The sequence below is a fragment of the Meleagris gallopavo genome, chromosome 1, assembly GCF_905368555.1.
Source record: "Meleagris gallopavo chromosome 1, MGAL_WU_HG_1.1, whole genome shotgun sequence".
Classification (NCBI taxonomy): Eukaryota; Metazoa; Chordata; class Aves; order Galliformes; family Phasianidae; genus Meleagris; species Meleagris gallopavo.
In genome coordinates, this window is record NC_139404.1 from 15,033,880 (window position 1) to 15,283,797 (window position 249,918).

General features: G+C 38.9%; 3 protein-coding genes across 11 annotated transcripts; all 3 read left to right on the plus strand.

The window, feature by feature from the left end:
* The first annotated feature begins 1,350 nt into the window (after nt 1-1,350).
* KIF21A (kinesin family member 21A) lies at nt 1,351-84,817 on the plus strand. Of its 9 annotated transcripts, XM_085217499.1 has the most exons (37): nt 1,351-1,735; nt 29,649-29,871; nt 31,200-31,382; nt 33,434-33,583; nt 34,403-34,537; nt 36,663-36,830; nt 38,824-38,939; nt 42,776-42,971; nt 43,722-43,911; nt 44,593-44,656; nt 45,242-45,439; nt 48,911-48,949; nt 51,270-51,357; nt 51,540-51,657; nt 52,926-53,114; nt 53,981-54,180; nt 54,586-54,693; nt 55,215-55,283; nt 55,394-55,599; nt 56,270-56,423; nt 56,796-56,996; nt 58,328-58,429; nt 59,023-59,188; nt 59,704-59,724; nt 63,211-63,271; nt 63,487-63,541; nt 65,105-65,322; nt 69,502-69,612; nt 70,203-70,331; nt 71,919-71,957; nt 73,958-74,094; nt 77,039-77,219; nt 77,589-77,753; nt 78,328-78,445; nt 79,164-79,334; nt 82,172-82,371; nt 83,527-84,817. In XM_085217499.1, the coding sequence occupies exons 1-37, from the start codon at nt 1,692-1,694 to the stop codon at nt 83,618-83,620; spliced, it is 5,007 nt and encodes a 1,668-aa protein (XP_085073625.1). In that variant the 5' UTR covers nt 1,351-1,691; the 3' UTR covers nt 83,621-84,817. The 9 variants fall into 9 exon arrangements, with proteins under 9 accessions (XP_085073625.1, XP_085073654.1, XP_085073646.1 ...); XM_085217528.1 differs by lacking the exon at nt 48,911-48,949 and having other exon boundaries at nt 51,273-51,357; XM_085217520.1 differs by lacking the exon at nt 71,919-71,957 and having other exon boundaries at nt 1,352-1,735.
* Nucleotides 84,818-86,296: 1,479 nt separating this feature from the next.
* Nucleotides 86,297-137,447, plus strand: LOC100550169 (sucrase-isomaltase, intestinal-like). Its single transcript, XM_010721340.3, has 23 exons — nt 86,297-86,342; nt 88,822-89,047; nt 90,098-90,200; nt 90,275-90,420; nt 97,653-97,821; nt 98,494-98,590; nt 99,386-99,498; nt 106,486-106,611; nt 107,172-107,303; nt 113,084-113,197; nt 113,298-113,414; nt 113,496-113,580; nt 116,176-116,293; nt 119,003-119,171; nt 119,709-119,825; nt 122,417-122,565; nt 125,555-125,639; nt 128,168-128,224; nt 129,872-130,002; nt 130,801-130,889; nt 131,460-131,509; nt 134,410-134,568; nt 137,321-137,447. The coding sequence occupies exons 1-23, from the start codon at nt 86,297-86,299 to the stop codon at nt 137,378-137,380; spliced, it is 2,658 nt and encodes an 885-aa protein (XP_010719642.1). The 3' UTR covers nt 137,381-137,447.
* An 18,958-nt stretch (nt 137,448-156,405) lies between these two features.
* On the plus strand, nt 156,406-249,073 carry CPNE8 (copine 8). The gene is made up of 20 exons (XM_085217572.1): nt 156,406-157,061; nt 169,928-169,968; nt 176,460-176,506; nt 185,958-186,061; nt 188,949-188,988; nt 189,771-189,847; nt 200,433-200,496; nt 205,067-205,170; nt 206,337-206,441; nt 209,444-209,485; nt 215,127-215,202; nt 220,405-220,458; nt 222,568-222,629; nt 232,645-232,691; nt 233,559-233,740; nt 234,585-234,712; nt 235,769-235,871; nt 239,306-239,363; nt 242,529-242,602; nt 247,097-249,073. The coding sequence occupies exons 1-20, from the start codon at nt 156,922-156,924 to the stop codon at nt 247,283-247,285; spliced, it is 1,737 nt and encodes a 578-aa protein (XP_085073698.1). The 5' UTR covers nt 156,406-156,921; the 3' UTR covers nt 247,286-249,073.
* Nucleotides 249,074-249,918: the final 845 nt, after the last annotated feature.

A 249,918-nucleotide genomic window follows, 5' to 3' on the forward strand; every position in this document is an offset into this window, starting at 1 on the left:
GTGCTGGAGAGCAGAGGGCACCTACTTTTTAAGAAATAAAAAGTGGAAGAATTGTAATTTTCTCGAGCCAGTAAACATTATAGCAGAATACTTTTTTATATTCAGAGAATGAAGAAAAGCCAAAATAAAGCACTTCATTTTAACAAAAGGCTTGTGTACGTTCTGGAAATGGGGGTGCAGAGAAAATGTGTCACACAAGTGATAGAAGCTATGTCTTTTTCCTGCTTTCCATCTGGATGGACAAAGAGGAGGCAACTTGCATGAAACATGGCAGGAAGCTACATGTAATTTGCTATATCAGTTTCAGAGGAGTGTTGCACTGGGTTGAAGTATTTAAGATAGAAAATGCCTATGATAAGGTAGGACCAAAATAAACATAATTAAGAAGCATTTTACTACCCAAACTACTCCCTACAGCCTCCTTATCACTTTCTCTTTAATCACAATATGGACAACAAATCCTCCTCATGAGGGTAAATCCTTTACGGTTCAGATGCAGAAACTGACCCATCCGTAGCAACGTTAAGCTTAGGAGGAGCTCTGCCAGACTCAGCTCGCTTAATTCGTTTCCAATGCAGATCACAGAGGAAGGGATGCGGTCAGGCCGAGATAAGCGACCTGGGACACGCGAGAGCTCACACGCGTGCTCAGGGTGAGGCCGCCGTGCTGGGGCCCACCCAGCAGGAGATCCTGCCCAAGTGCAAATTCGGCTTTAATGCCTTTGTTACATTAGCACCGCGTCAGCAGAAAAGAAGCATCGGATACATTTGGATAAGAAAGTATCCACTTTACTGAAGCTGCGAGAGCCAAAGCATAATAACCTTCGTGCTTGCCGTGTTTGCTTAAGCGTTATTTTTAGCTGGATTTGTAAATGCGATGTAAATAACGGCTGATAGCCCAACGACGCTGCTCGCCAGGACGGGCCGCAGCGGCTCTGCAGCAGCTCAGCACCGCGCCGGAGCGCACAGCGCGGCCGAGCAGCCCTCGCCGCAACGCCCGGCCGCCCGCACGGCGAGCTTGTTAGCATCTCGTTACTATTCCCCAAACGGGCCTATTCGGATGGAAAATCCTCCCGAGGAATGCGGATCGTTTGGGGGCAAAATAGCCGGGCTCGTTTCCCGGCAGAGATGCTATTCACATCGGGAATGAACGCCGCCCGCCCACCCGGCTCGCAGGGCGTTCGGTGAAGGCGGCGGCAGCGTCGGGCTCCGGCAGTGTCTGGCTCCGGCAGCGCCGGGCTCGGGCGGCGGCAGCCCCGCGGCCGGCGAGCATGCGGCTCCCGAGGGGCGGGCGGGAAGGAGGCGGCGAGGGGCGAGCGCCGCGCGCTCCCGTCGGGCCGCGTGCTCGCGCCGTGCCTACCGCCGGCCGCCGGCCCGGGGCGGGGCCGTGACGCATTGCGGCTGGAGCGGGCCCGGGGCTGGGGCCGGCGCCCGGGGCTCGTCCCCCCGGCCGGCGGACCGCAGGAGCGAGCGACGGCGCGACGGCGCTCCCCGCCCAGGGACTGGCGGGGCCGCAGCGGGGCGGGGGCAGAGGAGCGGCGGTCCCGCCCCGAGCTCCGCGGCTCTACCTTAGCCGTTCCGGCACCTAAAATGGCTGGAGCGCGGCGCTGCGGGAGGTGAGCGGAGCCGCGGCCGCCGCCCTCAGCTCCTCCCGCTCGGCCCCGCTTGCGGCGCTGCCCGCCGCCCGGCACCATGTCGGCCGGCCAGGACGAGAGCTCGGTGCGGGTGGCCGTCAGGTAAGCGGCGGCTGCAGGTGGGGGAGCGGGGCGGCCCTCCGCGGAGCTGCGTCCGCCCTGAGGGAACGCGCCGCCGCCGGGAGCTCCGCGCGGGGCCTCTTTCTGACTTCTTTTTTCCCTCGGAAGCGGCAGAAAGGTGGAAAAACGCTTCCCGAGGCCGCCTTACTCGTCGAGTCATTTTCGGCCTCGCGCTTTCGGCCGTATCGCCGCACAGCTCCCGCTAATGACAGCCCCGCAGCCGCTCTTGCGATCCGCGCGGCTGCTCGCTGCAAACGGCATTTTGTGTAGGAGCTGTGCTGGGAACGGAGCTTCAATCGTTCGGGAACATCAGCTCATTCAAATTACGCTTTTTTTAATCGGAGATTAGAATCTGGTGTTCGGCAGCGAGCTCCTGGCTCTTCTCGGTTTTCTACGTGAAGATGTTACGTTTGAAGAACTTCCAGATTAGCCCACGGATGCCTTAAGTTTCAGGATGCCTTTACATAATTCAAATATAAGAGGAAATAGACCTGCACGCACGCACACGTACAGCAGAATGCACGTGTGTTTGGGTTTGGGTCGTGGTACTGAATGGGGATTGTGGGTTTTTTCCCCCTCTAAAGAAGGTTCTCTGCGTTATGTGCTGATGTTCTGATGGCACACGCGGTCAGACCTCGGGCGAGGTCTGTCTCTCCATTTGGGCTTTGCAGCCACCGCATGCGCTTCACTTTATGGGATAATTCAGGGACTGCACAGGAAGACAAAGCAGGTGGATAGCTGTGCTAAACAGGGCGTAAGAATAAGCCATGCTTCTGAGAGCTGCTGCTGGTGGGTGTGTTGGGGGGTAACAGCTCAATAACAGCTCAATAACATTTTTGGTAAACAGGCACCGCCCCTGTGTGATAACATGGGATGTACGCTGCAGTTGTTGTGCTGTGCAGAGAGATGCTTCTGCGGGAGTGGTTTTCTTCCTGAGCCTTTTTCACACAGAATACAGGGAGGTATTATTCTAAAGCGTTATTAGGCTGTGTATTTAAAGAGGAAAGTATGAGATAGGTGTGATCCCCAAAATAGAGAGTGTTGCAGGTTAGCAGACTGCTCTGTCATTTGAAGAAAATATTAAATATCCTTCAAGCCAAGAAAAATAGTGGTGTAGGAGTTCATTTACAATACAAAGGGCTGTTGTTACTGGGAATTGACTAAAAGCTGCTGGTGCAGATATGTCCATGGTTGTAGATGTGCGATGATAAATAGGTTAGAAATAATCTATGGCAAAGGGTTGATAAAAGTCAATGAACGTGGATCAGCTGCGTTACGATGGATCACGGTAGCTTTTGAAAACAAATCCCAAATGTTACAAGGTGTATTTCTGTAACATAACTGGACAGCTGAGGTCCTACAGCTGAGTACAGACTGCTAGGAATGAGGGATTGCATCTTTGCTCCCGTCTGCCTGCTTTGTCAGATTAACTGTTCACATACAGTTAATCATTTCTCCTTCTCGGTTCAGAAGCCAGGATAAACCCTTGCACAACTGCTTTTTTGCATGCCAGTAACTTTTCTGTTATTTCTGTTTGTGTATTCCGTGTAGTGCTGTAGTGCTCTGAGCTGCAAGACCAGTTGCATCAGCACAGCGCTGTGCAGTGCATTATGAAAACTACTGAATTCTGTTTCCTTCTTGTTTTGGTTCTTCAGTTCTTTTGGGGGACTTGAGCTTAGTTCAGCACTGGTCTCTGCTGTTATATTGATTTAGTCTGTTTTTACATGTATGTTTTATAAACAGGGTTTACCCAACAGGAGCCCTGGCTTTTAGGTTGCAACCCACATGGTAGGAACTCAACTGAGATGTTTCAAAGGCATTTTGCTCTGAGCTTTCTGAAGAGCTGCTTTAGCTTGAGCCTTAATCACGAGCTGTAGAATAGACATTACTGAAATGATTTAGCAAATTGTTTTGTTGGTTTTTTTTTCCCAGAACCTGGTTATTTCACCTAATTGTAGACAACACTATTCAAAAATACTTTTCTTTCCAACCAGCACCACCTTAAAGCTATCATTTTGTATGTTAATTGCTCCCCATTTTCTTTAGTGTAATAATGGGTTTGTGAGTACTGAGCAAAATACTGTTTAGTGAAGCGTGAAAGCTGAAAAGAATTTGGCAGGTAATCCAGTAACTAAGGTTAAATTCCCCAATTAAGAAAAAAATTCTTTCTGTATTGCAGCCTCCACTAAAAGAGTTGTGGACTCATGATTTTGGTAATAGTGTGCAACTTCAGCAGAGAGCTTTGCTCTGTGTTCCTCTGTGTGCAGTGTCTGTTTTCAGATGAAATCGGGGAGCCCTCGTAATGTCTATTTGAACTCTTTTTTTCTTTTACATGTGAAAAGCTACTCTTTTTGTAAAGCTGAAATTACTGCCTTCCTTCTGTCAATGTCTTTTCAGCAGATGAAGATTCACTTGTGTCGAGGAGGCTCTGAAATGCTGCAGGCCATCAGGCAGGTAGTTCTGGAATCAAGTTCACAGAAGGATGTCAGTTATAGTTTCAAATTTTTGGGTATCTTATCATGTTAGTGGCGTCCACAGCTATGATGTAGTGTAACTCAGGCTTCTTATGGGTTGGGTAGATGAGGTTCTCACTGACTGTTGCGATCCTCTCTAGCTGCAGCATGTGTTGGTGTTGCACTCGGTTATTGTGTGAGCTGTCTGGTTGGGATCAAAGGCTTGAAATGTCTCCAACGGGAGAGGTGGCAGTGCCCGTCCTCGCTCTGTATGGCTTGCTGCAGCACTGTTAGGGCATCCTAGGGCTCAGAGCACCTGGTCTTTTGGGTGGTGTCCTTGCCTAAAACAGCAGGGTTGGAATGAGATGATCTTAAAGCCCCTCCCAACCCAAACCATTCTGTAATCCTACCACAGGTAATCTGAGCATGCAGAAAGGTTGGAGTTAGGTCCTTTGCCTTTTTGGACACAAGCTAAACAAGGGAACTCTTGAAGAGAGTAATAATGGATGGATGGAGCTCATCAGAAGGCTTGCTTGAGGGACTTGCCTCTGCTGAAGCATGAAACAATGTCTGATATGTGTATCCTTTATAGAGAAGACAGCAAAATTGTGGAAAATGGAAGTGTCTGTCTTCTAGTGCTCCATAGGAGAAGGATGGCTATAATTCATGCTGAGTCACTGAGAGTCCCAGACACAAAGATGATAAGCTTCAGTGTCGATTGGTAATTCAGCCTTCTAAGATGCTGTATGAAAACAGAGGAGGAAATAATAAAGAGTTATGTGAAAAGATGAATAGCTCTGGAAGCTGACCAACAACCAAGGAAAAGTACAGTGGTCACTGAGATGTGGTTGGATGATGCCTCAGGTGGAGCAGACAGTAAAAGGACATGAACCGTGTGGTGATGCAGGTGAAGGAAATAGAGCTGTAGCATCGGACACGCTGTCATAGAGGAGGATGGAATCCAGTTGAAACTGTGTTAATGGCCAAAAGCAAAGAACCAGGGAAATGAGTAGTTAGGGAACAGTGTTTTATCCCCAGGTATATATAATATCAGAGAACAGTGAAGGGAAGAGCTGTGGAAGTGTTTTATTGATTAATTCATTTATCTTTAAATCCTCCTTATGTTTGAGTTGATGTGCTTTATTCACTACTTTGGCAAGAGCATATGTGCCACCACTTCAGCTGCTGCTGTCGGGGCTGCGTTACAGCCCTCAAGCAAAGAGGAGCGGTGGGATATGGCCACCCAGATTTCCCTGAATCATCTCAGATGTGCCCTTCTTGTACCCGCCCTGGCTCTCTGCCATACACTGTAATGCTGCTTCACCACGGTGAAATCTGATGTCTGCCAAGTATGGCAATTTCGTGCACAAAATATAAGGCATCTGTCAGGAAACTTTTTAAGTAACAGTGAAAGTAATAATTGTAGCTCATGAATGAAACCTTCTGTTTCTGGTATTCCAAGAGGGGAAATGCATTGATTACTAATTCAATGTCAGTATGTTTGTTTGTTTATTTATTTATTTCTTTGCCCAACTAATCAAGCTGCTTGTGGCGTGAGATCAGGATACACCGTGAACTTCTGATAAGACAAATGGGATGTGTTCATTCCTTGTAACCTCAACCTTCTGCTGCATAGATTTGTTCTGGGAGCACTGGGTTTGTTCCTCCCCTGTCCCCAGTTCCTGAGCTACATACCTGGCCCTTTTCTGCACTTCTTGCTCTTATGCTAGTTTCTATTTTTTCTTTTTTCTTTGTTCTCCCCATCTACTATTTGAGTACTTTTCCATCGTTCATGTTCCTCTTCTCAGCAGTTATTCCTAATAGCTTCTGCACCAAAGTTCTTTTCCTCTGTGCTGAATCCAGCCATTGTAAGCAGGAAAGAAGGAGCTGAGGGGAAGGAACCTGCCTTTCTGATGGGTGTGCTTTGAAGCACCTTGTGTGTTAAAACTAATTTTCTTATTTAGGCTGCTGTTCTGCAAATGGCTCCACAAATGACAGCTGAATATCCATGCCTGCTCTGGTGTATATATTGCAGGCTCTGGAGGTACTGGTTTCATGCTTTCTGTACAGTACTAAGCATCTCTTGCTATTTAAATCATTCTGTAAGTAGATAAGCAACAGAATAGATTACAGTACTATCCACTGGATCCTAAAAATGAACCACAGTTTTCTTCCGTTACAATCCAGCTGTAATTATGTAAGGATGTGAAAGTTTTTCGGGAAAAATATCTGAGAAAATGATGTATGAATGAAGTTCAGCAGTCTAGCAGTATGCAATTATGCCCCAGTGAAGGCAAAAAAGTTGTTTGGCAGTATTAAATAGTGATTTTTTTTGAGTCTTGTTAAGTGTTGGCAAATATTTCTGTTGGAGAGTCTGTTAATGGAAGGATACCAAAGGAATCTAGCTTTGAAAGCTCACGTTGCATATCTTTTGTAAGTTTTCATGTTACTCTTTGCACCGTGACTTAAACAAACATTCCCTTGTCCTTTGCTGAAACTTTATGCCACCCCATCCATATGTTTTGCATTTCAGCTAGGAAAAAAAAACACAGCACCATCTGCTGCTGAATTAATTCAGGTTTCATCATATCTGACTCGATCATCCGTAACTGATATTGCTTGGGGCAGGCTGGGATCTGTGATCTTGCTTTCTAGGAAATAAACTTGCCTTTCCACTGCTCGTGAGGTAACCACAAACTCATTCTTTCGTGGAGGGGAAGGAAAGCCTAGTCAGGCGTTTCCCTTCATGTTATGTATTCCTTGCCAAAAGATGAATGTGTCTTCAATTATAACAAAACCCGACAAAAAGAGGTATTAGTTTGTCCGAGGTTGCAGGTGGATTGTATTTTGAACTTAAGTAAAGCTTATAGAAGACTTGGGAATTTAGTTCACTTTGAAAATCTGGTTTCGATTTGGTGACATTCTCTTTGCTGCACTCTGTAGAGAGTTAAAGGAATGTCTGTGCTACAACGTGAACCCTATTACTGAGCTCAGGGCTTCACCTTTTCCTCTTTTCTGTGCCACTCCTGTGAGTTCTTCTACAGTAGCTGAATGACCCTTGTGCTTGGGATTGAGGGAACCTTGTTCCCTCCCTCTGCTTTCCCTTTCTTTGCTCCAAGTGCTTCATAGGTTCCCCTTGCTGCCCAGGCTGAGATGGATGCTGAAGTTCTCTCTTGTCTCTTAAGCTGCGTGATTACTGATAGGAAATAAAGCTGTTTTGGGTGCATTTTTTTTTTTTTTTTAGCTGATTAAGGAGAAGATTCTGTATTCTGTCATATCTGGAGCTGCTGGAGCAGATGTTTTTTTTTTTTTTTTTTTTTTTGTTATACTAATTTAATTCCTGTGTAGAGCACTTACAAGAAGTTAAAACTATTGTTTGAACTGGAGAACAAAAAAACTTAATTAGAAATCAAACACAATCTGAACGAGTCCAGCAAGAGTAACTACATGAGCTGTGCCTTTTTCTTGTGTGCTCTTTCCCTTCTTCTCTAAAATTATTTTAAATCTGTGCTCATTTTCTTTCTGTTATTACTTTCTTTTTTTTGTAGTTCTCTGTGTTACTTTCCAGTTTTCCCTGGTGAAACTTGGCTGAGATAAATGTCTGCCCTGATGTGACTAAAGGCAGAAACTCAACCTTATTTTTTTCCAACAAGTTCTCTAGTTTGATGCATTTACCATAGCAACAACATGCAAATGGAGACCAGTGGAAGGATTTTAAAGCCAGTGGCACAGTGACTTTGATGTGCAGAGAAGGTCTTTCCAATATATTTTTAAATCTTTAAAATGTGAACCTGCTTGCATTGCCTTTGAAAATTCATGAAGGGACAAACATGTCTGAAACCTTTCCATTCTTGAAGCTGTTCTTGTTGGTTCTGAAAATTATAATTTTTTTCAACTGATTCATTTATTGTGTGATTAAAACCAGTTGTGGTGGTTTTGTTGTTTTTACTTTATGACAGACAAGAACCCTTCCTGGATCTGTTCTAAAGTGTTTATTATGGAGTGTATGTAATTGGGATGGGTGATAGATGCTTACGGTGCTCGTCTGGTGGTGTTTATATCCACACTTACTGTTCCAGTTTCAGTCTCCAGCCATAAGTCTTGCTGTCTACTCAGCATCAGCCACAGCATGATTTTAACAAGATTTTTAAGTGTAAGATTAGTACTGCTGGAAGTGGACCAGTTAAGCTGATACAGAGCTAGCCAATGGATTAGTGTAAAATATCTCCTGGATAGACTCTGGGAACCAGGAGCGAGGAGTGGGTACCATTTTTGTTATTGCCTTCAACAGATTTGATGAAGTCCACCAGTGGAGTAATTTATTTTTCTGATCAGTTGACAAGTGCTAGGCTTGCTGTCCGGGACAGTGCACACTTTAGGCAACTTTAGGATTTAATTCTATCAAGCAAAAATGAATGATGCATCCCTTGAGTTGGTGGAGTTCCAGCAGGAGAGGCTGAGAGCAACAAAACCTTCATAGAATGTTTTAAAATGATTTTTCTTTATGCACAGTAACCTACATGTGTACAAGTAGAAGAATAATTTTGGAAATGGATTCAAGAGTTTTTCTCATTGGTGCTTCTTGTATTTGTACTGCTATAGGACAGCTACATAGCTCAGATGCTTCTATATACTTCAAGTACTCCAAGTTTCCTGAAATGCTACACAGTAGATTGAAAGACACTAATTTTTTTTATTTTTTTTCCTCCCCTTTCATGTATTTTCAACTTTTAAAGGCTCATTATTCCAAGATCCTGGGACTGCTCATCTCTTATTCAGTAGTATTGATCAGATACTTCTGCCAGCTGCAGTAGTTCCTCTTTTTTAGTTTGTGCTTGATTCTGTCCAGAATCACTGTGCCTCTGTCTTTACCCTTATGAGTTTGAGTGATATCAAGGTATGTAGTGAGCCTTTCTTTTATTTCTTTTTTCTAATCTTCCTGTGCTCTGCTGGTGCTTCCTGTTTTGCCTGCTCAGAATTGTGTCTTAAATTCCTCAGGCCAAAGATATAGCTTTAAAGTGTAGTAAGCACTTACAGAGTGGTGTAAATCATACATAATGCAGTATAATGAGAAAAACAGCTGCTGGTAAAACACCTTGTCATTACCTTCTATGAAAAGTGCTTCAATCAAAAACTTCTGTTTTGCTAAAGCACCCATATGGCTTTGTTTCCATAACCCTCTCCCCATCCCTCCCCTGATTTTTTTTTTTTAATTTTTTTTTTTTAATATGAAAAGAATAGAATAAAAAAAACTAATGCAAAACACTGATCCATAGGAAATGGCTGACTGATCCTAAGCAAACAATGCTTTTCATTGGTTTTTGCTCCGTAGCAGTTGTCCAGGTAAGGTGTCTTTCACTCCTTGGTCTCAAACATGTTCCTTTTGAAGTCTAAATGGAAAATCTTTATTTGTAGGCTCTAGCTCTGTAATGTGATGCCTTTGAATATTGCATTTTGTTTTCGTTGGCTTTTTTTTTTCCCCTAAGTATTACCCATACATGTTAATTTGGAGACTGGTATTACTGATATTTCCCATGTTTTCTTTTTTCTAGTTACAATTATATCACAAGTGAATGACCTGTACATTTGAGAGAGTTTAATTTGTTTAGTGAGAAAAGTATTCTCTGGTCCTTGGTGTATTTCAAATATTTTCATGCATGGTTGAGGAAGAGTAAATGTTAGAATATATCTTTTTTTACACATAAGAGGAAAGAGAATGGCTACCCTACTTACAGTTTGAAGTAATAGCAGGTCAGAAAGACGGCCACCTGTTCAATCTGCATTACCTGTAGTGCGATTTACACCTCCGTCTGATCTAATCACCCAGCCCATCACTCAGGAACAATACAGATCTGGGGTTAGGAGTGAACTGCTATTGACAGGTAAGCCATTTAATACTGAAGTACACCGATATTCTTAATATATATATATTTTTAATGCTCCCAAAAGCTGATTCTTTCCTCATGGCCCACGTGGTGTTGGCTGGTCATCTAGTAAACTTGCTGGTTTGGCTCTGAATTTTGAAGTTACCTGTAGGTCTGTTTCATAGTTGCTAGCAAAGCCTTTGGGGATCAGATGGGCTGTCATTGTTCATTAAATGTCAACAAGTAAAGCCTTGCTAGGCCCAAAAAGGAATAAACATTCTACAGTTGAGAGCCTCACATGAAAGTGCTTTGTTCTATGCTGCCAGGTCTGAAAGAAGGACTGGCCCATCCTGGGCTGATTCTTCTGTTGATTTTTTACTCCTGTGACTGCTGAATGTTGAGAAATTTTTTGGGAGGTAGAGGGAGGGGTCTTAAATCAAATGGTGTTAGCCTACATCTTGGATGCTAGTTGACTGACAGTAAAGGGCAAGTGTACTCTCTGCAGTTGTTATAGGCAAGTGATTTTTAAAAATATATGAAAATTAATCATGAAATGAAAGTATTGTGGCAAAAAAAAGAATTAGACTTTAGAGAAAATGGAGTTTTTATGCAAGGCACAAAGAAAGTCATCCATGATAATCCTGATAATGTCTTGGCTGATGTCCAGCGTTCAGTTTCAATTCAATTCAAGAAAAATGCAGAGTAATTAGAGGGAATTGAGGAGAGAAGGGTGATTACTGGGCATCTAAAAACAGGACTGGTTCCATAATGTGAGATATGAGAAATGAAGATTGCTAAGAGCTGTGTTTTGAAATACTTAGTGCCAAATGCAAAGTAGAAGGGAATAAATTGTTCTTCATGTTCCAGCCAGGTTAACAGGCTTAACCTCCAGTAAGAAAAGTAAAAGACAGGAAGGAAGCATTTAGGATGGATGTCCTGGAGCAGTTTGTGGAGATGTGAAATCATCCATAGGAGAGACTTCTAAAAACAAACCAAACTGATATCTGTCATAGATATGGACATAGATGATGATATTAGTACAGCAAGGTAGACGGGGTGAGTAATCTTTATGACATTTCCATGTGTCTTCCATCCCAATTACCTGCAATTCCATGAAGTTGCATGTCCATTGTCAAGGCCTGAATTCAGCACAGTTGAATCATAGAATGGCTTGGGTTGGAAGAGATGTCAAAGGTCATCTAGTTCCAATCCCCATGCTACAAGCAGGATTGCTGACCGCTAGATCTAGCACTAGACCAGGCTGCCCAGGGCCCCATCCAATGGCCTTGAACACCTCCAGGGATGGAGCATTCACAGCCTCTCTGGGCAGCCTGTTCCAGCACCTCACCATTCTCTCTGTGAAAAGCTTCCCCCTGCAATCTAGTTGAAATCTTCCCTCCTTCAGTTTAAAACCATTATTCCTTGTGCTGTCACTATCTAGCCATGTAAAAAATTAATTTCCCTCCTGTTTATAATCTCCCTTTAAATATCGGAAGGCTGCAAGGAGGTCTTCCCTGGAGCCCAACCCCCCTCATTCAGCTCATTCTGTCTTTGTGGAAGAGATGCTCCAGCTCTCTTATAATCCTCGTGGCTCTCCTCAGGACCCTGTCCAAAAGCTCCACATCTTTTCTGTTTCCTGGGGCCCAGCCCTGGATGCGGTGTTCCACATGGTGCCTCACGGGGGCAGAGTACAGAGGAACAGTCACCTACTTCCCCTGATCTTTTGATGCAGCCCAGGATATAGTAGGCCTTCTAGACTGCAGGTGCACATTGCTGGCTTGTGTTAAGTTTTTCATCTACCAGAACCCTTAAGTCCTTCTTGGCAAGGCTACTCTCAGGAAATTCTCCTTGAGAATGATCCCATTCAGATGCCATGGCATGCTTGCGGAGATGTGACAACATCCGTGTTAACAGAAAAGCCTTGGAAATTTGGAAGGGTAAGCTTAGACAAATTTAGGTTTGGAGGAACCTTGGGATGTTATCCGATCCTACCTCTGGCTCAAAGCAGGCTCAAAACTAACTTCAGAGCAGGTTGCTTAGGGCTTTATCAAGTTATTAGATATTGGAAAAACCTTTACGAATGGAGATTGCTCAGTCTCCTGAATAACCAATACTTGACTGTCCTCAGGTGGATTATTTTTTTTTTCCTTATGCCGGGTTGAGAAGTCTCTTGCTTTGGTTTATGATTGCTGTCTCTTCTCCTGACTTCAGTAAGGCAGCTCAGCTCTGTCTTCTTGGTAATCTTCTCAAGTATTTGAAAGAGAATAGGCAAGGCCTAACAGCCAGCAAGTTATCGTAGGGTCTGTGTCTACAGTCTACTGGGGAGGGTGAGCTGTGTGGGAGAGCTTCAGCAAAGGGACCACAACCTCTTCAGATGAGTTCTGAATGTGATGGGCATAGCGAGGTCTTGGCAGATGGGCAGTCATACAGTGCTGCTGGTAACATGGCTGCTGCTGGAGGGTGATGCGATAATGTGTTGTAAGCAGATGCAGCATGAAATACTGGAGGGTTTTGTTTTGTTTTACATGGCTAATGGGTTCGTTTTGTTCTGAAGTCTTTTTCCCACCCACCACCACTGCACCCTCGATCTCGAAGATCACTTGGTGATAGATGTGGTGTTGCTGCTGTGGAAGCCTTTGGAATGTGATTCAGCAAAGGGTAACAACATGCTTCCGTCTCCTCACTGCAAGAACACTTAGCAGTCATCTTTGCCTGTTTTCCTTTGCCACAGTTTAAGCTCATTTATTTTTTGGCCAAACTGTCTAGCAAGAATAATTAACCTCCAGCACTGTTACTGATTTCTTGCTTAGATATTCATGCTCTCCTTAACCATCTCACAGAATAATTATATCAGTTTCCTTGTCCTGCCTGTGACAGTTTAGGTTTTCTTATAGTTCTGGTTTGTTTGGCAGTATATATTCTGTAAGTCATAAAGAAATGCATGCAGTTAGTCATTGCTTTATCACATGAAGCATGTGATAACCTTATGAATACAACCCAAAGCATCAGTTACTTATCTTAGAACAGCTTCCTTCGACTCTTAGGAATTAATTATAGTTTGTGCCTTATCAGTTTTTATTTTATCTTTGGAAAAATGGATTCTAATATCTTCAAGAGTATGATGTACTTATTTATTTTCTTTCCCTCTCCCTATTCCTCTGGATTTGTGTTCCACGTAATTAATGTGGAACACTAGACAAAGTTAACATTCAGTTTGCTGAATGCGGAGTTGTTTGTTGATATCTGCCTTGTATCTGTGTAAGTGCTTTCTGGTTGAAGTTCAATCTATTTAAAACAGGAATGTGTTGGTAGACAGAGGGAAGTACCTCGAAACTTGTAACATTTGCATCTTTTCTTGACCACGTCTACTGCTCGGGATTTCTCAGACTGCAACTAGGAAATGTTACTGCCTCCCAAATTATATCCACGTGTCAAGGAAATCTGACAAATTGTAGACTAGCCACTGAATGTTTGTAGGTTTTTAATTTATTTTTTTTTAATATGTGAATTCTGTAATTTATACTTGCATTCTTCTTTTCAGATTAAAGCTGTCTGGGAGAAGGCTGTATATCTAACAGTGGGCCACTGGGGCAGAATGCTTGTAGTGTATTGCTTGACATCATTTTAGTGGAAACAGCTCTCCTGTTTTGTTGCTACCTCAGTATTGATGGACATAGCCATTGCAGCACAGCAGTGTGTGTGAGAGGTCCTGTCCTTTGCTCAGAAGTTACATCAACTGGCACTGTGGTGTTTTTCCATTCAGATAACAAAAATAAACTGTAGGATCCTGACTGTGAATGCACTTATGCACTTTCTGTTCAAAATATGCGAGTACTGTAATTTGAAGTTAGCATATTAATATGTGTTTTAGCAATAGCTGTACTTCAGCTGTGAAATTTCTGCTTTTTTTTTTTTTTTTAATTGAATCACTCTTACTGTGTTTTGACTCAGTTCTTCATTGCTTGTTAATGCTGCATTGGTCACTTTGCTGTCTCCCATTTCAGCAAGATTTGTCTCTTAGCTTCTGAATGCCAAATCCCTCAGAATGGCTCTCAGGGGTGACATTCAAAACTAATCAGTTTTGAGGCATGATTTTAAAGTATTGCCATAGCCCAGGATTTATGCATTCAACTGATGGTAGGGCATTTTCCTTCTGAGTCACTCTTTTTCTAGTGCAGTATACAAATTAGATCATAGAGGTTTATTTTCATTATCTGTTTGTTGTTTGAGGCTGGAAAGTTGATCTCTGGAGAGCTTAGTATTAGATGAGGAAAACATCAGAAGAAAATCTGGTAGGCAAAACCAAACATCAGTGGAATGATTAACCTGCGAACACCAGTGTTGGTTGACGTAATGTGATACTGGATGTGTAACACACAATGTGCTGCTGGGAGAAATAGCTGAAAGAGCTTTTGTTTTCAAGAGAGAGATGTGCTGCAGTACTTGGAATTGTCTGGCTGTACTGTCTGGGCAGTGATGCCACTGGTACAACCTATATACAACACTGTCCCCTGTTCTGTGTGCCAGCACGAGCAAATGCTCAGGCAGTGGTCACAGGCTGTCTCTCTTCTCTTCTCTCTCTCTCTCTCTCTCTCTTTTTTTTTTTTTTTTTCCTGTTTTCCTTCTGCTGCCACTTCATTCAGTGCAGGACTGAGCTGTAAGGCCTTGGAAACCTGCTGCTGTTTATGGGGTCGGCTCTATCATTAAAATATCAATAAACTCATCTCCTGAGTGTTCATTCAGTATGAATGCAAGGGATGCAGTCAGTTAATTTGGAGAGCTAGGTACTGTGAGAGGGCATCTTTTATGTAGGATGTAGGTTCTTTGTTGTTGTTTTTTGTCTTAATTTTTTTTTGGTCCAGTCTTTCTCACTTATGTATGAACTGCGGTGAAGTTTGATTTAAATTGTTGACTGATGCAAGTCCTGCTGTGACAGCAGGTTTGTGGTGGTGTGTCACTGCCATTTTCCAGCTGCTGAGGCTGTGTTGCTGCATTTTTGCTGCCTTTGCAAGGTCCCTCTGCTAACAGTGCTGCTGTGGATTGGAAAATCAGGAACCCAAATGTGCTGCTTTGCAGTGTCTGCTTGGAAATGCAAGGCTTAACTTATTAATACAAATACAGTTAGTGGTTGTGGGACCTCCACGTGACACTGATGTTGGGTGGTAGAGACACAAATTACGTGCATTTTAGATCCGTGGACTCTGATAAGATTGTACATATTGTATAACATATTGTATAACACCAGACAACAGGACTTAATTGAGAATTCAATTATGTGTTTAGTTATAAACATGATTGTTTGTGAAGTGCAACCAATCCTGACCTCAAACTTTGAGGCAGGGAAATCTTCTTTCATTAGTTCCAGATAATCCTGCTCCCTCTTCTGAATCTGTGGCTCATTAGTTTCAGTTTTTCTTGCTAACACTCATTGGCCATGCGTTTTTAATTCAGTGGTCTAGCAATAGTTAACTCTAAGTATGGTTAGGAAATAATCCATCCATAGTTTCCTTTGGGCCTTGCTAATTATTCATGTGATGAGGCTTATATAAGGGCTGCACTGCGGCTGTACTTCGTTTGATGTCAGAGTTCTATATTCCTGTGCAAACAAAAGTCAGGTGATAAGGCATGGGCAAGCAAAGTCTATAGTTGAAACCAGGGAGAAAGCAAACTTTTCTGCGAGGATCTTGAAGTGCTACCATCTGCTTAACTGCCATGTTTCTCCTTCAAAAAGTTACATTTTAGTTGGCTGTTAGATAGAAGTAGATTTCAGATAGGCCTTTGTTGTATCTATATGGCTTTTTTGAGTTTGTTGAGATTTATGATGAGGGCAGTGGTTAGGATGTGGTCAAAGCCGAGAGCACCCACTGAGTGGAAATGATGTTCTTTGTGTAGGTGTGGGAGGCAATTGGCTGATTCACAGCAATTAGTGATGCAAGGTTTGTAGCTTGCTGTAATAGCATTACATGGTCTGATTTCTTAGTGCTGGTAAGGAAATAGCTTGAAATGTCTTTAACACTGTACGTGTGACCCTTTCTGGAAGCCTGGTGCAGGCCATAGCATTCCGTAAGTTTTTACTGTGACCCTCCAGTCTTCACAGCACAGCATCTGTCTAAAACTTTCATCGATGTTTTTGCCTCTCTTTGAGGATTGATTCACTGATTGACATTCATAGAGCAAAGTGGCTCTTAATCCACTGTACTTCTTTTTTTGTGTCCATTGTTACTGGTTTCTCTCTCCAGCTTGTTTCCACTGCAGTTTGGGTATTTCTCTGGGAGGGTTGTGTTTCTGCAGCAGTAGGCATAGCTTCTCTGTAATTTCATGTGGCATTCTTTTACATTCCATGTAGAAGATACAAGTCTGACTGCTTTCTCAGCAGTCACTGTGGTGGTGACACTGTGGCACTAAAGGATACAGTTTAGTGATGGACGTCAATAGGGCAGATTGGTGGTTGGAATGGATGATCTTGGAGGCTTTTTCCGACCTAAATGATTCTATGATTACAGCCTCCCAGGTCTCTATGTGCTGCCAGTAAGCCATTACTGCACTGTTTCTTGTGAATGTCTATAGTTTTTCTACTCCTGGCAAAGTATTTGTTATGTTTGGTGTTGATCCTGGCAAACTTTGTGTTCACCTTCCTTTCTGCACTGACCAACTAAGTCCAGTTTAAGCCACAAGCTCTTATCTTGCTCAATGTTAAAGGCTCGGAGGAATGAGCTATTTGCTCCCAAGCGTTGTGGCAGGGCTGTAGCAAGCTAAATTGGCTTTACTGATGTCCTGTTGTGCTGCAGTGCAATGAACAGCTTAAATTTTTAAGGCCATTTGGAAGAGATTTTTGTCCAAACGCTTGCTCTGAAAGTATCTGTGCTATCTCCAGTGCATGCGGCCACTACAAATTCTTGCACCAACAGACCACAAATAATTTGCATCAATAGTTTCTGAGAGCAGCTGGGAAATGTATGGTGCAGAGGTATTGTGTGCCAAGAAAAGCTGATTGAATTCAGACAAGACAAAGAAACTGGCTCTGACCCTGGAGAAGCGTGTCTGGACAGACCTTTCTTTCTGTCCCCCAGGAGCCACAGTGAAGCGTTGGGCAGACAGAAGGGATCACGGGATCAGGTGCTGCCGCTTTGTGTGCGAGAGGCTGAGGGAGCCCGGCGGCTGTGTACAAAGGGGAGGTCCATAGGCAAGGGCTGAGCCTCCCCTGTGTGCAGTGTGAGTGGGGAGAGCTGGTTTTAATGTGTCTGAGGTTTGTCAGTGCACGATTATTTGTTCTTATAAGTGACTTTGCATTTGTAGCTTTGGAGTTCTGTTTGGAATTGTAATCTAATCTGAGCCTTAATGAAAAATTAAGCATCTAGCTAGAACATGAAGCAGAAAGCACTCAGCCTCACTGTTAGGCTTGCGTCCATATTAGTTGTTTAAAGGAGACACAAGTAACTAGTTCTTCTTATACTTTACTCACAGTGTGTATTTGATGAATTGAGGACATAGCTGACTCGTGAACCTGTCAGTTTACATTGCAGTGCAGTACCAGGGTGCGCTCATTTCTAGGATGTGCTCTATCCTGGAGCTAAAACTTTGCTTAAACAATGTTACTGGTATTATTTTTAATAGTGGTAATTCCAAGCTGTACTCTACTAGTGCAGTGAGGTATGTATGCTAGCAGCAATTAAACCAGGGCAATGACTGCATTTGCACAGTGATTTCCACACTGATTTGCACAGCCAACAAGATCGATCTGGCTGTCTGTTGTAGCTTAACCACCAGAAGACTGAGCAGCCTTTTCTATTTTATGTTACTAAAAGTCAGGAATATGAAATTAGCCCATACTTTCCTGGTGAGGTAGAAGAGCAAGTGCTGTCACTTTCTGTTACCTCAAAATGTCTACTGCTCACTCAAGTGGTAAGTTGGATATTACAGTCAGTGAGTTACTTGGATAGCTTTAACTCTTAATGGTGACTTGAGATATATAATATCAAAGCATCATATTTTTAACCTCAGTCAGGTGATGAGCATCAGCCAGTTAAATGATGTAACAGTTTTCTTAAGCTTAAGCTAGTCTGTAATATGAGTGTGTTTCTACAGCTTTACTTAGAGGATGCTCTCTGCTGACAGTGGGGAAAAGTAATACTGCAATGTACAGGCAGCTGAAGTGGTTCCAGCTTTTTGCCTACTGTAAAAATTTTAGCCCAAATCAGTCAAATAAAAGATTGAAATGTTCAAATTATTTGTATGTTTAATAAAATATGAAAAGTTAAAAAATATTTAGAAAATGTTTGTGGTTTATCAGCTGGAAAGTTATTTTCTATGCATTTAAATCCTGGTTTTCATTTTTGTTAGATCTCTAGTTTTCTGCCAGGACTGTTTTAACAAGGTGATTGCATGCCATTGGTGTTTGTTCCTGTGAGAAGTGGATATAATTATAAACGAGGAGAACTGATTTGTCTGCGACAAGGTTCTACCCTAAATCTATGTAGTTGCATATAGGTGTGGTCTTTAAGTCCTTCAATGGTCTGTCTCCCAGCCTGGAGAAGGGACTGAGGATGTGGTGGTGGCAGCTCAGCCCTGAGTGTGGATATTATTGCAGCAGAGAGCTGTCTGACTACTGGCGTTCCAATGTGAATTTCTGTATGGGAACTGTTTTTTGTATTAAGTTCTAGGATTAAGTCCTTGAATGTACTTTTTTTTTTTTTTTTACTAACAATGCTGAACAAATTTTTAAAGACTGATAGTCTTCATTGGCAGTATCAGCTGTTTCATTAGTCAGCTGTGGCCAGCCACTTTCGCTTCACTTCTCTTGTTGTTTTTACTGTGATTATTTCAGGTTTCCACTGATATTTCCCATATAAATGCTAAACAGAATCATAGAATCACAGAATGGTTTGGATTGGAAGGGACCTCAAAGCCCACCCATCCCCAACCCCTCCGTGGGCTGGCTGCCCCCCACCAGCTCAGGCTGCCCAGGGCCCCATCCAACTGGCCCTGAGTGCCTGCAGGGATGGGGCACCCACAGCTCTATGGGCAGCTGTGCCAGGGCCTCACCGCCCTCTGAGTAAACAGTTTTCCCTGACATCTAATCTAAATCCTCCCCTCTTTTAGTTTAAAGCCATTCCCCCTTGTCCTGTTGCTATTAGTCCATGTGAAAAACTGGTGTCCCTTCAGTTTATAATCTTCAAGAACTGGAATACCACAGTGAGGTCTCCCTGCAGCCTTCTCTTCTCTAAGCTGAATGAGGCCAACTCCCTCAGTCTTCCTTTGTAGGAGAGGTGCTCCAGTCCTCTATTCTGTCATTAAAAGAAACTTTCCTACCCCCCTCCTCCCCCCTCTTCTCTCTCTACATTAGAAATCCAGTGTGCAATTACCAGAAAAAAAGATTATAGTCCAAATTTTTTGCTTGTTTGAAACTTCATGAGGACTGTTGTTAGAATTAGTATCAGGAGACTCCAAACTACCTCAGCTTTTGGAGAGGATAAAAGCTTGGATCAGTTCATGTTTGCCTGAAATGCTTGCTTGCAGCAAAAGAGCATCCAGCATTGTACTAAACGATCAATTCAGAGCATGGCTTAGAGTTGAAAAATGCTACCTAGTGCATTTCTAGCATAGTTTCCTGAATTGCTGACTTTCAACTAACTGTAGAGGTCTTCTGAAGCTGCCCAAGAGCAGCAAGGTGGTGAAGTCTTCATAAGGGCAGCTGAATACAGTACCACTGCACAGGAAAATGAGGATTTTTTATGCTCTTGCAGCCAACATAGATATGTTCTGCAGTCTTGCAAATAGATGTGAAGGAAATAATTGAAACCGGAATTTGACATTCAGACGTAGAAAAATGTATAGTTGAATCAGGAGGACTGAAGGAAGTGAGTAGCATTGTTCCTTTCTATCTTGCAAGTTTTAAAATAGGTAATGCTAAATAACATGGGTGGGTTATTTTCCCTTTCTGCACAGTTAGGATATACCAGCTCAGAGCTTTCAGTCATTGCTTGGAACAGTCTACCTTCTGTTTTGAAACAGAGCAACTTCTGTTCATTGGAAACAGTCAACAATAAATATGAAGAAATTTTCTGCAGTTTGCTTTGGAGCATAGTGTATTGGGTGTTTTGGATACAACACTGGTGGTTTAGTTATTTATTTTTAAATAAGGAGTGGCATAGAAGTCATGTAGCATTTTTTGTTCCAAGAATGCTGCACTGAGAAATGAAGAATGAAGGCCCTATTCAGAGCAGATTATTAAAACGCTGTTTTTAGCTGTCCTGTCCCATTGTGAAGTTCGTGGTTGTTATTTTAATAGTGTTAGCTAAGCAGTCATTTCAGTAGTAACTAATGACAGCTTGTAATTTTCTTTTGATTGACCTGATCCTCCTTTTCTTTAATGGGATTATTTGACTGTAATTACTTGAGATGTGGCTTGTAGTTTTAGCTATAGTAAGTATATTAGTAACTTTTTGAAGTAACTCTTGAAGCTGTTGTTCTACCTGTAAGACAAGGAGCTGCCCTAGACTTATGAATGTATAACTGAAGAGATATTTAACTTTATACAGAGAAATAATTTATTTTTTTAATGGATTTCTAAGGCCACTGCAGTCTTGGCATAAACACGTCATGATTTCTGTACTGTAGCTCTAAGGGCTGGGAAAGTAAGGGTGTGGGTGTGTGTGTAGGTGGGCATTTGTGAGAAGGAAAGGCAAATCTGAGTAAAGCAATCAATAAATAAGAGTTAACCGTTGTTTCAGATGTAGGAAGCCTTTCAATTTTAAACAAAGTGATAAAGTATCTCTTTTTAAGAATTTAGCTATTTTGAAGAAACTTTGAAGAAATAGAGGATTTAACAGGAAGAAATTGGACAAAGCCTGGTGTTGGCATGACTGATAGGTTGTGTTTTGTTTTTTGTCTTTTTTTGTCATCTCATCTTACATCAGCTTGTTTTATCATTCATATTCACTGCAGGAAAATAAAGTTTTGAATAACTATTGCTTTGTTTGGTGCTTATTACTGAAGGTACTTGTGGCTCTCATTCTTGATATCCCTGGAAGCATTGGTAAATAGTAATATTAGAAATTTCCTAAATATGTGCACTTATTTTTTTTAATCATTTAATTGTTTTGAGTATATATTTTGTTCTCAAATTATTCCTTTGGCTTTACATATGCAAAAACACTTTTTTTGGGGGGGGGAGGGGGCAAGAAGGGGAGGTGAAAGAAAGGGTTAGTACAGACATGATGTAATTGCCCTGCGTGCAGGAGAGTCCGTCTTTTGAAGTAGAAAGCTGCAGTTGGTTCTGTACCTCTAATGGAAAATACTGTGTGGGCACTACAGTTCATTTATCCCTGTTACTGTGATGCTGTGGGCAATGTTTTTGAAACCAAAGTGTCGCAAAACTGTATCTTTATTAAAGTTTGACGCTCATAATTATATCATAGCTGGAAATGTGCCTTATAAAGAGCTGACAACATTAATACTGGTGTTGTGACTCAAATACTGTTTATAGCTTTGTATTTAGATGTTGGGCCCCAACTTACAAGAAGTGCCTGAATTACCCCCTGATCCCTGAACTCTAAATGTGTCTGACTTTAGGTTCTTTGGCACTCAGACTGTGCTTTTGCATTCTTGTCTCTTCTTACCCTATGCTTAAATAAATGCTATGCTGTAACTTGGTAAAGCAACAGTGACTAAAGTATTTAGTGGCACTGGATGTCTGTATTCACCCCATCGCTTTTGACAGTATTGTTTCAGCTCAGTTGAATTTTTAGTCTTTACATTTCTGGAAGCAAAATGTGTATAAAATATTGGCAGTGCTTCTTATTATTATGCCTCACTTTTAGGCTAGGCAGTGCACTCTTCAACAAGATTACCTTGAACTCTTTCAGTTAAGCTTTTTCATCTTAAGTTACGTAACATTTGTTTAGCAGATTTAATCTCTGTTAAGTGTTCAGCTGTGTATCAGATAGATGCATCAAAAAGTGTATTTCTTTTCCTGATACTGCCCTAATTACTTAATACCAAGGCTCTGGTGTTAACAGCAGCATGACTCAACGTTAGATGTCAACTAAAATGAGCTAGTGCATTCTAGAGTTTCTTTTTGCTCAATTTATAAAAGGTGAAAAATATAGTTTCAGGGTTAAACCCTTCTGTTGGAGTTGTTTGTGGTTGTGTGACTAGTTTGGATTTGTGCACAGTCTGTACAGCTTGGTGCTCAGACCTGCTAATGCTCACTGAGCTTTGTGTTCTACTGCGTTGTAACAGTAGAGATGCTTGCTCATGCATCTTGTTTTCTAAATTTACTCATTTGTGCTTCTTGATGAGGAAAGACAGCCTCTTTGGGCTAATGAGCTATATGGGCATTAGGTGTCTGTAATCCTTTCAGTACTGGAGTACATTTAATTGATTATAGGAAGGGCCAGGGTCCTTTGCGACTTTATGGGGTGGTGCAGATGTGCGTGTATTCCTGTCTGTTATAAAATTAATTTAGTTTTAGGAAGACATAACTCTGCGTTTAATTTCTTGGTAACAAACCATAGGTATTTCAGGTCCTAATTCATAAACTCAGCTTTGCCCCATTTGCTTAGATCTAATTCTTTCTAATGTATTATTATTTAACTTTCTCAGAGACAGGTGTAATACTGAACGTTCAGGAAAAGAAACCAAGGCAAGTGCTACTGTAGGATAGTTTTTTGAAGTCTGTTTGCCTTAGAAATGTCATTTCCACAATCAGTTTAGCTGTAATCAAATTGCACTTGGAACTCTGCCAGGTCTGCGCTTGGCAGGCATGTGGAGGCTTATGGTCACGCTGCTCTTCCAGCACTGCTGACCTTGTCTTGAACCAGAAATAACCGAGGCCTGTGCAAATCCTGCAGTACAGTCCTTCTCTCTCTCTCTGTCTTGCTCAAAAGTCAAATTGTTTTCAAAAGCTGTGGATTTCTGACCTCCCTAGAGAGTAAATGAGTCCGAGAGAGGGTTTGGATGAAAGATTTCGTTCATGTTGTAACAAAATAGATCAGAGGCCCGCCAGTCTTTTTGGAGGGTCTCTCATCCTTGTTGTGGGAGCCAGGTGTGAGGAGAGAGCAGCAGGGCAGCAGGACTGCATGAGGCAGGCCTGGCCTTTCCCTTCTCTGTGTTTTCTGTTCTGGGCAGCAGCACGTGACAGCATCCTCACACTGACAGGCAAACTGTGCCCCGTGGCCTGCTAGGTTGTTACAGAGCTGCACAAGAATTAACATGAAATCATACAGCTGCACTGTTTTCTGGCAAGTAGAAACGAATGCTCAGAGATGCAGCTGCCATGCTGTGCTCCATGAGCTAGGCAAAGCAGCAGCCTGTGGTCCTGCCTCAGCCTGGCACAGTGAGCGTCATGCCCGGCACCAACAGCTTGTGGTATGGCAAGCTGCTGGGAAGGGCACTTGTCCTGTGAAATTAAAGTGGTGTGTAAACAGAAGAAAAAAAAGATGTAGCTGATGAGGTAGAGATCGCATGCAGAGAGGAAGAACTGGCCTAATCTACTTACAGCAGTGGTGTACTTTCTCAGCTAAATCTAATTCCGGCCCTCCATTTGCTGTCTTCTTGTTATTTACAAGAAGGACGTGACAGTTCTCAGCACAGAAAAAAGTATTCTGCCTTCATGTTTTTGAAGAGGTTTTTATATTTTTTTTTTGTCTGTAGTTAAACAAGGCAGCTATTAATAACGTAGCATCTTGGAGTCTTGCTGCGTGCTTTAAGCTAATGGTTTAGAGGTCATGCTTAATGGGTACACGTGGACAGAAGGGTTGCTGATTCCTTATCAGCATCTTAATAAGACATTGGAATAAAATCTTGTCTATCTTGTCTAATCTTGCGTCTGTTGCAATTCTTAACCCTTGGACGTAATCCATTTGTTCTGTGGCATGCTTTTTTTCTCTGGTACTGCCAAACTTGCATCTGCATCCTACCTGACATACCTGAATGCTTTCAGATGCCTAAAGGCAGAAAGCACTGGTACTCACATAGAACATCTGCTTCGCTTGGTGTAATTATCTGCTTAGTTACACCTGGACCTTGGATTAATATGGACTCCAGACACACGTAAGATGAGCTCCATGTAGGCCACAGCAGTCATGGTAACTGCAGAGAAACACTGATGGGAGCGGTGCCCAAGCCTTACATAAGAGTGATAGGGTTACAGTCGTCTGAGCTGCTGCTTGTTGCCCAGGCTGGGTGTATGGGTGCGTGGCTCAGGAGTGCACAGGCTTCTGGAGCTCCAGCTGGCCCCTTTGCCTTGGGGGTGACCTGGTGCTGTGCCAGGTGCTCAGCTGCCACAGCTTTGCTGCTGGACAGCATAGTACTAAATCCTTGTAGCTTTCTTATTTGTTACTGCATGAGCACGTCCTTTTTACAACTTAATAGCAGCAGGTGTAATAGCAGTGGTTGATGCAATTCCATATTAATGGTATGATTAGCCAAAACCACTGAATACTAATAATTAAGGCATTCAGAAACAGTTACTTTCTGCAGAGACAGCACTGTGTTACAAAGGCACCCAGAGTTTGCCGTATGCTTTGTTTGCCTTTGTTTATAAGGTTGGCTGTCATTCATCATGCATTCAGTAGTTAAAGTGCATCATGAAGGCTTGGTTTTTCTGCCATTGTAAGCACCTGAGACAAGCAGACAGGGTTTCACTCATCGAGGGCTACCAAAGCTGCACTGCATTTATGGCTTACTCTGAGAGAGCTACCTTGCTGGCACAAGACAGTTGCCTGGGACTTCATCTCCAGGATCCCCTAGCAATGCATTGCTGTGCAATTCTAACTGTGGGCTTTGGGTTTGAGCTGGGGTTTTTTTTTGTGTTGTTCTTAAGTAGTTTAAAAGGAAATTAAAAAAAAAATCGTGTTATTCCTTCGGAAGGAGTTGGGTTGGAGGTGAGGTATTGCTTTGTAATACTTTTTTTTTTTTAACACAAAATGTTGGAGTGTAGATATATGCATATGTTTCTCAGATAAAAATGCAGGGCAAAATCTCACTTAAATACTTCTTGGACTTTTCATATTTGCTTCATTGGCTACCAGCAACCTCTTTGGACGTGCTGAGAAAGACATTACAGAGCTATATCTGCACCAAAGGTTAGTGAATAACAACTCGCTAAATAAAAGCATTTTTACACATGCTTGTTTCTTAGCACCATGGTGTTTACACAGGAAATGGAAATGTAGTGGTGTTGTGCTCAAATGTGCTGGCAGCTGGAGTGGAAACTCAGAGCTGGTGCTGGTGGGAGGTGAAAGGTTTGTTCCTGGGTCCTTATTGCTGTGGTAATGAGATAGACCTGGCATTTGACATGGGGCAGCTTTTTTCGTGCCTGGGAGAAGACTGTTCAGTAGTTGAAAGGATATATGTGTGTGTATTTAAAAAAAAAATAATAATAAAAATAAATAAATAATAATAATAATAAAAAAAATATATGATACCTATGACAGTGTGTATATAACATTGTGTGTTATAATTTTTATACGTACTTCTAAATCACTGTGACTATTTTCCTCTCTGAAAATAAATTAAGGATACTTTCAAAAAGAATACTATGATGTATTTAAACAGAAATTAATTATAGGAAGTTTGATGGCTTGCATAACACGGGGTATTGGCCCCCCTGAACTGTATAATCCGAGTCAGTTCCAGCTGATGATACTTTTTAGGAGAGGCATTATGCACCTATTCTACCGAGAGATTAGTTTCAGGACAATGCAGTGCATTACTATGCCATCACTGGATATTTTAACCCTCTGTAATTAGGCAGCTTGTCCCAATGTGCTGAGGCAGATTAGATTTAGGGGATTAAGTTTCATGTGTGTGGCCTGGAGGCTTTGCAAAAGTACATAAAAACAAGGGTTGGGTGCGTTCATGCTTTGGAGAGAAGGTGGGGGAAGGATGTGCCGTAAAAAGTCTGGGAAGTTGCCACATCTAAGGAGGTGTGATTGGAAATAGACAGAAAACCTCTGATTGTATACAGTTAAGAGAGTAGCCTGAAAAACAGGTGGAGTGGGGTCATACAGAAGACAAAATGGGCGAAGTCGTATTGGTGCTGGAGAAAATCCTGGCGGCAGACTGCCAGACTGGGATCTGGGCATGGAGAAATGACCAAAATGAACTCTTTCACATCTCAGAGTGTGGGCGCTGCCTGCTTTGCAGGCAGAAGTGACCACATTAAGTCATGAGAGTGGGAAAGGTCTGGCTGTAAGCAGAAAAATAAGAAAGTTTTCCTATTTGATGTGTGGGGCTGGGAAGGGAGGAGGAAATTTTCCTAAAGGCAGTGCTAGAGCAGAAATTGACTTCCACGAGGCCTGAGACTCCCTGGATCGCACACATAGTGCAGGTGGAAAGACTTTGAGAGCTATGAACTTCAGGTAATTCAGTTGGGTGATTCATAAGTCAGGTTGAAAGTAAGGCGTTTGTTGCTTTCTGATCGTGCTAGCTTGTTGCTGAACTTATCAATAACATTAAGAACAAGAAGCGTCCCTTGAACACATCACGGGTTGGATGGTGAAGATCTCAACCGCACATCATTTTTGGAAAGACATTCTGCTGGTTGTGTCACAGGCTTCCATTGGCTCTGCTGGTCTCTGGAGCAGTGTCTTGCTGTGGTCTGATAGCAGTCACACCTGAGCACGTTGCTGCTGTGCTGGTTTTTGGAACAGTGCTTGGAAGTGCTGCTCAGTTTCAGGCCGGGGAGCTTACTGGGAGGCTCCTGTGGAAAGCTTTTTTGCAGATGGCAGCACAACAGGTTGCTTGGCTGTCCCGTCATCTTTGGAAATGATGCAAATCCTTTATGTTTTAGGCTTGCGGTTCTTCTTTGTGGTCATTCTGAGCCTTTATTTAGTATTAGGAGGGAGAAAATTATTCAGTACATCTCATAATTGCATGAATCCCTCTGTGTAGAAAATTAATTTTGAAACCTAAAGCATAAGAAAAAAGTGAAAATGTGAAGAAAAGGTATTAATTATCAATCTTCATTTTACAAGACAGTACTAAAAGCTTTTTGGAACTGCGGGTCAAGTTGGACTTTTAGGATGCAGAAAAGGTTACTTAATTTTGAGAACGTTTTCCACTTGATCTTCTGAAGAAGTCATTTAGGCTTCATTACCAGAAGGCAGGGTGAGAAACATCTGGAACTTCAGAGACCCTCAAGCTTCATGCTTGGAAGAACAACTGATTGCTAATCCAGGGCAGGCAGTGCAGAGGCATAAGAATGAGCATTTCATTGCTTTTTGGCTGACATAAAGGCATAAAAATAAGGCATAAAAATAAGGCATACCCACCCAGCTGGTATTTTCTCAATATTGTGTGCTATAGGCAATGTGCTACAATGTATTTTGCTCTGCTTTCCAGTTGCATGGGATGCTTTTTTGGAAAGGCGTATGATGAATATCACTTTGAACTTTGAAAACTATTACTTTTTACTTAGAAGTAAAAGCTACTTTATTACAGAATGTTTGTAAATTTAGAAGAAAGTAACCTTATCACAAGCTTACCTACACCTATGCCAGTCAGGTTTTGTGATGAGTGGATGCTGCTACTCGCGGATCGAGTTTGTTAGCAAAGGAGCTATGTAACTCCTGATTTTTCTTATTTTGCTTAAAGAGAAAAAGGATGATTGTGTATAGAGAGAGAATCTGTGACCTATTTTATATACTAGAAATGCAAATACTAGCTCTGAAATATTTATGCCTATTTTACACATCCTATAGTCATTCCTCTAACGATATTTTTCAAAGGTTTGCTTGATTCTCACTCCGTTCCAGAGGATATGCTGACAGGGTGGCATTTTCTGCTGCTAATGAACTTTCTGTAAAGGAATTAATGTGCAGAAGGCCTTAGGAATGAATTGTGGCTGTTCTCTGAAGTGTCACATTGTGGGATAAAATGAAGCTTTTAGCATGAAATGTCTGAGAAATACTCCTGACAGCGATGCACATCCCTGAGTTGAAAAACTCCTCGTCAGCAGTAAAAAGAAGATAGTGCTTTGTGCAGGATGTTCTTAACTTGAATCAGAGTATGTGTCTGGTCATATAATTTGAGTGGGCTGCAGCAGACTAATTCATTCAGAGTCTCTTAACAGCCAGCAGGCACTGGCACGGTCACAGTAGATCAGTAGGCAATGTTTGGACCCTTATGTTTCCATTAGGTTCTGGAACAAGTTTCATGTGCCTGCAGAGGAGCGTTTTGGCTTTGTTTCTTCTGAAAGGGGTATAATTTGAGCACACTGCGGGTGCTCTGTGATCCAAACCAGCATGTGCTAGGTGAAGATATCGTGGCAGTTTTCTTCAAAATGATGCAGCTACTCCAAACAAAACACTACTGTAGAATGCAGCCTGTAAAGCTTAGGGTATGAATATGCCTGAAGTGTACTCTGTGTGTACAGATCTTCAACTTCAGTGTGGTATAATTGAAAGTGGCAGCAATGAAGGAAACAAGTTCCTGAAGTTTGATTTGAATGGAGAACCTAAATACAGTGTTCCCTGATTTTGTTTGCATGTTGCTATACTGCTGATGTCTTACTAGCCTTACCTTTAGCCTTACTTTTCCACTGTCTGTAAGGCTGTGCGTGTTTTTGAAATAATGTATTTCTTTTAGGACCTGGAAGCACTTAAAAAACAAAAAAACAAAAAAACCCCAAAAAACTTGAAGTTGATTCAGCAAACAAATTATTAGTTAATTAGAGCTGGAGTAATATGCTATGATGTTGGCCACAGCTTTTTCTTCCTGGTAGTTAACTATTAAACAAATTGACTCACAAATTTCCACGGTCTGCTTTAGTCACAGAGCTAGTTCATGAATTCAGTTCTGACTGCCGTGGGACTGTGGATGCAGGGAAACAATACATTTGTAATATATAAGAAGTCTAGGTTGGCTGTGCTTCTCAAACTTGTTTATCAGAAACTGAACAAACTGAGATAAAAGCTGGAATTTCTCAGTAAGGAATTAGTGAGGAATTAGGACACTCCTACCTTTACAACTTGTTAAAAATTGTTCTTTTCTGTGAAGATGTGCTTAGGTAAAATCAAGGATTACATGGAAGTGTTCTTTTCTGTGAGAAGCAAGAAGGCTCGTGTTTCTTCCTTTATTTTCTATGATAGCAGAGGGGCTTTCCTTTCAGATAATATGTGGGCTTTGGGATCCCTGCTCCCAAATTACTACTTACATTTTTTTTTTTCCATACTTTTGTTGCTTAAAAAAAAAAAAACAAAACTTTTTACAGTGAATATAAGAAGTCATCTGGATAAACAAGAAAGTCTGATTTCAAGGTGTGAAACAAATCATGCAGGTTACTCTTCCATAATGCATCCTTTATATACAGAAATATCAAGTTTACAGGCTAGTCGTCAGCTTGAAGTTAAGAGGTGAACCTTCAGGGAAGATGCTGTTGTTTGCATAAATGTTTTTGTGAGTGAGGCTGTGACAGTACTTTGGTTCAGGCAGCAGGAATCTTGCTGTCTTCCTGAAAAATGAGAATTTTTCAGTCGGTAAAAGAATTATTTTTTCAGGTCTCTTATGTTGTTTGTATGTTCTTCTTTTTAATGATGAACTTTGAATGAGTCTTTTTTGTTTCTTTTAAAACAGAATTAGACCGCAGCTAGCCAAAGAGAAGATTGAAGGATGCCATATTTGTACATCTGTTACACCTGGTGAACCTCAAGTGTTCTTGGGAAAAGATAAAGCCTTCACTTTTGATTATGTGTTTAACATTGACTCACAGCAAGAAGAAATCTATATACAGTGTATAGAAAAACTGATTGAAGGTTGCTTCGAAGGCTATAATGCAACTGTCTTTGCTTATGGCCAGGTAAGCTTTACAACTTTATTTAAAGTATTTATTTTGAAATAAACACAAACTGTTTCTTGTAATTGATGTTTTAAGTTTCACAGCACACGAACCTGTTTTTGGTGGCTTGGTTTTAATGTAAACAAGATATTCTTTAGAATATCGTTTAGGAGTCCGTACAGATTCTGTGCTTAATGGCAACTGGAATGCAGCAGATGTGTATGGGTAGGCTTGAATTAATAGTAGTAGTGAAAATAGTGGGGTCCATATAATTCCCGAATTCACCCTTTAATGCAGCAAATTAATGACTCAATCTATTGATTTATTGATTTATAGAAGTAAGTTGTACTGAAATTCTTCCTGAGTGGTTGTCAATCCATTTACAGTTTCAGATGCTTTGGGGAAGGGGATGTTTGGTATCTGTTAATGGATTCTGGAGAACTCCAGGCTTCTCTTTTTCTAGGGACCAGAATCCAAAGTCTTTTCCTAGAGAACAGATAGTTCCCCATCAGTAAATGGGGCACAGTTTTTTTTAGTTAAAAGCTGAAATATGATTGAGCACAGAGAATACCTTGTCCTCTGAATTCTCTTTAAGGAATTTATTACATGGAAGTTGATCTTAGTGGGATGCTGAATTTCAGTACCATTGAATGTCTTATCTCAAGTTAGCTAGGTGAAGTCTAGCCCTGGTGTACAAAAAACAGTTGGTAGATCTGGTTTAGTAGACTATGTTTGACAACATGATACTGTCTTTGTCTTGGACTTGAGCTGCTAATTAAATAAAAATCCACACTATCTTATTTTCTATAGGACTTCACTTTTAATTAAGCTGTTTTCCTAGTCAGGGTATAGATGCTTTGTATAGGTTGAGGACAGTGGTAATATTTCTCCTGAGTGATATTCAGACATCTTAATTAAGCGAACTGTTTAATGTACTTTAGTAAAGAACTGCAAATGCTGATTTTACTTAAAAAAAACAAAACAAAACAAAAAAACAAAAAAAAAACAAAAAACAAAACTACTTTAATTAGCAGTCTCCTTTGAAAACATTGACTATTCTTTTGACCTCATATGATAACTTAAGACTGATGTAAGCAGCTTAGAGGAAGCTTGTAGGAGAAAGGTTAAGAAAATTTGAACTGGTCCCCACCTGTGTTGAATTTGATCCATAGCTCAAATTTGTCCAACAACTACAGTTTACACATTTTGTAAAAAGACATTTTTGTTGCACTTAGTATTGTAAAAATGACAAAAACTGTCTTTGTAATCTCCATCTAGTACTAGTGTTCAGAAATCACTTTTCACTGTGATAATCCATATGTTCTAGTGAGTACTACTTTTCTATTTAGACAGGTGCTGGCAAAACATACACCATGGGCACTGGATTTGATGTCAACATAACAGAAGAGGAACAGGGCATTATATCACGTGCTGTTAAGCATCTTTTTAGATGTATTGAAGAAAAGAAACAAGCTGCTATTAAACAAGGACTTCCTCCTCCAGATTTTAAAGTAAACGCACAGTTCCTTGAGGTAAGTGTGATCTGTGCATGTGTGTGTGGTTGTGTGTATAACTTTATGTATTTTGCAAAGCAAATGAAATGCTTTTTTTTTTGGTTGCTACTTTGACCCTTCTTTTCTTTTCCCACAAGATGTTTTGAATTAATTTTCCAGATTTCAAAAGGAAATTCTATATAGTTTGTTTGCTTTGTTGTTTTTTTTTTTTTTAATTTATGAAAAGAGCCTTTTTATCTTATTCCAATTATCGTAGTAGCTTTCTTTACTGGGTTATTTGGAAGTGTAGAAATAATTATGGTAGTTGTCATTTGTCCTTTTCTATACCACACATTTACTCATGGGGGCTATTGCTGTTGCTTGTCTGTTATTCTTCGTGAAACTTTCAAAGCAAGAAATCAGTAATGCTTTACATCTTGAACCACGCTTAGCCTGTTTGTGTAACTTTCCCGTAGACTTCTTCAGTTTTCAAAATCAGTTCAGTATACTTGGTTGATTTCTTTAATGAAAAAAAGAAACTTAGCATAAGATACTTTGTGATTCTCAGTGGCATAGAACTGGGCTTCTGAGTCACTACTTCTTCCAGTAGGCCCAGAGAAATCCCAAATCAGTGCTGCAGAAAAACAGTTCCCTTTGTTCTTTTAGGCACAGCTACTAATGAGAGGCTGTAACTCTCATGATCATTCTGTTTTGCAGCAGCTGTTGGTTTAAGTCTTACAGCTTTTATGCTGAGACTTCTTCCAATATATCTATTTTCTAGATTGATTGCTTTGACTATAATGTTTATGTTCTTTGCCAACGTATAAAATCTGACACTTACATGATATTAACAGGGAGAATCAATTTCAGGAAGAGTTTGTTTTAAATATGTAATATTTAGTTCAGTATTTCACAACTTTGTCAACTATGGGGGGAGAAAAACAATACCACATAATCTTTTGTATTACCTAAGAGAAAAGCCGTAGGTCTTGTTATTGCTGAAGTAAACTAGGTCTTCCAGTGTTCTGTACCTGTAAGTGTTTTAAAGTGTAACAAACTGCACTGATTTGTCACTGTTAATCTTAAGCAGTGATTTTAGTCCCTCTGGCTACTACAGAATTCTAGAGAGAATTCTGAACTTGAAAAGGACGGTGGAAATGCTGTTCTGTTATCTTTTCTCTCAGTTTGAACATGAGGTACTGTGACGTTCTTTCTGCTTGTGCAGCTGCAGTAGTAGTAGTGTAAGGGGTAGCAACCATACTATTAAAGTGTAGTTTCTGAATTCTTTGTGGATATTTGTATGATGTCTTAAAAACAAAACAATGAAACATTGCAAATGTGACTGCAGGAGTCCTAAAATACAGACTGGTAGTTGAATACCAATATAAAGGTATGAGTTGCTGCAATGTTGTAATCCTGATTGCACCCATGCCAACACTTTTCAGATGAAGTGTATGTGCCTGTGCCAGGAACAGTCCTGCTTCTCTAAAATAGAGATATTCAGTGACATACACACACATTCATTTAACTTACTAACTCACCCCAAAAGTGACAATTTTTTTTTTTTTTTTTTTTTGTACTAAGGTTAGTTTGGATCTTTCCCTGCAATAATGTTTCCCTTTACATGGCAAATTCTTTGTAGGGCAGTAGTTTATCTAAAAGAGAAAAGAGACATGGAGCTATTATGGTAAAAGGGAGAAAATGAGAAAAGGTGCGGTGGAAGTAGAGCAGGTGGCGTGAGTTTGAAGAGCTTGGAGGCTTGGAGGAGGGTTCAGCCAACTGAACCAACAAAACAGAAAGTGTCTGCTGTCACCCAGGCCCACCATGTAATTCTCTTGAGTCTGACTGTGTGAAGGAAGCTGTTGATTTTTAGGGTGGCATAATAGTAAGATGCGCAGATTTGCAACTGTTCCATCTGTCATGCTATTGTCATTGTAAGTTTGTGTTTTTCACAGCATCCTTTATTGAAAGCCTTGGCATATGGTGGATATTTAGAACCTTCTGCGTGTGCCATACACATGTATATCAGTCTTTGGAGGAATTCTTTTCTTACATAATATCCTTTTTTTTTTTTCTTTTTTTCCCTTCAGCTTTACAATGAAGAAATTCTTGATCTCTTTGATACCACTCGTGATATTGATGCAAAGAATAAAAAATCAAATATTAAAATACATGAAGATTCAGCTGGAGGAATTTATACAGTGGGAGTTACAACCCGAACTGTGAATGGAGAATCGGAGGTGACCACTGAAAATAAATTTCTCTGTAACGTACTGAATGTGTTCTAAAAATGTTACCTGTATGTTTTGCTAAACGTCATTATACCTTTCACACTTCATTCTTACTCTTCATCCTGATATAGTAATGGTTGTAACACTTTTCAAAACTCAATTCTGGGGAAATCTTCAACAAACAAAAAAGAAGCAAATATAGTTAGCATTCTGTTCAGTGAGCAAATAGAGATTACACTTGCTAACATCAGGTTTCTGCCTCTTAGACAATTTGGGTGCAAACTGAGTTGAAATTTTCTTTTGTTCTCTCTAGACTGAAATGTAATGTCTAATATTAGTGTTCCTTTAATGCCAGAAACCGACATCTGCAAACAGTGTTGTTCCACTGGAAAATGGAATTTTGACTTATATGTAAATCTGATCTCCCAAATCTCATATGTTACTTTTTTCTGTGACAGGAAAACTTTGCATGATGACTGATGTGAGGTAAACTGCCATTCAAAAGTGTCTGTACATTGCAGCTCTGATACAGTGCCACTGTACTATATGTTTTTGTACAGAAAGTACAGAAGTTGTATATTTTTGCTAGAGATGAATGGAAGATTGCCATCTTATTGCCAAGGGACAGTAAAAAGAGGGATACAATTATTCAAATAATTTCTTTCAAAACCAAACAACAACAACAAACCTTATGTTAAAAATCTTACTATTTTTTTGCATATAGGAATTGAAATGATAACAAGGAGAAAAAGCTTACTTGTATCTAAACCAAAGCACATTTTATTTAAATTGCAGGCCATGCAATGTCCTTCTTTGTCTGTTTTCCAGATGATGCAGTGCTTGAAGCTGGGGGCTTTGTCTCGAACCACGGCCAGTACTCAGATGAATGTTCAGAGCTCACGGTCGCATGCTATCTTTACAATACATCTATGTCAGACCAGAGTTTGTCCTGCTTTTAGCACTGTACGTGTCTTTGCTGTGATTGTGTTATTTGCTGGCTTCACTTTAACCGTTTTTCAGAATGTGAATATTGTTTTGGCAGCAATTGACATTTGAATTACACTTACTAAAGATGCTACAGTCATCATCATGCTCAATGAATTTGCTAAGCATTATAATAATTTGATTTAATCTGTGCATATGTAACCATCTTCTAGCCAGAGGCAACAATAAATTGCAGCCTCCTACATGAACCTGCCCATTCTCCTGTAGTGTTTTCTTCTGTATTTTGTTGCAACATACCCCAGTAACCAAGTTAAAATATAATTTGTCTTTAATTGGAAAAGCGTTTTTAAGTGTCTTAACAGTTAGTCGGCTTAAGGTTGCAGTCAGCTAACTGAAAGTGCTGGGTATTCCAGGTGAAGTGCTGGTTTCTAGCAAGGAGCAAGAAAAAAAAAAAGCATAAGATTCTGATGATTAGTGTTTTTATTTTAGTTATATCAGTTAATTGTTTAGATGTGTTGTAACCTTATGCAGTTATTTCATTGAACTCCTGAGTATGTAGGTATATAGATAATGTGTTTTTAAGCACAGTATAGTGGATTTGTAATAATTTTTGGGGAGTGGATTCTTTCTTCTATTTTTTAACACTAAAAATAATTATTTGCAGGCAAAATGAGGGTTGCTCTCTGGTCCCCTGTGGTATGTAGACCTGCTTTATACCCTTGTTAGAAACACTTCTTGCATTGCACATCAGAACTGTGGACCTGGTGGTGAGGGCAGCTGTCTCCTTATTTGGAGAGGAACTGTCAGGGCACCTGAATCACTGTGTGGTGGAGGTGTCAGATTGGAGGCTGTGCTTGAAGCTGTCCACGTGCTCACTGCCTGGCTCACCCAGGGGCATCACAGAGCAGCCTGCCTGCTGTGGGCACTCTTCAGCAGCTGGGATGTTTCAGCTCAAATTCAGAGCCCTGCAGGACTCTCCTCTGGCCCTGCCTGGTTTATGAGAGAGGCTGGCATGAAGAAGGGCAGCTAGCCACTGCCTTCTGCTTTGTGATAGGCTGTGTTTTCTTCCCGTTCTTGAGAGACGTGAGCAGGATGGTGTCACTGTCTGGAGTAGGGCACTGTTGGATCCGGGCTCACAGCTGTGAGGGCAGCACCCTTGTCTTTCCCTGCAGCATTCAGGAGAGCAGAGGTCAGACCCGTAAATACTGCCTGAATACAAATTTATACAAAACCTTTATGGACAGCAGGGAGAAATCCTGCCCAAGTTTCCATTGTTGCTGCCTTCTGTAGTGTAAGTTTTGGGAGACTTTTGTTATGACTGCAGCTTCTCCAGGGCTGCTGGCACTGTGCTTATGTTCTCTGGGGTGGATGACCGGGGCACCCACATGCTCATGATAAAAGCTAACTTTATTACTGTGCTTTGGAGTATGAAGTGGTAAGAAGCTAAGGAGCTAGTCCCTACTCATGGTGCATTTCCCTGGCAAACTAGCTGTGCTGCCTTGGGTATGCTGGAAGTGTTGGTTCTTCCTGTCCCTTGGGGCAAAAAGAGAAGAAGGTCCAGGCCATCCTATGATTCTCTGATAAGCTCTTCTTTTTTCCATGTTCCTTCTGCTGTCCTTATTTCCTGGTCAAATTGAAAGTACTGATGGAATGCTGGCTGCTGGGAAAACTGGCATAAAAAATGCAACACCCAAGTCACAATGAAACTGATTATGGGAATTGGAGAGGTGTAAAATCAAAGTAACTTCAGCTTGTTTGCCAGGTTTATAAACTAAATTGTTCTATAATTTTGGATGGTAATAATGTCATAACCATTTCATTTAATATTTTGTAAACATCTGTTTATCCCCCCAAAAACAATTGTAGGCCTTACTTAGAAATAATAGATATTCTAGATACTTAGAAATAATAGATATTCTAGATATTGACTAGCATCTAGAGGTGGGTCTTAAAGGCTGATATGTTAGTAAGTGCTACTGAATCAGGTTTTCTCAAGAAATGCTGTTGCTATTATAAGATAATTAGTACATAAGGAAGAGATAGACATGACAAAAAGCTATTCCTGTAAATAATTGTTGATTGAACTTTGTGGTTGACTAGCATAAAGATCTTACCAAGCTTTGTGGATTCTCCTTTGTTTCAGGATAATGCCACTGATAACAGGATAATATCTGAATCTGCTGAGATGAATGAGTTTGAAACTCTTACTGCCAAGTTCCATTTTGTTGACCTAGCAGGATCTGAAAGGTTAAAGAGAACAGGAGCTACGGGAGAAAGAGCAAAAGAAGGCATTTCCATCAACTGTGGACTAGTAAGATTTTGCAATTAGTTTCCATAGGTTGTTGGTACAGACTCTATTTCTAAATCCCTTGCTTCTGTAGAAGTACATCATGTGCAGATGAGGCCTGTAGAATAAGGTCTAATAGATCAACATATTGATTCTCACAAGGCTCTAGCTTTCTTACATTTTCTGGGTTGAACTAGACCCTAACTAGTTATACTGCTTATTAATTGTTGTGAAGTATAGATAATTAAAATACCTTGTGGAGTTCCTTTCACTCGTTAGCTTTTTAAATTCCTTCAAGACTCAAGCAATTGAAGAAAATTTGCAAGTTGTTTGCAAGCAGTAGAGGCATGGAAAGCATGGACAGTGGGCAAGTTCAACTGATAATTAAATGCTGGTTCTATGTTATGAAATGTAGTGTAAATTGTAATTTACTAGGCAAAACATTTCAAAGTGGAAATATTTTAATTGATAGCATCACTTCATTTTTTTTATCTGTGTACTGGCTCTTTCTTTTTGCATTTTTTTAATTAGCTATTAAATATTGTACTTAATTATGAGTACATTTGAAAAGTAGAACTTGAGATTATCAGTAAAGATTGTGGTTTTGCACCTTTGTTTTTAGCTACATGGCTGTGTGTAGGCTGTGCAGTTCCTCTTTGAAGGCTCAATAGCACAAGTTCATTTCATGTTTGAAAACATATTGAATTTTTTTTTTCCTGCTCTAGTGTATATTATCAGGGCTGCAATAGGAACTTAATTGGTGATTCTCTTACTATCAGGATAGTGGTTGTATCTTGTAGTCAGTGGAAGAGAATTCACTTCAGTTCCATCACTGACATAAGCATAAAGGCAACAGAAACCTAGGGTTTTAGTGAAGCAAATGTATCCTTAAGGAAATGAGATACAGGATGTCCAAGGGTGAAAGTGAAAGTGGCAAAAATAGTATTTTACATAAGCACAAAACTTTCATTTTCCCTGAATTCTGCCCCTCAGCTTTGGGAAACACAGACAAAAGTGGTTTAAACAGTTGCAAACACTTACAGAAAGTGGACTGTATGCGTTTCTGCTGTTGTTGGATACAGTAAAACATTTTCAAGACTGTATTAAGAATTGATTGTGCAGAATGCCACCTAGAGGAATGTGTTTTAATTTGCGTGTGAATAATCCTGTTAAAATATATGGAGTTGTGTATTAAAAATAACTCACAGGCAAATGTTTGGCTGATTATAAACATGAAATAAAGCTTTTTTAGTAGTTGATTGCCATCGACTACATAATTTAAAGCCTTAAATCTTGAACTAATTTGCATTTGAAGATTTTTATCCATAGAGCAGTACATTCTGTTTATCATAGTAATGTTCCATGTATTATTCTAAGCTTATCATAAAGCAGCTTCATAAAAACAATTCTTAAAAAGAATATAGCTACTGTTAGGGACATAGATGAGCTTTAATAGTCATTGAAACAAAATGTTTGTTACACAGAATCCTAAGAATCCTTAGAGTTGTACAGGACCTTTAAAGGTCATCTAGTCCAGTTCCCTTGCAATTCACAGGGACAGCTGCAGCTCCATCAGGTGCTCAGAGCCCCATCCAGCGTGACCTTGAAAGTCTCCAGGGATGGGCTTCTACCACATCTCAGGGCAAACTGTTCCAGTGCTTCACTACACTCACTATAAAAGACTTTTTCCTTATATCTTCCCTAAATCTACCCTCTTTCATGAAGTAGTTCTAAGTTTAGTTTGTTACTGATGTGAGATTTCAATAGACAGTGCACACCATTGTGCTAAGCTCTTTTCTCCTGAGGATAAAAGACTGCAAGTCATCTGATTCACTGTTAGCATGGAAATTTGTAAACTGTACAACATAAAAAGCATTCAGAAATATTTTTTTTGTATGTTAAGTTTCATGTGTGTTCTTTTTCTTCCACAATTTATGACCTCAGTTTTTAACTTATTTTAAAACAAATCTCAGGAATTGAGTTTAACTTCTGTGCTATGTGATTTGGTGTTTTATAGCTGGCACTTGGCAATGTAATAAGTGCACTGGGAGATAAAAGTAAGAAGGCAACTCACGTACCATACAGAGATTCAAAGCTTACAAGACTACTCCAAGACTCTCTAGGGGGAAACAGGTATGAAAACATTGTACGTGCTTTATTTTGAATGAAAGTGAGCGACTACGTGATCTTCCAAAAGTAAAATAACCCTTAAACCTATCACCATGACAGAAATAATAAATCTCTGTTGGAGAGAGGCTGCAAGGAAATATTTTAATGGTTTTTGCATCATTCTTTTCACTGCTGCTATAGCTTTACTAAACACGAGGCTTTGAGTTGCTTTGAAGTTATTGTTTCCAGGTAAATGGTAAGTCCTTCATCTTAGATTATGGGTACCAGAAATGTTACTGTGTTACAGCATATCTTAAAGCTTTCTGCTTCAAGTGGAGATTTTTTAAATTGCTTTTTTCCCCCTACCTTAATTGTTAAACAATATTAGCATTTGATGTGTTGCGGCATAGTAACATACAGGAAGCAACTTTTCTTTCCTTACTGCTGTAAAATACTTTAAAATGTGAAGCTGTAAAAAACAAAACAAACAAAACAAACAAACAAACAAAAAAAACCAATGAAAACCATATCAGAATTCTCTCTAGAAAGCTTTATCTGATTATTGCTATTTTAACTTCTTAATCTGAAGTTTTATGTTAAGATATGTCCTTGAAACTTTTTGTCACTGATTTCCCTTTAGTCCTATGCCTTACCTGCATGTGGTTATCCCATTATTTTTCTTAGAAATGGGTATACTAATAACTGGGTTATTAGTACCAAGCCTCTACCATAATTGAAATCAGTCACTATGGAGGTGACTGTTTTGCATTCAAGGGACTAAAGCTTGGGCATAAATGTTACTTTGTACTTGTATTTATTTTTGTAAATGCACTTCATGTTTTCAAGTCCTCGTAGACGCTGGCTTCTGTTGAAGCTAGGCCTTGTAAGAGCTGGATGAAGGCCTAAAACAAAGACTTTGCCGATCAGATGGTATAGCTAAGACTGCATGTCCTCGTGGGCACAGCCTCACTGTCTTGTCTGCTCTGATCCCCGTGAGCAGGAGCTTGGTGTGGTCAGTGTCAGGTTCCAGGCACAAAGTACCTTGTTTGAACAAGGCAGCTCAGCACACGTGCTGCCATCTCTTACCATGGCCGCCTATCTCAGGATATTATGTATGTGTCCATCTATCTGATGGTGAACTAGAACCCAGTAAAATGAAACATCTGTATCACTAGGACTGTTCTTGTGAACCTGTTCTATATGTGTACTCTACAGACATGAGTAAAGAGACTTAGACACGGGAAACTTCAAGCAATCATGCAATGTGAGCATGTAGAAATACAAAATCCAGTGTGGTTGAGTACATTTCAGTAAGACAGTATGTATATTCACCCATTTAGTCTGATACGGCTGATTGCTGTCTTTAAGAGGGTGAAAGTGTTCTGTTTCACAGAAGAACAGGGAGAAAGAGAACAGAGGAATGATTTAACTTCATTTAACTTCAGCAGCCTGCAGCATTGCAGTGTCAGAATAGCAGAGAGACAGCCAAAGTGAGTAAAATAAGGTCTGTGATGTTCATTAGTGTTTAAGGGAGGAAGAAACCCAGTAGTACGAGGGGGAAAAAAATCAGGAAAGATCATATACATATCTCTAGGCCATTCCTAGAAATAACTATTTACAAAAAAGAATTTCTTGACTGATTATATACCAAATACAGTAGTTAATGGTCATTTTTGAAACTTCACTTTATCTAAAATGATACCTTGACTCAAAACATTTTCCTGTTTTGTAGCTCAACTGCTCCCTCTCCTGTGCTTCAGGAGAAATCACAGTTTACTATAAAAGCTCAGCAAATGCTGTCCCAGAGCATTTACAAGAATATTAAGAAATATTATTTCTGTCAGTTCCTGACTGATCTTAAATTTTTTCTCTACTCCCACTCTTCCAACCTCATTTTGATTATTTAGCTAATATAAATAAGAGAGGTCAAATTAGCAGTTTGCTCTTAAGGAGATGTTATAAACTGTAACACAATTTAAATAATTTCATATCCATGCTTTAGCAAACAGAAACGGTGGGAGAGCTTAATTTTAATAAATATGCAATTTTTCCTCTGGGAAATCAGATTAGATTAATAGAAATCTGTTCCATTGCTTTCCAAATTCCACTGTAGCTATTACAATGCACATTATCTTTTCTCTTTGCAAGTATTTACTGGAAGTGACTCAGGTTACTTTGCAGTGGATCCTGAGCTAGTGATGATTAAAGCATTGTATCAGTCTACTATTCTGACTGTAATCCTGATTTAATTATAATTCTGTAGTAATTGTGAAAGTGCATTTAAACAATGATTCTGACTTATTCTATTAACCTAATTCCCTTAGGTTGGAAGGAGGCATTCCAAAGAAATGTTAAAATTAAAAGTGTAGAACAGTGTTTAAAAATGAGTCTCCTATAAAATACAGATAGGGAAGTAGAGTTCTGGTTAATCAGTTTTCAAGACAGCTAGCAGAACCAGTTGTCTGAGGCTTGAAAAAGTAATCACATTCTAAATTCATGGCACAACAGTCTTAATCTTGTACATTCTTCACAACTAAACTGAACCTCAGCAGTCTGTGGAGCTGACACAATGATGTACTGGAGGTCTGAGGAAGACTTGCTGAAATTCATTCTATACTGAGTCTTTCCCATATCTGCAGGCTAGCTACTCTTTCCAGTTTAGTTTCCAATGGTGAATATAATTGCTTGGCTTGGAAGGATTGCAAGCAGTAATTTGTTTGTCTCAGCTGAAATTACAGGAGATGAAGATCAGAATCCAGTTTGTCTAATGCAGTCTGTGCACACCTAACACAACAGCTACGCTTTCATATACTACAAAGGAAAGCGTGTTCCTCTAGAGCCTGATAGGGACAATTCAGTCTGCCCAAATATAGGTGTTTCCCGTCTGCAGAGAATTTAGGGCATGTTGACACCCTTGGGTTGTGATCTATAGCTGGAATTCTTTTTTTGACCCCTCTGGATTGTTCTCTTCTGTTGTGAAATGAGCATGAGCTCCAGGGATCAAGGGTAGGGTGGGATCTTGTTCCTCCTCTTCACAATTGATTAACTAAAACATTTAGTTGGTAAGAAGGTTTTTGCTTGTTTTCTGTTTTTGTCGCCCTGGCTCTTGCTGCTCTGTCTGCTCTGTCTCTTACTTGAAGTATGCCGTATGTACTCACCCTGTGTATCCCACAGTGGGATGACTAGAGGGTGTTGAAGGAGCCCAGAAGCAGTGTTGGGAATAGAACTCAGCTCCTGCTGCTTTTTGTGGAAGAGCTCTAAGTAAAGATGTTGTGAAAAGTGAAAAAAATACACTTATTGCCAGAGGTAATAAGGATAAGTTCTATATTTTGGTCTTCTGATAGAGTACAAGAGATAATTTAATGCAGGAGAATCAGGATCTCAGTAAAACAGTAGGTGGGCAATAGGTACCTTAGGCTGTTCTGGGCACATATGGGCATCTAGAGGTGCACATTCAGATTAAGTAGGTTGGCACCTTGTAAATTAATGAGTCCTGACAACTACGTGATCCAAATCACTATTCGAAGTTCAGGTTGGCTTTAAGAATTTAAATCTCAATTTGTATTAAATTACAAATTACATAAGTATTAGGAAAACATTTCTAGGAGCATCCGTTAATTGCTCTTATAGTTTAACGCATAAGGATCTAACATCTCCTATGCTATACTAGAGTGATTCATGATGTAACAGTTCTGGAACTTTGTGGTTGACAGTGTTCTTACAGTACTTTGAGTTAGTCTAGAATCTTTACTCAAATGTTATGAAGTCTCTTCTCTTGTTTCACCTTGTACTTGAAGACCTGTTAGCCTGTCTGTCCTGATTTTGTTCTTGATTTGTAAACCTATGTTTGTAACTTGCAGTCAAACACTCATGATAGCGTGTGTGAGCCCTTCAGATCGAGACTTCATGGAAACCTTGAACACGTTGAAGTACGCGAATCGTGCACGAAACATCAAGAACAAGGTGATGGTTAATCAGGATAGGGCTAGTCAGCAAATAAATGCTTTGCGCAATGAGATTACACGGCTACAGATGGAACTTATGGAATACAAAACAGTAAGTGTATTGTTTTAGGATTTCTTCTGCTTTAAAATGATTATAATTTCACAGCTTGTTTTTTCTTGGCTAGTTCTGCTTTACAAGCAAAAAAAAAAAAAAAAAAGAAAAAGAAAAAAATTGAATAATAACACTAATCTGTAAAACACTTCCAGTTATTACCAGATATCCTCATGGTCAGCGATGAGAAACAGTCACTTCTAAAGTGAAAAATGATCACAGTTTAGATTGTTCACATGTTTACTCATGTACCAATTATTGTATGTTGCTTTTAAATACTTACTCGAGAACTAAAACTATTATGCTTTAAAAATGGTTTTTCAGTTATACAGGTCAGATATTCATAACACACAATGCCTATTTCTTACTGAAATTTTAGTCAAAGCATACTGTTTTCAGCAATAAGTGTGGCTACCATTGTTATCTCCCTTTGTTGTTCTTGAAGTATCCTGATTTAATAAAGAATGGTCTGCTCATTTCTAAATCTCTCCAAGAAGTTCTATTTCAGGCTAATGTGGAACTGTGCAGGGAGGACCAAAATGCTAGGATCAGTATCTTGCAGATATCAGTGCTTTGGCAACTTTCTGTACTGTTTTGAAATCTTTGAAAGAATCATCTTTTGCATCTAAGTGGAATGTTAAGCAATCTGTGGATTATCCTTTAAAATAGATAGATTTTAAAAATAATATTAAAAATGCTTTTCTACGCATAATTTTTTATTACTAGTAATCACTTATGTTTTTACTTAAGGGTAAAAGGATTATAGATGAAGAAGGCGTTGAAAGCATCAATGACATGTTTCATGAAAATGCTATGCTGCAAACAGAAAACAATAATCTGCGTGTTAGAATTAAAGCCATGCAAGAGACTATTGATGCACTGAGAGCCAGAGTAACGCAGCTTGTGAGTGATCAGGCCAACCAAGTTCTAGCCAGAGCAGGTATGCTGTGGGTGCGTTGTGCTTACTTGTGTGTAAACTGCTTAATGAGTACATGAGTTCATATCAGTTCATGTTCTTGCTTCACGGATCCCTTGGAAGACATATGTTTTGTAAAAGGTAATGCAGGACTTGCTTTGGCAGTAAAAGGCACCCGTATAGCTCTCACCTCTATTTCCAGAGACTTCTGTTAATAGAAGTAGGTTGGGATTCTGTACCATTTGTTTAGGATTATCAGCAACATGAAATTTGAAATAATCCCTTTGGATAGGAATTACTTGTATGCTTAGTTACCCAATGTTAAATATTTAAGTACATGTGTGAGGACGCAGAGATGGGCGACTGTTTGCTTTTCACTTCATAAAACAATCAACTGATAGAAATACTACAAATATGTTGTTGTTCTTGTGCATTTTTTTGGGATCTTTTTGATTTATGATACATCCATTATTGAAAGTTACTAATGTAGGTGGAGTTGAACACAGAATAGAAGAAGTTACTTACAATAGTCCTGATCAAGGACACAAGAAGGAACCAAGCTCCTAATACAGCTTAAAAAAGAAATACATTTCGTGAATCAGATAAGATCTAAACGTGTAGCCCATCTGATTATTTCTCTGCTGGTATGTTGTGCCTAGTATCTGTATGAAAATATTAAGTGTTACCATTCCCCTCTCTCTTCAGGAGAAGGAAATGAAGAAATTAGCAACATGATTCATAATTATATCAAGGAAATTGAAGATCTCAGGTATTTATGTAATATGTCTTTTGAATCATTTTCATTTAAAACAAATACTGGTAACGTTAGCAGCTGAATACTTCACTTGACTGATTGTTGTGCAAAATTTGACACTGTTGTTTTGTGGTAACTTCATAACCTGATATAAATTATAGCACTGAGAAATGACTCTTAAAAATGTTCAAGATGATTAATATCCTAGACACTTGCATTTCTTTCTTGGAACTACGTCACTGCAAAAAAAAAAAAAAAATATATATATATATATATATATATATGTATATGGCTTTCCCACTTAGTATTAATTCTATATTATACAGTAGCTCTTGTGTAATGAACATACGTATCTATATACACTGTATGTATCTGTTAACATAGTGTGTCTCTATGTATTTGTAGATGTTCAGTAATTGTTCATTTAGAATTTACTTTGATTAAATGTGTACAGTTTCCGTAGCCACCATATAAAGTCATATGACCAGGAGATTTACCATGCTTGTTTTTTTATCTTGTATTGTAGTTTCTTCTAAAACTGAAGATAATGCATTACAATTGCAGATACTGAAGAGGTGTATTTGCTTTTTTTTTTTTAAGGGCAAAATTATTAGAAAGTGAAGCAGTTAATGAAAATCTTCGACGCAACTTGTCAAGAGCTTCAACAAGATCCACATACTTTGGTGGACCATCTGCATTTTCTATGCTTTCTTCAGAAAAAGAGACACTGGAAATTCTAGATATAGCCAAGAAAGATCTAGAAAAGCTGAAAAAAAAAGAAAGAAAAAAGAAAAAAAGGTTGTGTATAAATAATAGTTTTATTTCTTTGTATTAGTAAGGAAGTGTATGTTTTATTTTTAGTTTTTAAACTTTGACAATTCAGAATACATCTTTTGTTGCTGTTGGGGTTTGGTTCCTTAACTAGTGTTTCCACAAACCCTTTTACACATCAAATGAACAGCTGTTTTTCTTTTGAATCTTTTCTTCCGAAGGAATATATGTTATTTACAGAATGAATGTTTCTGATATAACAATTCTTTTTCTTATGTCATAGTTATGCATAACCGTAAAAGCACAGGTGCTCTCCCTAACTTTAAAGCATTTGAAATTCAAAAAGAATTTTCAAGAACAAAAATTACGTTTTTTTTCCTTCCATGTGTCAAAGAAAAGATATTCTTAATAGCTGGGAATTCTTTAGTAGCTCCTGCAATGGCTTCTTTTGCTTTCTCTACCTTCTGCTTTTATTAATGTTTTTAATTTGAGGTTTCCTACTTTTCTGCAACGTCATGCTTAGCTGTTTTTTGTTGTCCAATTTCTCATCTACTAAAATGCTCATAGACATTGATATAAATGCCTGTTTAGATAGCAGTTAGTACAGCAAGAATGTGTGCGCTCCAAGACTTTGATTCTATTACAGGTCTTTCCTTTTTCCTTGCAATTCTCAGTGCTTCTCGTCTATTCACTACACGACAACAGTAAATTTAACAAACCTGAAATGCAGTAGAAATATAAGGTAGCTTTGTGTTAGTGAGATGTGCAGCTTGGAATCTTACCCATAAATCCATACATTATACAGATGACTGATACTTGTGGAAAACACTCCTTTTAATGATAACTAAATTCTTTGTTGCATCTCATTTTTTTTCAGGACACTCTTTCATGGGTATTTAAGTTGATTTTGTGTGTTACATTTGTAGAAATTTGAAGAGAGGGTGGAAGTATTAAATGAAAGCAGCAGAATCTTCTGGCCTCACTTCAGACAAACACTTCAGTGTTTTTTAACATATTAGGAGGAAGCTTTTCACACAAGGTGGTGAAGCACTGGAACAGGTTGCCCAAGGAGGTTGTGGATGCCCCATCCCTGGAGGCATTCAAGGCAAGGCTGGATGTGGCTCTGGGCAGCCTGGTCTGGTGCTTGGCGATCCTGCACACAGCAGGGGGATTGAAACTAGATGATCACTGTGGTCCTTTTCAACCCAGGCCATTCTATGGTTCTATGAAGAAGATTTGCTTTTGTATGTTTTTAAAATTTTTAAATTAAGCATGTGTTAAATACATGCTTAGAGCCCCAGTTGTTCAGTTAGTGTCTGAGTATTTGGTGATTGTTGACAGGGTTGCGACCAGAAAACATAAAAGTTACTACATATATTGAGTAATAGATCTTACTGTAGTAGATGTTTACTTCTAAAAGAAATACCAGAAAAAAAAAAGAAAAAAAAAAAAGGCACCAAAAAAAGCTCCCCAAAAGCAGAACAAAACAAAAACATTTGGAAGTTTTCTACAGCAGTAAATAAAGGAGGTAGGTGCTAATTTTGGTCTTTTTCTAAAGATGTGCCTATGAGCAGTGATGCTTACACCAGGATGATAATATTGTCAGTGGGATAACCCAGTGGTCTGACCCAAGGGCGAGGACTAATTGTAATAAACTTGCATTATAGAATTGAGAACCAAAAGAGAATTCAAGTTGAAAGAGCCCTTTTGAAAGCGCAGCCTACATTTCAAAATGGGTCTTATGATCCCATTTTATAGAGTCTTTTTCCATTTTCTAGTCTTAAGTATGGTAAGGGTTGGCCCATTTGTAGTCTTCTAAATGGTTTTTATATTTGAGTTGCATGTGTCAGGAAAATAATTCCATAAATGCTAAGAATTAGAATTTGAGAGACTGCAAAATTGCAGATTGCTTCTATATAACTAATGAAATGTAAAATCTGTTTTTGGGACATATCATTGTAAGTTTTTATTCTGCCAAAATGTCAGGTGTTGGAAATGGATATACTGACGTATTGCAAAGGGACCATTTACCCTGTAGTTCGGAAGGGATTCTTTGCTCTACTTCTGTTTCCTACAGGCATTTAGCTGCTTTTACTGTACTACTCCTTTATAGGGTTGATATTATTTTAAAGTTGTCTAATTAGTGCTTTCCTATGAAAATAGGATTGGTAAAACTAGTTAGTAGCTCTGCCCTTACTGCCTTTCTTGATCTGCTCATTACCTGCATGAGGATCAGTATGATTGATTAAAGGTGCAGTTTTAAGTACATGCAACTTATATAAATTCTTCTGAAGTAGCCCAAAGACCTAAAAATTAGTTTTTGAATAAGCAGCAGGTATGTACTGCTTCATATCTGTAGCCTTTAATAAGCATGCATCATAAAGATTGTTGAAAACGGCTTACACCCCTGTAATGCTTTGACAACTGAAATACTGACATATACTTCCACAAACTGTGTGACATACTCACCAGAAGTCCCACAGCAAATCTCCCACGTCTCTTTCAGTTGTTAGTCAACCTTACACATCTTGTAACCTTTTTTGACTTTTGTCTTTTAACTTCTGTAACCTTTATTAATCTAAATTAGGAATAAAATTACATGAGGTTCGGCATGTTAGCATGTAGCTGGCACTGAAGAAAGGTAGCAGGTAGTGTCAAGTGGAAGGGCTCACACTCAAAGCTTGCTCATAATGGGAACATGAAGAATATAATTTAGGACATTCTACAGTTAAGTTATGCAGACACTTCTAAACAGCAATATTGCTCTTTGTTAAGGATGAAAAAGTACAAGTAAAAATACTAACTTTTTGTCCATCTCATTGCTTTTGATGCTTTTTTTTTTTTAATAACAAGCAATCACTGGAATGTACTTCTGAATCCCAGAAAAAAAAAAACAACAACAAAAAACTGCAATTCTCTTCTTACTTAAAAACAAATAAGATTCTAAACAAAAGAAATAATTGCAGTTCAAAAAAAGTTTGAATTCAGAATATATGATTCAGAATATTATTACTAAAAAAAAAAATAAAAATCTGATCCTTGTTCTGCGATGTTGCTGATAATATATAACAGTGGCAGCACCTATTGAATTTTTCAGTGTTTTACTTGCCAATTTTAACAGGAAAAAGTAAAGAGGGTTTCTTTGGTTTCGTTTTAGTTTTCTTTTTAGGACTAAGATTTTTGAACTCATGTTAGAAATAATTCTCAAAGTGAAATATATAACTTCTTCACGAGTATAACTTGAATTTCTAATCATTGGCAGTGACAGATTAGTTAACCTACAAATGCTGCTGCTTTGTTTTCTGTTTACTTTCCAACTGTTCAATATGTATTGCCTTTTTACTACTTGTTGTCTTTTGACAGTATTTTTTAAAATTTTGTTTTAAACTCCACGAGCTCATATATCATTTTTTTACCTTCTTATCACTTTCGCTTTTCACTGTCTGGTTTGTCCTTCATTGACTTGGCCTTCCAATACTGTACCTCGTGCTTTTGAAGGCTACAGAAACTTGAGGAAAGCAGTCAAGAAGAAAGAAGGTTGGAATATTTCCCAGGTTTTTAATTAACTGTCATTTCAATTAACTGGTTGTCATACAAGGAAAGAAGTTAGGTAGATTCTTAACCCCAAGAGTAGTTCATTTGGCTCTTCAAAATTCTGTCCTGTATTTTGGCTTTCGGCAAGTGCTTTAAAAGGAAGAAATCTCTATTGTGGAATTGAGGTTGACTTTGGGATTGCAAGCAGTTGTGGGACGGTGATGCCTTTGGGAATCGCTGTAGAATTTGGTAGTTTTCTTTCTTGCATGGCCTGGCCTGTATGAGATGGAAGGCAGGAGGAAGGTGCTGTAGCTAATATCATATAAAATGTTATAGTAGGCAATATAGCAACTTAATAATTTTAGCATATGAGTTTGGGCCTTTACACTTCAGTGAAGTCTGTTCATAGTCCCTTTAGTTTTATTTATTTATTGAAATTGCATTGCTGAAACATTGACCATTCCTTCAGTTCGATTTCGGCCATGGTAGTAGATATATTAGATAGTCACAGAGAACAGTCACATTGAAGGCTCTAAAAGAGAAATATGCTGCTGTTAAAAGCATGTGAAGGAGCTTTTGTTTATCAGCTATATACTTTGATCCAAAAACCCCATGTTGGATTCACGTAGAGTGATGATGTGAACCCACAGAGCAATAGAATACCCATTAAACAGTGTGGTTCTGCCTGGAGGAGCTGCTGGCTCTCCTTCCTCCTGCCTTCTCCCATTCATTAGGCAGAACTCAAGTTCTCTAGTGGTTTGTACTGGCTGCAGGAGAAGGGAACCTGGGAATTTTTTCTCATTTTGCATGAAGATTGCAACCAGGATCTGTTAGCACTTAGACTTGCTGTCCAACACAAACCAGAACATGTCGGCTGAGTGAGATGAGAATCTGTAGAAATGAGATTGCATGGCTCAGTGTTCCTTGTCTGGTGTTTGTTTTCTGTTCTAATGGAGGCAGGCTGCTGCCCAAGAGAAGGCAGTCTGCCCACTTCTGATCAGTTGCAACTGGGCTCTGTGCCACTGCTGGGGAGTGGGACAGGGGGAGCCATCTGATCTGTTTAAAAAGCAACAGAAAGAAAAAAAACTGCGTATACGTAGAAGCACTGTCTCTTAATTAGCACTCTTCAGAGTAGAGCTCTTTTATTTAAAGTGACTTTTAGATTTGAGTAGTTTCTCAAATCTTCTGAACGTTTTTTTGTCACTGCACTGAGTACTGGATTTATCACTTCTGTCTCTCATCTGGGCTCCTCTTGGTGTCAGTAGAGGAAGATGAATGTGCCTGATCAGTGACAGCACATAACTTGTCCCACCATTATGCAGTTGAAATTGGGTGAAGTAGAGTCCACCCTATGTGATCCCAACCATGTTTTTCATTATTAGTCCCTAATGTGTCTACTCCAGTTCTGTCACAATTTCCTTTCTATTGAGAATCGTTTCCATTTTGCATGTGTAGTTCTAGAGGGATTGATAGTTTGTCCTGGACAATTTGCAGAGTGCCATCAATTTTAAAATTTTAACATTTGCATGTGGCATCTCAGCTGTGCACTTAAAAGTTAAGAAGCCATCCTAATGGCTAATACACCAAATCAAAACTGCTGCAATTTGTATAAGCCCTCACTATGGTTACAGTCCAAGTCCTCAAGAGAGGACAGAATGTAAGAGTACTTGTCAGTTACATAAGTTTTGAATCGTACTCTGAAAAACAGAAACACAGACGTATACTAAAATATTGGGAAAGTTTCTTTTTGAAACACAATCTTGTTGCAACAATTCTGTTTTTCTGAACTATTTTTGTTATATTTGCCTATTTGGAGCATTCTCTTGATGTCTAAGTAGACAACTGATCCAAAAAACAGTTATAGTATGATATGTTAGGAAATACGCATAAACCTTAAGAGAAAACTTAGGCATGGTAGACTCTGTTATAACTTGAGGGCGTGTATCTATAATGTATATTGTACTTGCACATAATGTTCTTTCTTTGTTTAGTAAAAGCTGTTCTGGGTATGCTGCAACTTCCATGCAAAAAGAGTACAGCTGTGGTTTACAAACATATATTTTGATTGTCCCAGTCATGTGATATGGTCTAAAATAGTGTAATACTCATTAATGTTACTGGGCAAACTAAGATTAAAAGCAAAGAAGCATTATTTTTGTTTTTTGTAGGAGCTTGGAAGTTGTGTTTTACCCATGCACAACCTGTATACTTTGTCTAAACACACTTTGGTTTCATCTTTGTTTTGAATTAAAACTTACTGTTTTGGGGGATGGGAAGCACTTGCTATTTCAGTTTGTGAATATTTTGTCTATGCCTTTTCTAGTAGTGTTAAGGATGACAACACAGATAACGAGCAGGAGAAGAGAGATGAAAAAGGCACTTCGGAGAGAGCAAATAATGAATTGGAAGCAGTAAGTATTTACAAGTACTTGTGTTGATTTGTTTATTGTCTGTGTACTGATTTATATGGTTGTTGAAAGAAAATTAGGAAAGAATGAAGTGAATATTGCTGCTTCTCAGTGATTGTAGGAAGTGAACAGGGGATGGAGAAGTGTGGATACGTTTTGATGTCTTTCCACTCCACATTTTGTAGGAGGAAATTCAGGAAGTAAGTGATCATGAAGATGAAGAAGAGGAAGATGATGAGGATGAAGATGACATGGAAGTTGTTGAAAGCTCAGATGAGTCAGATTCTGACTCTGATGAAAAAGGTGATGTCACTGCAATATTTCTGCAGATTTTTTGTATGAATCCTGTGTGCCATTCTTGGCTTTTTATGTGTGTGTGTTTGTTCATTTTTCGTTTGTTTGGCAGAGAAGATAGCATGTTGTCAATGCTGTTCATAATGCTTTGTTGGTTGTATATCCAGTGAATTATTTGTGAGTTATGGTGCTAAAACATACATCTGATTGAGTGTCTCTTTGCTGGCTTTAAAATTCAACAGAAGCTATTGAGTGCTTAATAAGGCATTTCTTCTTTAGTTAAAATATATGAAGCGAAAGTACTAGGTTGTTTTTGTGACTCAGGACTAATCACCAATTGACAGCTCCCATTTGGCTAATTTGGAAGAGGGTAAAATTTAATTTTGAAATGCTGGAAGTCCATAACCTTCGTCACTTCGCAGATGTTGTGGCTATTCATGTAGAAGCATCAACATCTGGTGTACTTGTGGCATCCAAATTAGGATTGCCATGGAGAGAAAGAACATTACCAGCAATTCACTCATGAGTTGGGCCAAATAGGCAAATCAGGGCTGTTGATTCCTGCATGTTTGAGAGTCACATAAGCAATTAGCAACAATTGCAGAACCTGAAATAAATCCACATTTTAAAAATTAGTTCTGGAGCACGTAATCTTAAAAAAACAAAAAACAAAAAACCTCTGATTGAACAAAGCAATTAGTTAAGCATTTACAAATTTTGTGTGGGGATTAATTCTTTTTCTTTACTTTTCCCTCTAAATCTTCTCATTCCACCTTCGTGAATACTGAAGCTTCTCTTCTGAGGATTCTGACTTCATTTTTCCATAAGCCAGAGAAGGGAAGTTCTCCCATTGGAGTCTGCCAGTAGCTGAATTTTCCTTTTCTAACCTGCTGGGTTTCTGAATGAAAGTTATTGTGCAGCCCTGAGGTGATTGAACTCTCACAGCCTGTGAAACTTTTTATGGGGAAAGACAGATTGCTGTTGTTGAGATTTAAATGTAAAGAATTACAACAGCTGAGTAACTGTTTTCAGTGAAAGATATCTTTACTTCCTTCTTTCCCATTCCTAGAATGGAGGGTGTTTAAAGGAGAGATATGGTCAGGATTTCCAGATAGTGGTTTTGCTTGCTGCATTGTATTTTGTCTGAAGTTCTCATAGGTAAAATTACATGCCATAAAATGACCCTAACATTGCAGGAGGAATCCACAATTATGTGGTTCTCATTGTTACATTAACAGGAATCTTCATTTTTAATTATCCAAATCTTTTTATTTCAGAAAATTATCAAGCTGACTTGGCAAATATCACCTGTGAAATAGCCATTAAGCAGAAACTAATAGATGAGCTAGAGAACAGCCAGCGAAGATTGCAGACACTGAAAAAACAATATGAGGAGAAACTAATGATGCTACAACATAAGATTCGAGACACTCAACTTGAAAGAGATCAAGTTCTTCAAAACTTGGGTAAGAATTACAACATCATTTAAATTGAAATTTGTAAGATCTGCAAGTTGAGTTGTTTCTAACATCTTTGCTTCCTTTTGCAAATGTGGTAACAAATTGTGGGAAATATAAACTAGTTTTTACTCATAATGCAAGTGGATCATACTTTGTTTCTACCAGAATGGTGAGAGAGATTTTTGAGGTCCTGTGGGAGTTGCTTTTGTGTTTGCTTTCAATTTTCAAGGAGCTCTCATTTTCTTTTTAACATAGTTCTTGAGATGGTACCCGAATTAAAAGTTTTCTTTAGCTCCAACCTCCCCCCTTCCTTTCGACTGTCATGAGCTAAGAATGAGAATCAAAGCAGCCCTGTAGAAGTGTTCTACAGACCAAGCTTTTTAATATGTGGTAGTCTTAAGATGAAAAATGAACTGTGGCACAGGAAGTCATGAGCCACAAATAAGTTCAAGTTTTGGGAGAGTATAGGGGGAAGTGTTTTTATTGATTTGTTTTGACTCTTTCATACTGAAAAGATACTATATATGCTTTATGGTTGTGTACTTGATATGCTTTCACTGTTCCCTTATTCTTCCTTAGACCTTCCCTTTTCATCAGCTCAGAAGTGGATACTAGGCTTGATGGCTCTTGGGATATGGTTTGAGTAATCCTATCAGCTTGTGCACACGTGTGAACATGCATGTGTGTATCTGTCTTCAGATATTTGGATATCTGTTTTCCTGCATTGAAACAGTGCAGGTGACAGGAGCTAGATACAAATGAAAATTTTCAAGCATATTGCAAAAAATGCTAAAAGCAGAGAAAAGTCGTCTGACGTGGCAAAGCAAAAATCTCTTAAACAAAAGCAGATTAAGAATTCTCTTTTGCTCTAGGTTCTGTAGAGACATATTCAGAAGAAAAGGCAAAAAAAATCAAGTCAGAATATGAAAAGAAACTCCAAGCCATGAATAAAGAACTTCAGAGACTTCAAACAGCTCAAAAAGAACATGCACGACTGCTTAAAAATCAATCTCAATATGAAAAGCAACTGAAGAAACTGCAGCAAGAGGTGACAGAGATGAAGAAAACCAAGGTATGTTTCAGTATGTTGAAGTGTCAGGCAATGACTGTTTGTTCTCTGGAAAATGAGATCACCTGTGCATTTATTCACTGGATAACTCTGTTACACGCTGTCAGCTGCTCAAAGGACTGAAAATGGAAGATAGGAAGACTAGGCTATTCCTATGTGTGCATGAATGTCTGCGGAGTCCTTTTAGGTTTAATTAATGGAAATTAGTGCATGAAACATACAGAGCTGCTTGTGCTGCTTATTACCTGTTACTCAGCACTGAGTGAAGAAGACATTAGATGGAAGTAAATTGCTAAAAGCATGTAATGTGCTGCAAGATGGCAGTTTGGAGAAAACTCTTTATATAAATGGGGGCAGGGAATAGCACTTCAATGCAAATGGCTTTTCTAAGTGATGACTTCTTCACAGGTTCGCTTGATGAAACAAATGAAAGAAGAGCAGGAGAAAGCTAGAATGACTGAATCAAGAAGAAATAGAGAGATTGCACAGCTTAAAAAGGAGCAGCGCAAACGAGAGGTGATTTAACAGATAAAGAACTTGCATTTGGGATAAATGGCTGTCACTGACATGTGCATTAAATTGAAGGCATGTGCCCTATGTATATGCATTCATTGAGGCTGGCAGCACGTACCTGGTTATTTTTGCAAGTCAAAATACACATAATTTGATTTGACTTCTGTGATCACTCAGTTCCTAGTTTTAAGTTATAAGTGCAACAGAAAGCAAAAGACTTACTCATTATGTGTATCAATATTATTTTATCACCAAATCTTTACAAAACCATTGCTACTGCCTCACTTGCATGCAGGTGTTCTTTTTGATAGAGAGTAACTTTATTGAAACATTCATTTTCATTCTGCCCTAGAAAGACCAAGAGGGTGCTGCAACTTGTCGAGTCACTTCACAAGAGTTCTGCAAACTTAGTGTGTGAAGTTGTTGTTGTTGTTGTTGTTGTTATTTTTAATTTATGTATATGGTAGATTTCTTGTAACAGAAAATGGAGGAAATATTATGTGCTGTTTGTGTTTCTTCCACAGCACCAGCTCAAGCTTCTGGAAGCTCAGAAAAGAAATCAGGAAGTTATCTTACGTCGCAAAACTGAAGAGGTATTGCCATAAAACAGTAATGCATCTTAGACAACAGAAGATATTATATTGCTGCAACTTTGAATGTAGATTCAGGGAGAGGTAGCTGTGTCTTTGCACTCTTGTTTCAGGTCACAGCCCTTCGTCGGCAAGTCAGGCCTCTGTCTGATAAAGTGGCAGGAAAAGTGAGTCGAAAGCTGAGTCTGCCTGAACATCCTACTCAAGAACCAAGTTCTAGCTTATCAGTTGAGCACGATGGTTCAAGGACGGCAGCGCAGCAGAAGATGAGAATTCCTGTTGCAAGGGTTCAAGCATTATCTGTTACAAATGGAACAGGGTAAGGGTTAAAACTCTTAGAATTTGTTAAGAGAACTGAAAATTGCATGGACTTTATAACAGATATTCTTATGATGATACTTATTTCAATTGTTGGTATTTCTCAAACTACAGTCAGGTAATGCTCATAAAATGGATTTTTTTTATCATTATCAAATGTAATTTCAATTTTATGGGCTTAAGTGTGGAATAACATAAAACAACATTAAAGGATAAATTGCACTAAAATTTCAAAATCCAGTTAATCTATTTTTAAAGAAATATCCTTATTGGTCCAAGAGCTGTAATGTTTAAATTCAAATAAAATCTTGTTGCAAAACGTAGTTTAATATATACCGATGATTTTCCACTGCAGTTTCAAGTACGTTTCCTTGTTAAACAGGGAATGATTCTTAGCTGTCATCTTATTTCAGTTGTGCATCATGTAAGATGCCAGGGTTTGATACCTTTTTTTCTACTAGAATGTAGAGGGTTTGATACCTTTTTACTACTAGAATATAGTAGAATTTGGTGGGGGAGTGCAGGTAGGTGTCTAGTGCAGTGACAAACTGCAGGAAATTTTGCAAGGTATTTTTAAGTTATCCATTAAAAGTATTCTGGCTTGATTGTTTCCACGTTCAAATCTGAACTACTTCAGCCTTAGATGTATGTTTCTCCTGAATTTACCACAGGAAGAAATATCAGCGGAAAGCAGTGACAAGCAGAGTTTACTCCTCAAGGGCAGCCAGGATGAAGTGGCAGTTACTTGAACGCAGAGTCACTGATATCATTATGCAGAGGATGACCATTTCCAATATGGAGGCAGATATGAATAGGTTACTTACGGTGGGTGAGCTGCTATGGACTATGATCTGCACGGTCATATTGACTATAAAGAGAGCACTCTGTTTATGTTTGTGGTAAATATGTGGCTGTGATGCTAGCATAAGCAGTGACTCAGAATTCCTTGCTATCAATGAAGAAACTTTTAACTTCTATACACTTTTGGACAATAGGATTTCTGTGCTTAGCAAGGAATAAAAGCATATAATGGGTTAATGTGTAAATATATTAATACACTTAAGTGTGGAATTTCTTCAAATTCTTTAAAAAATTTTTAAATTTTAAAAAGGAAAGGAAAACATAAAGAAGGTACTTCAGTGCCTTAAGTGCTTACTAATTACTTTCTATGTAATGTTTTGTCTTTGGGGAAAATAGCAACGTGAAGAACTTACAAGAAGAAGAGAGAAGCTTTCAAAGAAAAGGGAGAAGCTCATCAGGGATGGGGGTGGCAGTGAAGCAGATAGAAATGTCCAGAACATAAATGAAGAAATGGAATCACTAACTGCAAATATAGACTACATTAATGACAGCATTTCTGACTGCCAAGCAAATATTATGCAAATGGAAGAAGCAAAGGTAGGTCAAATATTAATTTAAATAATGGAAAGGCAGAAGAGAAGCAGCCTTGAAAATGTGCTTATTTAGAAATGAATTTTATTTTCATTCTGTGGTTATTGAATTAGGAACTAGGAATAAGTGAAGTCTGAAGTGAAGGCTGTTTATACAACTGGGCTTCGAGATGTGAATCTCGGGCTTAATGTTCTAATGCAAGTTAAATACTGCAAGGTGTTTAAACATCAAAACTGATGCTTTCTATTCTCCTGGTGCCAAATTGAATTACTGGAATCAAAGGTTACCAGGTTGTGTTCACTTTCTGCAGCTGTTGGTATACTTCTACTTTGTTGTATTGTTTTTGTATGCTTTAAATATATGTAAACGATTTTGTATGTCATCACCTATGTAAATTATTACCTATTGCATTTTTGTAAATTTTCAATTATGGAACACTTGCTATCTGTAATCAAGGAGGCTTTTCAGGAAAAGTTGCTTGAGATAGACTTCTTAGACAGACAGTTTCCCATTAAATTGCTACTCTGATTGGTGTAGAAGCAGTTTATCAAAAGCAGTGAAATTCAGATGTGAAAACTTCATATGCGTCACACTGTACATGATCCAGCATGAAGAACACAACAGCCAGTCTTTTAGATATCTCAGTGCATGATGGTATGAAGTCTGAACTGTAACACCAACTCCTTTTTTATACAGCAGTTTCTGAGTTCTCCCTGTGCCACACTGGGCTAATTTGTGCCTTAATGCATTGTACATTGCCAGCAGCTTTTACTGTTTTAATCACATCAGGGTTCCTTGAATTTTGGACAGCATGGTGTGAGGTTACTGGACTTTACATTAACAGTAAAATGGTAGTGAACACAAAAGATTATTCCTGAGAGTTCCAAGTGCTTAATATTAACTGAGAGTAATCAGAAGAATGATGAAAAGAATAGTGAGAGAGATCTTCAAATATACAAAGGCTGCAGAGATTAAAGAAATGCACTTATTTCTGTATGCACTGTGAATAGCATAGTCGGGAGAAAGAAGGGCTCCGAGTTAGAGGCTAGTAATAATGTTCTGATAGGAAAGAAATGAAGCATTGCAAGAGACTTGGAAGGATGTGGAATCTGTACCATGAGGTAGTTTGGGGATAGTTTGGAAGAAAACACACACACACACACACGCACACCACCCACCAGGATGAAACTGTGTGACATGGTGTAGAAGTATCTAAGGGAATAACTGGATGATGTTGCAGCATTCTCCCACTATTTCTGTTTTCTGTAATTATGGTAATGTTAGAAAAAAACCTTTGTTTTTTCCCAAACCTGATGGTTTTATTGCTGCATATGTAGGAAGAAGGAGAGACCTTGGATGTAACGGCAGTGATAAATGCTTGCACTTTGACAGAAGCCCGATATTTGCTTGATCACTTCCTCACAATGGGTATCAATAAGGTAATGCAGAGTGTGAAGTGTGTGTGTGCATCAAGACTATTACATGTATCATGAGCAGAGCTGGTAAAGGCTGGTAAAGGTTGGCTAATTTGAAAATTTATGACTATGGAAAGTAAACACAAACAAAGCAAAGCAGGTCAGCACTAATGAGTTGTACTGGTTCAAAGTGGAGGCCCTTGAGATCCTTTGTACCCGTCAAGCTGTTACGTGTTTTTCAATCCCCAGAAGAGTCCACTTCACTCTATGAAAAACTAGTGTTGCTGTAAGAGCAATATGAGGTAATTAGTAATCAAATTCTTTCCATGTTTTTTTTTTTTTTTTAACAAGCTCTGAGGTAGTGCTCGGTGTTTTTTTTTCTTTTTTTTTTTCTTTATGAGACTGGCACAGCAACTTTCTTGAAAATATGATCCATTTTTAAAATTAGTTTCAAGATAGGATAATATATTATTTCATGGCATGCTTTGGTCAGACTTGGGCTTTTGAGTAGAGCAAGATGGGTCTTCATAAAACTTTGGGAAGTAATGTTTTCATAATGAATATTTGGCACTTTATGACAACGTACACATGAATCACATGCTTGTTTTCTCTCTTAGGGGCTCCAAGCAGCTCAGAAAGAAGCTCAGATTAAAGTTCTTGAGGGGCGCCTTAAGCAGACAGAAATTACTAGTGCTACTCAAAACCAGCTGCTGTTTCATATGCTAAAAGAGAAAGCTGAGTTGAATCCTGAACTTGACGCTTTGCTGGGTCATGCTTTGCAAGGTAATTTTGTCATCTTGTATTCCAAATAGTCAGCTGCATGTCACGTTTGCCTTTCATGCATGCTGTACTGGGCATTCTAGGTTGTTTCTTTTCTGAATAGATGCTGTATTTTAATGTATTAAATTTTTAATTATTTCACAATTGATATGCATGTATGTCATGTGTAAGTATATCCACTCAGCAGTGAAATGGAGGAAATTCAGAAGCTTTTTATTATTGAGGCTTTAAAATTCAAGTATTTCACCTACTACTTTTATAAAAGACTGCCTTTACAGTTTCATATGACTTTAATTTTTGAATGTGAAATTCTAAACGTAATTCTGTTCAATCATCGTTTGTTAGTGATTTTCAAAGTGGCACTGTATGTCTGCTACGGCATCTATTCTACTTCTTGTGAGATAGTATTAAGGAAAAGTACAGGATACATTTGGGTGCTTTTGTTTTATTTCTTTTTATACCTGGATATGTTTTGATTGGAGTGTTGCTTTTGTTTCCTTGTTGCTGTTATTGCACAGACCTAGATAGCATACCACTGGGTAAGTATGTCTAGCTTTCTGTGTACTGTACAGCTGCATGAATTACTAATTCATTCATGTTCACTAACTGGTATATCTTAGAATTCGTGTGTGCGTGAAGTTTGCATGGACTATGCTGTAAATGTACTCATTTATTATGAGCCTAATGAACATTTCTTCTTTTCTGAAACCATCTATAGCCTCATGTTATCTTTGTTAGACATGATTTTGGCTGAGGAAAAAGAAATAATTCATAAATGCAGTTCATTTTCTGTAGACAATTTACTTTGTAATGTAAATAATTTACAGAATGCAGATATCTCACTTTTTCAATTGGATTTAGTTGCTGACCGCTAATTTTGTGGAGATGAATCTTTTGTTGCTTCTAAACAATTTTCAAGTAAATGACATACGTTTCCTTCTCTCCTGTGACTCCTGGTCACGAAATTGGTTATGTTTGAAACCTCAAATATTCCTGATGTCAGTAACTGTTTGTTTTGTATCATCTCCTGTTCCGTCTAAGCCCATGAAGCTACCCAGGAACATATCATATATACAAGACTTTGTCTTGAAGTGTATAGATCATCGCCTGAGCTGGTGAGAGCACTTACAGCTGTGCAGTGCCCTGACAGGTGGCACCTGATGAACATGCCAGGGCATGCTGCTGCATTTGCTGAGTATTTCTTCAGATGCACCAGTGGTTATTAGTAATGTAGTTGTCTAAAATAGCCTCTGTTCTGTACACATGTGCATGTGTGTGCCTGTTCACCCCTGTTGGAGTGAAAACAAGGCTTTTCTAGCCAGGATGTTCGCATTTCCTTTTAGCTCTAGATGGGACTTTACTTGTTAACAGCGTCCAGAGCAACCTTTTGAAAATAATTTTGTTAAATGCATTCAAACAGTAGCACTGTTGTAAAAATTTTTGGAAAATACGTATGCTAAAGAAGCTTTTTGATACTCTGCAAGCCTGAACTGAGGCTTTTAAAACACACGTCACTCAGGACTGTGATAACACTTGATAGGAAGGAAACTTCACTGTGAGTGTATCTAAACTGAATATGCCATACTAACCTTAGTCCACACTGAAATTCACGCTTTTGGTAGTCTGTATTTTGTAAATCACTTGTAGGTAGACCTTTTTAGCTGGAGGAAGTTCAGAAAGCACCAAAGAGAGGCTTCGAGGCTGGGACTGCCAGCAGCGTGGCTGGGGCACTCTGGCTGCAGGGCTCCCTGGTAAATCAGTTATCTCAATAGTCTGTCCGGAAGCTCAGGGGCAGTACTGAGTGCCATCCCAGACAGTAACTTGTACCTTCAGAGTGCTGGTCATCAGCTGCTCTTGACTTTGATGCCTTTTTGCAGCTCTGGGGTCTGTATGTTTTTAGCAGTTTGAACACGCTTGGCTTGGAGAAATGCAGGAGTTCCCCAAGATAGTTGTGTACCTGTGTTCAAATGTAGACTGAAGAAAAGGTTTCAATCTGCATCAACTTACATCACAAGCTCAGATTTTTATCTTCAGACCAGGCTTCTTATGCACATGGACTTTGTGTGCGGATGAACTCTTCACACCTATTCAGACGTTAATGTGACCACAAAGTTGGGTCTTGAAGTCACTCCTTTCTGAAGCACCTTCCCACCCATGACATCTGGATGTGCCTGGTTGTGACTCAAAGCTTTGTACGTGCAGATCCTGAAAGAGCAGCTCAAATGTCATCTCCTTTGGATTAAATTGCTGGTTTGCTGCACTGTTCTGGCACTGTTCATTTTTCTCTGTGTGAGGATGAAGACCTCGTCATAAAGTCATCAGAAAAGCTCTCCACTGATCTTTGATCACTGATCTATTAGCAGTTATGTCTCCTGCTCCTCACAAGCACTACTGCCTTCAATGGCTTAATTGTTCCTTTTTATCTCCTCTTGCTCAGGACTTCCTGCAGAATCTTGCTCTTCTCTCCCTTCTCATCTTTTTTCGTTGGTTCTCTCTGCTGTTTTCTACCTGGGGCTTCTCACAGGCTTCCTGTGATCCATTGCAGATAAACTCAAGAAAAATATTTATGTAGCATGTCAGGTCATGTTAGTGGGAATCCACAAGTAAAATCCCATCTTTTGTGGCCGTATGGCTCTTTCTACTTTTCACAGGTACGGCAGAGTTGATCACAAGCCCTTTATGAGAAGGCCATGACTTCTCCAGGAAACATTTTTTAGAAGTAGCATGGACAAGAAGGCAGCATTTTCCCTTTCTTTATTTTTTTGGACAATTCAGCTGGAGACTATTTATCTTTCCCTCCCTTTCTCCAGAACATGAACCTAAATTTAAAATACGGAATTTAAGTATGAATTAAAACATGAATTTAAAATTGGTGGACGCATTTCTTTTAATATGGGTACCAAATATGTTGGTTCTGTGTATTACAGATGTTACTTACTTTCTGGCAGAGATATTTAAATAATCTTAAAGTACTCAAACAATAAAGAAGAGATTTAGAAGAAAGTCGTGAGAGTATTACTTAATCCCTAACGTTTCATGATTATGTTCAAAAATATGGATCTTGCAGGAATTTAATATCTATATCTTTAAACTATGCATAGAATGTATTACTATACTAACATGCAAGTAAGAAAATTTGTTTTCCCAGCAGTTTGGAATTGTTGTACATATGACTTGGACTGATCCTCTTAGCTTAATGTTTTGCACCATTTGCATGCAGACATGCATCCATCTGATGTTTGATAGTGTTACAGGATGTGACGTGCATGCTGGGTTTGTCTGTTGTGAACAGCTTTATGTCCCCATTTTTCTTCAGGATCATTTTATACTGAAGAGCTTTGTGCAGTTAGCTTCAATGCAATCAGTATTTTTTAGAAGCAGTTCTATAGTATTACGTGGTGGTCATCCTGTTTTGAAACCTAGATGCTTATGTACTAATGAAGTGCTTGTTTCTTGTCAGGCTGATGTTGCAATTCTGTATATACTGAGTCTGAGCCTCAACTCACTTGCTAGTTAAAAATGCATTATTTCTTTCACCGTAACAGATTTGATGCAGTATTGGAGCAAGGTGATTATGAAAAAGGAGTCAGAACAGAGATCCTCACTGTCCATTGATTTGCATCTTCTCTTGCATGTCTTGCAGATAATGTCTTTTGCTTTGTCTTCTTTCTTTCTTCCAGATTTCATTCTACAGTTTATTTCTCTTTCTCTGTCATCCATGTTGCTCTGCTACAATGAATAGAGGACCACATCCAACACAGTATGCCAAGGTCTATGATTTCTTTAGGCTGTGTGAAAGAACTCAGGACAACTTATGAGTGAAAAGATTACAGAAAAAATAGAGAAAACCAGGAAAATTCCATGAGAACTGCCTAGGAAATAGTGAAGAGTATTTGTAAATCCCTACCTATCATACGCTGATCATCAACATTCAGTGTTGTCTGAATTGTTTTACGTACTATGCAAAGCCCGAATGTCCTTTTGTAGTTGGACAGGCTAACAGTATTCTTTTGGAATTTTTCTAGACAATTTGGAAGATAGTACAGATGAGGATGCTCCGTTGCACAGCCCTGGGACAGAAGGAAGGTGAGTGATCTTTGTTAACAGGTAACTGGGTCTGGTTCTAAAAAAATTACCATCATTTCTTCTTTTTGTAATACATTACATATTCATCAGAAGATACCTGTGATGTTTTCCTTTCAATTTGCCTATCAATTCAATGGACAGAAATGTTAAATTAAAATATGCATTCTAAAAAGTTGTCTATTTTCTTACTAATTGTGTTGCAATTTTTTGTTTAGTGCATTATCTTCGGATCTTTTGAAGCTTTGTGGTGAAGTCAAACCCAAAAGCAAGGTATACTGTAGAATAATTAGAATTCATGCTTTGCTTTGCTCTAGAGTCATAAGCGAGCAAAGACAAACTGAAGGTGAACTGAGATAATGCTTGTATAATTTGTATGTAGTGTGTTTTTTGTGTAATACTCCTCTCTGTGAAGTAATAATAAAAATACATTGTTTTTCACTATCTTGTGGCTGAATTTTCACACTTACAGAACAGATATTTTCATAAATTGATAGCATTCCAAACTGAGTAGATTTGCAGTTGAGAATTAATTAACATAATGAGGGGTAGGGGTCAGGGTATGTTCAAGTTGGGGATTAGGAAAAGATTCATCACCAGGAAGTAGCTGGGCACAGAACAGGCTGCCCAGGGCCCCAGGCTGCCAGAGTTCAGGGAGTGTTTGGACAACACTCTCAGACACATAAAGTTTGAAGTTTGGATGGTGCTGTGTGGAGTAAGGTGTTGGATTTGAGGATCCTTATGGATCTCTTCCAACTCAGAATATTCTATGATTCTACAATTAACGAGGCTGCTGTTTAATATTAATGCCAGTGGGAACAGAAAACATTTTTTTCTTTTCTTTTTTTTTAAAATTTGCTTCCACGGTCATAGGAATTTAAGGAGCTTATAAGATAAAATTTGACCTTCGGGTTCTAAATTAAAGTTATTGTTGCAGGTAGGTTGGCTGCAGTTTAATATTAATAGCAGTGGGAACTAGAAATGTGTACTGTTTGTGATTTGCTCCTGTGGTCACAGGAGCATAAAGCAAATTTGTAAAGGAAGTAGAAGTTCTAGCCTCTATGCTTTGATCTACAGTTGACTCTGGAGGACTGTATATAAGTTGGCTGTTGCATTATTGATAGTGTTATTTGACTGTGCAGCTCTTTGGGTAGGTAAACTGAAGGAGTTTGATCTGAAAATGTTGGCATGAAGTAAACGTGTCATTTTTGTGAGGGCTGTGTTCACACTGGGCTTTTGTCTTTCCCAGAGGTGTTTCTTTCCTTAAGGAATAGATTTCAAATTTGCAGCAACTAAACTCCTAACATGCATGACCAGTTCTCTAAGAATGATGGTGTTGTGCAGAGCTTGGCTCCTTTGTGAGGCTCTCTGCTGTTTCCTAACTGTTGAAATGCTGAGAGAATCTTAATTCATCTTAGCTTATGTCAATTTAGAAGTAGTTTAAGCCACCTAGCAGCTACTTTTACATCGGAAGCATCATTGTAAGAAGTTACTCCTATGTAATTGTAGTTATTTAAATCCACGCTTTGCATTACTCCTCTGCTTTGAAACATTTCATTTGGATAAATCTTAGGGAGTAATAGATGCTTGTTGTTGGTTTCCAAGGACATCCTTTCAAACAGTTGTCAAATCAATGTTTTTCAGTTGAATTTGACTTACCTTCTCTGAAATCTTTGCCAAGGAGTACAGATGAGCTTCTTAATTTAGTTTCTAAAGGAAGTTGCCAAGTGATTTGAGGAGAATGCCATTTACAAGCTAACGATAATCTTAAATGTAGCACTCTTGAAAGATTCTAGGAAGTGATTAAGTTGCAACTTGCTTTTTGTTTGTCTCCAGGCCCGCCGGAGGACCACTACACAGATGGAATTGCTGTATGCAGATAGCAGTGATTTAGTCTCTGACATTAGTGCGGCAGAATCTACTTTGCCTGGCCTTCTTGCATCTGCTGCAGAAACCCAAGAAAGCGGGATGACTGCTGACACAAATGATACTTCTGCTAGGGACAGAGAGTTTATTCCCCCACCATCTGGCTTACCTTCTAAGATAGGCAGCATGTAAGTTTGGCCATGCTGTACTAACTGTTCTTTGCTTTTTAAAAATGCATGTTGCCCATTTCTTGTAATCTATTATTTTAACTAGACAAGGTAGGTTAATATACTTGAAGCTTACTAAATAATACTGACAAAACCTTTCTTTCTTTTCTGCCATCACACTCTCGACATTAGAAACACACTGTTGAAAATAATGTGCTGCTTACAGGAGATCCAAACTTCTCTTGTTTTGTGATAGTGAAATCATTATTGCCTTGTTTCTAAATAGTGGGAGAAAAATCCATCTAGTGCTTTGTTTCACTAGTGCTGTGGGAAATTTGCTTTCTTGGGGTGCAGCAAGAATATGCTTAGAACAGCAGGGAGATCAAAACCAAACCAAAACAAATAACTGGCAACAAGAAAAAATGAAGTAGTGTACCAATAGTATCTGTGTGTGGTCTCAACTGTCAGGTTAAATCTTTGTGGGAGACTTTATGCAGACCTTGCTTAACCTGAAGAAATCTTTACACTCACGTGCTCAATTAATGTAAAGCTGATACAGACACAATTAATACTAGGAATCCTCAAAAATCCTCTCTAGTTACAGACGGTGCTTACCAGCAGAAGAGTTTTACTAATTGAAATTATTACTCGATGCCAAATTAAACTAAAAATTTTGTTTTGATCCTTTTTATTATGAGGCCAGTAGTTGTCTCTCATGTACTCCAAATGTGTTTTATTTCATTTGCTCTTAGTGTTCTTTTTATATCTTGTGATATTACTGGTGATTATTAGCCATTCACTGCTAGAGATGCTAGAGACCTGTATTTTTAAATACTAGCTTCTGTGTTCCATGAACTCTTGTGTAAAATAATTGCACATATTGTATTCAGTGATATGGAAAAACCATATCCCATAGCCATCTTCGTGTCACAAATGCTGGAATTAGGCATCTTTCACTGTACACCTGTCCTATTTGCATAATATTTTTACAGTGGTTTCCATCTAATGTACACTTGCAATTTTGTGTTATTTCTGCTGTGTGTTTCTGGCATGTGCTTGAAGTGGCAACATGAACCATAAAACACCGCTGACAGCAATTATTAACCCGTGCTGATGCCTTCAGTGCATTTTACATGTTGAATATGCTTGAAAATAATGCTCTTGGGGGGTTAGGATATGTGGGGAAACCCACATATTTTAGCAGTTAGCTTGAGTTCACTAGAGATTCTTGAAGCTTCAAGATTTAAAACATCAAGTGTTATGGCCTGACAACCAGGACTCAGGTAATAGCAACTTTTGCCTAGCTCCATCTGCTTTGTGAAAGTCATCTAGCATGTAGCAAAACAGAATTTTTCTACAGAACTGTATTCTGTGAGCATTATATAGTTGTCAGTAAATCAGTTTAGTCAGCAGCAGGCCTCACTGGTGCTTTGTTATTGGTCAAAATAGCCACAATCAGCCTGGCCTGTAGTGATGTCTTTGCTGTAAGTGAAAGGGTGTTTTTCCTTTTTTTCCCCTTTTTTCTTTTTTTCTCCTTTTTTCTTTTTTTCTCCTTTTTTCTTTTTTTCCCCTTTTTTCTTTTTTCCCCTTTTTTCTTTTTTCCCCTTTTTTCTTTTTTCCCCTTTTTTCTTTTTTCCCCTTTTTTCTTTTTTCCCCTTTTTTCTTTTTTCCCCTTTTTTCTTTTTTCCCCTTTTTTCTTTTTTTCCCCTTTTTTCTTTTTTTCCCCTTTTTCCTTTTTCCTTTTTCCTTTTTCCTTTTTCCTTTTTCCTTTTTCCTTTTTCCTTTTTCCTTTTTCCTTTTTCCTTTTTCCACAACTAGACCTCAGTATATTTGCTACAGCATGGCTGCTTTTACAGGTCATTTTTGAAGAAAGGTTGTCTTTGTGAGCCACCTGGCCTTCCCATTTGAGCTATGCAGTGCTCATAGTTATTGTAATAAATTACATTCTGAAGCAGTGTGTAACCTTACCCACAATGAGCTTTAACTTCCTTGTGTCACTTAAGTGGCATTCAGAGATGTGGAAGTAATAAAAATAATCCAAAATATGCATTCCCTGGAAGTAACAGTAATTTTATGCTGAGATGTAAAGTTAAGTGTCTGCTTACGCACAAACGTTGCTGTGGAAACCCCACTGTTTTCTCATTTGTGTGATGATTCCAAGAAGCACCTAAATGTCCACGGCTCACGCTGAGTCCAACAGTCAGTTTGTTTGGAGTTCTGTTTTACAGGCACAGCTGGTTCTGTTGTCCTTTGATACTCCTACTTTATCTCAGCAGCCTCTGCAGAGCAGAGTGGTCTCCTGTAGGTCTTGTGTCAGATTTGCCAGCTCTGTTCAGATGTCTCTGATATAATGGAAGTCTTAAAGGATGCTGAAAACCTGCACTTTTTCATTCAGGTCATCAGTAGGGATGCACCTGATCTGGGTTTTTTGTTCTTACGTCTGTATTTAGGAAGCTCACTCTGGTAAGAATGCACCATTTCTGTAATACCCGCATTTCCAAGTTTTCAAAAAGGATTCTTAATATAATCACACTCTTTACACCTTCTTTGGAGGTGGAAGACTCAAGGGACATGCGGAGAGTAAGCAAGAGGGAGCTGGCACTATGCCTGACTGTGCAGCACAGTGGTGTGAGGCAGAGGAGTCTGTGCTCTGCTTATGGTGAGGCTTTTTTATTCTAGTAACCACGCAGGATATGTGTAGGCAACCAAAGCAGAAAGACTAGCTCAAGTTTTTCATCCTTGCTGAAAAATCTGTCTATTGGGCTGATCATAGGACTTCCTTGTAACTCAGAACTTCTTCATCCTTAAATACATACTGGTCTGACATAAAAAGAGGGGAGAGAATGTGTTCTGTTCCCCCTTCTGTCCTTTGCAGAATATGCTTAGAGGTAAGTAACCTGGAGTGGATTGAACCTATCTATCCTTCTTGTTTATGTTCTTTAACTTCTAGTCTTATATGCAAAACCGTAGAAGTTACTGCTTCTGCTCTCCATTCACCTGCCTTGTGAAGGCCCTGTTTGTTTGCAGCTGGGGGGCAGTAGGGTCTGCATGCAGCTCATGGCACTAGGCCCTACAGGTGGGACCTTCTCCTTGTTATGGGTGCTTGTGTTCAGTGCAAACGTCATCGATCAGGACAGTTTGGTCAAGTAGTTGTTCTTGGTTATGCTTTCCATTTTAAATTATGTTACCATGCACACCAGTGGATGGATTGATATGGCACACATTTTATATTGCCTTTTAAGGGAAACTGTCATAGCTTTTCTCGTGGAGAATTGCAGATAAGTAGACTCAGATACGTGGAGCAATGATGCTGTTAACTATGTCAAGATGCTTCCTGCCCACTTGACTTTGTCTGCTTAGTAGAGTTTTATGGCACAAAAGCACCTTCATAATCCACAGGATTACTTTCTTCCTTTTAGTAATAATTTCTGGTCATTATATTGGTAAAAACAACCTCTAAGCAGACCAAGAAAGCATAAGTCAAAGCACATATAGCTTTTCTGTTTGCCCAGCTGGTAAGAAACAGGAGTGGAGACCTTCCACATTCTGTTTTTCATTTGTGGTGAAATGATGATACTTGAATGGTAATGTTAGTATTGCACACTTGATCATTTGCTGTTTTTAGTGGGGAGTGAATGTTGAAATGAAGACCACAGTGACTGGAATTATTTTGGAGAAAGAACTAGAGAGGCAAATGAAGAAGGGAGGAGAGGATAGGAAAAAAGTGTCTGACCACTATGACTCTCAATGGAAAATACTTTTTTTTCCCCTTACTGATTGTGAATTTAGTATCTCTTCTTGAATATCTTGGCTAACAGTTGAATTCATTCGTAAGAGCTATTATGATTTCTCTGTTCTTTGCGTCCATTTTAGATCTCAGACATTCTGTCTTCTCTGTGATCTGAATTTGAAATACATGCTCCAGCTATCGTTATCTTTTTTTTTTTTTCAAGTCAATTTCTTTTATTATTGAATTAGTAGATCTACTGTTTGTTTTCAGTATCCTCTCTTGATATGTCAATGAACTGTGAAGGTTAATAAATTTGGTATATTTTTTGTATTAAAACGCGAGAGCAAATATAGACCCAGTAGTCTCAGGAGCTGCAATAATTACTTGCTTCTGAGTGAAAGAATGACAGTTAATATAGGAAAAGCAATTTTGTCAAGAGTAAAGTAAGGTAATGATTCCTCTGTCTTTAGTTCTAGACAGCCATCTTTGTCAGAGAAGAAGATATCTGAACCTTCACCTTTAGCCAAGAGAAAAACTTACGAGAAAACAATGGAAAAGACAAAGGCAAAAGATCAAAAACTGTAAGATTCTTTAAAATTTACTTTCTCTGAAATAATTTAAACTATGGATATATATTCTTGAAAAATAAATCTGTATTTCTTTAATTTTAGGGCAGTATTTTATTGTTGGCAATGAAATTTTTATTGTTCAATGTCTGTGTGTGTTTGCTTTTATTTTTTTCTTTTTGTGTTGTTTGTTTTCCCCCAGAGTATCTTTCTATACATGAATAACTCTGGGCCAGGGTTCTGAGAAAACGTCCTTTGGAGCATTTGCAAATGATTTATTGTAGTTTTACTAAAGGGAAGTTATCAGTTTCTCCAAGAAACTGCAGTTATATTAGCACTTTTCCATTTTACATATGTGATTATTCTTTTTTTTCCTACGTGGAGCTTCCACTGTTAGCAAGTAATCTTTGAACATTTTGCCACCCTGCAATCTGCAGCAATTTGTAACCTTAAGTTTATTGCCTTCTTTGTGAAACATCTGTACCAAGCGTTATAATTTTATTTATTTGCTTAAAAAAAGAGGATCTAACATTGTGAGGCATGTTGCATTTAACCTCTCTAACCATTCACAATCTGTTAAAGAGGATGTTCTTTTTTTCTTGTAGCTCAGATTCTGGAACCCCAGAGGCTAGTCTGTCACCTCCTACTTCCCCACCAAGCCGGCCCCGTAATGAAATGAATGTTTTTAGTCGTCTTACTGTTTCTCAGGGAAACACATCAGTTCAGCAGGATAAGTAAGTCACTGAGGGAAGCCTCAGCCCCCAACCAGGGAACTGCAAAGCATACTCAAGTTACCAGTGTAGTATCTGTTAGATATTCCGCCTTTCATCACCTACGAAACAGGAGGAGTTGCTTCTCCTGTTTTTATGTATTTTTTTTTTTTTTTCAAGTAAAATACTCAAAAATTTCATGAAAGTGCAGAAAAAAATTCAAGAAAAGCAATTTCCTGCTGAACCTTGTTTCCTTTTTCCTAGGTTATGTCTGGTACTTGTAGTTTTAAAGCTTTCAGATGTGACAGAAAAGAGATGTAGAATTCTTAGATACGTGTTTTTGTGTGTGTTTGCACTTGAAAGTAGGATTTAGTTAACTATGTAGGAAATTACACTTTTGACAGTTTTCCAGTTATTCCAGCTCTGAGTACTGTCACAATAGCACTCTGGATGGTAGAGTGTTGAAATATCTAGAACACAGTTGTTTAGAATTATCCAAATTATTGAGCAGACTAACATTCTGGGGTGGTCTGGAGGAGCAGGTGGTATTGATATCCTGGTTAAAAGAAGTAGAGCTCAGTTTCCTCCCATGTTAGACATCTGTTTCTGCAGAAGCTGTAGTTGAAATTGCAGCAGGCTTGAGTTGAACAAAATCTTTACTGCAGATTTCACTACTGAAACCTGCTCTTACGGACTGCAACTTATACTCAGAATAAACCTCTGGCTTGGACTATAGTAAGACAAAAAACAGGTCTCTCTATGCTATTTTTTTTCTCTTTCATAAAGCTTTGCTCTTTTTCAGTGGTCTGCAGAGTCATCGAATACTAAGCAGTAGCTTACAATGCTTCCAATAGCTTAACTGTGCTTCTAACTTCTGTATCTTAGCTGCATTATCTTGTTGCTAACTCCCACTTAACTTTTTTCACTTTCTCTGAACTGGCTTTGAAATAAAATGGAAACTGCTGAATCTGATTTGAGTTAGAAATGAAGGAAATCTTAGAACGTTGCAAATGTTCATGTCTTTTCTTCTTGTGTGTTTTCTGTGTCTTTATTTTTCTTTTTACACCCTTTTCGAAAAGGAGAGGTAAAGTATTTTGAAGTAAGAATAATTTGCAAATTGCTGTTCTTGTTTCAGGGGACTATCAATATGTTTAATACATATATGTTTTCCAGAATAACATTTTATGATTCTTCTACACTTAACAGGCATTGATCAATTTTTTTTTTTTTCCCTTTCCCTACTTTCATTAGTAATTATAATGCAGAGGTTAAATTTTGTTCCCATCTTCCCCTTTTACTTTGTTGTCTTTACTTTTGTAAGAAAAAAGTTGGGGAAATAAGAAAAGGCTTAGCAGGCATTACTCAGCTTCTTGGTTTGAGATAGCTCTTTTGGCAGTAAGTTACATTCTTAGACTATTTTATGACTTCCTATTTTCCCTAATATTATCATGAGTTTATGGCATATCTTGAGCAATGCTGCCTACTGTAAGTGAGCTTGCATTGCTCTTCTGAATTGGCCATGCTGTTGTTTGTTCTTCTTGTATGGAGGCTTTACTTTGCTGCTGATACCTATATTCTTTCTCCTCACAATTCCACCACTGTTGATTGTAGGTCTGATGAAAGTGATTCCTCTCTGTCGGAGGTACACAGGTACTCTCTTTCTCTTTTCTGTTTTCCTGGCATCTTTCACTGAAGTTATTCCAGTTCTTAGGAAATTTCATTTTGCTGCATGAATTTTCCTGAGCTTGTGCACCATAAAATTTTTTTTTTTGCTTTTGCCAGAGGGTTAAAAATTTGAAATTTTGGTCAGGCATGTCTTCCCTGCTTTTTCCCCTTCTTCCTTTTTTTTTTTTTTTTTTTTTTTTTTTTCCTCCTTGAGCATGTCAGGTGTTTTTATCATTTTGTTTTAAATGAAGGAGGGTGTACAACTTTCCCTAGACATATTCTTTCTGTCTACTTTTTTTGAAAAAAAATATTTTCTTGTTTTCTCGATGCCTCTCTCTATTTAATTCCTCCTTGTTCAGTTGTATGCTTTGGTCACTAGGAATTAAATTCTAATGCAAATAAAAGTGAATAAGTTCTACCATGTCTTTCTGATAGGATGCATAGCTGTTCCCGAGATTAAAGAAATGTCTCTGCTCATGTTCTATGTGGTGAAACTGTGGCTTAGAATGTTGGCACTCAGTGAAAAAATTGGATTTTATCAACAGAAAGGCAGTCAAAGGTCTAATAATAATGTGATGGTGGCTTTGTCTAGTCATAGTAGCATCTGCAGCATGTTTTGTCTGCTGATTTCAAAACACTGCACACAGATAGATAAATAGCTTTGGGACATGTATTTTTTGCCTCATGTTCAAGGGAAAGAGCAGATGAGAGCAGCAGTAGTAACTCTCAGTCTAGAGGCAGCACAATCCACTGGAGAATATTACAGAGAAAAAAATGTTAGTTCTATATAGTGTCAGATAACAAAAGCACGGAGACCTAAAACAGTAGTAATAAAAAGAAAGTAAACTACCTATTCTGTAATTCTTGAAAACACTGTAAAAAGAGGCAGATTGGAGTACAAACTTCTTATCCCAAAATGCAGAAGCTAGGAATTCTGTGAATGAAGATGTGCTGTGCAGTAAAGATTCAGTAAAATCATAATTTCTAAGACTGTACCAGATAAACAAGATAATTGCCACAAAGTTGGCTCACAGCAGTAGAGGCTTCTTCCTTCCTGTAGCAAGTCAGTATTATTATTGTTGTTACTATTTTTTACATTTTCCTAAAGCTGATGGTTTTTGACATCATGGCTATTTCTTGTAATTATGAATGCAGTCCCCAGCCAAGTGTGGCAGTGAGTCCTAACTGTGAGCTGGTCAGGTCACAGCGTTCTGTTGCATGTTTGTGGCCATTACTAGGGCCAACGAGGTAGGCTTTTCTGCACTTCACAGAAGTAGATGGGTTCCCTCTGTGCATGCAGTAGTATGCATGGGATTTTAGACTGCTAATAATTATTATTTGGTGATAAATCATCTGATTTTTTTTTTTTTTTTTTTTTTTTTTTTTTTTTTTTTTTTTTTTTCAGGCTGGGTTACAGCCTTTTTTGTACCACTACAGAGTTAGCTACAAATGACCTGGAAAGATTCCTTTGGGGGTAACTGTACTCCCACCATGCTCTCTTATAGCCACTGAAGTTTGGCAGTGGGTACAAGGTGCAGTAGGGACCCTTACTTGGATTCACAAGTTAGCAGTTCTCCAAGCTTACCTGTAGAAGGAAGCTAATGCCAAATGGCTTCTGAGTTTGGAATTGTCTGTGTACGTTACACTGACTACATTTTTCAGGCATGCTATTTGGACTAAGTTGTCTTTCTGCAATTTGCAGTGTTACGGCTGTTCCAATGAATCCAGGAGCTTTCAGTATCTTGCATGTACCCAGCACTCAGCATCTTGCCTCTTTTTTTTTTTTTTTTGTATGTGATTTCCTTTAGCCCAGTGTTGACACTTGTTAAAGCTAAATAGTAAAAATTTTTAAATAGTTCATGAAAGGTGTTCAGTTGTTCTGCCCTCACATGTAAGAAAATGAAATTTACCTATATGTAGGGGAAAAGTTAGTTAATTGATTTGTCTATTACTATGCCCATCTCACACTTCCTTTTTTTCTTTAGGGGGATAATTAACCCATTTCCTGCTTCAAAATGCATCCGAACTTCCCCACTGCAGTGTATCTATACAGCTGAAGGACATGCCAAGCCTGTGCTTTGTGTAGATGCAACAGATGACCTTCTCTTCACTGGATCCAAAGGTCGGGCAACTTTTGTATATCTGTGGTGCATACACAGGCTGCTTTTTCATCTTTGGTTATTGTGAAATTCCCAATTTGTGCTTACTGCAGTGAATGCAGTGGAAAATTGTGAATGCCTATAATGCAACATAAGCTGAAGAAGGATTTACTGCAATTATGTACAGGTTTTCAGTCTTATTGTTTAGTATTTAGCTATTTATTTGTAGTAGAAAAAGTAACTCTCAAGAACAACATTAATACTTGTTGAATGATATGGTAACAGGTGCTTACATGATATGCAATACAAAGTAATAGCCTCAGGCTGTAGAATTATAGAATAGAATCATAGAATCACTGTGGTTGGAAAAGACTTCTAAGATCATCCAGTCCAACCATGTATCTATCACCAGTATTTGCTACTAAACCATGTCCCTCAGTACAGCATCTAAACGTTTCTTGAGTACGTCCAGGGTTGGTGACTCCATTACCTCCCAGGGCAGCCTGTTCCAGTGCCTGACCACTCTCTCAGAGAAGAAATATTTCCTAATGTCCAACCTGAATCTCCCTTAATGCAACTTGAAGCCATTCCCTTTAGTTCCATTGCTAGTTACAGGGGAGAAGAGGCCGACTCCCATCTCACCACAACCTTCTTTCAGGAAGTTGTTGAGTGCAGTAAGGTCACTCCTGTGCCTCCTCTTCTCCAGACTTGAACAATCCCAGGTCCCTCAGCTGCTCCTCATAAGACCTGTGCTCCAGATCTCTCAATGTAATGAGAGGCCCAAAAATGAACAGTACTCGAGATGTGACCTCATCAGTCCTGAGTACAAACGTCAACCAACACCCCCCAGGTCCATTTCCTCTATGCAGTCTTCCAGCCACTCTGCCTCAGCATTGTCTGAGGTTGTTGCGGCCAAAGTGCGGGATCTGTCACTTGGATTTCTTCCATTGGCATCAGCCTAGTGATCCAGCCTGCCCAGATCACTCTGTAGGGCCTCCCTGTCCCCAGATAGACACTTCCTGCCAGCTTGTTGTCATCTGCAACTTACTGAGGGTGCCCTCAATGCCCTCATCCAGGTCATCAATAAAGATATCAAACAGGACAGACCCCAGTAACAACCCTTGGGGATCACCACTTATGAATGGTCTCCATCTGGATTTAACTTCATTCACTACCACTCTCTTGGCCTGGCCATCCAGCCAGTTCTTTACGCAGTGAAGAGTACGTGTACAAGCCATGGGCTGCCAGCTTCTCTGGGAGAATACTATGGGAGACAATGTCGAAGACTTTGTAGTAGAAGAGATAGGAATTAGCGTATCTTAACAGCAGGACAAGGGGAAATGGTTTTAAGTTGAGGGAGGGAAGATTCAGGTGGGATGTCGGGGGAAAGTTCTTTATAGAGAAAGTGGTGAGGTGCTGGAACAGGCTGCCCAGAGAGGTTGTGGATGCCCCGTCCTGGAGGTGTTCAAGGCCAGGTTGGATGGGGCCCTGGGCAGCCTGGTCTAGTATTAAATGGGGAGGTTGGTGGCCCTGCCTGTGGCAGGGGGGTTGGAGATTCATGAACCTTGAGGTCCCTTCCAACCCTGGCCATTCTGTGATTCTGTGATTCTTTGACTGTCCTGCCTAAAGAGTTCAAACAGATTAAACCTGCAAAGCTCGGGCTATTTTCTACTTACCATTTGCATCTCATTAACTGTCCCCTTTGGGCTGTAAAAGTTGTATGGCTGTTATGGGATGGGCTACGTTTTAGTAGTCACTACATTTCCTACTGGGTGGAACAATCATATAACATATAAGTTCTGAAACTTCAGAGCATCCTTATTTATTCCTGTATTAACACAGAGAGCACCATCAGAGTAGATTTTCCACTGCTAACATTTAGATGTGGTTTCTAGCTACTCTGCCTGTATATTAAGAATACCAAGACACACTGTTACAGTCAGTTGGCAAACTTTTGGCCTTCAGAGTTTTTAGCCAAGGTTTTAGCATTTTGTGACTGTATACAAATGCAAGAAGATGAGGTATTTTCAGCTTCTGCAAATGCTGCTCACTTGATCTGTATTGAGATTTCAAATTTAGTGGCTACAAGGGAGAAAAGGTCTTAATATAAGTATTTTTTTAACACAGGAATGCTTGCAGATGTTGTAAATATTTGCTTTCCTGTCATATGCTAGCTTCTCATGCTTACCTTCTTCCTGCTCTTGTCACAGCTGCTGACACGTGAAGTTTGCTCTTCGTGCTCTCAGTAATTATTCCAGTTAAAGATGTACTCCTAAAATACAGAGAGTGATTCTGACATGGTGGAACAAGGAGGGTTTCAGGTGTGGGCTCTATTCAAGCTGCAAAATTCTTAAACTTCTACATGTTTGGAGTTTTAGCACACACAAGTTTGCAGTGTTTAAGTTGCATTGCTACTGAAGGAAACCTATGACTAAAGCACTTATACTGGAATTTTCAGAGGCAGCTAGTGCACTGAATAGTTTGTGTTGCTTTTTGCCTTCATACTTGTCGTGTCTGTCAGCCCTCCTTCAACCTGAAGCATGCATTTCCTCCTGAACTATGACCTTGATGAAGAATTTGTAGGTGTAAAATTGGGTGATTCTCTTGATCGTTGTCAATCATCCAAACCTGACAGCCTCCAAATTTCCTCTTACATTCTTTCCTTGGGAAGGGATTTTATCTTTTTAAAATATTAATTGACTTAATGTGCATATCTTGAACTTGACATGTAAGGATTAACCTTGCTTTGTTTTGATGATGGTAGATGATACTCTTGTGTACTCTTTTAAGACCAATTTAATATAGATATTTTGTGCAGTGCATATCAAAAGAGAGCAATATATTTGAGTGCAAATGGATATATAGATTTGTTGGTTTATTTTAATTACTAGCCTTTTGGAAAAACTTGACTTCTTTACTTTTTTAATTCCCTCCCCCCCTTTTTTTGTTTTTCTTGACTTTATGTAGACCGTACCTGTAAAGTCTGGAATCTGGTAACTGGACAAGAGATTATGTCTCTAGGGGGTCATCCAAACAATGTTGTTTCTATAAAGTATTGCAACTATACAAGTTTGGTCTTCACAGTCTCAACCTCCTATATCAAAGTGTGGGACATCAGAGATTCTGCTAAGTGTGTTCGAACGTTGACGTAAGTATGTTAAACCTTGAATAACAGGAGCTTGAATGAGTTTTGATCTAAAATTAAATTAGATTAAATTCAGTAGTGCACAGTGTAACTCAAATATGCTGTTGGGACCGGTGGCTTTATTTACACCTTTTAGCTAAGTCAGTGTGGGGTGTTGGTAATGTATGAAAACATGAGTTTGCTTGCATGCATGCCTGTGGTATTTTAGCAGGTCTTTGGTATTCATTATTGGCTTTATAGTCTTTTTGCTCAGGTGAATGGGCTTTGTTTTAAATAACATGTAAAGTAAGGAGAACATAATGTAGTTGTCCTACTTTTTCTACTTTTTTTTTCTACTTTTTCTACTTTTTTCTGCTCCCTCCCTTTGCTTAGGTCTTCAGGCCAGGCAATGCCTGGTGATGTGTGTTCGGGAAGTACAAACAGAACGGTCACTATCCCAGCTGGAGAGAATCAGATTAATCAGATTGCACTAAATCCAACTGGCACATTCCTCTATGCAGCTGCTGGAAATTCAGTGAGGATGTGGGACCTGAAAAGGTACTGAACACCAGTGGAAGAGCATGTTCCTTATGAGGTCACATGCATATATGAAGCAAAGTCAATGAGATGTTTCCTGTGTGTGGAAATGTAGCCAAGAAATGGATCAGCTAATTTTTGCTATAGTTGTTACAGAGATAATGGTGGAAGAGCTTTTTATTTCCTCACGTGGTAAAATTATGATGAATTGTTTAAGTAAAAATTATTGGAAGAAAAAAAGCACTGAAGAATGATGTGATAAATTTGTGTTGTGACTGGTAATTGCCAATGAGTGATGAGAATCTACTGATGTAATGCATGGCTGTGATCATTATTAGACAGAACTTTTCCAAACAGATCCTGCACTCAAAGAGAGCATTCAAAATACTTTACAGGGCCTGATGTGTTTGTTTTTTAACATACAAGTTTTGGTTTCCACTTAACAATGATCTAGCATCTTTATGTGGGTATAAGCAGCAGATTATGTAACCAGAGGATAAGTTAGAAGACCCATTCTAGCAGAAACTGTGTTATGGTTTATGTTGTATACACAGAAAAATTGAAAATCCTCAGTCATTTCTTCTTGTTCTTGAAGATTTCAGTCTACAGGAAAGCTAACTGGTCACTTGGGTCCTGTCATGTGCCTTACTGTGGATCGAATTTCCAACGGACAGGATCTTATTGTCACTGGTTCAAAGGACCATTATATAAAGGTAAACCATTAGTATTTGCCTATGTATTTTAACTCCTAACATCAGTATGAGTTGCAGGCTTCAGCAGAAGTGACCCATATCTGAAATCTGATAACCCAAATGGAAATTCTTCTATCAGTTATAGATTATGGGTAATGTTTGATCTTAATAACTAGCACTATTTTTATCATGTGGTGGAGTGTTCTTGAAAACATCGTGGATCAGATTGTCTATAATTCGTCTTATTCCTCATCACATGTGAGGTGGACTTCAGGTGTGTGAGGTCTTAGAGACGTATTTGCAACACCTCCTGTTTAGGTGCTTTAACAGGCTCAAAGTTACTTCAATGAATGCATCTGTTTTGGGGTGCAGACCTAGTTCCCTTGGCAGAGGTGCTCTGTATGCTCCCCACAGACTCTTGCTTAAGCATTACCCCAGTTGTGAAGTGGGAATGGAAAGAGGTCTGTGTACTTCAGTCTTTTGGGTGATTTATTAGCACATATTTTTTGATTGCTCTGAGTTGTGTTAAAGCACAGCATAGTGAGATTATGATGCTTTCTTGTGTCTCATCATTGTGATTAATTTCATTCTATGTTAGAGAGTCTGTTCTTTATTTGTAGCCTTTTTTCTCTACTTCAGCCAGAGTGTATTTGAATCCACAAGCTCCACTGCACATCTCCAAGCTGATTAGGTAGCAGATAATTTTGCTAATAGTATTTGAACATTTATTTTGTTTTAGATGTTTGATGTAACTGAAGGGGCTCTTGGAAGCGTAAGTCCTACACACAATTTTGAACCTCCTCACTATGATGGCATCGAAGCACTTGCTATTATGGGAGACAACCTTTTCAGTGGATCTAGAGATAATGGAATTAAGAAATGGGACTTGGCTCAGAAAGACCTTCTTCAGGTAATACAAAAATCACATGACAGTCATGTTTACTATGTTTCTCAGGCTGTGTAAATGTTCAAGTTTAGATGATGACTATTCGCAAAGACAAGAAGGTGATGGGAGCTAGTCAGCATGGATTCATGAAGGAGGAATTATACCCAGTCAGACTGAAGCCTTCTCTGACTGGCTTGGTGGATGAGGAGAATCTCATGTTGTAAAAAGACTTAAAGGCTTTTTACACTGTCTGTGATAACACGCTTATTCACAAACTGATTAAGTATGTGAAGCACTAGAGAAGTGCACTGTGAGATGAACTGGAAACTGGCTGAACTTCTGAACTAAAAGGATTATGGCCAGCAGCACAAAGCCTAGTCACTAGTGGGGTATCCCAGGTGTCAGTACTGGGAGCGATTCTCTAATATTTTCATTGATGGCCTGGATGATGCAGCAGAGTGTAGTCTGAGCACAATTGCTGGTGATACAAAACCATGAGGAGTGGTTGATAGAGCAGATGGTTGTGCTGTCCTTCACAAGGGCTTTGGCAGGCTGGTGCAGAGGAGCTTCATGAAGTTTGACAGATGGAAATGTCAAGTCTTGCATCCCATAAGGAGTAACTCTGAACACCAGTAGTACAGGCTGGGGGCCAGCCAGCTGCAAAGTGCTCTTGCAGCAAGTGTTCTCCTGGACTGCATTAGGATGAGAGTTGATGGGGTGTTGATCCTTCCCATCTGCTCTGCACTGGAGAGGTGCATCAGGAATTGCTGTCTCCACTGCTGGGCTCCCCAGTACAAGAGAGACATGGACAGAGTGGAACAAGTTCAGCAAAGACCTGAAGCTGAGCTTTGTGCTGAAAGAGCTTTAAGAGGATTAGCAAACTGGATCCTCTCTCACGAGGAGACACCAAGAGGGCTGGGTCTCTTCAGGCTGGGGAAGAGAAGGCACAAGGGGATATTGTCAGTGTATGTAGATACCTAAAATAGGAGGGAGAAAAGACAATGGAGCCAGACACTGATCAGTAATATCCAGTGGAAGAAAAATAAACAGTGGGCACAAAATGAAATGCAAGAAATTCTATTTAAATGGAGAGGAAAAAAAAAAAAAAAAAAGCTGAACAACCTACTCTGGCTGACCCTGCTTTGAGTAGGGGATTGAACTAATGATCTCCAAAGATCTCTGCCAACCTCAGCTATTCTGTGCTTCTGAAGACATAATATAGAATCATAGAACCATGAATGAGGTTGGAAGGAACTGGATCATCCAGTTCCAACCCCCCTGCTATAGGCAGGGACATCTCCCACTAGACCAGGTTGCTGAAAGCCCCATCTAGCCTGGCTTTGAATGCTTCCAAGGAGGAGGAAGCGTGCACAGGCTTACTGGTCAACCAATGTCTCAACACCCTGACAGTAAATAATTTTTTCCTATTATCTAGTCTAAATCTATCCTCTTCCAGTGTAAAGCCATTTCCCCTTGTCCTGTTGCTATATGCCTTTATAAAATGTCCCTGCAGCTTTCCTGTAGGCTCCCTCCAGGTACTGATAGGCTGCTATAAGGTCTCCTTGGAGCCTTCTCTTCTCCAGGCTGAAGAGCACGGCTCTCTCAGCCTGTCCTCATAGGGGAATGCTCCAGCCCTCTGATAATCTTCATGGTCCTCCTCTGGACCTGCTCCAACACCATGTCGTCTTGTGCTGGGGGCTTCAGAATTGGATGCAGTACTTCAGGTGGGTTCTCACCAGAGCAGAGTAGAGGGGCAGAATCACCTCCCTTGACCTGCTGGTAAGGACATCTGTAACTCAGTTATTTTTCAGTAAATGTAGATATAATTTTGATTTGATCACATACATGGTAATATAGTAGAATCTAAATACTGCAGGTTTCATCTGTATTCCTGGTATTCCTTGACATGACTGTTTTAGATAAGGATCAAACCCTGAAATAGAGCTGAATCTGCTTTAAAATATAAATAGTAACATTCCAAGACATTAGTCCTGAGTTGGAAGACTGAATTGATGAAAATAACTCAGCAAACATAGTATTCAAAAAAATTTGGAGATTATCTACTTCACTTAGTGCAATGCAACCCAAGCAGTGTATATTATAGTTAAAGCTTCAGGATGTTCCTAGAAAGCTGCAGGATGTTCCTGAAAGCTTTCTCCATGTTGGGAAAGGCAGCAAAGAGTTCCTACAGAATTGGAAAAGAGCTGCTTCCCTTAAAAGACAGCAAACTTGAGCTATTACATCCCTGGTGTTTGTATCCCTGGTGTATTTTGTTCTCGGCCATTCTGTGAAGCGTTTTGCTTTCTGAATCAGCAGTAAAATGTTAGTGTCCTTCCTCAATAAATAATGAATGATTTTAAGTGCCGTATCATAAAATCATTTTAGAAACTATAATGGGAAAATAAGAAAGGAGAAAGGCAAATGGTTTTTGCTTCCCTGGTGTATTTTTTGATCAGTGTGTTGGGTTTTCTTTCTCTTTCTAAGTTTTACAGACAGACTTGAAAAACATGTGTGCATTCAAATATGCATTTGAACATATGTGGATTTAGCATTATCCCAAAGTAATTTTCTGTTCCATCTCATGGCAGTTGTGCGTATTGGATTTTTTTTCTTATTCTGTAACACTGATTTTCAAAGAGAAGCAAACCCAAGGTGACTCACATAGAAGTAGCCTCATGGAAGAAAGGCATCTCCTTACTCTAATAAGGAAGTAGTAGCAGGGCTTGACATAGGTAATCAACCACAGGACTGGAATCGGGCTTAGAACTCGGGATTTTTTTTTTTTTTAGTTTCTGCTTCTGAGCTCAATCATCTATAATTCTTTTTCACCCTATGAGATTCATCTGCTTTCTGTTTTTCAGCAAGTTCCTAATGCTCATAAGGACTGGGTGTGCGCACTGGGCCTGGTGCCTGGTGCTCCAGTTCTGCTCAGCGGCTGCAGAGGAGGAACCCTCAAGCTCTGGAACGTGGACACCTTTGCACCAATTGGAGAGATGAAGGGACACGACAGTCCTATAAATGCAATCTGCACCAACTCCAGCCAGATTTTCACAGCATCAGAGTGAGTTTTTCTTATCCATAAACCCTTTTTTTTGTATAGTTTTAGCTATGGTTTTACCCACGCAAACACGTTTAGATCTTCAGCTGTGTTAGTCGCTAGCAGAAATGGGAGGACCTGGTCCATGCCTCTAAGTGTCAGTAACCTACAGCAGTGGGTCTCTGAAGTGGGGTGTGTGTGCTGCAGGATATGCAAAAGTGATCCTTTGGGATGGGAGAAGAAAATATTGGAACTTTGATGCATATGTATAGATGATAAATGAGTAACAATAAATATATTGGTAGTGCACGCTCAGTAATTTCTTGGTAATGGCATGCGTGAGTAAAACAGTTCAGAGACCTCTGATGGGCGGGATGGAAGAGGGAGAATTGGACAATACTGAGTATTTTACCATCTTGCACCTCTGCAATTAGGCTGTTCACTGCTAGGACCAACCCTTGACATGTGGGAATGTTTCTAAATGCCATGTTAAGTGCTGGCCTAGAGCAGAAGCTTTGCAAGTTGTCTTCCTGTCCCTTAAACGCCTTGATATCTGCTCCCTCAGTAAATCTGGGCATATTAAGAAATTAAACTAATCCTGAAGAAAGTAAAGTAGAGGGGACTGCACTTGGAGGTGCAGGCTTTGCACAGGAGCTGTGAACCCTGTCATCGTATGTTCTGGTGCTAAGCATTGTTGGAGTTGTCAAAGATGATGTCCCTATTAATTAATATCTAGAGATATTAATACATTTAGGTCACGTGCAAATGAAATTTTATTATTAGCAGAAAATTCCATCCTTTTGGGACTTTTAATACTGTGCTGAAGGCCTCCAGAACTTGCAGTGTTTGAGTAAGAAAAATTCTGTGCTGTGCTAAAGTCTGGTCTGACTGCTGAATCCTGATGTATTTCTTTGTTGTTGTTTGTTTTTGGAGAAGGAAATAGGAAATACAGGAGTTGCCATTTGGGGCAATCTCAATAGTAAGTGTATGAGTGAGTGCTTATGCTTCATAGTGTTTGCTTTGCCTTCACAGGTTATATTGCTATTTAAGGAGACAAATTTCTCAGTTCTCTAAAAATGCCTTTCTGAATCAGGCACCTGCAGCCTTTTTCCTCCTGTCTTGCTCCTTCTCCAACTTAATCACTTAACTAGAATTCTGGTTTGGCTTTTTGTTTTTCAGTGACAGAACTGTGAGGATCTGGAAAGCTCGGAATGTGATAGATGGACAGATCTCCGATGCAGGAGATGCAAGTGAAGATCTGGCCAGTAACTGAGATGATGGGCATAAATAAAGATTGAATGGTTGATGAAGTTGAAGTGCGCCCTATGCAGTTTGCTGCATACTTATTAAGTGAATGCTGATGACTGGAATGAGCTGAAAAATAAGAGTGAACTCTTCTGTTAGACCTGCTGTCCTTAAAGTATGTACTGTAGGGGGAAAAAAAAAAAAACAACAAAACCAAGGGTAGCATTCTTGTATCTCAGTGATCACGTATGTATGTCTATATATAATGGCTGAATTTGTGTGCACTTGTGTAACACTTGCAGTTTGAGTTAACTGGAAGTCAGTCTTCTCTAATGACCATCTCAAAATTATAACCAGGAATATATCAAAAGAGTGCTCTGCTGTATTTCACTCAAGTATGATCAGCTGTGTCGCATTTTAGGGTAGCAAGGGACTGATGATGTCCTGTTAATAAGCCTTTGATTATGACAGACGTTGTTTCGAGATTTTAAAGGTCACTTACCCTGTTGTTAGGGAAGTGAAGTGAACAAAAGATGGGAGGAAGCTGTTAGGGCAGATCGTTCTGATATAACTGTGTCCTGCTAACAGAAACGCTATATGATTTGTGCTAACCTTAGCGTATAATCCTTGTTGACCAAAGCTGTGCAGATGTGTATACTCTGTGCTCAGGACTAGAACTAAAATGCTCATAAGCTGGTATGTTTTATTAGTGTTTTGCCTATAATCTGTAATGACTAGATGTTTCTTAATGTCATCACAGAAGTATACCTTAATCTATTTTTCTTATGAATTCATTTCTATCATCTCGCATTTTCTTTTTTTAAAGCAAAATATCTTTCCTTTTTATCTAATTTTATATGCTGCTAAACGTATTTTAAATACACTGTTTTGCAAACCTTGGCAGTTACTTTGAGAACTGAACCACGTGTATTGGGAAAGCTATGTAAATAGATGGTTGTATAAAGAAAATATCTTATCATGTGCCTGTATGACTTTTAAAGTTCCTAGAATGTGGATATTGAGGGAGGATGTATAATTTAGCCAACTGCTCTGAATATTAATTTGTAAATTCTGCAAATTTTAAAACTTATGTAGATTCAGATACAGTGTTTGGATGTTGAGGTGTTTTGTTGTTGGTTGTTTTGTTTTGTTTTTCCCCAGAAAAATATAAGTCTGTAAATTATAGCTTGTGTAGGTAACACTTAAATAAAGATGTGAATGTGAACTATTTCTCTTTGTGTTTTTCTTCATAGTTCCTTATAAACAGTCCACTTGCAAAGGCCCCACATGTGAAAATGCACGTTGTTACATAATACAGTAGAATACCTTGCTGGGTAATATAGCCCCGTGGGTTGGTATCCCAGTCCTGTCTTCTAGTTAACCATTGTTTCTGTTTCAGTGGTACTCAGGAACTCTAGCAGGATTCCCTTGTACCAAGTACAGTACTGACTTCAAATGGAGCTGGTGCCCTGTTCTCCAGAGATCGTTTCTTCCCTTTTGTGTCAAGCAAAGAGAAGCTTTGAAGCTCCTAATAGATCTTTGAGAAGTTTTCCTTCTCAGCTCAGCTGGAAAGCAGATGAAACTGCATACTCCATGTGATTTAAGTCTGATTTAGCCCAGGTTTTGGCAGAAATAAGTAATGATATGTATTGTTAAGCAGCATACAGGTTAGGAGTTAAAACAGTCACTGCTTGGTATTGCTACTCCTTACCTCTTATGCTTTTGAGAAATTTAAAAGGTGCCTGCACACACGTGTTGTTTGGGCCCTGAGGAAATGGAGTGGATTTATGTGCAAGAGGCTGTGCCTGGTGCAGGGTACCCCTTCTGCCTGGCTCGGGCATAGGGGCACGTTTGGGTTCTCTGGGCAGCCCATGTTCCTCAACAGGGCTGCTATTTTCCCAGTCTGTAATTCATACAAACTTTGTGGTTTTCAACTACTGTTTTTTAAAAGTCCTTATAAACGTAAGAAATTGCTGCTTGCTGTCAGACTGTTCTGTCTTAATGGACCATATGGCGAGGGTCTGTTGTTGCAACAGTCTGAGTTACAGATGCTTCTCTCTGGTAATGCTTGAAAACAGACATTTTGTTTTATGAAGCTATCTTGTGGTTAGCACCAATATAACTCTTTGATAGCGTGTGTATAGAAAGTCATTTTTTCCTCTGGGAAGACATCACATCAAAATGAACCTTACTGTACAACGCAGGCTTATCCTGGAAGTTCTCACCATCAAATAGTTGGAGGAAATTTGTCATTTTGTAAAGGTCACAGTCCCAGTCCTTGTTTAAATGGATATTTCTTCAACTGTGTTGATTTTTCTCCAGACGTTTCATTTTAGTATAAAGTTGTGTATCTGACAAAAGATAAATCAGAAAAGAGTAAACACGGGGCTCTGGAGGGGGTTCTGTAAAGAGAGAAGAGTCTCTGGGAAGTAATTTTTGGGAAGCCTTGGGAAAATGACCCTCTCTCAAAGCTGGAGTTGAGAAATTTATCAAGGTTTATGAACAAATTTGTCACCAGCCCTATCTTATCTGCTTCTTAATGATGGCAAGGCCACATGTTACAATAACCTGAGTTTCTTGGGTTAGATTTGAGAAAATATTGATAATGTCTCATTAATAATCAGAACAAGATAATTGAGGTGCGTGTTGTGCCTTAGCCTGGTATATAAGACTGCAGGCTGCGGCCAGATGTCAGCACTCAGCCATGGATGGGGTCAGGGGGCTCTGGCTCTTGGTCACCGTGCTGGCAGGTGGGTGCACAGGACTTCTTTTTGTCACAGGACTTAAAAGCAAGATCTAAACAATAGCAACAAAGCTATTGGGGTGGGAGCTCTTCTTTTCACATGGAAAAGGAGAGGACGGGTGTAGGCTGAACTCCACCTGAGGTGACTCTATGGGAAGGCAGCAGTGCTGGCTCATTTTATAAATATACCCCAGTCCAATGGTGCATTCAGTTCTTGGGTACCAGAGCAGATGGACTGAAGTCATTCAGCTGCTGAAAGGTAATGTTACCTTGGATAATTTGCTTCCTGGAATTTTTTTACCCACGTATATCGGTGGTGAATCAGTCTGGGGTCTAATAAGGAGAGAATACAGCTGATTCTCATTGTGTTGAGAGATAAAGGTAGAGGGAAGCAGCAAACATGAAGGTGAGCCCAAAATGCAAGGACTCGTACTTGTGAATTAGAAGGAATGTGATTTTTAACTCCTTGCTCACGCCTTATTGCAGCACCTTTTAACAATTTCGTAGAAGTAAAGTCAGGGTTTTTAAAAACAAACAGGAATGCTTTTTCATTTCTATCTTTCAAGCTCTCTTTAGCTTCTGTTCCCGTGGAAATTATCAAGGAAAAGGAGCACATAGCCCCAGCTATTGCTGAGTGGCTGCTCTTTTGCATTTCATTTCAACGCATGCTTACAAACATAGGGAGTAAGTGCAAGAGAAAAATGATGCAAAGGCTTTAAAATAAAAATAAGGGGGAAAAAAGAGTAGAAGGAGGAATTTGCACCTTTCCTTTGCCATTATGCTGTACGGATAGCAGGAATTTAGGGAACAAGAGGTGAAGGAGGCTGCAGCCTGATTCAGCTGCTCAGACGTGAGTGTGCTACCAAAATTTCCAGGAGAGCTCCAGCTTCATGTAGAAGGGGGGCTTTCTTGGCTCCTACAGAAGCAATTTTTTTTTCTTTTCCATCAAACTTTCCACTCACAATATCCTTATGAAGTGTTTTGAAGGCATTTCATGATAGAAATAAGTTGATAAGAGTCTCCCGTGAGATGTTAATAACCTGCTCTGGTGTGTTCAGTCATGTTGTAAGTAATGAAAAGAGCGATGCTGCATTTTATTCCTACTGGGAAAAAATAGTGAAATGTGGTGGTTTTACTCTGTGCTCCATCTGCCCAGATGTTAACTGGCATGTGTGGGCTGATTTCACACTTCTGCTTCATATGCACCTCTATATCACACACCATTGTGTCAGGCTGCCCCTCTGCTGTCATCTGTCACATGGCAACAAAATGCAATGAAATATTAATGGAAGCTTTAACCCCTACTGCTGTACCACCAACATCTGCCTCTGATGCTGTGGGCAAAGATGTGTCATTGAAATCCTCCATGCAGAAAAAATGGCATCCATTGACATTTACTGATGCTTGCTGAACATTTATGGAAACCAACCAGTGGATGCGAGCACTGTAAGGCAGTGGGTGGCGTGTTTCAGTAGTGGCCACATGAGTCATCTCTACTGGTGCAGAATTTTATGAGCATGGCATGCAGGCTCTTGTTCATTGGTGATGGTGGTTGCTAATGGTGGTGACTGTGTTGAAAAATAGACTTTAGTAGCTGAGAATTTGCTCTATCAAACAGTGTTATTGTGCTTTTTGTAGCTGTTGTGGCCTCCATGGAAATAGATAGGATGCATTACTTTCAGAGCAACCTACAAACACTCTGACATTGCCAAATGATGCTATTTTCTAGTAAACCCGCAGTTTTATTTTTTTCAGTATATGTAAAAATTGCTTGTGCACATTTTCTTGTAAACTTCTTTCTATTGGAATACTCTGGACCATGTCAGCAAACACATTTTAAGCTTCGAGGTACACACCAGTTCAGGTAAAAATTGTCAAAAGTGAAGGTGACTGTCATTTTATGGAAAGGAATAATTATTTTTCAAGTAGCTTTAATCTCGAGTTTTCATAGAATTATTAGACCACTAAAATCACCTAATCCAGCTATCAACCCATCCCCACCAATACTGCCACTAACCTCTTCCTCAGTGCCACGTCTCCATGTTTCTTGAACACCGCCAGGGATGGTGAGTCCACTACCATCCTGGGCAGCCTGTGCCACTGCCTCACCACCCTTTTGGAGAAAAAATGTTTCCTCATATCCAACCTGAACCTGCCCTGGTAATGACTGAGAGGGCAGAAGTCAGCTGTTGTCAGCCCGCTACCTTACACCATGTGATAGGGGTGCCCTCAGCGGATCACTGTGCAGGAGCCAGGCACTGGGACAGCAGTGTGTGGTCATGGGGACAGAACCTCTTGCTTTGCTCATTTTGGTCACCAATAGGCATGCTTCTCTGAGGACATCTCAGCCACAGGAGTTGTAGTGTTGGCCCCAGATGAGGCAAAAACACCTCATCAAAAGAAGAGTAACTGCAGAAGCTCTTATTGCTTGTTCTGTGGCTCTGTGTGTGTCATTCCATGCTCCCTGACTGCTTTTTCTCTCTTAGCCTTAGGCTACAGCCATGGCTCCAGCACAGAGCAGTGCACAGTGCCAGCAGAAGGAAGAATAAACTGCCACCCCCAGCCCGGCGCGACCCAGCAGAGCTGCGAGGCACGCGGCTGCACCTGGTGTGCCACTGATATCCCCAACGCTCCTTGGTGCTTCTTCTCTGAGGACAGCACCTATGGCTACTCACTGGCCAGGAACATGGAGAAGACAGAGAAAGGCTGGAGGTAAGCTGGCAGTGAGCCGTTGTGCCTGAGTCTGGTGAGGGAGGGGGTGGCAGGTGTGTTTCTGTAAGCCACGTGCAGTTGGGTTTCTGCTCATGCCACCAGTGCATGGAAACCACGTACTTCATAGAATCATAACATCACAGAATCAGAAAGGTTGGAAAAGACCATTAGGATCATCTAGTGTCAACCATCAGCCCATCTCCACCATGCCCACTAACCACATCCCTCAGTGCCACATCTCTATGTTTCACAAACTCCTCCATGGACAGTGACTGCACCAGCTCCCTGGGCAGCCTGTGCCACTGCCTCACCACTCTTTTGGAGAAGTTGTTCCCCATATCCAACCTGAACCTCCCCAGGCAAAACTTGAGGCCATTATCTCTTGCCTGTTAATGGCAAGAAGAGCCAAGCTAACAATATATGACTTTGTCATCTGATTTTTAGCCTTAAATCTCAGTAAAATAAAAGCTACTGCATGCTGCTGAATTCATCCATAGGGATAAAAAGCCAATAATCAGAGATAGGGGAAATTGTCAGTGCCATGGCTGGAATAGGGGGAAAGTCCTAAACTAAAATAAGAAATTGTTAGGTTAGATGTTAGGAGGAAGTTCTTTACTCAGAGAGCGGTGAGGCCCTGGCACAGCTGCCTATAGAGCTGTGGGTGCCCCATCCCTGCAGGCACTCAGGGCTGGGTTGGATGGGGCACTGGGCAGCCTGAGCTGCTGGGGGGCAGCCAGCCCATGGCAGGGGTTGGGGATGGATGGGCTCTGAGGTCCATTCCAGCCCAAACTGTTCAGTGATTCTTTGATTCCATGTTCTCAAGACAGCTGAGCAGTGTGCTGGGAGCTCAGACTTCTGCTGCAATCAGCAGCCCAATGCCACCAACTCAGCCATGAGGAGGTGGATCTTAGCAAATGGGAGATTAACTCAGGTTTCTTCTCTCTACAAACCAATGCTTGATGTATTATTTTTAAGAGCTGATGTAGAAATGCTGAGTTGTTTCCCTGCACCAAGAGGTGGCAGTGGGACTGAGGCTGGTTTCTGTCACAGGGTGACTTTGGACAAGCGCAGCACGGTGTCACTGTTCGGTGATGACATCTCTCCCATTGTCATGGATGTGGAGTTGCAAACGAAGGACAGGCTCAGGTTTAAGGTGAGTATTTCAGGGGAGGATGCCGTTATAAGGCCAACTCCACACCAGCTAACCATCGCCCTTTCCTTGCCCAGGTGTACGACCCCAGCCAGGAGCGCTTCGAGGTGCCCCTCAGCATTGATGCCCCGGGGGTGGCTGCCGAGGATGCCAACTACGATGTGGAGTTCTCATCTGACTCCTCACACTTCCGAGTGAAGAGGAAGAGCACCGGCACAGTGCTGTGAGTACAGAGTGCTGCCAGCACCGCGCTCTGGAGCAGTAGGAGTGACAGGGCAAGTGCCGGCTGCTTCCTCGGGTTTTGCTCTGTGACACTGCCTCAAGCACAAACCAGCATAAATCCAGTTGCAATCCTTGAAAATCCTCATTATTAGTAGAGTATCTGCCTGTCTAATGAGTGATTATCCACAGGCACGCAGGAATGATGATCTGTTAAGCCGAATAAGCTTTAAGACTGCTAGTTTCTGGGCACGTGGCTTGAGGCATTGCCGTTCTGAGGATGTGGAAGTACTGAAGCACTGTTCTCTGAAATATGGGGCTCTGTAGTGCACCAGAAGGTGAGCATGAGCTCGTGTACCGCTCTCCCAGCTGTAGCCTGAGAAACTGAAGTCATGTCCTCAGGGGCCCTCAGGCTCCAGCTACCACTGATTCCAATGGAAGCAGGAGATGGTGCAGGTGGGTCTGGCCTGTCGCCATGTGAGAGATCACTTCTGCATCATTCAGATTGGCAGAGCAGAGGCACAGGGCATTGTAATGTAGGCAACGTTTCCATTAGGACCTTGTGAGAGAGGAGCAAACTGTGCTCTGTCTGTGGAAGGCTGTGGGTATGGTTGTATTAGCACTTTAGTTCAGATCAGCAGCACATTTTGAGGTGAAGCTCCTGACTACACCCACCCTTGTCCTTGGCGCCAGCTCTGCCAGAATTGGAGCAGATGAATCCTATGCAAAGTGCACTCCCAGAGGGTCCTTGAGATCTATGTGGAACCCCAAATATGAACAGAGCAGGTCAGATCACTGGTTTGTTGGTTTTTTTTTTTTCTTCCCAGAAGCTCTTTGTTAAACAGATTCAAAAGATAAGTATTATCTGTGCATTAAATATAGGGATGGCTTCACATGTGTGATGTGATGCAGCCTCTAGAATGGCTGCAGATGGAACCACTGCACTGGGTTTTAATTAGCTGTCTGTCCTTTTAACTGCAGCCTCATGCTGTCTCTTTTTGGGCACTGCAGCCAATGCTGTAAAGTTTTCCTTTTGCAGGCTATTGTAAAGGAATGTATTATGCATTGCACGATAACAAAAATAATTTAATTCTTCATTAGACTTAACAGCTTTGTGAAAGCGGTGGGCATAAGCTAAAGACCCAATTTTCTTCTCTTTGTAATGAGAGATTTTGGCAGAGGCTCGTTAATTAAAACAGTGAAGGGAGAGGTGCCTGCACAACGACTAGGGCTGGCAGAGAGCTCGGTCCTTGCGGTGACCCCAGGCCACAGGGTTAACCTCTGAGCAGCACTGCTAAGAAAAGATCTTCATCAGCAGAGAGATGGAGCATTTTGCTTAGAGAAAGGGAAATTCTGTGCTTCTGGGGGCTTTTGCTTCACTGAAATGGCATTGGTGGTGGTTGTAGGCTGAAGGGTCACCCCTGGCAGGGATGCTGAGTAGCTCGGGTGTGCACAGAGAAGAGCAGTGAAGCTGGTGAAGGGCTGGACCACATGAGTTACGAGCAGTGACAGAAGGACTTGGGGTTGTTTAGTCTGGAGGAAAAGAAGATGAAGGGAGACCTCATTGCTCTCTACAGCTACCCAACAGGAGGTTGCAGTGAGGAGGGTATCAGTCTCTTTTCTGTGGTGACAAGCAATATGATGCGAGGCAATGATCGCAAGTTGCCCCAGAAAAGATTTAGAATTTCCTTGTGGAGAGGGTGGTCAGCTGTTGGAATGGGCTGCCCAGGGAAATGGCAGAATTCCCATCTGTGGAGGTATTCAAGAGATGTGTGGGCACGACACTGAAGGATGTGGTTCAGAGATGGGCCTCATTAAGTCAGGCTGATGATTGGATTTTATGATCTTGAAGGTATTTTTCCATCCTAGATGATTCTGTAATTCTAAGCTGCAGACGCAGGAGCTGGAGGATGGCAGGACAGCTGGTGGCAAGGTCCCACTCCATCTGCCTGACATAAAAGCCCATCCCAGCTCTGCCACTTGTGCTCCCACTGTCTCCTTCTTTGAGGAGCGATTTATCACAGCATCCACAGCACTGCAGAGCAGAGAGCAGTGGAACCTGGAGTCTGCAGAGATTCCTGGATGTGCTTTACAGGCATTCCTCCCAGCTGCACATAAGGAGCCTCTGTGATAGCTGAGCCTCCTGAGTGCTGGCTTGAGGAGGGCAGGATAAATCCAGCGCTTTGCAATCATGACAAGAGGGGAGAAGAATGAATTATATCAGGGAAGAGCCATTAGCAGCTGATTGCAAACCTCATGCGGAGTCCAGATCAGGAATAAAAAGCCAAGTACAGCCACATTTTCTGGTAATCAAGGATGGGCTCTGCTTTGCCTGCACAGGGTGAGGATCAGATGGGATCATGCAGGGAAACGATCCAGGTGCTGCTGGTGGCTCTGGGACAAACAGCTGCTGGTGGGCAGCTCTCGTGCTGCCTTCGTTTCTCTGGCTTTGCTTTCGTTTCTCTTCTCTTTCTTCTTCTCATTTACTGCTTTCATTTCTCTGTCCCACTGTTTTTACCCTCTCCTGCATTCCTGCTGTGCCATTAGTGGTGAGGGCATGTCCTCCCTGTGCCAAGAGCAATCAGAAGCTGTGGGAGAGGAGCTGCCTCTGTCCACCAGGTTGGGTGAGACCTATTCCTATGCAGGTGGCAGGTGTTTTCCATCTTGCTGGGGATGAGACCCAAAGCTGTAATAAAATGGAGTGCTACATGTCCTAGATCTGAACCACGAGGCACAGGGACTGGGGCCAGGTCTTCTGCCCTGAAGATGAAGTTCCCAAATTTGTGGGAAGGTGAAGTTCCCAAACTTGCTCCTGTTACCTGGGAAAACACCTATCTTGGCAGAGTGGCCCAAACTGGCCAAAAGTTAGCAGTCAGCTGAATAAGCTCATGCTATCCTAGCTGATCTTGCAGCTCTGCTGGGAAACCGGGCTGTCATTGGTCAGGGCCCTTTGCAAGTGAAAACAGGAGAGAAAATGCTGGGCTGTAATAAAACAGATGAGGGAACAGACAGGAGCTTTTGCATTGTTAGTAGCATGCTTTCCCAGGCTGAACGCTCTTCTCTTTTCCGCTCCTACCACAAACAACAGCAATTGCTGTTGGTGGTGGTATGAGGCATGAGTATGAAGGATTGAGTAAGAAAGCTCTGATTTCTTTAAGAACAGAGAGTAAAAGGCCAGAAACTGTTTGCTTTAAAGCAGTGAAAAACAAGAAAGACATTCTAATTTTGCAGTGTGTGATTTCTCTATGGGACTCGCTGCCCCAGGGCTGTGCTGACACGGGAGAGTTAGCAGGGTGCGCACTGATGCATAATAGAAAAATCATCAGTACAAAAAAATGTTTCTGTCTCTGTGTCTCACAACATAAGCTAATTCTACGAAAACAGCCAGAAACTTCCTCTGTAAGCAGATTATTGCAGGGCTATCTCTGAGTGACATCTTATGCCTCTGTGATACCCGGCACGGGCCATTGCTGAGAGCAGGCTGCAGGAGGATGGAGTATTGATTTGATTCTGCACTTTAACATCTGTTCTTCAAGTGAATTTTTCTTCATGATGTCACATGAATAATGGAGGGCAGAGCATTTTTCCCAAGCCACGTGAATGCTCCCTTCTCTCTATTAAGAGTTAGGAATATTTTGTTTGCACTTGGGAGGACATGGCACAAATAACAAAAATCTAATCAAGATTTTCCTTCATTTCCAAAAAGGCTGCTGCAGAGTTCAGCTGCTTTTTTTATTGATTGTGGTAGCGAGCATGGATGCTGCTTACCGTGAAGATGTTTTTACATAGGCAAGGCTATTAGAATGATTTATAATGCTATTGTCTTAAGCTGCAGTTTTGCTGAAAACAACGGGAGCAAATTGTATGTGTCATGGGTAACTTGGATTTGATCCTGCTTTGCAACAGCCATTATTTTACTCTTCTAATCATTAAGATTTATGCTATGTAGGCGAGAAATATTGCAGGCATATCACTTATTCAAGTTTTTTGAACAAAAATGAAGCATTATATATCCAGCCACTTACAGAAGATGCCCTGATACCATGAAAATGAATTCAGTAGAAGAAGTAGAGCAGAGCTATGTCAGTAACAGTAAATATACCCTGCCACTTGTTTTTTAAATTGTTGCACTTGTGGAAGATTTGTTGCTGGCACTGACTTTCTCCTATTCATTAAATCATCTTAAAAGTAAGATAAACATAAAAAATATATATTCTTGGCATACCTTATCCAGGCCAGTGGGTCTTCCCAGGACGTGTAGTTAAGAAGCAGTGTGGCTGTTGTAAGACAGTGGAAACATCTTTCAGAAATCTGAGTCCAGTGGAAATCTGGGGAAGCCTGGGCTCTGCGCTGGTGCTGCCCAGCAGTGTGAGCGGGGAGAGGCAGGCTGGGAGCATCTGGGCACCTCCTGGACACAGGGCCTGTGATCCTCAGCCACAAAGACACTTTCCTGGCTTTATAGCAATAGTATGCCTAAGCTCAGCTGAGAGGCTTGGATCCAATTTTCTGATAGATATGTGGATTTTCCACCTTTATTTCCACGTACTTTTTATAGCTTTTCACATGACTGTGACTTCCAAACGGTCTGGAGGCCAAGGAAAGCAGATGTTAGAGAGGATGTTCTCACCGAGTCAGTCAGAGCAAGAGAGGGGTGTTCACAGCTTAAAGCAGCGAGATCATCTCCCCTTGTGTTCAAGGCAAAAAGAAGAAAAAATCAGGCTCAGCCTAAAACAATCTTGAGTATCACTTTGTGCATTTCCTGATGAAGTATTGTGTATTTATTCCAAGTGTCATGGCTCTGGTGGTTTTGTAGGGTGTTCCAGCTTGCGCCAGCAGCTGTCCAGCTCTGAGAAATGTGGCTGAGCCAAGCCCTTTAGCCAGGCAAAGCACCTTAGTATCACTTAAGGCCTGATGATTCTACTTCTGAAACCATTGCCTTGCAGTCATCTCCCTCCAGTGTTGTGAAAACGTTGGTTTAAAGCCCCAGTGCAGGCAGGGTTGGGTGTACTACCTGTGCCCTGCCCAACCTCCTCAAGCATAGTGCTATCGTCCATCACAGCACTGCTACTGTTTGCAAGGCTGCTGGAGATTCTTGTACACATGGTGTCATTTCATGTTCCCCCATTTCATTCTTTCTGTCTGTGCTTAAGAAGCAAGGAGGGGAGCTGGGAGAAACCTAACATTTCCTTTTAGTAACTCCAAGTACTTGAATAATGTCAGACATTGTTTTTTCATATGAACGATTTGTCTTTGCCAACAGAACACCAGCAAACATTGCAAGAAAATAACTGTATAGCCAACCACAATGCATGTAGGGCAGAAGCTGGGGATGGGAGGCAGAGGCAGTGCCAGAGATAAAGCTGACCACGCTCTCTTTTAAGTGGAGGAGACATAATAGTGTCTAGAAAAAATGAGAGAGACATAGCCCGTGTTTTTTTTGTTTTTGTTTTTGTGGTTGTTAATGCTGTATTTAGTGTGTGGTGCTGTGTTGGGCAGAGATTGAAAGGAGAATCATGTTGATGGAGGACCATGGCTGAAATGGGGCTGCAGGATGGGACCCAGTTCTGGGATCCCATGCAGACACTGAGTTCATGGCAGTGCCATGGGGGTATGTATGACATATTAGGGTCTCTCCATGCCATTGCAGACTTGTTGGGGTAGAAGTATTGTTCACAGGGCTGTGGTTTGCAGCAGCTGGTACCTTCCTGCCCAGGAGGGGCTGGCCAAGGGGGAGGAGCACTTCTAATGCTATGGTAGCACTCTGCTTGGCATGGGAAATGTCAGTGCCACAAAGCAGGTGCCATAGAGATCCAAGCCTCATGTCCTCTGAACAGACATCATTGAGAGTGCTCAATGAATCAGGACAGATATTAGAGCTCTTCCCAAAGCATTTCTGCTCTGGCATCCTTTGCTATGTGGTGCACTCCTCCAGACAGCCACGCAGTGCTGGAGCACAGCAGCCTCTAGCAGAAAGAGCTGTTTTCCAGGGACTGGGCCTGGTTCTCAGGAATATTTTGGGTGCATTAGCCTTCCTATGAGAAAACAGCTCTATTCAGCACTGTTCATGGATAGAGGAAGTACTGGAAGGGAGGGAGAGTTGTTGCTGGTGAGCAACTAAGACAAAAGTTAAATGCAAACCATTATTTTTCTTCCTTGTCACAAAGGCCGTATAGATGTTTTACAGAAGGCACACACCCTTCAGCACAGACGTGTGACTTAGGGCTCACCTGGGATTGCAGCAATGGATAATGCCTACCTTTGGCAAGCAGAGGCAGAGTGTCCCCAAGCTGGTTGGTGGGAAGCAGGCAGGGCAGCGTGGCCTTCTCATAGTGCGGTGTGTCCTTCGCTACACAGATTTACTGGTTAATTTGATCAAACATTTAATTTTGTCAAAATCGTTGACAAAAGATCATTAAAAGGAGAGTTATACCACTTCTACGCTCTGTTGCTTTGGCTCATTTATTTTAATTAGCTGTAACACATTCATGGTTAAACAAGGCTCGAGAGGGTGCTATCTAAATGTGGTACTCATGGCATACACAGCACTATTAATGAAACACTTCTCCACAGCTTGACTATGCTCTCCCCCATCTAGATTTCTGCTCATTATAGCACTGGAGATAGCAAACAGAATGTAACACCTAATTAAAATGTGAGCCCGTGTCCACAGACGAGTCAATAGAAATAAAGGCACTAGGCTGGCGAGAGAAGCAAGGGAAGAGCCATCACAACGTAAATATCTCATTTGAGCAGAGTCTGGAGGACGCTGTCACTCTGCTGCACTCTGCAAAGTTGAGGTAACAAAAGCATCTGGTCCTCAACCTGCAAAGCATTAGAAAGTTAAAGCAGATAACAACCAAGTGCCTGTTGTTCTCACTAAGCACTCTGAAGCCCACTGTGTAATAACAATTTTTAGCCTGCCCCATTGGTTGTCATAGAAATGGCACTAGAAACGACTTATTTTGGTAATAGGATTATAGATAGTGTCTTCTCTTATTTCAGTCGTTCTTTTCAAAATGATACTGAGGCATTTTATTGTATAAGTAGACAAGATGTCTGCAGCCATTGCAAGATGAATTTGATGTGTTAAGTACATTAGAAGCATACACAGAGCTCAACATTTTTAATATTATTCCTCTCCAAAGTACAGAAATATTGTAAATGACTGGATGTGTGCTTAAAATGCTGCATACCAAGGGTGAGCAAACTAACCACATTTCCCTCCATTTGTCCCAGGTGGGACAGTCCCCTGGTTGATCTGTTTTTCTCCAACCAGTATCTTCAGATTACCACAGCTGTGCCATCCACTTCGGTGTACGGGTTTGGTGAGCAGGAGCACGTGTCCTTCAAACACAACATGGACTATGTTACCTACGGCATGTTCAGCAGGGACCAGGCACCCACGGTAATTCACTTTGGGCAACACTTTGTCCTGGGCTTGTATTAGAACAAGGCAGCGCTGAGGCAGAGCTCTGCCTAGGGAGCGCATGGTAACACTGCTGATGGAAGCTGATGGCAAAGACTGAATGCCATGTGTATTGCAGCTGTCATAATTTTTAATTAAATGGCAAAATCATAAGTCGTTTTGAGGAGAATTTGACGCTTCTCATTCGAGTCTTCCTCATGCTGCAGTACTTATCAGAAAAAGAATGTTTTATGAATCAAAACCCTGGGTCAGGAAAGCATTTAATCTTGCTCCCTGATCGATCCCTGTTCACCCAAACAAGTTGGGCTTCAGCAGAATTTATTAAAAGTTTGGCAAAACTGAGGTCAATGGATGATGAATAATTTCACTAGAAGAGCATTCTTTACCCTTGTCTTTTCAGAGGGTTTAGCAGAATACGGAAGGCTGTATTAAGAGAGGCTAATAAGAAGAACTGTGTCGAGGCAGAAAAACAGCTCTTGTTCTATCAATTTGACTTCATGCCATTTTATATGAAAAAAACTCCAACCTTTCAAAACAAGTCTCTAACTATGAATGAATTAATTTCCTTGTCTTTGAATACATACCTAGCTGACCAAGACCATGAAAAAATGGCAAAAATTAACTATACCTAACGTGTTGCTTTTGTTTCAGCCACTCGCCAACCTTTATGGCGTTCACCCTTTCTATATGTGTGTAGAGGATGACTCCAATGCCCATGGCGTTCTCCTTCTGAACTCCAATGCGCAAGGTAGGAAGATGCACAGATTCCCTATACTGATTGCATATAGAAAGGCAGTAAATTAGTAAATACAAAAAAACCCAGCTGTTTTGGAGATTGCTTTTTTAATGTGATACAACTGGCTGCTGCATAACCGAGATTCCAGTAAATGCTACAAAGTTTTCAAAGAGATTCCATCAGAATAACTGTTAAACGAGGTAAGGCATTTTCAGGGAAAATATATGATTAATTTTTTAAAAAATAGATGCATATACAGGGAAAGGAGAAGGTGGAATAAATTTCCTCTGGGACTGGCATAACTGAATCAAATCAATTTAGGTTAGTCCTATATTTTGTCTGTAGCGAGTAGTTTTGCGCGTTGCCATGGTCACCTTACTGTGTTAATCCAATAGTATAATTTCAGAAAAGGGGAATCTTCATTCAGTCTATAAAATCAGCTTCCCCTGGCAGGCAATGACTTCCAATAGGAAGATTAAAATAGCACAGAGGAACAGTAAGCACAAGCTTGTGGTTCCTTGCGATATAAATGAAACTGAGACAAATGATTCTGGGCAAACCTATCTGTGTGGGCTTCTGTGATTTATTGCTGCACGATGCCAATCAGAAGATGCAGATTGCAGAAAGTCTGGACAATTGCTAGCCTATGTACAGGTCCTGTGTGCCCATCAGATCATATGGCAAAGCATCAGGGAATGACCCCGCATGCACCTCTACCTGGGGGATACATTAATGCTCGGAGGAGACCAGCACGCATACTCATTGTGCAGAGTAAGTTAGTCCTGAGTTCCTGTTTTTCCCTTTCAGATGTTTCTCTGAGTCCAAACCCATCCTTAACTTTCCGCACTATTGGAGGGATCCTTGACTTCTATGTCTTCCTTGGTCCAACTCCAGAAAATGTCATTCAGCAATACACAGAGGTTAGTAGGAAGCGCTTAGGGCGTGTGGGGCAGTGCCTTGGGAGGAGCTCCATCAGTGCTGGGTTAGCAGCAGGCAATTCAGCCAAAGCTTGGTCCCACCACTCATACACAGTGGCAGCTGATGTGGTGAGGAAGGACAAACAGCAGAAAAAAAAAGTCCTATGAATACATTAGTATTAGAGGAAGACTAAGGAGAGCACAGACTGTTATCAAAAAGAAAATAACAGAGGACAGATTGAAATGCATTTTTGCTGAAGCCTGCACAGCTGTACTCAGCTACTAGGCACAAAACTTTAAGCAACGGAATAGTAGCAGGCTTCTAGTGGTGAGAATGGTGATTGCTTGCTCCTTGTTTCCAATGGGAATAGAGTGCTGCCTTATTCTGCAGAAGATGAACATTTGGAGGAAGAGAAATCGTTTTTTACTATAACAGGAACTGAACACTTGAACAGACCATCCAAGAAGGCTGAGAATGTGCTCTGTCAGAAGTTGGTAAGAACAAGTTAGCCAAATATTGATCTAGATTTGCCTCAAAGCCAGGTATTGATGCTGTGGTCTACTTCAGGTGCTCCTCAAACCTTCCTTTCATTGGTATAATCTTATAATTATACATACTTCTGCTCCATGATTCTAACCGATCGGTACATTGAAAAGTAATATAGAAATGCTGATAGGCAGAGCGTTGCTAGGAACTGATCAAAAACCAGTGGCTATTGTACACAAAAGCCTTCTTATCAGCATCTGGGCTACACTGCATTACTACAACAGAGGTTCTTTCCTATTGCTACACCTTTGGGATTTTTCCATAAGGGAAAGTTAGTTGTGTAAGTCATTGGATTCTGATTGTGTGGCCCACTCTCACAACATATAAACACTATCTATGTGTTCTACTAACCATCCAAACATGTGGCTGATAGTATAGTTTTCTCCTTGTTTTTCATTTGGTATTCGGCTGAGGGAGGTGGACAGATTTTCCAACCCTTTCCCCTTTGTTGTCTCCTTCATTTGCATGAATCAGAGAGCTTATGAGAGGAGGAAACAACAATGAAGAGCTTAGTCTGCTCTATTAATGTGATTGAAGCACCTGTTTTTTCCCCTTAGTCTAAATCACCCATCATTTTTTTTTGCTTTATTTGCATGCATGGAAAGAGCCCTCATGGTTGTTTTGATCTGGTGCAACTTCTTCACTCTGGGTAGTCTGGAGCTTCCAAAGGCTTCTTGGTGACAGTGACAGGGATGTGTCTGGCAGCAGTCTGACTGCTAGAGGGCAGGATGAGGGATACTGGGGGTGATTTGAGTCGCTCTCCCCTGATCTGACACTGATTTTTACAAAACGTATGGGCACCTCATGTTTTAGACCTCTTGGGTGAAAGTGGCCGAAGTTTCAAGCCCCGCTTGAAGAGGCTTCAGCACAAAAAGGTGGTTTGTATTGCTCCTGCTCTGCCACAGAACTGGGAGCAGGAAGCGTTAAAAGGATGCTGAGCATAGATGGGAATTTTTGGGAGCTTTATCTCTGCTGGACTACCGAGGTGTAGAATGAACTTCAAAGGCATCAAACCTGTGCTTGCCAGGAGAACTGCCCGTTGATTCTAGACCAATTAGTCTGTGTTTCACTAATGAAAACTCATATGTCTGTATTTGGGAGCAGGGATGTGGAAAAACCTTATTTACTCCTGTCTCACAGAGTACAGCATAACTATTTGCTTTTCAGTTGCCCAATATTTTCCAAAGAACAGAGAATACATGGGGAAATTGCTGGTTCCGGAGTGTGTAAGCAGTTGTTACCCAGTGAGAGCTACCTGGCTAAACATGGCAGGTGACATGCTCCTCCTGGTCACCAAATACAAGTGGTGCATTAACTGGGCCCATCACAGAAACGCTGTCTCGGAACCAAGCTCTTTAGGTAAAGGAAGCAGCATTTTGCCCTTGCTGGCTGTTTAAAGCCTCCGTACCCTAAGCCTACCCTACCCTGGCTCCTTCTCTCAGAAGTCTGCAGCTCCCAACCCCTCTGCACATCTTTCCACCCTGCAGATCCAATGCCATAGATCAACCAGAAAGCTGTTTTTTGTACTTCCATACTGATGATCAAGCATTAAAAGCCAAGAGACCCATCCACACGGACAGAGTTGTGATCTCTGTGCTGAAAGTTCCTATTTCAGGGGCATCACTGCACAGAGGTGAGAGCCTTCCATGTTTCTTTTCAAAGTCTTTTGCTGCTGTTTGAAGGCAGTGTTTCTGTGGCTTAGCAGGTGGCCAGCAACTGAAAATAAAATGAGAGACTACTCCCGCCCCACCTGGGGAGTGCTGGCAACTCACTTTCCACCCTTGCCTCTCTGGAAATGCAGCTGGAGCAGAGAAAATAAGGAGAAGGGAACTGGTGGGTGTTTCCTAACTAGACATGTCACACACCAGGACAAAAAATCCCCTGCTCTGTATTCTCTGAGCTTGTGCTCACCTGTCTAGGGAATCCTGAAGAATGCATGGTAGCAATTTCACAGTGAAATAATAACTTCTTCAGTAAACATTCTGAAATTCCCTGATCACAAATGTTACAATTAGCATATTAGTCTCTAGGGCAGTGTTTGGCTTTTATGTACAAGGCACGTGGGAAGGTGGAAAAGACAGAAAAGACTATTTTTCAATTATGTTTTCTTTCACAATAAGAGGACTCGACCAGAGGAAGGAGAGGGGCTGGAAGGGGGGAGTGTGGCTGATGCCTGTAAGGCAGCACTCAGCAGCCCCTCCATCTCTCTCTGGGGCAAAGAAGGATGGCAATGAAAGCCATGCTAATCTGCTTTAAGCTGGCTTCAAGGGTGATGGAGGCAGTGGGAGATCAGCGAGTGGAAAGCAGGAGCCCTGCTGTGTCTTGTGAGGAGCAGATCAAGAGAATTCATGAGCTGGGCTCCAGAACATTGCCTGCCAGCATCACGGAGCTCTGCAGCAGTGATGGTGACTATCAGGTGTGTGTTGAGCATGGTGTGATGGGAAGAAGAAACCTCCATACCAATGCTTCTAGTCCCTTCCATCCTTGAGCTGGCCATGAGGGACACTGCTCCCAGCAAGTCAGAGCTGGTCCTGACACAGTTAAATATATCTCTTTGATGGTAATCACACTTTTCTCCTACTGCAGAAGAGATTTGGTGTGCAGAACAGTTATAGTAATCTCACTTATTATGGCAAATGCCCCAGATTTGTGGGAGGATGGGAAGAAGCAGTGATGGGCTGAAGAGATGAGCCCAGCTGGGATCTGCAACCAGAGGACATATTGGATCATGGGTGCCAAATGTACCAGTGCCAGCTCAGGGTGGAATAAAAGTGCACAGCAGTAAAACATGAGTTCCTAACAGAGCATAGTGCATGACTCCCAACTCTGTTTTAAGAGCAAAGTGCTGCTTTATTTCCTCCTCTCAGACCTGTGGGACAGTTCTGGGGGAAGGAACCTCAGGGGCAACTCAGCCCAGCCTCCTACTTGAGCAGTAACACGGGGACCTGCCTTTTATTGTTTGACATTTATAATTTTGTTCACATCATCATCCACTTGAGACGCCCATAGTAATAATGTCATCTGTCCAACAGCCCAACACAGGGAGAGGGAATGCTGTTCACTTTCTTCCTGGGCATGGCTTTTAGCTGCTCGCTGAGCTTTGTTCTCACTGAGGAGTACCTTCAGGAGACCTCCCAGGTGTATCTGCTCTCAGGTGCATCTGAGAAAAGTTCAGAAATTACATAAGGCTAAGTTATGCAAACCCGGGTAAACTGACAGTGAACCTATTTAACAACACTCAGTTATTTATGAACCAAGTGCAGGAGGAATGGTGGTATCGAAAATAGGATCTATTTTTTTACTTCTGCACTCCTGTATCTTTCTTTTTTTTTTTTTCTTTTCTCAGTCTGGATCCTCCATATGTTTGCTGTTTCTGCATTTCTCATGTTTTCCTCCCTCAGTTCCCCTGCTATACCTCATTTACCTTTTCTGAGTCTTTGCAAGTCAGTTTTGCCTATCAGATTTTCTCTGTGCACTGCATTTTATGTTCATTTGTATGCAGAATGCAATCTATATGAATTAACTAGATCCTAAATATGTATCAAATCCAACACAACTTTCAGGTTTGCAGAATCGCATCTCTGCCCCTGCCAATCCATCTGCACGTAGGTACCATATGCCACTTACTTTATCAGGAAGCTTCAGGGGGATCCATTAGAGAGAGTCCGCAGCATAATTAGAAGAAAGAACATTTGTTTTCCCAGCTGCCCTGTTTTCATCCTTCCTCTTCAAATGTTCTGTTCATTTCAATTATGCTTACCATAGCTGCTCCAGCCTGGCCAACCTGGGGAACTAATTGCTTTAAAAGTTAATATCTTGCTTGCAAGGTGGATTTTCTTCCATTTGTTCAACTGTAATCCCAAACTCCTGAAGGGATGCTGTCACAAAATACCGCCTCGCCTCAGGGCAGCTCTGAGGTCTGCAGAGCCATGGTACAGAGCGCAGCCAGCGCACAGCATTCCCCAGTGCTGGGGACAAAGCAGTGTCCCCGGGGAAGACCCTGCCTGGTGCCTTGATGGCCACAGCCTCACCTCGGCCCCGCTGCCATTCACCAAGCACTCAGTGCAGCACACAGGGTGGAAATTAATCCCCATCCATCTCTTGAATTTGGCATGGGTGATGTCCCAAGCTCATCAGCATGCATACCAGCAGTGTCCCGTGTCCAGAAAAGATCTGGGGCATTGTAGGCTCCCTCCCACAGCCTCTGGACTGATGGCAGCCAGCTCAGAGGATGACCATGGTAACTGGTCTCTGTGCCATGCAGGCATCTTGCCAGGGCAGCAGGCCCTGCATCCAGCAGCAGGATTAATATTTATCAGCTGTTTCTCCATCTTCTTTTTATCCAAGGGAAGAAGCCTGTGCACAAATGGTTTTGTTTCATCAGGGAGTTCTTCTGTTTTGTTCTGTTTTTTTAACCTTTATTGGAGAGGTCATCCTCTGTTTACTGCAGAGAAAACAGGCAGACTGTGCAGATGCTTTTGGAGCACAAATGGTGGGGTTCACAGAGGCCATCTTGCAGCCTAGCTGGGCTAAAACAAGCTCTGCTGCCTTCTCGGATGAATTTGTCTGATATGGTGAGTGCAGTTGTGATAGAGGAGCAAACTTGCCCTGAAGGTGCTGTGCTGGACACCACAGCACTATGCTGCAGGTGCCCAGGGGATAATCCCGAGCCATTGTTCCTGCCCAGCTCTCCACAGGAAACCCTAGCAGAGCTGGAAGGATGGCCTGTGGGATCAGGTGCATCTGGAGAGACTGCACTGTGGTGGCAATGGCATATCTCTGCCCTCTGGTGTCTCCATATGCGATTTGAGGCCATATTCATCTGTCCAGGGCCTCTCATGGCATTGGTGCAGTACCAAGCTGCTGGTAGTCGTGCTTACTTCTCTTGGCTTCATCTCCAGCTGCACATAGGAGGTAAGGAGGCTGGAATGGTGGAATGGGATGAGGAACAAGCACATGAGGGGTGCAGTGCTCAGCCAGCTCTTCCTTGCTGGAAGGACTCAAACCATTAACCCCCGGGTGTTCTGGCCTCCTACCGCTTGCCATAGGTGAGAAATCCCAATCAGTGAAAATGTACTGCGCAGACAAATCTGTCATGCTGTTATCATGAAGGCATGAAGTTGACCTGTCTGTACACATCATCTGTTTGTGGACAAGCAAGTGACCCTGCGAGCACCCATGAAGTGCTCAGGGGCATTAAAACACCCTCTGCTTTTCCTCCATCTGTTTTTCTGTCCGCTGCAGTTTGCAATTCCCATCACCTCTACAGTCTGTGACATCTTCTGGAGCAATTTTAAGTCCAGCATTACTGTCCCTGGTCAGATTCTGTTCAAATTCATGAAGGAAGAGATATCTCTATGCACTGAAATATCTGGAGGGCTTAGCCGTGCAACTGATAGGAAGTGCCAGGAGTGTATTCTTCTATCTAATTAAAGTTGATGGATTTTAGCTGTCAATATTCAAGTTTAATTGTTTCCACTTTCTAGCATAATTAGGTATTGAGATTCATAAGGAAACAAGGGAGGAATGGTTACTTAGCCAAAGGGAGTCAATAGCTGTGACTGATTAATAATCATGGGTGCTTACTAGCTACTAGACTTTCATGTGTTGCCTGCAAGGGTCTTAGAATTACTGAACAAAAGCTAATTTCATGGGATCTAACTGTTTAAAATGGGAATGTGGATTCTGAAATATCTCCCCCATAAAACAGCAGTGTATAGCAATGAGACAAGGGAAGGTTTCACCATCTTTCTCAAAGTGACCTACAGTTGTTGTTTGCTGCCCCAGCAGCTTCCCTGGCAAGCAGACCAGGACACCTCACACTCCCCTGCTTGCAAACAAGTTTCCTCATGCAATTTGCAGCTGAATTACATGGAGCAGGTGGAAATCAAATATTTATAAAGTAATACTTAACTCACAACTGTGTTTCAGTTGAGAATTTTGATGGAGCAAATGGTAACTCTGACCTTGAGGGGGCTTGGTGACACCTGGCAACACATTGCTGTGGGCCAGCAATATCAGCAGTCAGTCATGAGCAACTGGATTTCATCAGGGAGGTGTGCAAATATGATTAAAACTTCAGACAGCTCAAATAAACATCAGATGAATTAGTTCAGCTGGATGTGGCAAGAGAAATCAGCAAAACTGACACTGCCGTGCAGTGCTGGAAATTTGCCTTTTGTTGACCAAAGGGTTTGGTCCACCAGGAGAAACTGTTTTAAAGCCTGTGTTAAAGCAAAGTATATTGTACACTTCACAACCAAGTATGTGGTGCAGTGAGTTGTCTGAGAAAGTAAGGGGTATTTCAAGTGTGTGTGATACTTGTATTCTGGCCCTTGTGTCTTAAATGAGCTGGGAGCCTCTCCTGATTTTTCAGGATGATTTGTCTCCCTAAAATCTTCACCTCACCACTTGAACTTCTGTATTCTTCATTCCTGCTCTAGGCCATTGGTCGCCCGCACATGCCTGCCTACTGGTCTCTGGGATTTCATCTGTCCCGGTGGGGTTATGCCAGCCTCGATGTTGTAAAGAAAACTGCAGAACGCATGCATCACTATGATATCCCCTTTGTAAGTATGAATTTTTCTCTGTATGTGTTATTTTAAAATCTGAAATGAGATGAATAAAATTATATTAGAAGAAATGTGATTATCCCATGAAGAGAACTGTAGAACAAAAGGATGTTCTTACATGTATAATCTTATGTAGTGGTTTCACAAGCCATTTCTGTGCAATATCTTTACAAAGCTCAAAAGAATGTTTAGAATGGGCTTTAAACGTGAGATTTAAGTGCTGCATTGCAAGCAGGTTGGGCTGGGTTTGCTTTAATGCTGTGACAGCAATTTACTGATGTATGGCAGTACAAGGTGCTGGCATTTTAAACACAAACTATGGCAGAGCTGACACATATCACTACCAAGTAGTTGCTAACCTAGGACTCCCATGTATCCATTTTGCCCACTGCTGCCACGTAAATTTATAGGGACTGAGTTTGGCCTCAGTCGTTTATGGTTATTATAATCAATCTCTTAGGTCTCATTTTGTAGGTTAATTCCTCCCTAGGAACATGGTTGCACCCATTCTGATTTTCTGTTTAAAATACATCAATGTTTGCTTTTAAAATGCTTAGGATGTCCAGCATTTCGATATCGACTACATGGATCGTCGCCTGGATTTCACATATGACAAAACGAATTATGCAGGTCTGCCAGAGTACATCAAAGAGCTGAAGAGAGCAGGAATGCACAGCGTCATTATTCTGGTAAATTAAAAATGTCGCTAATTATTTTTCCATTTATAAGAACTATTTGCTTCATAGTGCTCATAGCAGTATCCAGGTGCTAACGCATGCATGCTGTTGTGGAACATCTTCTATTTTTGTCATTTATTGAGAAGAGCTGAACAACAATTTCAGCAGACGTCACATTTAAATGTGCTGCATTTATCAGATACCTGTGTGTGCCAGTATTATCTCTTTACCATAACATCAATTTTCTTTCATTTTTTCCACTCATCTAAGAAAAAAAATTGCTTCTTTTCAGGTCTGAGTTGAGATAGCATTGCTTTAATGCAGTTCTTTTTCTGATAATGAACAAATGAGTTTAACATGCAGACAGAAATAGCTGAATAGTAGAAAAGATCTACTCACAGTCAATCTGGGGAGCTAGTAACTATAAATCATGTTGTCTTATGTTTTTTTTTCATCTGAATTAATGTAAGAGAAATTTGTTTGCACAAAAAATTGTGGAAAATGTATGCTGAACTTTAACCAATATTGATGTACAGAATCACAGAGTGGTTGAGGTTGGAAGGAACCTATGGAGGTCATCCAGTGCAAGGCCCAGCTCATGCAGGGACACTTAGAGCTGGTTGCCCAGGACCACGTCCAGATAGCCTTTGGTCATCCCCAGGGAGGAAAACTCAAAAGAATTAATTTGAGCAGAGGTGAAAATCAGAGATTTCCATTTTCTCTTGTCAGATTTTCCAGCAAGATTGCCATCTCCCCCCAGCAGTCCCCATATATGTCCTTGCACTGACACTACTTTTCTCTACAGAAAATGTCAGTGATGGTACGGAAGCTAGTGGCAAGTAAATTAAATAATAGTCTTTGATGAGTCCATAAGACATTGCTCTGCAGGGCCCTACTGCAGCACAGTACTGTACAGCCTGGCTAAGGCAGGGGTGGTGGCATGACCTCCCATTTCTGGGAAGGTGCAGGGATGCTAAGACCCAGAGAAAGGAGCAAGTGGACACAAAGTGCTGCTGAAGAGAACAGAGTCATAATCTATTCACTGTGATCACAATGGGCAGGATTAGAAAAAAAAGTGCCTTAAATTGCAGCTATAAATAAATAAACACATATATAATATATAATCAGGTTGAGGTGACTGACCCACAGGAGGCAATGACCTTGCAGGGACATCTCCAGTCTTTTTTCCCATCTTCTGCTTTCCAGCCTAAATGATCAGCTTATACCTTTCATTAGGTTCTTATGTAGCTCAAATTGCCAGTCTCACATCCTGCTGTTTGTGTTCTTGATATACTTATTTGCAGAAGCTTATTCTCCCTCAGCCCTTTTTCGCTAGTTCAAATGAACAAAGGTATTTTACTCCCTTTTAATGGGGTGTGAGCTTCAGATCTCTTTGTAGTGGCCCTCCCTCACAGATGCCCCAGTTTGAATGCAGTCTGTCTAGTAAATACCTGGATTTCACAGTCTCCAGACAGTGTTCCCCCAGTGTTTGGAGAATGGCAGTAATATTCCCTTAATTCTATAAAAAATGCCTCATACGACAAAGATCTGCATCACTTTTGCCTCCGTTATATTGGTGACTCATAATTGTAAAGTTACCAGTTAATCCAGATGAATTGAGAAGGGGCAGAGCACAGATGTTTGAGCCCTAAGCTGATCCTGCCTTTTTAAAATAAGTCATATTTCTCCCTTGATCAATGGCGGTGTCTTTAAAGGCTTGAGGAACGACACACTGAACAGCAGAGTCCAAATCTGAGGGATAATGCCTTTTTCATTGTTGATGGTATGTTAAATCTTTCCTGAAGCTAAGGTAATTGGGAGCTTCTGCAGTTTCTCAATCTAAAAATGACATTCTTCTTCAAATAATAAGTCAGAAGTGTCTCTCTCGTCTTATTTTTCCTCCAAAATCTGTTGGGAAATTTAGCATACTGCTGAGGATGGGCCAAGCAGTACCTCAAAGATCCATGGCAGTGTTTTCTCCTTTTAAAACAGCTATCAGATTCCTTGGCAATGTAACAGGTCTGCTTGTAGCTTCATTAAAAAAACCTGCTCTTACTTATGATTGACTTAATTTTTAACTTTTTGCACTAGAATTGCACTCACAGACAGGAATTTTAAACAAAACCACACTGAGTGCTCACCTACATTTTGGTAATGGAAATAGCAGCCTTTATGGTGGGACTGTTTGCCAGTGACTCAAATGTACATGTCCTTACCTGTCCCAGTGCTACTGCATCTGTAAATTGTGAGAAGTACCGGGGTGCAGCAGTGAAAGCTTCCATTCTTGGAGGAAGCTTCTGTCCTTGGAGGTCCAAGGTGCAGTTCTTAAACAGTAACATTATTAAGTCACTCTGATGGAGAGCAATTTCAAGAAAAAATTAGCCCCCAAATTAACATCGTTATAAATAGCTAACCCATCTGTACTTGAGCACATACACAGACAGGAATGAGTGCTCTTTCCAATTGCTTTGCAGTTTGTACTCCCTCCGTCTTTCAACACCTCTCTAAAGATCACTTAGCCTCTTATAGGCCTAACATTTAAACACTACCTGCTTATTTATTGAGTTATCTTTAGTTTGTGAGACATGAATATAGAGTAAAGCACTGAGTTTGGGGTAGCTCTTCCGGTGTATACACTCTTGCCCTTAGGTAAATACATGATAATCACTCCTTTCTCATCAAAGTTAGGATGTCTCTAATTGTTTTGCACTTTCTGCTGTGTGCAGCACAGGCTACAAGGGTGAAGTCACATTATAATGGGTGAGGTACATTATCTTCTTACTTGTGAGTTTCAACAACACTTTCAAAGCACTTCCTGAGCTTGCTAGAGCAGGGCAAGTAGCTGTTGCTATATAAATCTAAACTCAGTAGTTAGGCAGATACAAGGAATATAGTAACCATTCTTTGATTATGCAGTATGCCCATGTGAATACGAAGAGGCCCCCCTTCATTCCCCTCTCCACTAACCTGTAAACAAGGACTGTGTTGTGCTCCATCTCTTTAGATACGCTTGTGAGAAAAAGCATAGGGAAGATCCAGTTTGCTGTCCATTTCTGAAAATCTCCTGGGAAGTACAGGTTGCACTGCTAGTGACATTTTCTACCTTTCCTTTATTATATACAACTACTACTATTTCTGTAAAATTTTGGCTGTTATTTTTGTTAGTGATCTCCATCACTCCCATAATTTGAGTCAGGAGCTGGAACAATATGAAAAGTTTTGTTCCCAAATGAGAGCCATTCTAACTGCAATCAAGACGAGTATAATCCAGTCTGATACAGAAAGAATTATTTTCTGTTTAGATCCCCTTGAGTAGTGACAGTAATGAGTAAGTTGCCCAAGTGCAGCAGACTGTTGGCTACCTCATGTTGATTTCAGGAGATGTGCTCTGATTGTTGTCACTTCATGTCACGTAAAACCTCCAGTGAAAGGGCTGTGAATGGATTCTGCACATCTCTATTTGGTGTGCAGCTGGTGCCTCATCATCCGGAAGCCCAGTCCCATTGCATTCAATGCTAAGAGCTCTCTATGTCTACGGTCACTTTGGCAGCAGTGTGGCCCCTCAGCAATTCTCTCTCCTGCTGTCTTTCAGAGGCAACCTCCACATAAGGGAGATTTTGCATGAGTGTCAGTACTTTGTCATCATTATTGTGCTGAATAAGGTGCATACTTCAGCTGTGACTTATTCTGAGTCAGAACAAATGTATTGTTTAGAAACAAAGATAAGTTCTGAAAGTAAAAAAAAATATTAGAATGGAAAATTATAAACTTATTATTACTGAAGAGGAGCTCTAATTAAATACCTTACATACCTTCCATTAAAACACACTAAAAAATGAAAACAGCTAGGGATGACATGAGTGAGAAATTCTTTTTTTTTTCGGAAAAGAAGTCAGTGCAAACATGATTATGATTCAAAACAAGACTTAATAGCTTTAACATTTTAAAATCCAGTTCTATGAGCTGTAGAGGCTAAAATTTCCAGAAATGAGTTTTTATGGATCTGAGTTAAAATCTATATTTGAGGCCATAGGTGAAATTGTGCTGGTCTGGGTAAGTGCTAGGGGACCCACAGGTTTCAGAGCAGCCAGACAGAGGTTGCTCATGGTTGCTCAGCATCTCCTCTTTAAGAGCTGATAAAAGATGAGTTAGGAAAGGTTTAATGGATATGAACTTCCTTCTCCCATAAACAACCAATGGAATGCAAAACTAGGACTGGGAGAGTTTATTTCTCTTTAGGACATAGCTAAACCTGCATAATATATTAGATTTATGCAGAGGAATAACCTTTCAGCTGAAGGATACCAGAAATTTGGATTAGAAGTAGCTAATTAAGCTGATTTCTTCCAGCCTTCAAGTCTCTTGAGAGCCATATTTTCCACAATAATAAGATAATTACTGCAGATGGACAGTTTTCTCTTTTCCAAAACTGAACTATTCAATGAGTTAAAAACACTATAGGCATTTACACTCTTTAATTATGGAAGTGATGTTGGAGATACGTAGTTAAAGCTGAACTTTATTTTGCAGTTAAGGTGAGGGTTTAACAGGGCCTTTTCTTTTTGACACATGGAAGAATACAATTTCCTCATCAGGGCTACAGCTGTCGTAGGGCTTACAAGTAAATCAGGCAATTAATTTAGGCACTAAAATGAATTTTAAAGCACGCCCTTAAAGGGTATTACCATTTGAGATCATATATTCTTTGTCCTTCAGTTTTGTATTTAAACTCCCATAACTTTTTAATTAAAATTCCTTTGAATTATCGCTCAAGGAAGGATTCAGTTGCATTTCTACCTCTTGTGTGTAGTAACTGAAAGTTTTTTTGCCTTAAGCAGGGCTTGAGAGGATAACATTTTCTAAGAGAAAAGGGAAGAATTCCCTTCTAAAATGGCTGCAAACTTCCTTCATTCTAAATAATACAAAGCAGATAGCTGCTCCCAATTAGGGGCATTCTGCTAAGCACACTAACCTCCTTTTATTCCCACTTGGCTGCTGAGCAGAGTTCTTCACTGGCATCTCAGAGTATTCCTACTATTATTACTTACTGGTATGGTGGGCCACCATCCTATCCAGGCACAGTTTAGGCCTCCTTTCAAAGAGCTAGATGGCCATAGATGGCCATCCTGGGGCAGAGAAACTGGCAGTGTCTCTGTAACTGGCAGTGGTGGGAGTTGGTGATTACCCTTGGGCCATAATGGTAGCAGGAGGCGTGATCTGCAGGATGTAAGCTGCTGGTGATTTCACACCTGTTGGGAATAGAGAAGTTTGGCCAACTTGATGTGGAGGACTTGGGCTACTTTGCACCGGGTTGACATAAAATAACCACAGTTGACATTGGGTCTGAAGAAAGGACTAACAAGGTTGGATATGTCCCAACTTCAAGCTCTTTGAGATATTCTAGGTGTTCCAAAGTTAAGATGCTGGAGCTGGATAAGCTGATATGGGAGTTTTCTTGGAGGGAATCCAGAGATACCAAGTTTAGTGACGTCAGAAGGGAGGAAAATAAAATTCGGTGCCTCTTCAAAATTAGTTGAATACAGTCTCGTAAAAATAAACATGAAGGTGCTTATTAATTTCACTTAACTTTGGTCTTACACAAGAAATACCAGCAACTCTTTAATGACTTTTTCTGAAGTATTACTTGCTCTCTACTCTTACTAAATTTTAACGCTATTTTCTTCCAACATTTTTGCAGTGTGTATTAAAAACATCAAATTGTTCTGAAATGTAGAAAGAGAAAAAGTAACACATTGTCTCTGAAATAAAGCTAGTGTAACCACTGTTTTTAGGATCCATTTATAAGCAAGGATGAAGAACCAGGTACTTACAGGCCATATGACCTCGGACAGGAAATGGGAGTCTGGATAAACAACTCCGATGGTGTAACTCCTGCTATTGGAAAGGTCAGTCTACTAAATTCTCTTATGTGCTGAATCTACTGTTGCTTCAAAGTGTTAAAGAAGATGCATAGCAGAAATGAAAACATGTGCCTATGTACTCTAGTCCTTGCCTCCTGGATACTCAGTGTTCCCTGACTACACCAACCCCAGGACAGTGGAATGGTGGACCCAGTTGTGTCTGGAGTTTAAGGATGTCCTTGACTACGATGGGATCTGGATTGTAAGTCTGATTGTATTTGCTTTCCCTTCTATTCAAAACAGAAAACATGGCTTTTGACATGTCTTACTCTTTTTATTAAAGGATATGAATGAACCATCCAATGACTTAACAGGCCAACTTCCTGGATGCGCTGCTAATGATGTCAATAACCCTCCTTACATTCCTAGTGAGTAAAGCTTTTTTGCAAATCTCTTTCATAAATTCTTAGGAAATTTTTCATTCTTTTCTTTTCCCAAGTGCAGTGCTACAGATTCATTCAGGACACAATTGGCTCAGCTTTTTCAGAGTACCAAAAATATCTTCTTTGGTGACCAGGGCAGCCTTGCAACAGAGCTAGAAAAACAGCCTTCCCTGACATTCTCTGAGCAACAGGTCTTCTCCATAGAAAGGGCAAAATAACTATAGACACGGATGGAGATTTATGGAAGGAGTAACCGCTCTGTCTTGCCACCATCGCCGCGGGTCCCAGGGCTGGGCAATCCCTGGCTTTTCTCCAAGTCATGACAAAAAAAGGTTGCATATCCCTGATACCTTAATTATTTTTTCTTTAAGGAAAAAAGAAATTCTGTCCTTTATTAGACTGATCTGTAGGCTAAAATTAAATTTTAAAATGCCCAGGCCTATGGGAGTCTATTAAGAAAGGGAACACCTCTTCCAGTAGCTGAGATAATGGTATGCTCATTCTCCCCCTGGAAGCCCTGAGTGCTTACAATCAGAGCCAGTGCTCCTCACTTGAATCTAGCCAACATTTCCCTAAGAAAGCTCTGCTGCCTGATCAAGACTAAAGTACAACAGGAAACTGGGACATAAATGAGGTATTGACAGTGAAGTACTGGAAATATCCTTTTTTTCTCTTCAGGCTGTTGTAATATCATGTGAATTCTTCCTTTTATTTATTAAAGCTCATTTCTCTTTACTCAGTGTACAAGAGAAACTTAAATATAACAAAACCATGACATAAAATAATAAAAACATTGTAAATTATTGGAACCAGAAGCAGAGCTTTAAAATATGATTTAGATGTTTGTTCCCTTTTGGGGGCCATTTTGTTGTAATGGCCATATTTCAGCACTGTGGGTCTTGATCAAGTTCTCTTGTGCAAATGCACCTCCTTCTTCTTGCAATTCACAATGTTGGTCTCCATTCTGCAGAGAGAAGCCTGAGGCATTTATTCCAAGGTGTGGAAGAGCTGTTACCCGATGTTTTCTATCAATATTTAAGTGTTTCTTATTGTGTTCCACTTTATGCCAACACTCTGTGTGCCATCACTTGTGATGGGACCTGGGCAGCTCAGTCCAACAAGAAGTTAAGATCTCCCTAAGCAGGGCTTTTGGAGCTCACTGCTGTGGTGGGCACCTGAGCCAGCAGCAGTCCCACTCTCAGTGTCTCAGGTGTTTGGCAAGGCAGCCTTCAGTTTCCTTTTCTATATCATAACCACAATCACCTTCTTTTTGACCTTCTAAAAACAGAAGTCCTTCAAATCAATTTTCTATAAAACACTTTACAGTGGAGATTAATGTGCAATCTATATTATTAGGCAGAATGAAAAGTATTCAGAATAGGAATGAAACACAAAGATATGATATTACGTGGCAGCATCTGCTTTCATATCCCACCTCGTTTTACAGAGTTCGTAACTGAGTGTCACTGGGGCACTAAGTGTAACTTTTCCCAGAACCTCAGTGTATTCTTTAATGCTGTTCCAGTTACGGTTTCTTGGAAATTACCTACAAATTAAAGTACTTCTGATGCAGATCAGCCACACTGAAGCCTTTTTGTCTAAACATCCAAAGAGGAGGATTCCAGCATTGGTGGCCCAGAGGATGAGAATCGCATTTTCCACACCAAATGGGTCTTGCCAGCATCTCCTTAATGTGAGATCAAAGACCAGGCAGCATCTGTGCAGCCAATTCATATTTCTTCCCTTTGGCTCAGCTGGATTGGAGCTGTGCCAGCAAGGTCAGGGCTGCCCCTGACTATTACTGAAGGCAAAAAGCTGCTGCTGCCTCCACTGCCTGTGATCTGCTGATGGAGAGTTACTGCATAACCCATCCACGTGTGAATACATCCATTATAATCTGTCCTTGCTCTCTTCCGTGCAGAGTATCAAGCCATAGCAGATGGCCTCCCAAGGACTGCTGTATCTCATGCTATTCCCTCCCGTTAACAGCCCTGACAGCCCTGCTCCCTGCTCATGAGCTGCCTGGGGCTGTTCCACCAGTCCTGCTGCCTCCTAAGTCTTCAGGGGAAAAAAGAGCCATGAATTTTGCCCCAGTAGGGCAGGGTCATGCTGCCTACCTCCATGTGCAGTTGAGCACTAATCCAAACCTGGATGTCATGATTTCATGTGAACACACAAGTTCCCTTGGCATCTGAATTTCTGTGATGATTTTGGTTTTTTAGCTATTTTTTTTCCTTGCTATTATGGAAAATCTGCTATTATGGAAAATCTGTAACTATATGAAGAGTATATATATATATTCTTAACTTAGCAATGCAGAAGTTTTCTCTCTGGCTACTACTGAGTACATGATGCCCGTACAGATGTTCTGAATTACTGGACATAGAATTTGAACCTCATTAGCAAGGATTACACCATACTGTCAGGACACTTGTGCCTACAGCTACGTGCTTACCTCCAATTGGTGCAGATCCTGCAGTTCCTCAGCCTTTCCTCTTTCCAAGTCCCTTTTTCACTTCTAAAAGCGTAGAAATACAAAGAGATCTGAACTGTGACATGCAATGTTTTGTTCCTTCTCAGGCATTACTGATCGCTCCCTGGCTCAAAGGACTCTGTGTCCCGACTCCAGGACTTACCTGGGGGAGCACTACAACACGCACTCTCTCTTTGGCTGGTCACAGACTGCTCCAACTTTCCAGTGAGTTCTCTAAGTATTTCTACAAGTGGGTTTCAAGTGATGGTGAGACATTTTAAAAGCAGCTGCCGTTACCTGAGAAATTTGTAATGGTAACTAATAAGAACCAGCTAATCATTTCACATTGCTGTTTGTCATTAAGTATTTCCAGAAAAGAGACTCTTGGCAGAGGAAGCAGAATCTATTCCACTTTTACTTTTCTCAGCTAAAATCAGGATTAGCTCTTTGACTGCTTATTTCCTGCAAGGAGAGCAAGATGTTCCCATTCAGCGTTAGAGCTGTTCCTGTGCCAGAGAGGCAACAGGGAGATTCCTCCTTCCCTTCACTGCAGTGGCCCAAGCGAAGGAGCTTCCATGGCTGCTGGTAAAGGATCCATACTCAACTTCCCTGCTGTTGTTGGAGCCGCCCCTGATCTTGGCAGGCAGCATTTTGCATTTTGCCTGGAGCTCTGTGGGGACATGACTGAGCTGCATTGCAGCAGAGTTGTTATAGGCTACTGTAAAGCTGTCCCTTTGCAATGGGGAAGCACGCAAAATGGGCTTGCACAGTCAGACTCTGCAGCTGCCAGGCTGGAGTGACATGGAAACTGACTGATTAAATCAAATGGACAAATCATGCTTTTTCCAGCAGAGAGATAAGACATGGATATGTTTAATGATACAATGTAAGTGCCAAAGCAGGGGTCCTTGGGCTGGTTTATTTTAGCACTTAGCGCACATTTGTACCAATTGTATTGTAGAGGCATCCAGGGAAGGTGGCTAAGTGAGCCTATTTAAGGTATTGATGCACTTGCAGCTCTGTGCCAAGCTTTGGGAAAGGAAAGCTCTGGGAAAAAGCCAGAAGCAATCTGCTGGCTCCTGTGCAGCCCAGCTTCACTGAGCAGAGCAGAAAGCTCTCAGCTATTACTCTCGCTGACCACACAGCCCAGGCATCCCAACCTGCTCAAAGGTCCTCCCATCGCAGGAGCCTCCACCAGGATTGTCTTTCAGCCTCCTCCAAGGTGATGAATATTAAGTGTTCCCGTGCTGCTTATTTTATTCAGCCAAAGTTCCTTCAGGAATGGAGGAAGCCATGAATATTTAGCATACCAGCATCAGCTGTAGGATATTGGCTGAAATGAATGACAAATTCGTAATCGTATACAAAACAATTCCAAGAATTATGCTAATGAAACCAGAGAATAGGAAATGTGTAATCTCACCCATGTATGCAGTCAAATGGCTTGAATTTGGATACAACAAACTAGCTACGACCATCCCGTGCATAGCTTAGGGCCAATAGCTATTCACACATAATATTCTGTAAATAATTTCAGTCCACAAATATATTTGAGAACATTAGAATCACTTCAGCAATGATTCATGATAGATTGAAAATTATCCAATAAATTACGTGTTGTAAATTGTTTGTGCAGATCTGGATCATAGTTGCATCAATTTAATATTACCCTCATTAGCACCTACTTTTGCAAGCAGAGCCAAATTCGTACTGCAGAGATAGAGCAGAGCACTTATATGCAGGACACCATTAAAAAGGTTCAGGAAAAAGAGGTTCCTGCTCCCCGCAGTGCTCAGAAATGCAGTCATTGAGCTTGGTGGTGGCCCTACAACACAAACCAAGCAGGTCTCTCTTGGCCAAGAATTGGGTCTCTTGCTCTGCACAGATGACAAGCATCATATTTGTAAGCCTATATGGAAGATGTTGAGTTTGGTGTAGTTTTGTATATTATTGATATTTTTTTTCCTGTGGAAGCAAATTTTAAAGCCTCTGAGGCACTACAGAAACAAAGTGAAATGTTGGCCATTGCAAGCTTGGGTGAAAGCTCTTGCACAGATCTCATTAAGCAAAGTGAGAAGGAGGAGGATGGTAAGCAGCATGGTTAATATTTCAGGCTGGGATTTCCCAAATAATCTAAGGAGTTTTGTTTCCAAATTCCTAATACAGCAGAACTGAACCTGAGTTTTGGCAATCTGTAGTATTACAGTATCTAATTCCATAAGAGATTATCCTATATTGATCAACATTTTAATAGGTTTGTTTATAAGGCATGTTGCACTTCATTCATCTTCTAATGGTGAGCAAAATCACTTTTAAAATGCAAGGAAAAATTCATTCTGGCACCAATTCTGTAATGAAATCTCATAAATCAAACGATGAAGGAAATCAGGGGACAAGAAAGGGATGACATTTTGAAAGATTATGTGTTTGCTTTCTGTATTGATTTTAAGTGTTGGTTTGGTGACGTTTCTTTCTTTTTCCCCCTAACTTTTAAGTCCAAGATATTAGGACTTTATTTGCCAATACAAATCTCTAAATAAATCTTATATTGAAAAAAAAAAGTATATATATATTACTTCTTAAGAAATGGTAGGACATTAAATAAAATGAGTTAATATAGAAATAATTTTGTTTTAAATTTTCACTTTGAGACAATATTGGGAATAATTGAAGTGTAAAATAGTTTTTAGGCGTATCTGACACGAAGTGTTTCATGGATCAGATAGATTTTAATTGTTTACTTTGGCCATTGAGTATAACTTTCCGTTGTTTACAGTTTTGGAGCCACACTTTCACATGACTCACATCAGAGTAATAAAAGTTTCGAGAATAACACCATCTTGGATAAAATTGTGCTGGAAAGCTCATGCTGATCATATGACTGTTTTTGGTTACCGCTCTTATTTTTAATGACCTTGTTGCATTCTGCCACAGCATTGTCCAGCAGGCAACTGGGAAGCGGGCGTTTGTCCTGAGTCGCTCTACCTTCGTCGGCAGCGGGAAGCACGCTGGTCACTGGCTGGGTGACAACAACTCGCAGTGGAAGGACATGCACTACTCCATCATCGGCATGCTGGAGTTCAACCTCTTTGGCATCCCCTTTGTGAGTCTGAAGTCCTTCGGGCAATTGCTGGCTCATCCCCAATATCACTTTAAATTAACTCAAATGTTTTCTAAAATGAACTGCTTGAGATAGCCAGCAGTAACAGCCTGCACGGCGTAAGGAACTGCAGATTAGGGAAAGCTAAATGTCATCAATCTTGGCTGCTTAAAGAGAAACAAAAATAGCACTGCCAGCTTCAGATTAAATCACCGTGTGCCACCCCAAACAGATCTTATTCCATGAAGTGTTTTATTATTGACTTGCCTCTGTAGGTTTCTGACTTTGCAAGCTGGGCTGGAGGATTTGTATAATTACTGAAATATTTCAGATCTTCCACAGTGATATGTAGGCTATAGGAGTCAGTGAAATCTCATTTCCAGCAAAATTTGTGTCATCATATCCCGCAGCATTCTCACGAAGTCATCAGAAATCAGCATCTCTTTCCAACACGTTATTTTTATTAAGAATCCTCTGTGGCTTCTCATTTTGGGCCTCCGCCACCACAATCACAAACACACAGTGATATTTTCTCTTCAGGTTGGTGCTGACATCTGTGGGTTTGGCTCCAACACAACCTACGAGCTCTGTTTGCGCTGGACGCAGCTCGGCTCCTTCTACCCGTTTTCCAGAAACCACAACGCAGAGGGAAATGCTGTAAGTAAATAAAGTTATGCAGAGCTGTAGTCTATAACTTCTATATTGACAAAGATGATCTGTATTACTTTCTCAGAAATTAACCTGTCATTCATGGGTAAGCTTAACTGGGTAATAAAGAGTGCTGCACTGACAAGAGGAAGTGAAGTAAGTTTTCCCTATCCATAATGTAAAGATTAGTTAGGAACTCTGAAAAAATATATAGTATCTAACATCTGGAAGCCCTGTAGAGGTAAGATTTATTCTTTTCATCTTTTACCTAGTAAAGCCCAGTTTTTATTTCAGAGCTGCTGAGTGTCCACACATCTTTTCCTCACTTGCTAATGTCAGTTTTTGTTTCAGTGCTTGTACAAGTTTAGTAGGAAATATTGAAAAGAAGGGGAGAGAAGTCCTTGTACTGAAACCTGCTGTTTAAAAACAAGTTTCAGACACAGAGTTAGAAGTTCCAGGGTCAAGTGGCAGTGCTGTCAGCCAAGGAGCTCATGGCTGGCATGAAATAATGCAGCCTCAGACCTGAGCTGTGGCTTCAACTTATCATAAAGTCCTTTCAAGTCTTGTCTCAGATAGAAGTATCATCTTGTTTCTAATTACAAACAATTTGCAAGTCTTGTTGTCTTCATAAGCACACTGTGTTACTTGCAGCTTGATGGAAATATTGTGCTAGTAACTGCCCTTTTATTATTTTTTTCTTCTGTAAACTGATCTGTGCATAAATCAGATTATGAGCTAACCTTCAGTTTTCTTCACAGTCCTGTCATCAAAATGTTGTGATGCTTATAACCCCCAGAAAGACCTCTTCTGCATGAAAGTATGATGTCCATCCAGAAACAGGGCAAAGCAGGAACAATAACTTACAGTGCTCTTGTGCTCTTACAGTGTAAGAGAATCAGAACTTACTCTTGTGGAACAAACAGAAGGCAGTAGCAGTGCCTTCTGCTGGGGTATAAGCACTGTGGAGTCAGGGAAGATGACAAAAAGAAGTAGCTCACCCTTCCTGATGAGCTGTGACAGCTCAAGAAGAGTGTAATCTCTATCCAGAGATGCTGCTATCTCCTAAATGAGAGCGAGGAGGGGGTTAGCTCCCTGCCGTTAGTCGTGCCTCTCATCTGGTGCTCAACCACTGGTTCAGGCCATGACCTGGCAGTTCTTATGCACCTGTCATCTGCAATAATTCCTGAGATGTGCTGGTATTTCTCTCTAGGAGAACAAGTGGCTGTGGGGCTTTAGGTGCTGTTACAGATAACTATTTTCTATTTACCGTTGTTTACTAAAATTAGAGGCTCCTTATCTGTGCAGGTTCACTTGTCCCTTTGGGCATGCAAACTGGGATGTGACCCAGGTGAGTGAGCGTTATTAACACTCACAAGACTTAATAGGCAATTTAATAGGAAAAGTGAGGAGAGCTGCGACTCAGCTATGACCTAATGACAGAAGTGTCAGAGGATACACTGGGTTTTATTGGACCACTTAAAGCCCTTTAAAACATCGTGTTCTCTGACAGAAATGAACACAGCGTTTTGGTGACTCAGCACCACCTCGGAAATCTGTTTTTTTCCTGAACTTTGGCAATATTCATACACTGTTAGACTTACAACAGCAAAAACGCAGTGCAAGTTTTAAAGTAGACAGATGCTCCAGAGCTCAGAGGCAGCAGGAAAGATTATTCCGATATAGACGTAGTAATGGAGAAATTTAACTTAAATATTGAATTTAATTAGCATTAAGTTAAATGTCAAGATAAAACCATAAACATCCACTTTGCCTATCCCACTGGGGATTTCAAATGGTTTTGTTAATACTTTTCTTGAATGAAAAGTACTGGATTGTATAAAATGCTCCAGTACTTCTGTTCCTCTTTTGTTCCATTATCCTTGGAATGCGTTATATGCTCTGTGATTTGGATAAGAAAACTGAATCTCATGGGGGAATTTTGTGCAGGCAGAAGGGAGCGTGATGCCTTATTGGTAAGCCCAATTTAGGGCTGGTGAACTTAAGACAAGGAAATTGGAGGAGATGCAGCTCTTCCTGGCACTAGCACTGCCTTGGGCTGTGTGCTCCATGTCAAGTGGCAGTGGATGGACAACTCGGCTTTTAAACGGATCCAAAATGTCTACCTGATGGTGGGATCCAGCATTCATGCCCCTCTTGCTCCAGAGAGCACCTCCCTGCATGGGGAACCCAAAGCGATGGGCACAGGAGGAGAACCAAAGCTGAGATTCGTGTGTTTGGAGAAGATTTTTCCCCATTGCACACAGCAACTTTGGTCATTCCCATTAGCTTTTGCAAGGCCATGAATTTACTCCCACTTTTCATCCTTGTACAAAAATATTTATAAAATAATTATGTTTTTGCCTTTGTTTACAGGCTGTCTGCTTTCTCTTTTTCCTCTGTTTCTGTTTCTCTGTACCACAGGACACTTGTAGTTCTTAACACATCTTCCCATTTGCAAATCACCGCTTTTGCTTATATAAATATTCACTTTCATAGAATTATACCAGCAACAGCTTTCCTTTGGATGCACACAGGTTTCTCTGTTGAATTTGAATATATTGTTACAATGCTCACTGCAAATCAAAGCTTTTCCTTCACAGGCTCAAGACCCAGCAGTCTTTGGAGCAGAGTTTGCCAAGATAGCTCGAGCTACGCTCCGGATCAGATACTCCCTGCTGCCATACCTCTACACCTTGTTCTTTGAGTCTCACGTCCATGGCAACACGGTGGTACGGTCGCTGATGCATGAGTAAGTTCGGAGTCTCTTGTCTTCATCCCATTTTACTCACAGTAGTTGAGCTTCTGTGTATAAACAAATTGACTCCTGCCTGATAATAGTGATGGCAAGATCATTGCATGCTCTCTCTTAAAAAGAACAATTTAAAAGGGAAATCTAATTTAAATATATGCAACAAAAAGAACTTTTACTATATGTGACGGATACGCATATTAAAATACTGCCTATATTTGTTTCTACTGAAAAAAGACCTTAGTGAAATAGTAAGAAAGTTCTAGTTTTAGGCAAATATGCAGCCCTCTCTTTTAAAGTTAGGGGTCAAATACCTATATTTTCTGCACTTGAATCAAATCCATGACATCTGTGTTCTGACACAGAATATCAGAAAAGCCTCATGGAGAGAAGGCTCCATTTTCCAGTCATCCATGATATTTGCATTTTCCAATTTCTCACTTGCATCTGCATGCTATGTGTGATACCTACATCTGTTTCCACAAATGGCACAGGAAAACAGAGATAGAAACATTCGAGTGTAGAAGCAGGTGCACAGAGAAGATTAATGAACACATGCTGAAAAAATCTCAGAAAATGCAACCTCTGTTTTTGGAACAGCTCTTCTTTTTTCTTTTTGGAAGAGAGTGAGGACTAGTTTCCCTCTTGGAACCCTTACTTTGTTTTCTACCTTCCTTTGGTAAATTTTCTTTTTCAGAATGTGTTACGCAAAGTCGTGAGCAAAAGGAGTGCAAATAATGCATGTGAAAGGCTACTGCCCAGAGCTCTGCCACAGTTCAGTCTTATCAGTGCAGGTTATGTCCTGGTCTGTTTAATGTTCCTTTTCCCTTTAGGTTAAAAACATTTTGGTTAAAGGGTAAGGCATTTTTGCAAATTAAACTGAGATTACTCTAAAGTGCAGAACATGCTAATACAGAATGATAATGCACAAAATCTATTTTACCTACTCAATGTAATGGCTAACTGGTTGGTTTTAAAGGCAGTATCCTTCCTCTTTTCAGCCTGCTACATTATTTAAGAGGGTAACATCTGAGAGCAGTTTCATAGGGACTCCTGTCTTACAAGGGGTTTTATGTTCTTTCAAGAACTCATTTTAACAGTATTTTTGGTTAGTCATATTTATGTGAATGTTGGGAATGACCAAGTTACTTTGGGAATTATATTAGCTAATCTCTGCTAATACTGCATGACTTCAGTGATGTTAAGGCTGCCCATCTATCCATTCCCCGTATATTTTATCTGTACTCTACTTGAGCTCATCTGAATTACTGAATTTATAAATTTGCTTTTATTTCAATTGTAGAACAGCCTCAGAGGCACCAGCTGAAACTCCTGTTGAGTGAGACTATGCCAGAAGATGCACTCCTACCATTAACTGATATTTAGCTGTGGTACCAGACTGAGACAATTCTGTGATTCTGTGATTCTGTGAGATTTTTATTGGAAGTAAAACCTCTAAAACGCAGGAAGGGAGTGGAGAGATCAGGAGATCAGCACAGACTTTTACTACCCAGGTCCCACACTAGTGGCCATATCACTTGCTGATGTTGCCATAGCTTAAAATTGAAATTGCTTAAAAATATTTCTTACTGTTATTACTTAGTTGTGAATACTATTGTTACTTAGTAAGCATTTCTTAATATTTCTTATTAAGGCTCCTTGGTTTAGAGTGTCTGTGCAAGCAAAGAAAGTGACTGAGATGCTAACAAATGGAGAAATGTGGGCTTTAGAGACAGAACTGACACAGAATTTTTGAGGTCCAGATGATGGAATTTTACATCAAATCTTTCTGTTTCTTGTAACAAACAGAGGACAACTAAGAAAACTGTACTAGCTCTTCAGGTGAAGCTGTTATGAGTTCACAGCCCTTACCATGAAAACAACTCTGGCCAGGCAGAGAGTCTCCAAGCAATACCTATTTCATGTGGTCATTTCAGATTTTTCATTTCATTTCAAACATTTAGGTGTTCATTTCAAACAACAAACAGGAACAGAATCCCAGCAGATTCCTGTGTATGTTTTAAGTGTCTCATGCAGAGGCTTTCATTTGGTGAACCAGAGATGCTGGCAGCTTGGCTGTCCAAAAAGACCTGGGGGTAATAATCCATTACTGTGCTCCTGGAGGGGAAAGCTCTGCTTAATAGCCTACCAGGGGGGAAGTAAAACAGCAGAGAGGCTGCTATCTAACTGTGGGAAGCATGGAGATGGAATGCAGCATCTTTCATAGATCACAAACACGCTGCGCTTAATGGCTTATATTTTCAAAATGGGAGAATTCATTTGTTTGCTGAATTTGTGGTTGCTGTAATTGCAAAAGGAAGCAGTGCTTAGTGAGATGGTGAGATGCTTCTTCCCAAGCTCAAGTAAGATGATTGGCTTCCCTGCTGTCAGTATTTCTTGATCAGATTTTCCCCTGAAACCTCCCACAACATAATGCATTGAAACAATATTCTAATTTTATTACAGTGAAACTAAAAACACTGAGAAGCTGTTGAGAAAACAGAAAAACTAACATAATGCATTTCAGAAACCTGAAGTCCAGGTGACTTCTGAGCACCTCTCAGGAGGAGATCCACATTCTCTGGGCAGCTGTGCCAGCGCACAGCCACCCGCACAGCACGCAAATGCTTCCTGGTGTTCAGGTGGCACCTCTGTGTGCCAGTGTGTGCCCCTGGGTTCTTGTCCTGGCAGAATTCACGCTGGTTGTTTTTTTTTCCATATGCATTAGATCCTAGAGCACAATGTTCTGCCTGTCCTTTCCTCTCTCTTCCTGGTGCTGGTTTGTGGCTTCCACAAGCCCAAAGCCAGCCTTCCCCTATGCAGTGTGCCAGCTGCAGCCATGCGTTGCATCCTCCAAGTCCCAGAAGTGGACACAGTGCTGTTCCAACATTAAGGAAGAAGATTTCTTGTGGCAGACGGTAATGCTGAGACATGTTGCAAGTTTGATAAAAATGTGATTTAACACTGCATGTCTCTCTTTTGACACCAGATTTACCTCTGATCAGCAGACTCATGGGATAGATACTGCCTTCCTTTGGGGATCTGCGTTTATGGTTGCTCCTGTTCTTCAAGAGGCAAGTACCATAATTTAAAAATGCCATCACACAAGTATAAAAGAAATCTGCTTAGGGCCTTCCATGACATTTAGGGAATGTTTCCTCGTATCTACCTATTTCTTCCTTGCTCTATCAGCTTGCAGAAGGCATTTCAAGACAAGCCCAAGTAATGTAGGGCTGCCTGGTGCTGGAAGTGGGAGTGGCGCAGGTGAGGGCACAGCATTTCCCTGCTGCTGAGCATTTAGCAGGTGTAAACAGGCTGGACACTGTCCCTCACACTCCTACATCTGTGCTGGCAGCTCCCTCCAAGGGCTCCCTCCAATAATTGCTGGGTGAGGGAAAAACACAGAGGTACTAAAGCAAACTGGTTTTGTTTTCACTTCTTGCCCACTGTGTTTGGGAACTACAGCATTTCAAGTGCCAGTCTACGTGTTACCCAGAACCACATGCAGACACAATCATTAAAAATTATGACAATGTCAGCTGCTGATATAGCAGATTTCAAAAACCCAGCATTTTCCTATGGCTGTGCTGGCCACATGTTAGGGCTGGGGAGCAGCTGCTGATCTGGACTCCAGAACAGAGCTGCAGATGGATTTGCTCTTACTGCTCAGCTGGAGCAAGGGTGGGCTCCTCTCCTTGCCTGCTGATGGCTGCTAGCAGTGTGCAGCCTGACAGGAGTGCCAGCAGTGTGTAGCTGAGCAAGGCAAGCACCTTCATGTGATGTATCCTGGAGCAGTTTGTGATCAGTATGCTGTCAGAATATCTGGGACACTTCCTACCTGATGCTGATGATCAAACACATAAGCAAGCCACTGCTTGGCACATTTTTTTAATATAACCCTTGCACCTTTGTGAATTTAAAATACAACTCTAATTCCTTCATTCCAGTTCCTCTGTGGCACTTCATTTGTCAGTCCTTCATCTTCAGGTTTCCCCACATTTCTAATAGCTAGTGACTAACACGGAGATTTCACAGGGTCTCAGACCAGCAAGGTGATGAATAATGTGGAGAAAGAGGGCAATGAGCCAGAGGTTGCTTCCTGCAAATAAATAAAAGAAAAGGATCATTAGTAGGATACTTAAAATGATAAAGAATCTAGATTAGGAGTTCTTCGTGTTTTTGGAGGACTGCAGCAGAAAAGAAGGCTCGGTGCTGGTGGCCTTATGGGGAAGCAGTGCTTTGGGAACGACAGCTCGCTTGGTATATGGTGGCAGCCAGGGCTTGTGCCCACAAGCAGGGCACAGGGCAGAGGAGGCCTGCAGATCCTTCACCATGGTGTCACCAGCCACCAGTGGCTGCAGCAGGGCACACACTCACCTGAGGAAAATAGATACATCTTCTGTTAGAGGGTCCCACGGGTGGCTTTTCCTCTGCTCCTTGAGACATGGGAACACAGCCATCACAATGAAAATGGGGAATGTTCTTACACACTGGTTATTACTTAGGGCCTCACTAAGGCAATTAAGAGTCAGATGGCAATCACACACTCCTCTGCCAGCCAAAATATCCAGAGCTGTTGTACTAATGCTGAATAAATCTGGGGAGAGGAGCATCCTGACTTCATTGAGATTTCTCTCAATCTTTCAAGGCGTTTTACAAATGTTGTCAGCTGTCAGTTGATGAGCAGACAGGGTATGCTACCCCACAATTCTTGCAGAGCTGAGACGCTATCCCTTGAACATCCAGCACCGCTGCTGTGGGAGGCAGGACACAGGACAGGACACTCTTCCAGTTCAGCAACTGCCGTGTTCTAATATGGGATTTGCATGCATTAACAAATCAGCCACTTCTTCATCCTTTTGTTGGTTAATACAAAAAACAATCCCTATTATGGCGAGCAGTGGCCATCTCACAGCTCTTTTCTTTGACTGTTCATCTCCTCCCAGGGAAGGACCATAACTCTGTAAAGCAGGCATCTGATTCAAGAAACAAAGGCAGTCTGTTTGTGAGAATGAGCAGCTCATGCCCCAAAAAAGAAATATGCTTTGATTCTGACTTTTCCTAGAGTGATTAATTTAAAGTGCCTTTGGCTTCATTTTATGTATTAACATGGTACCATTCATGCTGCCAAATAAAGTATGGCAGTTGTGCAAATAGCAGTTCGTTCTCCAATATAATTTATCTACAACTTTAAATGGTTGCAAATAAAGCGAGCATCTGTGCACCCTGCTTGCAGACCTTTCTCTCTGCCTGTTCTGCAGGCAGTGGGCCCCTGCAAAGCCTGCCACAGGGCCCACTAGCATTGCTCAGATTTTATGTCTGCAAGCCATGGAGCTGTGTTCCAGGCTGAAATAACCTTCTAACGTTGACTCATCCCACAGAAATGCAGTAAAACCCCCCAGACAGGATAGGGTCATCTATTTAGCATTATAGATCAGCCAGCACCAGTCCATTGTTGCTATAATAATTCAGCCTTCATAGCTAAGATTTTATGCTATTAGAGGACTGAGTGTACATCTACTCATGCTCAAATATAATAAAGCTAATGTAATATCAGAAATGTAAAAAGAGACAGACTTTAATCATTTTATAACAATTACAGGGAGCGAGATCAGTGGATGTGTATTTCCCCGAGGCAACATGGTTTGACTACTACACAGTAAGTATTTTTTAAATTCTGTTTCCTACATTTTTACAGAACTTAAGATGTCACAATTCCAGCAAAATAGCTTTTAGCTATGTTCAGCAGTAATTTTACCTCAGCATATGCGTTTAAGAAAACCGGAGCACAAAAGTCGGCACCAGGCTAGCTGGGAGAACAAATTGCACTGCTTTCAGTAATGTTTTGTTTTCTATTTTTGGTTTGCAAAGCTCTAAAGACTCAGAGAACCAACTTTTCAAGAACAGCCTAGAAATTCATGACACTGTCAAGATTTCTTTTCTTTTTGTTCACCCTCTGTATGCTTAAATTATTGTACCCAAATCCTCCCCTGTGTAAAAACAGACAGAAACTTGAGAACATGCTGCCAACAGTTTTGTGCACGGGGTTTTGCACATGCATCATTCTTGACAGAAGGCATATTCACAGAGCATCATGAGGCTCCCTCCAGAAGATGCTTCCAGGAGGTGCAGACTGAGCTGCTCCATGGAAGAAGCCAGCCCTTTTAGCTCCAGGTCTGCACAGCTTGACTGCTCAAATGCCAACCCCAGTGCTGTGGTTCCCAAAGGGATCAGTTCTGAGCTGTGCTCTGCTGAAATACGCAGGATGAAACCAGCACTGGGCTCAGCAGTAGTCAGATTGATGGTAAAAGCTTTGGAAACCTGAGCCCAGGAGCACAAGACTGAAGCTAGCTATCCTGGGCTGTGCTGCCTGAGGGAAGGACAGAGTTGTTCTGGAAGGAAATTCGGGCTTATTTTTTAACTAGTGTTGCTTTGGGCATCTGCATCATTTGACTGGTGTTCTCAGAGGGATGTTCATCCAGCTCTGTCCCTTTTCTACTTTCACAAGGCCATGGTGCTGTGGGGTTGACCATTTTGCTCAGACCTCCTTGCCGCTGTTCTCCCTGTGCTGGGGATGGCATGGGGACATCATCCTGATGCACTCAGTGTCTCCTGCCTGTGGGGCATGCCCCATGTGTTATCAAAGTGCAGTTCCCAGCATTTGGCACCTGTTTGCTATACCCACAGTTCTTGTCCAGAAGTAAGGCTGGATATAACTGTAAACTCTAATTACTGCTGACAGGAGCCAAGCTCTCTTGTGACCTACTCTACTGACACCTGGTTTAGAGGGATTAAAACAGAAAGAAATGATGGAGAGGATTAATCCCAGTTGCCTACAGTTTCCATTTTCAAATGTAATAGGAAAGGCTTGTCCTTAAAAGAGAAGAAAAACCTACAGTTTACATTCCCCAGTGATTATGAATCACTCACCTTACACTGAAATGTGACAGTTTCCATATGCATAAAAAGATGAAGCAAAGGCTTCTTTTGCTTTTTGCTTTGTACCTTGATGAGTTTTTCTTTTTTTTCTTTCCATAGCATACAGAGTAATGATAACGTTTTTAAAGACGATTTCATTCATGATGGTTGTGTCTTCATGCATATGCATCACTGCAGGGGCTAAATTCTCTTTCATGTTCAAAAAAAGGAACGGGAATAACACTTCTGAAATCTCCTTTAGTCTCTATTTGAGACAAACCAGTGTATTTGAGATGAAAATATATCCCTTTGTCTTTTTCCCAGCAATATATGATGACATTATTGCCCAGTTTTGCATTTTTTTTAACTGCATCAATTTTTATGCTAGGGTAAGAAGATTCCAAGTACCTGGCACAAGACATATGCTACTGTCTATGCCCCACTGAACAAGATCCCTCTGTTCATCCGCGGAGGCCATATTCTGCCAGAACAGGCTCCAGCCTCAACAACTACCAAGAGGTAAAGTCATTATCCTTGTCCATTTTCAGAAACAGCACTGTGGGTCAGACCCACAGCCAGCCAAAAGGCAATAAAAAAAAATGTGGAAAAGAGGCTATGTACAACTTCCAGATGACCTCCCTGCTGATAAGCACGGTATTTTTATCCCATTCCTTGCTCTGTTGGATTAAAGTCACCCCGGAGGTGAATCACGTCATTGCTTGCACAGCTGAAACTCTACAGCTTTACTGGGAGAAGCTTTGCACCTCTTGCTGCTATACTGACCAGCTGTCAGCCATCCACAGGAAACATATGCAAGGGGAAAATGCAAACCTCTTGTCCTTGGATGAATTTATCAAATGCCACGGGCAAGATGGAGATGCTCAAGTCTCCATTAAGGAAGATTGTTTCCCCACACCAATGCTAACGTGCTGGCCTCAGGGTTGATCCATGCTGAGAGGCCAAGGGAGCAGGAGGGGAGGGAGCAGCTCCATGTATGACTCAGGCCAACTCAAAGGGAGGTAGCCTCAGTGATCAGCCACCTCCCAGGCTGCCCAGTTGTCAGATGTGAGGCCACGAGAGAAGGGGAACTTGGCCATCCCATCACTTCCAAAGGTAGGCATTTTTGCACTTCAATTAAACAAGGCAAGGTAAGTTTTCATCATGATTTCAAGAGCTGTTTTAGGTTATTTGTCTGTGTGACCCTTTTTGTAACCTTGAAATAAGAGATAATTGTGTTAAGAAATTTTTATTAAATAACTTGTAAAGGACGATGGACAGAAGCTTGTACTGATGTCTCTTCTATGTGTTTGCCAACAGCCGTCTAAACCCATTTGGGCTCATTATAGCCCTGGATGAGCATGGAGAAGCTTCTGGGTCCCTCTTCTGGGATGATGGTGATTCCATCGGTGAGTTTGATCTTCTATAAACAGGGCCTGCATACAGGGCTCCCCTTGGCTGCCTTCCCAGCGGTTCAAAAGCACTGACTATTGCTGTACACAGCCGGGATGCTGTCCTGGGGCTGAACGTACAGGATGGCAGCAGAATGCTCTGGAAGGCTGAGATACAGTACATTGCATAAAGGGAGGACCCAGGAAGTTCCACCTGAGCTTGAAGAACTTCCTTACTTTAAGGAAATGTAGCGCTGGAACAAGCTTCCCAGAGATGTTGTGGTCTCCTTCTCTGGAGATATTCAAATCCACCTGGATGCTTACCTGTGCAGCTTCCTGTAGGGAACCTGCTTTAGCAGAGGGTTGGACTCGATGATTTCCGGAGGTCCATTCCAATCCCTATGATGTTTCAACATTGGAAATGGCTGCTGTGCTCAAAAGGACAGCAAACATGACAATAAGAATAGAGGAGATTAAACAACCCACAAGTAATCCTCGTGAGACATTAACCACTTGCTACAATTAACATGAACTGCTCTTGTTTTTTTTCTCTTTCTTGATATCAATCCTTGTTCTATGTTTTGACAGATACTATTGAAAATGAAAACTACTTCTTGGCTAGATATACATTCAGCGCAGTAAGTAGCAGTGCACACAGTACCTACATATTTCTAGCTGCTGATCAGTGCTGTAAGACACTGATATTTAGCTTTCCTCAGAATAGCATTTTCCTTATAGCTCAGTCTTTTAAACTGGTAACCTACCTCATGTTTTCATTTGCAGACAGCTACAACCATGAGGCTGCAGTTTTGTGTTTGCCTCGTTGACTGTCCTAGTGACATACTAACATCCCTGGTGTGATATGAATTTGAAAATCTACTTTTTCAGCTCAGATATTTTTCTTGAGTTGCATCTTCTGGATATGGGGGACCTTTTCCTTGCCTTCCTGCTGCCAGCACTTTTTATTTTATGGGTAGGAGAGGGCATCAATTTTTTAGCTTTGATTACACCAAGCTTGTATTTTCTATTGCATGGGTTACCCCATGGAGTAACTCAGCAAACCACCAGCAGTCTGTGGTGCTGGTAGATGCTTCGTGAAGCTCAGAGTCAGGGCAGCACTGCCTTACATGTACTGTTCGCTTCTCAGGCATGTCCTGAGAAAGCTGAATAGAAAAACCCATCAGCCTGGGCTTCAACACAGAAAAGTACTATAAAATGAACCCACTGGAAACTCATTAAATGCATGACAGCAAGTTGTGGGAGTTATTGAAGAAAATCTTAGCCTACTTCAGCAATCTATACAAATTATATCTCATCTACAACTCCAGTGTTTGCATATGCTGTGACACAGTTTTCACCTAAGTAGTCTACAGAAAATCTTCAGAGGAGTAAAATCATGTAAATACTTATGATGATATTGCTCTTAGAATGTGTCTCCTCTGGGAGAGAGAACAAGTAGGAGTAAGCCAATGGGATTTGTTGTAAAGTCTTGTATGTATGTGAGATATTTTTGGGGAAGTAATGCTGCTTGTTTAGAATTTAAATTTCATTTTTAATTTATTTTCTTCTTGACTTAAAAGCACTTCTTCCTCTTAAAAAAGGAAAGGAGGGTGGATTTTTCAACAGCAAAAAGGAAGAAAAATCACTTCAGCTTTCTGTAGTCTGTGTATAGTAATTTACTGCAGGGAGGCTACAGAAAAAAAACAATATCCAGTTTTTATATTAAATTCTGGTCTGTGCAAATTGGATTGTTGATTCACTGGCTTTTCCATTTCTCATTGCTCATATTTGACTTCTGTTGTAAATCCAAAACTGAAGTCCCTATCTGCATTCCAATAATCTCGAATGTCAATTTTTTATTATATGTTTATATAATAACATGTATAAAGAAAAAAGTCCATCTCAAATAGCAAATTGCAGAAATATGAGAAACATGTGAGCATCTTGCTGTATGTTGCACACTTCTATATTCTTAAAAAAATATGGATGAATAGTTTGATGACCTCTACTTTTAGAAAAGCACAAGGTTTTGTCCCTCAGAGATTAACTGATAAGGTCTGACTTGACAACATTTAATCTGGATCCTTTTCAGAGTTTTGTGGGTAACAGCTGCAGGGTTAGACCCTCTCTTTTATGTTTTCATTTAAACAGTCAAGAAGTGCAAAGGAGAATTTGGGATTAGTGCAGGCACGTAAGCCTTAGAGAACGGTTCCAGCTGCCTGCTCTTGCATACTACCTCTCTGTAGTAGGTGCTTCAGCTCACTCGACACCTTCCTTTCGGTACACATGATGGCCAAGTGACCTGAGTCAAGCTGCCTCATGTGTTAAAACCACTGGCCTAGAAAAATACATGAGTTCTTTTTGAACAACAGGTCCAATTTTAAGGAAAAAATATGTTTGAATAAATTGATAAACAGATTTTATAGTACTAGAGCAAGATGGCAAGAGAAGAAGTCATGACCGGTGCTCAGAAGTGCAGGAGAAAGTCCTGACTTCCAGCCTCAGCTCCAGGACTTACTTGTGTTCTACGTTTACAGGGCTTTGAGTGCTACCCATAAGGTTCCTTGCTCCAAATTGAACCCAGGGCAGTTGCTTTAATCATGCTAGGTGCTTAGGGAGGATAAAGTCACTAGTTTTCCTGGATTTCCACATCTCTGTCTCTCCAAGGCTTTGAAGGAGGGTAGATCCGGACCTGCTCAACCTTTCACCATGCATCACTCAAATTACACATGATAATTTATGCAAAATATTCCATCATAGGCTTCTCCTTGGCATGTTTTTAAAAAGTCATGATTGCATAGCGATTCTTCATTTTCTGAGCAGTGTAGTTCATCTTTATTTCCTTAACAACTTCAATCACGTAACAAGTGCAATGATTCCTCTTCATTGCTTGTATGGTAATTACTGTCACTGGTGATCCAAATGAATTTGTTTAATGACTTCGTACATCCTCTTGGTTTATCCCTAAACACATGATAAACAGTGAATTAGAAGCAGAACAAACACAGCTCTTTGAATATGCTGTATTCCTTCAGTGTCCTTAGGTCTGGAATATGTATATCAAAAATTCCTAGCAGGCACTGCGGAGATGTAGGACATAGAATAGAGGCAAAATATCTAGCAAGTGATGCTTGTGGAAGATGGTAATCATTTAAAGCAGTTGCTGATGTTGATTAAATCAATCTCAAGGTCACTAATTGAATCTCTGTATCTGGATTTTGGTTTTGCATGTGCTACTGTACCTTGTAAATGGGTACAAGAACCAAATTTGTATTGATTACAAGTAGGAAAACAGGCCCAAGAAGATTCCAAATGAATGCTGTAAGTGCTATTTTGTTTCTTTCCTTGCTAGCTTACAATGATACACAAAACCCTTCTATATGAAAGTTTTCCTTTATGTTCTCAGACTTCTTTCTCTACACTGGAAGACATTCTATACATTGGTTGACAAAAGTGATACTACAACAGTAGTGGCACACAAGTAGGTCACCTCCAAGGAGATATGATGGTACTAAAATGTTCTGTGGTTTTTTTGAAGGGACACCTGAAGACAGAAATACTTAAAAATGGTTACCGAGGGGCTGACTCTCTGAAGTACAACAAAATCACCATTCTTGGCCTGAAGCTGAGACCTCATGCCATTGCTGTGAACGGAAGGGCTGTCCGTAGTGATGCCTTCTCCTATGAGCTGAATGGGGTAAGAGCTGTGCTGAGGAATTACGAAAAATCTTAGGGGAGTGGGAACAGTTGATGAGTAGCAATATTTCTCATCAACAACTTTTACATTTTCAAGTATAAGTGGAGATTAAGTACAACAGTCTGAATTTTAGAAAAAAAAAAGCGCTACAGAAAAAGTCGTTATGGGAAACTTGAATCTTTGTTATTACAGCTACGCTTTTTCTTATGTTTTTAAGCTAAAAAGTAATGAAAAGAAGATATATTTCCACAAACTAGGAGAGATGTTACCTGTTTTGTGGGCGTTATCATCATTCTGATAAAATAAGAAAACCTGTCAAAGTTATTAATCAGTTACTGAAAAGAGCTGCTGGAGATACTCTTGTACAAATACTTGGCAACCATAAATGAATGCAGAGTGGCTGGCTCTAATGAGCACCTCCTGCCATCAGAGGAAAGAAAGGCAAACCTCTGCCATGTGTTTGAGTTTCTAAGGAAGTTGTTACAGCAGTGAGAAAACAGCTGCAGTTTCAGTGTCTGAAAGTGCAAAATCTCCTCTCCAGCCTCAGCAACCCAGGTCAGTGTGCGTGGCTTGCTTGTACTGTGCTGCTTCTTTAGTGCCAGCAAGGAAATGCTGCAGAGGGAATGGGCAGGAGAGCCCTAACACACAGTTCCAATTTCCTTTACCGTGGAAGAATAGAGAAAAAGAGCAACACTGAGTAAAATTGCCTGTCTCTGGTCACTTGTCCCCTATGTGTCACCAGCCCTCAAGCTGAAATGTATGTGGTGCTCGTGTCTGAGCCTAGGGAACTCTCGACACTGCGTAGCACTGATCACTGTCTCATTGCAGAGCTGAGGCAACAAGCAGTGCATATCACATCTTTTACTCTACCTATTAGGCCAAATGATTCAAGTTTATTTGTAATCAAAGAGTGATCCTTATTATATGAACTTGGCTCTAACATCTATTTTATTGAAGAAATCTGTAAAGGAAGAAAATTGCTGAATAAATTTCTGCCATGGAAAATCATAAAAAACTCACTTTCAGAGACAGTGTCATAAAATAAGTGTAATCAGTCTTACCTCCAGGGAAGGAATTGTTTAACAGCCAAACTGCCTCTAAGCAAGCTGAAAGCAACATAAATGTGGCAGGGTAAAGAAAACACTCCACTGAGACATGCTCGAAAGCACCAGTCTCAGAGATCCGGATGATAACTGCTCACTAACAGCAGAACATAAAAAAGATGATTAAGAAAGAGTATAAAGCTTCTCACAGAAGTATCATTTAAAATTTGATTAAAGCACAAAAGATGATCTTTGTGACTTTGTGATTACTTTAAATACTACTGAAAAAAGCCGCCAGGCTGCTGGAGCAGAAGTCCAACCTGAACAAAATTTAATACATTTAAATTAAACTGTAACCCAGATTAGTTAAATACATTCTTCTCACGATTGTAAGAGATGTAGTCAAGCCTCTCCCATCATTCCTCGATAGCCATTGTAATGCTGTTGCCTATAAAGCTCTCATATGAGAATCTCTCTCTCTCTCAAAACAAACAAACAAAAAAACAGCAAAAAAAAAAAAAAAGCCTTAGCAGCCTGGGTTTAGATATGAAAACTTACAACTCCTGAAATTAAAAAAAAAAAAAAAGAATTCTAAATGGCAAATTTGCCACTTTCTCTCAGGCTTAATGAGATTACATGCTGCATAATAGTCTAACAAGCACAAAGACTGTACTGTTTGAAGGGGGATAGTAGGAAGTAGTACTTCTACTGTATTGCTTTTGCATTACAGAAAGCAAATTTGCCTAGAAGTATTGTTTAAGTGCATAATTGAGCCATAGTTTTTTGTATATAAATAGAAGCAGTTTGCTTACTAATAAGCCACTTTTTCTCTGGTTCATGCAGTGCTACCCTGACATTTGTAATGTCACAGAATCCTCCTGTTATTAGGACTGTTTATCTTTTTTTTCCCCGGGTAGTACCATGCCCTGAAAGCCATAGGAACTCTCCTGTCACCACAGCAGCAATGCTGGAGGAGCAGTTCTGTGAATCAGGCTCCTGCTGAAAACGAAATACCCTTTGTATAGGAACACTGTTATTTTTCTTCCATGTTTCATCTGCTGAGGAGCAGAAATGCAGGCTGGGGCAGCCTTTCTGTCTTCCCAGTGCTTTTTTGGTTAAGATTTGGATGGATAGCAGTATTTTTGTCTGAATCTGGCTCTGAATTTGAGTACAAGGCAAATAATTCCAGAAGGGGACTTCCTGCTGGCCAAGTCGTGGTGGAGGTCTGTTCCTGAGGGAAGATGAAAATATTGCACTCTTTGAAGAAGTGATGTAAGCATGGACTCTTTAGAGTCATGTTAACGTGAACTTGTGGGAGGGCAAAGAAATAGCTAAGAGGTTCAAATGGATATCATGCATTTTAAGAGATTATGAATCATGAAATGTAACAAGGAAAACTGGTGAAGAAGTGAAAATGGAAATTATGGGGTAGCATAAAATATATCAAATTTAACACAGAACAGAGGGAGAGGCAGGTATCATATATATAATTTAATATCTAATTCGTGTTACTAATTTATATTAAGCTGTTGCTGAATTTCTAAAAGAGATGTTGAATTGGGTGCTGCCATCAGGTCAGAGTTTTGCCTATTGGGTGCGGCTGAGGGAATCATGAAAGCCTAAGCCCAATATCTCTCCTTGTTTTCTGATGGTCTTTATTAAGTTAACCTAAGATTGTTCACTATTTTTTTGTCTTTTTTTTCCCACAGAAACTCATTTTGGGGATTTCTGCTCCACTTACTCATGAACTCAACCTGGCAATTTATTAGAACGTTTAGAAAACGCTGACATCCTTGGCCCTCAGATGTTGACCTTTGATTTTAACGTAGAGAAGCATTTGGCCATTAAAATGTAGCTGATGCACATTTTGTCTGCTATTTTCCTGTGTATTATTTGTAATTCAGTATTTATAAAATACAATTTTTAATAGTAATTAATGAGCATTGCCACAAACAAACAAAAGCCCAAACATCTGGATAGCCAGTTTAACTCACATAGCCCTGTCCTTGGAGAGGCCGAGAATGACTCTGTGAAACAGGTCTCTCCCCAGGTTGGGGCACACGGGTCTGCTTTGTACCTCAATTGCTTCTGGCTTGCTTGGGAACAATCTCCCAGCATCATGAGAACCTCCAGCTCATAATCTCTGCAGAGCTGCTGTTAATTCCATTTATGATATAAAATAGAATCTGCCACTTACTGGCTGGTTTGCATCTGGCAATAATCCCAGACTACAGAATCTACAGCTGCAGAGACACCTTGCTTTCAGCACGTTATCCATGCTCCTGTCATAAACGTTGCTTGAGTACGTCTTGGGATCCAGCCATTACATACAGAATTAGTTGAAAACCTGGGGGATTTCTTTTGAGAATCTGGTTCTCTCTGGAGACTTTTTCCAGAGTGGGGGTATGTTACCACACATACGATTGCTTCCCCTCCAAGGTACACCTCCAATGACATCTGGCAGGGGATCCAAACTATGGCTGGGTCAGAGCTTCAGAAACTCCACTGTTCCAACACTTTTAGCTCTAAGTTATAGCATTATTTTTACCTTTGTTGATATTTATTCAAGGAAACTTGAGTTTTAATTTGCAACAATAAGAACTTTAACAGCCGACAGTTACTCTAGTAAAGAACTTGCATTTGGGCTGGGATCCAGTGTAGGATGCTGGCACAATCCTTCCCAGCAGTTAAACTTTTCTCAGAGAATTGCAGGAAGGTTAGACTTCCCCAAACTTCTCAAGGTGTTTGTGACTCTTCCTTCTCCCATCTCATGTTGCAGAAAGTACAGAAAATCCAGATTTGGGTTTCAAAATTATGCACTAAAAAGTCTCAGCCACAGCATACTGTCCCCATAAAGGATTCACCACTACTTACTTTTGGATGGGAAATTCTTCACTAATCCACTAACGTTAGTGCATGTCTTTTGATAAGAATGAGAATTGTCTCAATTATCTAGCTTGAGTACTCCATGGCAGAGTTCATCCAGGTGTTTTTACATGAACACATTTATTCTGGATTATCCAGGGCCACAATGCAGAAGTAAATTCCCATTTCCTGCTCACTGCAGAATAAACACAGCTGTGTCTGACTGGTAAAAGGTTGCTTTTTGTGAACTGGGTCTTGCAGTGAAATTTGAAGGCATGGATCTTCTTAGAGCATTTACTGGCTGAAGTGAGATTAGATGCTACAGGCAGATAGAGATGAAGACGGTGAGAAATGACTGAGGAAGATCAGAGTGTGGGCAGTGGGTTGAAAGCTGATCTGAGGCAATGGATGTGGCAACCATCCTTCTAGCACAAGGCTGTAAGACATAATTCAAGTAGCACCTGCTGCGTAACTCTGAAGACTCAGAGGATGTGTCTGTACAGTGACACAGCTCCACATCAGAAAGCTCAGTGCTGCTTGGTACAGATGGCTTGACAGTGTGGGACAGATGGGGAAAACTAAGGCAGACTCTCCCCTTAAGCATGATCTTTGCAAAGATTGCACCAAAGAAGCACCCCTCTCTGCCCCTATATTTCCCTCTACAAGCAAAAAAAAGACACCAGGCTGAGGATGTCAGCTCAGGATGTGCAAAGGGAGAGCTGATACCGAACATCACAGGATTTTGGGTTGTTTTGGTGCACATGTGTGTTTAGTGAGGAGAGTTCATCTCTAATCTGCCTGACAGTGTGGATAAAGGGTGACAAATGTTGGGAAAGGAGTCTGGTGCAGGAACTCAAGCACCATTGAGAGCCCTTGCAGCATAACTATGTGATGGCAGCTGATGCTTGCTGGCTTTCTGAGAAATCAATGACTAACCTAGCAATTTCACATACTTTTTAATGAAATAAGAGCAGAAAAATATACTCCTAACAGCACCGATGTGCTATTCAGGCTTGTATTACAACCTGGATTTTATTCCTTTCTTGTTCTCTCGCTCCTTGTAGCATCAGTGAACATATCAGGAAATCAGCGGTCTATAAACCATTCACCCTGGGTTCTGATTACGCACGTTTATTTCATAAAAGTAAGCAAGATAGCCATTGGTCGGCATGTGATTTAGGGCCATCAGAGAAAAATCATGCTTGTGAGTGTGTGCATGTGTTAATCAGGCTACTTATCCTCTCCAAGCACTGAGTTGCATGTGTAATTGTGGATCTTCTACATTTCTTTTTTTGAAGTTCTGGTTGTATTTCATGTTCTTTCCCATCCTGACAATTTCCTTCTGTTTTGTTTTTGAGAGAAGGATAAAGAGTCTGACAAAAACAAAAAAAAAACCAAAAAAACAGAGTAGGTGCTACAAGTGACATGAGCTGGATCTAAGAATCTGCAACCAAATGTTTCATCATCTTTATAGATTAGATTAGATTAAGAATGAAATTTCCCAAGTGTTGGTATAGGCGGATTAAATTTATTACAGATATAAATCTTCAGTGGAGAGAGAACTTCTCTGGTTGGGACTTAAAGTGACAGCAGCCAGCTTCTTTCTCCAGCTTGCCTTTGCTAGTTGTAAGAACCAACAACTGAGTCCTTCTGAACTTCAAGGAGTTCTGTAAAGAGAAAATCTTAATTTCTGTTTCAAAACCCACTTAATTCCAGGATTCTTCCTTATAGAACCGTAAAGTGAACAGAGATAATCACACTGACCACTAAGATCATGACATTAGGGGCAGTGGTAAAGCAAAGACACATTAGAGAACATTCGGAGTCCTATTGGATGACTACTGGGTAATGAGTTTCCAATGCAAATTTTAATAAAAAAATGAGAACAGCAATCTCAGGCATACAGATAGGTGAAGGCAGAAATGTTTGTTTCTGTGTTGGATTGGTCCTACCTTGCTGCGACACAATCTGGTGCCAGAAATTCACGGGATATACTGAAAAAAAACAAGCTGATGCAGAGAAAAAACACAAAACTTTTGGAAGGTCTGGAAAATATGTCTTCCAATGAGAGCACCAAGGACCCAAAATCTGATGTCAGAAACTGTTTAAACTAGGAAAGGTGAGCTCCAGTGTCTATTAATGAAACCAGACAAATTCTGGGCTGACATTTTAACTGTTGGAACAGCTTTTCATGAGCTGTGGCAAATTTTCTTGTAGCAGAGATTTTTAAATGAAAAATGAATGCTTTTCTGAAAGAAATACGCTTGCTCAATAATTCAGGATTTTTTAAAAACTGTATTCTTAGCCTGTGTCATATCAACTGATCACAGCAATCACTCTTAGGTTTGCAGTTATGAATAACGAAAGGGGTGTTTTGTAGGCTTTTCAAAACACTAGAATTTCTGTGACAAGTCAGTGCTTTCAAAGGCCTCTGCACAGTTACTAAGATCTTAAAATGCTATTGGTATAATCAGCTGTTTGGTGAGTTCAGATGTGTAATACATTTTGAATGCTTAATTCATTTTGAAGGTTCTGTTGCTTGGAGGATTGTGAAAGGAAGGTGAGGTGAGCACGTCTCTGAGGAAAGGAGACCCTCAGGGCTTTTTTTTGTTGGGGGCACACATATGTAGGGGTGATGATGGGAATGTGCTCAAACTGTACGTGCCACTGACCTTGTACAAACTGCTGCAAACCCAGGGGTTGGTTGTTGCATGAAGAAGCTCCTTCTGAAATGGAAAAATGCTGTGAAATGCAACCTTCTCCCTTACATCACTGTGCTTGGTGATGCTTGCAGAGCAGAGCGTTCTAAGGTGCTATCAAACTCACACCTGGCTGCAGCAGAAAGGCTGTTCAGTATTTCACCCCCCATACTTTTACTCCTTAGTGTCTCCTTGGTTCCTGACTGAGCTTTTCATCTTCAGGAGTGATTAGACAGCAAAGTTCATCAAGTGAGACGTTTCTTTCATGCGATACCTGTGATCTACAAATAACCAACAACAAAACTGTCATGAGAAATATGCTGCCAATAGCTAGCTGCCTTCTCCAGATGCCTATCTTCATCCCTACATGACCACTGGGTTCTGCTCAGTCTTGCCACGGTTTCCTGCTCTACATTTATCTGAGACAGTTCTCTACTCTTCGTATCGGTATGGATCATTTCTTTCACCACTTCATTACGCATACTGGAGAATAATTCTGAGAAAACTGGGATAAAAAACATAATTGCTGTCTCTATATAATACTTATGTGCACACATATAAAGCTTTCCACAATAATTTTTAAGATACATGCAATAATCCCCTATTTTTTTTTCAATAGGAAAAGTCTGAAAGGATAAATGCTGGGAACCACTGCCAAGTTGGTAAAGACAAAAGAGCACTTCCTTGTGACTGAAATGTTTTTAGATCAAGCAGCTGGAGGTACTGCACTTTATGGTAGAGAAGAAACAATTATATTTTTTTTTAGTAATACATAAAAGAGAATAATATCATGCACAAACTACATGGCACTTTATTATTTCTCAATCTGTTTCATGTGATGATAAAGGGTTAGAGGGTAGAAAGGGAGAAGGCGTTTGAGAAACTCCAACTCACAATGTGTACAATTACTGTGGAGATGAAAAGCCATGGAAGTAAAAACAGTGCTTACAGGGAGATGCTGGGGTCTGTTGGCCTATCTGAATGAGCTCCTTTTGTTTTTCAGCATCTAAAGGGAACTTCAAACCATGAAACAACAATTTGAAGAGGACAGATACGTCTTCAAGAGCTCCTTTATAGATGGATGAACCTTCTTTTGTGTACACTTACCAGACAACCATATTTTTTATGTATTATAAGTGCTTCTGAATTTCCTTCACAGTGAATCACCTGCAGCTACACATTTGAGCCTTGTTTTGCAAAAGCAGATATTTATATACTCATAAAACACACTTGCACATTAAATGTTCGTGTTAAGCTGGTCATAAAAATAGAATAACAGGAAGTTTTACATAGAATTTAAAAGGGAATTATGAAACAGACATTATACAAAATGTTTGCCTGCTTTCATAACTTGAAAGTGTCTGAAGGTTTAAATTCAATATTTTGAATCACCCATAGAGTTTCAGTGACTTCTTTGGAAGTGATGTTTGTGACATAGGTTCTCCTGTATCAGCATTTTGGTTCGGATGAGCTTTTGAATTGAACCTCCTGCTGGTCCCCATTTACTACACTTGGGTCTGGCAGCATATGAAATGAATTTTTCACATGAAACTCAGCAGAGCAGGTGTTCTAGGATAGCACAGAGTACACGGCAGCCATCTCAGAGCATTTGGGCTATATGGAAGTAAATCTGCCATGAAGAGTATGGGGTAGATACTGACTTTTCAGCCCCAAGCCTTAATTCTTCAATTTGCTCCTGTTGTATTGTACTGATTTCAAAGGTAAACATCTGCTTCCAGGCTAAATTGATCCCAGCAGCTCATAAAGCTTGAAAAATTCAGTCTGCAGTTTTCTCTACAAATTAATAAAAATGATGAGAGGAGGTGGGGACGAAAGCAGAAGAAAATATTTACAGGGAAGTTTGTCTTCTTGATTTTGTCTGATCTTCTCCTCATCCATTAGGAAGGACTAGCAAAATGCATTGCCATTTTCCCCTCTGAAAACTCATTTCTGAAAGCTGAACAACTTTCACCCTCGTTACAGGAGAGGTGAGGTGAACTCAGAGCTTCCAATAGAGTATTACATACTCCTGCTTCAAATGGTGCTTCTCATTCTTCTTTATTAATTTAGCCTGCTAATTCTAATTTCTCTGGGATAGCAAATCAACTTTTATGATTCCTAATGTTACATCTATAATACCATTACAGTACTTTGTTTCGAGGGGAAGAGGTTAAATCAGCAAGTATTGAGACACTGCTTTGTGAAGGATATCCTTTTAAACATGACTTATTTTTTGCTTTAATGATGCTCACAGGTCTGTAAAATATACAGTACCGTATGTATTACAGGTACTGGTGACATAGTTTCATTAACCTACTTGAAATGCTCTTTAGCAGCCCTTTGTTTTACTGTGTTCAGCCTCCAAGTAGAGCAGTTTATCTCTCACTTTTGCCTACTCTGCTGTTCCTTCTTTTGCTGCTCCAGATTGCACCCTTTAGTTATACATCCTGTAAGGCAAAATGCTGTTGTTTATCTGGCTCAGTGTTCTTAATAGAGCCATCATTAAGCACTGTAAGTATATCTCCTGCTGAACTTTAAGAAGCAATAATTATCTTATTAGAAGTAGATCCCAAAATCCACCCCTTCAAGCATAAATGCTTTCTCCATGCTTTCTTCTTTTTCCATCTCTAGAAAATAGAAGATGCTAATTTAGAGATAGTAAGAAATTAATCTTCCATGTAGTTCTTATTATCACTGACATAATTACAATGACTTTTATGTTTAGTTCCTATGCAACAAATGCTTGTATGTGTTTAACAAGTCAAACCTATTACAGTTTCTTTTCTTAATGCTATTTGTTTTGCACCACTTAGGACTAGAAACTGCTATAGGCTTATTGGTAAGTGCTATATTTTTGTGGTCTTACTGAACACAGGAAATAAAGGTACAGAGAGTGAGATTCTTCCTGCTCAAAAGATGCCACTGCCAGCATTTGCTGGATCTCACTGGTCACGGTAGCCCCAGGCACATAGCTGCTCTGTAGACCAACCCTAGATGGGATATTTCCACCCATTGGGTATTGCCTGCTTCCCAATGGCAGCTGGGGGTTGGCTGCAGTTGGACTGCCAATCCAAACTGTTCTTCCTCAGATGGAGCCCTGATGAGTGCAGGTGGAGGGCTGCATCCTGAGGTGGAGCTCTGTTCCCAGACCTCCTCTCTGGAAGTTCCTGGGCAAACCAGATTTGCAAAGCAGGTATGTGGCCCATAGTCTCCCACATAATGTCTTTCATTATGAAAGGCGTAGAAAAACAGTGAGTATCATAACAGCGAAACAGCAATAAGCACAGAACAGCTTATGCTACTCATAACAGTATCCTCCACAGACAGAGAGGGAAATGAATGCAAGAAGCAGACGAAGTGTGGGCGAGGCTGTCCATGAGGCAGGACAGGGGTCTGCAGTTTCCCCATTAGCTCTGTGAGATGGTGGTTGCAGAGCTGCAGTGTGATGGCTTTCCCTCTGTTCCCCATTCAGCCGTGGCTCTGCTTCCAGTCCTGCCTGGTTTTGAGTACCAAACATGTAACAACATGTAACCCATTACACTAGTAGAGTGATATCTGTCTCCTGAAGATTCCTTTGAAAAGAAATTGTTAAGTAAAAGGGATCTGAAGAAGAGAAGAGCAAGGCAAATCATTTAAATGCTACTTTTGGGAGGTCCTCACATCCTGGATGTATGACAGCAATGCCTGTCTGCCTGGTTTGGTTCAGCTAGAGGCTCCCTAAGACAGGGAGGGATCTACTGAGTGAAGATTAAAGGTCATCCATAATTTTTTGTGGCCTAACTGGCTCCTTAATCTCTCTCTGACATCTAGCTAAAAATAGGCAAGTGATCATTCTTACTGATACAACACAACATGGTTGCTCCTTCCCTGTTGCTTCAGTCCTGCAGTGAATGCAACACATGGGAAAACTCTGAAGCTTTAGGTATTTCCTTGAAGCTGCAGGAAAACCATCTATCTGGAAGTGTTTCTTGCAGAGATAATAGTTCACATGAGAAAAATCCTGCAATCTGAGCAATATTTAAGGGTATACTCATGCTGTTTGTTGTCATATACATAACAAGGACACCTCACCTGTCATAGTGCTTGGATAAGCCTGAAGCTGTTCAAAGCAGTGTGGCCATTCTTGGAAGCAGCAGGATTTTGTGCCCACTCTTAATTCCTCTGGGACAACAGGAGCTGATGAATATGACAGACAACACGTCACGAGTTAACAGATTTAAAATTCCCAAGTATTTTGTGATATTTAGAGAATTTCTGTTAAAATTAGCTAAGGCACTGGGAAATGAAAAGCCTGGGCAATCTCCACATTTACAGTAAATTGCTTAAGAGAGAGATTTGACAGAAACCCAAGGAGAGGGATTGAAGCTTTCACTAAGGCAGTAATTGAGGAATCTCCTCTCAGTGGCAATGACTTTATCGCATCCCCGTGCACCGCTGAGCCTTTCCTAAGAGCTGAGACACTTCAGGGAATTCTCTGTGAAATAATCCAGAGAGACACCAGAGCAGCCCACTGCTGATGGAGCTGCTGTGCCAGCTGGTGGCAGGGAGGAGCAACCCGCACACAGCACAGCTGGCAGAGCACAGCTGGCAGAGAAGCGACCAGCTGCGCAAAGTGAAGGGCACGAGGTGCTTTGTGGCTTCTCCCAAAACAGAGAGATGACACTGCAAAGTCCTTTCTGGCAGGTGACAATGCAAGCTAACAGGGCACCAGCTACCCTGTCTCTGAGGACATCAGCTCCAGCACTGGGTTGAAGGGGGGTTGGAACTAGATGATCTTAAAGGTCCCTTCCAACCCTAACTGTTCTATGATTGTGTGATTTTATGATTCGATGATTCTATGATTATACAGTGAGATGTGGGCATGACTAAAGGAGGAGGGCTTTGGCTGGTGTGCAGCAAGTGTATTGCTTGCTGCAAACTGTTTCCCTCTCAGTCCTCTAAAACTTTCAATTATTAATACTAGTGTGTGCAAAATACTCTTTACCGAGGAGCAATATTTTTCCATTTTAAGTGCTTGGGACTGCACTCACCTTCCCCTACTCTACCACACTATACATTCTTTTCAGTTGCAGTCTCTACTTCCACACCTGAAATTCTGCTCTGCAAAACAGAGCTCTGCATATTACGTGTAATCTGTATCTTTGAGTCCTAGAGGAACGTGTTTGCATTCAGTTACATTACATCATTACTCTAGGGAACCTGTTTTACCATAAAATCCCAATCACTTGATAGAACAATCACTTGATAGAATTACTTCTTTTCCTTACTAATGGTCTCCATTATGTTGTATCTGTAAAGTTTCCTAGTAAATGAGAAACACATTGAACAAACCACGCCATTATAAAGCTCTCTAGCATTATTTTCTGAGTTAAATTCTTCTTAGCACATGGTGCATTCATTTTGTATAGCGCTACTTTTTAATCAACATATCATTTGATGAGCAATTATATCAATCTCCTTAGTAAAACCTAGATAAATAACTTTGCACTGTCCCCGTTCGCTGATTTTATCAACAGAAGTAATTATCTGGTGTTATTTGTTTTCTGTGTGCTCTTTGTTGCCCATCCTCTGCAGTTATCTTTAAAATTCACATGTTGAACCTTAGCCTAATTTAATCCCTTTGAGGCAGGAATGATTTCAGTGCTAAGACAGAGCAAAGCACAGAGGGAATTCAGAGAATTACTAATAATAACTGTATGCTGCTTTCTTCAGCTCTCTGCTGTGATCTAGTTGTTTCACACTACTTTAGTCAGGACAGATTTTTATGTACCAAATCCAGAAAAGTCTTTGACACCTAAAACTTACCTCCTGAAGTGCCTACATGGTAGGATTCTGTCCCTAAAAAGAGTTTTAAAGCCTGCACTAGAAGTCCACACTTCTTAAATGGAGCACACAGACACTAAGAAAAGATGGCTATTTAGAATCAGCTTATAAGACATACTCAAATCCACATCTCACATGTCACATGGTTGTGTTGTGACATCCAACTGCTTTCAGAGAGACAAGCAGTGGCTGCGTGCTGAGAGCAGGAGGCCAGACTGGATGAAATGCAGAGGTCACTTCCAACCTAAAAGGCCCCACAATTCTGTGATAAAACCAGCAGGTTGCCATTCTTCGGATAATGGGAAATAGTGATTTCCCTGCTATGTTAGCTGCCATGCTGAGATGGCCTCATGATGTAAAGCTATGTTCCAGATTTTTGTCAGGTTTAAATTTGGATACGCTTCTACAGCAGTAAGTAAAAAAAGTTACTGTGGTCAGATGAAGCTTTAGATAATAGTGAAGAATAATGAACTGGCATCATTTAGATTCTCTAGTAGGAAGGTTAGCACAGCAACACATTAGAATCATAGAATACTTAGGTAAAAAAAAATGTTTTTCTTAATTTTAAAAGAGGTGGTAAGTTCTGGAGCATGACTCCTAGCATTTCCTTGCCATACTGAATTTCTGTGGTGAGAGAGGCTTAGTGGGCAATGCTAACCCAAGGCAAAGTCTTGTAGACTTGTAGAAGGTAAATTTGAGGTTACTGACATCACTGTATCCTTTAAGTACTTTAACAGAAAGCTTATAAACAGATGGGAGATCAACTTTTTTCATAGTCTGATAGTGACAGGACAAAGAGGAATGGTTTTAAGCTAGGAGAGGAGGAATTTAGTTTAGATGTTAGGGGGACATTTTCTCAGAGGCTGAGGCGCTGGTATAGCTGCCCAGGGAAGCTGTGGGTGCCTCACTGTGGAGCTGTAGAGGCTGGGGTGGATGAAGCCCTGGGCAGCCTGAGCTGGGGGGTAGCAATGAGCCCATGGCAAGGATTAGGACTGAGTGGGCTTTCAGGCCCCTTCCAACCCAATCCTCTCTGTGACGCTGTAACTCAGTGACCAGTAAGTCTTCAGAAATTATGTGCAAAGAATTTACTTGTGTTAGACTCAAGCTTGTTCTTTATAAAGATTAATACTGAAGCACGAATAATATTATTCAAAAGGGATTTAAAAATAAAAATGGTTTAGAAATATAAACTTTTAAAATGTCTTGACCTTTTGAAGAGTTGTTTACATTTCTTAGGAAATATATAAATGAAAGTAAAAGTACAGTTTGTAATTAGTCTTCTAAATGTGCAATTTAATTACGCATCTATGCTAACTATTATCATAATGAAAATCTACAGGAAAAATGTAAAGGACTAAGCACCTGAAGTTAATATTCAAAGTAAAATATTAATTTGTACTGAAGCATCTGTTAAATTTATGAAGGTTAATTAATTCGTTGTTCACTTCTGTTCTGCTGAGTTCCTATAAGGATGAATTTGACTTACAATGTTTAATTTACTGCAATGATTTATACTTCCAATATACTTAAGAATGAATCTTTTTCTAATTTTCCTCTTAGTCATACAAAGTAACATTCATTTACATTTTTAGAACTTTAGAATTCACAAACTTCATTTTCAATGTTTGTAGTTAATTTCTGATACATAAATCTAATACGTAAATATGAAACAAGTGACTTCTATTCAAATAAATTATATATAGTTTTATTTTATGGAGTTTTGAGCTTAGCTCTCAGCAAAATTAATAATGCAATCCGTGTGAACATTTTAAATTCGGCCAGTTATTTTTGCTTTGCATTTTTTCACAGAGAAGGAAAGTGTTCATGATATTACTGCCTCAACTTTGACAAATGCTAGTTATCCTGGCAGCTGGACAATATCTTTTTGCAGAACAGCTTCACACAACTGTACTACAGTTACCTAAATGGTGTCCCTCTCTACTCTGCCCTCGAGAGGCCCCATCTGGAGTACTGTATCCAGATCTGGGGCCCCCAATACAAGACAGACAGGGAGCTGTTGGAGAGGGTCCAGAGGTGGGCCACAAAGATGATCAAAGGGCTGGAGCACCTCCTGTATGAAGGCAGGCTGAGGGAGCTGGGCTTGTTCAGCCTGGAGAAGAGAAGGCATTGAGGAGACCTCTCTGCAGCTTTCGAGTTTTTTTTTACCCCTTTAGGAAAAGGGAACCTACAAACAGGAGGAGTGTCAACTCTTTACAAGGGTAGATAATGGCAGGACAAGTGGAAATGGTTTTAAGTCGAGGTAAGGAAGATTTAGGTTCGATATCAGGGGGAAGTTCCTTACCAGGAGAGTGGTGAGGTGCTGGAACAGGCTGCCCAGAGAGGTTGTGGATGCCCTGTCCCTGGAGATGTTCGAAGCCAGGTTGGATGGGGCCCTGGGCAGCCTGGTCTAGTATTAAATGGGGAGGTTGGCAGCCCTGTTTGCAGCAGGAGGGTTGGAGCTTGATGATCACTGAAGTCCCTTCCAACCCAAGCTATTCTATGATTCTATGAATCCTTGCTACTATGAATCTGGAATGTGTACTGCTGGTATCTGGTCACTGCCCCATACTAAAAAGTTATTTGAAGATTAATGTTTATTCCACATTTAGATAAATAATGTGTATGATGTCACTTCAGGAAGAAGCATATTTTTACTGGAAGGCAGTTGTTATGAAAAGATGAGAAACAAAACGTTCTCATTTATTGCAGATACAGAATTAGAAGGTGTGATAGTCAACAGCACAATTCAGATTATGGCACTGTTTAATATTTCATATTCTGTTAAGTAATAGAATCTAATTTACCTCCCTTTTGAAAAACATTGTGCAAATTTAAGTGATATTTTGAAATAGAAAACAAGCAATGTATCAGGGCTTATTTGAATGATTTGTGAATAAGTACTTTGAGATAATAGAAAGCAACACGAGGAAACAGAAATATCAAATTAGTACTCTTCATACAGGCAATGAAACAACAGAAGAAATCACTCAAACTCAGAAAATTTAAATGTGGATTTATACTTTACTTTAGTCAGGAAGATTGCTACTGCTCAGCATCACAGTCATGAATTTTAAGCATATTGTTAAATGCATTCCAACATTAATGCCATAGTTGTTCTGGAAGATAGTCAAACTCATTACACTATTTGAGCTACAAATTTTCAGCTTCATTAAAACGCTAATTGCTTGAACATTGCCATGAAATGAGGAAACTCTGATGGACAGTGTTTACAAAAGTCGGTCCGCATGTTGTCAGCTGTTTGTTTTAGGTATTTTAATGTCATGGAAAATAACATAATTCATGGAAGATGGAGTAAATGGCAATGGAGAATAAATAATATTGTAAAAAATGCCATTTTGCCCATCTTAGATGCTTTTTGGTTTCCATGAAAGAAAGAGAAATAACTCTTTGAAGTTCTCACTTATTTCCTCTCCAGATATTTCAGTGAGTTGCTGAAAGAAATTACTGTAAGTCACACTGTCTTTTTGACCATTCGTTAATACTGCAAAATCTTTCCTAATGTAGTTTCTTCCCTCCCCAGGCTCCAGATGATAGCATCCCATAGCGTGGGAGAGGTGTGAGCTTTCTGGTTCCATGTCTAACAGTGGACTATCAAATGTGACAAGGAACCTCAAGAAGCTGTGAAGTTTTCCTCTGAGAAAGTAGTAGGTAAAGTTCTATTTATGCAAAAATTGCATATGTTGTTTTTTTGGCCCCCACAGACAAAAAAAAAAAAAAAAAAAAAAAAAGTTTTATCTTGGGAAGAAGAGAATAAAGAAGGGAATGAGGTAATAAATATAAAATCACAATAAAGCTTTCAAGATGAATTTGTGACAGACCTTTATTGTAAGCCCAACTACATGAAAAATAGGAGAGACTTGGCAACATGTTTAAATTCCATTTACCTTTGAAAAAATACACACAAAAAGCACCTCTTTTTTTTTTTTTTTTCCAAAATGATGAAGCAATAAACATTGCATGAGTAGGATGGCAGGCATTTTTAAAATTTCACTGTTGGTTTACAAGAAGAAATTCGTGAGAGAAAGTGTTAAAAAGCAATTGTCATAAAAGTTTGGTTTTGTTTCTTGCTCTCTATGTTGAATATACACTGTTATCCTGACTGAGATCCTTGTCGGAAGCAGAAATGATGTGTGAACTGATACATAACCCAGATTATATGTTTGTGTGTATTGATAAGCAGTGGATACAATTTACCAGGACTAGTTTATCACCCTCACTGTGCATACATTTGTCTGAATATTTGCAAGAAGGTAATAGACAGCAGCCAGTGCTCCCTGATGAAATCTATGGTGGACACTAGACTCAGAGACACAATTTGTGCCAGTTTCGGCAGAGATATTGTTTTCTTCCGTGTGAGCTGAAGTCTCATTTAGGGTATTAGGAAATACGTGAAGTTCTGTGCACGATTAATAAAAGGCACGACCAGACTGATGTTCAAATGTAGCAGTTTGGGTATTGCTGCTTCTGGGCTCAGAATTACCACAGTGATTTTTGAAATTATTATTATTTATTTTTTCTAAAAATGACTGCATTTGTATTTAGTTCCAGTGAATAAAGTAACTGGAGAACATACTGGTTAGCTGTAGAGGCTAAGTGTGCTAATTTCTTCTGAATAAGTTAATTCTCAGAGCAAATGTTATATACAAAGGCTTTGCCTCCAAAGTTGTATTTCCTAATGGTGGCAGTGATTTTATGAATACCCTGGGAGCAATCTCAGAGAAAAATGAGTAGAGATTAGGCAGAGAAAGAAATTATAAAGTATATTATTACTAAAAGATCTGTAGTGTTCACATATGTTCTGCAAATCCAGCTGATATTTCTTTGAAATATGAAAAGTCTGGAAGTGAGTGGGCATGGCAGGGAAGGATGGAAAAAAAGAATTCAAGTCTTTCCAGGGTAGTCTGAGAATAAAGGAAGTGACCATAGAGGAAGAAGCAGATTTACTCTTCTGGAGTCAAGATACTTCTAGTGCTCAGCTGATCTTGTGATAAATATACTGAGGTTTCATTTTGGCACTGCCCGATTTTATTGAAAGGGAAGCCTTTGACTGCTATTTAGACTCACAAGACAAACTGCTTGCAGACAATCCTTTTGTTACTATTCTTGCTGCCACACTAAATAACACTTGCTTTAGGAGTACCTTAAATTTTCTGCTGCCATAAGATTGTGATGAGTTGTCTTTCCAGAAAAAATGGCTTTAAACATATCCTTACATGTTTCTGGCAACTTGTCCACAAACAAAATTAGTTCAGCCCATGGCTAATTTTAGGGTATATCAATGTATTTTTTAATTCAAAAAGACTTGATCAGTACGATTACTTATCCTTCATGTTGAAATCTGAACAGTAACCTGACCTCATTGGCTACTAAAAACTAGTAATAAAAATACTCCAAAGCACATTATTAGAACTTGAGGTGCACAGTTCATTCTGAGATGAGATCCAGAAAATGTGCTTTCTAGATCTGAAATTCACATACAGAGAAACTACTACAGAGTACCAGTGAAAGACATGAAATGGACAACTACTAGACAATTTTGAGAGTGCTTCAGAGGCCTTTGCCATTTTGAAGAGCTTTTTAACAGACTGAAAACTGTGACAGGATTTGATATTACTGCTGGCATATAACCTAGCATGACTGTGCTAATTCTATGAAGAGTGCTTTCCTCAGGATATGGAAGGAAGGAGCTTTAGGTTGGACATCAGGATGAATTTATTCACACAGAGGATGGTCAAGCACTGGAATGAGCTGCCCAAGGAGATGGTGGACTTCCCATCCCTGCAGGTATTTAAGAGATGTGGATGAGGTGCTTAGGGACATGGTTTACTGGTGGTAAATACTGTAGTATTACATGTATGGTTGGACTTGATGATTTTAAGGTACTTTCCAAACTAAATGATTCTATGGTTCTGTGATTCCATGATTAACAGTTTTGCTGCTGTCTCTTCTGGCCTTCATCAAACTAGAAACAAGCTTGAAATAGTCCAAGGAATCCATGATGAGGTACTCATTTCACTTGCAGACAGCAGGGATGTATTTCAAAGGCTTTGATACATAGGCCTAGATACTTTTTTTTACTAATGAATGTGTTCTCTTTGACATCTGTGAAAGTGCAGACATGTGCCCTTAAAGAACTAGTATTTAAAGTGAAATTCTTGAAGAAGTGGAGATTTCTTCCTTACACCAATCCCTTATGTCAGACACCTCCTTTAGATTTTAGCATTACATAAACAGAGCTTCATCGGTTATTTGTGTATTTTAAAAGCAGACTACAAAATTATGCAATTACAGAAGATAATTCATGCTAGAAGAATGATCAGCACATTGCCTTATGGGTCGTTTTTAAAGCCTGTAATCTGGATTCAGCCATGGTGCTTTCTGATAGTTCCATGCTAAATGTCTTGTCTTTGCTCAATGGACTAAAATAACCAATGTCAGCAAAGAAACAAAAGAAAGCTAAGCATAGGAATCAAAGCCTGGAAAGAAAGATGTAAAAGTCCTCAATTAGGACTGGCATTGTTTCAGTGCTATGTTCAGCTATCAGAAAGGACCAAGCTACACCTAAGTAAGTTCACTCCCTTATTTCACTTCCTGAAAGAAAGACTTTGACGGCAGCAAGGATAAAAACATGGTGTTTATAGGATGTTCATCAAAGGAATTACTCAACAAATACTTGAAGAAGAACCAGGGAATATATATATTCATCACAAACTTGGGCTTAGTATTTTGGTTGTTGTGCAAGTGGTATGTTAGAATGGCAGTTGTTTTGCTCCAGTAATGCTGAAGCTCATTTCTAAGCTCTTCCTCATATTCTTTCACATCTGCAGAAGAAAAAATGCCATTCTGAGTTCCTAACTTCCGACAGAATAGCTTATATAGATTTTATGTGCGTATTTGTTTTTAGGGCTGTGAATATTAAATGATAAAACTTTTATTGAAATGTCAAATTAAGAATCTGCAAGGCAGAATGATGAGGAAGTAGAGGGGAGTAATCAACATTTGCATCTTGTGGCATTTGGGTTCAGTTACAGTGCTGAAACCTGGAAACAGCAGTGCTCTAAAGCAATAATTCAGTGTTACATTAGAGTTATTTTGGAATCTGTAGCTTGTTCATCCTGTAATTACCTCAAGTAAGGCCCTCATTCCTAAAATTAGGTTGCATATATTGAAACAAGATATGTATCTGTCTGATAATAAGCAATGGCTGACAATAAGAAGTTAATGATTACAAAAGAGGAAAATGTCCAGCTTTCCAATCCAAAATATTCAGAATCAGTAACCTTACTAAAATGTAAGCATAGTATATACAACACAACAGCCCTGATGTTTCTTTTGCACTGTAATCTGGTAGCTATTTTGTACACAAATTCCAGATAGAGTATACAGTCCTAATCTGTAGGCATAGTCACCAGACCTCACTGGCACTTAAGAATGGCATTTAAGAATGAGACAAAACATGGTGCCTCTCTGGAATTAAAATAATGTATATTTAGAGTATTGGTGCATATCTTTCAACTCTCTTTTGCTTAATTTTTAGTTCCAAACTTTCCCATAGAAATCACTTCCAGTTCTTGAGAACTATGTTCTTCCTTGAAGCAGAAACATTAGAAAGAAAAATATCTCTGCCTTGGTAAATGCGATGAAAGAACATGGATATGTCTCTAGCAATACTGACGACATGAATTGCCTTAGCTACCCCATTATTTTCATCGAATGCCATATTTATGGAATCAACCATTTCCATTTTTGTAAGCAAATCAGGAGATTAAAATCAGATAACATAAAAATATAACATCATCAAAGAAAGCCTTATTCTAACCTCATATTCTGTCTTCAGCAGTGATCTACAGTGGCTTAGTAGGGAAGAGTGGAAGATCATATTACACTTACATGATATACGTTTCAGTTATCTGTGCCAACAGTTATACAATATATAGCAATGTATTATATCTATATTATATCTATTCATGTTTTTAAAGTTATTCATTCTTGCACTGTGAGCTCCTCTGCTTAAGTTGAGATTTTTACAGTCGATTATGAAAGAGTGACTAACAGTATTATAAGGCTGAAAAGGAGTTTAAAGGTTTTTTAGGAATTCTTAGTCACCTAGCACCCTGTCCCTACTTGGCATTAGTCTCTCAGAGTATCGGCAATCCTTCACCCATCCCTTCTCACCACTGTACTGAAAAAGATAAGAGTGAACTAAATTTGCTTTGTTTATTGGCAGTTTTGGCTTTCGGCTTGCTGGCACAGCTGACTGCAGACACACCTAGCATACTTGCGAAAGCTTGTGGCTTCTTTTCTGCACTGAATACCTCAAGCAGGCTGATTTAAGAGGAAACACCATGGTGATATCTAATGAGCAATGCTTTGCATTCAACAAATGGACAAGAGAAGGAAGAGGAAGAAATGAAATTCAGCTCACACGTTCCTGAAAGCAAAAAAGCAGAAGACTGAGCAGGGTGTGAAGTTGGAATTTTTTGAATAGAGATGTCTGTGGTACCTTCCTTGGGTTTCTGCCACCAGATATGTCCTGTGAACAGGACCACCTTCTTTCTGTGCACACTCTTCTGTCTGTTGGCTGGGAGACAAGAAGGTGTCTAATATCAGGTTTTCCTTTAATTGTTTTTTGATGTACTCACAGCTCCACTGCCCTTCTCTGGACATACTCCATGGCCTCAATGTCTTTATTTAGTGAAAGGCCAATAACTGAACACAGCAGGTGAGGTGTGGCCTCACTGGAGCCAAGTACAGGGGGAAAGCAATGTTTGTGGCTTCAGAGTAACCCCAAATAAACACACAAAACTCCCTTGTTTCTATACATAGAGCCATGCACAGCCAAGGTAGATAACATTTGTAAAGAGTTTGGGCTGATATCCTGTGATCTTTGACTTGCCCTACACATCATGTAGCTGCAGAGGTTGTAGTTATGTAGTCACGTTGTGTAAATATGATGTATCATCTAATTACAACTCAATCAGTTCTGTTGTGTAAATACAGGTGACTGCAACACAGAGGTTCCCTTGTCTGTGCCTTACTCTCTGATCCTTTCTTCCCATAGAAGTGCCATGAGAAATGAGTGTTTGGAGCCCCTTATGTACCATGGAACTGAAAGCAAATCAAACACAAAACGATGCGAGACAGAAGGTAATCGAACTTTTACAATTACTGTGAATTATTTTAAACAGATTCAGTATGGTGGAATTAATGGTTTTTAACGAAAGACAGAGGCATGAGAAGACGACATTCACATTTTAGTGTATCTAATGACCAAGGCAGAAGCGCATCTTTTCACTCCAGAGCCTTCTAACACAGTTTTTTCGGCAGAAACCCGGCACTTTCCCTCCCGCCTGAGGGCGGCGCGGGGCGCTGAGGGGCAGCGCAGGACGGAAGGGCGCCCCCTGGCGGCGCGGAACGCTGTGAGGGAGCGGGCGCTCCTCGTAGGAGAGAGCGAGCTTCCCCTTTCCTTTTAAGTTGGTTTGTCCGCGTGAGCCACGAGTTCGGGCCGGCAGCGGGCTAAGGCGAGTGGAGGACCCGGCTGGGCGGGGAGAGGTCTCCCGTGCAGAGCCGCTGTGGCGCTGGCGGCGCGGAGATCCTCTCCCTCGTGGACCGAGAGGGTGGGCTGCTAGCAGCAGCGGGACCGGACGGGACGGGCTCGTCGGCGCAAGGCAGAGAACGGCAGGCGGGCGGCAAGCAGCCGGACTCCGCTCCCTTCAGGCGGCTCCCGCTCGCGGTGACGTCAGCGCCCCGTTCCTCAGTCGGCGGTGCGAGGCGGTGCGGAGCGGAGTGCCCGGGACTCCGCGCGCGGTCAGCGGCCGTCGCACCGCAGAAGGGCCGCCCGGCGCCGCCTCCTCCTTTCCGTCCCTCCCTTCTTCAGCGCCGGCCGCCCTCCGCGCTGCCTCATGTTCGGGCTGGAGAAGCCGCCGGGGCAGCAGAAGGTGGGCAGGAGTGGTGGGTTCCCGAACATGGCGTCCGTGGGGGATTTTAACGTGCTCAGCTCCAGCATCCCGGCCACGAAGGTGGAGCTCTCCGTGTCCTGCAGGTGAGGCGGCGGCGCGGAGCGGTTTCCCTCCCGCGGAGGCGCGCTGTGGGTCCGCGCCTCGGGCAGCCCCGGAGCAGTCGGCGGTGGAGCCGAGCCGGGGAACGCTGCGCTGCGCTGCGTTCTCAGTCGGCGTTTAACTTCTGGAGCTGTCCCAAGTGCCGCAGAGGGGAAGGAAAAAAACTCCCATCCGGAGTAGTCCTTTAGTATATTTGTAAGGCTCTCTTGCAAAACTCTTAGGAAACCTGGCGCGGAGCCTCGTCACGTTTTGCCCGACCGCTGCTGCTAAAAATGCCGACCCCTAACACGGGACGCAGTGTGTGCTGTTCTGCTCCTCCGCCTTTATTTGGCCCTGGTTTGTTTACCGGGATTTCAGAAATAGCGCGTTCTCTCTTTGTGAAACACAGAGACGTTTTCATTAGCGGTCTGGAATTATTATTTTTGTGATATATTTTTTTTATGTTTGTTTTCGCTCTCGTTTTGCCATCTCTTTAAATATGCCCCAGCAGATGAAGAGCGGCGGTTCCTCTCGCCAGCAGAACTGGCAGCTTCTGGCAGATAACTTGAACTGTCGTTGTTATTTCCTGATGGGAAATGAGACAAAGTTTGTGCCACTCTGCTCCATTTTCTGCTGCTGTTGCCTGGGAGTTACCTCTGTTAGCACTGCTGCTGTGAGGGCAGACGTTCAGGGCTCGGAACTTCAGTCAGACCACTCCCTCTCTTCCCTTTGTATGTTTGTATGCTAACGGATTTTTGTTTGTTCGTTTGTTTTTGGTAAACACACTAAATATATTCCCTTAATAAGTATGTTTTAGTGTTTTATCATTAAAAAAATATGAGAATGTGGCAAATGTAGTAAGGTTGAATTTGGAATACTGGAGCTATCAGTGGCTGAGATGATGTGAAGGTGCTGATGTTCAGCCTATCTCCACAAAGTTTACCTGCAGCAAGCACAGAACCCATGTTTGCACAGAAGGGATTCTGTTAGGTGTTAAAGCAAACAGGACCGATAGCATTACTTTAGGTTCTTCAGATAACCTATCAGAATTACAGATGTCAGAATTCTTAATGCTGCTTTTGACCCAGTTCATATATAAAGGGAAGATTTTGGGTTTTTTTATTCCAAAGTTTGCTTCTATCAGCCTGCAGCATCTTCTTCAAGCCTAAGTTTCATAGTTATTTGAAAATGCATCCAGTCCTTCGTAACTGCAGGTGTATGACATAGGTGATCATAGCTGACATTAGTTATAGCTAATCTTAGGACATTGTTTACATGTTAATTTCTTTGTATGTATCTTTGACATACTTTCAAAAGCCATCCGTTTTGCTTAAACAAGGGAAAGAAAACTTCTAAAAACATCTTGTAATCCTGATAACTCTTGATGTCAAGTGTAGGATAGGAATTTCCAGGGTGATTCCCTTCTTGATGTTCTGCAGTGACAGCTTTTGATTGCAAAATCATGCTTCAGATCTGAGTGTGAAATGATTGGAGCAGAGATTAACCATAAACACATGGTTGTGAATCATCTGTAAAAGCATTCCTAGGCTAAAGCTCTGGAAAAATAAGGTTAAAAAAAATTGTGAAATACAGTGAGAGTCAAGCGTGCAAAGTTCAGCAAACGCTGAAATTCTTTCAGAATTAATAACTGTTTATTTTCAGACATATGCAGAGAAATGCTTTAAAAACAATTTGAGTCATGTTGTTAGTTTTCCCTTGGTATTTACAGAGTTGCGGAGCCAATTTGGTTGCTAGTTTACATCAGTAGTTACCAGCTGATCATAAATCTTTTGTATACGTATTTTTTGTTTTAAGTATTTGTTTTGATTATAGTAAATGTGGGAACCTCTTCCAGTTTGTAGATGTGCTGCAGTTTGGTGGGCAGGTGAAGCAGTGCAAGGTGTTAGGTTCCATGTCTGGCTGCGCCACAAAGAAATTTCAGATTCTAGTCAACACTTTTACCTCTCTGGTGTTTTTTTGTTGTTTGCTTATTGTATTACTTTTTTCAGCGAGGATACAGCTTCTACTTGCATTTTGTTGTGGTTCATCTGTTGGCATTTCCTAACTCATTGTGCCTGGCATGCCCACGCTGTCCATGTGATCAGACTAGCTGGGTGTCAGTACTGTGCAGGTGGGATTGCACTACAGGCCAGTTTGGTGGAGGGGCTGGAGGCAGGCCTTTGGGAGACGTGCGTCTCATATGATGGGTAATACTTTGTCTATGAAAAATGCATTCAACAGATGTCTTGGATGTTAGTTGATACTCTTGGGGTTTCTTTATGGCCAAAAACCTTTCGTATAATACTCATTGTTTATTGAATGCCAGCCAACTACTGGCTGTAGTTTCACAAGTGCTAGAAAAGCAAGAAAATAATTTTTCTAATAATTACTATTCAGTGTCTATCAAAGAAGAAGTTCAGTCTTTTTTCAGCTCGTCTAAGATACAGGTTTATAAACCTCTAAGATTGTTTTATCAGGGATCTGTATTCTATGACTCAAGAGCCAGATTTAATGTAGCAGAACAACTTAAATGTGACGCCTGGGAGGATCCTCCGGTATTGGCAGAAGTCCAGGGTTGTCTAGTTAGTTGGTCTTGCAGTCATCTCCCTTTGTACCCAGTAGCTCCCTCCATCATGTGTTCATGGTCTGATGAAGACCTGCTGTGCTTTTTGTTTTTTAAATTGCAGATTGGCTTTGCTTTGGATGATTGTCATATGGTGGAAGATGGGATCAAGACCTTGACTCTCCAGTCGATGTGTGAAAGAGAATATGGGTTGTTCTTTTATATTTTACTCTGCTATTGCTTTCCAGCCAAAAAGCTTATCTTACTCCAAAGATGCATTTGCACAGCACACTGTTTATAGGCGTGTGCCTAGACTTGAATCTACACTTACCAGCTGCAGGTAGAAACTTGTGGTCTCATGTGAGCTTGAGGTAAACTTCAGGCTGCGTTAAGGGGAAGAAAGTAACAGGAATGTTTGAGATTGCTCATCTGGTGTCTGGGTGTGCCCTCATGTGACAGCCGGAATGTGACACTGCTCATATTCTTCATTGACTACAGTCAAGTTAAATGTAGGAAAAGTGTCACAGTCTATTCTTATCTTCCCTGCTCTCAGTGGAGTTACATACACAGTGGCTTTTCAGTTTTTGTCATGATCAATATAATGGTAATCTCTGCTGCTACTTTTTACTGGGTGCACTGATCTGGAGTCTCCTGATTAAACCACAGCCTTTATGAAACCTTATCTTGCAAGGAAGTAAAGAGTTTCATTGTGCCTCATGTTAGTGTTTATTTGCCTACTGAGGAGGTGTCAAACAGAATTATCTTCCTTAGAGTAATTTCTGCATATCTGTAGAAAAGTGAAGAAGTAGTTTGATCTCTTTATGACGTGCAGTCATAAAGCCAAATCTAAAGCAAAAATGTAGCATCACAGCAGGCACTGTGAAGCAAATGAACTCTGTCCCAGCTGAAACCAGGACCTGTCTCAATGATGATGCTACAGATATCTGAGAGATGGTAAAATTCTTGCAAAACATTGACACAGCTTTATGCTAAGCTTTATGCAGAAAAAGGTGAACTGTCCTCATCATTCTGTGTTTATGCTGGACAGGTTCTGTATTCCCATGCCAGGCATAATGTGCAGGAAGGCAGAGTAGACTCCTTACAGTTGGTTCAGAAGTATAATTGGTTGTCTGTGCCTGGTTTGGATCAGTTCTATACAGTTTCACAATTTGTACAGAAATTTAATATTAATGAATGGGATGAATGGAATTAAACAAATCCTATTCTCATTTATGAGAATAATCTAATTTCAGGTTTCTTGCATGGAGGAAAATGTATGGCCTCAGGATTTTTGCCTTTCCATTTGCTTGACAGTCTGAAAGTCTTAAGCAGTTCCTTTCTAGTGGTTGTGGTATCCAAAGCATGTTTGATTTTTTCTTTGATTGTCATAAGGACTGATTTCTAGTAAGCTCTCTTCTCTCAGTCAGTATGTTTACTTCCTTGTTTTTGTTTTTTTTTTTTTAGAAATCTGTATGGCAGAAAGATGCAATGATAAAAGATGTAACAAATTATTTGAGCTTGTAACTCCATATAGTACAGAGCAGAGGATATAAAATCCTGATTCTAAGTCTGCTTTTCATTTTCCTGTCGTTTTGTGTATATGTGTCCAGACTGGTTACAAAATCTGCTTATCCGTGTTTATGGATGGCTGACAACAGGAGGTTGATCTTGCATGCTTTTTCTTTGAAATGAAACCACCTAGACAGCCATCTGGCTTCAAGAAAAACATATAAATGGCTGATGGCCTCCATCAAAACAATCCTAGAGATGCATTGCTGATAGACTGTATAGTTTGTTTTTTCCTGTGTGTGCATGTATTATTTGAACTTTAAGCAGAGCACACATTAACTGTAAAATTTAAGGCAGACCTGTGGCCCTGTAGATGCAGTCTTGCCACTGTTGGGACCAGTTACCAAGTTTTGTACCGTGTGAAGTCTCAGGACTTGCCAGGTTTTGTCTGAACTTGTCTTTGCCTACTTGGTGCTCTGTTTGGATTTTCTTGGCTACAAAAGCAGTTTTTCTGAAGATCAGACAGCTACCACTTAGATCGTTTCTCTTTGGCTTGTGCAATGACATGACATAGCTATTATTCTTCTATAGATAGCAGTAGCAAGTGGTTGTTTAGTGCAGAATAAGGTATCTGTGACCGTCACAGAATGATGTAGTGCAGAGGAGCACTGTGGGAACACAGGATGCAAGGTGGAGTAGCAGAGGTGGAGGATGGAAAGAGGAGGTATGGGATACCTGTGGAGACCTTACCAGTGGTTTGTAAAGAAGAGCAGACTTGGGATACGGGCAACGCTATTTTTTGAAATAATAATGGAACCAAAGGGAAAGAACCAAACAGGTGTAACAAATATGGTAAGTTTGAATGCAAAATGGAGTTACAGACCAACAAAGAGAGATCATGGTGTAACAGTGGGTTGGAAAAGTAGCCCCATGTGGGGACCCTAAGAATTTGGAGAAGGAAACCATCAACATCATAATCCTCCTGAGATGACCTGATCCTCCATGCTACCACCATGATCCTCCCCAGACAGGATGCGGGATGCTCACTGGTGACTCACTGTATCACCTTTGCACAGTTGAAACCAACTATTTTAGGCCTCAGAAAGGTAATGTAAGGGAAAGTGGAGAAAGGATTAGGTAGTAGGAAGTGTGTAACAACTAATTTTCCTCATTTTCTTTTCTTTCTTTCACTGCTTGTGTAAATAATGCATCCTCCCCCGTCCCACAGTGGCTGAGAAGGAATATTGTATTCATTGTACAAATTCATAGAATCATAGAATCTCCAAGGTTGGAAAAGACCCACAGGATCACCCACTCCAACCATCCACCAATCACCAACAGTTCTCACTAAACCATGTCCCTCAACACAAACTCCAAACATTCCTTGAACACCTCCAGCGTCGGTGACTCCACCACCTCCCTGGGCAGCCCATTACAGTGCCTGACCACTCTTTTAGAGTAGTATTTCCTAACGTCCAGCCTGAATCTCCCCTTGCACAGCTTGATGCCATTCCTTCTAGTCCTATCACCAGTTACACAAGAGAAAATGCCAACCCCCAGCTCACTACAGCCTCCCTTCAGGTAGTTATAGAGAGCAATAAGGTCTCCCCTGAGCCTCCTCTTCTCCAGACTGAACAATCCCAGCTCCTTCAGCCGCTCCGCATAAGACTTGTGTTCCAGACCCCTCACCAGCTTTGTTGTCCTTCTTTGAACTCGCTCCAGGGCCTCAGTGTCTTTCTTGCAGTGAGGGGCCCAAAACTGGACACAGTACTCGAGGTGCGGCCTCACCAGAGCTGAGTACAGGGGGACAATCACTCCCCTGTTCCTGCTGGCAACACTATTTCTGTGATGCAAGCCAGGATGCAATTGGCCTTCTTGGCCACCTGGGCACACTGCTGGCTCATGTTCAGCTGAGCATCAATCAATACCCGCAGGTCCATTTCCTCTACGCTGTCTTCCAGCCACTCTGCCCCAAGCCTGTAGCGTTGCCTGGGGTTGTTGTGGCCAAAGTGCAGGAAACAGCATTTGGTCTTGTTGAACCTCATCCCACTGGCTTCAGCCCAGCGATCCAGCCTGTCCAGATCCCTCTGTAGGGCCTCGTTGCCCCCAGGCAGATCCACACTTCCAGCCAACTTGGTGTCATCCACAAACTTACTGAGAGTGCACTCAATGCCCTCATCCAGGTCATCAGTAAAGATATTGAAGAGGACTGGCCCCAGCACCGACCCCTGGGGAATGCCACTCGTGACAAGTTGTCGACTGGATTTAATTCCATTCACCACCACTCTCTGGGCCTGGCCCTCCAGCCAGTTCCTTACCCAGCCAAGACTGTACCCATCCAAGCCACAGGCTGCCAGTTTCTGCAGGAGAATACTTTGGGAGGCAGCATCAAAGGCCTAGGTAGATTCACTTCTTAAATGACTTTTTTGATGTGTACCCTTTAAAGGATTGTTTCAGAAAAAAACTATGTGAAAACAATTTATGTGCTTTATACATTATTATACGTTATATTAAAATACATCTAAACTAGAACAGCATCTCCATGGATTTGGATCAACTGAATAAAAGTAGCTGGAGAAGGACCAATGAGCTGACCTTAGACTGAGCTGCCAGAGCTTTGGATTGCCAGGGGTCCTCAGTGCCGTTTTCCGCGTTATGTCTCTGAAAGCTCAGAGCCAGAGACTGTTTGCATGCCCAGCCTTAGAAACATAAATGTAGCAGGTTCATTCTGTTGTTTTCAAGTAATAATTGGTATGGTACTGAAGGAGAGTTAGGCTGTGATGTGAGCTGTTTGCTCATGCCAGCCAAAACTGGGACTGTTCATAAATGGACTTTTGTTTATTTAAAGTGAAACAACTCAACTTTCACATAGGTCTGCTTCATCTGCACGAGTATTTCTTCATTCCTGTCAGTTTCCACAGATAACTGCTGCAAAACCATTGTTACCATATACATAAGTATAGAAATTTGGCGATTCCATCTTTATTGTTGGCTTAACCCCTGACAGCAGTCAGCAGTTTTAATAGAGGTATTGTCCTAACACTGGTTTTATGCATTTAGTCAGATAATGTTTTTTGTGTGTAGTCATAAAAACGTAGGGAAGCTGTGCTGCTCCAGCCGTGCTCCTTGCTTCCCTCTTTCTCCAAAGAGAAAGACTTCTGAATCAGTATATTTGTAACTTGATGATTAATGTTACTCTGGAGGCTGACAATTATTTCTTCATCATCTTGTGAACGAGAAGAATCAGTTTCTTCTCCAAAGGAGTGTTGTGGATGTTTTCTTAAGCATGCTTATCAGAGATATGTTTGTGTTCTTCTCAGACCTTCAGGTGCCCCAGAGAGTGAAGGTAATCAGAACAGCTCATCCTAACTGCCTCTTAGTCAGGAGAGCCACCGTTTTCTCTCCTCCAAGCCTTTCCTATAAGAACCAGTCATTCTGTCAAGGAGGTAAAATTCTGAGAAATTATCTAATCCAGTTTTAGGTCCAGGGCATTTTGAATCTGGAGGCTAGTAGCTTCTTTTTTATTGTGTTCTGACAATATAGGAGAGTATAAATAGCTAGGGAAGGATGATTACTTCAGCTAGCATTACAAGTGAAAAAAAATATTCAGTAAATTACTCTGCAAAAAGTCAAGTGGACTCTTCACTCAAGTAGATTCTTTGGGTCGTATATTGCCTTTCCTAGGAGTGACCATGGGAAGTCCAGTGGTAGCAATTAAGGTTGAGAGACATTGACTACTGTGATGTAAAACAGATTAAAATTAGCATTGAAATTGATATGGTTCTGAACAAAACAACAACAACAAAAAAAGAAGAAATTTGTCAGGATATTCTTTGAGGAAAAAAGGACACATGGGCCTGATATTAAAAGAAGGAAATAAAAATGAATTTGTTTAATGAATTATTATTGTAGTTTAACCCTGGCTGGCAGCTCAGCACTGCACAGCTGCCCCTGACCCAGGGTGGGGGATGGGGTTGGGAAGGCAGAAGTGAAAAAAATGCAGGTTGAGATAAAGGCTGTTCATTAGGTAAAGCAAAAGCTGCGTGTGTAGGCAAAGCAGAACAAGGAATTCATTTGCTACTCCTGTTTGGCAGGCAGGTGTTCTCTACTTCTGGGGAGGCAAGGCTCAGTGTGTGTGATGGATTCCTGGGAAGACAAATGCCCAGCCTCCTTGGCAGAGCAGCATGAGACGCTGAAAAGTCCTTGGCTGTGTGCAAGCACTGCTCAGCAACAAACCATGGGTGTGTTATCACCACAGTTTTCATTAAAATCCCAAAATGCAGCATCATACAAGCGTCCCCATGGAGTAATTCAAGTGAAAAAGAAAACTGATGTATGCTCATATAAGAGTATATTATATTTAGAATACATGCTTTCTAAAAATTAATAATCAGTCTTGCATGGGTAACTCAATGTTGTGTTTGCAAACCAGCGAATGCTGTTTCCCGGCAGGCAGCACAGCACCACACAGCCACTGGCTTCCTCTACCTCCCAGCGGGACGTGGGGGGAGTTGAAGAGGTGGAAGTGAGAAAACTGGTGGGCTGAGATAAAGACAGTTTAATAGATAAAGCAAAAGCTGCACACACAAGCGAAGCAAAATAAAGAATTCATTCACCACTTCCTATCTGGAGGCAGATATTCAGTTATTTCCAGGAAAGCGGGGCTGGTCGTGCATCATAGTTACATGGGTGGGGAGGGGTGGGGAATGAGGCAGAGGAAAAAGAAGCAAAACAAAAAAGTGCCTTGTGGATTTGAGACAGGAGCATTTTCATGAGGAAAGAAAGCAAAGGTTGCACGCAATCAAAATGATGGAAGTTATCCTGTACTTCCAGTCAGCAAAGTTTAGTCACTTCTTGTGAAGCAGGGCCTCAGGATGTGCACTGATTTCTTGGGAAGACGAATGCTTTCCTAACCGGAGTCTTTCATTCTCCTTTCCCACCTCCCTCCAGCTGTTATTACTGAGCATGACATCACAGGGTACGGAAAATCCCTTTGGTGGATTTGGGTAAGCTCTGGTGGCTGTGTCCCCTCCCCTCTTCTCACCCACCTACACCCTATGGCTTCGGGTTGGAGCCAGCCTTGATGCGGTGCCAGCATGCTCAGTGGTAGCCAAAACATCTCTATGGTGTCACGGCTGCTCTGGTGACACATGCAGAGCACAGGACTACATGAGCTCCTTGAGTAACACCAGCCCCTCACTGGCAGGCAGCACAAGAAGCTGAAAATAGTTTCATCCTGTTCAAGCACTGCCCAACAACAAACCATGGGTATGTTATCCCCACTATTTCATGAAAAATCCAAAATACGTATTTAGAGAGCACCATACAAGGCTCTCTGAATACAATTAACTCTATCCCAGCTGATACCCAGTGCACTTTGTTTTCTTAAATATAATCTAAAGATGAAGAGAAACAAAGCTTTAGCACCTGGAAGGATTCTAACAAATCCATCTGAAGTAAATCTTGATTTTATCACTAGGGGTTTCAGTTTAAAACAGTGTGTAAACACGTATTTGTCCAATAATACAGTTTTTTGAAACTAGAGGAACACACATTAAAGTATTCAGTTCTGTAGTTCCTGTGGTCTGTTCTTCAGTGCCAAATTTCTGTAATTTCTGTTGGAGGAACTGAATTTACTTCTGTGTAGCAGTTAAGTGTAATGAAGGGTTAAATTTAGAAGCTTGCACGACAGGAAGATAGTATATTGATCATTAAAAAAGTCAAAATAGAAGCAAATTATATGTGAATGAGGTGAGTAAATACTAGTTTTTAAGGTAGATCTGTCTTTCTCAACATATATGTAGAATGCATATGTATATTACATTCAGATCATACAAAGCCACATAGCCATGATTTCTGTTCAGCAAACACTGCTGACTAGATCGGTGGATCTTCAAGAGTCTGTTATATAAATGAGATCTTCAAGTTTTACACTGAACATAGTGCAGAATTTTTTGAAGGAAAGCACTGGGCAGAAACTGTCATAGACATACTGACATGTTTATGGAGTTCATGAAGCTGTATGAACAAAGTGATTCCACACAAGGCATTTTAACTTTTCTTCTTTACTGATTACTTTTTTTTCCTCCCCCCCCTTGGGAAATTGCTCTCATTATACAGATAAAGAAATCTTTATTCCAGTATTTCTAATCTCCTCTGTACTTTCCATAGCAGACTAAGTAGGTGTTATTGCCATGGCTTCTATTGTTTTTTCTTCCCTTAGTCATCTGTGCTCCTGCAAGTGTTTCAGAAGGGGCAAAACGAATTCCTTCAGGATCTGTGACTGTAGGATAGCACTTTCTGCGCAGATATTCGCAGAGTTCTTCACTGCAGGTGTTTGATGTACATGTTTCTCCAGAGGGGAAAAAAATCCTCATGATTTGTAGTAGTTTCTTGTTTTCTTTTTGCGTTGTTTTTCTGCACTGTTTATCATAGCGGTATAGAAAGAATTTACTCATTGTGGTCAGTTGAAATAGAAGTCCTTTTTTCTGGATATTTTAATTAGGAGGAAGTAAGAAGTTTTTGGCATCTCTTGTTTGTGAATTTGTGAGCTTTCCTGAGAAAATAGAGTACTATCCAAGAGAATGCTTTCGTAAGCAAAACGTTTGCTGCTCAGACTGTTAAAGGGGTAAAGACTACATGAAGTTCTAGAAGTATATCCAATCTTCTTTCTCCTTTTGCTCTTAGCATTTCTTTTGGTTGCAGATTGTCCTGTGCTTCTGTGACTTGCAGTTCTCATACATTTAAAGGAGCATTTTGATCGTTTTCCCACTAAAATGAAAATACACTAAAGAAATTGTGCAGCCTGAGCTGTTAGATGAACAAATCAGACCTTTGTTTCCTGTTGGTGTTGGCTTTTGAAGTTCCCTTCGAAGCCTACATTGCTTGAACACTAAGTGTGCTTAGTTCTTGTGTTAGTATTTTAGTTGGTTATTAACAGTTTGGAAAATCAGGTGTTCTTGGTTCATTAGGTCCCTGACAACAAATGCTTGGTGGCTCAAAGAAGTGTGAGCACGGGATGCCTATCCTCTAAGCTGAAGCGCTGGGTTTTTTTTTTCCATGTCACTCTTAATTCTGAAATTTTCAAGGTTTATAGGAATTGTGTTTCGGAAATAAAAACAATTTCATTTGAAGAAGTAGTATATGCAGACTTTAGGTTCATTCACAAGTAATAATTTTAATGATTTGGCTTAAATAAGTGACAGCTTCTTTTAAAGCTATCCTGCTCACATTGCCTGTTCTGAACTGTGGGTTTGGCAATATCTGAACTGGTGACACAGTATCTTTTCCTTGTTGAAGTGTAAATGCAAAATGCACTGCTTAGAAAACCTGTATTTAGCAACATATTTGTATGCATTTCAATACTGTGCAGTGGCATGAAAATAATGTGATTCAGATCTGAATGAGAGTAATAAATGGTGACCTTTAGACAGACTCACTAATTATTAAAAATAGTAAGTTATAAGTGATGTAAACTGCTTATTTAATCTGTCTCTTGCTCCAGGGTAAGATCAAAGAACTGTTAAGACTTGTGGCTTCCTAACTTGTTCCTAAATATATTCAGTGGCAGAGATTTCATATCAGGTCTGGCTACTTTTAACCAAGAAAAATGGTAAAGCAGTTGAATAAAGTTCAACTTATGCACTCGAAGGGCAGAGAATTTAGTTTACAGCCAGTCCTGTTTCTCCTTGTTCTGCCTACGTGGGGATCAGCATCAATATGTAGAAGTGTTTTCTTCATATATAAGCGTATTCCAGACTTCTCGTTATTTCTACCTAAACCTTTATTGCTTTATTGCTCGAATTGAGTACTGAGTATTAAGAAGACAAGATGACTAGATTGAGAAATGCAATTTTCATTTGTTTATTCCTTTTTTCCTCACAAAGGCACAAGATTTTTGACTTGCATCGTGGCCTGTTGTGATACCTAGAACCATTTCAACGTTGCTGCTGTGTACCTACCTTTTCTTTATTCATTTTCTTTTGTTCTTAATTAATACCAAGCCTAAACTAGCTGCCTAAGATTAATAGCTATTTCTTGTTCAATGGTCTACTGTTTTCAGACGATTTTTTTGGCTTGTCAGAATAATTTAATATTTATTTGTTTATTTATTTGAATTTAGGATGATGAAATATTAGTAACTGTTCTGACAATGGTTTTGTGTTCAGTCCTTCTTTAGAGCTATTGGTAATAATGAGTCTCTTCATCTGTGTATGATTCACAGCGGCTGAAGCATGGCTGTGATAATTAGCCTTGTAACAAAGAAATTCTTCTTTCAACTTCTTCCCTACGTATTTTGTGGGTATTTAGAATTTTCCTGCTTCTGTTTCATCTTTCCTATGTCCTGTTTGTCTGTTAGTTTTGTTCTACCTTATTCATCCACACCAGATTCTTTAGATATTTGGTAATGGCTCTGAGATGTCATAACCATTCTTTTAAATAAAGTATACAGGTTTGTTTTTTTTTTTTAGTTCAGCTAGCATGTTAATCTAGTGGTAGAGGTTTTTGATCTATAGTTATTTTTGTTTCTGATGTATCTCATATATGTTAATATGCTTGTTATGTATTGCTTTTTACTTCAAGACTCCAGAGTACGTAAGCTAGGATTTGCTCAAAACCAAAATACATAACAAAAAGAAAGGTGAGAAGACTCAATTGGTTGTATGACTGACTTTAAGTAAAGGTTATGAATTAGAAGTGTAGAAAACTAAGCAGATTCTCGATCAATATCATTAAAAGTATCTTCATTGGTATCTGATTTTTTTAATAAGATTACTTTTTTCTCTCCTTTCTTAACAGAAATCTTTTGGACAGAGATACATTTTCTAAATCTGATCCAAGTAAGTATGTAACGTTTTACTGCTTTTTCCTCATCACATATTTCAAATGTGTAAACACTGGATTAAAAATGAGATTAGTGGATTACTTTGATGTCTGCTGAGTTTACATTGTCTTTGTGTCAGTTATTTAATGCAGTGCTGGCTGTGCTTGTAGCTCCTGTTACAGGAACTGGAATTTTAAAGACCCTATAATCACTACTGCATTCCTGAACTATGCTTTCCCTTAGTCAAGCAGTCAAGCTACATTTTCTTAAAATCAATGAATGCAGAAAAGTCTTTTTTTTTTTCTTTTAAGTATCTGTTGTGCTAGATTGCTTTCAAATCTAGTCAGCATACTTCTAGATAAACTGGAAGTGCTTGTTGTTAGTGCATAGTGTCTGCTAATCTGAGAATCAAAATCTGGAAAAATGAAATTGCATTAATTTGTCTCAGGAAACGTGATCTTTACTGATGAAAAATAATCAAATCTTTAATGAATTCACGTTACCAGATATGTGAGGTAATCACACTACCTATTCAGTTTTGTTGATGCATGACTGTATCCCAACAAACTCATTCCATGAATTTAGCTGTGGTGGGACTTTTGATTTAAAAACGATGCCTTCCCATACTGAGCAGTTTATAATAGCTTATCAAGGACCCGAGACCATAGAATATTTTTGTGTTTCTTTTTTTTTTCTTTTTTTCCCTGACAGTGATGAAGTATTATTTTGTATTATATTATTTATTGACTAATCCTTAGATTATGTTGTCTTGGGTCAATTTGGATCCCTCTACAACTCTCTGTAACTTTTTATTTGTAGACTCATTTTCTTTCTGGTAAGCCTAAGCTTTTTTTTTTCCTTAGAATACCATGTACTGTAGTCATTGACACTGGAAATGGGCCCTGAGACAGACATGCTTCCATCATGTGTTTGGGCATGTAACCATGTCCTGGTGGGATACTGTAGGGAAACTGTATTAGGTATAAATTTCAGGATTTGAGTAGCAGTGCGACTTGCATGGAAGGAGGCCATGATCCACTCTGTGACTGTCACAGCTTCTTCCAGGCAGCTCTGAGAGCTATGTGAATAACCAGTGCTAGCTAGAGCTTCTGCCAGCCAGGGGAGCACACAAAGCCCTGCCAAACACATTTCAGAAGGAAAGTGGCAGCAGCTAGGGGCTAGAAACACAGCTGCTGAGAGCACTCCTAGAACCATGCTTCTGAACATATGCTTCTGGAATGCAATCTGGAAAGGCAACGCTCCATGCAAAAGACTTCCAAAGAGGCTGTGGTCTGTGGGCAAACCATACTGGCGCAGGGATACCCCCAAGGGACTGTGGCTGTTGGGTGGCCCACAGCAGGGAAGGGACAGGAAAGCCTGGAGAAATCTTACTATCTATCTTTATAATATTTTTGAGATGTAAGGCAGTGATATTTTTATTAATTAAGTTACTTGCATATATTTTTTGAAGCGTTACAACCTTGCCTATCACTTCAAAACACAGTGTTTTCTTGTTTCTTGTAAACTGCTTATTTAAAGAGTTCAAACTGATGGTGTACTTTAGAGGTTTGGGCTCACATTGTGAATGCCCAATTATTGTGCCAGTTAGGCCTATCTGTCTCAGGCTAGCTATATACAAACATGGAATACAGTATTGCAGTCCTTGGTAAAGAGAGAAGGGGAAAACTTACCTCTGGAAATGCTCAAACTGTATTTGCACTCAGGAAATGACTTGGCAAAGTGGCTTTGATGGTGGATACTCTGCAAGCAGTGTCGATTTTGTATTCTGAAGGCTGTTTATTAGCTAATTAGATTGCTGCCAGTGCCCTTTGTTTGAATGCAGACACATGGCCATAATGTAACTGTGGAAGTTAGAAGGGTGTAATGTAAAAAATGCTATTCTTTTCTGTACTTGGAAGTGTAGCAGCATATCTTTCCTCAGTGTCTGTTTGGACAAAGGCCATTCTTGCACTCATCTTGAATACAGTAACTTTATCCTGTTAACTAAAAAAGGTGTCAAATCCAGCACTTTACTGCTTTTTTTTTTTTTTTTTTTTACATACTTATAGTCCAACTGGATTTACAGCCACCAGATCTCATCAAAGATAGAACTACACAAAGTTGCTCTGTATGTTAAGGTCTCACTTGCTTTGAGGCCAATTCTAATATGCATTTCAAACCCTAGCAATATTTTTGAGAAAATCCTTTTTTTTTTTTTTTTTTTTTTTAAATATTTCCCATAAAGTCTGAGCTAAAGCAGTGATTCCACGATGAGGTAGGGAGAAGACCTTCTGCCAAGGAGCTACAGATTTGTTAGTGTGATTTTCTTTTAGGCAGTTGGGCAAGATTATTTTCCCATGCACTTCCTGACCAAACTGAGCCACCCCAAACCACTGTGCAACTGTGGCAGCAGCACCAGTTAAGATGGAATGTCCTCTTGTGTAAGCCTGTAACTGCTGAGTATCGTAATAGAAATTAAAGTGTCTTATGAAAGACTGGAAAGGTAGAATCCAGATCCTCCTGGGGAGGATGTAACCATAAAAGAAAGTAACAATGAGAAGAATCTCATGACACTTGGAGTAAAAGGACCTTCAGGAAGCTCTGACTAGAAGGTGAAGAAGCTGGTCAGCAAAGAGCCTGCTGTAACTGGGAACAAGTTCATGGGAGGATTATTGTGGAGAAAGGGCCTACTTTACTGTGGCTGACACTTTCTTGTGAGGGAATAGAAGTTTTTATGCTTGGAAAAACTGAGGTGAACAGTTAGAGTATTTTCCAGGTTAAAGGGTAAGTGCATAAGCATTTAGTGGGAGAGGACCAGTGTAGGGTAAGGGATGCTCAAACTATATAGGAAAATAAGAGGTGGGAGACTGCTGTGTTTTGAGAATTGAATCTGTAACCATTGAAACATCTGCTGTCTTCTTCGTTGAAAGATTTAATTAAATCCAGAATTTGACACTGTCTTAAATGCCCCAGAGTTTAAGATTACTAAATGTTAACATTTCTGACTACTGGTATCTTCCCTTGGAAGCGCTCATATGGGAAAGCTCATTTCTCCAGTTGGAAATGACTTTGAAAAGGTTGTTTAGAAGGATTACTGTAATTAGTATAATACCGGGATCTTTATGAAACCTCTCCTAAAGCCATTAGGGTAATAAATCTTACCACCAGTAACTCAGACAATTATGCAGCAGTCTGGGAGTCAATCAGTTTTAGAGGAAAGAAAGAAGAAAGTTTTAAATTATTCTAAATTTGCAAAGTATTTGTGAGAAAGTCTGTGACTTTTGTGATCCTTTTCTTTACAACCAAGACTGACCATTTTTTTAAAATGTTGTTTACGTGATACATATTTCTGTATCACTGAATAAACTTTTTGTCCATGGGGGATTCACGTATTGCCATTCCATAGGCTGCCACTTTAACAGTGGCTCATAGTAGTGTTACTACATCTTGACACCGGTAATGATGTGATCCATGAAACTGTCATCTTCAGTCTTGTGCTGGTTCAATAGGTTCTGACAAATTTGCATGTGGTGTTCTTTCTGTTCCTGCGTGAACATTTGTGGGAACCACCTGGCACAATCACTGTTGTTTCCAATTCATTGAAGCTGATATTCAACTCTGGACAGAATGCCCTGGTTGTAATCTGACAATTTCTCTGAATGAACTGATCAAGGCACTCTTCATTTTTATGCTGTGCATGACTATCTGGAACATGGCTTGCCTTTCAGGTCACTGTTGTCACTGCTGAAACACATCACCCACTGCCTCACTGTGCTGACATCCATTGTTTGGTCTTCATGAATGTTTGGCAAATGCCATTGGATGTCAGTGGGTTCCATTTTTTCCACATGGAGGAATTCAGTGACACACCTTTGCTTCGTATGCACTTCCATGTCAGACACCATTTTGTCAGACTACCCCTTTGTTGACAGCAACAGAATGTAATGGAATATTGGGCAGAAGGCTCAGCCTCCACTGCCATACCACCAACATCCACCTCTGATGTTGTAGACCAGTGTAATAAAATAAGAGACATTACTTTCAGAGAAGCCCTCATATATGCCATATCTGCAACCAGCTAAATAGCAGAAAATTGCAAATTATACTATTGATTCTTAGCTTTTTTTCTCCTCATTTAAGTTTATAAATAAATATATAAGTGGTTCTTAAGCTAGAGATGTGGTTCCAGTCCTGGAATGTACTTTTGGAAGCACTGGGAAGCCACTGGGAATGGAGGGGAACAGAAACCCGCTAATGACTCACAGTAAAAAGGTGAGAAGGATAGCACTGCTTACTCTATGTCCTCCAAATTATATGAACTGACCACAAAGAAACTCATACTAGCAGAGGTATGAGCAGCCTTCCAGAAGATGGAAAATGAATAAGAGACTGAATTAGGCTGAAGGTGGAAGCTTTACTGTTTTTTTATATTGCGCGACTTCCATCTCATCAACCACAGCAGATTAAAGACTAAATTTATTCAGCTCTAATCTTTGTTTAGCCTTTTTGTTCATAACTCTTTCATTTGGCTTCATAAACTGAGGAGATAAGGTAGTGCCAGAATGCCTCTTTTCTGAAACTTTGATAGTAACAGATATTTTACAGTTGTTTTGTTGCTTTCTTCTCCTTAATATTAAATTTCTCCTCTTTTATATTCTGTTTTGTTGCACAGCTATCGTGCACAATTGTTACGTGATTTAGTGTATTAATGCTAATACACAGGGCAGCATGTAGTACAAAAAATAGAGGAGGAAATCAGTGGTGAAAGATTATTATGTTTAGGAAAAATCTAGACAATAAAAATATTTGAATAGCAGAAGTGTACGTTATCTATAAAGAGTGGCTTTCAGAGTGCTGAATTCGTGGTGTTCATTTAAAAAAGAATTGCCAGTGGGTAAAGTGGAAGGGAAATTTTAGAGGGTGTGTGATTTCATGTTAGCCCTAGGGGTATTTCCAGAGAATTATTTCTTAGTTTGTTTTTATATGTGGAAATTTCCTTTGACAACATTTCCCACATCTGCCAGGATTATCTTGGCACAGATCTTAATAGATAGAAAGGTTAGTCAGAAATTTAGTAACCTTCACACTTCTCCATAGCTGATTTTGTAGCTTCCATTTAACTCTATTTTCCTGTTTAAACTTCATTCTTTATATAATATAGTTCAGCAATCTTCTCCAAATAGCTCTGTAAAAATAGGCTCATTGCTTTGGATTCATCCTACTATAATCAGGAACCAAAGCCAGTAGTGTGATTGTCCGTGGTTTCATTTAGAGTGAATGGAGAAAGACAGAAATTGACTTCGATTTTTTTTTATAAAAGCTTTTTCTTCTACAAGATATCTTATTGGGAAAAAATAAAGTTGAATTGTGTTAACTTTTAAGTTCTGTGTCAAGCTGAAATGTTGAACGTAATTTTTTTCCCACTCTTTCTAATGTGTTTTTTGTGTGTTTTACTTTCCAAGTAAGAAAACATAGTTTGAAGCTTGACTTCATTTTTGCTTGGATCAGTTGATGATTCTGACTTTGTTGAGGAGAAAACCAGCCTTCTACTTTTATTGTTCAAGACAGAAACTCAATATTATTTTTTCTTCTGTTGAAAAGTAACGATTGGCACAGAAGAATTTGACAGAGAGAAATGTTTGTGTATCTGTATTTCCCTTATTTAGGAAATGGTGAGAGTTTCAGGATATCACTGCTTTCCACTTGTAAGATACAACTCATTCAAAACTGTTGAAAATGAAGTTTACAGTACTCATTCAGTGCAAATGATTTATGCTTATACTTGTATTTAGTGTATGGAAGACCTGATTAACTGTACCTCTGTGATGAAAGCTACAGATTAATGTGAAGTGGGTTCTGTATTAGGAGAACAAATCTGTAAGCAGAGTGGAACTGGTGAGGTGATGCTTCTTGATGTTTCAAACATAGCTTACATAGGCAGATGTAATTGATTCAGTTTTTATTATGTTTTAATATAAAGAGATATGTATGCAATATCCTTAAATGTGTGAGAAGAGCTTACAGCAGAATTAAGGAAGAATACTTCACAAATTATTTTTTCCTTTTTCCATTTTTATTTCCTGTCTCATTGCAGTTGGAACCTCGTTTGTTTTTATTTTAATTCTCTCATTTCCAGAAAGAAGAAATAAATTAGTATAATTATGCACTGGATTAGCTAGGATAGTTAGACCATCCACATTTAATGAAAACCTGCTTCTATCTAATTTTATTCCTAAGGATTTTAGGTGATTTGCTGGAGGCCAGTCTTAAGTGTCATCTCCCATTTTAGAACCTCTCTATTTCACAATTCATTGTGGCAACAACCAGTATTGTCACTAATCTGGGGAGACATACTCAAAACTGGGGGGAAACACTAATATTTGATTTTCCAAGATAGTGGTTTTGACAGCAAAATAGATTACAAAATCAGTTTATTTAATTAAAAAAAAAAACAAAAAAACAGCCAGCAACATTCAATTCTCAAAATGATCTTTTTTCCTTTCACAGTCTGTGTTTTGTACACACAAGCCATTGGAAACAAAGAATGGAGAGAGGTAAGATATATAGATATATATATATATATATATTCACACACACGTTTATAAACTTTTTTAGTACATTTAATGCTTGCCATTTGCCCCGAAGAGGGAATGTCATAGCCTCTTGATTGCCATGCTAAACAGTAGGAGCTCTATATCCCAGTGATGAATACCTAGTCACATTATTCTCAGTTCTCATATTTGTATCCCATTTTTTCATCAAAAGGGGAAGTAAAATAAAATATGTAATTCTCCTTTTTACACTCTTCATGAGGTATATGAAGTCAAACTATCAATTGGAACAAGATTCGTGAATATGAGAGAGGAGGAAACTCAAGCACTACAAGATCTATGGAACAGAATAGTTGTTGTGATGCCTAGGATCAGCAAAAGTATCCTACAGGTGTGGTAGCATAGTGTTGGTACAGTGTTTGAGAGAAGATGGTCCTGCTGAAAATGTGCTCATCAGGCAAAAAGGGAGGAAGAGTGACATATACATCCTATAACTGTCCCCTTGTATGTGTTACAAAATTCTTTTTCCTTTAATGTTATTCTTTGAAAGAAGTGAAAGTGTCGGAGGAAGGGTGGTCATCTTTCCCTTCTCTTCATGGAATGTGCTTTTTAGCTGCCTTACAGGGAGGATTGATGGTTACTTAAAGAGCCATGAGAGAAATGAACTGTCTTGCTACTGCTCACTGTAAAAAGGAACAGCTGTGATATTCTTGTTTTCAGAACTGATATTTTTTTGTGTTTACTACTGTCTGAAGTGGCCAGGGGTACAGAAATCAAACCTCTTCCCTTATTTTTGGCATTCTTGTTAGTTGTTTGGAGAAACAATTTTTGATGAAACTGGGTGGATGTGGATTTCCATTCTGTCAGCCCTAGAGAACTGAATTTTTCTCGTCTTAGACAAAAGCTCATCATTTGTAGTTAAGTTATTGCTCTCTCTAGTCCTGTACTGTGTACGTGACGTGCTTTCAGTATGCCTACAGGATCACATTCCTCTCATGATTTCTGTAAAGAAATGTTGGACTGAAGACCTAAATGGGAACTCTCTAATCTTAACTAAATTGTCGAAGTAATGGATGTGCAGAGTTCTGTATGTCTGGATAGCTAACTCTGGAAACAGAGGAGCCTTTAGGCATTCAAGTGCCGATAAGCAGCTCAGTGCAGTTAAGTAGAGAAGTCATTAAGTTATCCAGGTAGTTCCTTGGTCTAGGATTTAGCTGTGAGAAATTCTTTTTTTGTTGTTGTCTAAGGTTGATATATGGTTCTGTGGAGTTTTCATTCTATTCTGTTGTTAACTGTTAATTTTTTTTAATATTAATAGGTATTAATCATTTTACTTACTGTAACTGTCCTGACAGTCAAATTATGGCATTATCACCTTACTTAAAAAAAATTCCATCTGCTTTCCTTTTTAATAGATCCAAGTTTGTAATGGTTGAAGTGTGCTACCACCTTACAGCTCTGTATTGTTTTATGCAATTTTATTTTCCTAATCAAAGCAAAATAGGATAGTGTGCTTGTATTGTATCCTCTCAGTGATGAGGGAGTGCATGTGGTTATGGTATCATGTGCCAGTTTAGGAATTATAGCATTTAAAACAGACTTTCAACAAGACAGTTGATAGAAAATCTTACCTTTTTTCCCACTCTTAAAACATAATTATCTTGTCTATCATCTAGGCATAGGTATTTACAAGTCCTTTGACTGTTTAAACTATTTATAGTTAGTGAAAGAAGATAACTTCCTTAGGGCAGTTAATCGTATCTAATTTAGATGTCCACAGTAGATACGATGAATCATTCTTTCAGAATGCCTCCAAGTGATAATCAAAAGCCAGCACTTCTACGACTTTGGATGTAAAGTTCAGTGAATAGAATCCTGTTCCTAGTAGCTGTTAGGACAGTCAAAATTCAGAGGTTGTCACAATAGGACTGAGTCAGGATTGCATTTTGTATGTTACGATGTATGATATTTATACCAGTGGTAAAGTATAAAGCAGTAGGTAGAAAATTAGTTGATAATGTACACTGGATGGATTAGCGCATATCTTTATTTTTGTGCTTTTTCTGTCTGCTGTGATGAACGCAGTAATGCTGTGATTTCAGTGTCTGTTTATGTGTCATTAAAATGCTTGTTTAGAATTTCATTAGCTCATGGAGGTAGAAACCACCTGGAAATGTATGGAGAAGAGAAAACTACAAGACAAATAATAAGACCCTGATAGTATTTGTGGATATTAAAGAATGGTGTTCAGTCATGTCAGCATTCATTACTTTTTCTCTATTCTTTATTCCTTTATTGAAGTTATCTTGCTTCTTTTGCCTAATGATTTTCTTTCAAAGATTGCAGAAGATGCCTGAGGATCATAAACTTACTGAATCATTTCGTAATCTCCATAATTTCCCTCGTGCTGTATTCTACCAGTGTCCTTTTTTTTCCTCTCAGCTAGGATATCTGAAGTGATTCAATAGAGTAGTTAAATAAAATCCTCAATTTAATTTCTGAGTAGATGTTTTCTGGGCATTGACTGCTGTTTGCTTATGGTACAGATTCCAGTGTTTTACTTGATGTTACTCTTGTACACCGAATCTTCAGCAAACAATTAAAATGTTTAGTTCTCAATTCAATAGACTGTTATTTTTCAAAACAGTTTTTCTGTTGTTACTTGCAGTGTGATCATCAGGTATTTCCAGTTGTAGAATTAGCAACAAATCTAATACTTAGTTTAAAAAGACTCACTTCACCTTATTTTGTGAGGACACATTCAAAATGTGACGAACTTACTGCTGTCTGTAGAAGGCTTAGATAATATTTAGAAAGAATGTGAATTTCTTCACTTCAAAGAGGATGTTAATTGTGAAAAACCAAGCAGTTTAAAGTTAAATGTTAAGTAAATAATAGAGATTGGCGAAATATTTTAGCAGTGGGAATTTTACTGGTAATACCCACTGATGGTAAGGTGCAATTCTGTAAAAATCTATTTGTTTTGGCCCTTTATTATTTCAGTCCTTGTTCTAGATCATTTCAGAAGGCGCTGTTTGCATGAGTCAGTCACAGGAACTTGTTGGGAGGTTTTAATCTAGAAAATTAGGTTTTCTTTCCTGTATACCTGCAACTCAGTATATTATTGTAACAACATAAACAATTATTTATTAGTAAGTGATAATTAAACTATTACATTAATAAGTTGATCTTTAAGATGCATATATTCCCCCTTCTACCATAAGATTTTGTGTGATCTTTTTGGTTGTGCTCAAAGTGGACACTTAGTGATAAGTTTAGTAATTATGTATTTCACTGTAGCATCTACAATTTCATTACTGTTTTCACCTTAATAAGATACACTTTCGGGTTTTCCATGAGTAGAGTTTAGAGGCTGTCTTAATGGGAAGGATGGACTAGATGCTTTATAATCAACATTTGTTGGGATTTATTTATTTAGTTAGTTAGTTAGTTAGTTCATTGTCGTTCCTTTATATCTTCTGATTGGGAAATACAGAATAGACAAGTATAACTATAAAACTATATAATTTTAACTAACCCACTAGCGTTCTATAAGTCTGATATCAAAATGAAGCTATGGTTTTCCATTAACCTCAAAGCCCTTTGGGATGGATCACTAAATTAAGATGGTAAAAAAATTAAGATTATTAAATAAATAAATAAAATTCATTTCTACCCAGAGAACTTGCATTAGGAGGTAGCAAAGTATCTTCATCTTAGGAAATATAAAAATGAACGTTTTTTTGGATTTTTTTTCCAATTTTTTTTTTCCCCATTTAATTAGTTAAATTGATTTTCTTTCTCTCCTGAATGACATTTCTAAAGGTATTTGCTTGTTGGCCATGTTAAGATTTTAGTTCTGCACAACTGTTAGTGGGGAAAGTAGGCCATGAAGGGAACTAATTAATTAACTGCTATGCTACTAGTTGTAAGTCACTGGATTATAGAAATAACTATTCTACTTTAAAAAGCCATTGTTAATTTGGAAAAGAGATTTAAAAAGATGATGCTTTCTTTATCATATTAAAAATATAGCCTGATGGTTTTTAGAGGCCAGTATTTTAATATAAGATAAATTTTAATATTCATCCTATAAGTAATTAATTATATTAGTTTAATATAGCAGAACTGTTCAAGTAGCCTGTGGAAAAAAAGCAAACAGTTGAAAAACTGAAGTCTCATATAAGGAAAGTAATTTAAAATTAAAGACAAGCTAGCTGTGGTACTGTATTCAGTCTTCTGAGTTTTGTAAAGAATTTCATTGTAAAGGTAGCAGCGTAACACACATTGTCAGGCCTCCTCTGTTTTCAGTGATCTAATCAGCAGCATGCTGCGTATTTATCTTCTTTCCTCTTTTCCTGGTAGGCTTCTGTCTTGGCTCTCAAAATCAAGTCCAAAACATTTCCCAGATGTAACGTGGATATTGGTTTAAATGGAATATTGTTTTCTAGAAGGAAAAAAAAAAATCAAATTTGAACAGACTGAAACTATGTATATATTTATTATATTCTCTTGTTTTTAAAAAATAACTGACATTACCATTTTATAAGTAATAAATATTTTTCCCTTTTAAGTAACTTTTCTTTCAGATTCGTACATAGAGCTATTTGTAATGGAACTACAAAACTTAACAGCCCGATATATGAAATATGACATGATCATTAAATAATTTAGGTGAAAAGAACCTTTGTGTTATTCTGCCTCCAACTCATCTGCTGTGTTCAATTCAGCCTCCTGATTCAAGGAAAGCCATCTTCATGATTATGTCAGGTTGCTCAGGGCCTTTCCCAAATCATGTCTGAAAAACTTAAGGGGCAGAGACTGCACAAGTCTCTGGGTGACCTATTCCAGATCTTAATCACTCATTTTGGAGACTTGTTTCACTATATCCCATCATAATTTTCTTTGGTTTTATTTGTGATGGAAGTGTCTTGTCTTTTTGTTATGTTCTTTGAACTGTCTGGCTTTGTCTTCTACAATGTTGCTTTGGTATACTAGAGGATGGCAGTGACAATAGATCTTCCGTAAGCCTTCTCCTCTCCAAACTGAACAGACCAAGCTCCATCAGCTTTTCCTTATGGGTTGTTTTCTAGCCTGCTGATCAGTTTTCTTAGCATCTAGTGAGTGGGAGACTACCTAGCAGAGCTTTGCATTAAAGCCTGACATACAGGGGTTCATCTCTCTTAAGTGTTTAACAAGCATTATAAGAAAAGTGTATGCAATTTCTTGATGAGTGAAACTCAAGTCTTCAAAGTAGCATCTTGAAGCTTGGAGCAGTGTGGAATATGCTGGAGCATTGAGCCCTTCGGTGAAGAACCGCCTTGTGTTTGAGAACTGAATGTTCAGGATGGACAGTCTGTCTACAGATAGTGAAAGTCATGCATTTTAACACATCTTTCTCAGTTCTTTTATTTATGAGTCCATTTACTATTCCTCAAGTGAATTACATATTCTGAAATTCTTGAGAGCAATTTTTTATTGGGTTCGTCAAATAAAGAATTGTTTGCTTCCTACTCCAACAAGAACAATTTGCTCAAGAATGAGCTCTATCTTAATTTCATTATTTTAGGAAGTCTGGATCAATGTAATGAGGGAGAGGGCTTTTTTGACCTTACTGTGATTGTCAGTTTTGTTTTCAGGACCTTCTCCAACTATCCGTCCAATCCTTGGCACATCTGTTTCTCCTTATAGTACTCCTCTTTCAGAACCACAGTCACATTCTTCACAGAATCATTTAGGTTGGAAAAGACCTTCAAGATCATTAAGTTCAACTGTTGACATAACCATCGGAGTACTGTCATTTAAGCCATGTCTCTTAGTTCTGCATCCATGCATATCTTAAATGCCACCAAGGACGAGGACTTCACTACTTCCGGGGCAGGCTGTTCTGTTGCTTCATTGCCTTCTCCATGAAGAAATTCTTCCTAATGTCCAAACTAGACCTCCCCTGGAGTAACTAGTGACTATTTCCTCCTCCTATTACTTGTCACCTAAGAAAAGAGGCTGACATCCTCCCCTGCAATGGTTGTAGAGACTAAGCAACCCCAGTTCTGTCAGTTGCTCCTCATATCTCGTTTTCTAGTCCTTCACCAGCTTTGTTGCTTTTCTCTGCACACACTCAAGCAACTCAGTGTCCTTTGGGGTGCATTAAACATAGCATAGACAGCCAGTCAAAACAGATGATGCTGCCTGCTGACACTATATTTAGCCATTGGTGTGCCCTCACCTTCAATATTCTGTACAGTTCTGAGCTCCACAATGAAAAAAGGATGTTCCTTTGTTCCTTGAAAGTTGCAAAGTTGGTAAAAGGATTGGAAGGTATGTCCTATGAGGAGAGGCTGAAGATGCTTGGATTGTCAAGCCTGGAGAAAAAAAAGCTAAGAGGTAACCTTGTTATTTTCTAGAACTTGTGAGGAGAAGAAATTTTGAAAAAATTTTACTGTGGCAAACACTGAAATGGGCTTCCTACAGAAGTGGTTGATGTTCTGTGTCTGTCATCAATCAAGAGGCACGATCAGTTTATAAAGATACAACCTTTCTTTTCCTGCATGGTGATTAAGGAGTCTTCTAGGAGAATTTACTACTTAAATCCATACCTGCTGGGAAATATTTTCATTGATATTTTTGCGTATGTGCATCTGATTCTGTTGGACGTAGCATGAGAGAGAACCACAACTAAGTTTTATTAATTTACCTGGTGTGCCTCAGGTAGCTTTGCTAGTTACAACACAGTCATCCTAGGACCTGGTACACGTTTTCTTGAATGCCCAGAGTTCTTTCTGTCTAGAGTAAACCAGTGTTTATCAGATTTCAGTTTTACATATAAGTTTCTTCTGCTTGCAGCCAATTCCAGTTTTAGAGAGTATTTGTCTAGCTTGCTGAGGGAGTGCAAATGCAAGGAAATTTGAGGTGGAAAAAACACTCCTCAGATGAGATATACTCCTGCTCAGAACAGAAAAAATGATGGTCTTCATGCCCCATTGATTTCATTTCTCATTCCTGCTTTGAAACTTGTGTCAGAGTGGCTTCTCAGTACACACCTTCACACAGTATCAATTGCTTACATATTGCTGCATATTTCATTTAGTCAGCCATTCTAGCTTCTTGTTTTTCCTGACCTCCAGTACTGTTCAGTGCTCTGTGTAGTTGACAGGGGACAATTTTCTGTATAAATATTGGGATTTATTTCACCTCAAAACTGGTGAGAAACTTCAGCTCACATACATGCAAATTTGAAGCAGAGAGGACTTAAGCTCAGATATGTATCTCACTCATACTTGTTCCCATAGAAGTGCCAACTTTCTAGTGCTGCTTTCATTTCTCATTCATTGATACTTAGCCATAACAGTGACCAGTGCTGATTCAAGAGCGTTTTTTACAGCACTCTACCTGTCAACTTTATTCAAACATTTCTAAGAATGCCTCCAATCTTCTCAAGAGACTGACTTTTTTCCTTTGAAGCAAACTGTATGAAAGTATTTGTTCTTGTTCTGATCTGTTTCCTGGATCCTGTGCACAAATGCCAATCTTTTCTTAAGAGATTCTGGGTGTTCCAGTTGAATATCCCGTATCTTTACCGCTCTGGAGATTTCTTTGACACGCTTCCAAACATTGCCTTCCCCCTTTCCTAACAATTGCTTTGGCTTAGGAGAGTTGAAGAAATACAGTGTTTGCTCTTGATCCTGCTTTCTAAACAGTTGGTGCTCTAGGACATGCTTAGAAGCCTTTCTGCAGGGGATCTCAAGTTTCCAGTGAGATCAGGAAATCATTTCTTACCTGTCTTTTAAGAACTGAGGTAAAGGCTTGGCAGAGCGATATGCTAATTGACACTGTGTTAAATTTTCTTCATCTTTTAATTTTGAGAGGGTCTTGCTTGTTGTAAAGATAGTTTTGCATCTTTGTCTTTCATGGGAGATTCTGCTGAATATAAATCTCTCTGAATAATACTGTCAAGATTGAACATCTCACAGGATAACAAAGTGAACTTACCTAAGAGAATTTGAATGTGCTATTTAAAGATGCAAATCACCACTGTGCCACTTCTGAGGGTTGTTCTGTTTTTGAGACTTTAAAATGCTATGTCTTGAAGATGTGTCAGTTTCTGTTGAATATTTCATTGTAAGGTGAGTGATTGCTTTTCACAAAGCAGTCGTGCTCTTGGATACAGACTCACTTCTCTAGATGGCCAGTGCGAATGAGTGGTGTTGGAAAATATTCGGGTGTTTTAAGAGGAAAAATAGTTGCTGAAAGTAATTTATTTAAATCACAGAAATAATGTGTCTGGAGTTCTTTACTATTTTGTTTTAATGAGAATCAAGTAATGAAAGGAAATTCCTGAGTTTTGAGAGGAAGCAATGGCAGAGTATGCTCTTGTCCTTTCGTATCATGTAGATGTTAATTTAAATATTCAGAGCTCCAATTAGAAACTTGGGCTCTGTGTGGTGGCTGCATTTGCATCTGTGATATGGAAACTTCAAAACAAATTCTCAAAAACCTTCAGTTAGAAGAAAACAACTGTCTTTATTATTTCCTTGTCCATGTTTTTGGGTTTAATTCAGTCCTGTCAATTAAGCAGTTGGCAGTATTTGACTCACTGGTAGACTGGAGTAACTGACTGCAGTTTTGAGAAGTTACTAATGATGATCTTTTAGGAAAGTGTCAGTGACCTTTTCAGTAGACTCTATTGGAGTGCCTTGATATATTCAATATGTAGGACAAAGTGAAATACTCATGTCATTAACTCACTCTTTTTTGTTTTGCTATCTGTTTCAAAAATATAGTGTCTCAAAAGAACAGTTACAACACAGAACTGTAGTTTTATAATCAGTTATTTATATCTGATATGCTTATGAACTGAAGTCAATCAAAAGTTATCTTCTTTATCTAAAATATTTTCATTTCATCAAGAACTCGGTGTAAACACCAAGGGGAAAAAAGGCATTTTGCAGAAGGCTCAGAGACTAGATGTAAAAGGAGAGCTGAACAAAGGTGAAATAGGAATGGGATAGTGCAAAAATGATATGCTTCTAGCAGAAGAACTATGTTCTCTAATATTTAAATCTACCTGAAATAAGTAGTCTGTGTAAGCTTTCGTTTGCTATTGTTTTTTCATGAAGGAAAAGTGGGTTTTTGTGCTGTTGAATTTCTTCCTCAAATTTTTGTAAATTCTAACTCACTTTAGGAGCTTATATAGTTTTGTAATAGCATTCATAAATTTTTTACCATATTACACAGGGCATGTACCACCCTTCATGGTGATCTATGAATTCTTCTGCCAGCCTGTCTTCATCCATGGATAACTGGTCCATTCATGTGAACACAATCATTTTCTTTGTTGACATCTTTTTAAGAAAAAAAAATTATATGCTTTTTCATATCATACTGCAGTTTTGGAAGTCTGCTTAATTATAGCACCTTAAATTACTTGCCTTAAACTGATACTTTTCTTTTACAGTTTGGAAGAACAGAAGTAATTGACAATACTTTAAATCCAGATTTTGTAAGAAAATTTATAATGGACTACTTTTTTGAAGAAAGAGAGAATCTGCGATTTGATTTGTAAGTTAACTCTAATATTATAATCTCTGTAGACATAGTGAGTTTTGTAAAGCACAAAATTACCTTGAAAATAAATAGTGCCTCTTGACATTGAACAAATTAATAAACACAATTGATTTAGCATTTCTTCTTCAGAAATAAATATGAAACATAACAATGACTGAGTTTTCAGAAATTGGTAAGTTCTAACTAATCAAAATGTAGTCATACAGTCATTGCTTTCATAATATTGTTTAAGTAGTTTGCTTTTAGAACATTTCTGTCTTGTAGACAGCAAAGCAGAGGGATAAGCCCTTCTTTATTTGCCTAAAATCTCCCAGGAAGTCTGTTGTAAAGCCATTTTTAAATATTATACTCTTTAGCCTCCATGTGCCATCTTTGTATCTAAGTAGTTGCTTCAAAGCAAATTTTACAATCTCTTGATTTTTATTTTTTATTTTTTGGAGTTTCTGGAATGCAAACCAATCTGTATATTCATCAGGGCATGTAAATAGAGCATTAGTGTGGATTTTTCCTATAGTAATGGAAAATATATATATATATTGTGCTAGACGTGTATGTTAGCAGTATTAATAAACTTATGTATGTTTTTTCTTTTGTACTGATTTTAAGTTGCTAGCAGAGCATATCGAAATGCTGTTGAATTGCAGTATCTCCTATGTCATAGAAACAAGCAAATAAAATAATCATATCTAATTGTCTATAGCTTTAACTGTCTTTTTATAGCATGTCACAATGCTGCCTAAGCTAATGAGGACTGTTGGGAGGATGAGTAAGGGAGAAAATGTACTATTGTATCCAATGCATAGGTATCTGCTAGCTGTTTCCATCTGGACTTCAGCTGTTGAAGGAGTTAAATGAATGCCAAGATAGATTGCAGGATGCTTCTAGGTGGCCAGGTGCAGTTGTTTCCATCTTCACTGTGAAAACCTGGTGTTGATTTTTTTTTCTTTTTTTTTTTTTTTTTTCCTAGAATTGGGATGCAGTATAATTAAATCTGCTGAGTATAACTGTTTCCTACTGTTTAAGTTTTCTTTTAGTATGAGTTACTCACTGTGAAATAGAGGTTTCCCTTCCAAGATCAGATGAAGCATTTTGGAAATGAAGAGAGAATGGGGTGGTATAGGAATCCTGATTTAGCTATCCGTTGTTCCTTGTAGGCTGCATGTCTGTTATGGGAGGAGAAAGTGCAATAAAAGAGCAAAAGAAATGAACTAAGGAGAAGAATGTTTAACTCAGTCGAAGCAAAGAAAGAGAAGTCTGTGAAGAACTTCTAGATAAGTGTAGTCTGAAAAAGTACTTGGAGCTTACAGGGGAAAGTTAATCTCCTATTTGATTCTTTGTGTACTCAGAAGTGGACTTCTGATTGTTTATTTACAAAAAGCTGTAAACATCATATTCTGTACTTACAAGAAAGGCTTGCCTGGTTTCTACTGTTGACAGGCACAAGTCTGAGCTCAAAGCCAAATAACGTTTTTTAATTCTTACCTTACTGTATAGCCAGCCTGTGATTACACTTCAAAGTCCTATAACTGACTGGAAATGAATTACCGTAGTTAAAAATGTGACTCATAGCTGTTGATGGATTAGAACTTCAATATAGATCAAGAAAGAAGCATCTTTAGAAGGCTTCTTTTTTTAAATTCCTCAGTAAAATTGTGTACTACAGTTGGCCAAAACGTCATTTTTCAAAGAGAGAAAGGCCTGATAGATTTCAATTTCTGGCAGCCAAAAAAAGGCAGGCATATCTCTGATTCTTGTTCTTATGAGGGTTCTGATAAGTGAGCATGAGCCCCTGTGTACATCATATAGGACTGATGCCTCAGCCTTCTTTGCATTGCTATTTGATGGTTTGTTACTGATTTTGCCAGTGAAGTATTTTTTTTTGTTCCAGTAGCATAGCTAGCCCTGAGGTCAAGGTTTTGGGTTGTTTTTTTTTTTGGTTTGATTTGTTTCTGCTCAGTTTCACCAGACAATGTGCAATTATTATTTTTCAGAAACCAACAGTTATGATTCCTGTAGTCATTCTTTCTATTATTTTTCTTCTTGTTTACAAACACGTTTGTAAAACTGGCTGTACTGCACCACATCCAGCTTCCCATTCTCCTAATTTCTGATCTGTTCCACAGTGCATCCCAACAGGCAGTTACGGCAGCCCAAATGGCTGGTGTAACATAGTGTGGGAATCAAAACATGCCGTGAGGACTGAGAGTACTCTTTCAATTCTATTACTGAGTCAAATGGTAAAAATATTACTGCAGATTATCTGACAATGAGGGAAGACTGCTAGTATAAAGATTGGCATTCCCAAAAGCACTTACTGCATTAAATATTTTAAAAATTTTCTTGAATTCACAGTGTAATTTTTTAAAAAAAATCTGACATGATAATGAAAAGCAGACACTGACATTTTCTAGCTGGAGGAAGAAGATTATGATAAAAAGCTGAAAAGAACAAGTCAAACGCTTGCTAAATGCAATTTGATTTATTGTCAGTTATTTTTATTTAGTTAGGTAGTTTTTCAATTCATTTGACTAAGAAAGTAATTCACAGTGTAGTTTGATTTCTGTTAAAAAGATTAAGTTTGAAATTTTGTTCTGATTTTTTTTCTAGCTTCCATTGTTCAAACAGGAGTATTAGAATAATTTCTCTTATTAACCTGTATTCTGAAAACTATTTTATTTTAGATAGCTAGTGAACAGTAGTCTTGTAATCTGCAATGATTTGATTTGCCTTTCCTACTGGTGAGACTTCCATTCATGTATCTTTTTGTGCAAATTTTACACTGAAATAGCTGAAGGAATTGTTTGATTTTCATTTTTTTTTACATTGTCCTTAGATCTGTCATCTGGCAAGTTGGATATAACTTTCTTTTTTGTTTTTAAAGCTATGATGTTGATTCCAAGAGCCCTAATCTATCAAAGCATGTAAGTTTTTTTCCTGGTTATTACAATATCTTCTGCTGAAATACTTTCACTTTCTTAATTTATTTACTTTTGAATGTAATTAATACCAGATGGTTAGAGAGAATTACAGAGCTTGTGCTGTTGTTAATAACAAGAATAATGCTCTTGAGTATAACTTTAATGGGATATATTACTATAAAAGAGCGCATTTAAGCACACGTGTATACCTTTTCAGGAGTTGAACTGCAGCATAATTTTTTTTTTTCAATATCCATCCAACGCTTTGAAAATCCATTCATTTTAAGCTGCTACTTATGTAACAAGGAGATGGAATATGAAAATTACTTGACACAGTAAAATTATAAAAGTAAAAAATAATGTCTGTCATTAAAGAAATCCTGGATTGTCAATCCAGAATTCTTACAAAAATTCTGTGCAGGCTTGAACTCCTTCCAACATAATTAACTTTCAAGAAATTGGTGGACTCACTGTACAGCCCTTCATAGAAGAGCAATCTATTAAAATGCTCCAATTTAGTGAGGAAAGCTTTCTGATGTTTTTGAAGGTTCTTAAGATTCTTAAAATCTTCTTTGAAGAGGAAAGTTTAATTTTTTTTCCATCTCAGTTTCATTTTTGTTGATAAAAAAGGCAACATAAGAACAGTATAATTACACAATTACTATTTAGACACAATATTCAGTAGAATGTGTTTTACTCTAAAGAAAAGCCTAAATTGATGGAAAACCTTTTGTTTTTCCCTGTAGAAAGCACAATTTCTGAGTTCTCTTGTTACTGCTTTTCAGGATTTTTTGGGACAGATGTTCTGTACACTTGGAGAAATAGTTGGATCACAGGGGAGCAGACTGGAAAAACCAATTGCGTAAGTATGTCATTCTTCAGTGTTGTTTGAATACATACTGCTTCATGAGGTGAGAGTTAGGGTTGTTGTTTTTTTAACCGTGAGTTCTCACTGACTAATGCAGAATTTTTTGTCAAATAGGTTATATTGTGCATGAGAGATAGTTTGAGTATAATGATCTTAAAAATATTTTCCTTTTTTGGTGTTCTAAATAGTTTATTCTTGTCAATCTATGCTTAGGAATGATGGTTGACATAGAAAAAGTTTTGGTTAGTTCATATCATTGATAAGATTAAATAGTTGATTTCTGCTTCTTAGGAAAACACATTTCCAGTGTTTTAACATGTACACTTATTCTCTAGGTATCCTTATTTTTTATATTAGAATTTTAAAAATGTTGAAGTTACAATTCTTTATGATAAAAAGCTCAAGCTTAAAGAGGGTAGATTTAGGTTCAATATAAGGAAAAAATCTTTTGCAGTGAGGGTAGTGAAGTCCTGGAACAGGTAGCCTAGGGAAGTGGTAAATGCCATCCCAGGAGACTTTCAAGGTGAGGCTGGATAAGGCCCTGGACAATATTGATCTACCTCTGGATGTTCCTGTTCATTGCAGGAGAGCTGGATTAGGTGGCCTTCAGAAGTCCTTTCCAACTCTAATGATTCTGTGATTGCATAATTCTATAAATTAACTTTTAAAAATGTGAAATGACTGGTAACCCTGATGTTCCTTTATTTTTACATTCTGCTTCTGTCTTAATTTTTTTTTAGATGATGTCAACTACTAGTAACATATACAGTGATAATGTTGCTAATGTTTGTTTTCTGAGGAATGTTACCAATATGTTTATAAATGTCTCTAAGATATCTATAAGTTTTCACAGTCATCTTTATTTTATATAAATAGCTCGAACTAGAGTTCAGTGCCAGATGAAATAATAGGTGTGAAGAATTTCCATCTCTGAAATTCCCCAAGTGTTCAGTCCTTAGCAAATCCAGCCATTTTATTGATCCAGTTTAAATAAAGGCATTAGTCCAAATGAATCCATATCTCAAAGCATCTGTAGACTTAAGATGTGAATACATGAGTACTTACTTCCTCAGTCAAGAAAAAATAACTTTCATCTCAAATTCTCCAAAGCGTGTTGTCTCCAGTCAAAGAGGCTTGGTATCTGAATGGTTGCATTGAAATTCGTCTTTTTATTTCTTCTAAAATATTTGCTTCTTCTGTACTTGATAAAAATATTTGGATTATATCACCTAAATCTACTAAATTGCTTTGTCATTGTTAAGGAAATGATCTTTTGATTTAATAGATTGCAAGTTTGGACAACTGGGTATTAACCAGTAACACTATCATTATTAAAGAAAGTTACACTTTTACTTCAGCAAAACAAAAAACAAAACAAAGAACAGTTAAAATTGGTATAGAATGAGGTTCAAACAAACACACATTTCCTTCAGAAGAAAATGTTATCCTTTTACTAAGCTCCTGTCCTATCCATGGATATGAAACTGTCATGTTGCATAAATCTGCAAAGAACCATTCTTTAGGTGTACCCATTTATAATCCAGGTAATAAAACTTATCTTTTCATAGAATCATAGAATTGTAATTACTCCTATAATACAAGTATGGCACCTTATTTCATTGATTTAAGCCTGGATTTAATGTTGGCTATCACTCAACATTTATAGAATCTTTTGTGCTTAATGAATCTCATCAGAATCCTTTTGATAGCATGGAACGCTGTTATCAGAGCAATATAAGACATAAAACTACCAAAGCACTGAGATACCATATCAGAATATCCTCATAACCCAACCAAAAGATAACCTAGCCTGCAGATTAACACATCATAAATCTGTACTGCCTTTTGTTCAAGCATCAAGGAAGAAAACGCTGTGTTTCAAAGCCAGACTTTCCTACTTTTGTTTTATTAACAGTAATACAATTTCCAAACAACAAGACAAATATTTGCTATTTACCCAATGAAATTTATCAAAAACTTTATATGATCTATGGATTTTTCTGTATCTGAGAGGATTTTATTTTATTTTGACTAGTTTGCAACCACTATTCATGTGGATATACAGATATTTAAGGTGCAAAACATTTGAGAAATAACTGCACTATTTATTCCTTTAAAAAAATGCTGTAGTGATTGAAAATAACAGGTTTTTTTTTTTCCTAATGTTATCTACAAATTCAGGTATGTCACATACTAAAAGCACATATTTAATGGTATGGCTGGACGCGTTATATGATTAATATTTTTTGAATTTAGTACATTTGTTCATTTTGTTCTGTTTTGTTTTTTTGTTTTTTGTTTGTTTTTTAATAGTAGCTGCACTGCTATGAATGATCATGAATTTGTTTACTGTGCTGTTATGTTCTTATCACATTCTACTGGATTCAGTATGAATAATTTCCTCAATTCAGGCTTCCTTGTAAATGCAGGTGAAGTTTTCAGGCTTAGGAAACCTTATATATAAATAATAATAATGAAAAGCACTGTGTGGGTTGAGTTGTTTCTGTGTGATTCCTTAGGGAAGAGATTGCATTTGTACATTGTAGATATCGTGTCTTCCATGTAGCAACTAAGCAGACATCTGTCAGTAATAGAAAAATATTTATCTGGATCAAACTTTGGTAAAAGCACCACAAATGGCAACTTATTCTGACTTTGTATTCAAATAACAAGAATTAGAATCATCATGAAGTACAATTCACGTCAGTTGTAGCCTTTTTCCCTAGATTTTACTAATGTGAAGAATTTAATGTCACTAATAAAATATTAAGAAAAACTAACGTTTCTATAATTTGTATCAAAGGAGTGGTTGATATTGTGTGCAGGTGGTCCTAAATATTTTAGCTTCATAAAAACAGTGGCCAGCTTCGAGAACTACGTATGATAGCCACGATTCTCTCTTGAAATAACTCTGAAGTACTGAAGTGTGTCATGCCCCAAACCTTCTCAATACCTGCATCCAATTAAATTCTCAGTTTTTTACAATTCCAACACAGGTGTAAGCTTGGAAATAAACCTGGAGTTTCATATTGTTGTGCCAAAAAGTAATTTCTGGTTGTCTCTGGAAGCATTTCTGGATGAGAACAGTCAAGAACAGTTGAGAACAGCCATTTAAACTGATAAGTAACAAAAGAATTTACATCATTTTTTTTAAAGTTAATCTAAGTGTCCATATAATATTAAAAAAACTTTATAAAAACTAAAATATTTTGTTAACAAAAGGCAAGCTTTGTACAATTACATTTTGAAAATATTTTAAGTTTCGAAAATATTTTAAATAAAATTTTGACTCCTTCAGTTTCTGAAACTTACGTGTGCTTGAAGTAGACCTTTTTGAATCATAAATGTGAGAGGCTGGCTAGCACTGCATTGTAGGTAGGCACTCCTGTTATGCTCTTCCAATCCATTAGCCTTGATTCATTTTTTTTCTGTAAAGCTCTTACTTCCAATCATTTGGTTGTTGTTTTTTTTTTTTTTTTTTTACAAAGGCAGATATCAGCTGTTCAACAGCTCTCAGTGTATAGTTAACGCTTAGAAACTGAGTGACAATTAAAACCTTGAAAAGTATTTGCAAAACATTTTCACATAGTATTTTCTCAAAGTAAGACTTTGGTTTAGCTTCCCTAATTTACATCCAACTGCAGGTGATTCAGATTGATTTGTAATAATTGTAGGCTGTTAATTCTCTTGCTAAAATCTGTGAGCATTGTTATCATTTGTGCTGTAACATCCTTTAACAATACAATTCACATTTTCTTTAGTGCTTGGAAATTGAGTTCACAAATGTATTTCTGCTGAATTTCAAGGGATTCCAAATATGCATAGTTTAATCAGCCAATAACTGTATTTACAGACTTGATTTTTATGACCAGTTCCTTGTAAACCCCTACCCTGAAACCTCTCCTGTCCCCCATGCCCTCCCACCCAAGGACAATAAATTATACACAATTTATTTTTAAATCAGGGCTTAATTTACCTATACACAAACAGTTATTTTAAAGTCACTGTGCATTTTGTTATTATTTCCTTTATCTGTAGAAGTAGGATTGTGCACACTGGAAAGTACTTAAAGGGTAATGAGAATCTTTAGCTCCTCAAATCACCTCTTCAGGGTGTGGAAGGTTTCAATGTCTGCAGTATAATTCCGGGTAACTCCTACAAACGCACTGTTTAAACTTAAAAACACACCTACGCACACAGCAATATAATATATGTTCACTTGACTATTTCCCTAAGTGACTCGAAAAACTACCCAGAAAAAGCAGCTTATATAAAGTGTTTAACTTCAGCAGCCATTTTGGTTATTAGACAACAACTTGTGATTTTTGTTTTGAGTATTGTTTAGGTTTGCTCTGTTACGTGTCGGGCAGTGAAAGGACCCGAGCCACTTGTCCTTTTGAAAAGTTTCAAAATATACCTTCCTTTTTGTATAAATGGTGTGCGTAGATATTTGTTAATGTTGATTTTTTTCATCTTTTCTCAGTTTTCATGTTTCATTTTGGAGTTTATGACAGTGCCGTAGACAACTGTGGCGAACTGATTTTTCACTCTGTACTTTCTGGAGTCTGGTTACCTTGCTGTCTAAGAGACATTTGTTGTCTTATTTTGTTCATTACATTTCATTGCATGATTGTTTGCTTATACAGATGTGTTTTATGTCTCAGTGTTCTTGGACCTGATGATCTTATGGGTCTTTTCTAACCTAAATGATTCTGTGATTCTTTTGACAATACTGCATGTCAAGGATACGTTCTGCTTTGAATTTACAGTTCTCTTTACAAAGTCAAGCCCACATTTACATATTTTGATCATTCTTATCAGTCTTTCACTTGAGATCAAAGAACTTTTTCTTTTCACAGAATTGCTGAAGCTAATTAAAATTCTGCCTCTTCCATGCTCTGCTAATAGGCACACAAAGAAGAGAATCTACCGTGTTGTTATAGTTTCAGTCAGCTACCCCACTGAAGTACCACTTTTTGTAGTTAAACAGCTTGAGAAGGTTGAATTCACTGACATTTAAGTAAACTCTGACATTTTTCCAAAATGAAAGTTAGAAGGATTTGAAGATTGCGCTTTGAACATCTACAAAACCTTGTGAGATTTGAGAACTCATGGCTACCATGAAGGCTAAGTCAGACCACTCACCACCAGGGAAAGTTCCCTTCTGTACCTTTTCAGGATAAAATACCTTTGTTCTCCACCTCAAGATGAAAATACAGATCTTAAGCTGAGAGTGTCACTTCTACAGTGATCTGTCCACAGGTTGAAATGCATGTCATGGTACTGTCCTTCGTGGTGAGAGCAAAAATGAAGATAAACATGAGCACTTTTCTTCTTTGGCTTCATTACAGGCATGACTTGCAGTTCTGTTAGTTTTATGAGCTCCAATAAATTATGCCGTGGAGTGAATTTAATAGTATTTGCTATTGGCAGGGATGAGGATATCTCCTCAACCTCCCTTTCTGTTTCTGTTTCTCAAAGCCCATTAATGCCTGTCAGTAGCAGAGGATTCTCGTTTCCAGTATGGTAGTGTGCTAATCTTATTGTGCCTGTGACTGCCTATGAGCCTTTGAGTTCACAAACAGTTCTTTATTGCTGCACTTTGTTTTACAAACTGGACAAGTACAAATGTGAACATTTCCTCTGGGTCGTTTCTCCTGGCAAATAAATCTAGTCACACAAAGCAGGTGAAATGGGTAATTTGTCATTTTAACAGTAATTTTTGCTCTCTTTAACTTTTGGGTTACTCAATTCATTAAATGCTTTCTCAAGTCAAGCTCTATGTAAGAATTACTCAGACTGACCTTGTGTGCTCAATTTGTATGAAAATGAAAGAATGAGGTGCAAATGTATCTACTTCAGAATTGGTGCAGCTTTATTTTTCTCTCAAGTGACCATCACTTTCCTTGAAATTTTTCACAAATTGGTATTTGCATGTTCTACCTTCCTAGAGAAAAGATACGTACTAACTACATTTATAATTCTGAGAAATGTTCCTTCCAGGACCTACTAAGTGCACTCCTATCAGGATTCCCTTTAACAATAAGGCAGAGCCACTCCAAAGCTTAATGAACATTGTACACTAGTTATTCACATCTGAGTGTCATTGTTTGTTAATGAGGCTGTACTGGATCCAGCTGGCCTGTTTGGGGAAGTTCTTTCTCTTATCATCTTGCTGTCAACATAATTGATAGAAAAAATATATTTGAGCCCCAGAATAGGCACTTCCTATATATTTGTCCTATACTCAGCTGTGGCAGCGACTGCCAGAGAGTTTAGGTTCTATGAATTCAGGAACAAGACACTGAGTACTTTTCAGATCATTAAAAGATGTAATCTTCTGCCTCACTGCAGTTTCAGCTTGCCAAATTTAAGGCTCTGTTTATTCTCAGATATTCAGATTCCCGTATTAATTGTCATCTTTCTCTGACTTTTCCACTGACTCTAGCAAGATCCTCCCTTTCAGTTCTTGTTAAGTCAGAGTGTCTTTTCAAGCTTATTCTGGTGCTGCAGATACAGTGTCTCAGTCATGGACTGACTTGTTCTGGGGAGACAATAACTTTTTAAGGCTGTACCCAGTAGATAGACATGCAGGCATTGTTGAAGACTTTACTTTTGATTTTGGTTTTGTGTTCAATTCTCATAATAGTCAGTTGCTTCTTCAAAGACTCGTACAATTATTTTGCCATGTCTGGGCATCTTTCCATGGACTTCTTTTTTTCTAACACCAAAATCTTTCTTTCTGTATAGTATCAGAAACCTCAGGGAACCCTTGTGCCATAATGCCTGCCAGAATAGCACTTTAAGTGACCTAAACACCGTAGAACAATTATAGTTTCTGGGCTCAAACCAATGGGATCCTGTATGTAGATCTTCTTGACATTTTATCTCCCTTTATTCAATATGCACCCTACTTATACCCAGACTGGCACATTTTCTGTATCTGAATATCAGATAACTATTCCTGAGTGGTAGAGTTGGTAATGAATATGCAATACAGTTTACCCACGTATGCTCTTCTATAACATTTCGCAGAGAATCCTACCCAGACAATGTGATTGTCAAAAATAAACTGTATTGTCACTTCAGTGCTATAGAACCACCTCCAGGACATCTCAGAACCAGACATTCACTGAAGCTAATAAAAAGATGGGTAGTGGCACTACATTCTGGATTTAAACAGGCAGAACTCTTACAACCTCATTTGCAAAGTAATATTAGTTAATATTTGCCTGGCAGTTGGTCTGTATTGGTCTGTAACGCTTAATCCATGACTAATGCACAAGCTTGACTCTATTTTATTCACCAGGCATTTCTGCTAGATAAAGGTCTTTCCATTTGACTCATCTATGACCACTGAAGTTTTTGGCAGGATGCTGACTACATTTAAGGATTTCTTTTCTTGGTGAATAGTTTTAAGGAGATTTGTAAGAGAACAAAATCCTTAGTGTCTGCAAATGGCCAAGTTTTTTTTATGCTTGTAGTCTCATGACAAGCATACAAAATGCATCCTTGATAGCATCACAAACTGTTGAGGTCACTTCCTAGTTTTCAGTTCCTGAATAATGGGAGCTTCAGTGCTAATCTCTATTAAGCATTTCTTTGCCAGCCATCATGGCAAAATTATCTTTCTTTTGTAAGGGACATTCTTTGGTTTTAGCCAATCCGAACCTTAACCCAGGTGCTTTCAGACAGACTTAACTGTGTGTAATTTTCCTGTCTACTCAGCAATCAGTATTTCCCTTTTTTTTACTGACATATTGACGCAAATTTCTTCGAGGGGTTGCCTTTCCAGTTTCCTCATGTTTCAGGGTGGTAATTCAATGTGTCTTTTGGTGTTGGGTCTCCCTTGTACTCCATGTTCATGAGACAAAATGCAGCAAGTCTTCACGTGCAGATCTGTTTCAGACTGGTAGATATTGACTGCCCTGTACTCCGTCTGCAAGTAGAATGGCACAAGATTGTCCTATATCATTGTGCGGTTGTCAGTTTGTCAGAAATAGAAGTTGCTTATCAGCAGTTTGCTTTAGTTCTCCAGTTCTTTGGGAAGTGATCAAAATTGTATTTCTCACGATCTACATTGAGACACAACAACTTTTTCGAAATGGGATAAATCTATTGGTCTTTCCACACCAAAAGACTTGCACATTGTTTTTGTTTGTAAGTCACTGTGTGGCCCACCTGTCAAATAAATCCCTAATGCTGATTTGAGTCCATCTCGGACTCAGATGTCTGTGTAGCAAGAGTTTTGCTGCAGGTAATGCTAATTCTGTTAATGGTTCTTTCTATTTGAGTAACATAGCCTACAGAATTGTGGTATTGGGACTTTCTGGATTTTCAGTTATACTTCTGAGATTTCTATTTTCTTCTTTATCCATCAAAGCATGGGTCATGGCCATTTGTTTCTTGAAACATTTCTCCATGTAAGTTCAGTATCACTCTTACAACTAAGTCATTTCTGCTGCTTCTCTTACTGCTGAATTTCAAAAGTTTTTGAGGTTCTCCTCTAAAGTAAAGAACACAAGTTTTTTCATCTTTAGAAAGTCTGAGACTACAAGTCAATACCCTTAGTTTTCAGGCATTGAGCCATTGGAGGGTGGCAGATTTAAAACCAAATCATTACAAGAAGTGGATTGAACTATAAATCATACTGTATAATATTTGCAGTGACTAGATTCTTTTTCCTATTGTTTTTAGAAAAATCTCCGGCTTGGTCTTAAATTGTATTGTACTTTATAAATCAAGCCACATTAAATGGAAGTGTCTTAGGGTTTAAAATGGAAGGGGGTAGATTTAGACTCGATATTAGAAATATTTTTTTTTACTGTGAGGGTGATGAGATATTGGAACAGGTTGCCCAGTGAGTTTGCAAATGCTCCCACCCTGGAGACAGTCAAGGCCAGGCTGGATAGGGCTTTGAGCAACCTAGTCTACAGGGAGGTGTCCCTGCCTATAGGGGGGGGTTGGAACTGGATGATTCAAAGGTCCCTTCCAACCCAAACCAGACTATGATTCTGTGATGATTTGTATGTATTTAAAATGTCAGTTAAAATTTATAATCAAGAACTTGAATAGCTTCCCTCTCTATTATAATTTTCTGTGAAATCAGACTTACCTTGTTGCACTGATGGTGCTAGTTTCAGGTGAGGAGTCACACATTTCTGTGATTACTGGTTAATGGCTGCAGTGGCAAGGAGCAGCATTCCCTGATATATATTCCTTGTAGACATAAGCATCACATTCTACAAAGGACTTTCAGTGAGCTTTCAAAATCTTTACATATGGTTTGCGTCAATCTTTGCTTCTGTATTCATAATTTCTAAACTTTGATCTGCTTGTAAGAACTTTCTCCCACTACTTCTCTTTTTTTATTTCCTCCTCCTCCTCCTCTCTCTTTCCCCTCCTTTCTCCTCCACTTCCTGTGCCTGTCTGTCTCTTTCAGGTCTGTCTCTTGCTCTCTCCCGTCTCCCATTTCTACAGCTTGCAGATAAGGTGTAGTGTTGCCTAGAAGTTAAAATGGCATTGTTCTCTTTTCATCATTGAGTTTGTTTCTGCAGTGCAGTGCTGTACCACAGTCTTGCTGAACTATTTAAGGCTTTAGAGCATTGTAAAAGATTTCAAAAGGGCTAAGGAAACTAGTAAGCAAAGATAAGTACAGTGGATGTACATGTTGGTATTGTGTCACAAGAGGAGAGCGTGAGTGCCTTTTAGTTGTCTTTGAAAAACTTGAAGAATATAGTCAATTTAAAAATCTAATTTTACCTCATTGTCTCCTTGGAATGTAATTTTATTCAAATAATTATTTAATTTCAAGAAAGAAGGATAGGAGTAACAAACTAGAAATAAAATTAGCATAAACAACAACATTCAATTTGGAAAAAAATATCCAGTAGTAATTACCAAGGCATCTGCTAATGGACACATTAATGGATGCTAGGATGCAGCAAAGTTGTACTTGAATATATGTACTTCTTTTTCCTGAAAAACAAATATTTTCAGATTATGTGACTTTTCTATTCCTGTATTGTTCTTTATGATAAAGATTTGTTTTGTACTTTCTGATACTGCAACAGCATGTACTTAATTGCTGCTTGTGTGAATTAGGATTTATTGTATAACTATCTATAACTATGGTGAAATTATTATGTGTCTTCATAAACATTTCAGTTTTAGTATCTTTGTAAAAATGAGGCTCATGTGTAGCTTTAAATTTATTTTAGGTATTTTCTTTAAGGCAAATCTGTGAAAGAATCATTTTTGTAAATTTATAAGTTGTGCAGCCATTTCTAAATGAAAAATTAATGAGAAGAAAGCAGAACTTCTGATATTGTCATTTCATTCCATTTAAATTTTTTATGTTGCTTCCTTTAAAACCAAAATTATTCTGTTTAAAGCAAATTAGAAGGAATGTGCCATTCACTTAATTTAACCAACTTTTTTACTCGGACAAGTGAGGAGTGAAATTTCATGGCATGTCATCAGTTTTGTGACTTGAAAACTTGTGTTTATCTTTGTCAGTTTAAGTTTCTTAAACATACCATTCACAGTACTGAGGTGATGTGGTTTCGTTTTCTTGTAGAGGCATTCCTGGGAAAAAATGTGGAACTGTCATTGTAACAGCAGAGGAACTGGGCTGTTGTCGAGTAAGTGTGTATTCATTGCTTTCTGAACAATTAAGTGAGAATAGTTGTGATTGCACCAGATTGTTGTAAGTAAAATGTATTAATTTCCATTTTATGACATCTGTAAGAAGTTAGGTTATTTTTTCCCTATCAGTTACACTTTATGTAGTAAAAAAAAGAAGCAAAAAATAACTTGAAATGTAAAGTTTTTTATTCTTAAATGAGTCTTAATCTAGTCTTTAATTCTCTAAGTAATCATATTTTAATCTCTTAGTGTCCGATTTTAAAAAAAATCCATTTATTTCGGCTATGGAATTACACTGCCATTATGGAATATTAATACTGCATGATCATCACAGTAAAATAGAATTAAAAAAAAAACCAACATGCTAATAGTGAGTCCTATTATTTAAAGAAATGTGAAGTTAATGTTTATTGAAAAAGGATATGTAGATATTTAAAAGAATTTCCATAAACAAAGAGTTCAGGCAGTTTCATTTAAACTGGAGGCTGCCTGGGAAAATGCAAATACTAATGGCAAATGCCTACATCTTTAATAGAAAGCAAAAAAATTTCTCAGTGTGTAGGAGACAGTGGGGAATCTGGCTGGTTAAGGGGAGAGACCTGGTGTGATCATGACCTTCCCAAACTATATCACCACTTTTCCTCCTCTTATGGGATCATGGAGTCGATTGGACAGAGGACAAGTCATTCTGGTCAGGAAGTACCTGGAGCCAGGTTATTTTGCTTTCCAGCACTGAATGAGCTAGCAACAAGCCATAAATCATACAGAAACAGAGACTGGAAGGAAGAATAAGGAAAGATTGTGTATAGGGTGATAAGAAGGTTTGGAATCTGAAGGTGAGAGAGTTAGTCCAAGATGGTGTATATTAAATGAGGCTGTGGTATGTATCTTAGAAGAGTTTACATTGACAAGGTACCAAATCTTAAATGAGGAAAGAAATAATGTCAGGTATTTGGTGAGATCCAGGGGATCTGGGCAATATTAGATTAGATATGTAAACCTACAAAAATACCGTAGGGCTTGAAGAGATATGTTTCTGGGGCTTAGTTTTAGCAGCTGGATAGTGTTGGATTTAATGCTCCACATTTTGTGTAACTTCTAACTTTCGTACTGGGCCATAAGCTGTTAATTATCGTTCTATTTCTGCAGTAGTAATGTCGCTCTTATTACTATATATCCATATATTATTTTCTGAATTTCATTAGAAGAAATATCTTCTGTAAGAAAACAATCCTTAATTTTCTGCCTTATTTCTAGCTTAGTTAAGTTTGTATTGCTTCTCTGAAGATTTGGTATATTCGAACAGCACACAGGCTAAAATTTTATTTGCCAGACAAACTACCAGTCCTGCACAGTTATGCTAATGGGTGCTCCAGCTCAGTTTCATTTAACTGCCATTAACAGCATCTGTGGGAGTGCTCTTGTACAAACTACCTTTTCTCTGCTAATAATGAGTATTGGAATAATGGATTTATAAGAAGTATGTCATTTTTTGGCCGAGATTCTGAAAGAAGCAGTGGACACTTAATTTTCTTTTGGATTTGATAGCAAGTAGAACAGAAAAAATTATGTCCTTGAGATGGAATTTGTTAGGCTAAATTATTCCTAATCCTGCCAGTTTTAATTAGGCTTTGTTTATTGTTTTTGTCTTTGCTAAGGAGTATCCTAATGTTTTCTTATCTGTCAGATTTAAATGGAAAAAAAAAATCTAACTACAGTCCAAGGAATTGGCTTCTTGCTCTGGCATTTTTTACTTTATGCTAATGTTTGACCTACTTGGGACTGGGTACTAACTTTGCCATTGCTCTACACAGTGACACTGTCTTTCAGCCTGTGTTCACACCTCTCCTTCCATTGCTGTAGAATGTCTATGGCATTAGTAAGCACTAAGTGTTGTCAAACCTGACGATATGAAAGGTGCTACTGAGTGGTAGCTCTCTCATACAGTAATTTGTGTTACTAGCACAAGTGACGTACAGTCATGGAAAATTCCTGTCTTTTGTTTTACTTTTGCTCAAAGTTTTGGTAGTCCGTGAGCAAAACTTTTAACACTTTATCAGACGACAAAATGGATGTATAATTTAATTGATTTCCTCCAGAAATTACCTTTCTGCTTAACAGTTCTTAAGACTAGTTTGCCATCATTGAGCATTTGTAAGCAACCTTAAAGGAGGCTGCAGAGTATTTTTTCATGATACTCTGTTTTATCCTTCAGTACTGGCACTGGCATCTCAGTTATACCATTCAAAAGTCACAGATACGTCATTAAGCTCATAATTGATACGAGATTATTTTCTTTCCCTTTTAATGAACATAAACAGTAGGTGTATTTGAAAGCCTTCATGTTCACCTCACTTAAAACTTGCATATATTATGACTTTTGTGTGAAATCACTGAAGGGACCTTACAGTGAGCTTGGAAATCAGTCTCTCTTCCTCTTGTAGTCTCTGCATTATCTATCATGTTTTCTCAGACAGAGTCTCTTGCTCTCCTCATGAACTGTCGTATCCTTTCTTTGGGATATTTTCATACCTAAGGTTATTGATTATTTAGATAAATTCTTAACTGACCTGAGATTTTTTTCTGGATAGTTTATTTTTAAAATGGCAAAGATTTTTTGAATCATCGAATTGCTGTGGTTGAAAGGAGCCTCGGGAGATTGTCTAGTCCAGCCCTCCTGTTTTTCTTAGAGCAGGTTGCTCAGGGCTCTGTGAAGTTGGTTTTTGAGTAAATTCAGAGACTCCGCAGTCTCTTCCAGTGTTTCACCACCCTCGTGGTAAAAAGTCTTTTTTTTTTTTTTTTTCTTTTCCTTATGTTTAAATGAAACTTCCTGTATTTCATTTTGTACCTATTGCTGCTTTTCTGCCCCTGAATACCAGTGAGGAGGAGTCTGTTTACTTCCTCCTTAGGTATTTGTACAAATTAATAAGATTCACCTGAGCCTTCTCTCCAGTCTAAGAGAATCTCATCTCTTTTAGCTACTCCTAATGGGAGAGGCAGTCCAGTCCCTCAATCAGTCATCTTAGTGTCACTTTTTCTGGAATTAATGCTATTTGTCCTTTTCATTCCTGTACTGGGAAGCTCAGAACTGAACACAGTACTCCAGGTAAGCCATCACTAGTACTGAGTCATTTCCCTCAGCTTCCTTTCAGCACTCTACTCAGTGCAGCACAAGAGACCATTGGCCTTCTTAGTTGCAGTGTCTGCATTGATGGCTCACAATCTATGATCCATGTCCATCAAGCCCAACCGTTTCTTTTCTGCAAAACTACTTTCAAGCTGTTTGTCCTGCAGCTTATATTTGTGCAGGAGTTTATTGCCCTCAAAGTCCATTTCCCATAGTTGAACTTCATGGTGTTCATGTTGTCCTGTTTTTCTAGCTCACACGGGTCCCTCTGAATAGTGGCACAAGCAGCTGATGGAGAAGCCACTATATCTAGCTTTGCATTGTTTGCAAACTTCCTGAGGGTCTGCTCTGTTTTGTTAATGAAGATGTTAATTGTTACTGGCTCCATTATTGACTGCTTAGCTACATGCTCATCGCCTGCTGGACTTTTTATGTTAATCCCAATTCCTTGAAGCTCAGCAGTTCGAAACTTAATAAAGATAATTGAAAGTGGCCTCACAGTGACACTGCCAACTCTATCAGCACTTACAAATGCATCCTGTCAGGACCTTTGTGTGTCCAATCTGTTTAAATGTTCCCTTACTTGGTCCTCTTCTCCCCAGGAGAGTCATCCTTGTTCTAGACTTTTCCACCGGTCTCAGGTGCCCAGGATTATCAAAGTCAGATCTCAGCAGTAAAGGCCAAGAAAGAAGGGTATGAGGAAACAAATTTTCCATTGCCTCTGTCAGCTGCTCCCCTACCCTAGTCAGTGGTGGACCGTGTTTTCTCTAGTCGTCGTCTTGCTTTTGTTACACATGTAGACCCAATAATGGAACATAATCATCCAGTAAAGCCCTGCCTCAGTCAGCTAATGAGTCTGCAGGTTTATTTTTGCATTATAATCCTTCTGGCACCTGACTCTACCTGAAGACATGATAGTGTGCGATCTATCTATTTGCCTGGACAAAACAGCATGAGAATGGTTTCATTTGGCACCTTCCAATCTCATTTTCTGGAAACTTCTGGCATCTTAATAGCAAGTTGCTAAGCTAGTTGCTTTATGGGCAACAGGAACAAAAAGTTGCAGGTTTAAGTCACTGAAGGAATGAAACTTAGTTGTGTCTCATTGCAGCTTTTAAAATTAATTCTAATATGTTCTTTAGCTTTGCATCTACTTCCCAGAAAATGCAGCATTGGATGTCAGAAAGTACTTGAAACACTGTGAGTTATTTAGCATAGAACTTCATTTGCACACTTTTATGGATGAATTCTTTGTTTTAGCAGCTCATGCTGCATTATAAGGACATTTGCAAAAATATGTATAAGTAAAAAGCATCTAGAAGTCAGGCAGCTCACATTCATTTTGTTTTCTGTTTGTATGGTTAGTAGTCAATTATATTCTTAATTTTCCTTCAACAAACTGCCTGCTCTTTTTAATTTTTCTGTATTATCAATTTCAGGATTCAGTTTTAATGCAATTTTGTGCGAACAAACTAGACAAGAAGGACTTCTTTGGGAAATCTGATCCTTTCCTGGTATTTCATCGAAGCAATGAAGATGGCAGGTAGGTACCTGCTAAATATTTCTGCTTCTAAGCAGTAGCAGCTTATATATTTGCAGATAGTGAAGTAGTTTTCCTTTCTTAATGTTTGTCAGATTAAGCTGCATTTCTTTAAAATTTATTGAATTTTAATTTAGGCAACACAGAAATAAAACTATTGTAGCAAACATTAATACCTCAACCGAGAGTTTGAAGAGTTGAACATATGGTAAATGCAGATCACAATAAAAATTAGTCATAGTAAAAATTGTTAAACAGCAGACATGCTTTTAAATGGAAAACTTGAAGAAAATCACAACTGAAAAATATGCTAATGCTTATATATTGTTTTAGATGAAAATTCGTATGTTGCAAAATCAGATCCTTTTTTTTTTTTTTAACAGCGATCTAGAAAAGAGAATTAAAAAAATTGCTCAGATAGAAAACATTTTTTATCTATGTCTTCTAGTAATAGCTCAGATAAGAACATACACCTTTGGAACTTCAGAAACATTCTTTCAGGGGGCAACTTTAGTTGCATCTATGTGTATGTGGGATTTCAGTATTGATTTCAGCAGTGACCTTGCCTCCTATTTTCTTTTGCACAATTCACTATCCAAGATGAGGATTCAAAAGAAGTATTTTCATTTTGCATCATTTAGAGAAAGCATAATGTAGTAAAGCATAGTATATTTCATATAAATTTCATATATATTTCATTTGAGAGAAGGAGATCATGGAATCTAATGGAGGCTTATTTGTTTTGTTTGAGACAACTCTGGTTTAAAAAAATAACAAAAAATAACAAAAAATAAATTAAAAAAAAAAAACCACAAAACCCTAAAATGATGAACAAGCATGAGAAAGTCAAGACTCCTTTGACTGAGTTTCTTACCTGTTAAGCAGGAATCATATTCTGCACTCATCTAAACTAACTCACTGAATGATTGTAATTCTTGTGAGGTAAAAAAAAAATTAGGTGTAGAATTATATAATGCCTTCATCCATAGTCACTCACAAATAGATCTGTTCTCATTAGTTCTCCTTGCCTCTCTTCTGGACTTGTTTTCTTAGCTTAAGCTTTATATGGACATTGTACCAGTGCATACACATTATAGATCTTTGTATTGCCTGTTTGGTGACACAAAATAAAAGTAAATAAATACAAATTATATCTTTCTTTATTGCAGTTTTACAATCTGCCACAAAACAGAAGTCATAAAAAATACATTAAATCCAGTGTGGCAGGCATTCAAGATTTCTGTCAGAGCACTGTGTAATGGAGACTATGACCGGTAAGCTGCAGGTTAAACTTTCCTAGCATACATAGATTTTTTCCTAATATAGATATTTTTTCTTAACAATTCTGTTACTTGTGTTATTTTGTCAACATTTTGAAAGAATATATATTCAAAACACCACAATAAATTTATAGAAATAAAGACAATATGATAAATCTGTGGGAAATGTTAGCAGTGATTTCATTCTCTGTGATGATTAAGAAATAATTACAAAAAAACAAACAAACAAACAAACAACTTGAATGTACACTGTTAACAGAATATGAGATACCCAGAATTTAATCCTCATGCTGTTCAGATTTGAAATTTTCAGTGATCCCATACAAAAGGGTGCATCTCTGAAAAACATGGTCATATACCATGTTTTTACCAATGTTTTACCAGCAAGCTAGGTAGTTAAATTAGGAATCGTGGATTTTTGTAGAATCCTTAAAAATTGACTTGTTAACTTCTAACAGTATCAGTGAGGTAAGTGTTTAAGCTGCTGCTGATGACTTGTTATTCTGTCATCACTATTCATATTTTTGATATGAATCGAGATAATACTGTTATAATTATGTAGCCAGGTAAATGTCTGGTTATCTATCTATCCCTACTATGTGAAATCTGGAGTATTTAAATTACTTCAGTAAGACTCGAAGGAAATACAGGCTTAGCATTAGTCATATTCTTTTACAAGTGTGTAGTATAATATTTAGATTAAAATAATGAAGGAAATACGAAATATGAGGATTAGAAGAATTGTATGAGTAATAGATAACCTGCACATTGTATGTAAGTTGCTCTGAATGTAATGCCTCTTATTTATTTCCATGGAAACTACAACAGTAATTATTCAATGAAATGTATGGAGTAAAGCTATTGTAATCTATTGTAAGGCTACCATGAAGGCAGGCCTTTTGGGAAGCAAATCAAGTCATGATTTACTAGCTAATATCAGGATATAAAAAGGAACCAATGCTTGTACTGGTCTGTGCTTCACTTGACTTAATCCAAGTAGTTAATATTGAAGAGTTGGACAGTAAGAAGTGCGTATATTCACTAAGCTAAATAGAATGCTTTCACAGAAATAAAGTTCTGTTGTTATAAGCCGCTTATTAGAAATTGAAGGGTCAAAAGCTAATTCAGATCTTTTGCTAGGGAAGTGGGTATATTTTTTTAAGCATTCTTTTTGGGAATGTCCATTCTTCGCATTTCCTACTGGATCATGGCTACTTTATTCTGCCTGTCATACATTTCCAGCACTTGGTATCATCTTGCTTCAAATTTAAGGAAAAAGGGTTCTCCTGCATTTCTAACACTCTCCTAGTGGAATATTTGTTACAGTTATTATCATTCATGTTTCTGTTTCAATTAGATAGAAAAAATTGCATTGATTTCATAATAAGTGTGTTCTAATCAGGTATAATTTTTAACTTGTATATGGATTTATATGCATAATGCAAAGCAAAATAATGCTCATGATGCTAGTCTCTGTACACTGCACTGTTCATCATTTTAAATAAAAGTCTTTGATAATAATGTTATAAAAGAGATGTGTCAAATGCAATATTGTAACTACTCTGAAAGGGAATTAAAAAATATAATGGTATCCCTCAGATTGTTGTGTAACTACTTTCCCATTTTGATCATGTTTTTGATTCTTTCTACATAATGTGAATGCCTTACAAATAAAAGATTCAATGGAACTTAACAGTCCTCCCTATAATAATCATATTTGACATCAGGAAATATACTTTAGCTGTCAAATTCAAATTAATATTGGCTGATGATCCAGAAGAAGCATCCAAAGTTTGTTATTGTTGTTTGCTTTTTTAAATATGAAGATTTTTCTTTCCAAAGGTGAGGATTAGTTTCCTATGATCAGCTTGGTTTCTTTCAGATAATGATAGTTTCACAGATCAGATTATGGTACCCTTGGTTCTGTGAAAGGTGTTGAAAGGTGAGAGTAATGTAATTGCTAAGAATATATGCCACAGTAAACATTCATTCTAGTTTTAGGTAGAATAATTTCTCTGCAGTTAATGCTTCTGAGTGAACTCTGTCCGTGTATCCACCTGTACCCTAATGATCTGTTTATCCCATTTAATTCTAGAAAGCCAGATTCATGGTTAGGTTGCATCTGGTGGTTATCTAACATGAGTTTATGAGAGAGCTAAAAAGCTAGTCTGTTTTCTTTATGGGAATTCAAAGAAATGATGCTGCGCCTTCCTTTTTGGACAGATATCCAAGCAGCATCCTCCTCTGTTGTGGAGTAAGAGAGAGCTTATGGGTTAAAAGCACAACAGATTTCTTTTGTTCTAGCTACATATAGGGCCTTCCCCAAATCTTGGGTGAATCACACAGTTTTCATTTTTCACTATTGCAGACTGTTAGGCAGAGATTCATGCCATCTACCAGATTAAAGTTTTCTTTTATTCTGGTGTTGTTACTTTCATTTAACAACCAAAATGTATGAAGTAGAATTTTAGAAGTTTGATTTACTTGGTATTGTATTGTTTTTAATCTGCTCTATGCTGTTGAAGAATTTGTGCTACGTAATGACTTGCTCAGGTTCTCTTCATCTGAAAGGAAGACTCTTCTTCTCAAATACGGGTACATTGTTATTATTTTATTTTTTTCTGAAAGGTGTTACTACTTCACAGTAGATATTCCTTTCCCACATAATACCAATACCAATAACTCACGAGTCTCATTTTATTAACCTTCCTAAAAAGGCTGATAGCACTTTAAGGTTTAAAGAATCAGTTAGAAAAACAAACAAACAACAACAACAAAGTATTTGTTCCCTTATCTTTTACTGTATTTTACTATTCAGTTATTAATTTATATTGAGTAACCTGAGTAACTTGCTGTTTTCTTCACAATAAGAAACAACTGGAAAATCTGGTCTTCTAGCTTTGGCACAGTTGAGGTATCCAAATGCACTTAAATATAAAATTCAATTTTGTACATTAGAATATGAATTTTAATAGTGTTTTTCTCAAATTTTTTAGGACAATTAAAGTAGAGGTGTATGATTGGGATAGAGATGGAAGGTAAGGCATAATTTCTATTGCTTTCTATTTATTTTAAGAATGTGTAAATATACAGTTGCCAGAACTGGCACTAGAAAAAAAAAGTTGCTGTGTTACAGTTCTGTTGTGTTTTGCAATTGAGATAAGTGCTGATGCATCAACATATTTCAAACAAGAGGTTCATACCTGGAACAAGTAAGATGGAATGTTTTGTGAGTCTCATTAGTGCTAATAGTTACTGTATACATATGAAAGGAGGGGTAATCCATTTGGTAACCTCTTTTTTTTGCTTAAGGCAAAAGGGTTTTAAATAACTCCATCATCGAAAGGAGGATGGTGGAATAAATGTATGTGGATTTGTGTAGCTAATTTCAAAATGGGCAATATGTAATTGTTCAACCTTACTGACTGTACTTAGTGAATCCAATTTTTTGGTCAGAATGAATTGCTTTAAAAAATGCTTGAGCTTGTGTCTTCATACTTTGGAGAGAAAGTATATTTATAAGTCACGGTACTAGCACTTGCATGTAATACAAAAATACGTTGATTTCTATTTCTCTCTCTGTTGACCTGTCTTAATTATTTCTTGTTAATTTATATTTTTAAATATATGAATATGCAGTTAATTTGGATACTTAGGAGTGTATTATTTATTATATAATAATGTCTCTAATATTGCTAAAGCAGTTTGTTTCTAATTCATTCTCTGCTGACAAGAGCCAAAACCAGTTTCAGCTTTCTCAACTTACATCTTTGTCTTTTTGATTCCATCATGAAATCTGTTGATTTATAAGCATTCTTACCACATATTTGTGCTTTACAATTATCACCCCGTAGAACAAATTCATCCTTTTTCATTAGGTATTTCTGGGAGGGACAAAAAAAACATATTAATTGCTTATAGATAAGCAATTAAAAATGTGAAGATTAAAATTATTAGAAAAAAAAGTTGCTGCATCACTGTAAAGATTTATTATATTAAATCCTCTCCTTCACAATTAAGTTTACCAAATCTTCAAAAATATGATATGCTTACAATTTGTAGGCAAGATACAATATTTTGTGAAAATAATCTGAAAATGAAAAATGAGACAATATTTCCAAGTTAATAAAAAAGAAAGATCCTATTTTATGTGCTTCAATGTGCTGACTTGTTTCCTTTAAAATCTGAATCTGAGATGTGATTAAAAGAAGAAATCTGACAAATAATAGTTTTAGAGGCACAATTTTGAGTGAAAACATCAACATGCTGTGGAATTCAGGCAGTCATTAACCTCTTCTGTCCCAGCCACTGTGAAAGATTGTCTGCTTTTGCTTACCTCTCGTTCTGAATACCTGTTAAATGAGTATCTAAAAAAAAAGAAAAAGAAAAAAGGTGAAGAATATTATTTTCCATGTATTCCTTCTTACTCTAACCGTATGATTTTTTGCTTCTTGCTTTCCACCTTTTTTGAATTTAGAAGCATACAAAGCAATGACTTGTACACGTTAAATTCCTTAAAGATGAGACAGCACTCATCTCATGTAACTTCAGACAATTTAAAAATCAAGTTGCTAGATTGAGCTAATCATTTAAGCTATTTCAGTATCAAACCAGGCAAAATGGTATTCTGCATTCTGATTGAATCTGTCTCAATAGGAACAAATTGTCATTTGGTGATGCTTATGACTTACTAGTGATCATAGCAAGAATATTCGTTATTAATTTAACTTTGAGTTAGCCAAATGGATCTGAAGTGAATCCTATTCAGGATGTTTAATTAGTCTATCAAGGTTTTGTACAATGCCACTGTTAAACAGGTTACATTAACTTTCATTTCTCATGGACTCTTTGTTAATTATCAGTTGATACAGTAGCTGATTACCTCACCAGACTGCCTATTTCTGCTCCAGACATGTGCAGTCCTAGGAAGAACAACCTTTGAAAGATCATCAGGGAGCCTGCTAGATAGCAAAGCAAGTTACATTGAATGTTGCAGGTTGTTCTGCAGTCGATAGAACAACCTTACCGTGCATATGCTTGATTTGTGATTTAGTGTTCTTTTGTTCAGCAGCCTTGAGTTAGAGAATTTTTTTCCATTTTTTTTTTTTTTTTCCACATCCTGTATCATCCATGCTTTGGGAAATGGCTCCGGAGTTGAGCTTGTTGCTGTGAAGTTCATGAATTACATTAGAAGTAGTTGTATGTTCTTAGCTCTCATTTATTTTCCAACATCACTTACAGTTTCTTGACTATTCAATTCTTGACTATTCTTGACGTAGAATTTGACTACAGTTTCTTGACTGGATCATCTTAACATTAACCTTCGTTTAAAAAATTTGCTTCTTTTTGTGTATTTTAGATGACCTAGCATTTCTAACTTAAATAATTTGTTTTTCCATGGTTTTAATCGAGCAATGCAAAAAAGTTTTATATGGACAGTTAACTGCACTGGATTCTATTTTTTATATTTTATACACCCCCAACAGAAATATTTGCAGTGCTGAGTTCTGATGTTGTTTATTTCTGAAAACATTTGGAAGATTCTGTATCAGGATACGTGGCACTGATACATATCTATGGCATAAAATCTTGAGTATTAAAGCAGTCTAATGGATGAAGAATGCAACTAATAGTTAAAAAAAAAATCTCTAGAGAATTCTTTTATTTTCTTTCACTTGATCTTGAGGAAATCATCTGAGAAGGAGTAACTCAGCTGCTCACAAATTCTGGTTAAGCAGTGTAATAGTGTAGATGTACATTATTTGATGTACCATTATTTTATCAAGAAATACATGTTCCTGTAAACTCTTGCATTGGAGCAGCTCAATTGTACGTATGCAAAGTTTGAGAAGGAAACCTGGGATTTGAGGTGCAACCACCAATGAGGCAGATGGCTCTTCACTGAAATGTAGTAAGAATTTAGTGGGCATATCAGCTTTATCTGATTTACGAGCTGTGTGATCACAAGTGAAGGACATCAGCAATATTCGGGTGTTTTATTTCTTTCTGAAGGCTTTTTCAGTAACTTCAAAGAAATTGTTATCTTGCAGATGTGGTACAAAAGCCATTCCACAACCTTGGCTTCTACAGTCTGTTATACAGAATAAAATGCTGTTATTTTTTCCTGAAATTTAAAACAGTAAGTTATACCATGCTAACTTAGGGACTCCAAAACAATCCCTGAAGAATCTAACCACTGCAAGAGATAAGAATTTCTCTGAGAATCTGAACACTGTAAATCTCAGATCCCAGCTGCTTTCCCCTTCTTGACCTCCATCTCTGACCTCTTTCTCCAGCTGCTTAGTTGATTTTTAAATTGTTGGACTGACATCTTTCTCACTGACATATTTCTAGGGATGATTGACATTTTCTCCATTGTTTTTTCCTTTTAGATTATTAAAAAAAAAACCCAAAAGCTAATGACATTTCTGAATGCGATTTTCAGCACTTCAAAGCACCGTACCAGAAGTAGCAGTTTTAGTGATTTGGGATTCAAGTGATTGTTTGACATACTGAGAGTCTCTGGTTCAAAGTTCTGACATGCAGTTCATGGACAAAAGTGTCTAAGTCAAGGAATGTTTGGTGTTAGGAAGCCAAAGGTCTATCAAAGACAACTCCTTCTGGTTCTCAATTCAGAGAATTTTCAATAAGGAAATCTGTAAGGTGATGTGCAATCATGAATGTTGGGAGGGATCAATGTTGTATTTTTCTAAATGAGTTATACTTCCAGCAAAGGCAAATGTCCAGCAGGTACTCATCTTTCAGAGCCAGTCTACTGAAAGGTGTGCATCCATCTCGGTAGGGACTGCTCATGTCTAAGCTGATGGTCTTTTAAGAGCAGAGAGCTCAGGGACCACACCTTTTCAATAAGATTAGTTAGAGGAATTAAATCTTTCTGGCTCAGTTCTTACCAGTCTGTGTATATTGACACAAAGAAAAGGAAACCTTCCAGTATCTCATAGAATTAAGGAAATAGTAACTCATAAGCAGTACAGATTTCGAAGTATTTTTCCCAGAGAAAAATCTGAAATTGCTTATCCTCTGCTACAGCATATTCGTATGTAATCATTGAGCAGCTGCTTCATTTTCTGCTTTTAAAAAAATACCAGATGACTTGAAAATTAAAGATTGTTATTAAAAATTGCTATAAAAGGGAAGGGTTCATTTTTTAGCAAGGTGCATTTTTTCCAGAGCTGTGGTGACTCAAAATTAAATATATTTTATGTGCCGCAGTCTCTATAGCTCTCAAGTTCTATTGCTTCTATGCTGCCTTCTATCCCCCTGGTACAATAGTTGTCGCAATCCAGGGAGTGTTTAAAAAAAGGAGACAACATCTTTAAAATGTGTTTCTTAAGAAAAGTCTTTGTCTGTCTCAGAAGCAATTTTCCGGTCTCCAGAGTGGAAGGGGATTGTTTCATGACTCTGAATCAGAGTAGTCAGTAATAGCTTCACTATATATTATTTCTCAAGCCTTCTGCGGGATGCTTTAGTCGTTTCATTGGCATTGCCATGATGACTGAACCTTTTAATTGCATGGTTTACAGATATTTTTGAATTCCCACTGGTTTCAGATAGAGAGATTTTTAATTTTGTGTTTGTTTTGTCATTTTGTTATTAATAAAGTAAGAAATTTCATGTTGCTATGGATTGGTTCTATTTTTCCTTTTCTTGCACCACTCAGGAATATTTAAATTTGCTTTTAATATTTATAGGTTAATTAGAAATGCACTGTATTTCTTAAAAACAAGTTTTACAAGCAACAAAATCATACAGCTTTGACATTCTCATTTACCATTGAAGGAAAGATTAAAAGAATCGTTATTGTCATTATCACAGCTCACTGGTTGTGAAAGCAGAGTGTAGAGGAGGTACAGTGCTTTTCTTGGGAACAGCTGTGAAAACAGAGGGAGAGAGGATCAGGAGGGAATGGGAGTTGGATCAGCAGTGAGAGAAGTTCAGCCAGGAAGGGCAGAGCTGGGCACAGAACATCTCATGACAGCTGGAAGTTGTGTAGCAGGCCATTAGGCAGTCAGCTATGTGCTTGCTGCCCATTCCAGATGTTCCATTCACTCCAGTCTGGCAGCCATGTGGTTTCTGTGGTTCTGCTCCCTGACCCCAGAAGTCATTCACGGTGGAGCATCATCCAGTGCTTTCCCTCTGGCCACCCTGCCCCCGGTGGTTACTTTACAGTGTGATCTCCCCTGGCTAAGAGCTGACAAAGCAGTTTTAAAAATGTGAGTGACGAAGCATGGAAATGTGGAATTTATTCTTAGAATAGAAATAGTATTCAGAAAGGAAAAGCTTGTAACCACTGCTTTAGTATTAGAGCAAGATGCCAGTGGTGAACCAGTGAGAAAGTAGCAATAATATTTTATTGCTCTTTCTGTTTTCTTAGATTCTCCAGTGATCTGCCTCACATGTAAGCTTAATTTACAATTTAACCTTCATTGTGTAGCTAGGCTAAGCAGCAGCTATCAGAAAGATTTAACCTCATAAATCAAGTCTTCATTTTTATCACTAAAGACACAGCAAAGTGAAAATAGAATTTTTGAAGCAAATTTCATGTTTTGCCATTGCTGCTTTCTTGGGTGTTGATACTGGTTATTCTTCTCTTTTTTATAAATGTGTGTACTATATATTTAAAGTAGTAAATATTGTCTCTTTGTTTTTTTTATGTAGTCATGATTTTATTGGAGAATTCACAACAAGTTACAGAGAGTTATCAAGAGGACAGTCTCAGTTCAACGTGTATGAGGTAGGTGTTCTGTTCACCTTCAGAAAATAAGTGAGAAAACTGCCAGTGTTCATGGTAAACTGGTTAAATCTGCACAGTGCTTGTCAAATTTAAAGCTTTGGGATTACTTCACATTTCTCCTTTTTTGAAGAAGAGCAGAAAATCTTAAAGTGTTGCTCCATAAATAGATTTAAGAGTTAGTAGGTATGTGTGCATGTATATATGCACTGGGCAACAAGAGAACTTCAGACTCAGATGACTGGGTTGTTAGACATAATCTGGAGCAAGTACTGAGTTGTAAACCATTTCTGTGTGTGCAATTTGTCATTTATTTCTTCTTTTACCCACTGTAACGTGTTGTAAGTTGGATGCTAGTTTCTCTTATCTAAATAAACAGCAATTCCTACTTTAGATGCAGAGACACATTCGACCTCCAGTGCAGACTCAAGAATTTTTAGAGCTTTTATGCTAGGATTACAAATGACAGTGAATTTACCTTCTTTGTTTGTTTGTTTGCCGTGGTCAGTTACCATCTTTGCTTAAAAATATACTTCTAATTTGCAGTTTGGGTTTCATTTATCTGCCAGCTGTTGGGATTGTCAAGCAGTTGTTAATTCAAGTACTTCTAACTGCTTATGACTTTCCCTTATATTGTAGGTAAATGTAGACCACATCTACAGTCACTGTCTTCTCAGGGCCCCATTGCCGAAATTGTACAGGTTTGTGTATTTCAAAGCTAGTAAATCCCTGATTCAGCACTTCTTTCCTAATTATGTCTGAGATTACTAAGACTTGGAAAACAGAATAGATTTTTTCTCCTTACCATTTCTGTCTAGCCATTTCTAAAGTGGCTAGACATTTCTAAAAGTGAAGGCTTTTCAGCGTCCTCCATTTCACATATGCTCATAGGCAAAGTGGATGGATTGTGCCCAATGCTTTCTGTAACCTGAAGTGCTGAATCTGAAGGATTTCCTCTGTAGGCCTTTAGTAGACTGACTTTCAGAGATTTGCAATCTTTTTATGTTCACTGTTTTGTTGTCTTTGGTCAGTTTTATTCTCATTTTTACTGTCTTTCATTTATGAATATAAACATTCGTGCAACACAAGAAAACTCTTTAGGAAGGGCACAGTCTGTGCTGTGTTTATTGCTCCATGGTGGGTATATACTGGGGACAGAGAAACATCAGAAAATGCTGAGTGTGCTTGCATGACATGGAGTCATGAAGGACCCAAAGAACAGTGTTAAAGGTTGACTTTCTAATGTGCATTTTTTGCAGTTTCCAGGTGTATCTTTCTGATAATTTTGTAGCATATCCTTTATGAAGATTAACTAATTATAAAATATGAGATGTTTTATCCCTGTCATAGCTTATAAATACTGCTAACCACAAGAATGGTCCATTCTCTTTATGAGTTTTTAGTTTAGTTGTTTTCCTTTCTTTCATGTTGGAGAGTCTGTAGTCTCCACTCTCACGAACTTAGAAGATGTTTATATCAGCTGAGTAATGAATGTAACTCAGGAAGATGCCCCATCTGCCAGAATTCCTGAGGGAAATATAGGAAAGGCAACCATGCATCCTTCTGGAAATTGCCTTTATTTTGTCTCATTTTGTGGAGCCTTGATCATTTGATTAAACCTTAACTCATCCTCATACAATACATTGCTGTCATCTCACCACAGTAACACATCCTATTCCTGGGTCTGGTTGCCAGCACAATTATTCTTGTTAAAAATAGTCCTCTCATGGGAAATGTTGGTGAGCGTTCCTGTTCTCTAGAAGAGATGTGGTAGCATGAAATGAGTCAGCAAACCCTAGTCCACAAAGAAGAAGTATAGGAATTGAAGGAAAAAAAAGGGCACTTAACATTTTTTTTTTTTTTTTTTTTTTTTCCCACTTACATTTGTGTTGTTTTGGAAGTGCCTGAAAGTATTTGTCGTCTTGTTTTTGGAGCTCTTTCCCGACTGAGACATTGACTTTGTCTATGATTCTTTTCTTGGTATTTCTTCAGTGGCTATATCCTTGGCCTCCATATGTCACCAAAAGCCACGCTTTTGATCTTACCCCTCCAGCTTTCCCAGGAGTAATTAGTATCTAAGGCTCCCATTGGTGCCATTCAAAAACAGGAATACTTTTTTTTGACCAGATCTCCTTTAGTGTAGTCTTGTTAGTATTGAGCATCTCCTCTTTCAACTTTGCAGCTACTTTGCCTTTAAATTAAAATACAGCTAATGCAAATACTTCCGTGTGATGCCACATGATGACTTGTAGGGTCAAATAAGCTGTTGTTGCTTTTAGGATGGTTCCATGACTAGCTGTCTCAAAGGCTGTTCTCTTGTTCCCTCTTTGTCCATTTTGATAGCAGAGGTTTTTCCTGCATTTAGAGTCTTGTGTGTCCAGGCAGGTGAAACTCATGAGCAGCCTGTCTGTAAGATTTTCTTGAATGCTGTCTTACTCCCATGATGAGAACTTTCTCATTTCTATTTCCCTCAAGAGTGCTTTAGAAGTAAAACAAACTTAATTTAACCATGGTCATGCTGATAGACTTCTTAATTTCAAGACCTCTTCTGTCCCTCAGCATAAATACTTGAGACTTTCCAGGTTGTAGGTACTCTTTTTGAAAGATTTAGGTTAGCTTCTCCATTTGCAGCATGATTTCCAGCATCAGGCAGTTTGCATCCTTAGTTTGTCTCAAAATTAAAATGTGTTATTTCTTCTCTATGGAAAGATAGCTTTGCTAATAATGAGAAGGCAAACTTGTGCAACTATAGGCTGTCTTTTTTATTGTTTTGTTGTTGTTTTTTTCTATGTGGTATACAGATCTTTGTTATTCTTTAAGCCATCCTTTGGTCTTGTTCTATTGCCATTACACTTCAGTATTTTGTAATGTAGCCTATTCCTTAAAATGCTGACATGGTTTGTGCAAGCACTAATGCAGAGTGGGGAAGGAGGGTGCTACAATTATGTGCTGCACTTCTATTTTGAAGAAGAGCACTGGTGCTGCTGTGCAAGATAGGATGAAGATAACTAAAGCAATGTTCTTATTTAGATCCAGAATCAACCCTATAGAGTTACTGTAATTTGCTGGAGCTTTCTACAGTTTCACTGTGCACAGTACTGTCTGCTTTAATGTCCTCTCCTGTTGTATCACTGACATGATTCCTACCCTACCAGGAATATTCTGTCATAACTTCTTACAGTGATTTTGCAGTTTCTTAAATACACTATCAATATCTTACTCCCAGCAATAGCATACATTTTCTGAACAGCCAGTGTTTCCCTCCCCATATGACAATTCTATGTGCTTTCCCACTGCTTCGACATGATCAGTCTGTGCAATATCAGAACAAAGGAGACTGAACAAATTCTTTTTTAATTGTGTTACAGCTAGATTGCCTTGGGGCAGATACATTTTTGAGTGTTTTTGAATTAGAAATGTTGATATAACAAGCTCTCTTCTTTTTTAACACGTAAGAGCTCAAGTAGGTTCCTTGGTTGTTGCAGGGGTATAAAGCTTTTGGAGGCTAGGAAGTATTGTGATACAATTACCTGAAATTTGAGCAAAACTTACACAATTATTGTTACTGTGATAGTACCTGGAATTGTGAGAGAGAGAAGCTGTGATTTAATTCATCTTTGATCCCGAGAAGATGCCTTGTTTCCCATGGCATTTCAGTCCAAGCACTAGTGCATTTCCTAGCAATTCCTAAGATGCTGATTGTCAAGTTACGTGAAGCAGAAGATTCTCATGAATCTTCTATTGGGCACTTAGCAACGTATTTCCTTTCTATAGTTGTTAACTCAGGCCTGACCATTGGAGAGTTGTGACCATGGATCAGGCAGGCAGTTTGCTACCTCTGTCTTCCTGCTCTGGGCACTTGTCAGTAAGAGTCACCTTCCAGCTAAAATTCTGGTTCAACAAGCATTACTGCATTGCATCTGCATACAGATTTTAATTTGCAGCTCACCTGTCCAGCCCCTAGGAGTGGGATGGGTTATTTAGGATTTTTTAGGGTGACAGAGAGCACCTGTGTGTTATACAGTAAAAGGTTTGAAGAATACTCACCAGATAGCAGTGTGGCAAACTGAAAAAAGAGTCATTCTTATTTAGCCTGCTTGGGAAGATCTCCAATAATAGTTATCTCTTTCTGATTTGCATTTCACAGCTGTTCTATGTTGTGCAAGGAATGTAAGGTGATTTCATTTTGGTTGGGGGTGAATTTTAGGAAGAGGCTTTGCTACTTTTCCCGTTTTCAGGAATTACTGTTGCAATATTTTTTAGCAATTAAGTAGCTGGGATTTCATTTGGAAATGCTTTAATTCCTTGTCATTCATGGAACACCTGTGCATAGTTTACAGTAGAACTTGGCAGTATTTTAGTTTTCCTGGATGTATAGGAAATAGCTGATCAACATAATTAACAAAATAATATTTTGCTTCCAATTCTGTGTGCAATAATGAACAGGAGTACATTTTTCTGTGCATTTAATGAAACTGTCTGAGACTTGCCTTCAGATATTGAGAGGGGAAACAATCTTTTTTTTAAATGTCTGCATTGGGAGATTGTATGAATGTGGATTCAAGATATTTAAGAGAATGATTTAATACTTTGTAGTCCAGTTCCGTGAAGATTCTTGTGCACTGAGAATGCACTGTGTTTGCCAGTCAGGTGGTGGTCTATGCCAGATTTCATGAAATAAAATAGTTACAATAGTTTTGAGATTCTATGACCTTGGCCTTTCTTTCATTGCAATTGCTGTACCTGTCATTGCACCAAATACAAAAACTAGGGGTAGGACAATTCCCATTTTTAACAGATAACACTGTGAAGATGGAAGCAGATTAGTTGAGGAGGTGCATTGTAAAACAAAGAAGTGATGACCCAGAACACTGGAACACTAGAATCAGGAGCACAGAAAAATGCAGAATTTTGTGTAAATTGAGATCCACTGTGCACTCAGTGGTAATAAACACTCTCACCTCTGTTGTTTCAGTCCCATTTTTGTTGAATATCAGTAACAACACTGCCCTACCCAGCACTGTGAAAATAAATCACTGGTTTTGAAATCTGTGTATATCCCAGCCTTGAGGTGCATAAGTGGAAAGCACACTAAATAAATTTAGATTCTGCAGATTCTGTTTTGTGCACTGAAAATGTCTTAACAATTATCTTTGTGTTTAATAAAAAATGACTGTGCTTTAATACTTATGTCTGTGTTTCTAGGTAATAAATCCAAAGAAAAAAGGAAAAAAGAAAAAGTATATTAACTCTGGAACAGTAAGTAGATATAATTTATAATATTACTGAATACTTTTTCTCTTGAAATACAAAGTAGTTGACTTGACATATAACAGAGTTGGAATAGAACCATCTGTGAAAGCTACAACAATAAACTATTTACTGTACTACAGCATTTATTTTCAGATGTTTGTTTTTGTTTTAAGTTGATAGAAGTTGTTTTTAAGTGTGCTGTTAAGTTGCCAATGATTTTAAAAATGAGTTATACCAAAGCTGCGGCAGATTCTTGAAATTATTTGATTGGACACTGTTAGATTTTGTCTGAAACATATTTGCATTTTCAAAAGTCAAATTTATGTTTAAATTTAACTGCTCACCTAGCATCAATAAAAACTACTAAGTCATACCTTTCATGCTAAAAAAGGAAGAGTCATAAATTTTTGTTGCCAACAGCTTTTTGTAAATCCATCTTGAAAATTCTGTTAAGGCTATTTTGGGATGAGAATTTAATGTCCTTTTATTCATATTCTGTTATGAACCATTTGTTAGCGACACAGATAATTCCCTTCAGCATTTTCACATCTTCTGTGTTCTGGCACCCATGATACTAAGAACATCTACAAGAAAATGAAGATAAATGTTGAAGAACTGTATACTGGAAAATCAAAACAGATTTTAGATACATTCTTTTGCAAACACATTCAGCATGGTTTGTTTTTTTTTTTTGTTTTTTTTTTTTTTTTGCTCATGGAAAGTCCCAGTGAAGCCAGGAGGACTACTTTCACTCTGGACTATATAGCTTTGAAGAAATGATTTGTCTCTCATTCTTGTGTCTGTTCATCAGTAGGAAAACTATCACTTATTTTGTACTTCTATTTTAAAACATAAAAAGTAGTTTGTCTGTGAAAATTTACCTTGCCAGATCTGATTAATTAATTAAATTTATTTATTTATTTATTTTGCTAATTAAAGTATTGGAATAAATTTCTTTCAGGCCGTTTGTACTTGAAAGAACATTTTTTTACTCATGTTTGGGCAGACAGAATCAACTGTAGTTTTTTATTTTTTGTCTCAAATTAACAGGAAACTTACAACACGTGGTTTGGTGTTAGTAATTTTCTTTCCTTTTTTTCTTCTTTACTATTGTTTTTTTTTATAATTGCTTTTATATTGATACCTTTTTGTCCCGTTTGCCCTTCTGTGTGTAGGCTCCCTTTAATCTTCTGTGAATAGTTGCCTTCCTGTATGTTTACCTATAGTTTTGTTTTTCCTTCTTTCTGTCATTCACCCAAGATATTTGGTGTCCTAACAGATTTTTCCAGTTCCAAACCATCTAAGATCATCATTCTCACTAATGGAAAGTTGCCTTCTGGAAAAAAATTAGCAAAGTGGATGTAGGTCATCGATTGCTATCTCACTGCTATTTTAAAGAAATACACTGATAGAGTAGCCATTTCCACTCATTACTACTTAGGAGGTCATTTTAAGCTCAGAAATATGGACAGCATAATTTGTAAATAAAGCAAAAATAATATGGAGTGGAATCTTTGCCTCGTGAATCTATATGAAAATCTTCAATGCTAGATTTTTTCCACTTGATTTAAAATTTCTGCAACTTGAGCACTCAAAATGCCACACTTTAAGCTGCTGTTTATGTTTAGGACTCACGAAATTCCTGAATGATCAAAACCGATAGTGAAAAAATTTCTCATCTCCTCATTTTTCTGTATGTTCCACTTTAAATATTTTTCTGTATTCATACATATGTATGCGTATCAGTACCCAATACAACTGCTGATATGAGGTGAGAAATGGCATAAATAATAGCAGTCGAGTTCTTTAAACAGAACTGAAGTACTCTATAAGTACTTCAAAAAGAATAAGCGTATGTTTGCCTGCCCTGGAAAGTGATCTTTCATCCATTATCTTTTACTTTAAAAAAAGAAAGAAACCACCCATACCAAAACAGACCAAAACAAAATAACCACCAAAAAAAATCGTAGCAGGCTTCCAAACTTGTTTCTTCCCTTTCAAAAACTGGTTTCTGAAACGGTTACATTTTTTTTTACCTCCAAAAACATTGTGGATGTGCCTCTACTTGTTTATTTGGGAAAAAGTTCACATCTGTCTCTGTTTATTTGTTTTCAGGTTACACTGCTTTCCTTCCTCATTGAAACAGAAGTTTCATTCCTTGACTATATTAAAGGCGGGTATGTGATAGTCAACAAAGTTTTTCTCTTCACAATCTCATTGTAATTCACTAATAATTTGTATTTGTACATTGCATACGATGACTCTAGGTTATCACTGTAAGAACTGTATCTCTTCCTAATGCAGAGGCTGTGTTTTCTTAAGTTATTCATGTCATTTAAGTTATGGAACTTCATGTATATTGTTGGAATAGGTAATGGTACAAAAATAATGAGGTTGAGTAATGACTTCTGATCAACCAATGAAAATGGGATTAACTGAAAGGGAATTATGTATGTACTATTAAATTAGTAAGATGCTGTTTTATTTCTTTTGACTACACTGATCTTTGATTTATTTAAGATTGGCATTTATTTAGAGCCTTTCCCCATCAAAGGCATTTTTTCAATACTAATTATATGAAGTTTATAACACTTTCAATTTCTCATTTATTGTCATTCCGAAAGGGAAGAAGACAGAAGGAAATGCCTTACCCTAGAACATAGCTGGAAATAGGATCAAATTTCAGGAATTCTTGATTCTTAACCTCTGTACCAGAAAGTGATATTCTCTAAAAGAAAATGGAAATAATTTACTACACATTTCTAGGCACTTAATATAGATTTTTGATGCATACTGTCTATTTTTCTATAGCTATTTTAGGTCACTATTTACCTTTGGAGGAACAAATTGCCAGCTTTTTTTTTTTTTTTTTTCTGGCAGTCCTCAACCAGGCTTCAGCTGAAATAAAAAGATGTCTGTGTTGTGTTTTGCCATTAGCAATACACCGCTTCATCTTTGTTTCCAGTCGTGGTAATCCTATAGATGATAATGTGCTTAAGATTTATTCCTAACTCATGTATCACTGAAGTTTCTTCTGTTAAGATGAAGCCACCAGTTATATTGTAATTACAGAGAAACTGTCAGTAAGATGGCCATACTACCATTATTTTTAAGGTTTTTAGAAATACAGCTGGAAATTATACCTTATACCAAACTCATAACTGGCAGAGGGAATGGATCACTGCTAAGAAATGGTCAATATTGTTAACCTAAGTCATGTGCTGCAGCAGAGAGTAATTATTTTTTTTTCCTCTCTCAAGGAGTAACAAATTCTTTGATGTTTAAATTCTTCCACAAAGTTAAATTTCAAAGCCGGGATATCCAAATTTACTGCTGTTTGTTCTCCATTTAATAAAATAAGTATTTTTACTAAGGGTCATACTAAGTCATAGTCTCTTACGTATATCAAAACACAGTGTCTTTTGGCTCATTAAGTTTAAATGCAATGAGGGCATTTTCGTGGATAGTACTTGCAAATGTGAATGCTTAAGATTTTAAGCATGGATGTAGATGTGTTCTCTTTAAAATTGTTACTCATATCTTTGGATAAATTTTTCTTCTTTTTCTTTTCTTTCTACTGGTCCATTCCAATCCAAACCACTTTATGATTTCATGAACAAGGCAAGCATGGCAGGCCAGAGGTGAACAGGTTCAGCTAAGAATCCAAAACTTCAGGGAAGTCTGTGGTGATGAGGAAAATCAAGATCTGGATAGATAGTCAAACCATAGATAAAGGTCAGGATCAGGTCCAGTGATTATCAGGTGGGCCTATGCTGAGAGTTCAAGGAGGTGAAGCCGTGAAGTCAATCTGTGGGCATAGCTGAGCTGGAGTTCTATGTTCCTCTAACGTCAACTCAGACTTAAAACTTAAATGTGATTCCTGTGCCCATGAGAGTGTGGTCACAGGGCTGAGATGAGGTTGGTTAGGGTCACTAAGGCTTTCTACTATCCTCAGAGTGCCTGCATTTTGTTCCTGGATGCTTTTGGACAAAGAAATTATCTAGGTCTTCTAGAGTGCAACCCTTACCCTCAGTTCAGTTATGTGGAAACACTTATGATGGAATGCTTATAATCTCTGTTTCCACTCTTCAGATCCTCCTGTTTCTCCTCAAAGTGGATTCAATTCATTTGTTGTTAGAATCTGTTAAGTTTCATATCTAAATTTGGACAGACAAGAAAAGAGTGCATACATGTGTAATCTTTTCAAATTGAGTTATCATATTTCCCACGGAGCTGTTTACAATGCCAGTTACATATCTGTATTCCATAGATGATTAATATAAATTCTGAATACAAATAGTACTTCTGTAATCTTATTGATATTTTGTGTTTTCTCTCTAAGTGCAAAGCAGAGAAGTCTTGCAATATTAATAATTACTAGTTTTGATGATTATCTCTCTTTTTTGATAAAAGAATAGAATATAATTCATGCTTAAAAGTCTGAGCATTAATCATAATCATTTAATTATTTTATCTAAATCTTGTTTAGTGATTCATACATCTGTTTCTAAGCACATGCCAGTGGAAACTCTGAAGGTTTTTTTAATAAAATGTTACCTTTTCTTCTAACACCTATAATTTTCTTCTTTGAAGACATAACCAGGAGACTGAGTTTCACAGCCATTTTCCTTGATCCTGTCTTTCTCTTACTTCATCTCATTTAATATTACTACACATCAGTTTCAGTCCAGTTAACAAATTTTGGAGGAAGGGTGATGTGAAGTTTTCCTCATTTATCAGTCTCTTTTCCCATCAAGTATGTCCTCTATATTTTTTTTTGTTTTCCTTCTGTTTAGTTAGACAAGGGGAAGCAAACAGTGATTCTGCAGGAGGCACAATATTGGTTCTTCTATGAATGGATGCTTATGAAATATTTCATGTTCAGAACTTTATTGTAATTGATTTGAAGTGTCTAGAACGAATACTGATTTAAGGGAAAGCTTGACAGCGTTAATTTTAATTAATTTGGATTGCAGTATTGATTTGATTTGTATTTTGAATCTGCACATTTTTAATTAGAATTTTTCATTATAAATATAATTGGTGACTTTTTCAAAAAGCCATAAAAAATGACAGAAATTTGTTCATACGTTCTAATTTATTTTTATTTAATAACACTGAATTTTATAGTAGTATGGTAGGAAAGAGATGAATGTCTCTTTGCATCTGTTGTGCATCAAGTGATACCATCTTAGTTGCTAGCTTTTCCTTGTATCTTGATGCTTAATCACCTTTTACGACACTGACCTCCCTATGTTTAAGGTAGGGTACTTTGTGCTAAAAATTAATGTATATTTCAAAAGTGGTTTTCTCCTTCCACTTACTAGCATGTTTTCCTATAAAAATCACCTCCCAGTATAAGAATAAGCCAGGAACGTGTGGGTTATTGCCTTGAAGAGGAATTCATTTGGAATTATCGTGATTTGTAGGAATGACTGCCGAACACTTAACAGAGTATTTTATTTTATTTTGTGCATGTAGAATCAAAGAGTCACAAGATGGCATGAGTTGGAAGGGACCTCAAAGATCAACTTGTTAGACTGCCCGTGCCTTAGACCGGGTTATCCCCACCAGCTCAGGCTGTGCAGGGCCCCAGCCAACCGAGACCTGAACACCTCCAGGGTTGGGGCACCCACAGTTTCTCTTGGCAGCTGCACCAGTCCTCACTGCACTCTGAGTGACCCCCTTAGGGTCACTCAGACCTATCCTGAGTCTCCCCTCTTTTAGTTTTAAGCCATTCCCCTCGTCCTAACACTATCAAATTTTAATGTTGAGTAGTTGGCTCTGTCTTATCTGGAAATGAGACCAGGAGCCATAAAGCTGCAAGACTTCGTGGACAGAAAGAACATCTCTGTGCAAAACTTTCCATACTTTTCAGACTTTCTAGATATCTTAGAATAGTGTGTGGTACTTTAGGTGTTTGTAAATCATGAAAATTTCAGGAACAGTATCCTCTTTCAACCTACAAGTGTTAAGTCATCTTTTCTGTTCCAGATTAGTGGAAAAATAAGGGGAAATGTTTCTGCACCATTGTGTTAAAACTTGCCTTCATAAATACTTTCAGATACAAACATGTACATATTGTTTGGGTTGTAAGGGCTTTGGGCTTTCATTTTTAACTGAGCTATACTGAATCACTGAAGGTCACAAAAGGAAATTTAGAATTGCTATAATGACAGCTATTTTCATCCAACCAGTACATCATATGTAATGGCATACATATTTGATGCACTGAGCAAACTTAGTTGAAATATAGCTATGAAACAAGGGCTGTCATAGCTACGTACTGTAGAGACTTAACCACATGTATGTTGTATCCTTGGAGAATAATTAGGAGTAATAAAGCTGTATCGGAGGAGGATCTTGTGAAAGTTTTACGAGGAAAATGCTGTTTTGATGCTGCATTTGCAAGGAGGAGATTAAAAAAAAATACTGTTGTTGGAGGCTTTTTACAATAAATACCATAGACGATACAGCCCCTTGTTAGTGTTAGTTTCTCCACTAGATTCAGTTATAGATTGCTGCACAGTAAGTGATTCTCAAATCTCCACCAATTGCCCCCTGCTTTCAGACCAGCTGTTTTTCACTCTGAAGATGCAGAGGAAATTCATTCTTTCTTCCAGTATGCTGCTTAAAAAAAACCTCACACTGTCAAACCTGGTCAACAGCTACATCCAGGTTTAGCTTGTTCCTGCATGTCTATCAATTTGATTGAAAGAAGATAGTTTTACCTTGCTCTCCCAAAGTCACAAACTGTCTGCTCTGTGGTGAAGGTTACTGCTGCTGGTAAGATGCTTTTCTAACTGATAGCAATGATATAGGGTGAGCTCACCCTGAGAAGTCATGTCTTCCTCTAGCAGCTTTGAGTCCACAAGGCATGTTGCTGTGCTTGGATGTTCTATCTGAGCCCTCCCCTGAGTCAGGACACTCAGTGACCCAGCCTGCCTAGCCAGACGGCAGCGTTCTGGCAGCTTTTATACACAGCTTTGTGACCTTACAACCTCACTTGAAGCCGTGGGTGTCACAAGCTTCTCATCGAGCTCCATGGGGAATGTGCATCTGGGAAAGCAGAAAAACAACCTCAGCAAATGAATTTCCTGATCAGAAAAACCTTACTTTTGAAAAATCTGGGGAACTAGAAATATTAAAAGAAAAAAAAAAAAAAAAAAGAAGCAAAAAAATCCTTGACCCTTAGCCTTAAGTACTTTGTCGCTCCTGTTTCTCTGGGCCTTCTTGCCTCTCCCGGTAGGAAATTCTGCTAGTCTTTCTGTTCTCTGTTCTTTAAGTATTTCATAGAATCATTTGAGTTGGAAGAGAACTTGAAAGATCATCTAGTCCAACTCCTCTACAATGAACAGGGCACATACAGCTAGATCAGGTTGCTCAGACTGGGGTCTAGCCTGGTCTTGAATGTCCCCAGGGATGGGGCATCCACCACCTCTCTGGGCAGCCTGTTCCAGTGCCTCGGAAAACAAATCAAAGCACAACTTAGTGCAGCAAGCTTCACTACCAGCCACATCCAGAACAGGCCACCTCCTCCCCTGCCTCCATCCAGCTCTGCATCTTACAAAGCCCAAAGCCCATGCTGCCCAGCCAGCCCAGGACTGGGGACAGCTATCAGGTAGGCCCTGCCTTTAGCCCTTTGCCCAGAACTATGCTGACAAACACACTGTAGAAAACTTTTACCCTCATTGTAAAAACCTTTTTCCTTATATCCAATTTCGTAGTTTGGAGTTGAATTCAGAAACTTGATAATTTTTGAGTGCTTACTACATACACTACTTTTTCAGCCTTGGGTTTTTTAAATTATTAGTATTATTTTATTTTGATACTTTATAGATCAAACAGCAATAGGTATAATGGTTTTGTCCTTATACAAAATTGTGCATTCTGTAATTGAATAACGTTGTACATCATTGTGCCTAAACAGAGAGTGTGGCTTTAACATAAATTTCAGCATAGTTAGATTGCTGTAAGTTTTCTGTGGTTTTTAAATATATAATTATTTTCTTGCATATTGGAATTTTCTGTCGCTTAGTACTGTGCAGATTCTGTGCTTCTCTAAACTAAAATCTAACCTACGTTATGCAACTAGGTTTGGAAAAGTCCCTGTATGTGAGGTATTTGGATTCCATATTGCATCTTAAGTGCGTTACTGTGGCATTTTGAAGTATTAGAGATACATACAGGAATTACAGTAAAACATTCATGTGTTGCTCTGTAAAAGAGATGTTTTGCTTTTCAGGATTTCCTAGGTATGGATATTTACCTTACGCTTGCTTTGTGTGTTGAGAACCTCTGTTTTTCTTTCACATTCGGTCTTGCATTGAAGTATGATTCTAGCTTAGTGACTGGTTTATTTATTTTCTGATGCTCTACATACGGGTAGGACACAAATCATACTGTTTATTTTTTGTGTGTGTAATTTTGAGCACTGTTCAGAAAATGACTTTCTTGCTGTTTAGAGTAACGCTATATGTCCCTTCTTAAGAGCATTCAGTTAATCCTGAAAACACCCCAGATTTCATTTACAGTTTTCACATGAATGCTTCCTTAGTTTTCCTCAGCATCATAACAAACTGCTCTGTGTGTAAAAATCTAAAGATTGTCTACCAGTTTGTTTATTTTCACCTGAGTTAAGCACAAAGGTAGTTCGGCATATCCCTCTTTATTAATCCTTATGCAGATAGGTGATTTTAGTGCTGTGTTTTTTCATAGTTCAGATACAGCTCTAAGCTTTGAGGACTTTTGTATAAACAAGCAGTAAAGGATCTTAAATAAAGCTTCCGTTTTCTTGGCATGTTTTAAAATATAGGTTATTTAATCATGCATCTAAGTTTGTCTTGAAGACTGTGATTTCAGATGCTTTTTAAAATTTTAGGCATCCATACTGAATTAATGATTTTTTTTCAGCTATTGTCCCTTACATAAGTCAAAGATTTTATGTTACTGTTGATGAATATGTCATTAATATGTTAATAACAACAGTAACCTAACAATGGATAGAACCTAAAAGTTATTCTGTTGAAAAGAAATTAAACATGGTAGAAATAAAAACAGGGCAGTTGTCTGAGTTGTCAGATATATTCATTACTTTTAATTTGTTTCCAGAATAACATGTATTACTGTGAAAGCATTTCTTAAAATATCATTCAGATTAATTTTCTAGTCATCTTACTTGACTTCCAGATTAGTTGTGTCTGATGTTTCCACAACACACAGCTTCTAAATTAGCCTTCCCAAATTAGGTTGTTTTTTTTTAATTATGGACAGGTTTTTTTTTCAGTCCTGAGGAGCAGTGAGGAAATTAATACCTTTTCAAATTAATCTTTCACACAAAATACGTGTTCACATTAGTGCAGCAGCTTTTAGAAATATTTTCTGCTGTAGTACTTATTTGAAGTTAAATTGTTTGAACTTCAGATACTCAGTTTTCTGCTCAAAAAAAGATTTAATTGCATTTTGATAATTTTGAATACAAGGGTTGATATTCATTTCATACCTTTCTGTAGTTTGTCATTCCTTTTGCTGTAGGACATTAGAGCCTTGTGTGACCTAGTTTCCCATGTCTCTTTTCCACAAGATCATACTTAGAGGGGCATTTCAAGTATATTATATATGTATGTATAAAACGGTCATTGAAAACACAGGGCAATCACAGTGCATGTTTGTTCTAAATGAGTTTATTCCAGCTTCCCCAGTCCCCATGTAAGGCATGAATAATACTGTGTGGTTATGAGTCCATAATACAATGTGACATTTGCATTAAGAGTGGGATCCAGTTGCCTGAAAATGGCATTTAATGCCGTTTTAGATTCCTCCAATCTTCCATGGTGTAGTGAGTACACTAGAGGTTATAAAATAACATTAGAAACTTGTTGGAAACTGAATTCTAATCTGTGTATGCATCTGTGTAACTGTTGTAAGATTAAGTAAGTGATTTAACTTCTGTTGTAGAAAGGTAGACATCTGCTTTGATCTTATTTTATGCCATGATTTTTACGGTTGACAAATTGGCACATGCAGTAATAAACGTACTCTTCTTCTTAGAGAAAAACTGTAGTCCAGATTATTGTGGATGGTAAATGGGTGATGGATTTTTCTAGTTTAACAGCTGAATTTCTCTTATCTAGAGCAATATGCATTTAACACAGACATATCAGGTTTCTGAAACTGCTGTTGTCAGTCAGTACTTTTAGTTACATTAAATGTGATTTTGTTTTGTAATTAGATGTATTTCAGATATTTTTTCTTTTGTTAGCCATTTTCCTTTTGAAGTTTTTTTTTTTACTTTGCTTTCTCATTTCTGTTGTACATTCAGAGTGTGCATAACTGTTTCTTCTTACAAGTTGGGTAAGGATAACTGATGCAGAAAATGAGTTTACAAACAAGTGTTGCTGCTTACGCCGGGGAAGAATTGTTTGAAGTTTTTCCCAGTTATATGTTCTTCATCCAGCTGAAGGATTTCTGTTCTTGGTGTGCAGTCATGTAATGGTTTTAAGAGTTTTGTTTTAGTCTTCAAACACTGCACCACAGTAAAGCTCTTAAAATCTAAGTATAGGGAGATGACTGTCCAAAACCAGCTTTGTTTAGCAGTGCTAGTAAGGACTCTAAACAAAAAAACTAGAGATAGTACTGTATTAGCCTTTTGCTGTTGGTTGATTTTCCTATCTTGTTAATGCCTGAGGAAGACAGCCGTACTGCACACAGTAGTGATGGTGACAAAAACTAGCTGACATGCACTTCTTACAATGTTTATTCTTGTAACTAACTGATGGTGTAGAAGTACGTTTTGGCTAATATACTACAAAGACTAACATTCAGATACCAACCAAACAAAATCTGACTTTTCATACCATTAACAATAGTGTATTTTGGAGGAAAGTGCATAAAGCAGAATGCAGAATTACTAGCGGGATGCATACCTTATGAATCCTAGGTCTCAGAACTCTTCAGTCTGTAGTAGCTTTCACTGTTCTTCATTCAGGTCCATTTTTGATGCATTTTTAGACATATTCAGGGCTGACAGCGCTCCAGGGAACCACAAGGCTCTTCTTAATACTGTGGTTGTTGGTGAGGTTTTGCTGCCTTTTAGAGATGGTGTCCACTCATGCCTAGCTTAGTTTGTGTAGGCCTTGGTCAGTGTGAAAAAATGATTCCATGTGATTTTTTGTGTGAACCTAGATTTTCATGTCATAATAGCATTTTCTCTGGGTGGTAAGGTTATTTGAGCAGTAAATCTACTGTAAGGTCAGGTGTCAGATCTTGATATTTGATCTAAGTGTGCATGAGTTAAATTTGTACAATAACTTTCAAAGAGCTGTAATCTTTGTCAGTTTGGTCAATAAGTTCACAGTGGTGCACAGGGAGAGGCAGAAATTTGAAGGACTGTGTAAAAGACTTGGTCTGAGTAAAAAGTCAGTTTTTGGCTTCATCCAAACTCTTCTTCCTGATTAGAGTCTTACCAGTACAAAGATTATCTCCAGAATGACAGTATTTTGTGCTGAAGGAAGTTACGGAATAGGATTGCATTAACTGGATTGTCACTCCATAAGTCCATTAGTGACTACTTTTTCTGACAATAATGGTATGGTGACAACTGATTCATGCACAATAATGACTTTACTTAGCTACTGCTTAAATTGCTAGTTTTTATATTCACGTTCCCAGATTTTACTTTTATCTTCCACAATTTTTCTTGATAGTAAAGGAAAGTACTCCTAAAAGTATTAAATTAAAATTCTTGAAGTATTATGTTCCCATGAATGATATCTCCTGCCAAAAACTTTGCTGTCTACTCCAAAGATTTTATGTACAGCATGATTTCAAATGCATTCTGACTGAAGACATGGTTTTTGTGTTAAGAGCAGATCAGGAAAACCCTTATTGTCTTGTCAATTTCTTTCTTCTTTCCTTGTCAAAGGAAAAGTCAATATTACTGTTGAAAATAATAATACACGGAGATCATAATAATCTAAATGTAGAATTGGGATTTTTCATAAACAATGAAAAAGAAGGGATGGAATAAAGTAAATGTTTTCAGTGTGTTCATGAAATGGTATTTTCAATGTGTATTACCTGAATTAGAAAGTCAGTTTTCTATATTTTGTTCAAAAACTTTACCATATATCTTGTTTATTTTTCACATAGCAGTAAAGCTAGTAGTAAGAGCTGTATTTGTTCATTTTACAGAACGCAAATCAACTTCACAGTAGCTATTGACTTCACAGCCTCAAATGGTAAGAATAAAAATAAGCTTCTATATTCTTGTGCTATGTTCACTTTTAAAAAACTTTTAAAACTCTTCTAAAACACTTTTAAAACACTTACTTTTAAAACACTTACTTTTAAAACACTTTTAAAACACTTACTTTTAAAACGCTTTTAAAACGCTTTTAAAACGCTTTTAAAACACTTTTTAGAAGTGTTTATGTATGTGTACTATGTCAGGATTCCGCTTAACTTCTTTGTGTTACGAATTATTTGTATACCTGGCACCACCTGAAGTCAGCTGAGCAACAGCAGACTAGAAACCAATTCCTGTCCAGAAAAGCTGGACAAACAGAGCAGATAGAAATTTTCTATTAAAAAAAATACATATTGAATTACATAAATAGGAGCAAGTTGCAATTGTTTACATACTTTCTAATTTTTTTGTGTGTCCATTTATTATTGCTGTGAGCAAATCAGCTAAATTGGAAGACTCCATTGAGAGGTACGAAACAAAAGAGTTTCAAGTAGAGTGAGGCTGAAGAATGGTAAAACAGGAAAGTTTTAATTCTGCAGAATTGTTTTCAGAATCTCGTAATATATTAATAAATTTCATGATAGGAGTGTGTATCACATTACAAAAGTGACGCAAATACTCAATTGAAGTCAAATCTCTTGCTATCATTTCATTGGTGAAAAAGCTTATAGGTCCTACTATTAACCTATTAAAGATGTACTAAGAATGTTGCATTTTTACCTGTTTTAACCACAATTACATATGTAGGAAATAGGTTTGTTTCCTTTTCAATTTCTTCTTTCCTAGATTTCTGTCATTTTAAGAGAGAAAATCTGGGAGTGATTCAGTTGTAAAGTAAACCTGACTCTTACTTCAACAGGTAACCCTTCACAACCTACTTCACTGCACTATATGAATCCCTATCAGCTGAATGCATATGGCATGGCACTGAAAGCAGTAGGTGAAATTATTCAGGACTATGATAGTGATAAAATGTTCCCAGCTCTAGGTTTTGGAGCTAGACTGCCTCCAGATGGAAGAGTATCACATGAATTTGCACTGGTAAGCAAATATATAAACATTTATTTAAATTTCTTTACCACAACCTAATCTGGGGGAGGAAGTCTTGTCTTAAGTAGTTAATAGGAAAAGTAATTACAGAAAATGTTCTAATTCTTAGGTCTAAAAGACTCATTTCAAAATTTCTCGTCATAGTGAAGTTACTGACAGACATCCAGAGTCAAGATAATAATAAAGAAACCAAAAATAGTAATAAAGAAACCTCATCAATAGCAGCATGAGAAACAGATGTTTGAGATAGTTCAGTTTGAAGCTAATCTTACCTTGATATGTAATTGAATCATGACCCAATTTTTTTGAATTATTGTTATTGTTCTCTGTAACCTGTCTTTTACAGGCTGCTAGTTTGGGGTGTCTAGAGGTAACTTAGTGGAGTATAGGATGAGGTTTCAGGAATAAATCTGAGATTTTGTACACATGCCAGTTAAATTACAAAACTAAAATCTAACTGGAAATTATTGAGTCAGAACTGTGCTCCTAAGTGTGACTCTAGTTTATCATTTGCCCTGTAATTTGTACCTTAAATGCACACTGAGAAACGCTTTTTACTGTTCAATGTAAGGACTGCTTAATTCCATTTAAGATGGTATTTATGTCAGTGATCCAGACAGTGTACAGTACAAGGCTGCAAAAACTTCTTCCCTAGGCAGCTAACAGTCAGAACCAACCATGGCACTTACAGTGGGTACTGGTAGCAAACTTTGAATAAATGCTTAAATTCTGGGGTCGCTCCCATTTAAAAATGTGCACTGGATAGTATTCACTAAAATGCATCATTTCTGCTTCATAACTATTTTAGAGATTAATCCCTTGTTACTTTCTTTAGAATGGAAACCCTCAAAATCCATACTGCCATGGCATTGATGGTGTAATGGAGGCATATTATAGAAGTCTAAAATCAGTTCAACTTTATGGACCAACAAACTTTGCCCCTGTAATTAATCATGTAGCCAGGTAAGCATAACAAATACTTTGCAGACACTTTTTATTTTCAGTACAGCTATTGCACTATTAATGATCAAAAGTTACATGATGCTAAAACGTAGAAAAAGGTATTTACAATGTGGATTTTTTTTCTCATTCTAACAGGATTGACTTATACTTGTTAGTAGATCTGAATACTGTGTGCTAGTATTGTGCATTTAATTCCAGTCCCTACTACTTGTGTACAAACAAGTGTTCAACAAGTTGATGGACTCTGGGGCTTTTCTACCCATCTGTATCTAGGGAATGGCTTTCTGTGAGTTGTAGATTCCATTTCACTCATGCCCTTCCAAGCTCTTGCAAATGTTGTTATTATAGCATCTTATTTATAGGCAGCACTCACTTGCAAATTTACTGTTACAATTTTCTGAGTAAAATCATGAGCATCATTAGAACATACCCTATCCAGTGACCAGTGAGGTAATGAATATTCTGTACTTGAGCATACGTATCATAGTATTTATTTTTTCTCTGCTCTCAACGCTACTCATGACAACTTCTATTAGGAAGTTCTGCTTAACCTTCACAACACTAAGAGCCTTTTTGAAGGCAGTGACTAGACTTGTTTCAGTCAAATAAAAAAGTAAGTGGAAAAGCATGCTCCATGCAAAAAAAGTTCTTCACCAACTGTGTAGGACAGTAGGAGCAAACAAACTCTAGACTTGGTTTCTGATATACAGGCTGTAGAATTCAATGGAACTGTTGCAGACTCACTATCTCTCAGAACTTTTCAAATCTTCAAGAGCTGCTTATTTTCAAAGAACGGTTGCTTCTTGTGGCCTTTGACTGAGGCAAGACTGGAATGGTGTTGGTTGTGTTTTGTCTTATACTCAGGTATAGCACAGGGAGAAGCTTGAGTCTCGAGAATATACCAGTGTATCACAGTGTACAGTGGGTCATGCTATCACAATTAATTATTTGGAATTGTCCTCCATCAAATTTAAAAAAATACAGCTCCTTCTCATGTGAATTGTTCTTATATAAAGGTTTGTTTTACTATCGCAATATTCTTTTTTTCCCCCCTAGATATGCTGCTTCAGTTAAAGATGGCTCCCAGTATTTTGTTCTTCTCATTATTACAGATGGAGTTATTTCAGATATGGCTCAGACGAAAGAATCCATAGTGAATGTAAGTTTTGCTGAAAATGCTGAAATATAAAATATCTTTCTAGTCTGTAAGAAGTAAACTGAATCTATCACTATCTTAGGTATTAAATTAGTTTCATAAATTAACCATTCTTTCCAAACAGCGAAAAAAATTATTACGCATGAAGATGAGAAGAAATTAAAAGCTGTATCTCAGCTTAATTACTGTTTGATGGGAAGTCTCTTCTAACACTGAATGTTCATAAAACTTCTGTCATCTGCTTCTTGACTCTTCCTCCTTCATACACTCCCACTATGCAGTATTTCATGATGAACTGTGATGAACTTTATCCATCTAATAATTGCAGACAGCTTTGATTTTTGTTTTTTTCCTCACCTTCTAAAAACTGCTCCAAATTGTCTGGTCCCAAATGCCAAGCATAACTGTCAGCTAATTTCCTTTTAAATAGTTGCCCTGAATTTTATAAATCAAGATTTTTTCCTCAAGTTCTTTTAAATTATTATTTAAAACATTATTTTAAATGTTTTTTCTCTTTGAAACTGCCATGCTTTTAAGTAATGCTGTGCACTACAAACCGTTCTTCTGTCCCTGGGAAATGTCAGATGAAAGTCCGCAAAAAACTCATTCAGAGTTTGAGAAGGCCTGTTCCAATAGTTTTGAATGCACCACAGTGAATGTGTCATGTCAAAACAAAAGTTATGGAATTAGGTGGCATACTTTTGAAGGCCCACTTTCACTGCTTCCTGTAGCGAGCTACAGTACCATTCCAGTTTGTAAAATGCACAGGAGAATATTACTGAAATGTTCTGTCTCTCACTGGAAAGCAGGATGTCCTCAAGTTCTAGCCAGCAGCATATGGACAGAGTCTGCATGTCAGTGAGCTCTGTGAATCCACGTGATAAATTTTTACAACAGCTAGTGTTTGAAGGTACAGGTTTACTTCCTTTCCAATATTAAAATAGGATAAAGCCACTCTCACTTTTAAAGGGGATAAACAAACTTTTCATCTTACAAGCTCATCCTCTTGTCTAGCTTAGAAGTTTGGAATAGAGCCCTTTTTTAGGTGTCAGAAAGACTCCATGGGGAAGAAAGAGCAACTTTTGATTTAACTCCCCTTCAATTCCAAGTCCATATGGAGGGTGAGTATGAGACCAGCAAGTTCATCTGGTTGTTACTTCGTAAGATTAACTATTTGGTCACTAAGAAATACAGAGAACCCTTGTTTTGAGAAGTAATTAATTTTTAGGAGTAATAGCTGATGTTCTGCAAATGTCTGGAGGTACAGAAAATGTGTTGTTTGCCTAGAATGAGCAAAAGTTCAGGAATTTTGAATACTTTTGATGAAGATGCATATTCATCTTTCTTTATAGCTCTTGAAGTGTGAGCACAGTATACCATAACAGGACAAATTAAAAGCTTCCTGGTAGCATTTTCCACTCATGATGATATTTGGAATAACGAAAAAAGAGAGAGTAATGTTAAATACAAGCTGATGGGCATAAAACAGAGGAAGAGTGTGTTTCATTTTTTAACATTGTGCTTCTTGTTACAGCATATGTGTCAGACATGTTCTGCTTTATCAAACTGTTCAAAGGTTATACTGTCATTCAGAAAATGCCAACACCAAGCTTATATGCTAAAGTTGAACTCTGTCTTTTCACTGACCTTGCCACTTACAGCTTCATATACATAGTATCATGTAGTACTGCGTCTACCTGATTAGGAATATTTTTGAAGAATGTTAAATTTAAACTCCAACATTCTCGAAAACGTGAAAACCAGAACATGTTCTGTGCCTTTAAATAGTGCCTTCATATCCAAAAAAATACTTTACTCCCACTGTCAGTGGTTTATGCAGTATAGGCAGCTCAGTTACAGTTATGCTCTGTTTATGGTCCTTTATCACAGAATGGCTGAAATTGCAAGGACCTCTGGGTCCATCTGGTCCAATCTCTTCTCCAGCAGAGACACCTAGAGCTGCTTGCCAAGGACCAGAGGGTGGTGACACACTGGAACAGGTTGCCCAAGGTGGTTGTGGATGCCCCATCCCTGGAGGCATTCAAGGCCAGGCTGGATGTGGCTCTGGGAAGCCTGCTCTGGTGGTTGGTGACCCTGCACATAGCAGGGGGGTTTAAAGAAGATGAGCATCGTGGACCTTTTCAACCCAGGCCATTCTATGATTCTATAACCATGTCCAGATGGCTTTTGCCAATGTTTTTCATAGTGTATTGGTATTTAAATTAATAATTTAAAATAAAAACTAATAAATCGTGTTTGCTACCAAATTTTAGTTGTAAGACTGACTATGTAGTATCATTTCATAATGAAATTGCAGTCAATGTGCAGTATACACTGTACAATATAGAATGCTGTAGCACATTAGTGATTTATAGGATGTCATATTTTCATTGTTTTAAGTAGCATGTATACAGTAATTAACTGTATGTCTTCTGCTTGGTTTTATATAGAGTTTTATGACAGACCAAGAAAGGGAAGTGGGAGTGGTGCATTTAAAAAGCGAACGTATTTTAGATGAGGCAAAATAACATCTTTTATATTCCAGAAGAAAACTATAAGTCTACTCTAAAGCCACTTTACTTGAAACTTCAGTTGAGCTGATTTTAATTTAGGAAGAAGTGTTCATCTATGATTTTTGGTCAGAGTAGACTCCTGTTTAAAATGACTGTGGATATTTCAGGTTAGAATATCACCAGATATTCATCAGAATTATCAAAATATCAAAAAGTCTTTTACAGTGAGGGTGGTGAGGCACTGAAACAGGTTACCTAGTGTTGTGGTTGATGCCCTGTGCCTGGAGACTTTAAAGGTGAGGCTGAATAAGGCCCTGGGCAACCTGACCTAGCTGTGATATCCCTGTTCACTGCAGGGGAGTTGGACAGGATGGCCCTCAGAGCTTCCTTTCAACTCAAAGGATTCTGTGATCACAATAAGAAACATTTCTCAGCCCTGGCATTTGTTAGATGTTTTATTTTTTTGTTGTTACCCTCTTGAAAAGAGCCAATTTCAGAAGATATCTGTAGTGGATAGATATCTAGTGCTGTCAGGGCAGGAGAATCCAGTATTTATGATGCTGTCTTCATAATTTTAAGGTTTTACAGAGAGTTTATTCAGGGAAAGCCATCTTTTCCTTTTTTCATTGAATGAAAAAGGTTAAGTAAAATTAGAATTCTTAACCATAACACAATTTAATATCGTGTTTGCTTTGTGGCATGGAAGACTAACTTGAATAAAAATTTTCATTCATGGAAGAAACAGAAGATACATATTGCTCAAATTGAAGATTTATTCTCCTCATCATTTTAGATATTAGGATAAGGAATTGTTCTTTAAAGCTTCACTTCTCTATGTTTTTTATTCATATTGTTTTTGCATCTTACATAATATTGGCCAAGGTTATGTAATGTATTAAACCTCTTTTTCTTGTTCTTTCAAAGGCTTCAAAGCTTCCAATGTCAATAATTATAGTGGGAGTAGGGCCAGCAGAGTTTGATGGTAAGTGTTTTAGTTTTTTTTTTTTCTAGAATGTTTTATATTTGTTTACATATCTGTAATATGTGGCTTTTGAAACACATACTGTTCTTCACATAATATAGAACAAGCAGTAAGTACTGTTGACATTTCCAGCTGGATTGATTGATAACTCAGTATGATTACAAGCTACCATGTCGAGCCCCTCAGGCTCTCTCTTCAAGTCATGGAATCATATGGGGGCTTAGCATATACAGTGCTCTAGAAAATGGAGGAGGGGAAGAACAAAATAAGTATACTGAAGTAATTTTGAATTTCTGAAACATCAATATTTAATTGCTTTGTGATGTATCAGTTGACTGGAAATATTGATCACCTGTTCTAACTGCAGTAACAAAATACAAAGGAAAATGAATTTGAGGCAGTGATCTGGGTTAAGCCAGGTTTCGCTTTATAACAGAAGTGAGCCTTACTGTCTAGCAGCAGTGGGAGAATATTACAGACGGAAATAAATCACCAAGGTTATTTACATATTCTTTCATAAGACGTTCTGGAATAGCACTCTATCCTAGTGAATTAGCTGCTTCAGTTATTTGAACTAATTTATCAATTGGCATCTTGTGTATCACCACACAATGAAATGTAGATGCTCCATGTAGATCTGATCTTCAAAGGCATACATACTTTTTTTTCCATTTAAGTACTTCTGGTTAGGGGGTATGTCTCTATGTATACAGATATATAATGTGAATAGTCATTAATGACAGTATATTTTAATTCTTACACAAATATTCTAGGAGTATAGCAAGTGGTATGTTAGTGTTTAAGTATTGTACTCCTTGAAGAGATTGTCCAGGCTGACATTTATTCTTCTGATGATTGTATGCTGCAATCAAAGGGGAGAGACCATTTGTCTTCATAAATGCACAGATGGGAAGTTTGCAAGCTCTATGTTTTCTTGAGAATCCTCTAGTCCTTTATTTCTTACTTGTCTCTCATCCTTCCTTTGCCTTTTTCCCTTTCTCCCTGTTTGCCCCGTTTGCCCAGACTCCTCTTGATTCAGTCTGGACATGAAGGTTCCATCCTCCCTTTTACCTCTGGAGGTTGTATTTATGGAGTTCTTGGGATGTTACTCCTATAGCTTTTCTTAAATCTGTGTTACTTCAGGATACAGTTTCCATCTTCTGGGAGGAATTGTCTATCTGCCTTGGGGTAGGAAGGCCCTGCAGAGGGTTCTGGACAGGCTGGGTCGCTGGACTGAGGCCAGTGGGATTAAGTTCAATAAATCCAAGTGCCAGGTCCTGCACTTTGGCCACAACAACCCCAGGCAGTGCTACAGGCTTGGGGCAGAGTGGCTGGAAGACAGCGTAGAGGAAATGGACCTGCGGGTATTGATTGATGCTCAGCTGAACATGAGCCAGCAGTGTGCCCAGGTGGCCAAGAAGGCCAGTAGCATCTTGGCTTGTATAAGAAACTCTTGCCAGCAGGAGCAGGGAAATGATCATCCCTCTGTACTCAGCCCTGGTGAAGGTGCACCTCGAGTGCTGTGTGCAGTTATGGGCCCCTCACTACAAGAAAGACATTGAGGCCCTGGAATGTGTTCAGAGAAGGCCAGCAAACCTATAGAGGGGTCTGGGCACAGGTGTGGTGAGGAGCAGCTGAAGGAGCTGGGATTGTTCAGTTTGGAGAAGAGGAGGCTCAGGGGAAACCTTAGGACTCCCTACGATGTAATGAAGGGGGGTTGTGGTGAGTGAGATTGGGCCTCTTCTCTAGTGGAGGGAATGTCCTCAAGTTGCACTAGGGGAGATTCAAGTTGGACATCAGGAAATAATTCTCTGAGAGAGTGGTAAGGCACTGGAACAGAATGTCCAGCGGTAGTGGAGTCACCATCCCTGGAGGTGATCAAGAAATGTTTAGATGTTGTACCGAGGGATGTAGTTTAGTGGCAGATATTGGTGATAGGTAGACAGTTGGACTAGATGATCTTAGAGGTCTTTTCCAACTATGGTGATTCTGTGATTCTTTGGACTTAGGTTCCATGGGTGAAATGCATCTAGTAGATGTATGCCAAATCTGTAGTCCTATAGTGCTAAAGAGGTCAGAGAAATACTTGTCTTATATGCAGAAGTTCTTTCTAGAGAAGACAGTTTGATCATCTTGTTGCCAGCAATGAAAAAGTGTGTATAGGAGCATGTTCTGTTTTAAAATTCAAGGGCCAGTCAAACCTAAGTTCTGCTGTAGAGAGACTAAGCTACTCCTCTCTGGATACTACTCCCAATCTAGGTCTCAAAGCCTCTGGGGGATACCAGTGGGGTAAAAAATAAAACTCTGGAGTTCCAATATATGATGGGCTTACTAGCTATCTTTGCAAGAAATATATTTTTTCATTTTGTTTGAACTTGGTTCCTGGTGATTTTATTTATGCTTTCAAGTTCTTGCATTGGAAGAGCTAGCATTTGGAATTTTGTGTTCAGTGAGCTCAACCCAGTTTGTAAACACGTAAGACGCTCCAGCGTGGAGGTGCTTTGATTTTCATACAATGTACTGGAAGAAGAGTTGTGGGATTCTTGATTCAATGGCTGAGCGATGGTTTGTGATCATAGGTCCTCCCCTTGTCACACTGACCAGAGAGCAGGCATGCCATTTAATGGAAATCTGGAACAGCTTCTGAGTATATGGACAACTTCAGAGATTTCCTGGACCCTGTTGAAAAAGATGCAAGAGTTAGCCAAAAAATGTTAACAATGTTCTTTTAAAAGCAACTAATTCCTATGTCATTACAGTCATTACATTCCCAATATGAGTGATATTACCATGCTGTGCTACAATCTTTGATATCTTCTGTAACAGTAATTTCTGAAAATGAATTTTTATCCACCTATGCAAGTATGAACATAGCCAAACAGAAATAAATACTTGCTGGTTTGGGAGTCAGAAGAATATGATGGACCTTGTTGTAGAGTGTTATGTTCAGAAGATGATAATAAAGACAAACTGTAGGTTTCATCAATATGAAAAAATGCAAAATAGCTACCATGCATGATGTCAATGATCTTACAATTTACCTAAAGATAGCAGTTGTTGATTCTGTTGCTCTGAAGTGTAGACTGACTAAAATTTTTCTCAGAAATGTTTTTTTGAGGGGAGTAGATTAATTAATGGATAAACTCATTTGTTTCTTTTTTTAAGCTATGGAAGAACTGGATGGTGATGTAGTCAGGATTTCTTCAAGAGGAAAGTTTGCAGAAAGAGACATTGTGCAGGTGGGAGAGAAAAATTTCTCTAATAATTACATTTTACTGATCCTGTTTGCCATGAATTCATGTTTTGTCTATCTTCCTTCCTTTCATTTCACCATAGCATTGATGAACTTTATCTTGGGATGTTTATAAAAACTTCAGAAATTCTTTGTGGTGCCTCATAGGCCTTTATATAAGATAAAGATACTGAATGTATTTTCATTAGGAAATGACCCCTAACCGGCAGCACAGAAATAAAGTCTTAGGGTTACACAGCAATGGGAGAAGTGTTAGTTTCCTTTGTGTTCCGAGTACTGCAATCTTACGTGAGTTTGTTTAAAAAAAATAATAATAATAATAATTGCAATATTTTTGGAAATCAGCACTAGCAAATGTATTTAAAATGCCTAGGATATCTTTCCATTCCTCTAACTGCCAGCCCAGAAGATTATGAGTGACTCCCATTTCCTGTGACCTGTCTGCCATGTATGACCATGCAGATATCTCATGCCTTAAGGTACTCCAGATGATAGCAGATGTCTCTGTTTAGGTGACTGAGCCAAACCCTGATAGTGCTACTCTTACCTGCATTGCATGTGCTGCTCCACTTGTCAGCTCTGGTTCTGTTCCTGTTCTGTTCTGCTCTTTACAATCATTCAGTCAGCCCTTTGGTTGTCATTGACGCCTAAGCAGTCACATGCAGGGTGGTCTGGTAGCTTTGTGTGCTCTTATCCACCGTAATCATCCTTCTTCCTAAGGGCAGTAAATTTCTAGAAGTCCACAGGTTTTCCAGAATATTTAATCTGCGCTTTGGCATCCTTTCTTCCTACCTCATTATGTACCACTTGGACAGACTTAATTTCGTCTTTTTTTTTTTTTAATTAAAAAAAAAATTGCATCATAAACTAGCTGCAAATTTTTTGTTTTCATGGGATACTGAAGGAAAACCAAACACAGAGAAAAGCATTTGATGGCCCAGCACACTACTCCGTGCGTGCTAAAGGAAGTATTGAAGCTGACAGATGAAAAGCAGCAAACTTCTCAAAAATCAGATCAACCTGATGACTGTAGGAGGAATGATATCTCCCTAAGATACCTGGACTAAATCAGCTATAAACAAGCTGGAAGTGTTTCTGGACCCCAAAGTAGTTTTTCTGCAAACATGAGCCATGTCAGGATTTCTAAAGCCAATTCTGATATTTCTAACATGCATAGCACTGTGCACTTTTAATATATGCTAGGAAGTTATACATAATTCCTCCAAACAACAGCAGCTCCAAAAGCTGCCATTTACATTGAAAGAGCATAAATAATGGGTTCTTCAAATGTTCTTCAAAACTTCTTCAAATGCTATAGAAAAGGTTAGTGAAAATGTTATGCATCAGAAACATTCTACTTTCTTTTGAGATTAAAAAAAAAAAACAAACTAAATAACTTTCTTCTATTTTTTAGAATTCATTGCATCTCAGAAATGTAATAAAACATTTCCTTGATATGAACATCTCTCATTGAGAACTTTGCCCCAAGTCATACCAGATTAGCTGAAGGCAGTACTATTTTGTGCTCCTTCTGTCTAAATAATAACAAATACATTATGTGCTAGCTACATAATAACAAGGGATAATGTCAAACGCTTTAAGTTTAGTATGACCTTTATTTTGTATATGGTAGAATGAAAATGACTTGCTTATATAAAATAAGTATTCAAATGTAAAAAGATCACCTTTTTTTTTGATTTAGGTTAGTTAAAGTTAGTTTGTAAAGCTAACTGTTAATTTTAGCAGTTGGTATATCTATTACATTTACTACTGATTGCATTTCAAGGAAAGATTTGATCTTTGTTTTTCCCTCCTTGATAATAAACACAGGTATTGTAGGGACTCTAAATTATACGCCTACCAGCTCTTCCTCAGTTTACTGAATTTTTGCTTCTTTGTTATCCTCTTCCTATTTAAGAAGTTTTGACCAAAAAAACTTAACTCATGGTAATGTACGTATAGTTTCTGTTGAGAATTTTATGTATTAAAATCATAAATTGAACTATCAAGCTAAAGGGAAAGAATTTTGCATTCTTTCCATTTCCCTTTGATCTTTCTTCTATCTTTCATTATATTCCTCTACCACTCCTACTTGTTCTGTGTGGTTGCTCTAGGCCTTGTTGTGCATATACGTATCTGTACATATGTTTCTGTCTGTAGTTCCTCTAACTCTTCTGATATCTACATCCCATAAGGAGAGGGGAGAACTAGCTTAGGCCACCCATATTGTGTAACTGCATTTCAACAACTGCACTGCTGAAATAGCCTCCCTTTGCTGCAGAAATTGTGGTCTGAGTTTTCATGTCTGTAAGTAAGGTGATCTCTTGAAATGGGATACTTTCTGATTCTTAACCCAGACTGCATATGCTTTTTACAAGACTGCCATTGCATTAGGAAATGAAAAAATGTGAGAGAGATAGACACTAAGCTTATCCTTTCACAGCTGAGTGTGTAAGCCTACAGGCTACAGAGGTTTTTCCATTTGTTTGTTACTCTTCTAACTTCATGCTTCTGGGAACAGTTAGATTTATTCTTGCCAATAAGTTGATGGAGTTTAAGAAGGAGCAAGCTGTTGAAACTGAGCAGTCCTTTACTGACTTCTGAAAAGTGGTGATGGGTTTTCTTGTATGTGTGAGAGAGAGAAACAAACGAGTCAGTACTAGAAAATGTCACAGTATCTACTTGTTTCTTATATTGAAAAGTCACTGAATAAACATAGAAGTGGCTATTAAGATTAATTAATTATGGATCTGCAAATGCTTTGCTTCGTACCCTAAAATCAGGTTTCTTTTTGCCCATTGTTCTCCCACCTGTATAGTTGCATGGTCTTGCTGCTTGGGTTTCAGTATAACGTAGTATTTGCATAGTGCAAATAGATAGGATCAGAGCTGGCAGTTTTTTCTGTCAGTTTGAGAACTCCATCATCTATGGAGTAAGGCAGAGTCAACTGAGTTGAATCCCTACATAATCTATAGCAATACTGTCTGCTCAGAACAATTTTTGTTTTTCAGCTATTTTAATTTTGATGAGCAAGCTATGTTTTTCATATGCTGCTTCTTTTAAGCATTTTTTAAATATTGGCTCCACTGAAAATACAGAAATTCATTGCAAAAAAAAAAAAAAAAGCCAACACCGTAGCTGAATAATAGCAATAAATGTCCAATTTCAAGTCCAGGGTGAGAATTGCTTTTCAAATGATGAAAAAATAATTTAATTAAGTTCCTTATTGATAAAATGTTGTCTTCATCTTTTCCTCCCCACCCCCAAGAGTTTCTTGATTTGTTTAATATATTAAATAAATTTCTTCTGTTCCTGGAAAACTGTCAGGCTCTCAGAAATGCAATGTAATCTGAACTCCCACTGTAATTCAGTGGTTCCCTTATCTTGAAAGCTTTAGTGTTTCTTAGTAAAACAAAAATTAATGTAAAACCTTGGTTAGTGTGCATCCAAGAAGACAAAATGTTTCAGGCTGGGATAATGAGCAAAAGAGTCTGCTTATTTTAGAGTTCAACCAAAAGGTTAGAGATCTCTGGGTTTGGCTTCTCAATCAGTTCTAGTTTTATTGTGGAGTATTATGTGCAGAAAGTTTACGTTCAAGTCTTCCCTGTTTCCTTAGAGGACAAAGACACCATTAGGGTTTGTATTCAAGCATCATCTAGTATATCAGTACCAGATGTAACTTGGGACATTGAATCCTGGTTTTGAAAAGTCACCCAGCCGCAGTCCTGAGATAGGCTCCAAAATCTGAGCAAGAAATAGAATTCCTAATAAACCTTCCTTTTGGCACAACATATTACATAGCTTAACCCACTGCATCTCTGCATGCTGTCTGTTGTGAATAAAAATCAAGGAGCCTGGATTGTTTCTTTTTTGCTTATCAGCAGCACGAGCATCTTATTAATGTGACCTCCAAGACAGAGCTGGTAGCTGCCTTTTTGGTGTAGCAGATTTGGGTATAACAAGTTCTTTTATGGAAATCAAATTCTTATTTGCTTAAAGTCTTGCTATGTTTATTGGTGTTAGGTTAAAAAAAATGTTCACAGTGGTGGTTCACAATCCTACTAAGTCTAATGAAAAATGATCAACATTATAAAGTCATCCTTTCTGTTTTGTTCACTTCGGATAGCAAGCTTTCTTCCTAGAAATTCTGGTAGGTAAGGCCATGGATAAGACTTGTAAGCCAAAAATAGTCTTGTATGGAAGAAGTTGAGAGATATTCCAGATATGTCAGTAAAGCACATAGCTGATAATCTGAGCCAGCCATGGTTTGAGAATATGTTTCTATCAGAAAATGGATTTTTTTAGATATAATATGTATATATATAATCTAGATGTCTATAAATATATTTATAATATAAAGTGTGCAAGGTAGTATATTAATGTACCTTTACTGCCTAGATCATGTTTTCTCACTTTTGTATTTTAAGACGTATTTTGCATCTGCATCATGACCTGTGTGAACGTATCTTTTCTTTTATAGTTTGTGCCATTCCGGGATTACATTGACAGAAGTGGAAACCATGTGTTAAGCATGGCAAGACTTGCTAAGGATGTTCTGGCTGAGATTCCAGACCAGTTTCTGTCCTACATGAGAGTCAGGGGAATAAAGCCATCGCCTGCACCACCACCCTATGCACCTCCTATTCATGTGTTACAGACTCAAATATGAGCGCTCCAAAGCGCTCAGCATTTATCACAATTCAAGAGTCTCTGGGTCCAGCAGTAGCTTTTTGGAGCTAGAAAAAATCTCTTCACATACCAAAATTCTTCATATGGTTGCATGAGCAACTGGAAAGCTTTTAAATGCTAGGATCAAAATGTTGATGTTCTGAGTCTTTTTCTTTTGACAGAAGCCCTACTTTTTTGATCTGTTAATTGGAGAGGAAAGCACAAGTCAGGATTTCAACTCAGAAGATATGTCCTCTCTGAATACTGTGTGTACATAAATGTATAGGAATGCTATTCCTCTGTATCAATGTTTACATGTTACTATTTTTAAATTTCAGTACTTTTATAAATATTCTTAAGAATAAAAGTTTGGAATATTGATTCACACATCTTCGAGCTTGCAATAGTTTGTCACAAGATCACAGGAGAAGCAATATCTCTTTGAATATTTGTCCAGACAAATACAGACGAAAGCTAAGAAAAGGACAGATAGGTGTGTTTTCCAATACCTGAATTGCTTCAGTTGGTTCTCAGTAATCTATCCATTTTACAGCCTGAGAATAAGTTCCTAAAATGTGAATGTCGTAATTACACATGACTTCTGACTAGGTCCAAATTTCAAGGGGGAGGAATGTATATTTTTTCAGAGATTCTCCAGTTTCTAAGTTAATCTGAGTTTACAGTTTTTTAAGCAAGTTACTGAAGCAAATTAGAAGACTTACTTGCTATAAGTAATTAAAGAAAATTACCTCAAATCAGAACTTTGAGTGTTTCAGTTGACTCACTGAGCTCATTAAATCTTAACATGCATTCCTTAAAGCAGTGGAAATTTTGCATCAGAAAAGTCTTTTGGAGTGATTACAGCAGATGTTTTATAATGGATCATTTTAAACTTAATTTAAAATTACAACATTTTGTCTAGATTGCCCATTCAAAGGGATGCTGGCTCTTAATATTTGGGTTTATATTGTCATTTAATCACATTTCCATTCAGGATGCATGAATGATAATGTTAATTAACTGGTTTAAAAATTGCACAACCATGTTGCTTTGTGCACAATTTTGTGTACTGAACTACCCAAAAATTTTATTATATGCCTGTTCATATATAATTATGAAATGATTTTGCATGTACAGTTTTTACAAAATACACAGTTTTGTGAGTTTGTGTCAGATATATTTTATTTAGAACTAATGGCCTTAAATTTCACAGAACTCCTGAAATGATTGTGAGTTGCCTTCAAATACTGTTAAAAAGGAACATTTTAAATTTTTTGTGCGTCACAGTTGTAACTGTCCTGTAATGTAACTTCTTTTTCTTTGCATATTACCTGTTTACTACTTCTGTTTCTTACTACTGTATGTGGTAATGTACAGTATGAAACTACGGTGCGTTTTTTAAGCATGAAAAGTCTTTTTCCAGAAAGTGTATCTTCAATATTAACGGCATATAACTCTGTAAATGCAGAATCTTCCATTTTTAAATACATTTAAATTCCTTCAGTCTCATGCAGGAAATTCCTTTTTTTTTTTTTTTTCCAGATAATTATCTGTTAGTAAAAAATAAATATAAAAAAGAATATTAAAAAGTGGTTTTTTTTGTAAAAAAAAAAAATATATATATATTATATATTGTTTTATTTTTATTTCAGAACGGTTTTTACATAAATATGGACTTTAATTTTCTCACCAAAATATGTATTTCTTAGTGGATTGATGTTGCATGAATGATATTTGATACCTGACAAATTTTGATGAAAGTGCATCATAAAGAATAAGTTTAAATCTACTGAATGGTGGTGGTGGTCTCCTTCCATCTTCTGCATTTGTTTTTCAAACTTACGTTGTTGGCATTTTTTAAAGAGCTGAATTGATACCATAGTTCTGTTCCTTTATACTGTTAGACAGGTTTTTATGTTGCCATTTTTATTTATTCATAGCAGCCTATTAATTAAGCTGTTTTCCATTCTAAAGCCAAGACGACCAATTTCTTTTTCTTGCTTTCCAGTTCTTCCAACTTTTTATTTCTTCACCTTTTATCTAGTGCTTAGATATTTATCAGGTGTTTTACCTAGCATGTATTTATTTTAGGTCAAGTTGGGCAGAAAAAGGAAGAGTAAGTTCATTAGCTGTTATTTAATCAGCACCTTTTATTGATGCAGATATTGGTCTTGTAACTAATTTAACAAGTGAAGAAACTTGTAATGATAGGTATGATATAATCAGTTTAATTAATAATCTAAGGATTGATTAGAATTATTTTTTCTGTCTAGCTCAAGTACCAACCTATTGTATTCTACGCTGCTGTTTTTCCTTCTGTTTGGCTTTGGAGAGTAAACCTAAGTTAAGTCAATGGACTCTGTGTTCTGGTGGGAAAAGACTTTCCAGGCTGGTGATATTGCCCTGTATGTTTGACATCTTCATTCTGTAATGTGTATGAGACTGTAACTTCAGTCATGCCCATAGTAGGGTTGAGAGTTAGTGGTCATAATTTTCATTTCTCTGGAATACCAGTTGCATCTTGACCTCCCACAGGCTGTAACAGAGGAACATCTGTTGGACAGACAGCAGAGCATGGAGGCTCTTGACGACTTAAGATAATGCTGTCCAGTCTGAACTGTTCTGTTTACCACT

What these genes read in the sequence shown, in the direction of transcription:
- KIF21A (XM_085217499.1), top strand. Translation starts at nt 1,692, where the DNA reads ATGTCGGCCGGCCAGGACGAGAGCTCGGTGCGGGTGGCCGTCAG. An exon ending in ATATGAATAGGTTACTTACG is followed by an intron (nt 56,424 to 56,795) that starts GTGGGTGAGCTG and finishes TGGGGAAAATAG; the next exon opens with CAACGTGAAGAACTTACAAG. An exon ending in TGCAAATGGAAGAAGCAAAG is followed by an intron (nt 56,997 to 58,327) that starts GTAGGTCAAATA and finishes CTGCATATGTAG; the next exon opens with GAAGAAGGAGAGACCTTGGA.
- LOC100550169 (XM_010721340.3), top strand. Translation starts at nt 86,297, where the DNA reads ATGGATGGGGTCAGGGGGCTCTGGCTCTTGGTCACCGTGCTGGCAG. An exon ending in TGCACAGCGTCATTATTCTG is followed by an intron (nt 107,304 to 113,083) that starts GTAAATTAAAAA and finishes CACTGTTTTTAG; the next exon opens with GATCCATTTATAAGCAAGGA. An exon ending in ACAACGCAGAGGGAAATGCT is followed by an intron (nt 119,826 to 122,416) that starts GTAAGTAAATAA and finishes TTTCCTTCACAG; the next exon opens with GCTCAAGACCCAGCAGTCTT.
- CPNE8 (XM_085217572.1), top strand. Translation starts at nt 156,922, where the DNA reads ATGTTCGGGCTGGAGAAGCCGCCGGGGCAGCAGAAGGTGGGCAGGAGT. An exon ending in GAAACAAAGAATGGAGAGAG is followed by an intron (nt 176,507 to 185,957) that starts GTAAGATATATA and finishes TTTCTTTTACAG; the next exon opens with TTTGGAAGAACAGAAGTAAT. An exon ending in TGACTTCACAGCCTCAAATG is followed by an intron (nt 232,692 to 233,558) that starts GTAAGAATAAAA and finishes TTACTTCAACAG; the next exon opens with GTAACCCTTCACAACCTACT.